The sequence below is a fragment of the Ipomoea nil genome, unplaced genomic scaffold (genome assembly GCF_001879475.1).
Source record: "Ipomoea nil cultivar Tokyo-kokei standard unplaced genomic scaffold, Asagao_1.1 scaffold2827, whole genome shotgun sequence".
NCBI lineage: Eukaryota > Viridiplantae > Streptophyta > Magnoliopsida > Solanales > Convolvulaceae > Ipomoea > Ipomoea nil.
Window position 1 is genome coordinate 1,247,603 of NW_017619255.1, and position 288,358 is coordinate 1,535,960.

General features: G+C 36.4%; 24 protein-coding genes, 12 long non-coding RNA genes and 1 pseudogene across 57 annotated transcripts; 22 read left to right on the plus strand and 15 right to left on the minus strand.

Annotated features, from left to right (window-relative positions):
- Positions 1-7,931: 7,931 nt before the first annotated feature.
- LOC109159466 lies at positions 7,932-8,620 on the minus strand. Its single transcript, XR_002050578.1, has 4 exons — positions 8,531-8,620; positions 8,296-8,418; positions 8,073-8,172; positions 7,932-7,976 (listed from the first exon to the last, which is right to left on the minus strand). It is a non-coding gene; the product is annotated as an uncharacterized LOC109159466 (long non-coding RNA).
- A 967-nt stretch (positions 8,621-9,587) lies between these two features.
- On the minus strand, positions 9,588-10,402 carry LOC109159469. Its single transcript, XR_002050581.1, has 3 exons — positions 10,385-10,402; positions 10,034-10,111; positions 9,588-9,846 (listed from the first exon to the last, which is right to left on the minus strand). It is a non-coding gene; the product is annotated as an uncharacterized LOC109159469 (long non-coding RNA).
- A 14,636-nt stretch (positions 10,403-25,038) lies between these two features.
- Positions 25,039-29,252, plus strand: LOC109159410 (probable LRR receptor-like serine/threonine-protein kinase At3g47570). The gene is made up of 6 exons (XM_019307523.1): positions 25,039-25,259; positions 25,376-25,764; positions 26,242-26,582; positions 26,684-26,738; positions 26,825-28,807; positions 28,900-29,252. The coding sequence occupies exons 1-6, from the start codon at positions 25,039-25,041 to the stop codon at positions 29,250-29,252; spliced, it is 3,342 nt and encodes a 1,113-aa protein (XP_019163068.1).
- Positions 29,253-34,560: 5,308 nt separating this feature from the next.
- On the plus strand, positions 34,561-39,342 carry LOC109159459 (MDIS1-interacting receptor like kinase 2-like). The gene is made up of 3 exons (XM_019307560.1): positions 34,561-34,894; positions 37,123-38,766; positions 38,870-39,342. Exons 1-3 carry the CDS (start codon positions 34,612-34,614, stop codon positions 39,061-39,063), a joined length of 2,121 nt encoding a protein of 706 aa, XP_019163105.1. The 5' UTR covers positions 34,561-34,611; the 3' UTR covers positions 39,064-39,342.
- Positions 34,901-36,594, plus strand: LOC109159464 (probable leucine-rich repeat receptor-like protein kinase At1g35710). The gene is made up of 2 exons (XM_019307564.1): positions 34,901-35,366; positions 35,799-36,594. Exons 1-2 carry the CDS (start codon positions 34,909-34,911, stop codon positions 36,373-36,375), a joined length of 1,035 nt encoding a protein of 344 aa, XP_019163109.1. The 5' UTR covers positions 34,901-34,908; the 3' UTR covers positions 36,376-36,594.
- On the plus strand, positions 39,202-41,344 carry LOC109159462. Its single transcript, XM_019307563.1, has 2 exons — positions 39,202-39,290; positions 39,461-41,344. Exons 1-2 carry the CDS (start codon positions 39,280-39,282, stop codon positions 41,226-41,228), a joined length of 1,779 nt encoding a protein of 592 aa, XP_019163108.1. The 5' UTR covers positions 39,202-39,279; the 3' UTR covers positions 41,229-41,344.
- Positions 41,345-42,845: 1,501 nt separating this feature from the next.
- LOC109159467 lies at positions 42,846-43,861 on the plus strand. Its single transcript, XR_002050579.1, has 4 exons — positions 42,846-42,949; positions 43,058-43,170; positions 43,285-43,363; positions 43,449-43,861. It is a non-coding gene; the product is annotated as an uncharacterized LOC109159467 (long non-coding RNA).
- A 218-nt stretch (positions 43,862-44,079) lies between these two features.
- On the plus strand, positions 44,080-44,683 carry LOC109159468. Its single transcript, XR_002050580.1, has 3 exons — positions 44,080-44,180; positions 44,381-44,441; positions 44,594-44,683. It is a non-coding gene; the product is annotated as an uncharacterized LOC109159468 (long non-coding RNA).
- A 2,468-nt stretch (positions 44,684-47,151) lies between these two features.
- LOC109159465 (type IV inositol polyphosphate 5-phosphatase 3-like) lies at positions 47,152-47,821 on the minus strand. The gene is made up of 3 exons (XM_019307565.1): positions 47,791-47,821; positions 47,414-47,648; positions 47,152-47,297 (listed from the first exon to the last, which is right to left on the minus strand). Exons 2-3 carry the CDS (start codon positions 47,615-47,617, stop codon positions 47,274-47,276), a joined length of 228 nt encoding a protein of 75 aa, XP_019163110.1. The 5' UTR covers positions 47,618-47,648; positions 47,791-47,821; the 3' UTR covers positions 47,152-47,273.
- A 4,097-nt stretch (positions 47,822-51,918) lies between these two features.
- Positions 51,919-53,157, plus strand: LOC109159411 (uncharacterized mitochondrial protein AtMg00810-like). The gene has a single exon (XM_019307524.1). The coding sequence runs from the start codon at positions 51,919-51,921 to the stop codon at positions 53,155-53,157; it is 1,239 nt and encodes a 412-aa protein (XP_019163069.1).
- Positions 53,158-58,626: 5,469 nt separating this feature from the next.
- LOC109159412 (zinc finger BED domain-containing protein RICESLEEPER 2-like) lies at positions 58,627-61,132 on the minus strand. Its single transcript, XM_019307525.1, has 5 exons — positions 60,916-61,132; positions 59,125-60,758; positions 59,040-59,070; positions 58,892-58,950; positions 58,627-58,668 (listed from the first exon to the last, which is right to left on the minus strand). Exons 1-5 carry the CDS (start codon positions 61,130-61,132, stop codon positions 58,627-58,629), a joined length of 1,983 nt encoding a protein of 660 aa, XP_019163070.1.
- A 6,544-nt stretch (positions 61,133-67,676) lies between these two features.
- LOC109159460 (MDIS1-interacting receptor like kinase 2-like) lies at positions 67,677-75,268 on the plus strand. Its single transcript, XM_019307561.1, has 8 exons — positions 67,677-67,998; positions 71,500-72,885; positions 73,012-73,430; positions 73,567-73,740; positions 73,823-73,957; positions 74,081-74,313; positions 74,725-74,827; positions 75,027-75,268. Exons 1-3 carry the CDS (start codon positions 67,716-67,718, stop codon positions 73,395-73,397), a joined length of 2,055 nt encoding a protein of 684 aa, XP_019163106.1. The 5' UTR covers positions 67,677-67,715; the 3' UTR covers positions 73,398-73,430; positions 73,567-73,740; positions 73,823-73,957; positions 74,081-74,313; positions 74,725-74,827; positions 75,027-75,268.
- Positions 75,269-80,030: 4,762 nt separating this feature from the next.
- On the minus strand, positions 80,031-83,017 carry LOC109159413 (SUMO-activating enzyme subunit 2-like). The gene is made up of 6 exons (XM_019307526.1): positions 82,723-83,017; positions 82,496-82,585; positions 81,740-81,823; positions 81,430-81,648; positions 80,924-81,025; positions 80,031-80,294 (listed from the first exon to the last, which is right to left on the minus strand). The coding sequence occupies exons 1-6, from the start codon at positions 82,753-82,755 to the stop codon at positions 80,031-80,033; spliced, it is 792 nt and encodes a 263-aa protein (XP_019163071.1). The 5' UTR covers positions 82,756-83,017.
- Positions 83,018-84,121: 1,104 nt separating this feature from the next.
- LOC109159375 lies at positions 84,122-85,962 on the minus strand. 6 transcript variants are annotated; one of them, XM_019307490.1, is made up of 3 exons: positions 85,895-85,962; positions 85,363-85,458; positions 84,122-84,895 (listed from the first exon to the last, which is right to left on the minus strand). In XM_019307490.1, exon 3 carries the CDS (start codon positions 84,889-84,891, stop codon positions 84,313-84,315), a length of 579 nt encoding a protein of 192 aa, XP_019163035.1. In that variant the 5' UTR covers positions 84,892-84,895; positions 85,363-85,458; positions 85,895-85,962; the 3' UTR covers positions 84,122-84,312. The 6 variants fall into 6 exon arrangements, 3 of the variants coding, with proteins under 3 accessions (XP_019163035.1, XP_019163037.1, XP_019163034.1); XM_019307492.1 differs by having other exon boundaries at positions 85,363-85,453; positions 85,895-85,960; XR_002050557.1 differs by lacking the exon at positions 84,122-84,895 and adding an exon at positions 84,927-85,011.
- Positions 85,963-88,781: 2,819 nt separating this feature from the next.
- Positions 88,782-91,350, plus strand: LOC109159373. Of its 14 annotated transcripts, none has more exons than XR_002050554.1 (6): positions 88,782-88,962; positions 89,125-89,191; positions 89,725-89,768; positions 90,422-90,444; positions 90,545-90,675; positions 90,756-91,350. XR_002050554.1 is itself a non-coding variant. In XM_019307486.1 (6 exons), the coding sequence occupies exons 3-6, from the start codon at positions 89,752-89,754 to the stop codon at positions 91,122-91,124; spliced, it is 312 nt and encodes a 103-aa protein (XP_019163031.1). In that variant the 5' UTR covers positions 88,782-88,962; positions 89,125-89,191; positions 89,725-89,751; the 3' UTR covers positions 91,125-91,350. The 14 variants fall into 14 exon arrangements, 7 of the variants coding, with proteins under 7 accessions (XP_019163031.1, XP_019163033.1, XP_019163028.1 ...); XM_019307486.1 differs by having other exon boundaries at positions 90,422-90,452; positions 90,545-90,670; positions 90,987-91,350; XR_002050551.1 differs by having other exon boundaries at positions 89,725-90,675; positions 90,756-90,859; positions 90,987-91,350.
- Positions 91,351-91,808: 458 nt separating this feature from the next.
- Positions 91,809-94,677, plus strand: LOC109159489 (lipid phosphate phosphatase delta-like). The gene is made up of 8 exons (XM_019307594.1): positions 91,809-92,240; positions 92,383-92,478; positions 92,587-92,661; positions 92,995-93,125; positions 93,386-93,489; positions 93,576-93,704; positions 93,832-93,947; positions 94,052-94,677. The coding sequence occupies exons 1-8, from the start codon at positions 92,073-92,075 to the stop codon at positions 94,460-94,462; spliced, it is 1,230 nt and encodes a 409-aa protein (XP_019163139.1). The 5' UTR covers positions 91,809-92,072; the 3' UTR covers positions 94,463-94,677.
- A 970-nt stretch (positions 94,678-95,647) lies between these two features.
- LOC109159488 (DDT domain-containing protein PTM-like) lies at positions 95,648-98,705 on the plus strand. Of its 3 annotated transcripts, none has more exons than XM_019307592.1 (5): positions 95,648-95,736; positions 96,528-96,635; positions 96,722-98,098; positions 98,264-98,378; positions 98,484-98,647. In XM_019307592.1, exons 3-5 carry the CDS (start codon positions 96,968-96,970, stop codon positions 98,549-98,551), a joined length of 1,314 nt encoding a protein of 437 aa, XP_019163137.1. In that variant the 5' UTR covers positions 95,648-95,736; positions 96,528-96,635; positions 96,722-96,967; the 3' UTR covers positions 98,552-98,647. The 3 variants fall into 3 exon arrangements, with proteins under 3 accessions (XP_019163137.1, XP_019163138.1, XP_019163136.1); XM_019307591.1 differs by having other exon boundaries at positions 95,660-95,736; positions 96,425-96,635; positions 98,565-98,705; XM_019307593.1 differs by having other exon boundaries at positions 98,254-98,647.
- Positions 98,706-99,135: 430 nt separating this feature from the next.
- LOC109159481 (adenylosuccinate synthetase, chloroplastic-like) lies at positions 99,136-107,080 on the minus strand. Its single transcript, XM_019307583.1, has 5 exons — positions 106,641-107,080; positions 106,007-106,249; positions 100,585-101,034; positions 99,967-100,278; positions 99,136-99,703 (listed from the first exon to the last, which is right to left on the minus strand). The coding sequence occupies exons 1-5, from the start codon at positions 106,962-106,964 to the stop codon at positions 99,533-99,535; spliced, it is 1,500 nt and encodes a 499-aa protein (XP_019163128.1). The 5' UTR covers positions 106,965-107,080; the 3' UTR covers positions 99,136-99,532.
- Positions 107,081-111,172: 4,092 nt separating this feature from the next.
- On the plus strand, positions 111,173-114,595 carry LOC109159477 (beta-glucosidase BoGH3B-like). Its single transcript, XM_019307573.1, has 9 exons — positions 111,173-111,583; positions 112,044-112,248; positions 112,336-112,426; positions 112,510-112,655; positions 112,866-113,109; positions 113,184-113,288; positions 113,366-113,548; positions 113,620-113,821; positions 114,027-114,595. The coding sequence occupies exons 1-9, from the start codon at positions 111,364-111,366 to the stop codon at positions 114,506-114,508; spliced, it is 1,878 nt and encodes a 625-aa protein (XP_019163118.1). The 5' UTR covers positions 111,173-111,363; the 3' UTR covers positions 114,509-114,595.
- Positions 114,596-124,334: 9,739 nt separating this feature from the next.
- Positions 124,335-128,415, plus strand: LOC109159476 (annotated as a pseudogene).
- Positions 128,416-144,115: 15,700 nt separating this feature from the next.
- Positions 144,116-144,886, minus strand: LOC109159415 (uncharacterized mitochondrial protein AtMg00810-like). Its single transcript, XM_019307527.1, has one exon. It carries the CDS (start codon positions 144,884-144,886, stop codon positions 144,116-144,118), a length of 771 nt encoding a protein of 256 aa, XP_019163072.1.
- A 7,181-nt stretch (positions 144,887-152,067) lies between these two features.
- On the minus strand, positions 152,068-152,850 carry LOC109159416. Its single transcript, XM_019307529.1, has 2 exons — positions 152,579-152,850; positions 152,068-152,491 (listed from the first exon to the last, which is right to left on the minus strand). Exons 1-2 carry the CDS (start codon positions 152,848-152,850, stop codon positions 152,068-152,070), a joined length of 696 nt encoding a protein of 231 aa, XP_019163074.1.
- Positions 152,851-162,388: 9,538 nt separating this feature from the next.
- On the plus strand, positions 162,389-163,288 carry LOC109159449. The gene is made up of 2 exons (XR_002050572.1): positions 162,389-162,429; positions 162,979-163,288. It is a non-coding gene; the product is annotated as an uncharacterized LOC109159449 (long non-coding RNA).
- A 1,570-nt stretch (positions 163,289-164,858) lies between these two features.
- On the minus strand, positions 164,859-165,885 carry LOC109159417. Its single transcript, XM_019307530.1, has 5 exons — positions 165,794-165,885; positions 165,553-165,677; positions 165,352-165,436; positions 165,132-165,234; positions 164,859-165,053 (listed from the first exon to the last, which is right to left on the minus strand). The coding sequence occupies exons 1-5, from the start codon at positions 165,883-165,885 to the stop codon at positions 164,859-164,861; spliced, it is 600 nt and encodes a 199-aa protein (XP_019163075.1).
- Positions 165,886-171,755: 5,870 nt separating this feature from the next.
- Positions 171,756-172,649, plus strand: LOC109159446. Of its 2 annotated transcripts, none has more exons than XR_002050568.1 (2): positions 171,756-171,789; positions 172,340-172,649. It is a non-coding gene; the product is annotated as an uncharacterized LOC109159446 (long non-coding RNA). The 2 variants fall into 2 exon arrangements; XR_002050569.1 differs by having other exon boundaries at positions 171,758-171,789; positions 172,274-172,649.
- A 1,445-nt stretch (positions 172,650-174,094) lies between these two features.
- Positions 174,095-175,933, minus strand: LOC109159418. The gene is made up of 9 exons (XM_019307531.1): positions 175,781-175,933; positions 175,576-175,629; positions 175,358-175,478; positions 175,176-175,272; positions 174,960-175,063; positions 174,738-174,822; positions 174,554-174,620; positions 174,152-174,439; positions 174,095-174,100 (listed from the first exon to the last, which is right to left on the minus strand). Exons 1-9 carry the CDS (start codon positions 175,931-175,933, stop codon positions 174,095-174,097), a joined length of 975 nt encoding a protein of 324 aa, XP_019163076.1.
- A 5,458-nt stretch (positions 175,934-181,391) lies between these two features.
- LOC109159451 lies at positions 181,392-182,292 on the plus strand. Its single transcript, XR_002050574.1, has 2 exons — positions 181,392-181,432; positions 181,983-182,292. It is a non-coding gene; the product is annotated as an uncharacterized LOC109159451 (long non-coding RNA).
- A 1,433-nt stretch (positions 182,293-183,725) lies between these two features.
- On the minus strand, positions 183,726-185,576 carry LOC109159419 (replication factor A protein 1-like). Its single transcript, XM_019307532.1, has 8 exons — positions 185,424-185,576; positions 184,998-185,271; positions 184,811-184,907; positions 184,570-184,694; positions 184,369-184,453; positions 184,185-184,251; positions 183,783-184,070; positions 183,726-183,731 (listed from the first exon to the last, which is right to left on the minus strand). Exons 1-8 carry the CDS (start codon positions 185,574-185,576, stop codon positions 183,726-183,728), a joined length of 1,095 nt encoding a protein of 364 aa, XP_019163077.1.
- A 5,433-nt stretch (positions 185,577-191,009) lies between these two features.
- Positions 191,010-191,922, plus strand: LOC109159453. The gene is made up of 2 exons (XR_002050575.1): positions 191,010-191,063; positions 191,613-191,922. It is a non-coding gene; the product is annotated as an uncharacterized LOC109159453 (long non-coding RNA).
- A 1,568-nt stretch (positions 191,923-193,490) lies between these two features.
- LOC109159420 lies at positions 193,491-194,517 on the minus strand. The gene is made up of 5 exons (XM_019307533.1): positions 194,426-194,517; positions 194,185-194,309; positions 193,984-194,068; positions 193,764-193,866; positions 193,491-193,685 (listed from the first exon to the last, which is right to left on the minus strand). The coding sequence occupies exons 1-5, from the start codon at positions 194,515-194,517 to the stop codon at positions 193,491-193,493; spliced, it is 600 nt and encodes a 199-aa protein (XP_019163078.1).
- Positions 194,518-200,474: 5,957 nt separating this feature from the next.
- Positions 200,475-201,380, plus strand: LOC109159450. The gene is made up of 2 exons (XR_002050573.1): positions 200,475-200,522; positions 201,071-201,380. It is a non-coding gene; the product is annotated as an uncharacterized LOC109159450 (long non-coding RNA).
- Positions 201,381-202,764: 1,384 nt separating this feature from the next.
- LOC109159422 lies at positions 202,765-204,616 on the minus strand. Its single transcript, XM_019307534.1, has 8 exons — positions 204,464-204,616; positions 204,295-204,310; positions 203,850-203,928; positions 203,609-203,733; positions 203,408-203,492; positions 203,224-203,290; positions 202,822-203,109; positions 202,765-202,770 (listed from the first exon to the last, which is right to left on the minus strand). Exons 1-8 carry the CDS (start codon positions 204,614-204,616, stop codon positions 202,765-202,767), a joined length of 819 nt encoding a protein of 272 aa, XP_019163079.1.
- A 5,438-nt stretch (positions 204,617-210,054) lies between these two features.
- Positions 210,055-210,955, plus strand: LOC109159445. The gene is made up of 2 exons (XR_002050567.1): positions 210,055-210,095; positions 210,646-210,955. It is a non-coding gene; the product is annotated as an uncharacterized LOC109159445 (long non-coding RNA).
- An 8,129-nt stretch (positions 210,956-219,084) lies between these two features.
- LOC109159447 lies at positions 219,085-219,976 on the plus strand. Its single transcript, XR_002050570.1, has 2 exons — positions 219,085-219,117; positions 219,667-219,976. It is a non-coding gene; the product is annotated as an uncharacterized LOC109159447 (long non-coding RNA).
- An 8,590-nt stretch (positions 219,977-228,566) lies between these two features.
- LOC109159448 lies at positions 228,567-229,459 on the plus strand. The gene is made up of 2 exons (XR_002050571.1): positions 228,567-228,599; positions 229,150-229,459. It is a non-coding gene; the product is annotated as an uncharacterized LOC109159448 (long non-coding RNA).
- A 1,467-nt stretch (positions 229,460-230,926) lies between these two features.
- On the minus strand, positions 230,927-232,742 carry LOC109159423. Its single transcript, XM_019307535.1, has 8 exons — positions 232,590-232,742; positions 232,403-232,438; positions 232,168-232,315; positions 231,982-232,078; positions 231,762-231,865; positions 231,540-231,624; positions 231,356-231,422; positions 230,927-231,241 (listed from the first exon to the last, which is right to left on the minus strand). Exons 1-8 carry the CDS (start codon positions 232,740-232,742, stop codon positions 230,927-230,929), a joined length of 1,005 nt encoding a protein of 334 aa, XP_019163080.1.
- A 17,940-nt stretch (positions 232,743-250,682) lies between these two features.
- Positions 250,683-256,261, plus strand: LOC109159424. The gene is made up of 4 exons (XM_019307536.1): positions 250,683-252,138; positions 252,279-252,467; positions 252,585-255,260; positions 255,351-256,261. The coding sequence occupies exons 1-4, from the start codon at positions 250,683-250,685 to the stop codon at positions 256,259-256,261; spliced, it is 5,232 nt and encodes a 1,743-aa protein (XP_019163081.1).
- The last annotated feature ends 32,097 nt before the right edge of the window (positions 256,262-288,358 follow it).

The window sequence follows — 288,358 nt, forward strand, 5'->3', positions numbered from 1 at the left end:
ACGTAAATCGTGTGTTCTTGTGTTTGATATTTATTTTTGGCTATTGTGTATCAACTTGTGTTTGTGCTCCTGTCGGTTCTGTGATTTTTCATTGTCGCAGGAAGTGGGATTTTCCCAACAAAGTGGTATCAGAGCCCTGGTTGTTGATTGGGTACATTTGACATGGAGACAAATATGAGTAATATGGTACGATTGAATGGTAGAAATTATCACATTTGGAAGGCCAAGATGAAGGATCTTTTGTTTGTGAAGAAATTACATCTACCTGTGTTTGCAACTGCAAAGCCAGAAAGCATGTCAGACGAAGAGTGGGACTTTGAGCACCAACAAGTTTGTGGTTATATTCGCCAATTGGTTGAAGATAATGTTATGAATCACATTATCAACGAGACACATGCCAGAAGCCTGTGGGATAAACTTGAGACCCTGTATGCTTCCAAGACAGGCAATAACAAATTGTTTTTGCTAAAACAATTGATGAATCTAAGATTCAGGGAAGGTACGTTGATCAATGATCATGTCAATGATTTTCAGGGTGTTATTGATCAGTTGTCTAGCATGGGCATCAAATTTGAGGATGAGGTACTTGGTCTCTGGTTGCTTAACACTCTACCTGATTCTTGGGAAACACTTCGGGTTTCTTTGACCAATTCTGCTCCCAACGGTGTTGTGACCATGGAGTATGTCAAGAGTGGTATCTTGAATGAAGAGTCAAGAAGAAGATCTCAAGACACCTCCACTTCTCAGTCAGATATTTTGGTTACAAATGATAGGGGGAGAAACAAACAAAGGGGTTAGAAGGGTAGAGATAAAAGCAGAAGTAAGTCAAGGTCATGGCACAAGGATGTTGAATGTTATCATTGTGGCAAGAAGGGTCACATCAAGAAAAATTGCTTCAAGTTGAAAAGGGAACAGAAGCAAGACAAGAAAGATGATCACACAGAGAACCAGGTTGCAACAGTTAGAGCAGATTTGCTTCTTGCTTGTGATGAGAACGCCGTCAACGTTGCATGCCATGAGACAACTTGGATTGTAGATTCAGGCGCATCTTACCATGTTACACCAAGGAAGGAATTCTTTACTTCATATACTCCAGGTGACTTTGGAGAGCTAAGAATGGGTGATGATGGTCAGGTGAAGGTGATTGGTACCGGTACAGTTTGTCTTGAGACCAGCAATGGCACAAAGCTGGAACTTAAAAATGTAAAGCATGCACCGGGTATCAGACTGAATCTCATTTCTACAGGAAAACTCGATGATGATGGTTTCTGTTGTTTCTTTGGTGATGGACATTGGAAAATCACTAAAGGCTCGCTGGTTATTGCACGAGGTAACAAGTCTTCTAACTTGTACTCTTTACAAAGCTTTATTTCTGGTGATTCAGTGAATGTGGCAGCAAAAGAATGTGCATCAGAATTGTGGCATAAACGACTTGGACACATGAGTGTGAAGGGGATTGATTACCTTGCCAAGAAGAAGAAGCTTTCAGGAGTAAAGGAAGCTAGATTGGACAGATGTGTTCATTGCCTGGCAGGGAAACAGAAAAGAGTTTCTTTTATGAGCAATTCTCCTTCAAAGAAGCCGGAGCCACTTGAGTTGATACATTCTAATGTGTGTGGACCAATGAAGGTTAGATCACTTGGAGGTGCATCTTACTTTGTGACCTTCATTGATGATTATTCTAGGAAACTCTGGGTTTACACTTTGAAGCACAAAAGTGATGTGTTTGGTGTGTTTAAAGAGTTTCATGCCCTTGTTGAGAGACAGACAGGGAAGAAATTGAAGTGCATCCGTACTGACAATGGCGGTGAGTATCGTGGCCCATTTGATGAGTATTGCAGAATGCACGGAATTAGACATCAGAAAACTCCTCAGTTAAATGGCTTAGCAGAGAGGATGAACCGGACAATTATGGAGAGAGTCAGATGCATGCTTGATGATGCAAAGTTGCCTAGTTCATTTTGGGCTGAGGCAGTTTCCACAGCTGTTCATGTTATCAACTTATATCCCGTTATTGCTTTGAATAATGAAGTTCCTGATAAGGTTTGGTGTGGAAAGGAAGTTTCTTATGATCACCTCAGAGTCTTCGGTTGCAAGGCGTTTGTGCATGTCCCAAGAGATGAGAGATCTAAATTGGACTCGAAGACTAGACAGTGCATTTTCATTGGTTATGGTCTTGATGAATTTGGCTACAAGCTGTATGATCTAGTTGAGAAGAAGCTTGTGAGAAGCCGAGATGTAGTGTTCTTTGAAGATCAAACCATTGAAGATGTTGACAAAGTGAGAAAGCCAGAATCTCAAGACAGCGAAAGTTTGGTTGACTGTGAGCCAGTTTTCAGTGAAGATACACATGATGTTGATGAAGTTCAAGAGAATGGCCAGAACGGTGATCTTGTACCAGACAATCAGGATGATACAGTTGATGTGGATGGTCATGTTGATGATGTTGTGCACCAGGAACAAGAAGTTCCTTCGCAAGTTCCAGTTGATCCTCCTAGAAGGTCTAACAGGGAACGGAGACCATCTACTCGTTACTCTTCCAGTCAGTATGTGCTATTAACTGATGGGGGAGAACCTGAGTTCTATGAAGAAGCTATGGAGAGTGAGCAAAAGAGACAATGGCTTGAGGCTATGCAGGATGAGATGAATTCCCTATATGCAAATGATACCTTTGAGTTGGTAAGGGCACCAAAGAACAGGAAAGCTTTGAAGAACAGGTGGGTCTACAGATTGAAACATGAAGAGGGCACTTCAGTTCCACGATTCAAAGCTCGACTGGTGGTGAAAGGTTTTAGCCAGAAGAAAGGTATTGATTTTGATGAAATTTTCTCTCCTGTTGTTAAATTTTCATCCATTAGAGTTGTGTTGGGTCTAGCAGCTTGTTTGGATTTAGAAATTGAGCAGATGGATGTAAAGACAGCTTTTCTCCATGGTGATTTAGATGAGGAGATATATATGGAGCAACCTGAGGGATTCAAAGTCAAAGGGAAAGAAGATTATGTTTGCAGGTTAAAGAAGAGTTTGTATGGATTGAAGCAAGCTCCGAGGCAGTGGTATAAAAAGTTTACTTCTGTTATGAGTAAGCATGGGTACAAGAAGACTTCTTCAGACCACTGTGCTTTTGTAAACAGATTCTCTGATGATGACTTTGTTATATTGTTGCTTTATGTTGATGATATGTTGATTGTTGGTCGCAATGTTTCAAGAATTCAACAGTTGAAACAAGAGTTGAGTAAGTCCTTTTCTATGAAGGACATGGGACCAGCAAAGCAAATTCTTGGGATGAAGATCATTCGTGACAGGCAGAACAAGAAGTTGTGGTTATCTCAAGAAAAGTATATAGAGAAAGTACTTGAGAGATTTAGTATGGATAAAGCTAAGCCAGTGAATACACCTCTTGGTATGCATTTCAAGTTCAGTAAGAAGCAATGTGCCTCTGGTGAGAAAGAGAATGAAGAAATGCAAAGGGTTCCTTATTCTTCAGCTGTTGGTAGTTTGATGTATGCCATGGTATGTACGAGACCAGATATTGTTCATGCAGTGGGTGTTGTTAGCAGATTTCTCTCAAATCCAGGGAGAGAACATTGGGATGCTGTGAAGTGGGTTCTTAGATATCTTCGGGGTACTTCAAGTCTGAGTTTGTGTTTTGGTACAAAGAAACCTATTCTTGCCGGATACACTGATTCAGATATGGCCGAGGACATCGACACCAGGAAATCTACTTCAGGTTATCTAATTACCTATGCAGGGGGAGCAGTTTCATGGCAATCAAGATTGCAAAAGTGTATTGCTTTGTCTACCACTGAAGCTGAGTTCATAGCATCTGTTGAGGCCAGTAAAGAAATGCTATGGATGAAGAAGTTTGTTTAGGAGCTCGGGTTTGTTCAAGACAAGTATGTGCTCTATTGTGATAGTCAGAGTGCAGTTCATCTTGCAAAGAACTCCACGTTCCATTACAGGTCAAAACATATTGACACGAGATATCATTGGATTAGAGATATCTTAGAGTGCAAGATGCTTGAACTTGAAAAGATTCAGACCGATGATAATGGGTCTGACATGATGACTAAAGCATTGCCGAGAGGGAAGTTTGAGGATTGTTGCTCTATCGCCGGGATGGCGATATCTTCCACATAGTCGGGAGGGGGAGATTTGTTGGGTTGGGCTTCCCTCCTATGTGATAAATAGCTCATGTTTGGACCAAGCCAATTTGTATCCACTATAATTTTTGTTGGACCTCTTCTCATGGACCTCTAATTATTATTATTATATTTATATAATATAATAATATTTAATTAGGCATATATATATATATATATATATATATATATATATATGGATGAATTAGGGATTTTTGAGTGGGACGCACGGCAGCTTTGCCCAAAAAGAAGAAATACAAAATTTTGCTTCTTTATTTTTCATACAGCAGAGAGGCAGTGCGTGTGGCGAAACCTGTTTTGGTTCATCATTCACTATTCTGTTCAGCAGGCAGATAGAGGAGAAGAATCGTGAAGTTTGCCTAACTTCTTGGGTGTTTCTTCATCAAATACTTTTGAGAGGTCAGCTTGTTTGTTCCAGGCATCTTTTGGGTATTCTCGTACTATTTGTATTCTTTTCATCTTGCTTGTGGTGGTTGAATATTTTAAGTACGAGTTGGTATTCTGTTTAGGCCTGTGGAATATAATAGAAGTCTTTGGCCTAGAATTATTGCATTTGATGATTTGTGGATGTTTGGCTCGTGTGGTAGCCTGAAACTTTGTACCCAAGATTTATTATAGTGGATTATTGGTTGGTGGTGGTCCCGTGGTTTTTTCCCCGATTTAGGGTTTTCCACGTAAATCGTGTGTTCTTGTGTTTGATATTTATTTTTGGCTATTGTGTATCAACTTGTGTTTGTGCTCCTGTCGGTTCTGTGATTTTTCATTGTCGCAGGAAGTGGGATTTTCCCAACAGGTGTTAAAATTAAAGCAAGAATAATATGGTCAAATCCTAGCATTTAGTGCCAAAATCGACCATAATGTTCATCAATTAATACATATTTAACCTAACGGCGCGATGAATGTTCATCTATAAATTGTTGGTGGAAAAACTAAAAAAAAATCCTTCAAGTTCATATATAATGTCTTCATGAGCTTCTTCTAGTTCATTAAGGTAATGAGTGGGACATAAGAAAGTTCATACTGACTGGGAGTAAAAACAGTATGTATATACATGATTAGGTATAGTGGCATGCTCAAATCCAAAATCCATGCATGGGAATTCCAGTGACCCTATCAACCTTAGCTTCAATGATGATGGATTACCTAATGGTTATGATTATAGGTTGTCTTGTATATATGGGGCTAAATTGTGGTTTTTTTTTTTTTTTTTGGCACCATGAATATGTTGTTAAACATATGTATTATAGTTATGATATTTGTTAAATTGTTTGAATGTGGTATTTGGCGCAAGTGTTGAGATCACTGCTGGAAATTTGCCATTTTCCGACCACCGAAAAGTGGTCGGAAATGGCCTTAATTAGGTCGGAAACGCCTGTTCCGACCTCTTTTCCGACCAATTTGGGTATCCGGAAAAATACCCCTAGCTATTTCCAACCACCAGAGAGAGTGGTCGGAAAGAGTCACCACTTTTCTAAGGCCGTCGGAAAAAATGGCCAAAAGAATTGTTAGGCGAGTCCAGATTTCCGACCACCAGTGGTCGAAACTTTCGACCACTTTGGTGGTCGGAAAACTGGAGGCAGTCAATAACAAAAATTCATTTCATTACAGAGAGATCTCTGTAATGAAATGAATATATATATATATATATATATATATATATATATATATATATATATATATATATATATATATATATATATATATATATATTGTTGCAAGCGGGTAAGATATTTGCTAAAAAACATAAAATACACATTTCATATGCTAGTTTTTCCATTTCGACAAAATCATCCATTAGCCTCATCTCGGAAACTCCAATTGTTTTCTGTTCAGAGTTACTCTTCTGGTCCTTATGATTCTTGAAATGCTCTAGTTCAGATATCAAAGCACAAGCCCAAGCTTCAGTAGAAACACTTTGATGTTCCTTCGTTTCATGGCTTGATATGGAGGAGATATCATTTGATATAGGTCCATAAACAGCCAGCTCTTCCTTCATTTCTGCATACAATCCTTCAACGCACTGTTAAGGTGAGTTAGCCTTCCATTCTTCTAACTCTTCCTTCAGACACATAATTTCAGCCTCCACTTTCTTGTGAGCTAAATTTTGCATCAATTAACAAATTGCACAAAAGTTAGTTCGAAGGACTTTGCAGAAACGGGAAAAAAATTGAAAGAATCATCAATACAACATGAATAAACAAAGAAATGAAGTTATCACCTGCAATGGCTTCTTCCGCCATTTTTGTGAATTTGTGACTAATTTATCTTTAGCGTTGCACTCATCGAGAGCAGATGCAACTTGTCATCAAATTCTTATAAGCAATAACTATACCTAGTCAGCTCATAGAGAGTTCTCAACTATTTGCACTAAATCTAAGAACCAAGACCATTTTAAATAAACCTAAGAACAATAAGTTTCGTTGATATTAAACAGACCTTTGTTTGAGAAGACCCATAGGTAGTTTGGCTTGGAACTGAACAATGAGGGATAACTCATTCCACCAAAGTGTGATGATATTGAATCTGGTGATGAAGAGCCAGACGATATCACATCATCTTCCTGCTGGTGATTCATATCTTCAGTTCATCCACTAAAATGTCCATATACAAGATCAATTTCAAAACTCCTTTATATGAAAGAAATTCTTCACATAAACACCTTGCACTGGAACAAAAAATAAACAACTAAGATTTCCTGAAGATAGAAATAGAAGTCAACATAACTCTTCTTTGTTCACTGAAAATATAATAGCAAGCGCACAAATATCTAACCAGAAGAAATTTATGTCAGAAATTAGGGAATGACAAGGTTAGTAAGACTAAAACCTTAGCAATAAATTAAAGCAAGTTTTCATAACTAAATCCTTCCAATAAAGCATATTGAACAATTCACAGGACTAGAAACACCATGTACCAATACCCCACAAAGATATATAGCATATATTATAACATATAATACTACATATTTATACAGAAATAAGTAAAAAAAGATTAACATTTGCATTTCTATTATATAGAGAGAGGAGCCAAATCAAGTGCAAACTATTCCTTAAGTATAAACTACAAACACATCTTAACTATTCCCATGATTATATAAAACTGAATCTGGAATTCTAGAAAGATCATACTGAAACACAATCTATGATTCTATGGATATATATTGATGCCGTCTTATTCTAAGTGCTCCAGGACATATAAAAAGGTTTTCAATTCTAACTTCACTAACACAACTAACAGAGTGAACATAATTATTTGGGAACCTTTTCAGTTGCCTTTCGATTCACAGATGGGAACCAGCCAGCTACTACAATCATCCTCTCTAAAGTTATCACCAAAACTATGAAAATTTGAGGGAATCGTGAATAGAGCACAATGAAAAGTGGAGTCGAGGGAATCCTGTAGTAGTGTATTAGTTATCAAAAAATCAAGAACATAATGATCATGAGTTTGTTTTTTATTTCTCAAGAATTAGTATGTAGACCAGAATCAAATTTGTGCCAGACCATCACATGACTTGGTGGTGAAAACAAGCAAGCAAACCCACAAAAAGTATTAAGTTTCTTTAATGAGTAAAGGATTAGATAATAGTTCAATAAAGAATTTACTTTGACAGCATAATAATGGCTGCAAAATTGATTAAAGAATATTTAGTTTTGAACTTGAAAGCAAACACAAAAAAAAAAAAAAAAAAAAATAAAGCAATTGAACAGATCATGATTATTTGTATAAAAGAAATCAATACTCTTGTCACGAGGTGTTATTTCTGTTTTCTGTTCTCTGTCAAATACAATGTCATTTCTACTGCTGCATCCAAGCCTAGAACATATGAATGGTGAGAATAAGAAATGGGTTTGGTATTCAATTCAAATCCAATGAATCCAGCATCAATAATAAAGAAGCATGTATACATACATTTATCAATTATGCCTTGGCTTTCAAGAGTTTAGCTTTCAGTTCATCTGCCACAGCGTCAATGAATTCTTCAATGTTTAGATATGTGTCCCTTGAAAGCCTACATAATTAGAAGACAACATTATAAACACAATGGGGTAATGTTCTTGATCAAGTCTAACTACAAAATTTTTTAAGAGATATACTAAAGGGGGTGGGGGTGGGCCGTGGGGGTGACACTCACTTTGACCCATGGATGATAAGTGCAAGATCCTTGGTCATCTTTCCAGACTCCACAGCACCAATGCAAGCTGCTTCAAGCTTCTCGGTGAAATCCAAGAGTCTATCGTTGTTGTCCAACTTAGCCCTATTTGCATAATATTACAATCGTTAACTGCGTTATATATGTAGTGAGTAAAGCAATTAGCAGACAAACTCTATGCACAGGTGTAAGCTTGGAAAATCGAAGAATGTTGTACCTGTGAGCAAGTCCTCGTGTCCAAGCAAAGATGGAAGCAAGTTTGGCATCCACCGTATAGTGGTGAACCACATAAGGCTACTGCAAGGGCCCTAGGTTGCAAAGACATGCCAAAAAATGGATAAATTCTTTGAGCAATTATTATTTGTTATAAGTGAGATTATATTGCCATTTCAGAAACAGTATGACCAACAGCAAAGTCTGTGAAGACTAAACGTTAAAACTCTATAAAGTTTCTAGAATAAATGCAAAAGGAGCAAAGAAGAACCAGATAATGAGACGGCAAACAAACACAATTTTGAAATTAAGAGAAAACAACAAAGGATTCCTGCAAAGAAAAATGTTATATTTCCAAGTAAAAGCTGTTTAAGGATTTGAGACTACAATCAAAATATGAGAACAATGCTAGAGCTAAATATATTTCCAAAATTTTATGAACAACTTCTATCTCACTCTTCAAAGAATCCATCTTCAAGGAGAGAAAATATAAACCAGTATTATACAAGATTAAAGCAAGCTGGGTATCAAAAAAACTTTTGATTATTTTGTCCTGTCCTTTTAATTCCGATAAAAGGGAGGAAAAATAACATAAGAAGGGGAAAAGCCAAAGAGGGTATACTTAGATTAAAAGAGCTGGCAGATAAGAAATCCATAGACAGAGGTATCCATTGACAGAAGTATTAGCTAAATAGAGTAAGAAAGGGAAAGAGATACACATAAAAGGAAAAAATCGTACAGTCAAAGCACACCCACTCTAAGAAAGAATAAAAGGAAAGAGAACAGGTTTGTTTAGGCATCCTAGCAGGAGTAGGGTGTTGACTTTCTAGTGAGATAACTTATGTGTAAACAAACAAATCAGTTATGAGTGTCCATAAAATATCTGCATTAGCTGTGATATATAGTGTTTCACTATTTCCCTCTAAATGAAATTCATACTCTTTATATTATAAGAAAATGTTATCTTCACTAATCACATGAATGAACAACTTTCTATTCAAAACTTTTGAATTATCAAAGTATGTAGGTGTAAAGTAGACGCATACATACATGTGCCATTGTGCCAAACATAATTTGTGTGCTAGATGTGAAAGCAAACCTGTGGCTTTAAGATGGTGTCCAGAGATATACTTGACCACCGATGGTAGCACCAGCAAGCATCCCGACCTCATACTGGTGTGCATCAAAGCGCCATTGGATAGCAGGCATGTGTACACTTTGTAATTTCGAAACAATTCTCTTTTGTCTATTGAAATCATGTCAACTCCCCTTTGCAAGTTGCCAATGAATACATAGGAATCATCCTAACCCCATATAGCCCTGCTTCCCAAAAAAAAAAAAATCAGAAGAAAAAACGATGGTGTTAATTCCAAACAGCAATGCATCCCAATTTAACAAACAAAACTTGGTAAATCACACATACATACCCAATCAGATTAAACAATTTATCATGCGCGTACATGAATACAAATAACTGATGCATATATTCACAGAAATCAAAGCATACTTTAGTCATGAGAGGTTTAATATAGTTCTCTGCTGCTTCTTGAAATTTATCACCCCTCAAAAAATCAAGAGGAATTTTCTGTAAAATGAGAAATATCACAAAATATAAAACATGTACAGGTTATAATAGTTCAAAAGAAAACAAAAAGTTTACAAAATAATATGAATTCTAGTGTTAGAAAACTGATATGTTATTGAACTTGACGAAGTGGAATCAATCATGGAAGGATGTATGAAGTTAGGTACATAGATACCTACACATATCCTTATGTAACCTAGGACTATTTCAAAGTGAAGGCCAATGCCCTAACAATAGATTAAGAAATAAAGAACCCTAAATGTATGTAACAACCTGTTTTTGCTGCCTGCTGAGGGAGTGAGGGGCGACCGGCGACCTGGTGCGACTGCTGCGACTGTGAAGGCGGAGGGCTGCTGGGCGCTGACTGCTGCAACTGCCGGACTGGACTAGCGACCTGGCGTCTGGGCGGTCTGTCGACTGGCTGTGGCAGAGGCGGGGCGGAATGGCGGTGGCGAAGAAGTCGCGAAGAGAGATCTAGGGTTAGTGTTGGAGATTGTTGGCTGTCATCTGATGCTGTTGACCATGTATTTTTGTTTTTGAAAACCTGACTATGTCTTTAATAGACTTTTTTTTTCTTTTTAAAGTATGTCTTTCTAAACATTTAACCTGTAGAAAAAAATATTTCCGACAACTTGTGTGGTCGTAAGAACACTTCAATTTAAAAAATTACATTTGGACGAAATATTTCCGACCACGATTTAAATAGTGATCAGAAATACCGATCACTTTCCGACCACTCTAACTGTTCGTCGAAAAAATTTAAAAAAATTACTTTTTACGACCAAGTTTTTTAGTGGTCGGAATGAGGTCGGAAAAACACTAATTTCCAGCAGTGGATTATGATTTTGAATGCAAATGAAATGTATTTGGTTTTCTTAATTTTAAACCCAAGTCAAATAATAATTTTAAATTTAAATTTATGCGGGCAGTTGTTGATTGAAACTTTATGTTAGTTGAGCAATTCAATAAGAATGCATCTTTGTAACAAATACTAAGGGTCTGTTTGGAAACCCAAAAATGACTTCTGAAAAATGGTTTCTGAAAAATAAGTCAATAATAAATATTTTAATTGTTTGATATTTTTAATAAAATCCTTCTGTGATCTACATTATAATATATATATATATATATATATATATATATATATATATATATATATCTATCTATTTTTCTTCACATGATTTTTGTGTTCGTTTAGTATGTTGTTTTGCAGTTGGATTGCACATTTATATTTATATACTAGTTTTTTACGCGCATTGCGCGATTGGGATAATGCCCAATGTTTTTTTTTAATAAGTATTTTAAAGTATATCAAGACAAGATTATATTGATATTGTTCATGCATAGATAATTGAATGTTAAATTTGCCTATTTAAATAGGCAATTCTAAGTTTACAATTGCAAGATAATATAGTCAAGATTTATTATAATTGTCAATAAAATAATTGTATAACTATGGTAGAAATCAAATACGGGACATAAGGGAGAGCAAATAAAAATTAGGGCATAAAATATTAAATATATATTAATATTGAAGATTTGAATACTCTTTTTGTCAATAAATCCCTCAAGTAGTTAATAATTATATATTTTTTTATTTTTTTAAAACTATTATTATTATTATTATTATTATTATTATTATTATTATTATTATTATTATTATTATTATTATTATTATTATCATTATTATTATTATTATTATTAGTATTATTATTATTGTTATTATTATTATACCCTTAGGTCATTTTACATGTTAATCTAAACAAGTAATTTTTTCAAATATCTTTTTAGCAACCGTTGATATAATTCGCTGGTCAAATTTGCTAATATAATCCGCTAACAGCTGATTGTCAAACAAGGACATTGCGAGGTAGTTCTCACTTCAATTTGTTGTGTGATTTGAATACTCTCTTTGTGAACAAATTAAATCACTCAAGTAGTTAATATGATTGGCTTTATTATTTAAAAAAAAAATTCATGTTATTAATAAAATACATGGTAAATAAATATATAACATTATTTTGTATTATAACTTTGATATTTAATTAAATAATAGTGCACAAAAAAAATAATAGACAATGTAGTGAATATAATCTATTGATGAATTTGAATGTAAAGAATTTTTACACTGGAGAAAAATAAGACAATATAACTAATAAAATTATTTCTCTTAATTAATTTATTGATAATGAATAAATTTTTTTAATAAAGACATTGTAGGGACAATGTAGCGAATATAATCAATTGATGAATTTGAATGTAAAGAATTTTTATATTGGAGAAAAATAAATACAATATATCTAATGAAATTATTTCTCTTATTTAATTTATTGATAATGAATAATTTTTTTTTTAATAAAGACATTGTAGACACATAATTCTAAATTAAAGAAATACATATGTATTATTTTTTGTTGTAGCTACTACATTATTATTTAATTTAATAAGAGTAAAATAGATTACTAATTACGCCAACTTTGATTGGGATGTGGTTCGAACCTAAGACCTTTCTTATTGAAATCAATGAGTAAGTTAACGGTGAACTAACAGAAATTAACGGAAAAAATAATATTTAACCGAAAAGTTAACGGATAATCATATTCATTAAGGATAAATTAGTAAATCTTAAAGAAAAATTAAAATCTGATCAATCTGAGCCATTCATTTGATTAAAAAATTTGACGGTCATTTTTTCTACCCATTATAGGCCTAACTCCCTTGGGCTCTTATTAGTATATATATATATATATATATATATATATATATATATATATATATATATATATATATATATATAGTAGATAGTAGATAGATATTATATATATAGTCAATAGAATCCTATAGTATCTCCAGTGCCACCCTCAAATATTTTCATTGGATCTTGGAAGGAATAAGTTCAATACATTCTTGATAGCTAGCTACTGTTCAGAAGGATGACTAATTGATCATCGTGTCCTAAAACAAATTTCTCCTTCCATCCATTTTTAGTCAAAGATTACTCTATTGCAATCTTTGGCATGATTTGAAACCAATGATGAGGAGAAGATTTGTTCCCCAATATAATCTAATCATTGAAGACATACTTTAATTTTGAACTTGAACAACCTTAAACAAGGATCTCTAAATAAATGCTTAATTAAGCATTTGATAACAACTAAATAAAATGTCAAAGACAATAAATTAAAGGAAGCATCACGAATCCTATCATAGGTGGTCTCAATGATGACAACTATGATATTGTGGAAATATACAATATGATTCTGTGCAATATATATGTACTAGACATGGCCATCCATATTGAGAATTGAAGAAGTAGAAGCAAAAAGAGCTTGAGGGGATTTTAAGGAGACAAGAAGAGATTGAAATGAACTCTGTCCTTGATTTGTATGTTGAGACAAAGCAATCTCTTTAAGCACTTGAAACCAAACTAGCAAGTGTCAAGTCACTTGACTCAAGTGTGAAAATGTCAAGATTATATTGAGAGCATTCCAATTGATAAAGATAGTGCAATGAAGCAAGACAAAGAAAATGAAGAGAGTATTGAGACATTGGTGGTGAAGGTATCTCTTGAGAGGGAAGACAATTAGAAAACGGAAGAAGGAATTGTTAAGATGCAACAAGAGCATGAAAATAATAGTGAGATTGAGTTTGTGGTAGAAATAGAAGAGAGTGTTGAACATGGTTGATTGTTGAAGAGTGTATGAGTAGGAAAAAAAAAAAAGATGTATTGAAATAAAGAAAAGGGTTAAAATACAAAGAAGGGAGAGCGAGAATAATATACACTGAAAATAATTTTCCTAAACCAAAAATAATTTTCCTAAACCAATTCTTTCAAGTTTTATTGTTTATTTGTAGGTCGATGAATAAGGATAGGAGCCTAAAACAAATAAGCCCAATTTGCAAGCTTGTTATAACAGTCGTTATATCATGCACCGCGGTCAAAACGGCGCCATTTCTTTAAGTAAAGAAACGGCGCGCCGTTATAGTTAACGGAGCGCGCATACTTGGTGTATTAATTATCAACTGACACTACCGTGTATCTAAACCGATACTGGCTCACGTATTATTTTTATATTATCAACTGAAACTGCAATTGAATTGAAATAAAACAGTAGGGGTGTTGAAATGAAACTGCTGTATATATAAAATGAAATTGAATAACATTTCACATTTTTGAGTGTATATTGTGTAATGAAGCTGTAGTTATATCGAAATGATCATGTAGCTGTGTTTTAATGAAACTATGGTGTACATAAAATAAAATTAAATAACACTTTCACATATTTGGGTGTTATAATATCGAATGAAACTGTAGTTATATTGAAATGAAACTGTAGTTATATCGAAATGAAACTACAGTGTATACAAAATGAAAATAAATAACAAAGTTACTTTTTTGCGGGATGGCGTGGAACGACGCGAAACAGATGGCGTTTGTTTGCATTAAATAAAACGACGTCGTTTTGACGCGCGGTGCATAATCAATTATGCACCGCGGTGCACGATATAATTTGCCTTGTTATAGTGGTTTAGTTCGAGTAATTTTTATACCATGGACCATGGTTCATATTATATTGTGAACTTAATCCTGATTCAAAAGTTATGTGTCACCAATTAATACATTTTGTATCTACAATTAACCATTTCTGTACCTGTAAACAAATTGACGGCACATAACATGATAATTAATTACATTTACATACCATGATAACTACAAACACATAAATTATTAACTGCATGTCCAAGATATGTTAACTGCACACACATAAGATGTTGATTACTATATTATGCGTCTGCCGTTAACATATTCTGTATATGCAGTTAACCATTTATGATTTTGTAATTATCATGTTATGTTTGTATATAAAATGTACCAACTGCATATACAAAATCTGAAGATTATTTTTGGACTAGAGTCCACAATGCAAGGTAGACCCTAGTACATGGTATAATTCAATCGTTATGTTGTGCAACCACACAAAAAAGGCCAAAAAATGCACCACAAAAAAAAAAAAAATACACCACACATAATGGTGTATTTTCGAACACTGTGTGGTGCATTTAAGCATACCTAATGCCGCACGGGAAGACCTGTTCTCACAGGAACCTGACCCTATATATAATATATAATAGCCCGACATTAGCCCGACATTAGCCCGACGAGCCCGAAACCGATTAGCCCGATGGCCTGATAGGGCTAGCCCGAAATTAAAAGGGCTAGCCCGACAATCCGAACTATTGAAAAATATTCTTTATTATAGAAGTGATGTAAAACCTAACATACTTGAAATAATAATAATAATTATTATTATTATATATATATAATTTAAATTAAAATTTAAATTATATATATATATAATTTAAATTAAAACTTAAATTTTTAGTTTTTAAGAATTTGAAACAACATTAATATAATATTTTGACTAAAAATTGATGAGGACGGGATTTTCGTTTCTGCCAAATTCTCCGCGGGAACGTAGATAGCGACTATTTCAATTTCTCGTTGAGGACGGAGACGGGGAGTATACTTCCCGTCCTCGCCCCGACCCGACCCGTTGTCATCCATACTCTAAATATGGGTACTCACTTTCAGTTTCTAATTTTAGTTCAGATGCTTCAACCCGCCCGATTAGCCCGACAACCCGAAGTTTAGGGTTAGGGCCAAACCGAACTCGAGAATAAAATATTAATAAACCGATTAGCCCGACAACCCGACAGGGCTAGCCCGAAACCGAGTGGGTTGGCCCGATTGACATCCTAGGTGCGGCGGTGCGGTTAATTGTAGGCCAATAGATTAGAAAAATCCAACGTATCACATTCATCAAGGCTTTTTCGATATTTTCGCGCGCGTTCTCACAGTACGCGAACTGCAAAGTTAAAGTCGTCATTGGGCTCCAGAATATATCAAATCATAGTGTTGTGTGTTTTATGTTCATTATTGGTGCATTATTAACCTTACTGTGGTGTATTTGAGAATTCGTGTTGGTGCCGTCCCGAGCGGTTAGTGCGACCGCACTAATAGTTATACAAATATACACCATCCATGTTAGAAAATGCACACAAAAAAACATACACAAATTAGATACGCATCACCAGAACGCACCACTAGGTATGACTGAAAGCATCACACAGTGTCCAGAATACACCATTGGGGTGGTGAGTTATATGGTGTATTTTTTGGGTGTGTTGTGTGTTTTTTTGGTGTATTTGTGCATTTCGTTGTTGTGTTTTTTCCTAACACTATTGGTGTCTTTTGTTAACACTGTTGGTGTATACTGACAAGCGACCGATATAAATAACCACTACAATTACCATAACACCCCCCACTTACCAGGACGCGCTTAAATCTTTAAATCTTAAGAAATTAGCCGCTGCCGTTAGATTAAGCATGGTTGATATATATGGCCGCACCGCCGCACCTAAAGCCACTGCCACATATGAGCATATATATATATATATATATATATATATATATATATATATATATATAGAGGAAGGTTCAAGTGCGGCAGTGCGGTTAATTGTAGACCATTAGATTAGATAAATCCAACGAATCACATTCATCAAGGCTTTTCCGATATTTTCGTGCACGTTCTCACACTATGCGAACTGCAAGGTTAAAGTCGTCATTGGGCACCAGAATAGATCAAATCATAGTGTTGTGTGTTTTATGTTTGTTATTGGTGCATTATTAACCTTATTGTGGTGTATTTGAGGATTCGTGTTGGTGCCAAGTGTAGGTGTACCCGCGCCTTCTCATGCGGTCAGTGCGGGCGCACTAATAGTTATACAAATATACACCATCCATGTTAGAAAATGCACACCAAAAAAATGTGCACAAATTAGATAGGCATCACCGGAATGCACCATTAGGTATGAACAAAATCATCACACAGTGTTCAGAAATACACCATTGGGGTGGTGAGTTATATGGTGTATTTTTTGGGTGTGTTGTGTGTTTTTTTGGTGTATTTGTGCATTTCGTTGTTGTGTTTTTTCTAACACTATTGGTGTCTTTTGTTAACACTGTTGGTGTATACTGACAAGCGACCGATATAAATAACCACTACAATTACCATAACACCCCCCACTTACCAGGACGCGCTTAAATCTTTAAATCTTCAGAAATTAGCCGCTGCCGTTAGATTAAGCAGAATTGACGATGTTGCTATGGCTGTACCGACGCACCTAAAGCCACTGCCGCATTTGAGCGCTATATATATATATATATACATATATATATATATATATATATATATACATATATATATATATATATGTATGTATATATATATATATGTATATACATATATATATATATATATATATGTATATATATATGTATATATGTATATATATATGTATATATGTATATATATATATGTATATCTATATATGTATATATATATATATATATATATATATATATATATATATATATATATATATATAAAACGTTAGGTGCCCCCTAGGCGTCGATTTTTTATTTTTTATTTTTATTTATTTATTTATTTATTTTTTTAATTAAAAAAATTAAAAATTAAAAATTTTCAAAATTTAGTACTAAAACATAATGGTTCCATAGTTATTTCTTAGAAGAAGTGGAGAAAAGGAGAGAAAGGAGGGAGGACAGTGGCTGAGAACACAGCTGCTGTCGCACCCAACGCCACCACCCTACTTCCTGCTGCCGTCGCACTCCAGTGAGACCATTGCTGGCCTCTAAAGTCGCCGTCGCACCCCAGTGCGACGCAGATCTCGATGAATCTGTTCAGCCTATTCTGGAGGCTCTGGTGGAGGATCGCCCACCTCCATGGACGTCTCAACAAGGTGGAGATGCAGATTTGTGGATGCAGATATGTTTGCTTCTTTTCGCCAGAGAGAAGTGGATGCAGTTTGTGGGTCTAAAAATTTGATAATAATAATAATAATAATAATAATAATAATAATAATAATAATAATAATAATAATAATAATAATAATAATAATAATAATAATAATAATAATAATAATAATAATAATAATAAGTCATGATATATTTTAAATATTTAAATTAAAAATAATTCTGTTCATTTTTCGGAAAATGAACCAAACACACAAAGACAGTTTTCAGGAATGCAACCAAACACTAGAAAATGCCATATTTTTTGAAAAATGACTCGTTTTTCAGAAGTCATTTTCCTGCTTTCCAAACGGACCTTTAGTGGATTTACTTTGAAAACCAATTTAGAGGTAGACTCTATATATATAATTGTACCACAAAATAACCACTTACAATGCCATTTTTACTTTTTTCTTTTCCAACATATTTAAAATGTACCTTGTATTTATGGTGCACACATTTGACCCCAAAATTGCCATGCAATTGTTTTCATGAATCATATTATGCACAAATTAGTACAATATTTTTTTTAGTACTACTAACTTTGTTCGTAATTACTTTTTCAACCTATTGAAATATAAAGAGTCAATGACGTCTCTACGAGACTTAAACTCATAATCTTCAATATGAGAGTGTTAGATATATTAAATATAATATATTTAATATAATATATATTAAATATAATATAATATATCTATAATATATATATAATATATATTTGAGAAGAGAGAGAGAGGGAGAATTGAATTCACTTGATTGATGTTTGAAAAAGATTGATACACAGCCTTTTTATAGTAAAGGAGAAATAATAATAAAGCTAAAAATTAGGAATGTATGCTCCATGTACTCCACATACACTAAGCCACATACTGCATACACACCACCCACTACTTAATTTAATTAACAAACTAATTAACTCTTGGTTTAACAATTATAATAATAATATTATTATAACATTGCCTCCTTTAAACCAAGTTGGATATATTGGTCATCCCAATATCTCCTTCTTCAATTTAAGAAATGTCTCCGTCTTCAAGTTGGATATACGGACTTGTATTTCGTTCTGTAAACCCACTTTACTCCAATTGGCTTCTTCCCAAGAGGTACATCTGTTAACTCCCATGTACCATTCTTCTCAATGGCACGTATCTCCTCATCCATCGCCTTAAGCCAATGAGTTTCTGTAGCAGCCTCCTCAAAAGATAAAGGATCACAATCTGCAAAAAGAGCAAATTGAATAATCTCTTCATCCGACAAGTCATTATCATGACCCAAAACATAATCTTGCAAGCGAGCTGGTAAGTGGCGCTCGCGCTGAGATCGCCGAACTGACGACTCTGGCTGTGAAGGAGACTGGACATTATCTGGAATCGGTTGCTCTTCAACAATATTTTCAACAGCAGGAATAACAACTGAACTTTCATCTTTAGCTAACCAATCTCAAGCACCATATTCATCAAAAGTGACATCACGACTTATAACAACCTTTTTAGTTTCAGGATTGTATAGTTTATAAGCCTTTGAAGCGTCACTATAACCAATGAATATGCATTTCTCACCTTTATCATCCAACTTCTTTCTCAATGGATCTGGCACATGTGCATATGCCAAACATCCAAAAACCTTGAGATATTTGATAGAGGGTTTTCTCCCACTCCAAGCTTCTTCGGGTGTCTTATCCCGGACACTCTTAGTTGGACACCTATTCAACACATAGACAGCACAAGCAACAGCTTCTGCCCAAAAAGGTTTAGGCAGATCCTTGGATTTCAACATGCACCTTACCATATCCATGATAGACCTATTCTTCCTCTCAGCCACTCCGTTTTGTTGTGGAGTGTATCTAGCTGTCATTTGGTGCTGAATACCCTTTTCTTTCAGAAAATTATCACAAGCAATATATTCTGTACCTCTATCAGATCTCAAGATTTTAACTTCATAACCACTTTGCTTTTTAACAAAAGCCTTAAATTGTTTGAAAACATCACATGCTTCAGACTTTTGCTTCAGAAAGTAAATCCATGTTTTTCTACTGAAATCATCAATGAAAGTAATAAAGTACTTACAACCTCCATGTGAGGGAACCTCCAACGAACATAGGTCTGAGTGAATAATCTCCAACTGTTTTGTAGCTCTCCTTGACTTGCCCACGGGAAAGGGATCTCTATGCTTCTTCCCAATCACACAAATCTCACATATACGATCAGGGACATTCACAACAGGTAAATCAGAAACAAGTTCCTTTCTCGCAAGATAGTTTAACCCAGAGAAATGAAAATGCCCAAACCGCATATGCCATAACCAATTATCATCACAAACTTCAGAATTAAAGTAATCAAGGAGAGTATGCTTAATTTTCAACGGAAATAGTCGATTTTGGGACATATTTACCTTTGCAATCAAAACTCCTTTAGCATCTGCAATGGTACAACACCCCTGAGCAATATGTATCTTATATCCTTTTTCTGACAACTGACCCATACTCAACAAATTTTGGTGTAGTTCAGGAACATAGAACACATCGGATATAAAATTGTGAGTACCATCCTTCAACTGAATAGAGATTTTACCTTTTCCCAAAATTGGCACCTTTGACTTATTGCCAAACGTTACTTCAGACCGGACTGATTCATCTAGTTCGGAAAACAATTCTTTCTTCCCACACATATGGTTACTACACCCAGTATCCAAGAACCATATGTTCTTATCAGCAGAAAAACTATCACTGGCCAAAAGTAAGGTTTCAGAATTCTCACCAGACTTTTCAGTAGTATTTTCAGCAATGTTTGCTTGATTTCCACGATTGTTGTCCTCATTATACCAACAATCTGCAATCTTGTGCCCATACTTGCCACAATTGTAGCAATGAAATGGAAATTTACCTTGTTTGGTATTACCTCCACCTCTTCCTTGGTTGGAGTTACCACGTCCTCCTCCTTGGTTGAAGTTACCACGACCTCTTCCACTAGAACCTCCTCTTCCTCTTCCACGACCTCTACCAGATCCTCCACCTCTTTGATTAGTGTCAGCCACATTAAGGGTGACTTGACTCTTCAAAGCTTCTTCTACTAGTGGTTCCGATTTTGACGCAATTCTGTCAATATGACTTTCTACCATACCTTTCAGCTCTGCAATTGATAAGAGCTCGGTTTTGTGTGACTCTGTTATTGAAGCCACCACATGGTCATACTTCATCGGCATAGTTCGAAGAACTTTTTCAACCACTGCACCATCTTCAATCGTATCTCCATATAGCCTCATCTTATTCACCATATCAATAAGACGAGTGAAATACGCATCTACTGTTTCTGTAGAGGTCATCTCACAATTATCATACAACCTTCTCAACGACTGCAACTTAGACTTCTGTGCCCGATCGACTCCTTTGTGTGACACCTTTAAAATGTCCCAAGCTTGTTTTGCTGTTTGAGCACGAGCTAATTGCCCAAAAATGGAATAATGAACACCTTGGTGAATCTGACCCAAGGCCAATTTATCTCGCCGTATAGCGTCTGCTTCAGCTCCTTCGGGTAGACCGGGATCAACAAAGCTCCAAAGATTTTGAGCTTGCAAATGTGTGGACATCATAATTTGCCAATAATTGTAATCGAGTTTCCCGTCCAATTTGGGACCCGTCCATACAATATTGAAATTTGCAGCCATATTTCACTACGTGAAATATCTCGGGGTTGAAAGGTTGACTGGCTCTGATACCAAATGTTAGATATATTAAATATAATATATTTAATATAATATATATTAAATATAATATAATATATCTATAATATATATATAATATATATTTGAGAAGAGAGAGAGAGGGAGAATTGAATTCACTTGATTGATGTTTGAAAAAGATTGATACACAGCCTTTTTATAGTAAAGGAGAAATAATAATAAAGCTAAAAATTAGGAATGTATGCTCCATGTACTCCACATACACTAAGCCACATACTGCATACACACCACCCACTACTTAATTTAATTAACAAACTAATTAACTCTTGGTTTAACAATTATAATAATAATATTATTATAACAGAGAGACACTCCGTGCTACTAGACCATATGGTTATTGACTGTAAACGTTCTACTAGATACTGTCAAGACCCAAATTTCAAAGCGATTGCTTTCAGGAATAGTAATGTGCAACTGAAATTTAATTTAATTTGTACAATAATTTTCTAAACATTCTACCCGCTATTGTCAAGACCGAGTCATCAAAGTAATCCTAAAGACGACCGTCATCGTCCATGAGAGCAACTGAAATTTAATCTCTACAGAAAAAAATTCTTCTTCGGAATACTGTGCAATATATATATATATATATATATATATATATATATATATATATATATATATATATATATATATATATATGTATATATATGTATATATATATGTATATATATATATATATATATATATATATATATATATATATATATATATATATATATATATAATGCAAAATTCCAAGTCAATAGCCCTCACCGATGAAAATTATTTATATTCCTGTGCTTGGTGATCTTCGTGTTAGAAAGCATAAAGAAAAAACTTTCTAAACCATTTCAATTGTTTACCCTTCGATAAATTGAAAAAGCTAGCATTTCTTAGGTAAACAAGTAATTATTATACCATGAACAATTGTCCGGTAAGGTGGGCTATTGAAATAAAATATATTTCTAATATATATTAAAAGTACATTATTTGTGTACTGAATATTCAATATAGAAAAATATATTATTTGAGTACTTTAAAAGTTCATTATTTAATATAATACTAAATAGTAAATTTTGAATATACATATAATATACTTTTAGTACATTAAAAATTTACTTTATATATGCCAATGGTTAAATTTATAAGGTAGACTATGGTCTGCAGTATAATTTGCCCATTTGAAAATTAATAAACATTTCATGAAATCTATACTTTAATAAAGCTCTAGGGATTAGCCAATGAAAATCTTCATGTTTTCCGCCAACTTTTTGCGACTTTATTTAGAAATCTAAATTTTTTATTGGTTTACGAAATTGTCTTTTTCTCTGGAAGGTATTGTGGACTTGAATTTAAAAGTTTTTCAACGCATACATGCAACTTAAGTTAGCTTGCTATGGACAATTATTGAATCACTTCAATTGAAGTTTGTATGAGATAGAAAGATGACAAAAATACTCTCTAGATATCACAAAGTACATATTTTTCTATTTTTGCTCAGAAATTGTTGAAATTCAAATATGACTAAATTAAGCACCATATTCAACCAAACTAAATGAGATACAAGCAAAACCATTATAAATACGGTATTTTTCTATTTGTAAACATTCTACTACCTACTGTCAAGACAAGACCCAAATTTCCATGCGATTGCTTTCAGGAATAGTAATGTCAAGACCGAGTCAACAATTCAATTTAATTTGTAAAATAATTTTCTACACATTCTACCGGCAATTGTCAAGACCAAGTCAACAATGTACTCTTAATTAAAGACGGCCTTCATCATCCATGAGAGCAACGTAATTGAAATTTAATCTCTACAGAAAAAAATTCTTGTTTGGAATACTGTGCATATATATATCATGCAAAATTCCAAGTCAATAGCCCTCACCCATGAAAATTATTTATATTCCTGTGCTTGGTATCGTGTTGGAAAGCTTTAAAAAACCATTTCAACTGTTTACCCTTAGATAATTTGGAAAAGCTAGCATTCCTTAGGTTTTTTTTTTTTTTTTTTTTTTTTTTTTTGCATCAAAGCTGTTAAGCATATGAGTGGTTGATATTTTATATTTGTTTTATTGTTCTAAATAGGCTCCTGTAGATTAGATTATTAATTGCATGAAACCATTAATTGGTAAAGTAAAAAATGTATCAATGGTAATAAATTCTATTATTTTGTCTTTGAAATATCATAAAGAGAGTTCACTCCATAAGTTATACACGTTTGAAAATTTAGATTATTTTCAGTAATAATACTTTTTTAACCATTAGGTTCGAAGAAGAGGGTTTTAGTCTGTTGTTTTCTCTTTGGCCTGGTGGACCTGAGTCCACCTTGCGAGGTGGATCCAGGTTAAAAAATACACAATTTATATTGAATGTTTATAATTTTATATATTAAATGTTCACAATTTACATACTAAATGTTCACAATTTACATACTGAATGTTCACAATTCAAATTGTGAATATTCAGTATATAAATTGTGTATTTTGAACCTGGATCTACCTTACAAGGTGGACCCGTGTCCATGGCATAACTGTTGTTTGATGAGATGTAGCATTCAATATGTAAATTGTGAACACTCAGTATATAAATTGTGAATTTTGAACCCGAGTCTACCTTACAAGATGCATAGAGTCGATGACATAAGTGTTGTTTGATGAGGTATAGAATAGCCTGGCTTTCATCAAGTTATTTTAAAGAAAGAATTATTAAAAAAAGGACCAAAGAGGTTGCCAAAGTGGAAAGATAAAAACTTCTAAGCCCATTGAAGAGTCATATATATATATATATATATATATATATATATATATATACTATAGACCCTAGTTCAATACACATGATTTGACTTCATAATGTACAGAATTCATATTCATAATGCACAAAATTTATGTTCATATACATACACATAAACATGATATAATGAACATGAATTCTGTGCATTATGAACATGAATTCTGTACATTATGAATATAAATTATTTGTATTATGTTAAGTGTTTACATGTCTTCATTATACCATATTTATGTATTATGAACATAAATTTTGTACATTATAAAGTTAAATTATGTGTATTGGACACTAGGGTCCACAATGCACTGTTATATATATGCCTAATGTAATTAAATTATGTGAAATTGGACTCAATGAAAGTTTAGACTAGGCCAGTAGCTCTAACTTCTCTCTATTACTCCTCTCCTGTACTTTATTTAAACTCTGCTCTTTCATGTTGATCAATACACTTCCATTCACAATCTTACATGGTATCAAGAGCCATAATCTCATAAGAGCTTTTTTTTTTCCTTCCCTATTGCTATCTCCTTATCAAATGGCCAGTCCACCTGCGACCACCACTGAGATTATCCAACTCACAGCCCCATCACATTTCCCTATCAAACTCACCCCTTCGAACTTTTCTGTCTGGAGGCGCCAGGTCCAATCCACGTTGATTGGCTTCAATCTTCTCGGCTTCATTGACGGCTCTGTCAAAGAACCAGCCGCGTTTAATGATTCTGCTCGCACAGTCGCGAACCCAGCTCATCTTGTCTGGTACCGCCAAGACTAGATAATCATCAGTGCTCTTTTGGGAGCTGTTGTGACACAATCCAGCCCCTCATATCCACAGCTAAAACCGCCAATGATGCCTGGCAACGACTTCTCGCCAGTTATGCTTGTGCCACTCGAGGACGAATCATTTCCCTCAAGGCCAAGCTCACGAAAAACCCGAGAGGCGTTCGGTCTGTTACCGCCTATCTCAATGATATGCGTTCCATAGCTGATGAACTTGCTTTGGCTCAGTGTCCGGTCTCCGATGAAGACCTTGTTGTCTACGTTTTGACTCAATTAGGAGAGGAGTACAACTCTATCATGTCAGCTGTTCGAATTTGTGAAATTCCAATTTCCTTGGGAGAATTAGCAGACATTCTCACTGATCATGAACGCCAACTAAAAGACGCCGATGATGCTCGTCAGTCCTTAATGGCCAGTGCTAATATTACTCAACACGGTTCTTTTGGTTCTCGTAATCAACAGTCTGCGTCGAACCGAAGGTCCCGTAATAATAATAACAACGGTACCGCTAACAACAGACCAACTTCACCGCAAGGAGGACCCAATCGAATGGGAGTTGTTTGCAAATTTTGCAATTTTGCTGGTCATGAAACGCGAGTTTGTCTTGAGGTTTAGAGTTTGTTAGCTTGCTATGGACGACTAAATCACCTCAATTGGAGTTTGTATGAGAGATGACAAAAAGACTTTCTTCATGTCACAAAGTGTATATTTTTTTTATTTTTTATTTTTTTGTTCAAAAATTGCTGAAATTCAAATAATAATAAATTAAGCACAAAGTGTGTGTGGTTTTGGCATGTATTCTTGAGCTCTATATATACTCTGTTCTTTCCAGTTTCCACCCAGTCCAAGTGCACTCAGTATAATAAATTAAGTTTATATCTTCTCCACAAAATGAGCTTCTCAATATTTTGTTTTTATGCCATATTTGCCTTCCTCTGTAAAGCTTCCTTCTCCCTGCCAGGAAATGTTTCTGATCACCAAGCATTACTTTCATTCAAGGCCAATATGAACGGAGATCCTCTTCAATCATGGAATGAGTCTACCCATTTCTGTAATTGGGTTGGAATAACTTGTGGTCGCAAACACCAACGAGTTGTAACAATCCATTTGGAGTCGAGCAACCTTCAAGGCTCTTTGTCCCCTGCAATTGGGAACTTGAGTTTTCTTAGAGAATTGAGGCTTTACAATAACACTCTATCAGGTATAATTCCTAATGAGATGGGTAGACTTAGAAGATTAAGTGTGTTGGATCTGGAAAGTAATGTATTTTCAGGTGAAATTCCAAAAAACCTTTCACATTGTGTTAGTCTAAGAGATATTTATTTGGGAAACAATAATCTAAGGGGTACATTTCCTTTGGAGTTTCGATCACTGTCCAAACTTGAGAACCTTTTGGTTTTCAGAAACCACTTGATGGGAGAGATACCAGCTTACATAGGCAATTTTTCATCACTCAAGGTACTTTCTTTTGCTGAAAATAATTTCATGGGAAAAATTCCTACTTCTTTTGGATGCCTGCAGAAAGTTTTTTTTTATATCTGTAGGCGATAACTACCTGAGTTCTACCATTCCCATATCCATGTTCAATCTGTCATCATTGGTAACTTTTGATGTACAAGGAAATAAACTTGAGGGATATCTTCCTTCAAATTTAGGCTCTACGCTTCCAAATCTACATTATTTTAATATTGGTTATAATCTTTTAAGAGGGCGACTTCCCATCTCAATGTCAAATGCCACAGCACTACACCATTTTGATGTTCGTCATAATGATTTTTATGGAGGGGTACCGTCATTTAGTGGACTTAAAAGACTAAAATATTTTGTACTTTATGACAATCCGCTTGGTAATGGAAAATCCACTGATATGGATTTCATGTCTTCTCTTCTCAATAGTACTGCTACACTAGAGACCCTGTATCTTGATAACTGCAATTTTGGAGGGGTTTTGCCCACATTCATAGCAAACTTTTCACATCTTCAGAGTTTTAGCATTGCAGAAAATGTCGTAAGTGGTACTATTCCCAGTGGAATTTGTCTTCTTGTTAACTTACAATACCTAGACTTATCAGAAAACCAGCTTGGCGGTACTATTCCAAGCTCATGGGGAAGCCTTCAACAACTCATTGGTTTAAGGCTGGAAGGAAACAAATTGTTTGGTGAGATTCCAATTTCATTAGGAAATCTGTCCATTCTTAGTGAGCTTTACCTACAATCCAATGAGTTGCAAGGTACTATACCCATAAGTTTTGAAAATTTCAAGTATTTGTTAGCATTAGATCTTTCCAGAAACAAACTCCAAGGAAATTTTCCCAAAGTTAACCTCACATCACTTGTGCATTTAGACGTCTCTCACAATCACTTTACAGGTCCTCTTCCTGTAGAGATTGGTGGGTTCAAAAATTTGCTGTCACTGAACCTCTCAAATAACATATTCTTAGGAACACTTCCAAGTACCATTGGTGCATTGAGTAGCTTGATTGAACTCAACATCAGTCATAATCTATTCCATGGATTTATCCTTCCTTCTTTCAGTTCTTTAAAAAGCCTAGAAATTTTAGATTTATCTTGTAATAACCTCACAGGAAAAATACCAGAATTTCTAGGTGAACTTCAGTACTTGAAGTGGTTGAATTTATCATTTAACCATTTGGAAGGCAAGATACCTACAGAAGGGATTTTTAAACACAAGGCTAAAGTTGAGCTTGTTGGTAACAACCTTTGTGGAGGTATTCCACAATTTGGGTTGCCAATATGCCCAAGAGAAGGGGAAAGACAACATTTGTCCCATATTCAAAAGTTGGCAATTTTATTTTCGAGTGGGACTTTGATTCTGCTGATAATTGTGGCTCTCATTGTGTTCACCTACAAGCAGAAGAAAAAGCAGGCTTTAACGTTGGATGCAGCAACAGAGTTCATGCCTAAGTTGTCATATTGGAGTATACAGAAGGCAACTAATGAATTTTCTAAATCCAGCATAATTGGTTTTGGAAAATTCAGCACCGTTTACAAAGGCATTCTTGATGGTAGTTTGGGAATTGTTGCAATTAAAGTGTTCAAGCTTCAAGTAAGAGGAGCATCCAAGAGCTTTTCGGTGGAATGTGAAGCATTGAGGCAAATTAGGCACCGAAACTTGGTAAAAGTTTTGACCACTTGTTGTAGTATCGACCATGAAGGTAATGACTTCTTGGCCATTGTCTATGAGTATATGATTAATGGTACTCTGGATAATTGGTTGCACAATCACTCAAAAGACACAGGAGAGAATAATGATTCAAAGAGTTTGAACTTGTTACAGAGGATAAATACTGCAATTGATGTGGCAAATGCACTTGATTATCTCCATAATCAATTGGAGACAGGTTTAATACATTGTGATTTGAAGCCAAGTAATATTTTGTTGGATGGAGACTTAGTTGCTCACGTGGCTGATTTTGGATTATCAAAGTTTCTTCCCACGGAAGTTACATCTAACCAAGCGAGTTCATCTATAGGAATAAAAGGGACTTTTGGATATGCAGCTCCAGGTAGACTATTCTACTTGAAACTTTTAAGAGTGAATCACTTCTAATTAAACATAAAAACTTTAAACATAATGCTTGAATTTGAATTTTTTCAGAGTACGGGATGGGAAGTGATCTATCAACATTTGGTGATATGTATAGCTATGGAATTCTTTTGCTAGAGATATTTACTAGTAAAAGTCCTACTAGTGATATCTTCAATAATGGTTTAACTCTTCATAATTATGTTAGACTGAGCATGCTTGAGCAAGTCACTGAGATTGTAGATCCAACGCTATTCCATAATGAAGCTAACGCAACACCTAAAAGTCTTGTACTTCAGAACCAGATAATAGAATGCCTTGTATCAATTCTTAAGATTGGAATAGCTTGTTCCTTGGAGTATCGATTCATGCATATTTCCATTCAAATATTCATTTCATTGTTCCTAAACAAATGCATCAGATAACTATTCAACTTATTAAATCACTTTTTAATAGGTTCGTAGACAAACAAGTGTTGATAAGATATATTTATTTTTTTCTATAATTCTAGTAAAGAATTTAGGATGCCAATTTTGACAATAATCATAAAAATATTTAAATGTTATGTTAGATAATCTACAATATACAAATTTAATAAGAGTCAATAATGTTAGGCCCTTAACTGGAACAAAAAAATGTCGGTAGTAGTGGTTTCTTAAAATGAATGGTTTATATTATTTTGATTTTAGTATTTTTTTAATGATTTTCCTTATTTACCCTCTATTATATTATTTTCATCTCTTAAATAACCATAAATTCCGTTAGTATAAACTTTAGTAACGGAATATACCGTTAACTATTTATTATTCTTAACATACTCATTAATTTATATAAGAAAGGTCTTAGGTTCGAACTTCATCTCAATTATAGTTGGCATAATTGTTAAACATATATTATGAATATGTTCAAATGTATTAAAATATATATATAATATAAAATTTAACATAAACTTTGATTAAATAATTAGTCCGACTAAATACATAGCATTCAAAGTTGAGCATCAAAGATTATAAATCATAAACTTTAAAAAATATTTGATTTTCTTGAATTTTATTTATATATTAAAAAAAAACAGATTTAGGTTAATGTGTTTTTTTTATAACGTTTAATTAATCTTCTTTTGATTATTTATAACAAAACTCAATATTTCAATTATGTTTTTGCATTATTGGAATGATTTAAGTCATTACGGTATTAATATTTTTTTTTATTTTTATATAATGGTACAATTGTACATTACTTTACAAATATTATACTATTATTTTGTTTATCGGACATTGTTCTTACATCATTGTCAGACCTGTGCGACCTAACTACAAAGTTGTTGATCATAAATACAATTACACATGGACTCTAAAACGGTAGGACCATTTTTCAAATAATTGACAATGTCAACATCCTACTAGCTACAATTGAACAAATTTGCACATCAGAATTGTATCAATGCATGAAAATTTCTAAATAAATTTGTAAGTTAATTTTTATTATATCATTATAACAATATCTATTGTAATCATATTTTTTGAATTATTTATTATCATCCTCTATTGACAGTAATTGTAGCAATTGTCATTGACAAACTCTCAAAACAATTTGTCTCAACAAGGAATGGGAGTTTAAAAAAAAAAATCATTGATTTCATTATTGTTGATGAAAAGTATGTACGTCATTGTCTTCTTTTTACATTATCTTGTAATTAAATATCAAAGTTATAATACAAAACATGTTATATATATTTATTTACCAAGTATTTTATACAAATATAATAAATATTAATATTTTGTTCAATACTTTCACATGATAATCTACAACACACATCTCACAACACATGAAACATGTAGGGGAAAAACTACCACTACTAAATATCAATAGGTGTTTGTAAGATAAAGAGTTCATATTACAACTAAAATCTCAGTCATATACACAACAGGACAAATCTAAAGCTTCATACACCATAATCTCATTGCATGATGAATCCCTCCATGCTGCCACCAGTAACCTGATTGCACATGACACTACCAATAAAAAAAATAAAAAAAGAGAGGACATGTACTGAAGATGAAAATAATGACAATGCTATCCAAAAGAGAATTAAAAAGAATTAGAGAAATTTAAATCAAAAGTGGTATTTATTTAGACTATCGCTTTAAGACTAAGTATTTAAACTAGCGTTATTATAAAGTTGTAAACATTTATTTTAGTGACAATTATAATCAATCACTTTAAATTACCGATTTAAATAAACAAATTCAACATTTATTTACCTATGCATAAACATCTCCTATATAATATTGCATTGATATACTTTAAAATACTTATTTAAAAATAATGATTGGGCATTATCCCAATCGCGCAAAACGCATAAAAAAACTAGTAAAGTAATAAGTGTTGATACATTTGTGAGAAAAAAAATAAAAATTTCTAAACATCTCAAAATAATGAGGACAAATTTTGACTAACTAATAATAAAAATAAATACATTAAATAATAAAACATTGCTTATTAATTATAAAAAATAACTAAATTAATAACAAAAATAATGCTCATCACAGCATTTTGAATATTAACATTTTGAAGCAAATAAGTTGTTACCACCAAACATTCATATTGACTATTTGATCAAGTTAAACAAATCAAAATTGATTGAAAAACTAACTATGTTACCAAACAGGACAAATGCTTACCATTTGTTTTACTTAAAAAGAAAAAGAAAAAAAATTCCCTGGTGTAGTTCTCAGAGAATAACAAATATGACAAAATTGTTTATGTCCTGCCTCCTTTTATTTTGTTGGTTTTCTGCCAGCGGCCAGCGCTGAGTTTATAGATGATAAAGTGAAGATAAATAATATATATTATTAATATACTATTTACTGGCTTGATTAAAAAATAAAAGTATGTAGTGGACCAACTAAATGCAAGAGTGTTGTTTTATTTTTGCTAACGAGAAAATGACTTGAGTGTTGAGAACGACAAGAACAAAGGGTAAGGGGTGAAATTATTGTTGTTGAAGATAAAGGAGAGATAGAGACATTAGAGGTTAATAAATGCCTTGGATAGAGAATATTGTAATTAAGGATGCGTTTCGTTAATGGGATTTAAACATGATGAATGAGAATCAAAATCATATACATTGATAACTTTTGAAAACACAGATATAAGATTTAATTATTTTATATAAGATTATCTTTATCCATGCAATGGGAAAATAACATTTTTTTCCCCTAAATTATATACTTATAGCACTTTTATCCCCTGAATTATTTAAGTGGTTATTTTCTCCCCTGAAATGTTAAATTGATATTTTTACCCTTAAAATATTTTTATTTATTTTTCTTCTCCAACAAATTATGACCACGATTCGGTTCAAACCGAACAGACACTATAGCAACTAAATTGAAATATTTCAATTACAATTTAGAATTGAAACCTGATATTTAGAGTTTATTAAAATCACGAACCGGAACAGCCGGTTCATGTTCCGAACTGAAAAAAGAAATTAAAACATATTTATTGTTGAATTTAGACTATTTAAAAAATAAAAAATAAAAAATAAATAAAAACTTTAAAATAAAGACGGTTCAAAATCGCGAACCGGATCTGGAACTGTCGGTTCACGGTTCAGGATCCAATTTTTTTGATTCATAATTTTAATAAATTGAAATTCAAATATTGGGTTCTTGATCTGAGTCATAACATGAAATTTTCAATTCGATTTCTATAGTGTCCGGTTTAGTTCAAATCAAACTGTGATCATCCCTACGTATAAGCAATAATTTGTTGGAGAAGAAAAATAAATAAAATGTTTACTTTAAGGGTAAAAATGTCAATTTTATATATCAGAGGGAGAAACTGTCACTTTTAGAATAATTGAGGGGGCTAATGTGCTTACATGAACAACTCAGGGGAAAAATGTGCTATAACCATATAATTCAGGGAGAGAAAGTGCCATTTTCCCCCATGCAATTCTCTCACACTTTATAAAATGGATTTCACCCACATCATCAAATTTATAAATTCTTCACTTTTTATTTTACATCCCTGCAAATCTCTATCACTTTTTAAAATAGGTCCCGGCCACTTTCATATTACACTGTAAATATAATAATAAAATAATATTAAAAGAAATAATAATAATTATAAAAAAAATGTGGGCGAGTAACACAAAAGCTGCCACACGACACATAACATAAAATAAATAAAAAATATTTTTCTCTCTCTTGCTATGTCACATGCCATCTTAAATTTGAAGATATAATGACAGTTACAAAATTCATTACCTAATTTAAATTAAATATCATTCCATTAATTCAGTCTTATCTCACTTGATTTAATCGCCTCCTCACTCATATCTCCTTACTTCATTAGAGTCCCCTATTGCATTCGCCTCCTCACTCAATATTTCTCCTCTCACTTCATATTCATAGAGTCCCCTACTGCATTGCCTACATAGTACACTTCATTGCTACTCTAGATCAATTGCCTTAATTTTTTGTTTTTGTATTTTAAAAAGTTTCATTCTGATTATAGAGTCATACATAATCAAACATCAATATTGATAATCATCTCAATTCCACCCTATTACCAAACAATACAAAATATTTTCACCAAAACTCATTCTAATTATTAAGTATTTGATTTTGATTCTCATTTTGATTTTGATTCCCATGGTTCAACCAAATACACCCTAAATATAGTTAAGCAACGACTTAACTTTGTAATATATATATATATATATATATATATATATATATATATATATATATATATATATATATATATATTGTTGACTGCAATATTGCCTTACTGTTGAATATTTCTAGCCTTAGAAGTGAAGTTCACCTTTTGAGTCGTCCTCTATCACCATCAGCATTGTCATTTTTGGGATGAGAAGCCAACACAACCCAAGTGAATTGATTGAGAAAGAGGTTTCAGGACATTTTTATTATGGATTTCATTCTCAGAAATTTTATAATTTTAAAATTATGAGTTTTATTTATATATTTATATAATTTGGAAGCATATATAAGTAAAAATGGTAAAATTATTTATTTTTACTTGGTTTATATGTTGGAAATGAATTAATTCAAACTACTAAATTATTGAACATCATTACTAAACTTTTTTTTTAAGTACTAAAACCTAACTTAAACATCCATGATTTCGTTATAATTAAGAATAATAGATAGAACTAAGAAGAATTACAATAAATAATGACATAAAAATATGATCTGTAGGTACGGTCTCTCAATAGAAGTTCACATACATTGACTTTATGCTCTCAAACTTCATTCTCATACAAGTTTTGATTGATTGATTTAGAGATTTAATATTTTGCTCATTTAGTGTTGTGGGTAATTGATGAAACAAGTGAATTACAAATAAAAAGTAGAAATTTTTGACAATAATCAAACATTAATTTTTATATAAATGTTATTTTAGCTAATATTTATTTCGTTTATTATATTCCCTTCCGATATACACATGATTTTCATTTGTTTTAATAGAGTTCAGGGATTCCAATATTGCCTATATATGTACTTGACGAATGCCGATGTTAAAAGATTACAATTAAAATAAGAACATTTGGGTAAAATAAAACAGGAAAATAATAGATATTCTTATTGTGAAGTGAGATATTTTTTTTGTGTGTGATTCATTGTATATTGTTCTTATTTGTAGTGTAATTGATAACCACACATATAGTAGATATTCCTATTCTGTGTGTGTATATATATATACACACACAAAATACTACTTCCGTCCAATCCCTTCATCAAAATCACAATGCCTCCTTACAAACTATTCCTATTACTTACTATTATACACCTCCTTTCCACTGCCCCTATTTTCAATACTTCAACCACCCTTCCTTTTATTCCTCCAAACCACTTGCAAGTCCCAAATGAAGTAGGAGCTCTTTTAACATGGAAGTCAAGCCTTAACCTCATAAGCCAACCGCTACTCTCATCATGGGTTGTTGGTACTCATCCTTGCAATTGGACTGGTATTACTTGTGATGGTGGCGGAAGTGTTACAAGCCTAAACCTTTCAAGTTATGGGTTAAAAGGTACGCTTCGAAATATGAATTTATCAACTCTGGTCCATTTACAAGTCATTGATCTTTCCAACAATTCTTTCCATGGAAGCATTTCTTTTATCAAAGACATGGTTGGCTTGAAACACATGACAACTCTTCATCTCTATAGAAATCACTTTTCCGATCACATCCCACAAGAAATTGGGTTGTTAACGTCTCTTGTTGATTTGAAATTATCCCAAAATAATTTCACAAGTCAAATCCCCCCTTCAATTGGGAACTTGCAAAATTTAACAACTCTTTATCTATGGGGGAACCAACTTTCAGGCCACATTCCTCAAGAAATTGGGTTGTTAACATCTCTTGTTGATTTGGAATTGAGTACAAATGATCTCACGGGTGAAATCCCTAAATCAATTGGGAACTTGCAAAATTTAACAACTCTTTATCTATGGGGGAACCAACTTTCAAGCCACATTCCTCAAGAAATTGGGTTGTTAACATCTCTTGTTAATTTCGCATTGAATTCAAATAATCTCACTGGCCAAATTCCCACTTCAATTGGAAATTTGCAAAATTTAACAACCCTTTATCTATGGGGGAACAATCTTTCAGGCTATATTCCTCAAGAAATTGGGTTGTTAACATCTCTTGTTGTTTTGGAATTGAGTACTAATGATCTCACAGGTGAAATCCCTAAATCAATTGGGAACGTGCAAAATTTAACAAGTCTTTATCTATGGGGGAATCAACTTTCAGGCCACATTCCTCAAGAAATTGGGTTGTTAACTTCTCTTGTTGATTTGAAATTGAACTCAAATAATCTCAAAGGTCAAATCCCTATTTCAATTGGGAACTTACGAAGTTTGTCAACTCTACATCTATTTGAGAACCAACTTTCAGGTCACATTCCTCAAGAAATTGGATTGTTAACTTCTCTTGTTGATTTGAAATTATCTAAAAATAATTTCACGGGTGAAATCCCTAAATCAATTGGGAACTTTCAAAATTTAACAACTCTTTATCTATGGGGGAACCAACTTTCAGGCCACATTCCTCAAGAAATTGGGTTGTTAACTTCTCTTGTTGATTTGGAATTGAGCTCAAATAATCTCAAAGGTCAAATCCCTATTTCAATTGGGAACTTACGAAGTTTGTCAACTCTACATCTATTTGAGAACCAACTTTCAGGTCACATTCCTCAAGAAATTGGATTGTTAACTTCTCTTGTTGATTTGAAATTATCTAAAAATAATTTCACGGGTGAAATCCCTAAATCAATTGGGAACTTTCAAAATTTAACAACTCTTTATCTATGGGGGAACCAACTTTCAGGCCACATTCCTCAAGAAATTGGGTTGTTAACTTCTCTTGTTGATTTGGAATTGAGCTCAAATAATCTCAAAGGTCAAATCCCTATTTCAATTGGGAACTTACGAAGTTTGTCAACTCTACATCTATTTGAGAACCAACTTTCTCAGGTCACATTCCTCAAGAAATTGGGTTGTTAACTTCTCTTGTTGATTTGAAATTATCTAAAAATAATTTCACGGGTGAAATCCCTAAATCAATTGGGAACTTTCAAAATTTAACAACTCTTTATCTATGGGGGAACCAACTTTCAGGCCACATTCCTCAAGAAATTGGGTTGTTAACTTCTCTTGTTGATTTGGAATTGAGCTCAAATAATCTCAAAGGTCAAATCCCTATTTCAATTGGGAACTTGCAACAGTTAACAACCCTATACCTTAGTAGAAACCAAATTTCAGGTCACATTCCTCAAAACATTGGGTTGTTAACTTCTCTTGTTGATTTCAAAGTGTCTTTCAATAATCTCTCTGGGCAAATCCCAACATCAATTGAGAATTTGCAAAGTTTAACAACCCTATATCTCGGTAGAAACCAACTTTCCGGCTATATTCCTAAAGAAATTGGGTTGTTAACATCTCTTGTTGAGTTGGAATTGAATTTTAATAATCTCACGGGTCAAATCCCAACTTCAATTGGAAACTTGCGAAAGTTAACAACCCTATATCTCGGTGAAAACCAATTTTCAGGTCAAATTCCTCAAGAAATTGGATTGTTAACATCTCTCGTTGAGCTAGATTTGTCTGAAACTGATCTTAGTGGTCAAATTCCTACGACCATTGGAAACTTGCAAATCTTAACACTACTGTATCTCAGGAATAATGAACTGAATGGCAGCATTCCTTCAGAGTTAAATAACCTGACTCTCTTAGCTGAATTTGATTTGTCAGATAATCACCTCACTGGTGTTTTGCCTGGAAATTTGTGCATTGGTAATTCACTGAAACATTTGGCTGTCAAAAACAATGAGTTTATAGGAAAGATTCCCAAAACACTGAAAAATTGCACATCTCTTCTCAGAGTGCATCTTCAAAACAATCAATTCTCAGGAGACATCTTTGAAGATTTCGGAGTTTATCCAGAGCTAAACTACATTAATTTGAGTAACAATTCTTTCTACGGCCATCTATCTTCTAATTGGGGAAATTGCCCAAAACTTGGTGCTTTGAAGATTTCAACGAACAGAATTTCTGGGAAACTCCCACCAAATCTTAGCAATGCTTCTCAAATTGGTTTTATTGATCTCTCATCAAATCAACTAGTTGGAATGATTCCTAAGAGTTTGGAAAAATTGACGTTGTTAACTGTTCTTAAGTTGGATAACAACAAATTTTCTGGCAACATATCACTAGAAATTTGGAAATTACCTCAACTTTTGAACTTCAGCATAGCCGCAAATAATTTTGCTGGATTGCTTCTGGAGGAGTACTTTGAAAGAGGTCAAGTGTTAATAGACTTGAATTTGAGTAAAAATATGTTTGTTGGGGAGATTCCTTATGGTATGGGAAACATGAAATCGCTTGAAAGCCTTGATTTAAGTCACAACATGCTCTCTGGTCAGATACCACTGCAATTTGACGAGCTAACAAGTTTACAAATATTGAACTTATCACACAACAATTTGTCAGGACATATCCCTTCTAGTCTTGGTCAATCTTTGGGTTTGATATGTGTTGATGTATCATACAATCGGTTGGAAGGTCCCATCCCAAACACAAAAGTATTTCAGGAAGCTCCGTATGATGCCTTGAGAAATAATAAAGGTCTTTGCGGGAACCATTCTGGCTTCGAGCCTTGCTCCTCAAACAATCAAAGAGATCATCATCAGAGAAGAAATTTGCTCTTAATCATACTACTAACATTTGGAAGTTTGTCTATGATTATTAGCATTCTTTTCCTATTAATTCTTCGGTCAAGGAGCAATATTAGAGAAAAGTCAAGGGGAATTACTAAAGATGTGTTGACAATATTGAGTTTTGATGGAAAGATGGCATATGAAAGCATCATTGAGGCAACTGGGAACTTTGATTCAATATATTGCATTGGTGAAGGAGGACATGCAAGTGTTTATAGGGCTGAGCTACCAAGTGGCCAAATTGTTGCTATAAAGAGGTTTAATGCAATTGGGCAAGAAGACGAACAATGTGAACTTGAAAGTTTTTCAAATGAGGTTCGTACTTTGACAGAGGTTAGACATCGAAATATTGTGAAACTGTATGGTTTTTGTGCTAGTGAGAGAAATACATTCTTAATTTATGAGTACTTGGAAGGGGGAAGCCTAGCACACATATTAAATGATAGTGAAAAGGCCATGGATTTAGGGTGGACGAAGAGGGTAAATGTGGTTAAAGCTGTGGCTAATGCTTTATCGTATATTCACCATGATTGTTTACCACCAATCGTTCATCGGGATATATCATCAAAGAATGTTTTGTTTGATTCTGAATATGAAGCTCACGTGTCAGCAAGAATATTGAGTCTTCATTCATCAAATTGGACTTCATTTGCAGGAACATTTGGCTATGCAGCTCCAGGTATACCATATTTTTTTTTCACCCAAGCTTAACATAGTTAATCCAGTTTAATTATATGCTCTCTTATTTCTTCTTATTTTATTTCAATTTCTTTTGTTGGTAGAGTTTGCTTATACTATGGAGGTCACAGAAAAATGTGATGTGTATAGCTTCGGAGTACTAGCACTAGAAGTGATTATGGGTAAACATCCAGGTGACCTCATTACATCCATTTTTTCATCCCCAACCTCAACCTCTCATGGAGTACTACTTTTAAAAGATGTGTTGGATTCTCGACTCTCTACTCCAACAAAGTAGGAAGCAGCGGAAGAGTTTATTTTGGTTGCCAAGATAGCAATTGCATGTTTAAATATGAATCCACAATGTCGTCCAAGCATGCGACAGGTTTCTGTGTTGCTAAGCAAAGAAAGACAATATTCCTCCTCAAATTCACTTTCACAGATCACAATAAGCCAATTGTTTGGTCTTGAATTTCCTACTCCCTAGAGTGTAGGGTAGGTTGAAGTCTTATTCATGCCAGGCCGGTATGTATGTGAAGATTATATTTTAGTAAAATGCAAAGCTTTATTTTGTTCATGAGTTAATGCATGCATGCTAGCTATATTTTCTTTCAGAACTTTTCATCATGTCAAAAAGTTTTATAACTCATGCCAACTGAAGTCAACTCACATCATCTTTGGACTTTCCTTCCCAGTGAAAGTCCCCAGATTAAACATCTAGAACGACGGAAAGCTCAGACTACTCATCAAAATACAGATTGGAGGGCGATTGGTGATCTATTCCCGGAGATTGGTCACAACTGCGAGAAGGATGAGTCTACTGCTTTGCGTAGTCAAAATCCATGCGTTGCTGAGGTTAATCTCAAGGAGAATTGCCCGATTGTGACATTATCAAAGATTGATTGGGGAAATTTAGTGAAGGCGGAAGAGAAAGTCTCGCTGATCGGGCGTTTTGTGGGAGAACGTCCGTCCATGGACTCTCTTAGGACTAACTTGCGAACTGTGCTGCGTCTAGATGGGGATTTACAGGTGGGATCATTGAATCAAAGAAATATATTGTTGCGATTCTCATCGGAAAGTGATTGTAGAAGAACCTGGATGCGAAATCAAATCGCAATCGGAAATGGCCGGTTGTGGCTCTCGCGATGGAAGCCGGAGCAAAATATTAATCCAAGTCGAGATTCTCCCTTCTCCCTGGTATGGTTTCAATTGCCTCTACTGCCTGTGCATTTGTTTGAATTTGAGGTTTTGTCCCGCATATGTAAGCCAATCGGAAAACTGGTTGAGCTTGACTCAGCAACAATTAGGCGATCTAGGCCAAGTATAGCAAGGGTTAGAATAGAAATTGATGCATCTAAACCTACTATTGATTGTTTATTGATTGAATATGTGGGTGAAGGAGGAGGTGTGGAAGGTTTTTGGCAGAAATTTGTGGCGGAGAGGATGCCAATCTTCTGTTCTACTTGTGGGCGGTTTGGCCACTCACAGAAGGAATGTAGACGAAGGGGAGGGGCTGAGATTCGGCCAGTGAGGTTGGGGAGAGATGTGGTAGAAACTGTAGATAAAGATGACAGAGCACATAAATGCCCAGAAACTGTTCGACAAATTGTCGAGGAGGGTCTGGAATCAGGGAAAGAAACAAATGCTATTAAAAAGAGAAATGTTGACATGGTAATCGAGACTGCCAGGAAAATTGAGCTAAGTGCCTTGAAAAGAGATGAGGGCAAACTGGAAACATTTGTGCAATCTGCAGCTAAGGCAAAGATGGACCAACTTGAAGCTGATTTGGCTACTAAGGCTGATGAAATAATAATGGAGACAGTCATGGGGCTGGCTGATGAAATAGCAGACAAGGTCTTAAAAGAAGATGATATAGATAAGCCAAAAGCCATGGCTGGGGAGGAAGTCTCGAAGAACAAATTGACTGAATTATCTATGAAAGATCTATGTAAAGTCATAGAAACTCTAAGCTCAAGCAAAAGAAAATCAAGTCGGAAAAAAGAGGTCGCGGAGAAGGTGGTTGAGGGCGGTATAGAGGTGGTCGGGGAGGAGGCTGAGCTGGTGGAAGAGGCAGCACTGAAGCTGTCTCGGCAGGGTAGAGGGGAGAAACCCAAGCTTGAATCTTTGAACAAGGGGAAGGCGGAGTTAAGTGCCAGCCCAACACTAAATGTGACTGGAAATCAAAAGGAAAAAGAGAGTGGGGATTTGGGCTTGATTACTAAGCCTGTAAGGGATGATAGGGAGCATCGATCATTTGTGGTTAATAAGGAGGCTTGGGAAGAAGCTAAGCAGGATATATTTACATATATGTCAAAAGTAAAGAAGGAAATGGGGCTGCAAGAATTTGAGAAAAGAAAAGGGGAAATTGTACAAAGAACAAAGGACTTATACTTAAATAAACTCAAAGGTTTAGCAAAAAATAGAGGGGTTGGTTTTCTTGATGAATCTGCTATGGATGCTTAATGATACTAGATTGCTCTAAGATATTGAGAGCTGACCTGAGCAGTTCTTTGATGTCTAGTTTGAGCAGATGGCTCTTTTGGTGGGGGAATAAGGAGGGCCACTTACCTTGTGGTCTATTTTCAACAGAGATGATAGAACAGCTTCAACAGATCTGCAGCTTCTCTAGCAGAGACTAAAGTGGTTTGTGGATCAGTGCAACACCTTAAGTTAGGTGATGATGTCTCAAGGTTGAGGAATGCTTGAACAATGCTTGATTTAAGTCAGGGAATTTGATGAATGATGAACTAACATAGAATGGCAGCAGAAAAGCTGGATGAGGCAGTTTGGTTTATTTTGTGTTGCAATTCGAAGCTCTTGTAGTGGAGAATTTACAGCCACCTGGGGCTGATCCTATACTGGGAAATGATGCCTCAGGTTTTGATGATGCAATAAGTTGAGGACTAGAATAAAAGATGAACTGTTAGCAGAATGATGAATTTATTTGGAGGGCTAAACATGGAGATCTGATGATGGATGTTCGGTGGACCATTTGGCTTGGGCTCTTTTAATTAGTGGATTGGGCCAAAGAATTTGTGCCATGGGCCTGGCGTCTTGGGCTTTTCACTTTGATTAAATGATGAAGGCCTTATTCGGCACGGCCTTTTGGAAGCTGGAGGGCTTGGGCTGAATGGGTCAGCTTGGGGGATTAAAAGGCTTAAGGCATTGGTGAAGAGAAAGGCCGAATGGGCCTTGTCTAGTCTAGCCCAAGTTGGGCCTTATCTTATCTAAACTAGTTTTTCTTGTAGGGCTTCTAGCCCCTTTGTCATTTAGGCTACTATTGGGCCCTTGTTAGTTTAGACTAGTATACTTAGTCTTGTTTGCCTAAGACCTTTTGGTCCTTGTGAATGTAAGGCTTTTGCCTCTTTGATAGCCATAGGTCACTTTTGGACCTATGGCGTCTATTGTAAGGCCTTGTGCCTCTTTTGGTGTGGAATAAAGTTCTTGATTCGTTAAAAAAAAAAAAAAAAAAAAAAAAAGTTTTATTCATGCCAGGCCTTGGATTCTTTGCTTGGAATTGAATACAACTAACATAGATCAGATCCAGGTAATTTGTAACAGACACTATTATCACACCAGACTAGCTAGGGTTTCAAACTTCAATAATTGTGTGCATTATCCTAATCTGTTTAGGCAATCAAACAATGGCAGTCAATAGTGATGAAGTACAGAAGCTAGCTTAGCTTGCTGATGGATATGATGCACAGAATTATGCATGCATGCATCACCAAATCATTGTCTTTTCACCATTGATATAGTATATGTCTTGTTGAATTGGAGAAGTATCAGTACGTACGGACTCTCAACACTATGACCTCAATCAAGAAATTCTGTTTGAGATCTCAAGATAACTAGTACTCTCGATCTAACAAGTAAGCTAGTTAGTACATTTCCTTGATTATATATACAAACTTTTCTTGGTGCATTAGAATGAAGCTTACGTGTCTGCACCATTTTTTCTCCCAAGCTTAACATATATAGTTAATCCAGTTTACATATATGCTCTCTTCTTTCTTCTTATTTTCTTCCAATTTCTTTTGTTTTTTGGTAGAGTTCACTTATACTATGGAGATTACCGAAAAATGTGATGTGTATAGTTTTGGAGGTGCTAGCACTAGAAGTTGATGTGATCTGATCTGTTCTGCTTCACCCAATTCAAGAATCTCTCTCTACTATATATGATTGTAAGTTAGTTTCTTATAAGGTTTTCCATCTTATTCTTATCTATATATCTTCAATATCTTACTCCCTGATCAAGCTGTGTTCAAATTAGTCTTCTTTCCTACTCTCAGAAGCCTTTTTCTGGGATTATGAATGTTCCAATTCGATCTGCAAAAACCACACCAACGCTTCTCATGCATGCATGCCTTGGATTCATTCTTAGCTTGGAATAGATCAGATCCAGGTTAGTAACACTATGAGTGTGTGTGTGTTTTACCTTTACTAGTTATAACCAAAAAGGCGTTTTTCTTTAATGAGAATTTGATATCATGATACATGTATTGTTCGATAGGAGAAGCATTCTTTTTGAAGTCAACAATTATGGCATCAACAAATTTTGATCGGTGGCATACACATTATTTATCACATTCTAACAAGTAAGCTTGTTGTGTATATATACATAATATTTTTCACAACATATTATGTTCGCTTCAAATTTCATCAATAATCTAATATGTGCAGGCAATCAACTCGGTGATGAATAAGTGGAGAAGCTAGCTTACGATTCTTGTTGCTTTCGCGCACAAATTTTGCTCCTCCGGTTTTGGAGGAAGGTGTCTTCGGGGAGGCTTAAATTTAACTGTGATAGATGTTTCTTTTTCGTTGTATGGTGGTGTTGGGGGTGCTTGCCTTCTTGATTCTGCAAAGAAAGGCAATATTATTCCTCTAATTTACTTTCACAGATCACAATAAGCCAATTGTTTGGTCTTGAATTTCCTACTCCCTAGAGGGTAGTAGGAAATGTCAGGGTATGTATGTGAAGAGTTTAGTACTATAAATTAATTTTGATGTAGAGCTAGCGAGCAGCTTTAATTATATTTATTATATATTGTGGTAGATAGCTTCAAATTTCTTCAGTATTACTAGTTAATACATGATCCTAAAACTTGCAACTAACAGGTCCACACCAGCCAAACTGAAGGAGTTTAATAATCTTGACACACACAACACAGTGACACAAAAAGGTGGTATGAATATATACATGCATTTGCTAGAATGTTACAATAGAAAAGCTTTTCTGATCTTCTTTAATGGGAGTTTGAGACTTGTTGTTAACAGTACACTTGATGATATCATATATTTGTATGTGTCTTGTTCAATTGGATCAAGAAGCAACAGTTCCATTGCCAACAACTATGACATCAAGAACTTACATTTGAAATCTCTGCCTGGTTATCTCTCACTCTTTAACAAGTAAGCCATTTAATTTGCTTTTGAATATACGAATTAAATTGATCGACTGAACGTACAATTTAACTATGTATGTATTGTACCATATATATTTAGCTAGTGAGTTAGAATATGTGCATAATGCATAATGTGTTATAATAACTTATTGTGTGATTCACAATATAATATAATTACTTTTCTTGTGTCATGACTAATCTTTGCAGGCAAGGCAATCAACCCTTCATGCCAGTGATGAAGTAGAGAAGCTTTTGCTCTGTTTTAGAGGTAATTAATTAGCACTCACTATAAATTAATTAAGACTAAACATTATTTCAGCCATGCATGCAGCGCAGCATATATATCCTAAATTAAATTTGCAAACTTAGCTTCTTCAATATTGCTAATCTAATAATATATATATAATCAACTTGCTACAGTAGGTCTCAGTATGGAACATGTCTTGTTCAATTGGATCAGAGAAGCATTGTCAACAACAATGGCATCAAGAAATCATTGTTTGAGATCTCAAAAAATATTTTCATTCTCATCGCTAAAAGGTAAAAACTAAGCCAGTTTCGTTTCATTTGAGTATATATACACAAATATACTTAACTACATACCACATTTACCTAATAGCTGTTAGAATTATGCATGTAATACCTTAGGCATCGGTGAACAACATGGACTTAGATTACATAGAAGCACGCAATGCAAGGATTGCAAGCTACATAAGTCAAAGGTTTTAGCAACACCATACCTGATTGAGAAAGTGCAGCAGAAGTTAACTTCGTTAAGTTGCATCGGTTCAGCAGATTGAACTTGCAGCATCATATGATCGATATGATCTCCGGCCTGTGCTGCTGTCTTGAGGTCTCATTCTTAATGTGAAAATGTTGTACCTTTGCAATCCATAGAATTGAATGTTCTTTTTGATAATCCTGTTTCCCGTTTCGACAAACAGTATGCATCTTCAATTCTTTTTTACTTATTATAATGTTGATGATGATTTATTGTTCCAATAATCACTTGAAGTCATTGGCATTCAACTTACTGAAATGCATGTACAATCACTAATGATTATGGCCCAATTTGGTAAAAACTTGGCCTATAGGCCAATTTTGGTTTTTTTTTACCACTATTAATTGTTTGATTTAGTTAAAATATCAATATGAGTGTTTGGTTAATCAGCTTTTTGCAACTCCAAAATGCTAAAATTCAAAAAGCTACTACAAGCAACTTTTTCAATTAGCTTTTTTAGAAAAGAAATTATATCAAACCGCTATCATCTAATTTACCAAATATTTTTCTACAACAGCTAATCTTATCAACTAGTTATACCCTCTAATTAACACAATCAGCTATCAGCTAACAACCATTTACCAACCAGGGCCAATATATACATATCAACAAAATAACTACATAACTCCATCTACTCATTTACAAATAAAAGAAAGCAAGTAGAAAATGTAATATTAGTTGCTAATGGGATGGAGTCATCAATGCTTAGTTGCTGGCCGGATCATAAATTATGATTAAGGCTTGAGATAAAAGTCTACTCTTCAAAGTTTGGCCCAACTTTCCATATTGCACTAGCTTTAAGGGTGTGTTTGGAAACCTGAAAAATGAGTTCTGAAAATCATTTTTGATATATTATTGCTATTTTTTTATTATATTTAAAATTAATATTATATTATTATATATTATTATACATGTTGTAATATTCTAAATAAAATAATTAAAATGTTTAATTATACAATTCTACTCATTTTCCAGAAAATGAACCAAACACACAAAAACAGTTTTCCAGAATGCAACCAAACACAGGAAAGGAAAATGTTTTCTGGAAAATGACTAATTTTCCAGAAAACATTTTCCAGAAGTCATTTTCCTGCTTTCCAAACGGACCCTAAGAGCAACACCATGCCACGATTTCATCAATAATTAAAAGTGAGTTTTTTTTTTTCTTTTTAAGTATTACTAACTCTGTTACAATGCAGTATCTGTTCATAACTACATAGGTTGAGTAAGTAGTTAAAAGTGAGTTTTTTATGCACTCATAGAAAAATACTATTCCGTACATTTTAACTAAAAAAAAATGTATCATAGTCTCACACAACATTGACTTGTTTTTAATATGATCTCAAAATAAGAATTTAACGAGGTCTATAATCATTTCTTGAATTTCATTGCATGAAATGCAAAGTCATATGATCTTCTTGAGTTTTTTGCACTTTTGGTCCCACGACTATAATGGCACTAGCAGAATTGATCTACGACTTTTGAACCTTGCAATTTTAGTCCACGACTATTGATTTTTTTTGCAAAAATGGTCCTTCCGGCCACTTTTCCGTCAAAATTCCACCGAAATTTTTTTTATCCATTTTTAACGGGGCTAAAATTGACATTTTACTTATCTCAAAAAATAAAAGAAAAAAATTGACATTTAACTACATACAATATTACTGATTTACTGGGCTACATACTACTGCCCCAGGCGGCGGAGTTCCTGGAGCAGGTAGGGCTGTCAGTAAGCGGCGGAGCGGCCCTGGCGTTCCCTGGGCTAGTTGGGTTATCCGGCAGCAGCATTGGATGCGGAGCCAGCACGCCTGCGGGATCATCCGAAGACATCGAAAAAGCTTCGTTGTATAGATTTTCGGCTAGAGAAGCGGCGGAGATTCTCAAATGCAATCGCCTTTACCTTTCCGTTTTATGTATTTCCTTTATATTTTGAGATAAGTAAAATGTCAATTTTAGCCTTGTTAAAAATGGATATAAAAAAAAAAAATCCGGTGGAATTTTGACGGAAAAGTGGCCGGAAGGACCATTTTTGCAAAAAAATCAATAGTCGAGGACTAAAATTGCAAGGTTCAAAAGTCGTGGATCAATTCTGCTAGTGCAACTATAGTCGTGGGACCAAAAGTGCAAAAAACTCTGATCTTTTTTGTAAAAACAAGAATATACAACAACAACAACAACAACAACAACAACAGCAAAAAGAAAGACTTAAGACTATACAACACAAGCCATTCACAAATAAAAGAATCACAAGAATAAAGAGTCATGGATGCCTCAACCTCTAACCTTTAACATCTTCTCTTCTTCCCAAATTTATCCTCTCTAGCGCCCCCATAATGAAGCATCCTTCATCAACAACGAAATACGAAAGCATACAACAAATTAGATTGCGTTCAAGTTTTGAATCAGAACCATGCATTACAAGATCAAAAGGCGGGTGGGGCAGCATGGAGCAACAATACCTCTTCTGTCATCAATCGGCTCATTCTGCTGTCAGTTCCAATATCTGTAACAACTTCCTCATTTTCAATCTCTGCATCAGTGTAGGTGAGAGCCCGCTGCAGCTTCCTAGCTGAGAATACCTCAACCTCTACCATATAAGTTGCTGTCACTGGCCTGTGATCAGAAAGTTGAAGCTCAGATCTCCTATAGCTTAGTAGGCGCATTCCCTTCCCGTATGAAAGGATTCGGTCACACCTGAGAAAGAGAAAAACATAATGTCATATGGAAAAATTTTAACAAGTTACACATAAAGCAATGAGGGGATTTTATTGAAGTGCAAATATGGAAGATCTGATGCATTTTTATTTCCGTTTTTTTATAAGTAATAGATACTTACCATGCTGGAGTTCGTCTCCCAGCTCTTGGATCCTCTCTAATAGAGGATGATAAATAAGTAGCAAAAAGGGATATTTTTGTAATTCAAAAAGGGTGCTTAGTTTCGGTTATAACCGTCTTCCACTTTGACCATCTATATAAGGTGGCCAGCTATCTCTTCATGCATACACAATAATATACAGTTTTCTGTTCCCATTCTGTTTCGTTTTCTCTCTGCTTCAAATCGTAAGATGGTATCAGAGCAGCGGTGGAGGTCCTACGCCGCCGCTGCCTCCGGTGAGGCTAGTCAAGGAGAACAGACGGGAGCACCGGTGATCGGATCGCCGGCTCTCACGACTCCTACCTCGAACACGCAACAGGTCCCTCCGTCGCAGACACAAAGAAGCCAGGCGATGGAGGATCTAAACAATCCTCTATACTTCAGTCCAGCTGAGAATCCGAATGATGTGCTTGTGAGTCCTCCGCTCATAGGTAGTTCGAATTACACCTCTTGGTGTATATCCATGAAGATCGCCCTTGAAGTGAAGAATAAATGGGGCATTGTTGAAAGCAGTGTTGCAACACCTAACAGAGAGCATGTCCAGTACCAGGCATGGAGACGATGCAATTTGATGGTGTGCTCCTGGATCTTCAAGGCAGTACATCCATCTATTGCTCAAAGTTTGATGCATCTTGACAAAGCAGGCGAAGTGTGGGAGGATCTGAGGAGGAGGTTCGCTCAGTGCGATGCTCAAAGGATCTCAGCCCTCCAAAGTGAGATCTATGGATTGAAACAAAACCCCATGACAGTCAGTGAGTATTACACGAAGTGCCGGACAATGTGGGAGGAGATGAACACCTTGAGACCTCTTCCGGCTTGCAGATGTGATTCACGAAGTGCCTGTGGTCTCATCGAGCAAATTCGAAAGGAACGCGATGTTGATCAGCTCATCCGGTTTCTGCAAGGTTTAAATGACGACTATGGAAGCCTGAAATCAAATATCCTTGTACTGGATCCCTTACCTGAGGTATACAAGGTCTATGTCATGGCCAAGGTTGCAGTAGGCGCTAGGCGCTAGTCGGGCGGCCGGGCAGCGCCTAGCGCCTAGGCGGTCTAGGCGGCGCCTAGGCGGATTCTAGGCGGGGCTAGGCGGGCACCAAAAAAATTAAAAAAAATAGTGACAGACTTGTAGTTCGACAATTATAATGAGGTTGTTTTCAACGTTCACTCAAATAACACATCTAAATAAATGAAATAATGATAATTTATAAGTCATAATGTCATAATAATATTAAAATCAATAATTAATGAAAGACGACATCGGTCAAAATCAGACAAAATCGGTCAAAAACGGTCAAAATCGGACGAAATCGGTCGACTCGGCCGAGTTGGCCGAGTTGACCGACTCGGCCGAGTTTGACCGCCTAGGCCGCCTAGCGGCCGCCCAGGCCGCCTAGCGGCCGCCCAGGCCGCCTAGCGGCCGCCCAGGCCGCCTAGGCGGCCGCCTAGGCGGCCGCCTAGGCGGCCGACCGAGTTTTGGCCGCCTATAGGCCAAAACTCCAAGGTAAGTGGCCGCCTAGCGCCTAGGCGGGCGCCTAGGCGGCTAGGCGGCCGAGTTTTACATCACTGGTCATGGCTGAGAAGTTGGAAAGGCAGATCAATGCAGCAAACTCGAGTTCAATGGATTTCAGTCAGGCAAATGTCGTCCAGAGTCCTCAAACATCCACAGATGACTTAATTGCAGTAGCAAGCACATATAATGGCAGGAAATTCACAAGCAATGGAGGTGGTAACAAGCCAAAGTGCACTTTCTGTGGAATGAATGGACACACTATCGACAAATGCTACAAAAAGCATGGCTATCCCCCGAGGTGGGTACAAGGTTACAAATCTAAGGCTAGACAACAGAGTTCTACATCCACTGTGAGTAACACTTCTGAATTGGGAGTCACGACTGATCAGTTTCAAAAGCTCATGATGGCAGTCCAGAATCAGCTATGTCAATCAGGTTCTAGCACTTCAGCTGCTGTGACTTTGATTCCAAAATTTGATGAAAGTCATGAAGGCAAGTCTCTCATCTCTCACATTAATTTCCTATCATTATGCAACTACTCTTGGATACTTGATTCTGGTGCTACAGATCACATTGCTTGCTCTATTGATTTTTTTGATGAATATTATGCTGTTGAGGGAGATGAGGTCAGTCTACCTGATGGGAAAAAGATTATGGTTAAGCACAGAGGCAATGTGAGACTAGGCCGAGACCTATTGTTAAAGGATGTGATGCATATCCTAACCTTTCACTTCAACTTAATCTCAGTAAGCAAGTTAGTTAAAGATGCAGATTATAACTTGTGTTTTTCTCCTGAGCAGTGCATGATACAGAAACCAAGTGGGATGATGATTGGTTTGGCTAAACAAGAAAAGGGGCTTTATGTGATGATGAAGAAGCCATTGCAGTCTGAAATTAGTTCTAATACCATTGTTTCACAATGTAATAGAGTTGATGTTTGGCATCAACGTCTAGGACATTTCCCTATGAATAAACTGCATCTCCTTAAAGATGTTCCAAAACTTTCCACTTCCACCAAAGCTTGTGATATTTGTCATTTGGCCAAACACAAACGATCTCCATTCCCCCTAAGTACTTCATCATCCATTGCCTGTTTCGATTTAATTCATGCTGATATATGGGGGCCTTTTCCTGTTGCTTCTATGAAGGGAGAAAAATATTTCTTAACTCTTGTTGATGATCATTCAAGGTACACTTGGTTACACTTGATGAAAAGAAAATCAGAAACACAGGAATTGTTGAAAAGATTTCACAACTTTGTTTCCACACAGTTTCGAGTTTTGATCAAAGTGATACGAAGTGATAATGGCAACGAATTTGATATGAAGGATTTCTATGCAAGCAAGGGGATTATTCATCAAAGATCATGTGTTAATACACCCCAACAAAATGCAGTGGTGGAAAGGAAGCATCAACATGTGCTTAACGTGGCAAGATCACTTCGATTTCAAGCTAATTTGCCCCTAGATTTCTGGGGTTATTGTGTTATGCATGCTGTGTTCTTGATTAATCGTCTCCCTTCACAAGTTCTCCATGGAGCCAGTCCATATCTTAGACTGCATGGTCAAGAACCAAACCTTGCCACACTCAAAGTTTTTGGATGCCTATGTTTTGCATCAACACTGCCTCACACAAGAAATAAAATGGAGCCCAGGGGTCGAAAATGCATCTTCATAGGGATGCCTGCCAACATTAAAGGGTATATTCTCTATGATCTTCTTGATAAATCGGTGTTCATATCCCGTGATGTGGTCTTTTATGAGCTACAATTTCCCTTGTCTGAGCATGTTATGAGCCATGATGAATTATTTAATCCTCCTCTGCCCAACATTCCTGCTACAATGATGATGGATTATGAAGAAGAAGATAGTGGTAACAACTTACTGCCTAGAAGTGCTGGGCAGACCACACACATCTCACATGAGATGTCCAGCAGCCAGCCGCACCCCTTATCTACTCCCAGTGCCAACCTAGAGTCTGCTCCAAACAGCATGCAAGACAATACTCAGACTCTTAACAGTACGCAAGATAGTCCATCCACAGAAGAAGATAATGTGATTGAAGAAGTGATGAATCATGTTTCCCCTCGCCGGTCTAGCAGAAATAGACAATTGCCGGCCAAGCTGCATGATTACTACTGTGACTCAGTAGTAAAACAGAGAATTTCCCCTCATCCCTTGTCCAAAATCATCTCCTACGACAACCTATCACCTTCACACAAAGCTCTCACTATGGCTGTTACATCCATTACCGAGCCTCGAACATATAATCAAGCCATCAAAATGGACTGTTGGAAGGATGCTATGCAAACCGAGATCATGGCTCTCCAGGCTAACAATACTTGGCAGATTACAGATCTTCCTACAGGCAAGATTCCCATCGGCTGCAAGTGGATATACAAAGTTAAGCTCAGGGCAGACGGGTCAGTGGAACGTTACAAAGCTAGGTTAGTGGCTAAGGGCTACACACAACAGCCGGGAGTTGATTACACAGAGACGTTCTCTCCCGTAGCTCGATTAACCACTATCTGATCCTTCCTAGCAGTGGCTGTTTCCAAAGGCTGGCATATCCATCAAATGGACATCAATAATGCCTTTCTTCGTGGTGATCTTGACGAAGAAGTGTACATGCTCCTACCCCCGGGCTTCCAAACAGCTAAACCAAATCAAGTATGCAGGCTCACCCGATCTCTTTATGGCTTGAAGCAAGCGAGCAGGCAATGGAATGCAAAATTAACCACGGCCCTCTCAAGTGTTGGTTTTAGGCAATCAAGTGCTGATCCATCCTTGTTTACAAAGGGCAGTGCTGACAGATTTATCACCTTACTTGTTTACGTTGATGACATTATTGTGGCAAGTAGCAATATGGCCTTAATACAGGAACTCAAGGACATGTTGGATGCCAAATTCAAGATCAAAGATCTCGGAGTTCTGGGATATTTCCTTGGCATCGAAGCTAAGTTAAACGATGATGGCCTGAACCTTTGTCAGAGGAAGTATGCTCTCGACATTCTCAGTGATACTGGCTTCACAGAATGCAAACCTGCTCCTACCCCAATGGTTCCAGGCTCTAATCTATCACAAGACACTGGCAAGCTTTTGGAGGATCCAAGTGGCTATCGTAGGATGGTTGGGCGCCTTCTGTATTTGACAGCAACTCGGCCTGATATCGCCTATGCCATTCATCACCTCAGTCAATTTGTGAGCAGTCCTACAGATATGCACATGGTTGCTACCCATCGTGTGCTTAGATATATAAAAGGGACCCTTGGACAAGGCCTCCTATATCCTGCAAACAGCACTCTCACCCTAAAGGCCTTCTCGGACTCAGATTGGGCGTCATGCCCTGAAACTCGCAGGTCAGTCACGGGTTTCTGCGTTTTTCTTGGGGAGTCCCTAGTGTCATGGCGTGCAAAGAAGCAGGCTACGGTGTCCAAGTCATCTACCGAAGCTGAATACCGTGCATTAGCTTCCACAGCATGCGAATTACAATGGATCAAATTCCTTCTCCAAGACCTTCTTGTTGAGGTCACTGCTCCTGCCATCATTTTTTGCGATAACAAATCTGCCATAGCTATTTCTGAGAACTCCGTCTTTCACGAACGGACTAAGCACATCGAAATTGATTGTCATGTGGTAAGGGAAAGAGTGGTTCAAGGCTTGATCAAACTTCTACCTGTTTCTTCGCTCAATCAGATTGCAGATGGCATGACGAAACCACTAGCCACTCAGATGTTTGCTACGTTTGTATCTAAGCTGGGAGTTCAGAATCTCCACTCTCCAGCTTACGGGGGGGTAATAGAGGATGATAAATAAGTAGCAAAAAGGGATATTTTTGTAATTCAAAAAGGGTGCTTAGTTTCGGTTATAACCGTCTTCCACTTTGACCATCTATATAAGGTGGCCAGCTATCTCTTCATGCATACACAATAATATACAGTTTTCTGTTCCCATTCTGTTTCGTTTTCTCTCTGCTTCAAATCGTAAGACTCTCCATGGTATTTATCTGAGTTTATCTCATACTTATACGTTGGTGGAAATTTTAGAATACCTTCAGACCATCCGTCAAAGGCACGCCCTTTCTTGAACTCTCTGCTGAGCTATAAAAGTATATAACATGCTAGAAGTGGAAATATGAGAGTTCTATCTCCTCTAATCCTAAGGCACAACAAATGTTAAACTTCATCAAGTCATAAAACAAATACATCCATATGAATTCTTTGGTTGCCTCTCCTAGAACATTGATTATCTAGCTAGAAGTTGTATCAAAGTGTAAATGAGGAATATATTCATATTTACCTGATCGTTTTCAATTAACTTTGGCCAATCTTTTTTGGATATTAGCTCCCGTGTTTTTTCATATGATAAATTGATACGATAATTTAAATCACCAAGCCAGATTATTCTCCTGCAACAATATAAGCTTTTTGTTAATTTTAAGAAAATGGAGGAAAAAGAAAAGACAGTTGAGTCAATTTGGAATTAATAACTCAAATAACCCATAAAGGGTTGGATATAGCTTTACAAGTCTCTCTTCTTCATCCAATTACAAGAAAGCTGGAAGTTAGAGTTGGATATAGCTTTACAAGTCTCTCTTTTTTTTTTTTTTTTCTTTTTTATGTGGAAAAGACATATGGTCTACTAAGCAACTAAAAGAGGCAAAGCACAAAAACATATTAAATTTCCACTAAAAAACAAAATCAAGGATTACAATTGAGGAATCAAAAGGTAGGTAGTAACCTCATCCAAGATGGCAAGACATTCACACTTGTAACTACAAGACCACGATTTCAAATTCTTACCCCCTTGGTTTGAGTCGATCAACTATGGATAACCTAGGCTGATTTGCTTCATTGTGGTCCTTTGCTGACTAAGTTCACAAGGCGAAAAGGATTGTGGAATTTCCCTTGTCATCCCAAAAAAAGGTAGGTAGTTAGTTTCTTTCTTTTCCTTGAACAACTATATTATTCCATTAAATTCCCTGATTAATTCAACTTATGCATTCCTATAGTCCATCAGCTGAATCTACAGTAGCTTTTCAACATAACTTACATACCAAAAAAATTAATCACACAGCTTTATGAACAAAATTAAGCTTATTACCATTCGGTGCTTCCCTTTCAACTTCACCGCCTCTCGCATCCTTAAACCGCGACTGCCTTGGCCACTCACAGACATCTAAATTAAACTCCAAATATACCAAGTCAGAGTGACTATATAACAATAATCTTTATTTTTGAGGAGAGCAATAATCTTTATTAAAGAAAGAAACAAAAAAAAAAAAGTTAGGCAACCTTGGTCGCGATCGGAATCGGATTTGGAGTCGGAGTCGGGGTCTGATTGAGTATCGCATTGGAATCGGAATAGAAAAACCGTTTGGTAAATTAGATTTTAGCTGATTACATGAAAAATGATTTTTAAATGTATAATTTATTTAATTAAAAAATTGTTTGAATTTTAGTATTTTAGAGCAATAAATTATTACAAAAATCTGATTAACCAAACACTCATATTGATTGTTTAATCAAGTCAAATAAGTAATAGTGATTAAATAAAACAAACATAACTGATAAACTAAATATATTAGCAAATAGGACTATCCTCAATCCTAATGGCGATTTCCATTATCCATGATAGCTATAGAGCGACCAATAAGCATTAGTCCTTAAAGGAAAAAAAAAAAAAAAACATTCTTTGAAATATTGGTGCTTTTCTGTTCCAAACTCAATAGAGCAACCAATGACAAATATTTATGAAAAATATTACTTGAACTCTTAAAATTTACTTTCATTTTTTACTTCTTCACACAAATTTTTTATGTAAATATATTTATTGAGACCATAAAATAAAGATAATATGTCAATATTTGTCACGTCAGGAAGTAAAATTGACGAAATGAAGTTTGGAAGGTTATGGAGTAGAACTCATTATTTATATTCTAAACCATTAATATTTTAACCATGTTTTACCTATTGATAAATTCAAAAATACTATTGATTCACTAGTTTAAGATAATTTAGAATCGTCTCGCATAAAATGGTAAATAATGAAAAAGGGTAGCATTTTAAAGGAAATGGCATGTGGTTAACTGATTGTTGTATATACACGTGATATTTGTTTCTTGAGAATAAAAAAGAAGATTTTGAGAATTTATTTATTTATTTATAGATGATAGGACGTACAAAAACAAAACTGTCACAATTAAATTCCCTAGCTAAGCATTGGCACCATCCATCAATGCAAGTTGGTGGATCATAAACCCGTACGAGTTTAGCTCAATGGTTTAGTGGACAGTATTCGAGGTAAGAAATCAAAGTTCGAATTTCGGCGGTGGCAGTGTGAGAATTATGTCCAAAGTAGGTAGATAAGTAGATTCTTTGTGCGCATCGACATTTGACCATGCCTACTAATTCATTGAATCACCGTGTGTAGAGGACTTTAATTATCTATTCAGATAATTTATGTTTTCCAACTACCAAAAAGGACATATTGTACATATTGTCTGAATAGACAATATGTCCTTTTTGGTAGTTGGAAATCATCACTAGGTAGAGGCGTTAAAACAATGTTGAAGTTTTTTTTACTGATTTGGGACTCAATTTTTGGAAGACTTCCCCATGCAACATCAAAATTTTTGTCAGACAAAGTAACTGCTTTTGTACATTAATTTTGCTCACTGCTTTTGTGCTTTAATTTTTTACTGATGTGGTTTTTTTTTAAATTACTTTTGTACTTTAATTTTGCTCACTGCTTATTAAATTAATATACAGTGAGAAATTCCTCACCGATTTGAGAAGTTGCCGTTGCTGCAACTATTCCGTTTGCAATTCCGTTTTGCTGCCAACTTTTTATTAACTTTGTTTTACAATTCCAGTAGAAATTTTTAGGAATAAGGGTCAAATAAGCCATCGAACTACACAAGATAATGCAATTAGGCCACTGAATCTAAAAATCAACAATCGGGTCCCTAAACTAACCAATTTCAAACAAATCTTCCAATTTGTAGGTTTCTAACAGGTTAACAGGTCATCCTCCCAAATTAATTGTTTTTTAAAAAATAAAATTTAAAAATTAATTTAAAAAAAAAAAAAAAACGGCCGGAGACGAAGAAACTTCTTCGTCTCCGGCCAGTTTCTTCGTCTCCCCGGCCGGAGACGAAGAAACTCTTCGTCTCCGGCAATGGAGACGAAGAGTTTCTTCGTCTCCGGCAATGGAGACGAAGAGTTTCTTTGTCTCCAGCCATGGAGAAGAAGAAACTCTTCGTCTCCATGGCCGGAGACGAAGAGACGAAGAAACTGGCCGGAGAGGAAGAAGTTTCTTCGTCTCCGGCCGTTTCTGTTTTTTTTTTTTTTTTTTAATTATTATTTTAATTTTAAAATTTTATTTTTTAAAAAATAATTAATTTGGTTGTTGACCTGTTAGAAACCTTCAAGTTAGATGAATTGTTAGGAATTTGTTAGTTTAGGGACTCAATTGTTGGTTTTTTGGGTTCAGTGGCCTAATTGTATTATCATGTGCAGTTCGATGGCCTATTTGACCCTTATTCCAAATTTTTATTTGCAATTCCAGTATGTTTTACTATTTTTTTAGTATAATTATAAATTTATAAATAAAATAGATAAAGAAATAATTAAAATATAGTGAGTAAAATGGTGAGTGCATAAAAAATTGAGAAAAAATTTAAAATTGATAAGGAAAAATGTTTTTTTTTTTTTTTTTTTTTTTTTGTGTGATTGAGTGAGATAATGAATAATGATGTTGATACTGGGATCCACAAAAAATTAGAGAAAAACTTAAACCGATATCTATGCTCTTACAAAATGTCCTTTTGGTTGTTGGAGAACATCGCTTGACTTAGTGAGCACGACTTTCATTTCATTGTTGTCTCTTATTGGTCAGTCACTAAATTCCTAGCCAAACACCAAATTTAATCTAAAATTTTAAAAACTTTTAAGAGCAATTTCAATAGTCATGAATTTTTCTTGGTTTTTGTCAATCCATGTAGGAGATAAGGGGAAGTGAGAAAAGGGTGAAAATAAAATAAAATTTATGACAAGAATTTTTTTTAAATAAATTAATTTACGCCATGCTGGGCGCGACTATTAGTGCTCATTATTTCTCCCATTTTCCTAACCAAGGGGTCTCACAAAGATTTTTAGCAAATTTATTTTTTTAATGTAGGATAACACTTGTGTGAGACAGTCTCACGGGTTACAATCCGTGAAACGAGTCGGATATTTGATCAATGAGTCAATATTTTGATTAATTGGTCAGATCTTTGACCTCATTAATTAAAGTTCCGACTCGTCATGAGTTTTTATCAAACCCCCCACTTTATTCGAAAAGTCCTTCCATTTTTTCTTTTCTTTTTTCTTTTCTCTTTTTCCCCTGAAAACACTCTCGCAAAGGTACAAATGGAGATGCTCTAAATTCTAATGTTAAAGACTAAATTCTAGGCGTGTGCATTCGGACGGTTCGGACGGATCGGGTGAGAGATAGGTGCATCCGTTCAGATTTCAGTTTTGTATTTTGACTACCCTATCCGTTTAAAAATGCTGACTTATCCGGTCGGTTATATCCTAGTTCGGGTTTGGTCGGGTCGGTCGGATATCCGAAATTATTTCGGATATTAACAATTGTTGAAATCAAATCAAAAATTCATAAATTGAAATCAAAAGCAAAATAATAAGTAACTGAAAGTTTGAAATACTGAATAATACTGAATAAATAAGTAAATAATTAATAGAATGATAGTGTAATAGACTAATACCAGTAATAGTGTAATACTAAGTTACTAAGTTAGTAATTAGTATTACTAAGTAGTCTATTAACTAACATTAAGAGTCTTAACTCTTAAGTGGCTAAGACTAAGAGTCTAAGAGACTAAGACTCCAAAAAAACTACAGAAGTACATACATACTAGCTTGTATACTACTTACTACATACAAATTTACATAACTGTTTAAACTTTAAACCGAAGCCCCACAAAAACAAATTCACCCAAAATCAGCAACTCAGCATTCAACAACTCCTAGACTTTTAGAATTCAGACAATTAGAGTAGTTATTCTTCTTCCTGTGAATTGTGGCAAGTTAGTGTAGATAATTAGTACACAAGCAAGTAAACAAGTAAAGCAACTGAGCAAGCATTAGAAAATGAAAAACAGAGAAGGGATTATATAAATATTGGCTCAGTAAGCATATTTTACATATCATTTGGATTAAGGGCCTATTGCTTCAATATACCTTAAGTATAGAGCAACTGACCAACTTAATCCTTTCCTTTTCAGATTGAAGGTGGAAGCTTCATCATTGCCAAACTTGCCAACTTAAAGTGAACAGACAGAATAAAAGAGTCCATACATTACCAAATGCCCAAGGTACATGAGGCAGCAACTTAGTACAAGTTACCAGGCCTTCACACTTACAGAGTTACAGAGTCTGAGACTTACAGATGTGAGATGTCCAGTGGGCTCAAAAAATAGCAAGTGAGATTAGATTGCAATTTAGTTAGAATCAATAAAATCAAGTAATGTAAATAATAACATTACAGGAATTGTAGCAAGTGTAGAACCAAGAGACCTCCCACTTCCACCATCACCACTTAACTCTGCAAAATAAACAAGAAAAGTATTAACAATTTAAGCAATTTAAAATATAAGTATAAAGGATTATAATGTTCAAACTACAAAGTCATACCTTTTTCAAACCTCTCCAACTCTTCCAGATTCTCCTCAATACATAAAGGAGTATTTTGCTTTCTAAGCTAATCTTGTGTACACACCAATGCTTCCACAATTTTTGGAGTTAAAGAACTCCTAAAAGGATCCAATACTCTTTCAGATGTACTGAAGGCAGATTCTGAGGCTACAGTGGAGATTGGAATGGCTAGGAGATCCCTAGCAAGCTTAGACAGAACTGGAAACCTAGCAGAGTTGATCTTCCACCATCCAAGTATGTCAAAAGATTCTTCCTCTTCAACTATTCCCTCACTCAAGTACATATCCAACTCAGTTTGTTTCTTACCCCCAGACTCCAATCTTTGCTTTTTAATTTGGGACTTCAGAAAATGTTGTGGCTTCCCAACAGAAACAGAAGAGGCAGATGTAGGCTGTACAGACACAGGCACAGAAGGGACAGGCACAGAAGGGACAGAAGAAGAGGCAGATGTAGAATAATCATCAAATAACTCAGCAAGACCAGCAATTACTTTGTCATAGAATTTTTGACCCTTTTCCTCACCATACATATGATTAAACTGAGTAGGCATATACTCTAACTTGTCTCTAGGGTCTAGAATGTTTGCAAAAAATATCATTAGATTCATTTTTTCCACATCACCCCAATACTTCTCAAATTTTGCCTTCATATTTTTCCCCATCACACCAACTGGCCCACCAACTTCCACCATGCCTTTCAATAGGCAGTACAGATCAGAAATCTCAGTAAAGAAAGTGTTTGAGGTGACATATAAAGAACCAGAAATTCTAATGGTCATGTCATAAAAACACTTCAGCAAATGAACCAGACTGCCAACAGATTCCCAGTCCATAAAATCAGGAATTGAATTACCCAAATCAGACTTAAAAGAGCAATCAGACTCCAAAGATTCAAACACTTTTTGGTAAGTTAATGCAGACTGCAACATTAAATAGGTAGAGTTCCATCTGGTTGGAACATCTAAACACAAAGAAGACCTTTGTTCAATACTCAACCAATCAGCCAAATCCCTGAACTTCTTGAGTCTAGCAGGAGAGTTTCTAACATATCTAACCACCTCCCTAACCTTCTTAACTGAACTATCACAATCCTTAAGACCATCTTGAACTACTAGGTTTAAGATATGGGCAATACATCTCATGTGAAGATACTTTGTCCTCACAGTAGATGATCCCCAAGACAGCATTTTTTTCTTCAGAAAAACCATAGCAGTGTCATTTGATGAGGCATTATCAACAGTCACAGAAAACACATCTCTAAGCCCCCACTCAAGCAAACAATTTTCTAGGGCTTTGGCTAGATATTCACCTTTGTGAGAAGTAACAGGGACAAATGCAAGGATTTTCTTATGAAGCTTCCACTCAGAATCAATGAAATGGGCAGTAACTACCATGTAGTTAATTCTTTGGATGGATGTCCAAGAATCTGTAGTGATACTAACCCTATGACTGCTTCCCCTTAAAAATTGCTTCAATTTCAGTCTCTCCTCATCATAGACAACTAGGATGTCCCTACTTATAGTCCACCTGGATGGAACTATAAACCTAGGGCAAGCAATAGCTATGAACCTCCTGAAACCTATTCCCTCCACAAACCTAAAAGGCAATTCATCTATGATTATCATTTCAACCAAGGCCCTCCTTATTGACTCTTGATTAAAAACCCAAGTCCCTATTTCTCCCACAGTAGGCTGACCATCTGTAAGTGATGTAACAGCCTGAAATGTTAACAGGGACTGCCTAGTTTCCTTGGAGTGAGGATTTTTCAAACAGCTAACCATGTGATTTCTTAAGGAAGAAGTCCCATGTTTTTTTTGTCTCACAGTGGTAAATTTTGGCACAATAAATGCATTTGCCTTTTACAACCACATTATTAGTGTCCTTTATTGCCTCAAAATGATCCCACACTGGTGATCTGGAAGCAACCTGTTTCCTCTTCTTGGCTGGAACAGCAGTAGGAGGTTGCTCATTCTGTTGATTCTCAACAGTTTGGGCTTCCACCCCTGAAGGTCCATCAATTGAGGAGCTGGGAGGTTGACTACCAGGAGTACCAGGCATACTGATATTATCCATCTAAAAATGGTGAACTATCAGTACACACAACAGGATTCAAAAGCATTCCAGAATCAGACACATTTTGTGTCATCATTAAACAGGAATGCATAATTAATTAAAGGGCATTATTCAATACAAAATTACAAATATACAAATACAATTAAGGGAATACATCCATAAACTTACAAAGAAATCCAGATTCAGGGATATATTTCAAATATCCAGATGAATCAGAGACTGTTATAACATAAAAACAGCTCATTTCATCAACATCATTAACTGAATTTCTAAGGGGCTTCCACCAATTAAAGCCTTTAAGAGACATTATAAGTTTATAACACTCAAATTAACATAAAAACAGCTCATTTCATCAACATCATTAACTGAATTTCTAAGGGGCTTCCACGAATTAAAGCCTTTAAGAGACATTATAAGTTTATAACACTCAAATTAAACAGACTCTTATTAGTTAAAACAGTCAGTGCTTCCACCACAAGGGACAAGGGACAAGTGATATACAATCTGGAACTTCTCAACAGATTGACTTAATCACAGTCCACAATTCAAAGAATCATAGAAACCATAATCAAGTATCATAACATCACAAACAAGGGACAAGGGACAAGTGATATACAATCTGGAACTTCTCAACAGATTGACTTAATCACAGTCCACAATTCAAAGAATCATAGAAACCATAATCAAGTATCATAACATCACAAACAAGGGACAAGGGACAAGTGATATACAATCTGGAACTTCTCAACAGATTGACTTAATCACAGTCCACAATTCAGAGAATCATAGAAACCATAGTCAGTGCTTCCACCACATTATCACAGAGACACAAAATAGATCACAAATTCGCAATAAACTCAGAGCAATATGCCAACATATCTAAGAAATAACTTTTACAAAACTAGGGTTTGCAGTAACAACTAACAAAGACACAAAGTCAGTGCTTCCACTACAATATCACAGAGACCACATAATACATCACAATAAATTTAAGAATAGGGTCAGCGAGTTACTTCTTTTCTCACAAATACCCCGGAGAACGAGGGCTTCAGCCTTCAGGCCTTCAGTTTACTGGAAGTCGACGTCTCGACGACACCAGTAGTCCACCACAGCACCACGTCCACGACCACCACAGCACCACTACACCAGTCAGGGCATGAGGGCTTCCACCAGTGACCAACAGAACCAACCGGACAAGGAGAGTATACACTACAAAGAAGGTAGTCTTTGTCTAGTACAGAAAGACTAGAGAGAACTGAGGAGTGAGGACTAAAATTGCAAGGTGAGACTGCGCAGAGAACCAGAGAGAACTGAGAGTCTCAGAGAATGAGAGAAGACTCAGAAGAGAAGCTCTCGTCTGGAAACCCTAGCAAGAGAAAGGAATCAAGAGACTGACTGCGCAAGTGTGGAGTTAGGAGTAACAACATATATATATACTAAGCCTAAACGACGTCGTATTGCTATCTACATACGCAACCCTAGCTTTTATCGGGTATTCGGACGGGTCGGGTGAATTTTTAACCCACCCTATCCGAACTCCGTAAACCGACGTCGTTTTAGGCGTCGATTCGGTTTTGCAACTCGGATATCAGTTCGGTTCGCGGTTCGGCCGGTTTTTTCGGTTTCTTCAGATTATGCTCAGCCCTACTAAATTCTCTTTTGATTGGAAATCTAAAAATTAAATTTATATGGTGAATAATGGTCATAACTTCTCAAAGCTTCGATAGTATATATCACAATACCAAAAACACTGCTTCTCATCGCAAATTGATATATCTGATCTTTCTCATATTTATTTGTTGGAGTGGAAACCCAAAAAAAAAAAAAAAAAAAATAGAGAGAGAGATATGAAAAAAGAAAAAAGCTAAAAATAGAAAGTACATTTATTTTGTAATTTTTTCAATTTAAAAAAATGAGAATAAAGACAACAAAATTAGAACATTGAATTAACCAATATTATATTTCTTTTAGAGGGAACAGAAACCAAATCATCATAATTAAATTATCTAAAGAGTTAATTTCATTTTTTGTCTTAAATTTATAATTGACAGTTCATTTTTAGTCATTTTTTATCAAAATATCTACATATGATTATAATATTATTGTGACATGATCATTTTTGGCTCTCTATCAACAAAATAGTTTTATGCCGTTAAATACACAGGTATTTGCCAATGACCTTATGGTCTAGTGGCATGAAGTGATTCTTCTAAATGGGAGGTCATTGATTTGTGCTTTAGTAGGTTGAAAAAGTAACTATAAACAGATACTACATTGTACCAGAGCCAATAGTACTCAAAAGAATTTTATAAAAAATAAACATAAAAATATAGTGGGGTCAACTCACTTTTGTATAAAAATGATCAAAATACATTTCTATTTAATGACATTTCAAAGATTTTGTTGACGGGGGACCAAAAATGATCATGTCACAATGATACTAGGACAAAATGTGAATGTTCTAATAAAAAAATTAAAAATAGACTGACACCTATAAATCTAGGACAAAAATAAAATTAATTCATGGTTTAGGATGCGAAAATGCGGTTGGTGCACTTGGAGGCTCATAACCATGCACTTGAAGATAAAAAAATGTGCACTTGAAGGCAAAAAATTTACATTCGAAGTCAAATAGATGTGCAACTGATGCAATTTATGGTACTAAAAATGGAGGTTATTCAACTTAAGTGTTATTGAACCAATTACCCATACAAATCGTTTGTAAATCTCACAAATTTCATTATAAATTTAGTTATATGTTATTGAAAAGAATGCACAAGATATAACAAATACTGCTCAAAAGTTGTGCACTTGAAGGCAAAGAAACATGCACTTGAAGGCAAAAAACTATGCACCTGAAGGCAAAAAATCTGCACCGAAGGAAAAAATGGTTCACTTGAATGCTAATTTTTTTTTTTTTAATTTTTTTTTTAATTTTTTTTTATTTACATAATAGTAAGACACATACACTTTTATGCATTAAATTGAGCACTTGAAAGCATAAAGAGGGGGATCACTAGAAGGAAAAAAAAAACAGGACACTAAAAGAGAAAATTCGAAAGAAATTAATTATGCACTCTTAGAAACGAAATCATGCACTTGAAGGTTAAAAGATTTGCACTTAAAAGTACAAAGATGTGCACTCAAAGTACTGAAATAAAAGTGATGCACTCGAAGAAGAAAAAATATGCATTTGAAGAAGGAAAAATGTGCACTCAAAAAAGGATAAATGTGAGCTCAAAAATAAAACACAAGCTGACTTATTTTACTCAAAACTACAACTATGTCACCGCGAATTTTTAATTAAATTTCACATCTATGATTATAACTTGTCTGCATTATTTACCTGATGGAGCTTTTTTATTCGATCCTTCGTTATCAAAATATTGACATTGTCCTTCAACAGCTCATCAATGCTAGTTGGTGGATCATTAAAGCACGATTGTGACTTTACCTATCTCTCGTATCTTGACTTAGTCGTGTTAAATATTAGTTGGGATGGAAATAGGTTGAGCCGAGTTGAGGTTTAGAAAATTAAGTCTAGACCTGTTATAAAAATTTAATATCTGAGTCTGGGCTTGAGTCTGAGCCTAAGCCTGTATGTAGATTTTTTGTTAGGTTCAAGTCTGAGTCTACAATTAGCCTGGTCTAAAAACATGTTTAGTATGTAGACAATTAAAAATCAATGGTTATTGCGTGGACGGCAAATTATTGTGTGAACCATAACAAAAATTACATTTTTAATATACTAAATGTACATTATTTTTGTACTAAATGTACATTATTTTTGTACTAAATGTACATTATTTTACAGTAGACAAAATATGGTCCACACAATAATGATTGGTGTGGACCATGGTCTAAAAACAACGTCGTTTTGTTTAATTTTATTTTTTGTGTGCCCAACTGCAACATATATTTTTATAACTCATAGTGTACATTATTCTATCTAAAGAATAATGTACACTAATTTAAAACATAATGTAAATTATGTTACCCCATATGTTTCATTATTCTAAACATGTAATGTACATTATTCTAACACGTAATGTATATTATTCTAACACGTAATGTATATTATTCTAACACATAATGTATATTTTTACTCATAATATTCACAACGATATATATTATTGACTGCATTATATTGTCTTACTGATGAATATTTCTAGCCTTAGAAGTGAAGTTCACGTTTTGAGTCGTCCTCTATCACCACCAGCATTGTCATTTTTTGGGATGAGAAGCCAACACAACCTAAGTGAATTAGTTAACCAAGACTATGTGGTCTAATGGTACTCGGGTTGGATTTTCATTTGGAAGGTTGTGAGTTTGAGCCTTAGTGGAGGCGTTATTGGTTCTTTGTGTTTTAGTAGGTTACGTTGAGAAAGTATATAAACAGATACTACGATGTAATAGAGCCAGTAACATTCAAAAAAAAAAAAATTGAGAAAGAGGTTTCAGGGCATTTTTATTATGGATTTCATTCTCTGAAATTTTATAATTTAAAAATTATGAGTTTTTATTTATATATTTAAATATGTTGGAAGCATAAGTAAAAATGGTAAAATTATTTATTTTTACTTGGCTTATATGTTGGTAATGGATTAATTCAAACTACTAAAATTTTGAACATCATACTAAAACTTAAACATCCAGGATTTCATTATAAGAACAATAGATAGAAATAAAAAGAATTACAAGAAATAATTGCATAAGATCTAATATGTAGGTATGGTCTTTCAATAGAAGCTCACATTATTGACTTTATTCTTTCAAACTTCTCATACAATAATTTTGTAGACCTTTTTGTACCATCGATTAATCATTGGTCTTGTGTTTTGATTGATTTAGAGATTAAATATTTTGCTCACTTGTAGGTAATTGATGAAACAAGTGAATTAAAAATATAAAGTTGAGAAATTTTGACAATAATCATACAAAATATTTAATTTATATATAAATGTTATTTTAGCTAATATTTATTTCGTTTATTATATTCCCTTCAACATACACATGACTTTCATTTGTTTTAATACAGTTCAGGGATTCCAATATAGCCTATGTATTTGACGAATGCCGATCCATGTTAAAAGATTATAATTAAAATAAGAACATTTCGGTAAAATAAAATAAGAAAATAATAGGGGTGAAGTGAGATGTTTTTTTTTTTGTGTGTGTGTGTGAGATTCATTGTATACTGTTCTTATCTGTAGTGTAATTGATAACTACACATATAAAGAAGACGTTGCACCTATATAAACCCCGACCCCATTCGTCACGGGTAACAGGCACTCCTTGCCCGCCACCCTTCTCCCTTTTGAACTAAGGGGTCTGAGTCACGGGTCTCCCAGAACCCTAACTCAGACCCTCAAGAACAAAACTTTTGAACAAAATTTAAGGTGCGGACGTCATTTTAACACTTAAAGTGCATTGTTCTAACACTTAAAGTGCGTGTTTCTATCATTTAAGGTGCGCCATTGTTATAAACTAAAGGTGCGCGATGCTAATACTTAATGTGCGCCATTTTAACACTGAAGGTGCGTTATTCTAACATTTAAGGTGCGTGTTTCTATCACTTAAGGTGTGCCATTTTTTAGCTTATGCTTCTTCTTTCACACATGCGTTTATTTATTTATTTATGGGAAAATGACACTTTTTCCCCCTAAGTTATATACTTATAGCACTTTTTCCCCCTCAATTATTTATGTAAGTATATTAGCCCCCTCAATTATTTTAAAAGTGGTGGTTTTTCCCCATGATATATTAAATTGACATTTCTACCCTTAAAGTAAACATTTTATTTATTTTACTTCTCCAACAAATTATTGTGTATATGTAGCAATGACCACGTTTCGGTTCGAACTGAACCGGACACTATGGCAATCGAATTAAAAGTTTTCGGTTATGATTCAGATCTAGAATCCAATATTTAGATTTTAATTTATTAAATTTCTGAACCAAAAAAATTGGATCATGAACCGTGAACCGGTGGTTCTGGATCCGGTTCGCAATTTTGAACCGTATTTATTTTAAAATTTTATTTTATTTTTTATTTTAAAATAGTCTAAATTCAACAATAAATGTATTTTATTTTTTCAGTTCGGAACATGAACCGGCCATTCCGATTTGCGATTTTAATAAACTCTAAATACCGCGTTTTGATTCTAAATTGTAATTGGAATATTTTGGTTTGGTTGCTATAGTATCTGTTTGGTTTGAACCAAATTATAGTAATAATTTGTTGGAGAAGAAAAATAAATGAAATATTTATTTTAAATATTTATTTTAAGGGTAAATATGTCCTTTTAACATTTTAGGTGGGGAAAGAGCCACTTAAATAATTCAGAGGGAAAAAGTGTTATAAGTATATAACTCAGAGGGAAAAAGTGTCATTTTCCCTTTATTTATTATAAATTTTCTTTAATTTGAGTCGTTTATCTAGATTTGATCAACAACTCAGATCTAACTAACCACACCAGGGAGCATCCTTGCACCCAAACTCATCTATATATATATAGAGAGAGAGACACAGACACACAATACTACATTACTACTTCCGTCCAATCCCTTCATCAAAATCACGATGCCTCCTTACAAACTATTCCTATTACTTACTATTATACACCTCCTTTCCACTGCCCCTATTTTCAATACTTCAACCACCCTTCCTTTTATTCCTCCAAACCACTTGCAAGTCCCAAATGAAGTAGGAGCTCTTTTAACATGGAAGTCAAGCCTGGACTTCAGAAGCCAACCGCTACTCTCATCATGGGTTGGTGGTAGTGATCACTGCAATTGGACTGGTATTGCTTGTGATGGCAGCCGAAGTGTTACAAACCTAAACCTTACAAGTTATGGGTTAAAAGGTACGCTTCGAAATATGAATTTCTCATCCTTGGTCCATTTACAAGTCATAGATCTTTCAAACAACTATCTCCACGGAAGCATTTCTTTTATCAAAGAAATGTTTGGCTTGAAAAGTATGACGACTTTTCATCTCTATAGAAATCAATTTTCGGGTCACATTCCTCAAGAAATTGGATTGTTAACGTCTCTTATTGATTTGAAACTGTCGTTCAATAATCTCTCTGGTCAAATTCCAACTTCAATTGGGAATTTGCAAAGTTTAACAACTCTTTATCTATGGGGGAACCAACTTTTAGGCCACATTCCTCAAGAAATTGGGTTATTAACTTCTCTTGTTGATTTGAAACTGTCTTTCAATAATCTTTCTGGTCAAATCCCAACTTCAATTGGAAACTTGCGAAATTTATCAATCCTACATCTCTATGTGAACCAACTTTCAAGCCACATTCCTCAAGAAATTGGGTTATTAACTTCTCTTGTTGATTTGAAACTGTCTTTCAATAATTTCTCGGGTAAAATTCCAACTTCAATTGGAAACTTGCGAAGTTTATCAACCCTACATCTCTATATGAACCAACTTTCAGGTCACATTCCTCAAGAAATTGGGTTATTAACTTCTCTTATTGATTTGAAACTGTCTTTCAATAATCTCTCTGGTCAAATCCCAACTTCAATTGGGAACATGCGAATTTTATCAACTCTATATCTCAATCATAACCAACTATCAGGCCACATTCTTCAAGAAATTGGGTTGTTAACTTCTCTTGTTGATTTGCAATTGTCTTTCAACAATCACTCTGGGCAAATCCCTATTTCAATTGGGAACTTGCGAAGTTTATCAGTTCTATATCTCTATGACAACAAACTTTCAGGCCACATTCCTCAAGAAATTGGGTTATTAACTTCTCTTGTTGATTTGAAACTGTCTTTCAATAATCTCTCTGGTCAAATCCCAACTTCAATTGGAAACTTGCGAAGTTTATCAACTCTACAACTCAATGCAAACCAACTTTCAGGCCACATTCCTCAAGAAATTGGGTTGTTAACTTCTCTTATTGATTTGGATCTGGCTTTCAATAATCTCTCTGGTCAAATTCCAACTTCAATTGGGAACTTGCAAAGTTTAACAATTCTACATCTCTACGAGAACCAACTTTCAGGCCACATTCCTCAAGAAATTGGGTTGTTAACTTCTCTTATTGATTTGGATCTGGCTTTCAATAATCTCTCTGGTCAAATTCCAACTGGGAACTTGCAAAGTTTAACAATTCTACATCTCTACGAGAACCAACTTTTAGGCCACATTCCTCAAGAAATTGGGTTGTTAACTTCTCTTATTGATTTGGATCTGGCTTTCAATAATCTCTCTGGTCAAATCCCAACTTCAATTGGAAACTTGCGAAGTTTATCAACTCTACAACTCAATGCAAACCAACTTTCAGGCCACATTCCTCAAGAAATTGGGTTGTTAACTTCTCTTATTGATTTGGATCTGGCTTTCAATAATCTCTCTGGTCAAATTCCAACTTCAATTGGGAACTTGCAAAGTTTAACAATTCTACATCTCTACGAGAACCAACTTTCAGGCCACATTCCTCAAGAAATTGGGTTATTAACTTCTCTTGTTGATTTGAAACTGTCTTTCAATAATCTCTCTGGTCAAATCCCAACTTCAATTGGAAACTTGCGAAGTTTATCAACCCTACATCTTTATGTGAACCAACTTTCAGGCCACATTCCTCAAGAAATTGGGTTATTAACTTCTCTTGTTGATTTGAAACTGTCTTTCAATAATCTCTCTGGTGAAATCCCAACTTCAATTGGAAACTTGCGAAGTTTATCAACTCTACATCTCAATGCGAACCACCTTTCAGGCCACATTCCTCAAGAAATTGGGTTATTAACTTCTCTTATTGATTTAGAATTGGACTCAAACAATCTCAATGGTCAAATTCCTACTTCAATTGGGAACTTGCGAAGTTTATCAACTCTACATCTCTATAAGAACCAACTTTCTGGCCACATTCCTGAAGAAATTGAGTTATTAACTTCTCTTGTTGATTTGAAACTATCTTTCAATAATCTCTCTGGTCAAATCCCAACTTCAATTGGGAACTTGCAAAGTTTAACAATTCTACATCTCTACGAGAACCAACTTTCACGCCACATTCCTCAAGAAATTGGCTTGTTAACTTCTCTTGTTGATTTGGATCTGGCTTTCAATAATCTCTCAGGTCAAATTCCAACTTCAATTGGGAACTTGCAAAGTTTAACAATTCTACATCTCTACGAGAACCAACTTTCAGGCCACATTCCTCAAGAAATTGGGTTATTAACCTCTCTTGTTGATTTGAAACTGTCTTTCAATAATCTCTCTGGTCAAATCCCAACTTCAATTGGAAACTTGCAAAGTTTATCAACCCTACATCTTTATGTGAACCTACTTTTAGGCCACATTCCTCAAGAAATTGGGTTATTAACTTCTCTTGTTGATTTGAAACTGTCTTTCAATAATCTCTCTGGTCAAATCCCAACTTCAATTGGAAACTTGCGAAGTTTATCAACTCTACATCTCAATGCAAACCAACTTTCAGGCCATATTCCTCAAGAAATTGGGTTGTTAACTTCTCTTATTGATTTAGAATTGGACTCAAACAATCTCAAAGGTCAAATTCCTACTTCAATTGGAAACTTGCGAAGTTTATCAACTCTACATCTCAATGTGAACCAACTTTCAGGTCATATTCCTCGTGGAATTGGATGGTTAACATCTATGGTGAACTTGTCATTGTACTCAAATAATCTCACTGGCCATATCCCTACTTCATTTGGGAATTTGCAAAGTTTGAAATTTTTATTTCTTTATAAGAACCAACTTTCGGGTCACATTCCTAAAGAAATCGGGTTGTTAACATCTCTTGTTGCTTTAGAATTATCTGAAAATGATCTTAGTGGTCAAATTCCTAGTTCAATTGGAAACTTGCAAAATTTAACAACTCTTTCTCTTTGGGGGAACCAACTTTCAAGCCACATTCCTCAAGAAATTGGGTTGTTAACTTCTCTTATTGATTTGCAATTGGACTCAAACAATCTCACAGGTCCCATCCCTACTTCAATTGGAAACCTGTGGAAATTAACAAATTTGTTTCTCAGGAATAATGAACTGAATGGCAGCATTCCTTCAGAGTTAAATAACCTGACTCTCTTAGCTGAATTTGATTTATCAGATAATCACCTCACTGGTGTTTTGCCTGGAAATTTGTGCATTGGTAATTCAGTGAAACATTTGGCTGTCAAAAACAATGAGTTTATAGGAAAGATTCCCAAAACACTGAAAAATTGCACCTCTCTTCTCAGAGTACATCTTGAAAACAATCAATTCTCAGGAGACATCTTTGAAGATTTCGGAGTTTATCCGGACCTAAACTACATTAATTTGAATAACAATTCTTTCTATGGCCATCTATCTTCTAGTTGGGGAAATTGCCCAAAACTTGGTACTTTGAAGATTTCAATGAACAGAATTTCTGGAAAACTCCCACCAAATCTTAGCAATGCCTCTCAGATTGGTATTATTGATCTCTCATCAAATAAACTAATTGGAATGATTCCTAAGGCTTTGGAAAACCTGACATTGTTAACTATCCTTAAGTTGGATAACAACAGATTTTCAGGCAACATATCACTAGAAATTGGGAAATTACCTCAACTTTTGAACTTCAGCATAGCCGCAAATAATTTTGCTGGATTGCTTCCGGAGGAGTACTTTGAAAGAGGCCAAGTGTTAATAGACTTGAATTTGAGTAAAAATATGTTTGTTGGGGAGATTCCTTATGGTATGGGAAACATGAAATCGCTTGAAAGTCTTGATCTAAGTCACAACATGCTCTCTGGTCAGATACCACTGCAATTTGACAAGCTAACAAGTTTACAAATATTGAACTTATCACACAACAATTTGTCAGGAAATATCCCTTCTAGTCTTGGCGAATCTTTGGGCTTAATATGTGTTGATGTGTCATACAATCGGTTGGAAGGTCCCATCCCAAACACAAAAGTATTTCAGGAAACTCCATATGATGCCTTGAGAAATAATAAAGGTCTTTGCGGGAAACATTCTGGCTTCAACCCTTGCTCCGCAAACAATCAAAGAGATCATCATCAGAGAAGAATTTTGCTCTTAATCATACTACTAACACTTGGAAGTTTGTCTATGATTATTAGCATTCTTGTCCTGTTAATTCTTCGGTCAAGGAGCAATATTAGAGAAAAGCCAAGGGGAATTACTAAAGATGTGTTGACAATATTGAATTTTGACGGAAATATGGCATATGAAAGCATCATCGAGGCAACTGGGAACTTTGATTCAATATATTGCATTGGTGAAGGAGGGCATGCAAGTGTTTATAGGGCTGAGCTACCAAGTGGCCAAATTGTTGCTATAAAGAGGTTTAATAATGCAATTGGGCAAGAAGACGAACCTTGCCAACTCAAAAGTTTTTCAAATGAGGTTCGCACTTTGACAGAGGTTAGACATCGAAATATTGTGAAACTGTATGGTTTTTGTGCTAGTGAGAGAAATACATTCTTAATTTATGAGTACTTGGAAGGGGGAAGCCTAGCACACACATTAAATGATGAGGAAAAGGCCATGGAATTCGGGTGGATGAAGAGGATAAATGTGGTTAAAGCTGTGGCTAAAGCTTTATCATATATTCACCATGATTGTTTACCACCTATTGTACATCGGGATATATCAGCTAAGAATATTTTGTTTGATTGTGAATATGAAGCTCACGTGTCTGATTTTGGAACAGCAAGAATATTGAGTCTTCATTCATCGAATTGGACTTCATTTGCAGGAACATTTGGCTATGCAGCTCCAGGTATACCATATATTATTTTTTCACCCAAGCTTAACATATATAGTTAATTCAGTTTACATACATACATATATACACATATATATGCTCTGATCTCTTCTTGCTTCTTTGAATTTCTTTTATTGGTAGAGTTTGCTTATACTATGGAGGTCACGGAAAAATGTGATGTGTATAGCTTCGGTGTGCTAGCACTAGAAGTGATTATGGGTAAACATCCAGGTGACCTCATTACGTCCATTTTTTCATCTCCAATATCAAGTGTCCACGAAACACTTTTCAAAGATGTGTTGGATCCTCGACTCTCTACTCCAACAAAGGCGGAAGCGGAAGAGTTGATTTTGGTGGCGAAGATAGCAGTGGCGTGTTTAAATATGAATCCACAATGTCGGCCAAGCATGGAACAAGTTTCTGTGTTGCTAAGCAAAGAAAGGCAATCCTCAAATTCATTTCCACAGATCACAATAAACCAATTGTTTGGTGGTCTTGAGTTTCCTACTCCAATCCTTAGAGGGTAAATTTGGGTAGGTTGAAGTCTTATTCATGCCCGGGTATGTATGTATTATTGGTCTGATCAACTACCCTGCCACCCTATCTTATAAGATTATACATATATATATGATCAATCTCTAAAATATACTGAAATTTAAAATTAGCTAATATTTGTTTAGTTGATTCATTCAACAGTACAGTTGGCCGCATGCAGTTACAACCCAATTTCTTATGATGATGACTTTGCAAACCATCCATCCGGTTGTGCAAATTAAAATGGCACACCGGCCAATTAAGAGACTCTGCTGTCATGCATATATATATATATATATATATGCGGCCTTAGCTTACAGTCATGCAGATATACTGGTAAGTATGTAACAACTATACTATACTATACTATACAGGTTTCAAACTTTAATAATTGTGTGCATTACCCTTATCTGTTTAGGCAATCAAACAATGGCAGTCAAAAGAGATGAAGTACAGACGCTAGCTTAGCTTAGCTTGCTGATGGATATGATGCACAGAATTATACATGCATGCATGCATCACCAAATCACTTGGTTAAGTGGGGCAAGTTGAGGTGTCAATTTAATATAATTAATTTGCTGAAAATATTATAAGTACGTTTTGGTGTCCATCTTGTATGTATGTAATCTAATAAACTTTCACTTATTATGTCTCATCTGTTTGTTTTGTTTCCTAGAAATTATTGGCTATATATGCGAGACAAAGGCTTCTTCAAGTTCTGCATGCTCAACACATTCATATATAAATCAAAGCATGCCATAGACGAAGACAAGGAAATTATTGTCTTTTGAAGATTGGTTTAATTTGTGTCACAAGCAAAGGATTATTTGGCATTCTGGCAATATGGGAAGACCATACCATGCATGATTGATGGATGAAACCAATAGATGCATCATTACATACAATTTTGTAAGTTTTTTAGGCTTTCCATCATTAATCACCTTAATTGTGTTTTTCCTATGAAATAATGCATCATGCATTTTCTGATCTACTACCTTGGATGGATAGATTTCAAACTTTAATTACATATATATATTTTGATGCAGATCAGATCAGAGCATGCACCTTAATTTACTGCATGTATTTGCTTCAAATTTAATTTCATCACTGTTGCTAACATATGATCCTAAAATTAAGTTGCAACACCTCCACGCTAGGTGATCAAATTCATGCACTCATTCTTATATCTTGATTAGTTCTGCAGGTTTATGTGTTCATTTAATTTTTTACTCAGTGAAATCACCTTTTTTTTTTTTTCTCTGAACACCACAAAACAACCATATTCTAAAACTTTTTTCAATTGTTATAAATTCTTGTAAGGTGAGTTACCTAGGGACAGAATGAGCATTGGCAATGCGGTCAAGGAGTTGCGTTCAATCAAAGACAGCCTTGTGGAACTTGGAGACATTAGGACCATTCCTCGGTGAGATAATTCATTTGTGACGCTCCTTAAATTATTGCAATGAAAATTTTCAAGTGCTCCATTTAAACTAAAAGTCTAAATTGATATAGTTGGATTGCACATTTATGTTTATATATTATATGCTAAACAAGTGTAATGTTTTTGTTTCATGCTATATTCTGGTCGATGTCATACGACCATGTGGATCTATTAAAATTAGAGCAGGCTGTATCAAGCAAGCTAGAAGTGGTGTTTGCAACTTCAACAATCCAATCAGCAGATTAGAGACTGAGATCAAGCAAGGGAGCAGTGTATGGGGATTCAATCATTCCTATTGTGATTGATTGAGAATGTAATTTTATTTTATTTTGTTTGTAATGTTGGTTAATTTTGATGTTTTGAAGATTTTGCTCCTTTCCCTTTTGTATTTAATTAGTTTGAGAGTTCATTGCAACTTCTTTTCATGCAAATTGTTTTTCTCCCTTAGTTTAGACAATACTTTGATCTTTGTAGTCTCTGAAGTTTACTAATAATTGCAATATAAAAAACACGCAAAATATCCATATGTAAGAACTCAAAGCAAGAAGTAGAAACATATGTGCTATTAGGAAAATGACTCATTTTCTGCTAGTAGCATTAACATTCTTCATAATATGTGTTTCTAAGTAATACAATCCATTGACCACCTTAGCCAAATCATTAATCATCAGCAACCCATGGTCACTCTGCCCTCTAAGGCTCGGCTCAATGTTTATGGGAATTCAAAATCTAGTTGAGATGTCTTCAAGTTGAGAAACAATTGAGATGGGAATTGTGTTGTGTCTAAAAGTCATTTTGCTTGAACCGTTGTTGTTACTTCAACTTGTCTTGTTGGGGCCTCTACTGTTCCAACATTTTGTTATGTTTATTCATCCAAATCTGTAAGTAATGCTTCTAGAACTTGCAAAATGTCTTCTATCCATTGTTGGTCTTTCAATAAACAATCTCACTAGCCATGGAATTTTAATTTTTTCAAAGTATGGGATGGGAAGTGATTTTTTAACATTTGGTGATATGTATAGCTATGAAATTCTTTTGCTAGAAATGTTTGTCACTAAAAGTCCTACAAGTGATATCCAATAATGGCTTAACTCCGCTAAGATTACCAATACCTTGCTCTTGTAAATGGTCGCTTAGCCATCTAAGGACCGACTCAATGGTTATAGGAATTGAAAATCTAGTTGAGATGTCTTCGATCAAGTTGATCGAGAAACAATTGAGATGCGACTTCAGTGGATCGGGGCGAATACTAAATGACGTTAGAAATGTCAATGACAAAACATCAAACAACCATAATAAGCTAGGTAAAAATACAAAATACATTATAAATTAAAATATATTTATGAGAAAATATGAAACATAATCAATTAGATAAAATAATTTCAATAACAATATATTCATAAATACTTTTAAATTCCTTCAAAAAAAATAAATAATTTTAAATTCTAATTTCTTTTAGTTAGATCTATTTTTCTAAATTAATTCGAATACAATAAAGTATATTATAAACTTGTATACAACATTAATTAAATGATTTATAAAAACTAGACTAAAAGAGCATTTAATTTCTTAATTAAATGATCGATTCATAAAAAATAGACTAAAAATATTTAATTTATCTTGTGAGAGAAAAAAATAATTAAAAGTGTTGCTAATGAGATTTGAACCCATGACATAAAATTTAGAGTTCAACCAACTAAACTACTCAAAAGACACCGGAGAGAATAATGATTCAAAGAGTTTGACCTTGTTACATAGGGTAATATTGCAATTGATGTGGCAAATGCACTTGATTATCTTCATAATCAATTGAAGACAGGTTTAATACATTGTGATTTGAAGACAAGCAATATTTTGTTGGATGGAGACTTAGTTGCTCACGTGGCTGATTTTGGATTAGCAAAGTTTCTTCCCACGGAAGTTACATCTAACCAAGCGAGTTCATCTATAGGAATTAAAGGGACTTTTGGATATGTAGCTCCAGGTAGACTATTCTACTTGAAACTTTTAAGAGTGAATCACTTCTAATTAAACATAAAAACTTTAAACATAATGCTTGGATTTGAATTTTTTAGAGTATGGGATGGGAAGTGATCTGTCAACATTTGGTGATATATGTATAGCTATGCATGGGATTCTTTTACTAGAAATGTTCACCAATAAAAGTCCTATTAGTGATATCTTCAATAATGGTTTAACTCTTCATAACTATGTTAGAATGAGCACGCCTGAGCAAGTCACTGAAATTGTGGATCCCAAGCTATTCCACAAAGAAGATAATGCAACACCTAAAAGCCTTGTACTTCAGAACCAGATAATAGAATGCCTTGTATCAATTCTTAAGATTGGAATAGCTTGTTCCGTGAAGTTACCTAGGGACGGAATGAGCATTGGCAATGCAGTCAAGGAGTTGCTTTCAATCAAAGACACCCTTGTGGAACTTGGAGACATTATGACCATTCCTCGGTGAGGTAATTCGTTTGTGACGGTTCTTAAATTAGTGTATTGTAAATTTTCAAGTGCTCCATCAAAATTAAATGTCTAAATTGATATATAGCTGGATTGCACATTTATATTTATATATTATATGCTCAACAAGTGTAATGTTTTTGTTTCATGCCATATTCAATATTTGGTCGATTTCATACTACGATGTGGATTTATGAAAGTTAGAGCAGGCTGTACGTATCAAGCAATTCAGCTAGCAGTGGAATTTGCAACTTCAACAATCCAATATTCAACGGATCAGAGAATGAGATCAAGCAAGGGAGCAAAGCCTGGGTCTGGGGATTGATTCATTCCTATTGTGCTTGATTGAGAATTTGATTTTATTTTATTTCGTTTTTGATGTTGGTTAATTTTGATGTTTTGAAGATTTTGCTCATCATTTCCCTTTTGCCGTCAATTTGTTTGAGAATTCATTGCAACTTCTTTTTCCTAAAAATTTCTTTTCTCCCTTAATTTAGACAATGCTTCTTTGCACTCTCAGGAGTTTACTGATAATTGCAATAGTAAAAACACCCAGAATATCCACATGTAAAAACTCTAAGCAAGAAGTAGAAACATATGTGCTATTAGGAAAATGACTCATTTTCTGCTAGTAGCATTAACATGCATTCTTCATAATATGTGTTTCTAATAAGTAATACAATCCATTGACCTCCTTAGCCAAATCATTAATCATGTGCAACCCATGTATTCTTGAATCAAGCAAATGTTGAAGATTCTTCCAACAATATAATATTGACAGTATTCTGTCTTTCTTGTTGAGCAATTTTAGCATAGACCTTATTCATTGATTGATAGGATCCATCACCATAAGTTGTAATCTCGATCACTTCAGCATACTCTTCAGTCTTCATTGAGACCTATCAAAAATTTAGCAATAATCATTCTCAAGATGGGTCTTGATTAAAGTTTTCAGTCAATTGATGTAATTAATCAGTCACAGTATCTGTCCCTAGAATCGTGTGTTCAGGGAGTAGAATAGTATGAAAGATTTTCTTACTAAGGAGCCCTTAAGTACATATGTTCAGGGAGCATAATAGTGTGAAAGATTTAATTTCTTACTAAGGAGCTCCTTAGATTATCTTATCCTTACACCATTCCTGCTAAGATTACCAATAACTTGGTCTTGTGGATGGTCATCACTCAGCCATCTAAGGCTCGGCTCAATGTTTATGGGAATTCAAAATCTAGTTGAGAAACAATTGTGATGGGAATTGTGTTGTGTCTAAAAGTCATTTTGCTTGAATAATATGCTTGTGTAACAAATGTAGTATTTGAATTAACTGAAAACACAACTAAATATAAAACCTGGGATGGAAGAATTTTCATCAATGCAAGTTGGAGAAGTAATATAATATAACTGCACCCGCATGGGCAGCTCAACTGGTTATAGAGGTAAAACTTTGGAAGAATGGCCAGGGACCGAGTCTCACCAGCGGCAGTGTGGGAGCAACCTCTCAAAGTGAGGGGGTTCCTTGTGCGCAGTGAGCACCGGTCTAGCCTCGATTCATGTTCAGTTGAGTTACCATGATTTACATCCTCACGAGCATGCGCAGTGAGCACCGGTCTAGCCTCTGTGATTCATGTTCAGTTGAGTTACCATGATTTACACCCTCCCAAAGGGTTGGGGTTCTTCCTTTTGGAAGAATATAATATAACTGCAATTAGGAAACTTACACCAAATGCACCTGGACGATTATTATCGGGTTGTTATATCATGCATCACCGCGCGTCAGACATTACAGTGTGTCTAAACCGACACTGTCTCATGTATTATTTTTATATTATCAAATGAAACTACAATTATATCAAAATGATATTGTAGTTGTGGTGAAATGAAACTACAATTATATCAAAATGATATTGTAGTTGTGGTGAAATGAAACTACAGTATATATAAAATGAAACTGAATAACATTTCACATATTTGAGTGTATATTGTACAATGAAGCTGTAATTATATTGAAATGATCATGTAGTTGTGTTTTAATGAAATTATAGTGTATATAAAATAAAATTAAATAACATTTTCACATATTTGAGTGTATAAATATTGAATGAAACTGTAGTTATATCGAAATGAAACTGTAGTTGTGTTGAACTGAAACTGCAGTGTATACAAAATGAAACTGAAAAACAGAATATTTTTTGCGAAGATTCTATTTCTTTTCATTAAATAAAAGGACGTCGTTTTGACAGTGTCGGTTTAGACACACTGTAGTGTCTGACGCACGGTGCATGATTGATCATGCACCATGGTGCATGATATAATTTGCCATTATTATCATCAACTACAATAACAAAAACACCAATCTAAATAACAAGTAGAATAATACAATCACCAATATCAAACATGTAAACCCCTATAAACAACACAATAAATGAATCAAATACCTGGATCGGAATTGATTAATTGTGATCAACAACAATTAGTAATTCGCATCAATAGCATCATCCACAAAACTCTGATTGCTTCTATTTGTCGATTGATCCATGGTCGATAGAACTTTGAGAATACACCTGATAGAACGCATGGTTGAAAAAATCGCTAGGCGCTCGGGGAGAGCCTAGGCGCTAGGGCTCCTAGGTGGGGATTAATCGGCGCAACGACCGTGTATTTTTTATTTTTAAAAATTTGTTTAATTTTTGTAAGACTTGATAATTATAAACTATTTAATTATGTAGGCCTTGGTTTGTTACGATTCTTCCATGCTTCTTCATTTGACAATGCTACCTTAATGTTGTAGCCAAAAACATGGTCATATATTCTCTTCCCATATTGTTCAACGTCCTCATTTGGTCTGCATTCAAAAATATCTTCCAAATGTTCTGATGAGCTACAAGAATCACTAGAGTGCACATTCAGATCACTTTCCTGATTCTTGTCCCCAAAAAGCTTTGCAAAAAGCAGATCTTTTGCCCATACAATGCAGTGAACAAACTGCAATGTCAGAAAATCAGGTTAAAGCATGCTTTTGGAACCAGATCTTCAAAAAAAAATAAAAAAAATCATCATAAGAGTGAGATCTATATAAGCCACAATTTCGATGAATATATTTTGGGCCTATTTACTCCTAGAAGCACTTATGCTGATCTTTTACTGTGTTTGGATAGGCTTATGAATATGGCTTATGGCTTTTGGAAAGTTGTTTTGCAATTGTTATTGTCTCCATAAGCCATCAGAAGGAGCTTATATATTTTATTTTAAAAGAAGCTAAAAACTAGCTTTTCAAGGACCAGTTAAATCACTTGCTCTTTTTGAGCTTATCTAAATTTGCTTATCTTAAGAGTGCCCATTTAGACTGTTTGTCCAAACTGAGAAAAAATCAAACACTTTAGCATTTCCCTTATGCATAGATAATCTACAGTCTACACAATAACCTTACTGAATATCAAAAGCATTGAGTCATAACCTTAGAACAGGGACAAGCCTAAAACTATTCCCACCAGTGGAATGAATACCTTTTCTTTAAAGGCCAAGGAGTACTAAAACTAAACACTGATTTATTGTACATTAACCCAATTGAATTTATGAGAGTCATTTTAAAACAATAAAAATATCACTAATACCTTGGATGGAGTGCTTGTAATTGTGCATACAGGGTAAATTTTTGGAGCTGGTTTAGGTTGGCACTCGTAACACTCTGTTTTGCCCTTCACATGCACAGTAACCTGCCAAGACCAGAATGCAAAACAACATGAATTGCAAAACAAATCTAGGTCATCATGTTTCAACAGTGGAGTATATTCCTTACAAAAAAAGTAGGTGGTCAAAACAAGACTGGGAAACTAAGAGCAGAAAAGTTATCCTTTTCTTTCCCTCAAGTGAATTTCTGTCTCATAGTTATAATCTTCCAGCATATAAGAGCAAACAAAATTTGTTTGTAACAGTCTTTTGACTTATAACAGAGATAACTAGTTTCCCCCAGACTCAGAATATTCATCTAAACTTAATTAGAAATCTTTGATGGCACACATAAAATCTCAAGTAAATAATAAAAACATGCAAGAACATAAAACTGAAATAAGTTTTAAGACACCAGGTGAAACAGTAATCCTTAAGTATCTAACATTACCTGTCCCAAGAAACCAGTAGTCCCACTTTCGACCAATGGAACATTGGCTGCCAAGCAAAGTCGGTTCACATGTCGCCTAGCATCTAGATTGTCAAGGCCATTAAGAACAACATTGAATTGTTTAAAGAAATCCACATTGAAGTGAGTGTCTTTAACATTTGCGTGGTAAGGTGTAATTTTCATTCCAGGCCTAAATTTCAAGACGGCATCCCTAGCAACCTGGGTGAAAATTTGAGAGAGCATATCAATAGAGTGAATGAATGTGCTATGTGCCAAATAGCAACTTAAGGTACGGACATGCTTTACTTACTTTGGACTTAGATTGCCCAACATGAGATTGTCGAAATAGAAACTGTCTGTTTAAATTACTCACTTCTATTGTGTCCATGTCAATCTGCAAGTGAATATGATTCAATGATAAGAGATTACAGCAATATATACAAAAATAAATAAATAAATGCAAGTATATTATACCATCCAAATATCCAATCACTTGTATAACCCAACTGTAGAAATTTTCTAGAATGATATATAACCTAGATTATCCAAAGCATATATGGAATTAGTATCGGGCACTCAGAGTACCTAAGTTCACAGCTATAACTTTCCAAGTTTGTCACATAAAAAGGAAACTGCGTAGATCCATAATCTGACCATAGCACTATTTATTTCCACTCTCCATATACCAATTAATTTACTGCTTCCCACCAAATATCCATTCTCACTAATTTTTAAGTCCTAAGTTCCAACCATTGCATGGATATCCTTGTTGCATGGTTTCCTATCATTCCCAAATCAGAACAAACTTTTAGTAGTGCAATAATCAAACTCACTTAGACTTGGTCAAAGAATAACCTGGAAATTTTAGTAATGAGTTTATCATCCAAACCAGAACTTCACGACGCTACAAATTGCGAAAACAGAATATACAACTTGAAATTTATAAAGCCTTTGTTCCTAAAACTCATACACAGAGTGCATCACCACAAAAGTCATAATGCTAGACCGATAATATTAAAAAACGCTAGACCAGAAACCTCGGAACTTAACGTTTTGCAGAACTCACAATGTGTACGTCTTGAAAGTCGGAAAGCGCGAGGGTTTTCAGAAGCTCGCAGCCAATACCACCGGCACCAACCATGAGCACTTTCGCGCGCTAAATATTGTCAAAAACAATACGATCATTTGCAAGGAATATAGTGGGGGGGGGGGGGGGGAAACACGTAAATAGGCAGAAATGAAAAATTGCAGCGAGAAAAGAGTGTTTTGTGCTTCCAATAGTAGTTTGCATGCCTTGATTGCAGATAACTGTTCCTCGGAAGCCATTGGAGACCGGAAGAAGAGAGTTGCAAGTGTGTTGCTATGTGAAAATGCTATACCGCGTGTATTATGTTGCGCAGAACGATGTACTGAGTCAACCCGGTTTCAAAAAGAATGTTTCCAGGAGGAAATGGAGCCAAAAAGACTTTCTTCCTCCTTCCTCACTAAGCCATGGGGGCACGGTGCGGTTGCTTTTTGCGACTTTTGGAGGGTGCACCGTCATGTAACCAAAACCACCAAAGGTTAAAATTAACCAACTATAATTACTTCTTCCCCTAAAAAATAATTACTTCCTCCATGACATATTAACTTCCACTTTTTAGGGTGTGTTTGGTTCGCGCATGAGAATTAGAATCGAAATGGGTATCAAATACGGAGCGTTATGCCATGGAACCGTGTTCACCATTCATGGTGAACACGGTTCCAACGGTGTTAGTACACCGTTATCTTTTTTTTTTTTTTTTTTTTCTTAATTAATTGCGTGACTTTTCTTCTTCATTTTCACATTTTGCGGTTTCACTTTAATTTGAGGTGAACAATGATTTCGGACATTCATAAATTATGAATTCATGCCTGCACATTCACTTTGGAACCATGCCTACACATTCCCGTCCGAAATCACGGACATTCATAAATTATGAATCCATGCCTGCACATTCACTTTGGAACCATGCCTACACATTCACTTTGGAAGCATGAGATTATGAATTTTCTGTTATAAGATTATGAATTTTCAGTTATGAGATTATGAATTTTCTGTTATGAGATTATGAATTTTCTGTTATGAGATTATGAATTTTCTGTTATGCGATTATGAATTTTCTGTTATGAGATTATGAATTTTATGAAAATTCATAATCTCATAACAGAAAATTCATAATTTGATCAACGCGCGTTAACTCCACATCCGCAATTTTTTTTTTTTTTGCCTAAAAACGACGTCGTTTGGTCTTGTGTTCACCATTCACGGTGAACACGTTTCCAGGGCATAATTTGCCCTCAAATACTTGGTAATAGTAATGGATTTTGATAAAAATATTTAACATTGACTCTTCAGATCGGGTCTGGAGTTTCCTGATGTATTATTGTATATAATTTTCAAGTTTATACTGTATATTTGTGAAGTCAGTTCTTATCAGCACAATAGGGTCAGAACACTTGAGAAATCAAGATTCAGAACAGAAGTTTTTCTAGGAGAGTTTTGCAAATTAGTCAAGCATTTACATTCTGCATAATATTTTCAGATGTAATCAAGAGAGGCTCATTTGACCTCCTTTCTATGATGTAGTGTGAGTGCCAAGTCTTTGAACACAAAAGGTTTAACCAAGATGATCCAGAAAAAAAAAAAAAAAAACAAGATACAAACAGAAAAAGATAACAAAAATCAACAGTTTCACTTTCCAAACCATTACTACTACAATGTTCAATGTTCAGCTCATATTACAAAAAACATAGAACTACTAAGTAAGCTAAGTAAATTCCAAAAATCCAGTAAGCCCTGAGGGTCCAGAATATCCAAATAAGCCACACCGCATTTTCCATATGTTGATTCACCCGCCTAGCCTAAGGGTCCAGAATACTTGGTTCTTCATCCAACAAGCCACTTAGTTCACTTAGTTCTTCATCCAACATGCCACTTAGTTCAGCAACCGCACTTTCCACGTGTTGATTAACACGCCTGAGGGTGGAGATCACACTGGCGGCCGAAAATGTTCTCTTTATTTCGTTAATACGTTCCAATTTAGCCTGCAGTTCCAAAATACGCTTTTGGTTTTTATTCTCCATCTTCTGCAAAGAAGCTATCTTCTTCCGGAACTCCAAAGTCTTCCTGTGATTATCCAAACTCTCCGGTGTTATTGGTTCCGGAAGGTTTTCCGGAAGAAGATAGTCAGTGGCCCCCTCCTCAGCAGTGGCCCCCTCCTCAGCAGTGGCCCCCTCCTCAAGGGAGGATACCACACCCTGTACCGTCAAGCTTGAATCACACAGTACATCTTTTGTTCTTTTCAACTTCAGAGTTAGGGCTACCAATCCTCTTATATCTGATTGCGCTTGCCCAATCTCAGCCAACAAGGACTCAATTTGAGCCTCTTGAGCACCAAATATACCCTCCCATGCTAAGTGATCCAAGTCTAAGTTATCCATCCTCCTGAGATAAAAAAACAAAGTTACACATTTTATCAACACCCTTATCTCCAAAAACACTCGGTATTTTTCAAGAAACACTCAGGGTAGAAGCTCGTAATTGAGTCGCAGTTCAAGAATCTGATCTACAGAAAATAGAGAATTGAAATGAACTAAACCGTCACCTAAATATAAAATGAATAAAATCAGCAGATATATGCCCAATTCAAACACAAGAACAGTAACATGAATTATAAAGAGTATTACACTCTTCAGAAACATGTTCAATCATCCATCAAGAAACAAGAAACACAGGAAATTAAACTAAATGAATATACGGGAAGATCGATGTAGAAAAGTAGAGCTTAATTGTAATAAATCAAACACCAAGAAATGAGAAGAGTGAAGCACTGTGCAGGCATATATATATATATATATATATATATATATATATATATATATATAGAGAAATGAGGTATGGAGATAAGTCACCTTGGCGAAACCCTAGACTGATAGAGCAGACTGGGGAGGGCGACGCGAAATGAATTCGTAGAAGCTCGTAATTGAGTCGCAGTTCAAGAATCTGATCTACAGAAAATATAGAATTGAATTTACAGAGAGATGAATGAACTAAACCGTCACCTAAATATAAAATGAATAAAATCAGCAGATATATGCCCAATTCAAACACAAGAACAGTAACATGAATTATAAAGAATATTATTCCAAACATGTCAATCATCCATCAAGAAACAAGAAACACAGGAAATTAAACTAAATGAATATACGGGAAGATCGATGTAGAAAAGTAGAGCTTAATTGTAATAAATCAAACACCAAGAAATGAGAAGAGTTAAGCACTGTGCAGGCATATATATATATATATATATATATATATATATATATATATATATATATATATATATATATATATATATATATATATATATATATATATATATATAGAGAGAGAGAGAGAGAGAGAGAGAGAGAGAGAGAGAAATGAGGTATGGAGATAAGTCACCTTGGCGAAACCCTAGACTGATAGAGCATACTAGAGAGGGCGACGCGAAATGAATTCCAAAGTGAGAGTTCTGGTCTTCGGAAGGGAGCGGGACATTAGTACTTATACAGTTATACGGTTTGGGCCGGGTCTATCCAATATTGGGCCGGGCTGATATGTAATGTTAACCGTTTCCGATCTCTTTATCCTCGTTATCTCCAGACAGTAACATTACATTTATATTTACATCATATACGCAGTCAATATATACACATATATACAGCTATACAGGCGTAGATAAATACATCTTATCTTACTTCTTACTACATAAAATAGTCACTAATAACATATATTGAAAAATAATGTTTATTTTTGTGCAATTGTATTACAGGGGAAGTAGTCTTTGTTGGACGTCGTCCAGGAGTGTATGATAATTGGGAAGATACAAAAATGCAAGTCCACCGTTTTAGCGATAATTTGTATAAATCTTTCCCGACGAGAGAAGAAGTTGTTCATGCTTTCAACAATTTTCTGGAAAAAAAATCGATTCATCGTATAATATTGGGACATCTCCTTGTAGTTGTTCTAGTTCAACTTCCAGTTACGATAAATCAACAAATTCCCAACCAATAGAGGTTTTGGCGCGTGTACAAAAAGAGTTAGCTAGAGAGAATCATGAACATACGATCCGAGTGGATGCAATTTCTGAAGAGTTTAAACAGATGTTTCCAAAATAAATATCTAGTATCTTTGTACGCGTTCTTCAATGTTGTCATTTCACTATAATGGCAAGAGGTTGTCAATTTCACTATAAAATGGCATTTGAAAATACATGTTATGAAATCCCTATAAAATCCATTGATTTTCAACGTAAACGGCCACAAGTAATTCACATTTTACTCAAATCTTTGTTTCATTTCCTTGATTTTCAGATATGAACATTTTTACTTCATCTTGGGAATGTTTTCCTCATTTTAACGTCTTTCTCTAGCTTTTCTTATGAGATAGTTTCTGGTGTTAGTTGATATATTCACGAACAAAATGGCATTCAGGAATGACATCTTTAATTTGGAATAAAAATCTTTCGTGAAATGACCGAAAGATGCGAGCAGCTCGTAGCGGCGCCCCCGTACTCATTTTTTAATGTTATCCCTGCTGAGATTATAAACAATGCCCCTAACCCAAATGAACCGATTCAGGGTCGTCGTCGTCAGAGGCGACAAAGGCGGGGTGGGGTGGGAGGGGAGGGGCATGGTCGTAGACGAGTGCGTGGAATGCAACCGCCTAATACAGAGGCACCTGTTGTTTTAGAAAAAGATGATGCTGGGGATGAGGACGAGGATGAGGGTACGGAGAATGAGGTTAGGAGGGACAATCTATTGCCCGTTATGAGTACTCCCTCTTTTTGCGAGTTTGCTGGACCTTCTAGTAGTTCGCAACGTGACTTTCAAATGACTAATATTGCATATAGCTGCGAAGGTACTACTAGCAGTCAAATTCCAGTTTCGTATTCCCATTTTGGGAAGTGCTCACCCTACACACAATATGAGAATATTACATTCGCTGAACCGTCACTCCAGTATCAGAGTTTTACGACCCCGGCGAGTGCTGTGTACGATCCGACACAACAGAGGTCATCTTATCAACATGTCCATCATCAAACTCAAAATTATGAACCTCGTCCCACGTACAACATAATTCCTTATGACCACCCAATAATGCAACTTCAAAGGGGAGATCCCTCGAGTCAAGGTGGTAATCAAGATCAACAAAACCAACAGATGCCCCGTCGAACAACAAGAGTGAGCCGGCCAACCAGGTGTGGAACTGGTTCACGACATGATACACACAGGTACTAATATATATATGCAATTTAACTTAGTTAAATTTGTAGTGAATTTTTGACTTTTAACCTAAATTCTTTCACTTGCAGGGACCATTAAATATCATCGATGAATAAATCATAATTCAACCTTTTGGAAGAATAAATCATAATTCAAGCATGTATTAATGACTGAGTTAGTGAGATCAATTTGATGTATACAATACCATAAATTATTTTTACAGATGTAATTTTTTAAAAATATACATCATCATTATTAAATGATTATAATATTATAATAAATACTAGTATGATACCCGTGCGATGCACGGATGAATATTAGGCAATATTATAATAGTATTGTTTTTTTTAAAGGACTATTTATTTAAAAATACACAACTTAACATAAACATATATAAAATTCATATATTACAAAATAATTTAAATATAGTTAATATTAATTTTACAAAATACTAAACATTAATATTAAACTTATTTATAGACCACATTTGTAGTTGAAGAAGAGTGTACTCCATTTTTGCACAACTTTAACACTCTTATAGTTGATAGAAATTGTCTCTTTTAGAACTTAAATGGCAGCCAAGAATTTGATAGTGTAAATATCAATCTTGGATAAAAATTCGAGTCCTCAAATTATTTCGTGACATAATCTTTGATGCAATAACATTATCTCCTAATTTACTAATAACCAATCGCATTAAACAACGAATAACTTAATAATAATAATATTATTATTATTATTAAAATATTTTGTATTTTTTATAAATAATAATAATTGAATTACACTACATATAAATAAATATATTTGCAATGAAATAAATAAATAAACAAAATAAAAATATACTCCGTATATACCAGAGGCGCGAAATCCATGTACCATAAATTCTTCAAGTATAAATACGTTATGTAAACATTATTCATTAAAAAAGAAGTTCAAATAGTAAGAACTATTTTTCATTCAGCGCTCAATTGGTTTTATTTTTTTTTTTAATAAAAATCTGAAGCCCAATAATTGACCCGGCCCACATATAAAACCTAAAAATCTAAATTCAGACAGCATTTGCTTTCTTCCTCCCTTCTCGCTTTGCCATTTCACTCAACATCTCGCTATCCCTATTCTAAAACTTCATCACAAAACTTCATTACAGATTCGGCATCCAATTTATATTCCATGTCATTGGAGCTGAAATTGTTCATTTCAACATTCCTTGCATACTTCCGATCTTCGATCTAGTCGATCATATGGGTAGCCATAACTTATCTGCTGAAACCTCGATTTTGCAGTGGAACTATCCACGCTTGATTCGGATTGAACCTTCATATCCACTATTTCATGTTCATGATTGTGTTGTTGTTTCTACTGTTATTATTGGTTATGTAGCCTGAGATGATGTTGATTTTTCTACAGTTCATCGGGTATGGACGGACCCGACCCGTATCTTGGCGGGACGCCCTCCAGGTCTGCAGCAATGACGGTATGGTTTATAATTGATTGGATGTTATAGTTGACATCCATTGGATGTTATAATTGATTCAGCTGATGATTTACTGTTTTATTTTTCCAAAAATTTTAACATTTTCAATATCATAAACTTGATTCAACTTGTTATCATAATGTAAGCAAGCTTCATTTTGATTTTGCTAACTTTAGGCTAGAGACCTATGAACTTTACAAATGAATGACAATTTGAGAGAAATCTCAGTCCTAATTATATGATTTCAAAATTTGCAACCAGTTGTTTATCATCAATGTTCAATTGATTAATTAGTAGTTAGCTTTATTTGGTAAGATCATTCCTTAGTTGAATGCTCATTTACATTTGAAGCAGCCTCTCATATGCAGAAGTAGTTTAATTTGTGTTTTAGTTGCATTGTTAACAGTTACTCTCTATCCCTCCCAATTTCACCCCAGCATCCGATCCACTAATGAATTGTTGTTTAATTTTTATTCTATCCCCTTAGTCGTTTTTCTCAGAAAAAAAAATTATTTGTTTCTATTTGCTAGCAGATAACTTCCACGAATTAAAAAGGAAACATGAGGGGAGAAAAGAGGTATATTATTTTATGCTATTAGAACATTAGCAACCATCTGTTCCAGGAGCAAATATCTATGCTTAACATACCAATACAGAAATTTCTTAGACCTAGACCAGGTCCATCTAGAAATTTATGGAACTTTTGCAAATATGCAACTGGAATGCCATGTACTATTCCCTTCCTATCTTTCTCACCCAACTATGGTAATATGTGGTGTTTGAACTCGACGCTTCATGTTAGCAATTGAAAACACGATAAAATATTATAAGAACGCAAGTTCACTTGAACTCTTCAAGTACCTTATTCATCACCCCACTTACTGCTTGATTTCCCTCAAGATGAAAATTAAATAAACCTTTGTTCTATCTGTTTATTCTGTACAATAAACAGTTTAATATATATATATATATATATATATATATATATATATATATATATATATATATTGTAGTTCTATCTTTTTATTTTTATATTTTGTAGGTCTACATATTGTAGTTCTGCTTACCGTACCAATTTTGTAATTTCAATTTATGGAATGTGGATTAATTTTCTCAATAAAATCTAATGACCTGCTGCATTTATTTACTACGTATTAAATATTGTAATTATTTACCTACATGCCATGAGATAATTTGAATCACTGCAAATCTAAATTTTAATAAATGCAGGCTGCATTGTACTGGTAACAGTGGTAAGAAAGTACATATTTTCCAGATCTAATCATAATAATCTTCAATGAAAAACATTTAACAACTGGCTATAATCTTACCACACCTTATTATTTTTGTTAGGGTTTATATCTTTGTTCCTGCACACAATCTTCAGAAGCAGCAAAGAAAGCAAAGGTTGCAGAAACAAAAAACTTACCTGAGTTGTCCAGCTCCTTAGATCCCAGAAATATTCATCTTCAACAGACTGTATGGTATATACGTATTACTATCTTATTGCTTCATTTTGACAGCAAATGCTTTATTGTAAACTTTAGAGATTATCATTCTACAGGTCTGCAAAAATATACCAGAGCCTATAATCATTCCCCTGTAACAGAAGATGCAATGGGTTCTCAACTTTTGTCATATCATTATTTTATATTATACATGATGATGGTATCAACCTATGAAAAAAGAGAGTTTCCTTTTACATTCACCATTGCACTCAAATACTGTAGAAGGTGGTTTCTTGGCTCCATTATGCCCACCTCTTTCCATGATTCTTGTCTTTTGTATTTTGCAGGCAAGTTGTTGGAGCCTCTCTACATTCTACCGTCTTGTGCCTGGCCGCCATGAAAATTCAAGAATGGTTCTTCTCTGCAACTTTGACTCATTTTTTCTGATGATGAAGTCACAATGGCGTCTATATTGCGAACTATGAGCGCTTATTTATAGTGTCGTCTATGATTATAGATTATAGAAGTTTATGTACATTTAATGTTAGTCTTGAAGATTGCACAAGTCATTTCAGATTTAAATTCATCTTGTATTTATACTTGTATTGATATTGATGTCTTGTAATTATTATTTAAGTATACGAAGAGGCAAGATGAATATCCTCTTGAATGTAGCAAAAAATTATGATATGCATATAACCTTTCAAATTTCAATGTGATTAATGAATTCGAAATTCCCAAACAAACCCCAAAATATCTTATCTGGCTTTATTCCAAAAGAAAACTCAAAATGTCTTTAAGCCAAAATATTTGAGCGGAAAACTTTGGCTCTATTGTTGTTTTCTAGGTGTGTGGCTTTTTTATATAGTAAGAAGTAAGATATCATTATTAATCAATCAATATAATTACATAATATAATTCATGAACCAATAATTAGTAATCATTGTTACATTATCCATTAATCATTTGGAAATCAACACAAAATCATTATTAATCACAACACAAAATATCCACACGGAAAATTACTTTGGCTTTTTTAAATAATAACAAGGCAAACAAAAATTGTTTTTATAGTTTTAGATAACAAGACAAACACAAATCCTTTTTATGGTTATTCCTTCTTTTGCCGCATTTCAAAAACTGGTATGATTTGGAATCCATTTCAAATTGTTGTCACCATCGGAGAAAGCAACGCTTCCCGGAAAAAATCTTGATTAAAATAAAGAGGAAAATGATGAATAAGAAGAGAGGATCGCCGGCTACCCTTCTTCTTCTTATGGAGTCCAGCTCCACTTTTGAAATTGGTTTCACTTCAATTATGTTGGTCTAACAGTTTTCGGAGAAGCCCAATAGAATCTTTAAGGTCTTCTCCTCCCGGGTCAACTTGTCAATTTTGAATTCTTGAGAGAAGAAGAAATTTTCAGTCGTTGGTAATGGAGAGTGTTGCTGGGTGGCAATGGCAAGGGCTGTTTCTGGGAGGATTAGCTTCGTGGGTTGTGATTTCTTCAATTTTTAATGTGACCCAGAAGATTAGATCTCTCACTCAACCCTGGGTTTCTCGCCAAGTGGTCTCCGGCACCCCCATTTCTTTGCAGATCCAGGTTTTTGCTCCTAGTATTTTGTTCTTGTATATGCGTATTCATGTGTGGAAATCCCATATCAATTCGGTTGGACATTATCTTCGGGTTATATTATTTGAATTATGGTTTTGATGATCTTCCTTTTTTGTTTTTGGTGCTGTAGAAATACCAGCATGGGTATTTGGATGGCTTCTTTTCTGGGTTGTCTTGTAGCGTTTCTGTGCCTTTCTACACCGCGTTTCTTCCCTTTCTCTTCTGGGTACGCTATCTATCCCTCCATCTGGGGAAGAGAATACAAGTAGAACTATTATCTAACAGTTTATGAGTTTGATTGGTTCAACTTTTTTGTTGTTTTTTTGTATTGCAGAGCGGGCATTCTAAATTGGCTCGGCAGATGACCCTTTTGATGGCTTTCTGTGATTATATGGGCAACTGTATAAAGGTACTTTTTTTCTTCACTTTCAACTTCACTCACATGAAACCAGCTTGGTTGGATTGAGTGGCCGTGCATTCTTGTCCTTTAAGATAGATCGGGAGTTCGAACCAAATCAATTTGGCCAACACTTTGCCCCCTTAATTGGGCCGACCTGGTGCGAACGAGATTAGTCTGAGTATAGTATGGACTTAAAGGCCCTTCTTACAGTTAGGGTCTTAGGGCCTGTTCAGGACACCTCGACCAAAAAAGCTTCACTCACATGATCATCTTTTTTGGGGTATAACTTCATTTACTGTTATGCTAATGTTTTATGATTGAATACATTATTGTTCTTTGCAGGATGTGGTATCAGCCCCTAGACCTACTTCACCGCCTGTTAGGAGAATAACTGCCACGGAAGATGAGAAAGAAAATGCATTGGAATATGGAATGCCTTCTTCGCACACTCTTAATACTATCTGCTTGTCCGGGTATTGAGCTACCGAATTCCTTCATATTGCTCATTTATCTGTCTTCGTTGGTGTACCAAAAAGATCGTAGGATTTGGTAGATGTTCATATATTCTTGGTAAATGAATCCTGTGGCATAGTGCTTCACCTTCTTGACCTTGGTCCTATAAACTTCTTAGACAATGCCATTTCTGTGTGACTTAATGGAATATATAGTGCCATCCCTTAGTTTTGCTATGGACGTCGTTTAATGTATTCCTCTTCTTTCTTTGGAAACTCAGGTACCTTTTGCACTATGTCTTATCCCACACCAAGAACGAAGATCTTTCCACGGAGATAACAGGAATTGCCCTTGTTTGCTTACTTGTGAGCCTGATTGGCTTAGGTAAGTCTAGTGTCTTTGATATGAATACATGATTCTTGATTGCTACAATTCTTTAGAGTTCGAGCTGAAATTTGTTTCATTTTTAGGGAGAATATACCTTGGGATGCACAGCTTGATTGACATTATTGGAGGTCTAGCTTTTGGACTGGCAATCCTGGCATTTTGGCTCTCTGTTCACAATTACTTAGACGATTTCATAGTTTCAGGACAAAATGGTATGGATACTATTCATCATCCACTAATTTTAAGTTCATTCCTTCCTAATATGTTTTTCCTATTGCTACGTATGAATTTTGATTTGATGATTCCTTTACATTATTAAGAAGTTTTGCCTTTTTGCAGTTACATCCTTTTGGAGCACACTAACCTTCATGTTGCTCTTTGCCTATCCAACACCGGAGCAGCCTACTCCAAGTTTTGAATATCATACAGCCTTCGACGGTGTTGCTTTGGGAATTGCAAGTATGCTCTTTTCAATTATTTCTTGCTCTACCTCTCCTCTTTCTTGAGTTTTACGAGCACCTTATTAATGCTGTTGGAATCTACGAAAATTCTTTGCCAGGTTGCTGGAATCCAGCAAACTTATCATCAGTTTCACCATGAAGATGTTCCAAAGGTCTTTACTGAGCTCTCGACCCCTGCATTTGTCGGTAGAATGCTAGTAGGAATACCAACGATACTCCTAGTGAAGTTCTGCAGCAAGGCTCTCGCGAAATGGATGCTACCCATGCTTGCCAACGCCCTGAGCCTCCCGGTAAGATCAACAAGCTACGTCCCGGGGCTAAGCAGCTCTGCCATCACCAAGAAGTCGGATGAAACAAAGCCAGCCTCAGGTTATCTGCAAAAATTGTTCTTTTTCTCCCAACAGGACTCGTTTGATGTGGATACAGGCATTCGACTCCTTCAATACACTGGCCTTGGCTGGGCTGTCGTAGATCTTGTTCCATCTTTATTCACTTACCTAAGACTCTGATGCTTTGGTACCTTCATCAGTCATAGAATTCCAATGCATATTTTATTTGTGTAAATCATGAGGAATCTCGAAACGCTCCGAGAGGCACTGGTCCAAGAGGAATTGTCACTTGTGAGAATCAAATCCGAGTTATCTAAAAAATTGTTCCCAAAAAGAAACTTATTTGTCACTTGAGCTACCCTTTTAGGTTGGTTAAAAGATACATGTTACGGTAATTTGGTCACGTACTCGCTAATTTCTTTGTTTGTTGTTTCTCCATCGAAACAATGTTTGTGAAAATGTAGGATGAAAAATTCTTCAATAGTGAATATGATATTAAAAATAGTTACATTTTGTGACTTTAACAATTTTGAAATGATGACTTTAGTTTTATTAAATTACAAAATGTATTGTATCATTTCGATATTATTACAATTTGATATGAAAACAAGTGTCAAAACATATAGTATGCAAATATCTTAAGAACACATATAAAGTGTAAATTTGAATAATACAATATATGAATACCGTTAGTTCAACATATTACATAACAAGTTAGTCCATTTAGAAGACTCAAAGGTATTACCAAATTCAAGATGATTTTTGAAGTTACTTTATAGTAACACATGACATATGTTGTGAATATTTTAAATATTTATAAATCAATTCGATTTCATATTTTTTTAAAAATTATTTTAATATTAAATAATTTCTTTTGAGTGCTAGTGATTATTATTGTTATTTTTTTCCGTTCTATTGCTATTGATTATATTATAATACAATATCACCTCTACTAAGAGTTAAACGATCTCTCATTTGGAAGAGTCCTTTGTGCCACTAGACCACATGGTCATTGACAATATTAAAAATAAAAAATAAAAAATTGAGTGTTATTGACTATGTTACAATGTAATATATGTTTATAACTACTTTCTCAATTTACTGAAACACAAAAAGTTAATACCACCTCCATTGCAACCTTGTGCAATATTAAAAAATTTAGTCCTTCAATTTTTCAAATTGATTTCAATTTAATCTCTCGGTATCATTTATTTTTAAAAAATTTAATGTTACGGAGTATTTTTGAAAGTTCACACTTCAACCCTCAATTTCCTCCATAATATCCTTTTAAGTTTTCTGTAGTATACGTTTATTTTTATCATGTATATCGATTTCGCCCCAAACAATTTTGTTTATCCTGTTCATTAGAATCTGATGACCGTAAAAAGGGAGCAAAACAAAATCAAAGGTGAATCAATCGCTATGTAGTATGATGTCACGAACTACTTTATCTGGTAAATTCCTATCCTACAATCCTCTCGTAGTTCATCGTCTAAATCGATTTCATGCCGAATTTTAGTTTTGAGATCGTAAGAGTGAGTCTATGTAAGGAATGATGGAATGAAGGTTCTGCTTGATGACATTTTTTTTATTTTGCTTAGAAATGGCTGCTTTACGATTGAAAACTTGCAATGCGTAAGGAAATGTGATCGTTGTTAAGGTTCTGCTAATTGCTAAGCCTTCTTATTTATGTTCATGATTTCTGGTTAGTTTGCTTGTAAGAAATGCATTCATTGTCACGATTCTGCTAAGCTGCACATTATGTCATTAGCTCTGAGCCTGTGAGTCGTTTTTTTAAATAGAGTTTGAACTTTGAGCTGAACATTCATGAAGTTCGAACTAAATATTTTGTATCCTAATGTTGATCTCATTTGAACTAAATGTTGATTAGGTCTCCTATAGATATGTGAATTGGGCTCCTAGTATAGCAATTGCAGGTGAACTTGTTTTGTTCATGATGGTGTTCATTTCATGTGTATTTTTGATAGAGTTTGTTGACAATTGCTTAGCCAAGTTTTGACTTATAATTTCATTTACAATTTTTTATCCTGGAAACTGGAAATTTTGCTTGTTTGCCATTTCCTCACATGGATTCTTGTAAATTGTAATGATATCTGAATTAACTCGTCTTTCATCATTCAGTCAAAAGGTGGTATATACATCACATATTGTTATTTGAGCTTTGGAGATGAGCTTTTATACTTTTGCATTGTGCTAAGTAAACTAATGGTGATAATACAATCAGATACCCATATCGGACTTGAAAATGGGTGGACCTGAGATGCTGGAATGGATTGTTCAATCATTTGTCATGCATAAAAGGTCTCGCTTGCCAGAATATACTTCGCTACAGGTAAGGCTAGTTTATCTGGTTTGTATCTTCAATTGAGATATTGTGTTTTTAAAAAGATGGCTGGCACTTTGTTTCATTACAAGCAGCTTAAGGAAAAGTTTGTTCAAGGCAGTCATCCTTGTTTTGCACCATTAAAGGAAAGAAGTGGAATGCCATCCGGAATCAATCTGAAAAGATTATCTCTGCAGATAGAGAGATACAAGAAAATAGTGCTAGGAAACCTCTTGCACCAATTGAAAACTTGTCAACTGGGAATCAATATGCAAATGATATTTGTATTGAGGACACTAAAGAGACACATGGAGAGGGTGCTATAATTCCTCCTACACCAAATGAAAACTTGGTCTCTTCCAGCCAAGGTAAATGGGAACAGTCAGTGCAAAATTTTACCTGCTAAGAACCTTCTACCTGCCAAGAGGAGCAAGCCTGCTTCTTCAGCTGATATTCAGGGAGGGAAGTGCACTGTTGAGCAAACTATGGCTGAGAATGCTTGTTATCCTTGTACTGAGGGCACCAAGAAACACAAACAGGATGTAATTTGTCTTGTTGATAAAATTGGTGAGCATATTGCTCAAGACATTGAAAAAGAAGGGTACATTTTTGAAAAGGAATCAACAGCTGGGGACTTACTAGCAACCGAACCTCCAATGGATGATAACAACATGCATACTGCTCTTAAAAACCTCAGAAAGAGCTGTGACAATAGGCATGCTGTGCAACTTCATCATAGTGACACCGAAGTCCCTCATGGAACAAATGCTAAGGAGGATACCAACAGTTTTCAAATTATTTGTGTCAGTGCAGCCAGCGAAGAGACTGCTCATGATGTATTAAGAAATGAAAATGGCTTTACGCAACATTTAATACAACTGGATTCTCTTTCCAATGAAGCTGAAGTAAAGTTGCAGCATTATCTTTCTCAGGATTCATCAAATGGTGGACCCACTAATGAAGTCAGAGATAACATTGAGCATAATCCTGAAGCAGAGTCCTGTAGTGATAGTGATGGTTATCACGAAGAGAAGATTGAAATAGCTAAAAAGAAGAGTGCTTTCTTGAGCTCACAATGCACAAATAGTCCAGATTCATTTGCAACTGCTGACTCTAAAGAGCTAAATCTTTGTGTGAAGTGTAATAAAGATGGCAAACTGTTGGTCTGTAGTTCTGAAACCTGTCCAATAGTGGTCCATGATAGCTGTTTGGGCTCTGTTCCCATCCTAGATAAGGCAGGAGGATTTTACTGCCCTTTTTGTGCATATTCTCAGGCAATTTCTAAGTACCTGGAAGTTAAGAAGAAGGTGTCGCATGCAAGGAATGATCTGAAGTCCTCTTTTGGCTTTGGAATCAAACAATCATCTAAACACTTATCCCCAAGATCAGGCAAGTTGAGACAAAACCAACCACAGCAAGATGATGAATCATCTGAAAATGATGTCACAATCAGCAACAGTTCTTTGAACAAGGTCAGCTTCCAAATATTCTATGCAGTTTAGAAAACCAGACTGGTAGTATGATTCATTCGTACTAATTGTTTTTTTTTTCCTTTAGTATTTGATTTTAACTTCCCTCCTGTTTTCTCTCCCATATCCTTTCTTCTTACTTTCTAAATATGCTCAAGATTGGTTTAGTTATGTGAACTGACACTGGGCGACCTCCAGCAAGCTAGTCAGCCTCTTTATTTTACATCCCTAATCAAGGCGAAAGAAGCTACATTGTACAGAAGACGAGGAGGAAACATTGAAGGTAAAAAAATTCCTCTCTAATATCATCTTTCATTCAAAGGTTGAGATTTGTATTTTGTATAGTGGCTAAGCTCTTCCTCATCAACCATTGGGGCATGAATTGTAGTGTTGGGAACCTTCCTGAAAACAGAGATAAAGTTGGACATCCCTTACCCTGGTACTTTAGTGCAATGAATTTATGACGCAGGAGGGTGTGCAGAAATAGTCAGCACTCACGATCAAAGTATTTCTTGGAAGAATATTTTGGAATTTGGAGGCTATTATGTTTACCATTTAAGGTAGTACTGTAGACCTCAAAGATAAATGGAACAGCATTTTGCAAAGGAAACGCAAAAGCGACATGAACAACTTGACCATTAGGTGTACAGTTTCATATTTTCTTCGTTGGCATTGCTATTTGAACTTGTCCAAATGTGGATGAATCTTGATTTTCATTGAAGATAATTTTGAGCACGCTTATAAATAGTGGATTGATTTTTTTTTTTTTTGAAAGGGTGGATTGATTTTTGTTTCATTTCACTAGCATTTGAAGAGGCTTTAGGGAAAGAAAAAAAAAAACCATTCTAATAGGGTGCACCGTGCAATGGTGTACAAAGCAAAAACAGCAGAACAAACCAAGATGACATAAAATGCCTCATGGTAGCAAACTACCAATTTGCAGGCAATCTTTTTTTTTTTTTTTTAAATTGAGTTAATGTCATATCTGAGCTAGTGACAATTAAATATTAAACTGAAACAACAAATGCTACAATTGAACATAGCTCAAAGGTAAAGAAAGTTGAATCATTTGCTGATAAGATAGAAGTTCTAAAATTGTTAATCAGAAGTACTCATTTGTTGAATCAGCTCAGTAATCTCCTTTATTTAAGGACAGCATTGGAGGCGTTCAAGCAGCAATACGCCAATACCATCTAAAGTTTAGCTTGAAAGATAACAATAACTTACAAAGAAAATGAAAGGAAACTCATAAGAGCATAAGTAATGATCGGTCTCTGAATATGCATGAAGACCGCATGACTGATAGTACTAACATTGTGGTGTCAAATTGATATTCCCAAGATGAATAGAAGTTTGGCTGACCGACTTAGAGGATGCCACAACCTGTCCTCCATGATATTAGAATCAACTTTGATGATAAAAAGTTTGAGCTTAAAATCACTTGTATATCAGGGCATCGCGTCCGGGCCCAACTCCAATGTAATGGACAGGTACACCAACAAGCTCCTCTATCCTTTCTACATATTGGCGTGCAGCTGAAGGAAGTTCAGAGTACTTTCGGACAGAGGAAATGTCACACTGCCAACCAGGCAAAACTTCGTATTCCACCTATAGCGCACAAAATTATAGCTACTTAGTGTACAAATTAAACCAGAAACGAAGAAAAACTCATAACACAATAGAACCCCCTTAATCTGGAATTATGTAGAGAGTGGGTACATGGAAAACTCAGATCATTTGTTTAGAATAATGATGAAAGGCCATTCACTTTGGAATACCACAGTTCAGGCAAATACAAGACAAGGATAAAAAAAAAAAAGAAAAAAAAAAAACATGAGAAGAAAAGAAACAAAGAAAGAGAAGACACATGCCTTAACTTGATCAAGGATTCTAAGATCTGCAGGGAATGATCTGATTGGTGAACCATCAAGTTGTTTGTAAGAAACACCAATCTCAATTTCTGGAAGTTCTGATAATACATCAAGTTTAGTGAGGTTCAGAGAGGAAAATCCATTTATCTGGCAGCAGTATTTCAAAGCAACTATGTCAAGCCAGCCACAGCGACGAGGGCGACCAGTTGTTGTTCCAAACTCTTGCCCAGCAAACCGAAGCAAGTCACCACCTTTACCCAAGATTTCTGTTGGGAAAGGACCTGAACCAACCCTTGTGGTGTATGCTTTAACCTGAACAAGGCAATTCATCAAAATCCACGACCACTTGATAGATAACAAAGAACAAGAGTTGTCATGACTCAAAGTGGCATACTATTGATTCCTAAAGCTAGTTCCGTCGCAAGTGTATCACAAGTTATAAACGCTTACCAAAAAATCTTAAAGTCATACAAGGATTTACATAGTATAGCATTATAAAGGAGAGCAATATGCTTTAAGCATCATAAAATGAATAGCATGGAGTATCTAGCCTGTTTGAACATGATGAGAATGGTATATTCTTTCATTTAAATGAATGATAGCATTAAGTTCACTTACCACTCCGATAAGGTCACCAACAACTCTAGGAGCAATGCCTAAACCTGTGCAGATTCCACCAGCAGAAGGACTTGAGGAAGTCACAAACGGATATGTTCCAAAATCAATGTCCAACATAGTAGCCTGACCACCTTCCACTAAAACCTTCTTACTCTGAGAAATAGTTTCACTCATGAAATCAACTGTATCAGTTATGAAAGGTTCCAACCTCTCAGCAATTTTTTTGTATCGTTCAACTTCCTCCCTGAGCATGTCAGGACCATAGTTAAAATCAGGAAATCTCGAAGCTGCATCTGATAGTAAAAGATCAAGCTTTTGAGGGAAAGTATCCATGTGCCTCAAGTCACCTACTCTGATGCCATTTCTAATCACCTTACTTGAATAACAAGGCCCAATTCCTCTCCTTGTGGTGCCAATAAACGATTTAGCCAGTTCAGCCTCGCGGAGCCCATCCACTTAGGGCTGTGCAAACCCGACCCAACCCGTCCGATCCGAAAACCGAAACCACCTCATCCGACCCGCCCGTGGTCCGATTAGCCATATCCGAACCGAAGGCATAAACGACGTCGGATAAAGGAGGTCGGATAGGGTTTGGTTTTTTCCCATCCGACAATCCGATCTAACCTAGGGTTAGGTTTTATGTGTATGCTAGACGACGTCGTATGAGGTGAGTATATATGTATGTTGAAGCCCTTGTGAAGCCAGATGCGCAGCCCTACTCTTCTCTGAGACTCTCTCACTCTCAGATCTCTTCTCTCGTTCTCTGCTCTCTACTCCTCTCAATCTCATCCTCTCATTCCTTTGAGTCTCTCACAGTCTCATCTCTCTCTAGTCTGTACTCTCTGAGACTGAGAGTCTGACTGTATGAGACTCTGAGTCTCTGTGGACTGTGGAGTCTTCGACTGTCCGATTGTCCGATTGTCCGGTGGGCGGTGGTCGACTGGTGGAAGCCCTTCTCGAGTTGGTGGTGGAACGTGGACTGGTGATTAGAGGCCCTTGTTCTCCGGGGAATATTAAGGGGAAACCAAGTAAATCAGAAACCCTAGTTTTTGTTTTTGTGATCTGTTGATTCTTTCCTCTCTGTATGTTCATATGCTCGTATATTTGTGTTAGATTATGCTATGTTGTGTTCTATTCTCTGATCTATTATGGTGGAAGCAGAAACCCTAGTTTTTGTTTTTGTGATCTGTTGATTCTTTTCTCTCTGTATGTTCATATATGCTCGTATATTATTGTTAGATTATGCTATGTTGTGTTCTATTCTATGATCTATTATGGTGGAAGCAGAAACCCTAGTTTTTGTTTTTGTGATCTGTTGATTCTTTTCTCTCTGTATGTTCATATGCTCGTATATTATTGTTAGATTATGCTATGTTGTGTTCTATTCTCTGATCTATAAAGGTGGAAGCAGAAACCCTAGTTTTGTACTTGTGATTTGTGTGGACTGTGATATTGTAATCTGTTGAGAAGTTCCAGATTGCATCTCACTTGTCTCTAATTTTGTACTTGTGATTTGTGTGGACTGTGATATTGTAATCTGTTGAGAAGTTCCAGATTGCATCTCACTTGTCTCTAATTTTGTACTTGTGATTTGTGTGGACTGTGATATTGTGATATTGTTGATACTTGAGAAGTTCCAGATTGCATTTATTGGTGGAAGCCATTAAATGTTGAAATAAAAGTTAAAGGCTTGAATGTGAAATTATCAAGTTTCAAACTTGAAATTTCCATTTATTGGTGGAAGCCATTAACTGAAATCCAGATAATGATGAATTGGATACAATTCCTGAATCTGGATTTCTTTCATTATTTGAGTATGTTTATGGATGTATTACCCTTAATTGAATATTTGAATGTAAATATGTAAATATGTAAATATGAAAATGTGAAATCTTGATACATGATGACACAAAAAGTGTATGAATCCTGATTTCTTTGTATGTTTATGTGAATGTGATTGTTGGCTTGTTGCCTTTGCTGAGTAATTGATGCCCATCATTTTAGATGGAAAGCATCAATGTTCCTGACTCTGGACCCCAACCCTCAACTCAAGAGGGACATGGAGGACAAGCCCAAGGCACTGAGAATCCTGCTCAGCAGCCTCAGGTTGCTCCTGCTGTTCCTGCAAAAAAAGAGGAGGGTGGTTGAGTCTAGATCTCCAGTCTGGGATCACTTTGAAAAGATCAAAAACTCTGAAAATATAGTGGTTCAAGGCAAGTGTCTTTACTGCCTGAAAGTGTTTTTCTGTGAGTCAAAGAAACATGGCACATCATCTTTGAAAAATCATATGATGGCATGCCTTAAAAATCCTGTTTCAAAGGATATGAGGCAGTCCCTTCTCACATTCAATACTGTTTCAACTTCTGCAACAGAGGCTCCTGTGGGGGTTTTGGGGACTTGGGTCTTTAATCAAGAAGCCATTAGAAGGGCATTATGTGAGATGATCATAATAGATGAACTCCCTTTTAGGTTTGTTGAGGGTCAGGGGTTCAAGAAGTTTATTCTTGTAGCTTGTCCTAGGTTTCAGATTCCTTCTAGGTGGACTATTTCTAGGGATATCTACCAAATCTTCCTAGATGAGAGGTTGAGTCTTAAGAAGTTGTTTAGGGTGGGCACCCAAAGGGTCAGTTTAACCACTGATACTTGGACTTCTGTCCAAAGGATTAATTATATGTGCATTACTGCACATTTTATTGATGACCAGTGGAGGCTTCAGAAAAAAATCATTTCCTTTGTCCCTGTTTCTTCTCATAGGGGGGAGTATATTGCCAAAGCCTTAGAGAGTTGTCTGTTGGAGTGGGTGATTAAAAATGTGTTCACTGTGACAGTGGACAATGCTTCTTCTAATGATACAGCTATGGGATTTTTTAAAAACAAGTTGTTGTCTTGGGGGGGTTCTTCTGTTAGGGTGCAGTATATGCACATGAGGTGTATAGCCCATATTTTAAACTTAGTGGTTCAAGATGGCTTGAGGTTTGCAGATGAGTCAGTTAAAAGGGTGAGGGATGCAGTGAGATGGGTTAGGAACTCACCTGCTAGGTTGAATAAGTTCAGAGAACTTGCTGAACTCATTGGGGTGGAAGCCAAATCAGCTTTGCAGCTTGATGTCCCTACAAGGTGGAACAACACCTACCTTATGCTCAACACTGCAATTCAATATCAAAGTGTCTTTGACTCATATCATCAAAATGATCCTTCTTTTTCTGCTGACTTGGGTTCTGCACCTTCTTTCCTTGATTGGGAGACTGTTGAAAGCTTAATGAAGCTTTTGAAAACTTTTTATGAAATGACTGTGAGAATATCTGGTTCTCTTTATGTCACTTCTAACACATTCTTCTCTGAGATCTCTGATCTCAGTTGCATGCTGGAAGATATGACTAAAGCTGAGAGAACTGAAAAGGTAAAAAACTTGTGCAATTTATTTGTGTAATTCTGTATATCTTGTAAGTTGTTTACTTGTTTGTGTTTTTAAATGCTTATGCTTTCTGAGTTTCTGCATTTATTAGGCAATGGGGACAAAAATGAAAGAGAAGTTTGATAAGTACTGGGGAGATCCAGAAAAAATGAACCATATCATTTTCTTTGCCAATATTCTGGACCCTAGAGATAAGGAGGAGTACATGCCTCACCAGTTTGTCCAGTTGTATGGAGAGGCCAAAGGCAAAGAATGTTTTGCCAAGGTCCAAAATTCAATGGTTGCATTGTACAATGACTATGCAGCTACATACTCTGACAGTTCATCCTCTAACCAACCTGTCCAGTCTCAGCCTACTACTTGTATAGTTGGTAGGCCTGTCTCAAGGATGAAGAGTGAACTTAAAAAAAAGAGATTGGAGAGTGGTGGTGGAAGCAGTAAGCAGACAGAGCTACAAATTTACTTGAGTGAAAATCTGGTTGAGGATGATGAATCTGTGAGTTTTGATGTTCTAAAGTGGTGGAAGAATCATAGTGAGAGATTTCCTATTCTCTCCAAAATGGCTAGAGATGTACTTGCAGTTCCTATTTCCACAGTTGCATCTGAGAGTGCATTTAGTACAAGTGGGAGGGTGCTTGATGCATTTAGGAGTTCCTTGACTCCTAAAATTGTGGAAGCTTTACTGTGTATCCAAAATTGGTTGAGGTTACATAATCAGCCAATCACACTTGAGGAAAATTTAGATGAGGTTGAAAGATTGGAGAAAGGTAAATATATATTTCTTAAATCATTTCTTTTTTACTTTTGTAACTTGTAAGTCTAGAACTAACTACTTATACTTAACTGTTTTGCAGAGTTACCCACTGGAGCTGGAACTACTCTACCATCAATGCTGCCATCCATTCCTGTAATGTTTTCAGTAATTATTATTTGTTTAACTAATTATTTATCTTTATATGTTATGGTGTTGTACTGTTGTTTGCTGATGGCCTTCACAAGATGAAACTCTAAGAGTCTTAACAGTCTAAGTGGCTTGGCAACTTTCTATAATTATATTATAGAAATGTTGCCCCACTTAGAGTTGAGCAGTATTCACTATTCAGTACTGATGTCCCATACTCCCATTACATCCATTCTGGATCTCTGGTATTTCTCTCATCCTCTTAATTGATCTCTGTTCAGTTTTAATGCATTATTATTTATTCTTACTTGTTTTTTTTGACAATGATGATGCTTCCACCACTGTCTGAACAAATGGTATAGTGTTGCTATGTTGCTCATGTGCTATAATAACACATTTGAGCAATTTGCCACTATCCTTACTTGAAATGGAAAATTGCAATCTGAGCCTATAAGGCTATTAGCCTAATGCCCCTACAGCATAATATTGTTACTTAGTTAGTTGTTTACTACATAGGTTGTCTAATAATCTAATATTGTGTTAAGTTTTCATATTAACAGGAAGAAGTGTAGAAATGGTGATTGATGATTTGATGAAAAGGCCTAGACTGGATTACTGGAATGATTGCTGTCTTGCTGAAGTTTAACTGTTTAAATGATTAACTTCAAATTTTTGATGTTTTGGAAGTTAAACACTTAAACTTATATTAATTTTGTATTGGTTTACTTTTTGCAATTTTGTTTGTAAACTTAAATTATTTAGCTCTGCAAACTGTCCATTAAAAAATTGTTGCATGTTTTAGTTTGTTAACTTATTAGTTATTACTTATTTTGTTAATAGAAACTTGGACACTTGGTAGATTAGATATTATCATATTAAATTAATCATATTATGTTTTTTCAGTTTTTAATATTCAATTATCAATGAACTTTTCCAAATCCAAATTAGGTCCGACATCCGATCCGAATAATCAGAAATCCGACATAGCATATCCGATAGGGTTTTAGTTTCAAAAAAGACGGATAGGACTTCAAAATTTCAATCCGCAATCCGATCGGATGAACGGAAAAATCATCCGATCCGATCCGTCCGTTGCACAGTCCTACATCCACTTCTTGATGAAAATCAAATAAAAGATGAGCCCGATCAGACACCAAGATCCTTCCTTTGCATGAGACTCCATTAGCTTCAAGGCCATCAATTTCCTTAAAAAGTCCTGGCAGGTGCACCACTACTCCATTACCAATGACACAAATAGTCTCCTCGTTAAGAATCCCAGAGGGAACAAGGTGAAGTGCAAACTTCTTCCCGTCTGAATTGTAGATGGTGTGCCCAGCATTAGCACCGCCCTGGAAGCAAGTAAATCCTAGTAGTAATAAGAATATATAATAGAGAATGCTTTGTTTCTTTGATTGAGGAAATCGAAAGCCGAGGTTGGTAAGGCCTAGGCAGAATTTCAGAACAACTAATTGCTTGACAACTAGATATTGATGTCAGCTAAGCAACTTCTTTATGATAAACAACATTTTTTCTGCATTATAACTTCCAATTTGAATTTAAACAACCAAAACAATATATTAATTCCCCCCTACAGGGTTTATATAAACAAGTAACAGGTTCATAAATTTAACTTAAGCCATCAACTTCAAAAACTATAAAAGCACACAATCAATCAACCAGTAATGAGCTTTACACAATATTCAATAAATGCTTCATATTACACAGACAACCAATACATACCTGACAACGAGCGACGACGTCAAAATGCTTAGCTAAAACGTCAACGAGCTTGCCTTTACCTTCATCGCCCCACTGGCACCCCAGAACACCCGAGACCTGGCTAAGCGACTCAATCCGACTCAGTCTCGACTCGGTTGCTTCCCCGGACTCCACCACAGCCGACGTTTGCTTGGCAGAGCACACAGTGAGAGAAAAACCAGGGGCCGCCATCTTCCTTAGCTGAAGCGGGAGAAACCTACATCCTTGACCCCCACTCCGATACGGAGGAGGAATCGGCGGCGCGTAGATTGCGGACGAGTCGAGCCTGAGCGTTGAGGGATTCATGGTGGCGCTTAAAAGATTGAAATTCAAGGTAGAAGAAGAGAGGGCGGAGAGGGTTTTGCAGAATTAGGAATTTAGATATATAACTTAGTCACCTGGGACCAAAATACTTTTTTATACCATTATAGAAAAACTTTTAGGGGTAGTTTGGTTCACGGAATGTCACATTACCTTAGGGAATGTTAGATTGCTGTGAATGTTAGATTCCTGTGTTTGGTTAAAATTTGGGTATGTAATATAATCATGTTTGGTTTAGGGTTATCTTTTATCCACATACTATAATATCCTTAACATATTTTCATATATTTTAATAAATTTAAAAATTAAAATAAATAAATAAGATAACGGTATCATATATAATTACATGATTTTAAAATATTAACTAAAATCTTGAACTTGAGAACAAAATTATTTTATATGCTAACCTAACAAAATAAAAATAAAAAATATATAATTACAAAAATAATTATATATATGTGTGTGTGTATAATAAACTAACATAACCAAGGTTATCTTACATAACCTTAGAAATTGAAGGGAATCACATTCCCTTCAAAATCCTATGGGAAGGGAATGTGACATTCTTTGAGAATGTTAGATTCCCTTAGATAATATGAACCAAACAGAGAAATGTGAGCTTTGAAATGTCACATTCCCTTGGTTATGTTATATAACCTGAACCAAACGCCCCTTAAAGCCGCTGATTTCTGTAAAAATATTACTATTTGAGTCTGAAAAATAATAAATATCTCACTAAATATGCCAATCACACTCCTCCAAAAATATCAAAATATTATCTTCGCTTTGTTTTTGTTGAGTAATTCTCTTTTTCTGATGTGATATTAAATTCTCCACGACTCCACCATATGGTTTGGGTGTGCAATTGTGCATGCGTCCGGTAAAAATCACTTATTCCGTCTAATTTAATCGATTTGGTTAACAACCAAATTAATTTGATTTGGTAATCGATTTGAGACGTTGTTTGTCTCAATCCTTATATTGTTCTTATTCTAAGAATGTAATAACATTAGGAGTAAGGGTTAAATTAGTCACTAGACAAAACATAAAAATACAATTAATCTACTGAAAAAAGTTACAATCAGGTCATTAAAAAAGTAAAATGTGTGCAATTTGGCTAACATCATCCCAGAAATTTGCATCCTTGATAAATGATGTGGAAGAGAGAGAATTTTTTGGTTTAATACTGATGTGTATTGCAAATATTACAAAGGCTCTGTTTGGCAAACCTAGCTGAAAAGCTATAAGCTAGGAGCTGATAGCTGAAAAGGAGCTGAAAGCTGAAAAGCTATAAGCTCGGAGCTGAAAATTGAAGAGCTGTTAAGCTAGCTGTTATGATTGAAAGTGTTTGGTAAAATTAGCTTTTTGGTAAGCTGATAAATGTAAAAAGACTAAAAAGGACATCTTCATAAAATTTAAATTAGTTTGTTTACATATTAAAATTTAACATTTCGTCTTCCAAAAAAAGTAAACACTTTTTAAAATAAAACTATTAGCATGATCATGATCTAGCATCCCATAATGAAGTAGCAATATTATTGCGAATATCCTTCACCTCCATAGAGGTGTGACTTAAATTTTCGTTGATGGAAATATTACTACTTGAATCTTGAAGTTCATCGGGCGGTATGTAATCTGGATGCTGCTCAGGCACATTAAACATCATGTCATCTTGTGAATTCTTCCGAATATAATTATGTAGTGCAAATGTGGCCATAATAACATCAATTTGGGTCTCCTCACTAAATTAACTGCGGCGTTTTAGCAAGTATTTCCATCTCTTATTCAATACTCCAAACGACCTCTCAATACAACTTCGAAGAGAAGAATGTCCACGATTGAATGCTTCTTGAGCATTAGTTGGCGGCTCTTGTTCAACTTGAGATTGAAGCCATATTGCTAATTTTAAAATAACATTAATAATAATAATAATAATAATAATAATAATAATAATAATAATAAGCTAAAGTTTCAACATAATTGTTTAGCAGGAAACAAAACTAAGGAAGGGATTGACGTGAAAGTTGGGATAGGGGAAGAGAAAGGGTTTTAATTTATAAGGTTAAAATATGTCATTACTTTAAAATAATAAGGGTAAAGATGAAAAAAAAGTTAGGAAGCTAGTAGCTTATTTTGAAACGCTACCTAAAGTAGCGTTCCAAAATAAGCTCTTATTTTAAGCTAGGAGCTTATTTTGGGAACATTACCAAACAGAGCTTATAGCTTATTAGTAGCTTAAAATAAGCTATAAGCTCCTAGCTTAGCGTTGCCAAACAGAGCCAAATTAGCAAGGGAAAATACTTGGTGTACTCCTATTTTAAACTCTCAACTTGTACTCCCTCTCATAATACTCTTGATGTAGACATTTTTCTGTAGACCCACATGATGAAAATAATCAACCTGATTTACCACAGGAAATATAAATAAAGAAATAAAATTTTGGGAGTCTATATAGTAGAACTCATTAGCAAGTGCTTGCTAAATTGCAATGTGACAGCTTTTTGCTGCCAAAGCTGACGCCACATGCTTTTTGTGTATATATTTTTATTTTATTATTATATTTATAAATATAATATGAAAATGAGACCTATTTTTAAAAGTGAGAGATATTTGCAAGCATGTAGAATAAATAGTAGAAAAATTGTAAATTTGATGATGGAGATGTGAGACCCGTTTTAGAAAGTGAGAGATATCTGTAGGGATAAGGATAACCTAACTGATAAACTCCATCTCCAGCTGGTTGTCTAGTGACGTGGACTCCTATGTGGCACTTTTTTTTTTTTTTTTTCATTTTCTTTCATGAACTTCATATTGTTGCATTTGTTCTTCATATTTCGATTTTTTTTCTTAGTGTCCATGTTATGGGTTTCTTCTCTGGCGATCATCCACCTTCGCGACTGTCTCTCATATGGAGTCTGCTAGGTTCTGGTGGATCACGGTCGTGCTCCGCGAATTCTACTCGCCGACAATCTACCGGCGGGGTGTTGGTGCTTGTTGTTGGATTCCTCTTACACTGTTTCATCATTCATTCACTTTTCCGACCAACTTCTTCGAGGGGGACTACTCATTCAACAGTAGTGCTCTCTCTGGCGAGTTTGGCGTCCACCGCGAAAGTAATATGTTTGTCTTGGTGGACTGGTTAACAAGAGCAGTTCTTAGGGTCCGCCTCATCAAAGAGTAGTTACGAGCAGCATGCACATCAATTACGGAGATGCATGACACTTATAAAAGAGAGTCGTTGCACTTATTATGAGACCGTTCACCCACATTATTGTAACTATTACCTACAAAAGCTGAGCCCATGTAACAAGTAGGGGGACACACTCTGAAACTTTGTATTAAAACTTTACCAATATAATACAAAATTACTTTACATAATTATTTCAATTACATATTTACCGTCAGTAGTGTGGCATTGTGGAACATGTTTACACAAACCTCCCCTTGTTGACTTTGACTAGTCCAACCACTCAAACTCAACCACTTGCACTTCACACTTGGCTCGAGAACACCACACACATTGCAGGCAATGCATGCATGCATGCATTGTGCTCTAACGCCATCTACCACACCAAACAACTACATACTTCCAATGCAATCTGCAGTATGCCTGCCCCTCTATACATTGGCTCCTACTTGGGCACAATTATTCGATCATTAGACCTTATATTTCGTCAAGTTTAATCGTAATTCATCCAAATAACCTCTCAAGAAGGATTAAAATGATGGACTACGTCAATAACTCTTGAAAACCAACAAATATATATCACAACTCTCTTTTCTATATATTTAATGAAATTAATAAACCACGGGAATTGAATTTGACTCGCTCCTTTTTTAATAACATTATTGAAAACACACAAATAGTACAATTCAAACTCAGAATAAAATGATGAATTTTGTACAATTCAAACTCTTGAAAAAGTGAAATGTATATATACTAACGCAAATCCACGTCTTTTTTTTCAATACGGGGCAACAGCTTCTCACCAGCTAGCCTTCCCACCTCCTTATAAATTAAATGTATAATATATCAAAATATCAAATTAAGCCTTTCACGCAAGAGAACTGAATCCATTTTAACTCGAACAAAATAAAAGTGAACCCCACTGAAAAGTATACAAAAAATGCCAGGAACAAATGAATGAATAACCAAAAGCCTTCCACACGAGAATTTTTGTTGTGTCTTCTCTCTCTCTCAAAGTAATCATTGCTCTTCTACCTCTTCATATGAAGACACTGACAAACGTGCATCTTGTGACATTGCCGGTTAAAATCTCGATGCTGCGCTTCAGCTTTTGTATATGCTTTGTTTTTAGGTTGGTCTTCAATTCTAATGCGAAAGATTTGATCTTTTTTATGAAGTTTGAAGTTTGAAGAGAAAATGGGGAAAGGCTCGAGGTTCTTGATTGGGGTTGCACTGCTCTGTTGTTGGGTAGTGGTGGCTAATGCAGACTACATGCTCTACAAAGATCACCGCCAGCCAGTCGGCCGGAGAATCAAGGACCTATTGAGCAGGATGACACTCAAGGAAAAAATTGGCCAAATGGTGCAGATTGAGCGCCAGGTTGCCTCTGCTCAGGTCATGAAGAAATACTACTTAGGTAGGTCTGCATTTTTGCAGGAGATTACTTCCTTTTTGTGGTTTTATGTTTGATTGAACAGAATACATGTTTCCTAGAAATGCAATATGTTTTTGAGTGACAAGAGAAACCGCAGTTAGTAGCTGAGGGTGTGCACTGGGTAATTCTAGCCCGGTGATTCTACCCGATAAAGAATCACAAAAAGGTAAGTCGGGTCAGGTTAGGTTGCCCATAACTGACTGACTCAAACCAAAAGGGTCAGGTCAGTAAGCCAATAGGCGGCTACTGCTTAGAGTTGAACTTGTAACCTTTTGGTTACTTAAGTCAATAGTCTGACCAGCTTGGCTGGGTTGCCCCTAAATGAAATATGTTTTGATTACAAATGTGGGCTGTTTCTTTGGAGTAGGGAGTATCCTACTTCCTAGTAATGCAATATGTTTTGAATACAAATGTGAGTGTGTATGGCATTTGTTTGGAGTAGGGAGTGTGTTGAGTAGTGGAGGAAGTGTTCCAAAGCCAAGGGCATCAGCTGAGGCCTGGGTGGACATGGTGAATGGTTTCCAAAAGGGTTCATTATCGACCCGGCTTGGTATACCAATGATTTATGGGATTGATGCAGTTCATGGTAACAACAATGCTTACAATGCTACTATTTTTCCTCACAATGTTGGCCTTGGAGCAACCAGGCAAGTTGATGATGTTCATAATTCTGTTTTCATATGGTTTTCAAGAACCCAATTCATATATTCTTCTTAAATGTAACTGTTGATCAGGGATCCTGAGCTGGTTAGGGAGATAGGAGCTGCAACTGCCCTTGAAGTAAGGGCTACCGGGATTCAATATGTGTTTGCACCTTGCATCGCGGTAAACAAATTTATTTCAGTTAAAAGCAAACTCTGGATCTTGTTCTTGACACTCTCTTTAGCTATAACCGCCCAATCGAGCAGGTTTGCAGAGATCCAAGATGGGGCCGTTGCTACGAGAGTTATAGTGAGGATCCCGAGATTGTGAGGGCAATGACTGAGATCATTCCAGGCTTACAAGGCGAGGCTCCGCCTAATTACCCACTGAGTTTTCCCTTTGTTGCTGGAAGGTATAGTAACTGTAGTTGTTTCCCTTAAGTTTCTTGGATCATCATTATCACTCTCTATATATTAGCAAGTTTACATAAACAGCTAGGTATCAATTTCTTGGTTTAGCTAATACTAGGATTAAGGAGCTGTTGGATAAACTTGAAATTTGTAGAAATCAAAGTTGAGGTAAAGAAAAAACAGATATGGTCTGTTAATTTTATCATATGCAGAGAAAAAGTTGCGGCTTGTGCCAAGCATTATGTGGGAGATGGTGGCACAGTGAAGGGCATTGATGAGAACAATACATTGGTCGATACGCATGACCTTTTCAGCATCCATATGGCGGGTTACTATAATTCTATTATCAGGGGCGTGGCGACTGTCATGGCCTCGTATTCGAGCTTAAATGGAGTGAGAATGCATGCAAATCGTGATATGATCACTGGATTCCTAAAGAAGACACTACGTTTCAGAGTAAGTATTTTTATGATGTTTTCGGGACTCAAAATGACCAATCGAATTGAAACTGTTTTGTGAACTCTTTCCAGGGGTTTGTTATCTCAGACTTTAAGGCTATTGACAACCTTACTCCTACTGTGCATGGAAACTACACATATTCCATTCTAACTTCTATCAATGCTGGAATTGATATGGTTAGTTGATTGTTTTCCAAGAACTTTATTCCAATAATGTTTCGTGGTAAAAGATAACATTTGGTGTAAATTGCCAGGTTATGGTTCCATACAACTACACAGAATTCATTGATGGCCTAACGTATTTGGTGAAGAATAAGTTTGTGCCAGTAAGCCGAATTGATGATGCAGTTAAAAGAATTCTTAGGGTGAAGTTCGTGATGGGGCTTTTTGAGGATCCATTGGGTGATTATAGCTTGGCGCATCATCTAGGAAGTCGGGTAACGATTTCTGGACGAACTGGAGAGATATACAAAGCCAAATCATCTGAAATACTGCATTTTTTTTGCAGAAACATAGGAAACTGGCAAGAAAAGCTGTGAGGAAATCTCTTGTTTTGCTGAAGAATGGTGCAAATGCAGATGAACCAGTTTTGCCGCTTCGAAAGAAGGCATCGAGAATTTTGGTTGCTGGAACTCATGCAGACAATATAGGCTATCAGTGTGGTGGATGGACAATTGAATGGCAAGGGCTTAGTGGCAATATCACAATAGGTAAAGAATTTATCATACTTAGATCATTCCCGTCAGGCAGAGGCCTGAATGGTCAAGTCCAACACCAGGTGGTTAGGGGAATTGTTGGCCAGAGGCCTGAAAGGCTGAAAGGCCTAGTCCAGCACCCTGCCTTTCGAAATGTGGCGTTTACTGTTATGCAGATATAAAGAAATAAAGTTTAATGAACGAATGAATCTTTTTACAGGTACTACAATCCTCACAGCTATAAAGAACACCGTTGACACGAAAACACAAGTCATGTTCGAAGAAAATCCCGATCCTGAATTTGTCAAGTCCAGCAAGTTCTCCCACGCCATTGTCGTGGTGGGAGAGAAAACATATGCAGAGGGGAGCGGAGACAGCTCGAACCTAACAATCCCCGAACCCGGACCAAGCATCATCGCCAACGTCTGCCCCCATACCAAATGCGTAGTCGTTCTCATTACAGGTCGTCCCGTTGTGATCCAGCCATATCTCCCCCAGATTGATGCACTGGTAGCTGCTTGGCTTCCTGGAACAGAAGGCCAAGGGGTTGCAGATGTTCTGTTTGGTGATTATGGTTTCAGTGGCAAGCTTCCTTTTACATGGTTCAAGACTGTTGATCAGCTCCCTATGAATGTTGGAGATCCACATTATGACCCACTTTTCCCATTTGGGCATGGCCTCATCACAAAACCTACAAAATAAGGCATCTTTTGTGGTTGTTTTTGAGATGAATAAGTTTGTTGTGTCAGTTTTTAGTTTAGCAAATAACTAGACTGTTGTTTATTTTAATGAAAATGTTAGTTTGAAAATCATTGAATGTTTTTTTTTTTGACTTATCTTTACAACTTTGCCACAGCAATAGCCACTTGGACATTGTTATAATAATATGCCCCTGTCTTCTTATGCATTATCTTAAAGGGAATTTGTAATTTTTTTTTTAAAGGGTAATGATGAAAAGTGACATAGTTAGATGTTGAATCACTTGAGTATCAATGTATCATGTTTGAATATAGTTATTCAGAAAAAAAAAAATTAGTAGTTATTCGATTATCAAAATAACAAAATAAAAATAAAAATAAAAATGAAAGTGATGGGTAAATATACACAAGGAATACCCTCCGGAACCACAAATGAATTATTAATGTAATATTATACTCTCAAAAGTCAAGTGTCCCTTAGAAAATATTATATTACTGAAAGGTAAAGTGTCTCTTGAAGAATATTATATTCATAGAGGGGTTATATGGGTCCTAGCTCATCTAGAGATTTGAATATCCTTAGACATTTGGGTCAACAAGTACTATTCACTCATATGTTTCAATTTCTCTATTTAGAGAAGTTGGTTTATGAATTCTCCAAATTCCTTAAGAAATGTGAAGAATGTGGATGGAATAAGAATTTAAAAGAGTAAATTTAGTAAATAAGTTAAGTTTTTCATTTTTTTTACCTTTCCAATTTTGTATTTGTTTGAAAAATTCTTCATTATCCACTTTGGTAAACCACCCTTATATCTTAATTGGCTTGGATTAGCTTATGAATGATGATCATATAAGTGAAGGGTTAGAGTCCTTTATATAGGTGTAGGATATAATTTTTTAGGAATATAATATTTTCTAAGAGACACTTGACATTTGAAAGTATAATATTACTTATTACATTAATAATTCACTCGTGGTTTCTTTGAGTAGTCTTGGTGCGTATTTACTAATAGAAAGAGTTCATACCCAGTATAGTCACCGACTATAGTGATTTTACTCAATTTAGTTCTAAATGACTTTTTGTGCTCAATTTAGTCATCTACTTTGATTGTTTTACACAATTTAGTCCTTTGTTAAAAATTATGTTAATTGACTGTTAGAAATATGATCATAATAGTAATTTCTCATCATTTATCTCATTTAGGAAGATTCATTCTTCTTCACATTATTAAACTCCACGTAAAAATGAAGATCTTCAATTATCAATTTCAACCCTAAAATAAATAAATAAATAAAAATTTGCCTACAGTTTTTTTTAATTGTTTTTTTAGTTGAATTTGGGTGCCCAATCCTTAGAGAAATAGTAGAGACGTAGTAGTTATGAGAAATTACCGTTAGAACAATAGAATATTTTTTCTAACAGTCAATAAATTTTATTTTTAACAAAGGACTAAATTGTATAAAAATATCAAAATCGATAACTAAATTAAACATAAAAAATTATTTAAAACTAAATTAAGTAGTGAAGTCAAAAGTCTTATTAAATTTCTAAATATGAAATTAACGCAAAATTGAAATTTGTCCGTAACTCTTTTGAGTTTCGAGTCCCTTTCCTTAAAAAACACGTTAAAAAGTTGTGTTTGTTGTCCAATACACAGAAGACTTTTTATTCGACGAGTTGACTGAAGTTTCAGAAGTGGCCGGATTCCGCCGGTCTCTCTGGTTTTTTCTGGAAGGCGGAATTCGAAATCCCCAATCGTCGATCGTATCCGAGCGAATTCAGATAATATAACGACACAGATTTTTCCTCTCATCCCAGGTGGTTAGATTCCACATATATTTCAGAAGAATTGAATTATTTTTTCCCCGGATAGATTATGGGGACACCGGCATTTCCAAATCTGGGGAAGCACTGCTCCGTCGACGATTGCCGGCAGATCGATTTCTTGCCCTTCACCTGCGATTGCTGCCACAAGGTGCCTTTTGTCTCTCCCCCTCTATGAATGCGCGCGCTCTCACATCTCTTTTTTCTTTCAAAATTCTGAACAATTTTTATTTTATTTTATTGTTTTCGATTCGTTTTCTGGATTTTGTGAAAATTGGAGAAAGAAGAGGTGTGAATAAGAAGTTAAAGGTTAATCTTTTCGATGTTTGCTGTCATTATATGTTATAATCGTACTGGAGTTGCAGTACTATCTTGATTTCACCATCAAGAGAGCTTCTAAACTTACCAGGTGTATTTCAACTTCAAGAATCAAAATTCCTTGTCCACAAAAGGCAAAATTTTCTGGCCCCGGGCTCCGATCCCCGGGGAGACCATCACATTGTGTAAGGCACTTGAGTGATAGAACAAGATCTAAGATCTAGTAATGGGGAAATTGGGGTAGAGGAGAGAATTTAGAAGGAGAAAGAAGAAGAAAATAGAGCTGTATTCATTCCATAAAACTTCTCACCGTTCACACTCTCTTTTAAGGCTAAGAAAAACAGAAAAATAAAGCTAATATGAATGTAAATAGCTGGCAAAACAGTCCCCTTCATTCCAGGAGCTCGTTCAGCAAAGGGAGTAACAGACGCCCCAAAACGGCGTCGTCTGATACCTTCTTTTAACCACTGCAACGGCTCTTTCGAAACGACGTCGTATGGCTTAAGTTCTCAACGGCTCTTTCAACTACCCCTCCTACGGCGTCGTTTTGGTCCCTCGACTTTCATCCTTTATCAATCACAGCCTTCCCCTTTCCATTCGTTGCCTCTCTTCCCTTCCTCTCCTTATCTTCACCATTGGTACCAGCTTGCAGGGTCGTTACATCACCTCCCCCACCAGACGATCCTTGTCCCCAAGGATCAAAAGAAGGGAATTGGCTCTTCAAGTGGTAATAATCTTCCCAGGTTGCAGCAGACTCAGGTAGATTAGCCCACTGTACCAGAAGTTGTGTAACAGCCTGATTGTTTCTCTCCACTAATCGTTTGCCCAACACTGCAACAGGTTCAGTCAACAATTGCCCATCCTTGTCCAGTACTGGAGGGTCGAGCTGTACCACTGTGCCTTCCCCAACCCTCTTCTTCAATTGGGAAACATGAAACACTGGATGTAGCTGTGCCCCTGCAGGTAATTGTAGCTTATATGCTACTGCTCCCACCTTCTCAATGACCTTGTAGGGTCCATAGTATTTAGAAGCCAATTTGAGGTTGCTCCTTACTGCTAAAGAGACCTGTCTGTAGGGCTGCACTTTTAAATAAACCCAATCTCCCACCATGAGGATTCTTTCACTCCTACCCTTGTCTGCCTGAACTTTCATCCTATTCTGGGCTTGTTTCAAATTCTCCTTGAGATTGGCTAACACAACATTCCTTTCAATCAGCCAACTGGACTCCTCATCCTTGTGGGGTGCATTGCAGACCAGAACTGGAGGAGCATACCCATAGAGGGCCTGGAATGGGGTACATTTCAAGGCAGAATGGTAGTTGGTGTTATACCACCATTCTGCCAGGTGAAGCCATTTTCCCCAGCTAGCAGGTTTTTGAAAAGCCATGCACCTCAGGTAACTTTCCAAGCACTGATTGACCCTTTCTGTTTGGCCATCAGTCTGGGGGTGATAAGCTGTGGAAAGATTTAATTGGACCTGCATATTCTTAAATAGAGCCTGCCAAAATCTACTGGTGAATACCTTATCCCTGTCTGAGATGATACTCCTAGGAAGCCCATGTAGTCTGTATATATTTTCCATAAAGAGGTTAGCAATCACTTCAGCAGTGTAAGGGTGAGATACTGCAATGAAGTGTGCATATTTTGTCAGTCTATCAACCACCACTAAGATGACATTTTTCTGCTTGGACAGTGGTAAACCCTCTATGAAGTCCATGGAAATGCTTTGCCAAGCTTCCTCTGGGATGTTTAAGGGCTGTAGAAGACCAGGATTGGCCACATTCTCATGTTTGCACCTTTGGCAGGTGTCACATGTCTTAACCAACTCAATCACATCCCTTTTTAACCCCTTCCAATAGAAGAGTGCCTTCATCCTTTGGTATGTACCTGTTTGGCTAGAATGTCCCCCAATGGCAGATTCATGAAGTTTCAACATCAGTTCCTTCCTCAAGGTTCCATTGGAGCCAATATAAAGCCTGCCTTTATATCTTAGGAGTCCCCCAGTGATTGTAATAGTGGTGTCTGTAGGGTCAATTAGGGCAGCAGTCAGATTGGTAGAAGCCCAAGTGTCCCCTGTGTAGCTATTAAGAACCTCTTCCAACCACTGAGGTTGTACCACTGAGACTGCATTCAAAACTGGACCCTCATCACAGTCTCTTCTGGATAGTGCATCAGCCACTTGGTTCTCTGCCCCTTTCTTGTACTGGATGGAGTAGTCCAGTCCTAGAAGCTTAGATAGTCCTTTCTGTTGCAAAGCAGTAGTAATCTTTTGTTCTAGGAGAAACTGAAGACTATGGTGATCAGTTTTAATAGTAAAGTGCCTCCCTAACAAGTATGGTCTCCATCTATCCACAACATTTATAATGGAAAGGTATTCTTTTTCATAGATAGACAGCCCAAGGTGTTTCTCTCCAAATGCTTTGCTGAAAAAGGCAATAGGCTTCCCCTCCTGGACCAACACAGCCCCCATCCCCTTGTGGCTTGCATCAGCCTCCACTGTGAAGTCCTTCTGGAAGTTAGGCAATGCCAGGACTGGGGAATTACACAATGCAGACTTTAGTTGCTCAAAAGCCTGATTAGACTCTGGACCCCACTTAAATCCATCCTTCTTTAACATCTCTGTTAGTGGTTTGCTCAACACCCCATAGGCTCTTATAAACCTTCTGTAATAGCCTGTAAGACCTAAGAAGCCCCTCAAGGCCTTGACAGTCTTAGGTCTAGGCCAAGCTGCCACAGCCTCCAATTTGGCAGGATCAGTCTGCAAGCCTTCCTGGGAGATGATGTGTCCTAAGTACTCCACCTGAGTTTGTGCAAATGAGCACTTACTCATTTTGGCTAGAAGTTGATGTTGTCTCATGGTTAGAAGGACTTCTCTCAGATGCTGCCAATGAACCTCCCAGCTAGGGCTGTAGACCAGTATATCATCAAAGAAGACCAAAACAAATTTTCTTAACAATGGTTTGAATACTGAGTTCATTAGGGCCTGAAAAGTAGCTGGTGCATTGGTGAGCCCAAATGGCATCACTTTGAACTCATAGAGCCCCTGATGAGTCCTAAATGCTGTTTTGAATTCCTCCCCTTCTTTCATTCTAACCTGATGGTACCCTGACCTGAGGTCCAGCTTAGAAAAACAGTTGGCTCCAGATAATTCTGAGAAGAGATCTTCCACTAGTGGGATAGGGAACTTATTCTTCACTGTGATATTGTTAAGTGCTCTGTAGTCTATACAAAACCTCTATGAGCTATCTTTCTTGGGAACAAGTAGGACTGGGGATGCAAAGCAAGAAGAGCTAGGGGTAACCACCCCAGCAGCCAACATTTCATCAACCATTTTCTCAATTGTATTCTTTTGATCAAAAGAATACATATAAGGACCCACATTAACAGGTTTAGCTCCAGGTATAAGGGTGATAGTATGGTCTAAGGCTCTCTTGGGTGGTAGGGCTTTTGGCTCTTGGAACTCTGAGAGTAAGCTGCTCAGCTCAGGAAACTTAGGTTGTGGTTCAGGGTTGTTTGTAGCTGATTGGTGGGGTAAGTGGGAGGTTGTTACAGTGCAACATTGCACAAACTTATTAAAAGCGCTCGCTTTTGCGCTTAAAGCGCAAAAGCGAGGCGAGCGATGGCAGATCGCCTCGCCTAGGCAAGGCGCAGTAGCGTGAGAAAGCGCGCGCTTGAACGCGCTTTTCCGGCGAGGCAACGAAGCGACGAAGCGGCGAAAAGCGAGGCTTTACTATGCAGAGCGCAAGTCAACGGTCAAAAAAGAAAAAAAACACGAACAAAATAAAAAAAAGGACGATTCGCAAAACCCTTCACCGCCTGTCTCACCCCTTTGCTCATTACCTCACCTTCACCGCCTTCACCGAGAGTCATGGCTGCCCTTGGGAAACCCTTCTGCCTCACCTCATTTAAACATCTCGAAACCCTCTGTTCTGCGCCTCTGCTCACTGCCTCAACATCACCGCAAGTCGTTGCTGTCGCTAACCTTCCTCGCCGGCGTTGCTGCTGCCTCGCCTGCCTCTTGCTCAAGCCGAGCTCACAAAATTGTGCCGGAGGTAAACCGCTGCTTCTCGCTCTCTCTCTCTCCCTCTCTGTTTTTTTTTTTTTTTTCTCTTACGTTGAATGATGAAGATGACTGAAATGTTAAAATAGAGTTGGAGACTTGGAGTCTTACTCTTGGCTGGAACTTGGCAGTAGGCAGTACTGAGTAGCATTTATTGTTAACACTAACTTTTTTTTTTTTCATTTTTTGTATTAAATTATGTTTTAAAATTTTTACGAATATATTGAATATGTGATATTTTGATGACTAAATGACTTGATTGACTATTTTGATGACTAAACTTTGTATTATTATAATATTGAGGAGTTCCTATATATGTTATTTTGCATTACTATTTAAGTATTTTGAGTATATATTGATTTTTTTAAGAAGCGTCGCTTTATGTGAAAAAGCGACGCTTCGCTTTGCGCTTTCGCTTTAAAGCAAAGCCCGGGCTCATCGCTTTGGTGCGCTTTTTCGCTTCAATAAGTTTGACATTGCACAAGAAAGCCCTGCACCCCTTCTTTGTGCCACTTCTTAAGTTGCTTGTCTGTGGCAGCCTTCAAAATCACCTTCTTAGTCAGTCCCTTCAGGAAAACCTTTCTTCCATCCTTGTGGAAGGAGATGCCAGGAGGCCTTGTGTGTAACTGAATGGGGGCAAACAGATCCACCCAATCCATACCCAACACCATATCACAACCCCCAAGTCTCAATAATCTGAAATCTTTTGTAAAACTTTCTTGCTGTATCTGCCAACTCAAATTGTGGCAAACTGAATCACTAATCATCTTATCCCCATTGGCCACTGTGACTTCCAAGGCCTTGGCCTTCTCAGGTTGCCTCATCATATGATCAAGCAACTGAGGATCAAGGAAGCTATGGGTGCTTCCACTGTCTACTAATATGACAATAGGCTGCCTTTGAATGCATCCCAACAACTTAATAGTATTTAGGCCTTCCCTACCAACCACAGCACACAATGATACTTCTGCCTTTGCAGGAAGTGTCTCATCCTCTTCTGCTTCCACTAAGCTAGGCAATTCATTGCTCTCTTGGTCCTCTATGATATTGAAGGTAGGACCACTACACTTATGCCCAGGCTGCCAAGGTTCAAAACATCTGAAACACCTCTTCTGTTCTCTCAGTTGGTTTCTGAATTGGGTGACCTCTGGTGTTCTAGAGGCAGTAGGTTGGGGGTGTAAGGCTGGTTTCTGGTTGTGGTTTGGGTTCTGGGAGTGGGGTTGATTGGAGTTTGGGCTATATGTTCTGAGGTTTTGTGCAGGTTTGGAGTTCCAACTGGGAGCCTTGGGTCCATCACTCCCCTGCAGCCCCTTCTCATACTGTCTGGCTAGCCAGATAGCATCTTCTAAACTGTTTGGCTTGGCAGTCCTAACAAAGCATCTTAGATTTTGCTTAAGCCTAGCAATGTAATTTTCCAGGAAGTAGTTCTCTGTAAGACCAGGGTGTGCTTGCAACAAAAGGCTTTTGAATCCTTCATAACCATCAGTATACTCATCCACTCCACTCCATTGCTTAAAAGCAGCAAAATCCTCCGTGAGTGACACACCACTATCCCCAAATCTCTTACACACAGCCTCTGCAAAGTCTATCCACTGGAACCCTTCTCTCAACCCATGAATGTACCCTTCAAACCACAGTCCAACCTTTCCACTCAAATGGACATACAACAGATTTATCACATCATATCTAGGAATATGAGATAACACAAAGAATTTCTCACATCTGAGCACCCACTGTCTAGGATTAGCATAATCAAAGGGTGGAAACTCACTTTTAAATCTGGGGTAGATGTCTGCATTCTGCCCTGCTCCTGGCCTGAGACCCCCCAACACCCTTCTCCTAGGGATCCATTCGACTTGTGGTCCTTCAGAAGCCACTGTGTCAGGATCCAGTTCTTCCAGCTCAGGCTCTTGCATAGGTGCCTTGTCTGGCCTGCCCCCTGAACTCTCAGGAACTTGCCCTTGGACTAAGGATTGTCCAGGTGAGTGTCCCATGACTGGAGGTGCAGGTCGATTTAGTCGCAGTAGGTTGATCATCTCTTCTCTGAGGGATGCAAACTGGGTGTTCATCTGTGAGTTCAACTCAGTGACTGAATCTTGTGTGGCTTGAATCCGGTTGTCAATTTTGCTGTTGAGCTCAATCACAGTAGCCTCCATTTTTCGCATACGGTCCTCCATCGAGGGCTCTGATACCAAATGTAAGGCACTTGAGTGATAGAACAAGATCTAAGATCTAGTAATGGGGAAATTGGGGTAGAGGAGAGAATTTAGAAGGAGAAAGAAGAAGAAAATAGAGCTGTATTCATTCCATAAAACTTCCCACCGTTCACACTCTCTTTTAAGGCTAAGAAAAACAGAAAAATAAAGCTAATATGAATGTAAATAGCTGGCAAAACAGTCCCCTTCATTCCAGGAGCTCGTTCAGCAAAGGGAGTAACAGACGCCCCAAAACGGCGTCGTCTGATACCTTCTTTTAACCACTGCAACGGCTCTTTCGAAACGACGTCGTATGGCTTAAGTTCTCAACGACTCTTTCAACTACCCCTCCTACGGCGTCGTTTTGGTCCCTCGACTTTCATCCTTTATCAATCACAGCCTTCCCCTTTCCATTCGTTGCCTCTCTTCACTTTGTGATATTTTTAATGGAAAAAGGTGTGATTTTAATTGTTCAATTATTAGTGTATAGTTGTTTTAGCAAATCGTCGCAATTTTGCTAACGGTTCAAACTGAAAAAGTATGTGCCTAGTCATAATTTCAAGAACCCATGTTATTTTAACATGCAACGCACATTTATTTCCAATTGTAATAGAGTTTTTTTTTCAAACCGTTAGTAAACTGGCCAAAATAAAAATAATTTGACATACTTGAAGACGAAATTTGTTCATCCATAATAGTAGTGACTAAAACGTCTAAATGTTAACATTTTTGTTCACATTCATATATATAGTCTATGACGTGACAATATAAACTCATGATTACAGGTTCTGCCATGATTGCGGATTGACACAAGAATACAATTTTATCTATCTTCCATTATCCTAACTATAGACTATTTCCTCCATTTTTGTACACCTTCAATCATTGATATGGGCGGCGAGTCATAGTTGTAGTTAATTTGTCAATTCTTGGATCCAAAAAAGGAACAATTTTTTTCAAATCATAAACAGCCCTAGTATAATATAATAATCTAAGCCTCAATAAAAGTTATATCCTTGATTTATGTCCTTCTTTTTGTATGCAAATAAATGTGTACATTTTACTTTAAATGTTGTACATTCCAATGTTATTAGACAAAACTATCCTTACACCGTTATAACACCGTTAGTTTTTAATTCTAACTTTAATAACACATCATTATTACCATACACCTATATCTATCCTATCTTTTTCCTATTTTTAATTATCATTTTATTAAAATCATTATATATTAATTTAATACTTAATTATATTTTAATTAAATTTCTATAAATGATAAATTATATATGTGTGTGTACAAAATACATATATTATTTGTATATATATCATTCAATTTATAATTTTTAATTATTTAAATTTATCAATGTTTTAATATTGGGCATGAATTTTCGCGCATCGCGCGTACACCTAATAAAATAATACAAGTGAACAACCAAGAAAACAACATTGCTCCTACATCAGCATCCAGATCACAGCGTAAATTCCCAAACCCCACCACAAATGGGCAAGCTGAAGTTTGATTCAAGCGTACGAAAACCTCTCATCGCTGGCTTCTTCACCAAATTACACTTAAGTCTCATCTGTCGGCAACTCCAATTCCCTACACCCCTCTCTCTCGCAAACACGCACTTCAGGTGTTTGTGTTTTTGACTCTGAGAAGAGGAATTAAGCTCAACTCAAGTCAATGACGAGGTGAAGGGAGCGGGACTCGGAAGTTTCAGCACCAAAGCCACAGCTGTTGTGTTGGGCCAGTACGGGAGGGAGTTTCATTGGTTTGGGGAGTAGGCTGAAATGTTGGTTCAAGATCGGAACTCTTCGCCTCCGGGATCTCCCCGGGTGTCGAAATTTAGCAGAGATAAAGCAGCATCATTGCCCCGAACTCGCTTTGTGGAGACCAAGAATCTTGATTTCTCCGTGTGGGCTTCGGAGAATCTATACAAAATTCTCACCATTGTCCTCCTCGTCGCTACCGTTGCTGGCCTTTTTTACCTCCGCAACGCTGCTGGGGACACTTCCACCCTGCTCTGCATCCAGTCCGCCCAAACCCAATCCATTAAATCCGAGTTGCCTAAGATCAACTGGAATAACATCCCTGCAATCCGAGATAAGTCCTCCCCCTACGCGAATTTCCGATCCGAGAAGTGGATCGTTGTCTCCGTCTCAGATTATCCCTCCGATTCGCTTGAGAAGCTTGCTAAGTTAAAAGGATGGCAACTGTTGGCTGTCGGGAACTCAAAAGACTCCCAAAGATTGGAGCCTCAAAGGTACAATTTACTTGTCTTTGGAAATGCAAGCTCAATTGGGGTTTAGAGTTGTGGATTTTCTCCCTTATGATTCCTATGTTAGAAAAACTGTGGGGTATTTGTTTGCTATACAGCATGGTGCTAAAAAGATATTTGATGTTGACGATCGCACTGATGTTGTTGATAATAATATTGGGAAACATTTTGATGTCGAATTGGTTGGGGAGGCTGCAAGGCAGGAGGTCATTTTGCAATATAGTCATGAGAATCCTAATAGGACTGTTGTGAACCCGTATATACATTTTGGACAAAGGTCAGTTTGGCCAAGAGGTTTGCCACTGGAGAATGTTGGTGAGATTGGGGATGAGGAGTTCTACACTGAGGTTTTTGGTGGGAGACAGTTCATTCAACAGGGAATTTCAAATGGTTTACCTGATGTGGATTCTGTTTTCTATTTTACTAGGAAATCAGGACTGGAACCATTTGATATTAGGTTTGATGACCATGCCCCAAAAGTGGCATTACCGCAAGGTACAATGGTTCCTGTTAACTCTTTCAATACCATTTTTCATTCATCAGCATTTTGGGGTTTGATGTTGCCAGTTTCTGTCAGTAGCATGGCATCTGATGTGTTAAGAGGGTATTGGGCACAGAGAATCTTGTGGGAAATTGGGGGGTATGTTGTGGTATATCCACCCACAATTTACCGATATGATAGAATTGCGGCATACCCGTTTTCAGAAGAGAAAGATCTTCATGTGAATGTGGGTCGGTTAATTAAGTTCTTAGTATCGTGGAGATCAAATAAACATCAATTGTTTGAGAAGATTCTGGAGTTGAGTTATGCAATGGCTGAGGAAGGTTTTTGGACGGAGAGGGACTTGGAGTTGACTGCTGCTTGGCTTCAAGATTTGCATGCTATTGGTTACCTACAGCCTCGTCTAATGTCTCTTGAATTGGATCTGCCAAGGGCAAGTATTGGCCATGGTGATAGGAAAGAATTTGTTCCTCAAAAGTTGCCATCTGTGCATCTTGGAGTTGAGGAAATTGGGACGGTGAATTATGAAATTGGAAACTTGATTAAGTGGAGGAAGAATTTTGGCAATATTGTGCTAATCATGTTCTGCAGTGGACCAGTTGAACGTACTGCTTTGGAATGGAGATTGTTATATGGCAGGGTATTTAAGACAGTAATTATACTGTCTGAGCAGAAGAATTCAGATCTTGCTGTTGAAAAGGGTCAGCTGGATTACATTTATAGGTGAGTGAGTCATGAGTATTCTGTCTCTTTAATTGCTGAAACAATATCTTTCTGGTTTTCTTGTTGTTTTGGATAGTTACAGAGTGGAGTTTGTCTAGAATATGAAGACACCTTAAAAATACACATGCACACACACACACACACATATGAAAGGGTGTTTGGTTGGGTGAAGAAAGGTGGGGACAAGGAGAAAATCAAATTGTATAGGGGCTAAGTTTGGCAATGGCTGGACGTCTATGAATATTGACTGTAACAATCTGAGTAGTTATTTTAGGTTTTTGTTTTAATTATGGCACTGTGATTTTTAAGTTTTAACATCTGTATAAATGATGTTTTTAATTACATGTATCAGGGGAATAACCTTTTTAATACTCCGTATAACAGTAGGCATGTTGATTTTCTCAATATGCATTAAGACACTTAAATTTACCCTTCACTTTGATAAATTTTTTAGGGATTCTAGACCGGTGTCTAATTTATTTATTTCTTCATTTTGATGGTGGTTTCTGGAAAATTGTTGATATAGCATTCAAACAATTCACTTCAATGTGTTATATTGAATTTTAAAGCTAACTTTATGTGTGAAATCTTTTTCATTTTTAATATCAATTTCTTTATACTGTTCTCCCATTGTGTTCTACAGGTTTCTGCCCAAGTTGTTTGATAGATACACTAGTGCAGAAGGCTTTCTGTTTCTTCAGGATGACACTGTCCTTAACTATTGGAACTTGATGCAAGCAGACAAGTCTAAGCTCTGGATCACTAATGAGGTATATGCAACCAGCAATTTAATTGATCGGTTAAATGTGCTTATCTAGTTATCCCTGTTTGGTAAAATAGTTAGTCTATCAATCAATTTTGGCTTGTTTGATCACTATTAGTTGTTTGACTTGGTTAAACCACCAATATAAGTGTTTGGTTAATTAGCTTTTTTAACAGCTTATTGCTCCAAAAGGCTAAAATTCAAAAAGCTGCTCAAAACAGCTTTTTCGATTAGTTTTTTGTGAAAGTCATTTTGCGTATAATCAGCTATCAGCTAATAGCTAATTTACCAAACATCTTTCTACAATCAGCCAATACTATCAACTAGTCAAACTCACTAACCCAATCAGCTAACAGCTATTTACCAAACACCCCATAGTTATATAGATTTAGTGCATAGCTTTCAGATAGAACTTTGCTGTCCATTAACTTCTCACTTTTTTATATCCCATCATGCTACCCAACTGAGAATTATGTATAGAAATAAATTCTTTCTAATTCACTCAGGTATCGAAGTCTTGGACTTATACTTCAATTGCTGGTAGTTCTGATTGGATATCAAAGCAAGCAGGTTTGGTAAAGAAAGTAGTGGACACAATGCCAGTACACTTTCAAGTCAATTACAAAGATTCGGTGAAAAGTGACCAGAGCCTCACATTATGTGAATCCGAGGTATTCTATGTTCCTCGGCCCTTTGTAACCGATTTCATTGATCTTGTGAATCTAGTAGGCGAACTCGACATCCATCACAAGGTTGCAATACCCATGTTCTTTATGGCAATGGACTCATTGAAAAACTTTGACCCGGTGTTTAATTCAATGGTATATAAGGAGAAGCGACCTGATAATTCAACATATTATTCTGCCGAAGCGCCTGCAGTTCGCCCATGGAAAGTATCAAGTGAGCAAGAGTTCATCAAACTGATCAAGGTTATGGCAACGGGCGACCCCCTGCTAATGGAGTTGGTGTAATGGTTGATTATAATATAAAACTTGAGGGTATCAGAGAGTGAAGATAGAAAACTAAAATGCAGATATCAATTGCTCTGCAATTCTTTGTAGAATTATTTTTGTAGGGGGAACTGCAGGTGTTGCTCTTGTAGATTTCTGCATTATTGTTTTGTAATAGATTCAATTTCAATTGTACACAGTGAACTGTGATAGAATATATGATTTTCACTGACTGTAAATCTTCACATTTACACAAATGAGAAATGAAATTGCTGGTGCAAATTCTTTTGAGGTTATAATATTTAATCTTTTTATCAGATTAGCAGCAGATGAACAAATTATTTACTGTAGTAAATAAGTAGGCCCATAGAATCCAAAATTCCAAATGGTGTAAATTAGGGAAGCAGGGAAAGCAGTGAGAGTATCTCTCCATTCCAAAATTTTGTATATATATATATTGTTTAGGGTTTAGGATTTATATATATAGAATTATAGAGAGAGACTCTTTCAACTTGTGACTTATATGAGTGATAAATATTTAGGGTTTGTATACAATATAGTGAAAATTCAATTAATTGACTAAATTGATAAATTTTGATTAATTTTGTTTTTTATCAAAATATTTTAGTTTAGTTCACTCTTTAAGATTTTTAAAAGTTTTTATTAATGATGAATTTCATTCAAAAGTGTTAGTTTGTGTGTATATTCACTCTTTAATATGTTCTTAATTTGAAAATATGAACTTTTTTTTGAATGCCGAAAATATGAACTTTAATTCAGTTAAATTCAATTAATTCAACTTCGTTATTAACCAAATTACCATTCATAATTGAGACTCTGACTATCCCAAATGTTTTAAAGTTATTTTTTTTTTTAAAAATTAAAATTTTTAAGGGAAAATCGCACTTTTGGTCTCTCAATTGTTCCTAGATATGTAATGTAGTCCCTCATTGTCAATTTTGTAAAGTTGGTCCCTCAATTGTTTTAATTGTAGTCAATGTAATCCTACAGTCAAATTTTTCACTAACTAGTGTTAAAAATCATGGACAATTTTGTAATTTCGCAACCCATCACTTTTACAACCAATTTCTTCTTTCACCCGTATTGACCTATGCTAAGTGAATGAGTACTTCCGGCACATATCCAAGCACTCTCCCAACCGGAAAGCTCATGTGTCGCCGGTGAACCACCGGGATCCATAGACCCAGAACCACCTACCAGGAAATCACCGCTGGAAGTGGAAAGCAAAGTAAGAACAAATCAAGAATGGTTAGGAGGCAAATTGTGTTGGTGGGCATGGAGAAAACATGGTCCGGGATATCCAAACGAGTAATTTGTGTGGACTGGGAAGGGGGCTGTAGTAGGGTCTGGAAAATTAATTCTGTTTTTCAGGAAATCTCAGGAGGGAAGCATCATTTATTTTTGTTACAATTAAAATGATGATGAGTGAGGCTTGGCTGTTTTGAGGTAGAAGCATGGTATAAATCTGCAGGCTGGTCTGTTTCTGGAACCTTGCAGTTTGAATGCTGGAGTTTGGTTTGCGTCTGGATGGAGAAATGAAGCTTCTGGAATGGTGTTTTTGGCTTATGATGGCCAAAGGAAATCTGGAGTATGTTGGGCATTATTTTTGGGTTGATCCCACTTTGAGAAATGAAGCCTGGGCAGTAGTAGCTCCAAACTATTTTCAGGGAGGGGCTGCTACTGCTTGAATGTGTTCAGAAAAAAGGAAGGGGGGTCCATGTAGCTTGGTGGACTAATGGCTACTGAATTTGAGTTCTGGTTGTTCTGGTCCAGTACCTGCGTATGTATCATGATAATCAGGTATTTATTTTCAATGCACCAAAAACAATCAGCCAAAACCATATAAAGGAGTGTTACATATCAGGAGGAGAAGTGGTAAGCAGATATACCCAAGTTGACATGGATATCATCATCAACCTTGACATAAAACTCAGCATCCCATTTCGCAACAGCAGTGGAGAAGAAACATTTTCTCTTTGCAAACAACTCATGATACCCTTCTATGTGGTTCTACAAAATGTCGTCATCAATGAGAAGGAACTTGAGTACAAACACAGATCAAGTTTTGGATTTTACTTACAAGTCTGAGAATGTTCGTTGTGTTGAGCATCTTCCATGTCAATTGCTCTATCTAAAATGCTATTGGATGTCACACTGCAAAACAGCACGAAAATTGCTTTAGCTTGAGACCACCATCTTGATGGCCACCCAACAATACATATCACATACCAACCAATATGACCGGAAAAGAGCATGGATCATCAGAGAGTAATGCTGGACCCTGAGGCCACCATTCACCATCCCCAACTACGTCCTAACTCCAGACGCCATTTGGATTCAAGCAGTCCAAAAGGGGAAGTCAATAGGCACGCCAGAGGTAATCCATTCGCCACAAAGTCAATTTAACACCAGAAAATCTCACACAAAAAACCAACAGCAAACGAACACCACCAGCATGAAAAAATGGACGTAAAAACGTCCAACCTTCATGACAACTAAAGAAGCTTCAGGAAATCTTTACCACCAGTCAGCACTCAGCAATAGCCTGACCGGAGGAGTAAAACAGGGGAGCGAGATCTTCGAAAACAGTCAAGAAGTCTTCCATCCGCCGGAGCAAACATCAATAGAGAACGGATTAAAATCAATCGTAGACATCAGTCTTCTTGTTCGGTGGATACACCATCGTGCCGGAGGTGAGCCCTTCTCATTCGCCGGTGACACATGAGCTTTCCGGCTGAGAGAGTGCCTTGAAGTACTAGGTCGACTTTGCGTAGGTCAATTCAGAAGGAAGAAATTAGGGGTAAAAGTGATGGGTTGCGAAATTACAAAATTGTCCATAGTTTTAACACTAGTTAGTGAAAAATCTGACAGGAGGATTACATTGGCTACAATTGAAACAATTGATGGACTAATTTTGCAAAATTGACAATGAGGGACTAGCTAGCTGCCGCTATTGACAAGTCTCGTTTCTTTCCAAAACGTTGAATTTCAAACCCTTGCAATTCTATTCAAACTTCTCTTATGACAAACTAAGCTGTTAATGTAGATACAAGTCTCATTTTCATATAAGCAACACCGTTTCTTTAAGTAAAGAAACGACGCGCTGTTATAGTTAACGGAGTGCACATATTTGGTGTATTAATTATTAACTGATACTATGTATCTAAACCGATACTGCCTCACATATTATTTTATATATTATAACCTGAAACTGCAATTCAATTGAAGTGAAACTGGTATCTAAACTGACATTACCTCACGTATTATTTTTATATTATCAACTAAAACTGCAATTGAATTGAAATGAAACTGTAGGTGTGTTGAAATGAAACTGCAGTATATATAAAATAAAATTGAATAACATTTCACATTTTTGAGTGTATATTGCGTAATGAAGCTGTAGTTATATCGAAATGATCATGTAGTTCTGTTTTAATGAAACTATGGTGTATATAAAATAAAATTAAATAACATTTTCACATATTTGGTGTTATAATATCGAATGAAAATGTAGTTATATGAAATGAAACTGTAGTTACATCGAAATGAAACTACAGTATATACAGAATGAAACTGAATAACAGAGTTACTTTTTGCGAAATGGCGCGGAACGGCACGAAACAGATGGCGTTTGTTTTCATTAAATAAAACGACGTCGTTTTGACGCGCGGTGCATAATTGCGGTGCACGATATAATTTGCCCGATTGAAATTGTATTTCGGTCTTGTATGGTTCACCCCTCCATTAAATATTTTTAAAAAAAAAACAAATCAAATTAAGTAAATATTATTATAGTTTAATTTTTACTATAAAAGAGAAAACAGTTTAATTTACTATAAAAGAGAAAACAGTTTAATTTACTATAAATTCTGTAGATATACATGTAATAAAAAACAGTTTAATATCGAAATTTGATTTGTATATTTTTTAAATATAATTGCGGTTCATTTTTTAAATATTATTTTTGCGGTGCATAATTGCGGTGCACTATACATCGATTTAATATCCCAAAAAAATAATATTTATATATACACACACAAGTATATAAAATATTATTGGATATTTATCCGAAATATATATATACACACAAATATATATAAAACGGATACAAAGGTTATATATACATGTATATCTACGGAAAAGATATACCAATATATATTAACCAAAATTGAAACTAATAATCCTCAGATTATAAGTCCAATCCAACTAATATATCAAAAGAGGGAGAACGGATTTTTGCTTAAAAGCATAATCCAAAACAAGAAAGAAGGAGAGGGAAGAAAGAAATGTACGAGTTAGGCAAGGTGCCTTTCTTTCCTTAAATGTACGAGTTGCGCGTCACATTCTAGCATGTACGTCAGAAAATCTGGACCAAGGGATTTTCCAATCCTAGCTCTCTTGCTACGTCTAGCTTTGAGCCCGGGTTCTCTTTCATACCCTTCAACCATAGCTACGTCGAAAGTTCCTTTCAACGTGCTAGGTCCTTTATTGAACCTTCACAGAAATACATCTTCAAAGAACGATGAATTTCTTGATTCAACTTACCATGTTCTTATGTACGTCCAGAACGTAGGACTCGTGTACTAAGAACCAAAACGCCTTTGGCAAGACACCCCCACATTTCAGGCATTAGTAGAAAACTTCCTACGTACCCACAATTCGTAAGAATTTCATGCGGGTTACCTTATTTAAAAGGTACTTACTTGTCCAAAGTATTGTCTCACCCCACATACTTTGAGGTAGACCCGAACTTATCAACGTCTTGATATTTATGTTCGGCAACAACGTTCGACTGAGGTGAATACCGTACCGTACACTCGAGTGCGATACTAACGCTTGCGCCGAAATCACCAATCGGTGTTTCATTTTCACCACATCGATCGTTCGTAACCGCGTTAATTCACAATTAATTTGGTTATCCTTTTTATTCTCATAAAGAATAAACATGTGTTACACGTTAACACATCTCGTAGAAGCTAACAGATTAGTCTTTACAAATCCATTCGGTTTTTGACCGAAGGAAAAAAAAACCCGAATCATTGCTTCCAAAATTGAAGCACGAATCAGTGCTTAGTAATGAAGCACGAAACGTGCTATACCAAGCTAATGCACCGATTCCAAAGCAATCTCTATTGCTTTAAATTATAAACTCCTAGCAACATTCGGTTGCTTAATTTATAATTTCAGTGCTACCTAGCACAAGGATTATTAGTTAATTACACAATTAACCAAACCTCCTTTCGTGTTAATCACATAGCACTTTTACAATGCTAAATTTAATTAGCCACATGCGAAAGGTTTAAGCTAAGTAGATTAGCATTAAGACCAATCATAATATAGCACCTTTATTGCTATTACCAAAGCACCAAATGCTTAAGTTTCCAACACCTAAAGGTGCAGCCACCAAGTGGCCGTAAGTGCCTAATTAGGCACTCTTCCTAGTGCTTAATAGCACTGTTGCAGTGTTTTAATTTGCACTTTAAAGTGCCAAATTAAATTGCACTATCCATTAGTGCTACAAAAGCACTATTCACCAAGACACAATTTGTCTCAAAATAAATATACTAGTATAATTTGAAATTTTTGATCAAGTCAATTATAACATAATTAACAAGAACAAATCAACCAAATTTCCCACTAGTTGAATCAAACTCATATAATCATTCTTAGAATATTATATAAAATATACAACACTTGAGCTGTGACGCTCACGATTATATAGTCATCCAAATTTTGACAAATTGATCATTGAAATCCTTATCGTTCTACATGAACCTAAACCGAAGTTCTTTACGGGATTTCAAACATGTAACACGCTTGTTACATTTCGTTCCGGCCGTTAAGCCATTTTAGCATTTTCCACATAATGCTCCGTGATGCATTACGCACCCATACATTTGACACTATTCTAACAAATAATTCGTATGTACCAAAATTCAACAACTCAATGGAACAATTCATTTTTACTCAACAATAAAAATGTATCACAAGGATACTACAACATTTATTCAAAATAAATAAATAGGAAAAATTACATTGGAAACCAATTCCTTATTCCTATCTCGTAGTAGTCCTTCAAACCCGTGTGCCTTGTTCCATTCTCAATCGTCCACTCCACAAAGGGTGGTCCATAGCGCACATCGGGGTACCTCGGTTGTGACCTCACTCGTCCAACCATCCACAAGTTTTAAACATAGCGAAATTATCCTCAACCTTTTCACCAGGATGACGGTTCGCTTTGTAGTGGCATTTCTCCTTCTTCTCGTAATCTTCTTGAAAGCTAAGCTTCCGCTTGAGTTTCCTTCGATTACGGTTGAAGTCATTGGTAACACTACCATAGTCCTCAGACCATGTAGTCATTACGCCATCATAGGATCCTTCGTGGCTTTTAGCCGATCCACTAGACAACACAATAGGTACCAATTGTGTGCCATTAGCCACAGGTCTACCGGTTCGTGAACCAAAGTTCTCTGGAGCACCATCATGTGTTTTTGCAACTCCCATGGAAACAACATTTCCAACGTTGCTGCCATCAACTGGCATCACGGAATGTGCAACATCGTTGCCGTTCCTACCATTAGAATGTGCACCACGAGCAACATTCACGGATCCAACACTTTTGGAATCCATCGACTTGTTCATTATAAAAAAAAATAAGGTTTTAAGATTGTTGGTGATAATGAACCACAATCGATTTAATATCCCAAAAAATAATATTTATATACACACACACAAGTATATAAAATATTATTGGATATTTATCCGAAATATATATATATACACACAAATATATATAAAACGGATACAAAGGTTATATATACATGTATATCTACGGAAAAGATATACCAATATATATTAACCAAAATTGAAACTAATAATCCTCAGATTATAAGTCCAATCCAACTAATATATCAAAAGAGGGAGAACGGATTTTTGCTTAAAAGCATAATCCAAAACAAGAAAGAAGGAGAGGGAAGAAAGAAATGTACGAGTTAGGCAAGGTGCCTTTCTTTCCTTAAAACCTTATTTGCCACCTCCCATGAGTGCTAGGAGCGTTGTGGCCTAGGTCTCCCAGAATAAAACGTACAGCGGTTCGACGTTTGAGCACCCAAACGAACGAACCCGGCGAACAAGAGCACGGGCAAAACACAGCTTCAACAATGGAGTAGGAGCAGAATTTTGAGAGGAAAAGAGAATTCTTTGTGTGTGTTCTTGTGTTGTTTCTCACTTTCTTTCTAACATTGTGTTTTAAAAAGGTTGCTCCCACAACATGTTTATATAGGAGATTGATACTAAATAGCATCATCATGACACATTAACCAACTTAAATTCAATTTAAAAATTGAATTATAACGTTTGAAACGGTCGCACTTATTATCGAAATAATATCAACGGTCACGAACTTAATATCCGATTAATTCGTACCGATTGTAGCGACCTGTTTCAAATATCTGAGTGACCGAGAAGTCCGTACAAATCCGAAAGTTTAACAAATTGGAACCGAAAACCACACCCGAGTGGTCCGCAAGCACCGAAACGGTGCAGCACGAAATGAGCTCACGAAAGGAGCTCATTTCTCCCAAACACGAAACTATGATCAAAAGCACAAAATTGTGCTTTAAATCCCAAATTCCACTTAAGCTTTTCCCAAAGCTTAACCTCTCGTGCTTAGCTTAATTAATCCATTTACTCTTACATAAGCAAATGAACTTTCGTGCTGCACCTTTCGTCCATGCAATGCCACTTCATTAGCTAATTGGAACTTTCGTCCATTCAATGCCACTTAATTAGCTAATTGGAACTTTCGTCCATTTTTTTCCAAAGCTTAATTACATTTGCAACTTTCGTGCAGTGCATATTAGAATGCTAATTTTAATTAGCATCTAAACTTAAGTTGACTTCTCTCAAATAGGTTCACTTTGAGAATCAATTTCTCATTCACCTATTACCCATTTTGAGCGTACATTATATCAAATTCTTCGTCTCACTACGAAGAACCCGAATCCACATTGGCCCGACCCAAATCGGAAGTGGATCCCACATATATTTGTACCACAAAATAATCACTCAAAATGCCATTTTAATGCTATTTTTCCAACAATCCCCCACATGAATGAAAAATGATTTTCAGGGTATTTTGAAATCGGAAACAAACTGTGTTCAACGGTCGATCCCTGCATAGGATAGGTAGGGATCACTATACCCTTTGAACCTTCCCTTGTGAAGACATGTTTACTCTACTAGCTGTACGGTAGAACGCGATGTCTTTGAACCGACTGCCGTTTGTGTAGACGATGACATATCTCACACAGGAACCTCCCAACCATGCTCTGTTCTCATGATTGTGCCTGTTTTGGTCGTGGGTCACCTTCCTGGTTCTGCAAGAGTTTGTGAAGAATTGTGCCTATCAATTCTCCTTTGAAGCGACCCTCACTTCTCTCTCACATAGGTGATTCTTTTCCGAGTATCCCGCATACTCACACATGTCAACCGACATTCGAATCATTAAAGCATCAACATGCTAACCTTGCGCGGGAGCCACTGTTTCTAACGAGGAGTGATAGGGAGTCCGAGACCCCTACAGTGACACGCTCCGTTCCATAATTTAGTTGTCCCATTGAACCTAGGTGCCAGCTAGGTTGGGTATCCACTATAGAACTTTTAGTCCAAAGACTTTAGACCCATTCCTCGTTCCAACTTCTCCACAACTATTTGCTTACCCTCGGGTTAGCGAGTTAGCGGCCGCTACGTTATCTTTTGACATCACGTAGTCAATGGAGATAACCCCCGTTGTGAGAAATTGTTTAATGGTATTATATCTACGACTTATAAGTCTAGACTTACCATTCCACATTTAACTATGTACTTAACCAATTTTAGCTTGACTATCGCAATGCACGCAAATTGGAGGTACGAGTTCACCACTAGGAACATTCTCGAAATAATGGCATAGCCATTCGGCCTACTCGCTCGCGACACGAGTGTAAGGCTCTCAGCTTTGATCCCGTCGGATCTTAGCTATCACAAATTCATTTCGAGAATTTCCGTTTAACCGACTGCACTGGCCTACGTAAGGACGTAGCCTTTGATGGACTTAGCGTCCTATACTATCCAAGTACAGCTAGATATCCCATGTAGTGCAGTCCAAAGTCACGAGCATACCTTAAGTACCTCATAACTTTGACTATTGCCTTCTAGTGCGTAACACTAGGGTTACTCGTATATCTACCGAGTTCGTTAACCGCAAAGGCAATGTTCGGCCTAGTACAACCCATTTGATACAGTTAAACTACCAATAATCTGAATGTATTCTCCCTGAGAAGTACAATCTTCGTGATTATTGGCTAGTTGTCCGTTAGTATCTAAGTATGTCCAAGCCATTTGATTATCATCATTCACAAGGATTCAATCAACACAATGAGATTGGCTTACCACGAGACCATACAGTCTTCTCTCAATTTTTAATCCCGAGGATTAAATCTGCCAACCCCATATCCTTCATGTCAAATCTCAAATTTAACATGTTCTTGGTAGAATTGATCCGGTGATCGTTTCTACCCACGTTGAGTTTATCGTGTATAGACAAATAGTGATAACCTTGTCTATTGTACGCATTACGTAGACATTTATCACATTTGTTTATACTAAACTCATGACACATCATTGTATGATCAAAACCTACATGCCAAATACTAAGGCAATTGTTTCAAACCATCCAATGATCTCACCAATTACACACTTTCTTTTCACAGTATGGAACCACAAACCCTCAGGTTGTTCCAGGTCTACTAAGAAAGCGATACATCCATTTTGATGAACTTCCAAGTCTCGCCAAATGGCTATTGGCAAGTATCATCCTAATGGATTTCATTCTCATCACAAGAGAATATTTATATCGAAGTAACCGTGGCACTCGCGTTGCATGTAATCTACAATTACAAGCTCGGCCATTTTTACTTCAATATAACCAACCGGTTTTTATCTTCCGACTAGTGATCCATTTAGGATCCCGAGGTTTTACAACCTAGAGGAAGAACAACCAGTTCCAAGTATGATTCTCTAAGATAGAATCTACTTCACTCTCAATAGCCTCTCTCGGGTTGGTCCATATGTAGAAGTCACCACTTCTACATATGTTCGAGGCTCGTTTTCTAAACCCTAAACCCTAAACCCTAAACCCTAAACCCTAATATTGAACAGCTAACTGCTGATTGCCAAACAAGGACATTGAGAGGTAGTTTCCCACTTCAATTTGTTGTGTGATTCGAATACTCTTTTTGTCAATAAATCCCCCAAGTAGTTAATTAATATTATTGGCTTAATTATATTTTTTTAAACAATTATTATTGTTATTGTTATTATTATTATTATTATTAAATATATGTATACCCTTAGGTCATTTTACATGTTAATCTAAACAACTAATTGTTTTAAATATATTTTTACCAACTGTTGATATAATTCGCTGGTCAAATTTTCCAATATAATCCGCTATCGCTAACTGCTCATTGTCAAACAAGGACATTGTAAGGTAGTTATCACTTCAATTTGTTGTGTGATTTGAATACTCTCTTTGCCAACAAATCTCTCAAATAGTTAATATTATTGGCTTTATTAATTATATATATTTTTTAATTTTTTCATGGTATTAATAAAATACTTGGTAAATAAATATATAGCTTATTTTGTATTATAACTTTGATATTTAATTAAAAAGTAGTGCAAAAAAAAAAAAGATAATAGACAATGTAGTGAATATAATCAATTGATGAATTTGAATGTAAAGAATTTTTACGTTGGAGAAAAATAAAGACAATATAACTAATAAAAATTATTTCTCTTAATTAATTTATTGATAATGAATAATTTTTTTTTAATAAAGATATTGTAGGGACAATGTAGCGAATATAATCAATTGATGAATTTGAATATAAAGAATTTTTATATTGAAGAAAAATAAAGACAATATAACTAATGAAATTATTTCTCTTATTTAATTTATTGATAATGAATAATTTTTTCTGAATAAAGACATTGTAGACACATAATTCTAAACTAAAGAAATGCATATGTATTAAATTTTGTTGTAGCTACTAAATCATTATTTAATTTAATAAAAGTAAAATAGAGTACTAATTATCACTACAAGAAAAATGCACATAGACCACGGTTAATAACCGTTGTCGGAGGGGTTAAATTTATGTTGTTGAAGCCGGTGTTGTTGTATGTCCCGCGCATAGACAACGGTTTTTAACCGTTGTCTTTTCTAGAAACAACAACGGTTTTTTAACCGTTGTCAATCCCTGTTGACTGTGAGTGTAGAGTGCCAGTGCTGAAACTTTTTAGAGGGGTTTCTTCAACTTTTAACCTTCACAAAAGGAAGATTTTACAGTATTGAAGTAGTTTACTTACCCTGCAAAATTTAAGTATGTATGTGGAAACAAAACTGGTCAACCGAAACATATGCAGGGGAAACCCTTTAGAATTTATCAGTTTGACTTCTGTTTTATAATTGAACTTAAGCATATATTTGTGTTGTGTGATCTTGTACATGTAATAATTTGTAACAGCATAATTTTTTTTTATCTCATAGAGTTGTCCTTCTTTTATAACTTCTTTGTATTTTCTAACATTTGTGTTCTGAATATAGGCATGTATATAATCTCCCTGCAAATAAGAAAGAAATAAAGCAATAATCAGTCCCATGACTTTATCATTTTTTCTAATGTTACTGGTATGTTTTGACTCTGTTCTGCAGAATGAAGAACTAAGGATGTAAACATGTCTCTGTTACAAATGCAGTAAAAAAAAATGTATTACCTGATCATCATGGAGCAAACACTCCATACTCTTGATGGTATTCCCTCATCCCCTACTTTCAGGCACTACATACACCCTTACACAACGTACTCTAATACCTCTCAGTTTGTGTATAGGTTGGATATCTTTTACAACAATAAAAAGGGAAGGCATCTTTAGAACTCTTTTGAAGATGGTTAATGGTGATGGCAAGAACAGTTTCAATCTAGGATGAAATACATCTCTGATTTGTGCCTTTTATAGGCACAAATGAGATATTTAAATCACAAGAATCGAAGAGTTTTAGTGAGCAGCCACAACATTGGAAAACCAACTATTCATTAAATGTTAATGTTCATTTAATTCATTTGAATTTTTAAATTAACCTAATATTTTCTATTAGGTTTGTATTATTCCAAGGGGCTTGTAATAATTTCTCTGCGTATGTTTCTATCATTATCTGGTACAGGTTGGTTATATATATATATATATATATATATATATATATATATATATATATATATATATATATATATATATATATAAGCAGGAGAAAAATTATAGGACGAATTTGAATTATATTGTGGTCTTGAAAGGTCAGAAACGATTATAATTCTCTGACATTAATTATATGCATTGGTATTCCCATGAGGGGTATAATGAAGGTAAAGAATCTAGCATTAATTAGCCGAATTATCATTAACGCATGGGAAATACACATCACAATGCATGAGCGGGAAAAATGTAATAGCAGTAACTTAAGCCAAAACGGCGTAGTATTAGGTGGGCGGGAAAATGAAAACTTCAGCAAGTTATTGCTTTATTATAGAGTTAGATTAGATTATGGTTATGAGTTTATGTGTATTATGTATTATATATTATGTTAGATTATGTGTATTCTGTTATGAGTTTATGTGTATTATGTATTATGTTAGATTATGCGTATTCTGTTATGAGTTTATGTGTTTTCTGTTATGAGTTTATGTACATTCGAAACAGATAATTTTTTTTTGAATTTAACAATAGAAATGGAAAACAGGATTTCTAAAAAAAAACATGGTCAAAACGACGGTGTTTTGGTCAGGACGCACAATGCATTGTGCGCCCTGATGCACGGTATAATTTGCCTATACTGAATGTTTACAACTTACCTCTCAAAGTGAGGGGGGCTCCTTGTGCGCAGTGAGCACCGGTCTAGCCTCTGTGGTTCATGTTCAGTTGAGTCACCATGATTTATATCCTCCCAAATGCTCTGTCGGGCCTGGGTGTGGGGGGCCCTTAGGGTTGGGGTTCAGCCTTTTGGAAGAACATTTAATATATTAGATTGTGAACCTTCCGTAGGTAAATTGTGAACATTTAATATATAAAAATAAAAATTATGAACATTTAGTATATAAATTGTGAATTTTGTACCCTGGTTCCACGTTGCAAGGTGGACTCAAGTGCACATAATAATTTTCCATTAAATAACGAATACACTGGAATAGGTCGTTTGGTTGCAATGAGGAATTATGGAAGGAAAAAATTTGTAATTTTATGATAAAGGAATACGATAATAATAAAGTATGAATTCATAAAACTGTGATAAAATACTTCTCTCTCGCCACCTTCGCGAGCTTCTTCTTCTCCAAGTGTGAGTTTCTTCTTTGTTGACTCTCGTCTCCTGTGGATGCTCGATCATGGCGGGTCCTCAGGCTTCTTCTTCTTTCACTCATCTTTCCATGGCTGATCTAGAGGAAGATGATGTTGTGCAGCAGATCGCAAATATTTCGTTGGGACCTACAGTGAACGACCAAGAATTTTTGGCCGTAGGTCGGCTTGTCACCGGGAAGCCGGTTAAGTTTTTTTTATTTCAGGGACACGATGGCGGCGGTATGGAAACCAGCAATGGGTATGAACGTACGAGACCTGGAAGGCCAACGCTACTTGTTTCGTTTTTATCACGAGGGTGATGTCGATCACATAATCGACAATGGACCATGGGCGTTTGAACAAAATTTATTGGTTTTGAAACGAATCACTCCGGCGGAAGATCCCAATAGAGTTGCTTTGGATGAGGTCCCCTTCTGGATCCAGGTTCATGGTTTGCCGGCGGGGCTTCGATCGGAGGCGGTGTTGGAAGCCATCGGCGGTTTCATCGGAAGGCTGGTAATCTCTGATGAGCATAACTTTGATGGGAGTTTACGTACTTTCTTTCGTATCCGTGTTGATATTAATGTGAACATACCTCTTAAGAAAGGCATGAAACTTAGGAAGGATGATGGAGCGTGGGTAGCAATTGATTTTCGCTACGAGCGCTTGCCAACCTTCTGCTTTGTGTGTGGGATGGTCGGCCATGGGGATATATAGATTCTGTCCAAAGGTAAAGCTTCGAATTTGGGATCCAAAACAAGAGAAGCCTTACGGCCCTAGCTTACGCGCTGGTGGAAGAAGGAACACTGCTTCGCCGGGCATGCAATGGATCGCTCCGGAGACGTCGGTGGAGCGGAGTGCATGGCACGCGGCGGCGACCCCCACAGAAGGAAAGAATCAATCAGTACGCGTTGAAAATTCCCTTACCATTCCTGGTTCAGTCAAAGGCATGGATCATGGTATGATTAGCATGCATAAGGAAAGAATTGATTTGGCATTAATTCCCACTGTTACCACGTGCATAGAGGATGGTATCACAGTTACTGATCAGAAGCGACGTCGTATGGAGGGAACTGTCGATGTCACCACTGAAGAGTCCATGGAGGTGGAAAATGACCTGTCAAAAAACTTGCTTATGGCGATTCCCAGTCCCGCCCTTCTCAATGAGTATTCTTAGTTGGAACTGTAGGGGGTTGGGTAGTCCCCGAACAGTTCGCAAGCTTTTGGACATTGTGTCCAAACAACGACCCATGTTTGTTTACTTAATGGAAACGAAAGCCAGATTGGATCGTGTGGAATTGATGAGGATGAAAATGGGGTTTGAAGGTCTGTTTTGTGTTGAAAGAGTTGGATTGGGAGGTGGGTTGGCGCTATTTTGGAGGGATAGAGAATCGGCTACAATGTTGAGCTACTCACAAAATCACATTGATATGTTAATTACACTGCCCGACAAACCGCAGTGGCGACTAACTTGTTATTACGGTCACCCGGAGAGAACCAAACGTCAACAATCTTGGGACCTACTTCGTCACCTTAAGGAGCAGTCGAGTTTGCCTTGGGTTATACTTGGCGACTTCAATGATTTAGCCTGTCATTCGGAAAAGAGGGGTCCTCACCCTCACCCTAACTCTTTATTATATGGCTTTAACGAAACACTGCAAGACTGTAACCTTATGGATTTGGGCATGGTGGGTAGCCGTTTTACATGGGAGAGGGGACGTGGAACGGATGCCTGGGTGGAAGAAAGACTAGACAGCGCCGTCGCTACCACAGAGTGGACTGATTTATATTCCGAGGTGATTGTTCACAATATTTTCACCCTATCTTCAGATCACTCTGCCATTTTTGTTGATGTGGATGGCTATCCGAGGCGTACTCAAGGTCGTAAGTTTAGATTTGAATCTTCATGGCTTCATGACGATGGTTGTCGCCAGGTGATTGAACGTGCTTGGAGTCAGACTGTTGGGTGCGAGTTTCAGGAGAGGATTATGCTCTGTGGTCAGAACTTATGGCATTGGGGCGGTGATCTTTATAAAAAGTTTGGGCGCCGCATGCAATACTTACGTAGCAGGTTAGTATCCCTGAGAGATAGTCGACTGCCAGCGGCTGTTGATGAGTATAAATCACTGGAGTCTGAACTGTTAGCGCTACAATTTCAGGAAGAAGTTTTTTGGCGTCAAAGATCAAAACACTTATGGCTCAAACATGGTGATAATAATACCAAATTTTTTCACAGAACAGCCACAGCTCGGAAACGTGCCAATCATCTTTCCCGCATAAAAGATCCCACCGGGACTTGGAAGGAAGGTGCGGATCTCAACGTGGAAGTCTTAAGGTATTATTCCCAGATTTTTGAATCTACTATCATGAATTGTAAGATGGATCAAAGGAAGAAAAGAAAGATACTGTTTCATTGATTTCTGTTATCACAACTTCACCTTCTAAGTCATACACCATTTATATGAGAAAGAAGAAGAAAGGCAGTTTAGGCAGTAAACCATCTTAACAGAAAATAACTGCCTCTAACTTCCTAACGGCTGTTGACTATCCTTGACCAGTAGTAGGCTTGTCCTCTAATACCCCGCAAGCTGGATTGTACATGGAATGAAGCCCCAGTTTGGAAACAAGTTTTTGAAATGACAGAGGTTGCAATGGCTTGGTTAGGATGTCAGCAGTCTGGTTGTCAGTGGAAATATGCAATAACCTGATGATGCCTTTTTGTAGTTTCTCCCTTATAAGATGACAATCAATCTCTATATGCTTTGTTCGTTCGTGAAACACTGGGTTTTCAGCAATGGCTATTGCTGATTTACTGTCAGAGTATAACACAGCAGGCCCCTCCATTTTTACTTCCAATGTTTCAAGAAGATAGATCAACCATTGGATCTCACAGGCAGCAAGAGCCATGGCCCTGTATTCTGCTTCTGAAGATGATCTGGATATTGTTCCTTGTTTCTTGGATTTCCAGGAGATTAAAGCCTCTCCTAGGAACATACAAAACCCTGTTACTGATCTTCTAGTATCAATGCAGGCAGCCCAGTCTGAGTCTGCAAATCCTCTCAATTTGAGACTTGAGTTTGCTGGAAAGAATAAGCCTTGGCCTGGGGAATTTTTCACATATCTCAAAATTCTGTGAGCTGCTTGGAGATGATCAGTAGTAGGCTTGTCTAGGAATTGGGATAGTTGTTGAACTGCAAAGCATATATCTGGTCTTGTTATGGTCAGGTATAATAATTTCCCAATCAACCTTCTATACTGAGAGTTATCTTCTAATGGTGCCCCACTGTCTTGGCTCAACTTTGCTGTTTGTATCATAGGGTTCTCACAAGTTTACTACTCAGAAAGCCTGTTTCTTTAAGAAGGTCCAGGGCATACTTTCTTTGATTAACAGCAATCCCTTTCTGAGTTCTAGCAACTTCAAGTCCAAGGAAGAACCTTAGATTGCCTAGATCCTTGATCTGAAAAGTAGAATGGAGATGGTCTTTTATTTGTTGAATTTGATCTTTGTCACTGCTTGCCAGTATGACATCATCAACATATACCAATAATGCCACAAAGCTGTTACCTGACCCCTTTGTGAACAGAGAATTATCACAAACAGCTTGTTTAAAACCTAGAGTGATCAGCTCACTTGTGAGCCTAGAGTTCCATTGCCTACTAGCTTGTTTTAGGCCATAAAGGGACTTAGTCAGTCTGCATACTTGCCTAGGATACTGAACATCAAAACCTGGAGGGAGATGCATATATACCTCCTCATGTAGATCACCATGGAGGAATGCATTATTTACATCCAATTGGTGTAATTGCCAACCCTTTGCAGCTGCCACAACAATTAGAGCCCTTATGGATGTAATCTTAGCTACTGGACTAAAGGTATCAATATAGTCCAGTCCACATGTTTGAGTGTATCCTTTTGCTACCAACCTAGCCTTACACCTTTCCACAGTCCCATCTGACTTATGTTTGACCTTGTATACCCATCTACAGCCTATTGCTTGTTTGGAGGGTGGAAGGGTTGTTAGTTCCCAGGTTTTGTTGGCTTGGAGGGCATCTATTTCAGCCTGCATAGCTAATTTCCAGCAGTCATGTAGAATGGCTTCATTGTAGGATTTTGGTTCTGTTATATTCAATATATTTAGGGCAAATGCTTTGAAATTGGGTGACAATTTGTCATAGGATAGAACAGCAGACAAAATATGAGGAGATGTTCTTTTGTTAGGTAGTTGACAATCATAGTCCAGGAGATAGGCTGGTCTGATCACATGCCTAGTGGATCTTCTTACTTGTTGTTGCTGTGAGGGTTCATTCTGGGTTGGCAATATGGCAATGGAGTCATGATCTGAGGGTTCATTTTGGGCTGGCAGTATGGCAATGAAGTTATTATCTGAGGGTTCATTTTGGGCTGGCAGTATGGTAATGGAGTTATTACTAGGTGGAATGGGATTAGCCCTTGACATCAGGTGTGCCAAGGATTCATCAGCTAAATGGACATTAGTAGGTAAGACCAGAAGTGATGGGGGTACCTAGGGATGTCAAAGGGGCCAACCCGTTGGGTTTTGGACTAGCCCTACAGGGTTGGTGGACTTGTTGGCTTGGACTAAAATGGTTTTTTATTTTTTCTTTTTGAGTTGGGTTGGACCTAACCCTAAACAACGGGTTGTTGGTTAATCCAACGGGCTAAATCACTAAACAAATTTTTTATTACAAATAGAGTAGGTTCATAACTATATATATATATATATATATATATATATATATATATATATATATATACACTACACGCACTATATATATATATATATACACACACTACACACACACACACACTATATATATATATACACACACTGTACACTGTACACACAATATATATACTACACACTGTACACACACACTGTGTGTAGTATATATATATATATATATATATATAGGCTATTTTTCTGGTGCGAACCATTATTAACGTGCGAACTAGTGAACCACTACGGAGCATTGATATATTAGATCGTAGGGCTCATAGTTGTAAGTGCACGCCTGTACAGTACACCACGCACCATGGGATACATTGCTCTATCACGCAACTTCCCCTCCACCGTATTTGAAAAGGAATACAACTGCGCATATACAGCCTATTTCTTACATCCATTACGGTGCTGACATCTCATCCTAAACTGACTTTTTTTTTTATTCCCACATATATCCGATTCAATTTACTTACTTTATAATTCGTTAACCCCATTTTAATAACATCAGATTATTTATCCCCTTTTTTTACTGGGTGCACTGTTTTTATATAGGTAATCAAAATGCATCCTCTAAGTGCTCTTTAAAAATGGATTAAGCCTGGTATTCACACAAGACTTTGAGATTGCACATAGAAACACAAACACAGATCGAATAATACTATGCGTTAAAAAATCAAATAAGCCTTATATTCAGACAAGGCCTACTGTTAAATAAAATTAGGTTGAGTGCACTAGTCAATTTGTGGTTTTCATTACAACGTACAGTGCACCGTAGACTACGTAATAAGATTGAAGTTTATTAACTACATCCCTAGAGTCCCTAAATTATGCACTTGTAACCTGGATCCTACTGGTTTAATACTAAGAAAGTAAATAAGATTAGGCTGAGTGCACACCAATTCCCTTGATTTTATTGGTGTTCGGACTGAACAAATTGATTGAACTGTGTGCATTGTTCTAATAGTTAGTAAAGAAAACTCAGTTACTTACATTATGCACTTAGACCCGCTTACTTAAATTCATGCGCACCAATTTTGTATCCCCCATCTGCTTTTCCAGGAAAGCCTGTCGTGGGGAGGACTAAAATTCGAACAAACAGTGGGAAAGGCAGCATGACTATCATGAGAACCAAACGGTAATAACTCTAAAATCAGTTGCATTTAAAGACCGCTAATCAGATTAATAAAGGACGAAAACCCCTAATCAGATTAATAAAGGAAGAAAACTGAATAAAACGAGTAATAGAATAACCAATCCAACTGCACTGCCCATCCTTAATAATAAAGTTAGTATTCAATGACCACAGACCCCTAAGATAATCTAACCAAAATATTCAAGCCATAACTGCTGATACCACTTAAAAAAAAAACCCAGATTTGAGGCCTAATTACTACAAAAATTTATTCCCGGCTGAGACCTGGAGCTGGTCACCGATGCATATGCGCCAATCTTTTACGTTCAAACACCGCAACACGCGTTGCAATACTGTTTGTATGGGCATTAACCATGCTTAGCAAAATATTGTGCATGTAGCGCTGGCGTAAATTCAGTAGTTGCATGGCATTCCCTAGCTGCAGACATCAGAGTCCAATGATGACGTGGTATTCCTCCACGCCATCTGCATCCTCTTCGGTTTCATCATTTGAAGGCGTGTAGCGCGAAGACCCTGCATCTTGGAATCCAGGTACACACTAAGGCACGTGATCTGCAAGTACACCAAACACATTATTAATAACAATGATACCAACTTAAGGTAAGTAGAGAAGGGCATAAACCATTTTATACGTCCGCAATACCTACACAACTACCACAGTTAAAGAATGGTATACATGCAGCAAAAAAGTAAACCCAGATTTTTTAAGTCATATTGAGTCCCCGAACTGACTCCTACCTATGTTTTCAAACACTAAACCGGCAGTACTGCACACATCAAAAAATGGCATCAACTGAGAAACAAATCTTACACATTACCCACTACCGCTGCACTACAACCTTTCACAAAAACAGCTTCAGTAGTGCACTGGATATATACAACTAATTATGTTTTAGAATACGCTGCCCCTATTACAACCCCCTTTTGGAAGACTAAACCTATATTAAACGAGAAACAAATCTTACACATTACCCACTACCGCTGCACTACAACCTTTCACAAAATTGGGGTACAAGAGTAAAACAAAAACAGCTTTAGTAGTGCAAATGATACACCAGTCTTCAAACCTTCAAATCAGCACATACGAATTTAATACTCCAGCTTTGATCTTTGTATTCAATCTCTTGATTTAGAGGTGCATATGATATTCAATAAGTGTTCCTCTCTGTAAATCATGTCTCTCAAAACGTTTTCCCTCAAAGTGTTTTCTGTATATATTTTATCTTAGATTTTCTATATACTAATACAAACAAAATAACAGTTATTTATATTCATCAGTTAGGCTAATTGTTTCTTCTTTTCTTGAATTTCATCTAAGGCCTTTAATCCTATCTGTTTGATCAGAATGGGTGTCTTCATTCAATTTGTTATTGAGTCATTAATTGCTTCTATCTTTGACTTTGACTCCCAATGTCTAAGTATCCCTTGAAGCAGTGCGTTTAACAGTGGAATATTCTATCTAAGCCTATGGACTCAATTGACTCCTCTAATCCTATTTTGTCATAATATTCATTCCAATTACACATGGGGTTCTAACAAATCTATTCACACTAACAATTTCCCCTTTGGTTGTTATTTGACAAAAGATAAACTAAGAAATATACATTCTAAACTGCAATTTACAAATACGGCTAAAATAAAGCATTGCATCCCAAAATTCCCAGTGAGAAAATTTGAAAAAGACTCACCTTTCTGACCTAGTAGCCGCCCCAGCCTCCTCTGTGTCAACACCCTGGATGCTACCCCGACCCCGCCGGAGCTAGTAGGCCGGCGACTCGACCGCCGTTTGAACGATCGGGACACGCATGCAACCTTACGAGACCCCCCCCCCCCCCGACGGAGGGGTGAGAGGTGGTAACTGGCGGCCAGACATCCCGCGCTTCGACCGGCGACTGATACCATTCAGGGCCGGATTTTAGGCTGTGCAAGCTGGGCTACCGCACAGGGCCCCCAATTTTAGAGGGGCCCCAAATTTTAGAGGTCTAATATTTAATTTTTACCTAACTAGTTTAGAAATAAAAATAAAAAGTTTTCAATTAAATCTAAAAAGGTTTTATGAAGAGATGGTAAGAATGTGTATTTAGTGTATTTTCACTTGGAGGTCAAAGGTTCCAAACTTGCATATATTGATTTTAAAAATTATTATTTTAGTAGGGCCACATTTATTTATCAGAACAGGGCCACAAAAAGTTAAAATACGGCCCTGATACCATTAGACCTCGCGGGAGTTCGGTGATCGATCGCCTGTACGGTATGGATTGCGGTGGGGTTCCTCGGTGAGCTCGATCGACAAATACGGGAGTAAGTCTGAGAGGAAGAGTCAAATAAGAACAAAACCATTCCCTTTAAAAATAAAAATAAAAATAGAAATAAAAATAAAAAAAGAAGAAGTAAAACACAACAACCCAATCTACAGGGGTTGATCCAATGGGACAAATGCACACAGTGGCCATGCACCCCCATCTTTGAGCGTCGATCATAAAAGAATGGACGGATGATGCAAGTGCACACATTCACATTTAATCCCAAGTTCACATATGAACAGCACTCTATATATATATATATATATATATATATATATATATATATATATACTACACACAGTGTGTGTGTACAGTGTGTAGTATATATATTGTGTGTACAGTGTACAGTGTGTGTGTATATATATATAGTGTGTGTGTGTGTGTATATATATTGTGTGTACAGTGTACAGTGTGTGTATATATATATATATAGTGTGTGTGTGTGTGTAGTATATATATATATATATATATATATAGTGTGTGTGTGTGTGTATGTACAGTCTGTGTGTAGTGTACATATAATATGTGTAGTGTATAAAAGTACATTATTTCATATATACTATCAAATAATGTACCTTCAATATACAAATAATGTACAATTAATATATTAAAAATGTACCTTATATTCATGGTCCACACAAGTTGTATAGACTATGGTCCATCCAATAATCATTGAATATTACATGGGCCAGCTCAACAATCCATGAGTTGGCCCAACTCAATCCAATAACCCAATAGGGCCAACCCAATGAGCTTACTTTCTTATTGGATTGATCTTTTTGGATTTTAGCCCTGCAATTTTTAGGGCTTAATGGGCCAGCCCATTGGTTCAGGGCTAAATTGACATCCCTAGGGGTACCTGAGTATCTGATTTGTGCTGCAAGGCATAAGGGAAGATCCTCTCATGAAACACCACATCTCTGGAGACAAATACCTCTCTAGTCTGCAAATCATACAGCTTGTATCCTTTTGTTCCATTAGGATATCCCAGAAATAAACACTTTCTTGCTCTTGGAGCAAATTTGGATTTGTGGCCATTGAGGTTGGCAGCATAAGCCAAGCATCCAAAGGTCTTGAGGTGACTGAATTGGGGGGGCTTTCCAAACAGAATCTGGTGTGGTATGTTCCCTTCCAAGGCATTAGAGGGTAGCCTATTGATGATATAGACTGCTTGTAGGATGCAATCTCCCCAAAAACACTCTGATAGACCTGCCTGAAACCTTAAGGCCCTTGCAACACATAGAATATGTCCATGTTTTCTCTCTACTACACTGTTTTCTTGTGGAGTGTAGACACATGAGGTTTGATGAATAATCCCTTTCTCTTGGTAGAACTTATCCATCTTGAACTCCTGCCCATTATCTGTTCTGATGCACTTGATCCTTTTCCCAAACTGTGTGAGGATTAGAGCACAGAAACTTTGAATCAGATCTCTAACCTCATGTTTAGCTCTCATCAAGAAGACCCAGGTCAGTCTACTGTGGTCATCTACAATGGTCAAAAAATATTTGTGGCCATAAATGGTGTGTACACGATATGGCCCCCAAATGTCAGCATGAATCATGTCAAAACAAGCAACAGAGACAGTGGAGCTTACTGGGAATGGCAACCTTCTATGCTTAGCCAAATAACATACATCACAAGCCAATTCTTTATTTGATTTCAAATCAGAATCCAACAACTGTAACATTTTCAATTTTGACAAAGATGTATGTCCTAATCTAGTATGCCACAAACTACTAGCAACACAGCTATTAACTTCTACATTCTGCATTTTGTCACAGGAAACAAAGAACTCAGGCTGCATCAAGTGATATAAACCCTTTTCCAATCTAGCCATTCCAATCATCCTCCCAAGGACTTGATCTTGTATGATGCATGTGTCAGAATATAAGAGTAGTTTGCACTTGGAGTTTTTGATTAGCTCACTAACAGATACCAGATTATAATGAAAGGCAGGCACACAACACATTCTGCAACACAATATCTTCTGACACCACAAGAGTTCCTATGTGTGTGATAGCAGTCCTGTTCCCATTAGGGAGCTCAACATACATACCCTGAGTTTCTTTGACCTTTGTCAACATATGATGACTGCAAACAATGTGGTGAGTGGCACCACTATCCAAGATCCAGGGAATTCTGCTACAGTTAGATGAAGAAAGAGCAGTACCTTCATATTGGGCGTTGGGAATGAAGTTTGCAGATATCATGTTGGCTTGTGGTGTGACTCCTATGTCCAAAGGAGAGTTCTGGATGGCAGTTTCCCTCTGCAACAACTGCTTAAACATCATATATTCACTCTGGGATAGTGAGACAGGTTCTTCTGGTGGATTCTGATTTATTACTTGAACCTGATTTGCAGCCCCTATATTTCTGTTTCTTGGCCTCCACCCGGGGCCCGTGTTTTTTGTAACACTTCTCAGCTGTATGCCCAGTGAATCCACAGTGGGTGCAAATGGGCTTCTTGTTTCCATTAGGATAGAACTTCTTGGAACCAGAATTGTTCCCTGAAGTTTGACTCAAGAACACACTCCCTGCATTCAAATTATCTGCCACTTGAGGGAGAGAGCTCAACATTCCATTGTTGAACCTTCTTTCTTGTTGTTGGACTATCAAAAAGGCTTCATCAACAGAAGGCAAGGGCTTCATCATCATAATTTGCGATTGGACTGATACATAATTGTCATTGAGTCCTCTCAAGAAGACAGATAGGTTATCACTGTCAAGATAAGCCTGCAATTTATCTAACAAACCACAATCGCATCTTCTAACACAATTGCAGGTAGGCAAAGGCCTTATTACCTACAGTTCATCCCACAAGACTTTCAACTTAGCAAAGTATGTTCCTATGTTGAGATCCCCTTGTCGAATTTGATGAATCTCAGAATGCAAGTCCGAAACGCGAAATATGTCTGCCTCACCAAATCGCGATTTCAATGTCTTCCACACTCTTTCTGCAGTTCCCGCCCAGAGAACAGTCTGAGCAATCTCGGATGAAAGCGAACGCATTATCCAGGTGCAGACCATATTATTGCACCTTTTCTGGTAAGGAAACTTAACTTCATTGATCTCTGGCATAGTTATGGTTCCGTCTACAAACCCTAGCTTATTCTTTGAGAGCAGGGCCATCTCCATTCCCCTGTCCCAGGGATGATAATTCCGCCCATCCAGGAGTGCCGGAGACGAGAATCAGCGATGGATTCTCGTTAGGGTGCAAGAAGAAAGGACTTGCTACATCATTCGGGTCGAATGGAGTCGTCAGAGCCACCACCGGAACTGGTGTTGGTGGCGCAGTGGTCTGGGATGCTTGAGGTCTGTTTGTGTTTGTTCCTCCCGTCCATGCCATGATCTTCAGAGCTCTGATACCATATCATGAATTGTAAGATGGATCAGAGGAAGAAAAGAAAGATACTGTTTCATTGATTTTTGTTATCACAACTTCACCTTCTAAGTCATACACCATTTATATGAGAAAGAAGAAGAAAGGCAGTTTAGGCAGTAAACCATCTTAACAGAAAATAACTGCCTCTAACTTCCTAACGGCTGTTGACTATCCTTGACCAGTAGTAGGCTTGTCCTCTAATATCTACAGCCCCTACTACTACATTGTTTCAACATGTTCAAAGCCGTATTGATGAAAATATGAATAACCAGTTGTTAAGGCCTTTCTCTCATGAAGATGTTAAACGGGCACTTTTTAGTATGGCACCAGATAAGGCCCCAGGCCCGGATGGAATGACTCCTGCTTTTTATCAACGCTTCTGGTCAGTGGTCGGGCATGATTTATCTAATTTTATACTGAGCTGCTTGAAAAACTACTCAATCCCACAGTGCCTAAATGATACTAATATTGTACTTATTCCAAAAAAAGAAAGTCCCGGAGACCGTTGCAGACCTTCGGCCGATAGCCCTATGCAATGTACTGTACAAAGTTTTGGCAAAAGTGATTGCAAATCGAATGAAGGAGGTCCTAAATGATATCATCTCCCCGGCGCAAAGTGCTTTTGTCAAAGATAGGTTGCTTTCCGATAACATCATAGTGGCTGGGGAGGTTGGTCATTATTTGAAGAGAACCAGATATGGGAATACAGGCTGGATTGCGCTCAAGCTTGATATGGCTAAGGCGTATGATAGAATGGAATGGGTATTTCTGGAAGGTATGTTAAAGTCTCTTGGTTTTGCCACGAATTGGGTGAAGCTCGTGATGATGTGCGTGACAACAATTCGGTACAATATTACTGTCAATGGAGATACAGTGGGTACAATTGTTCCTTCGCGGGGTATCCGTCAAGGTGACCCGTTGTCTCCTTACCTTTTTATCATTTGTGCAGAGGCATTATCGGTCTTGTTAAATCATGCAGAGGCAAGAGGCGACATACATGGTATTAGAGTGGCTAGGGGGGCACCGTCTATTACACATCTATTTTTTGCCGATGATAGTCTCCTATTTCTTAAGGCCAACCAAAGGGAGGTTCAATCAGTTAAAGATGCTCTTGATCTATATTGTGCGGCATCTGGCCAAGCTATTAATTATAACAAGTCCACTATTGTGTTCAGTACTAATACTCCAGTTCAATTGAAGGACCAGTTGGCTAATCTGTTGCAAGTTAATTTGGCTGATGACTTGGGAAAATATCTTGGCCTCCCATCTTGTTTGGGCCGTAATAAATCAAACACCTTCCGCTTCATCGAGCAGCAAATAAGAGAGCGTATGAATTCATGGCACAACAGATTTATATCAAGAGCCGGTAAAAAAATCATCTTAAAATTTGTTGCTCAAGCTCTTCCAATTTTTACCATGTCCACCTACCTCCTACCGAAGAGCATTTGTGAGAACTTGGAGCTTTTAATGAACCGATATTGGTGGGATAATGGTAAAGGTGAGAACCGTGGCTTATCATGGTTAAGCTGGGAACGTCTTTGCCTCCCTAAAAGTTACGGTGGTCTTGGTTTTAAACGTTTGCACAGCTTTAACATTGCATTGTTGGCCAAACAAGGATGGCGCCTACTTATATTCCCAAATTCTTTAGCAGCTAAGATTCTGAAAGCCCGGTATTTCCCGTCATCTTTTTTTATGGAAGCAGATCTTGGTAATAACCCGAGCTACATCTAGCGTAGTATCTTAGCGGGCAAATCGGTTCTGAAAGAAGGAGTTGTTAGAAGAATTGGCAAGGGCAGGGATACCAAAATATGGGGTTGGCCTTGGCTTGTGGATAGACTGAATCCTAACCTGCATACCCCAGTTGTGGAAGAATTGAAAAATGCGACGGTTAGTGGCTTACTTGATGAAACCGACAATTGGGATATCGATGTTATTAAAGATTTGTTCCTGGATACTGATATCCCACGTATAATGGCGACTCCAACCTCTCAAGAATTTGATGATGAGTGGCGCTGGAGAGGTGACATACGGGGCATATACTCTGTACGACAAGGCTATCGGTTGCTCACAACTTCCTCCACACACTTGGATCCCCAACTACAGTTTACTGAATGGAGAAAACTTTGGCTTCTCCCGGTTCCCCCTAAAGTGCGAAATTTCTTATGGCGGTGCGTACATAATGTGTTCCCCGTTCGTGAAAATCTAAGGAAACGCCATGTTTGGGTGGGGGTGGTTGTCCATTCTGCACAGCGGATATGGAGATAGTAGAGCATATCATATGTTCTTGCCCTTTGGCGAAGCAGGTTGTGGAGAACACTGTTGTGTTGGGTAATGGTACGTTCTTAGACTTATTAAATTGTACTCTTCAGAATCATATTACAAAGACTACTGTGAAGTTGATTGCATGCATGTGGTTTCTTTGGAATGCTAGGAATGAATTGGTTTGGAATAATGTCACGCCATCTGCTGATTCATTGAGAAGGCAAGCTGAAGCTGCAAGTCATGTATGGTTTAATACTTATTCATCCTTTAGCTCAGAAGCTGCTTCCAGTATGGTAAACACCACTTGGCTCCCTCCTCCATGCAACAAATTTAAATGTAATATCGATGCAGCAATATTCGTGGATGGTGTTGGTGTAGGTGCAGTTGTTCGGGACCATGATGGTAGGTTCGTAGCAGCCTTTAACTCTCGGTTGGATTGTGATCGTGACCCACTTATGGCGGAATCTATGGCAGCTAAGGAGGCATTAACATGGTTAAAGGCGCATGATTTTACTGATTTGTTATTAGAGTCACACTGTCTTAATTTCTGTACTAGTTTTAATTCCTTTTCGTTGAACCTTTCTTATGTTGGTTTGATTATAAAGCAATGTCGTGGTATTGCTAATGACATTGGGAACGTCTCCGTTCACCATGTCAAAACGTCAGCGAACCATATTTCACGTGTAGCTCACGTGTTAGCACGAGCGGCTGGTTCTTCGTCTGCCTTGGGATCGTGGTATTCTATACCACCGCCGTGTATTTCTCATTTGGTTGTTTATTAATGCATTTCTTTCTTCCGTTCAAAAAAAAAGTATGAATTCAAGTTTCATTGTTTAGTATGCATGAATAAAATTACTGTAAATTTCAATTATACTGTTTGGTGTATATGAGAATTTAAATGGAATAAAAAGTATAAAGATAAAAAAGTATAATATGGTTTAAAAGTCATGGGGTATTAAAAAAGTTATGAACTTTTGTAAACTTTTTTATTTTTATTTTTTTTTATTTTAGGACTTTTGTATATTTTTCCTTCTCAAATATAAATAGTTGAAATCCGCCACGTAACCCCAAGATTTCAAATTTTTCTTTCTACCAATTCTGAATATTTTATCTCTCTATCTAAACTCTATTTTTTTTCTCCCTATTTAAACTCTATAAATCTTATACCTAAATTCGATAAATTATTTTTCTTCATTATCCTATATTTTCTTCATAGCTAAACTCTACCACTTTGGTTTCCCTCCTAAACTTTACCATCTTTTTTTATAAATTCTACAGATTATTTTTTCTTCATTATTGCTCGTATATTTTTATTTTTATTTTTTCTACAAACTTTTTATCCTTATCTTCCAAACTTTTCTCTCTAACTTCTAAACTTTATCTATGAACTTTTTCTCCTCAAATACATTAACAAAGCAAATTTTTCATCCATCACCATCAAATTTTAGTATATGTTTCATAATATTCATATAAATACTTGTATATTGTGAGTTTTATTCATTTTATGTTTATATTCGTAATATAATTTTTTTCCTTTTTTTTTATAACAACAAGCTACTGCGAATAGCGAACTGTTGTTCGCAATCCCAAATTCCTATTGCAAATAATAACTATTTTGCTTGATGCCTAACAATATATTAGGTATAACTTTTAATATATTATGAATATTATATTTTTAATTTTTTTATTTTAAAAAACTATTAATTACATTTTTATATGTTTTATTTAAAAAATTTTGTTACGATGGATAAAAATAATAACGTTGAAAATGTTGGTGTGGGTGAAACTATAAAATAACAAAAATTTAATGATATATTATAACATGTTTTGCAAAAAAATTATAAATGATAAGAATCAAAATCGTTGAAAGTTTATAAATATGTATTCACACTAGTTATCGTTAGACCTTCGGGTCTCCTAGCGCCTTGCGCTTCCCGATCAAAGCGACCTACCCGGTCTTGCTATCGTTAGACCATCGGGTCTCCTAGTGTCCCCCGCTTGGGACTCTCGGTTCGTAAACCGAGTGCAAAAAGGGAGAAATTGCCTCGATCGCACGTAATCCGACTTTCCGGTCATACCTAAATCCAATACCATGATTGGTAAAGTTAGATCTCCCGATCGCAATTAATCCGTCCACTCGGTCATCCCTAGCAATTCGATCATGGCTAGTTTCCCGATCACTAGATCGGGAAAGATTCGACCTCTCGAATCATGTTGCAAAACCGACCCCTAGGTCGGGCAATCCCTTTCTTTAGTCCACCAGACTGCGTTTAGCATTGTGCTCTTTTTCCCTTGGCTAAAACTTTTTCCCACTGGTTTTTTATTAGCTTAAGGTTTTTAACGAGGCAACCAGCGTAGGTCGCAAACCGTGTAGTCAGTTTTTCCAGCCCGAACCCTTCCTCATTCACTCATCGTCAGGGCACAGACTGAGGGGGCTTCTTGATGGGGAATATACCCCAGGTCCAAGCTCTCTGTACACTCCGTGCTCTCATTTTATAGTCGGGTCGGGGTCAAACGGTTCTAGTCCCGGTCTACGGGTCAAAGTCAAAGATAGCGGGTCAATCCTTGGGCCTATATAAGGGCCATTGACCCTCCTTTTTAGGGGGTTCTTGCCTCTCCACTCTCCATCTCTCTAAAGCACTCTCTATTAGAAAAAGGATTTTCTTAGGAATTGGGCGGGAAATTAAAGTTCAGGATTTTGTTTTTATATATAGTATAGGTTAGAATATGAATTGTATTACACTATTTTATAATAATAGAATAAGCATTTTAACTTAGAATTATAGTATGAATATGAAAGTAGAAAATAATATATTTTTATTAGAAAGAGAGATTTTTAAGCAATTGGGCGGGAAGTTAAAGTTCAAGATTTTGTTTTTATATATAGTATAGATGTGTGTGTGTAAACTGTAAAACTATGTTGATGCAAAAGGATTCAAACCCTTGACGTTTACTATTTCCAAACATGTGTTCTACCAACTAATCTAACTCATTTATTATTAGAGGTAATACCATCCGAGGTCCTCCGAGTATAGTGGTTTTGCCATATTTAGTCCTAAACTTTCAAATTGACCATATATGGTCCTACGACTTTCAAATTTAATAATTTGTGGTCCAAGTTAACCACTCATGGTCCTTCAATTATTAAATTTTAACCAACCATGGTCCTTTCAAGAGGATCACAACTGGTTAAGTTTTGAAACTCGAATGACCATGAGTGGTTAACTTGGACCACAAATGGTTAAATTTGAAAGTCGAAGGACCACAGATGGTCAATTTGAAAGTTTAGGACTAAACGTGGCAAAACCACTATACTCGGAGGACCTCAAACGATATTAAGTCTTTTGTTTAAAAGTTTTTTTTTATAGTAATACTAAAACTTGTACTATATGTTGGTCCCAAAAGTGTGGCGAGAAGTCTCGAGGGGGGGAGGGGGGGGTGAATAGAATTCCTCTAACTTTTTCACTTCTTTTTGCAAAACACACACAGCAAATAACACTTTGGTAATTTCAACTCTAAATAACAAGCATCAACAAGATAAACAACTTAGAGTGTGCAGCGGAAAAGGTAGCGGTAAAGTGTTATGCTTAAAAGTGCGGTGCTCAAAGAGAGATTCTAAACATGCAACACGTTAGAAACACTTTATATGGTTCAAGGATGATGTTCGTAAAGATTGGCTTGCATGCAAACGTGGGAACTATCAAACCCAGACAGATAAAGATATGCGATAAATCGTAAATGGGTTAGTTCGCTGTTAGAATAAGCATGCACAAAATATATGAGCAGTAAGTAAATAGAGAGAGAGATTTATAGTGGTTCAGAGATGGTGTAATTCTCCTAGTCCACTCTTCTCCTTTCACTCCAAGGAGGAAATTCACTATTCTTCGATCACCCAGATACAATAGTGAATAAGTGCCCAGTGACACTTCTCCGAGTGCTTCGCACAAAGCTACACTCCACCAAGGTTTTTCGCAAGCTCCTCTTGTTACTCCGCCTTCACGAGTACTTCGCACCAAACTGTACTCCTACACCACGAGAACTGCGCACAAAGCTACGCTCTCACAGGGTTTTCACAAGCTCCTCTTGTTACTCTACCCTTTACAACGAGTGCTACGCACAAAGCTACACTCCACCAGGGTTTTTCACTCTCTCTAGTTACTCCGCCCTCTTTCTACACTCAGTAGAGAATTTTACAAAGAGATAAAATTTTTCTCTCACTCAGACTTGAATTTAATCGTATATAGCTCAATATATCACTTGATGATTGATTGGATATTCTTTGCTGTAGAATTCGTATATTGCTTTTTTTCAAGTGCTTATTCAAGTGTTTTTGTCTTCAAGTCTGCTTGGGCAATTTATAGCCAAAGGAAAGCTATTTGCCCGTTGATCAACTTTCGATCTCGATCATCCATTTTGAATTGTAGTTGATCAAATAATATTGTCAACTTGATCTGAAATATTAGGTAGATGTCATTTCTCCTTTTGTCAGATGATTTGAATATTTTGCCCGTTGCCGTGTCTTGAATTTTGTAGCCTCCAAAATTTGAATAAGTTCGGCGTGGCAAGTTTGATATTTCTTGTCCTTCATAAATGCTCTGACATGTCAAGTTGATCAAATAATTTATCTGCTGATTCTTGCTTGAGTATAAAACAATTTCTCCGCGAATCAGCCTCCTTCGAGCGTCTCCGGTTCCACCGTAAAAACTTGATGTTCAGATGAAAATATATCAGATATTTTCTCCTTCATGATCCTTGTAAAATAATATACTGAGATCCTTGTAAAATAATATACTGGAACCTCTGTAAAAACTTCATAGTTGTTCTTGGTGAGATGCTCTGTTTTCGTTTTTAAGCTTGATCCACCATACTTGGTGTGTTTCTCCATCTGGTGCATGGCTCTTGTGAGACTTGTGCATTCTCCTTGGTTAGTCTCTAATTTACTTAGTCTCCAAACTTGGCTAGTCTCCAAGTGGTTAGTCTCCTTTAGCTAGTCTCCCTTTGGTAGCTAGCTAGTCTCCCATACGGTTGGGGTTAGTCTCCCATAAGGTTGGGGTTAGTCTCCCATACGGTGGAGCTAGTCTCCCAAGCAAGGTAAAAATACATCACTTGAGATTTGAACTTAGGAACACATGGTATAGCTCACACGCATTTCATCCAACACCTCTAGCATGGTTCTTGGTGACTTATCTGCATCATAATTGTGTTAAGCTATAATCCCGCTTAACTTCTTCAAATAAATTATGATTTCCAGACTTGTACATGGGTTGCATGATATGGGTGCACCATACTCCGTAGACTAAGACTGACTCAAATAGAATAAAAATGGGGACTACTTGATTTTTCAAAAATACATTCGGCTCATCAAAATTTACAATATAATCCTAACACTATATATACATATATACATACAAAGATTATATATGGGGTAGGGGTAGGGGTGGGGGGGGGGCAGCCGCCCCTACCCCCTTTGGCTCCGTCCTTGGGTAGCCCGAATTACTAAACCCGATAAATAACGTAAATAATGAGAGTATTTTAAAGAAGACAGAAAAGATAAGTAAAAAGGCTAAAATACCCGATTTATTTTACCTATTAATATTTTTCGGTGAGTTTTGGAGGGCAATTTGATTAGAGAGACCAAAATTGATAAAAATTGAATAGTTAAGGTACTAAATTGACAGTTTTAAAAGTCATGGATTGAAATTAACAAGACCTCAATAATTATAGGACCAAAAGTGAAATTAACTCCAAAGACATATCTTTCACATTTTCAATGGCCAAAAGAAACAAATCAACGGAGCAGAATATCATAGCTCAAAATATCCTCGTTGAATGCAAAAGGGTGTTAAACAGGGTGGAGGAATGGAATGTTTCTCTGATCTTGCGTGAACAAAATCGTGTTGCGGACGCATTAGGAGCCATATCCAAAAGTCTACCAAGAGGATTATAGCTCCTCGAAGTTCCGCCGGATGAGGTCAAGGCATTGCTTGAAGATGCCGAATGTGGAGTTCTGGCAGGGCGCCAAACCTTTATCTGATCAGTCGTTATATCGTGGACCGCGGTCAAAACGGCGCCGTTTCTTTAAGTAAAGAAATGAGCTGTTATAGTTAACGGAGTGCACATATTTGGTGTATTAATTATTAACTGATACTATGTATCTAAACCGATACTGCCTCACGTATTATTTTATATATTATCAACTGAAACTGCAATTCAATTGAAGTGAAACTGGTATCTAAACTGACATTACCTCACGTATTATTTTTATATTATCAACTAAAACTGCAATTGAATTGAAATGAAACTGCAGTATATATAAAATAAAATTGAATAACATTTCACATTTTTTAGTGTATATTGAGTAATGAAGCTGTAGTTATATCGAAATGATCATGTAGTTCTGTTTTAATGAAACTATGGTGTATATAAAATAAAATTAAATAACATTTTCACATATTTGGTGTTATAATTTCGAATGAAAATGTAGTTATATGATATGAAACTGTAGTTACATCGAAATGAAACTACAGTGTATACAAAATGAAACTGAATAACAGAGTTACTTTTTGCGAAATGGCGCGGAACGGCGCGAAACAGATGGCGTTTGTTTTCATTAAATAAAACGACGTCGTTTTGACGCGCGGTGCATAATCAATTATGCACCGCGGTGCACGATGTAATTTGCCCTAGCTGATTGAAATTGTATTTCGGTCTTGTGTGGTTCACCCCTCCATTAAATATTTTTTTAAAAAAAAACAAATCAAATTAAGTAAATATTATTATAGTTTAATTTTTACCATAAAAGAGAAAACAGTTAAAAAAAATAAAAAATAAATGTCATGACTTTTTCTCAGGTCCACACGTTTTTTAGTGGCAATGGTGATTTCTTCATTTCGATTCTCTAATATAGATTGACTTTTATATAATTTGTTATATATATAAATTGGAGTAATATATCATTGCTAATCTCTACCAGGGTATACATCTTAATATCGTATTGTGTTTCTATTCCAAAAGTAGCCTTCTTTCTCTACTACAATTTTTAATTCTTAATCTTTATATTTCAAATCTTGATTGTGTTGTTTTCTTTACTGCCCTCAATTTCGAATCCTTAATTCTTGCATTGTATTTCAGATCTAGATTGTGTTGTATTTTTTTTGTTTTTATGTTTCTCTACTACCATTTCGAATTCGCACCCTGCATTGTAATTTAAATGTAAATGATGTTCTATTCTTTTCGATTTTCATACTGCAATTTTGAATTCTTAATCCCTGCATTGTATTTTAGATTTATATTCTATTGTATTCTTTTCGTTTTCTCTGTTGCAATTTTGAATTCTTAATCCCTACACTCCGGATTTAGATTTTGTTGTATCATTTTCGGTTTCTGTATTGCAATTTTGAATTCTTAATTCATGCATTTCAGATTTAGATTGTGTTGTGTTGTATTCTTTTCAATTTCTCTTATGCAATTTTGAATTTTTAATCCATGCATTTCAGATTTAGATTGCTTGGAATTTGGATTCAATCAGTTAATTGGATTTAAAATTCTGCGCTTTTTTCCAGATTAAAGTTATGGTGAGCAACGATGAGCTGAGTGAGAGTCAGAGGCGTGCTAAATTGGAGGCGTAATACGACAAGTTGTATGCTTCTGTCATGAAAAGGAAAAGTTTGATTGACGAGATGCATGTCACTGTAGACGAGCTGACCCACAAAGCGGAGGAGACCAAAAAGGCTTTCGATCATGAGGTTAAGATGCTGGTGACTTTGGTGCACAAATTGTCTGATCAAATAATTGCTTTAAAGAAAATTGTTTTAAAGAAAAAATGTCAAATAGACCGTTGAATTTTTACATTTTATCTATACTAGTTTTTTACGCGCATATATAATTGAATGTTGAATTTGCCTATTTAAATAGGTAATTCTAAATTTATAAATGCAAGATAATATAGTCAAGATTGATTATAATTGTCAATAAAATAATTGTAATTGTCAATAAAATAATTGTATAGGTATGGTTAAACCAAATACGGGACATAAGGGAGGGCAACTAAAAATTAAGGCATAAAATATTAAATGTATACTAATATTGAAGAGCTAACTGCTGATTGCCAAACAAGGACATTGAGAGGTAGTTTTTGCACTTCAATTTGTTGTGTGATTCGAATACTCTTTTTGTCAATAAATCCCACAAGTAGTTAATTAATATGATTGGCTTAATTATATTTTTTTTAAACAATTATTATTGTTATTGTTATTATTATTATTATTATTATTATTATTAAATATATGTATCATTTGGTCATTTTACATGTTAATCTAAACAACTAATTGTTTTAAATATATTTTTACCAACTGTTGATATAATTCGCTGGTCAAATCCGCTAATATAATCCGTTACCGCTAATTGCTCATTGTCAAACAAGGACATTGTAAGGTAGTTCTCACTTCAATTTGTTGTGTGATTTGAATACTCTCTTTGCCAACAAATCTCTCAAGTAGTTAATATTATTGACTTTATTAATTATATATTTTTTTAATTTTTTAATGGTATTAATAAAATACTTGGTAAATAAATATATAGCTTATTTTGTATTATAACTTTGATATTTAATTTAAAAATAGTGCACAAAAAAAAAAGATAATAGACAATGTAGTGAATATAATCAATTGGTGAATTTGAATGTAAAGAATTTTTACGTTAGAGAAAAATAAAGACAATATAACTAATAAAAATTATTTCTCTTAATTAATTTATTGATAATGAATAATTTTTTTTTTAATAAAGACATTGTAGGGACAATGTAGCGAATATAATCAATTGATGCATTTGAATATAAAGAATTGTTATATTGGAGAAAAAATATAGACAATATAACTAATGACAATATTTCTCTTATTTAATTTATTGATAATGAATAATTTTTTTTGAATAAAGACATTGTAGACACATAATTCTAAACTAAAGAAATGCATATGTATTATTTTTTGTTGTAGCTACTAAATCATTATTTAATTTAATAAAAGTAAAATAGAGTACTAGTTATGCCAACTTTGATTGGGATGGGGTTCAAACCTAAGACCTTTGTTATTGAAATCAATGAGTAAGTTAATGGTGAACTAACAGAAATTAACGGAAAAAGATAATATTTAACAGAAAAGTTAACAGAAAATCATATTCATTAAGGATAAATTATGAAATCTTAAGGAAAAATTAAAATCTGATCAATCTGAGCCATTCATTTGATTAAAAAATTTGACCGCCATTTTTTCTACCCATTATCTGCTAAGTATTAGGGTTAGTTTAAATCTAAACTTTAAAACAGAAATATTTTTAAAAAAGGTTAATATTAGAAAATACCTGTTTGTACTTTTGATACAAAAGAGCAGTTGGAATTCCAACCAAATCAGCCACTTCACGATCCCAAAGCAGGAATGGTGCATCCTTAGTTTTGTCTAACCAAAATTTTATACCTTGTTGTACCTTCTTGATAGTGTTTTTCACACTTGTCACATACTAGGGACCCTTCAAATTCTTTGAGATTCTTGTTACAGCCAGGTTTCATGCAGGCCATGTAGTACCACTCACCTCTTGAAGCCTCTATAGCAATTATTTCAGCAGGAACAAAATACTGACCATCCTGTAATTTAGTTAGAGAAAATATGTTAAATATAAGATCAACAATTCAAATTACAAAAAATGCGTAGAGATAACTCACCCCTTGGATTTTATAGAGATCAAAAATTGTTGAGACAATTGTTTCACCCTTTTGGAAACTTTCAATCCCTGTTGACTTTGAGTGTAGAGTGCCAGTGCTGAAACTTTTTAGAGGGGTTTCTTCAACATTTAACATTCACAAAAGGAAGATTTTACAGAATATTGAAGTAGTTTATTTACCCTGCAAAATTTAAATATGTATGTGGGGTAAATAGTCTTACTTGGATCTGAAATCCTTGAACTCATCAAACTCCTCATTAAACCATAGCTTAGTAGCATCATATGATGATGTTATTCTAACCTCACCTACAAAAAAGTATGTAGTTACAATCTTACTTAAGTATGTATATGGGGTAAATAGTCTTATTTAGGTTCACATAGTGACACAAAATAGGAAATATGACTAAGCTTATAAAACTCACCATTAACCACCTTGGCCCTACAACACTGAATAGCTACAATCACTGGTTCCTTCGAATCAGAATTGTAATATGGCAGTAGAGAGTCCACATGAGAATCCCACAAGGTACACATCAAGTAATTGTCACTGTTTTTTGTAGGCATAAACAGTAATTACTCAGTTAAGTTAATAGATAAAATACATGTAGGATTTAAGCTAAATTTACTTCATCTAGACAGACTTCTAATAAAGTATAACCATACGCATTATCACATATTTGAAAGTCAATCAATTTTGCTGCTCTACCACCCACAATCTTGTCAACAGGATTATAAATCTCCACTACACGATCCATAACATCTGCAAAATATTTAAATAACATAAGAAGTTATATATATAAGATTAAGCAGTTTTTTTTTTTCATTGTAATAGGAAGAGTATAACAGTAGTACCAATGAGTTCTTTTTCATTTACTTCATTTGGATCTTTCAAAGAAACAAAACTGGTCAACCGAAACATATGCAGGGGAAACCCTTTAGAATTTATCAGTTTGACTTCTGTTTTGTAATTGAACTTAAGCATATATTTGTGTTGTGTGATCTTGTACATGTAATAATTTGTAACGGCATAATTTTTTTTTTTTTTATCTCATAGAGTTGTCCTTCTTTTATAACTTCTTTGTATTTTCTAACATCTATGTTCTGAATATTGGCATGTATATAATCTCCCTGCAAATAAGAAAGAAATAAAGCAATAATCAGTCCCATGACTTTATCATTTTTTGTACTGTTACTGGTATTTTTTGACTCTGTTCTACAGAATGAAGAACTAAGGATATAAACATGTCTCTGTTACAAATGCAGTAAAAAAAAATGTATTACCTGATCATCATGGAGCAAACACTCCATACTCTTGATGGTATTCCCTCCTCCCCTACTTTCAGGCACTACATACACCCTTACACAACGTACTCTAATACCTCTCAGTTTGTGTATAGGTTGGATATCTTTTACAGCAATAAAAAGGGAAGGAATCTTTAGAACTCTTTTGAAGATGGTTAATGGTGATGACAAGAACAGTTTCAATCTAGGACGAAATACATCTCTGATTTGTGCCTTTTATAGGCACAAATGAGATATTCAAATCACAAGAATCGAAGAGTTTTAGTGAGCATCCACAACATTGGAACACCAACTATTCATTAAATGTTAATGTTCATTTAATTCATTCGAATTTTTAAATTAACCTAATATTTTCTATTAGGTTTGTATTATTCCAAGGGGCTTGTAATAATTTCTCTGCGTATGTTTGTATCATTATCTGGTACAGGTAGGTTATACAGATAGAATATATATATATATATATATATATATAAATGCAGGAGAAAAATTATAGGACGAATTTGAATTATATTGTGGTCTTGAAAGGTCAGAAACGATTATAATTCTCTGACATTATATGCATTGGTATTCCCATGAGGGGTATAATGAAGGTAAAGAATCTAGCATTAATTAGCTGAATTATCATTAACGCATGGGAAATACACATCACAATGCATGAGCGGGAAAAATGTAATAGCAGTAACTTAAGCCAAAACGGCGTAGTATTAGGTGGGCGGGAAAATGAAAACTTCAGCAAGTTATTGTTTTATTATAGTTAGATTAGATTATGGTTATGAGTTTATGTGTATTATGTATTATGTATTATGTTAGATTATGTGTATTCTGTTATGAGTTTATGTGTATTATGTATTATGTTAGATTATGCGTATTCTGAGTTTATGTACATTCGAAACAGATAATTTTTTTTTTTGAATTTAACAATAGAAATGGGAAACAGGATTTCTAAAAAAAAACATGGTCAAAACGACGCCGTTGTGGTCAGGACGCACAATGCATTGTGCGCCCTGGTGCACGGTATAATTTGCCTATACTGAATGTTCACAATATATAAAATTGTGAACATTCCGTAGGTAAATTGTGAACATTTAATATATAAAAATAAAAATTGTGAACATTTAGTATATAAATTGTAGATTTTTGACCCCGGTTTCACCTTGCAAGGTGGACTCAAGTCCACATAATAATTTTCCATTAAATAACTAATACACTGGAATAGGCCGTTTTGTTGCAATGAGGAATTATGGAAGGAAAAAATTTGTAATTTTTTGAGAAAGGAATACGATAATAATAAAGTATGAATTCAAGTTTCATTGTTTAGTATGCATGAATAAAATTACTGTAAATTTCAATTATATTGTTTGGAGTATATGAGAATTTAAATGGAATAAAAAGTATAAAGATAAAAAAGTATAATGTGGTTTAAAAGTCATGGGGTATTAAAAAAGTTATGAACTTTTGTAAACTTTTTTTTTTTAATTTATTATTTTAGGACTTTTGTATATTTTTCCTTTTCAAATATAAATAGTTGAAATCCGACACGTAACTCCAAGATTTCAAATTTTTCTTTCTACCAATTCTGAATATTTTATCTCTCTATCTAAACTCTATTTTTTTTCTCCTTATTTAAACTCTATAAATCTTATACCTAAATTCGATAAATTTTTTTTTTCTTCATTATTCTATATTTTCTTCATAGCTAAACTCTACCACTTTTGTTTCCCTCCTAAACTTTACCATCTTTTTCTATAAATTCTACAGATTATTTTTTCTTCATTATTGCTCGTATATTTTGATTTTTATTTTTTCTACAAACTTTTTATCCTTATCTTCCAAACTTTTCTCTCTAACTTCTAAACTTTATCTATGAACTTTTTCTCCTCAAATACATTAACAAAGCAAATTTTTCATCTATCACCATCAAATTTTAGTATATGTTTCATAATATTCATATAAATACTTGTATATTGTGAGTTTTATTCATTTTTTGTTTATATTCGTAATATAATTTTTTTCCTTTTTTTTTTTTTAACAACAAGCTACTGCGAATAGCGAACTGTTGTTCGCAATACCAAATTGCTATTGCAAATAATAACTATTTTGCTTGATGCCTAAAAATATATGAGGTATAACTTTTAATATATTATGAATATTATATTTTTAATTTTTTTATTTTAAGCAACTATTAATTACATTTTTATATGTTTTATTTAAAAAATTTTGTTACGACGGATAAAAATAATAACGTTGAAAATGTTGGTGTGGGTGAAACTATAAAATAAGAAAAATTTAATGATATATTATAACATGTTTTGCAAGAAAATTATAAATGATAAGAATCAAAATCATTGAAAGTTTATAAATATGTATTGACACTAGTTATCGTTAGACTATCGGGTCTCCTAGTGTCCCCCGCTTGGGACTCTCGGTTCGTAAACTGAGTGCAAAAAGGGAGAAATCGCCTCGATCGCACGTAATCCGACTTTCCGGTCATACCTAAATCCAATACCATGATTGGTAAAGTTAGATCTCCCGATCGCAATTAATCCGTCCACTCGGTCATACCTAGCAATTCGATCATGGCTAGTTTCCCGATCGCTAGATCGGGAAAGATTCGACCTCTCGAATCATGTTGCAAAACCGACTCCTAGGTCGGGCAATCCCTTTCTTTAGTCCACCAGACTGCGTTTAGCATTGTGCTCTTTTTCCCTTGGCTAAAACTTTTTCCCACTGGTTTTTTATTAGCTTAAGGTTTTTAACGTGGCAACCAGCGTAGGTCGCAGACCGTGTAGTCAGCTTTTCCAGCCCGAACCCTTCCTCATTCACTCATCGTCAGGGCACAGACTGAGGGGGCTTCTTGATGGGGAATATACCCCGGGTTCAAGCTCTCCGTACACTCCGTGTTCTCATTTTATAGTCGGGTCGGGGTCAAACGGTTCTAGTCCTGGTCTACGGGTCAAAGTCAAAGATAGCGGGTCAATCCGTGAGCCTATATAAGGGCCATTGACCCTCCTTTTTAGGGGGTTCTGTCCTCTCCACTCTCCCTCTCTCTAAAGCACTCTCTGTTAGAAAGAGGATTTTTTTAGGAATTGGGCGGGAAGTTAAAGTTTAAGATTTTGTTTTTATATATAGTATAGGTTAGAATAGGAATTGTATTACACTATTTTATAATATTAGAATAAGCATTTTAACTTATAATTATAGTACGAATATGAAAGTACAAAACAATATATTTTTATTAGAAAGAGAGATTTTTAAGCAATTGGGCAGGAAGTTAAAGTTCAGGATTTTGTTTTTATATATAGTATAGATGTGTGTGTGTGAACTGTAAAACTATGTTGATGCAAAAGGATTCAAACCCTTGACCTTTACTATTTCCAAACATGTGTTCTACCAACTAATCTAACTCATTTATTATTAGAGGTAATACCATCCGAGGTCCTCCGAGTATAGTGGTTTTGCCATATTTAGTCCTAAACTTTCAAATTGACCATATATGGTCCTTCGACTTTCAAATTTAATCATTTGTGGTCCAAGTTAACCACTCATGGTCCTTCAATAATTAAAATTTAACCAACCATGGTCCTTTCAAGAGGATCACAACTGGTTAAGTTTTGAAACTCGAAGGACCATGAGTGGTTAACTTGGACCACAAATGGTTAAATTTGAAAGTCGAAGGACCACAGATGGTCAATTTGAAAGTTTAGGACTAAACGTGGCAAAACCCCTATACTCGGAGGACCTCAAACGATATTAACTCTTTTATTTAATATTTTTTTTATAGTAATAATAGAACTTGTACTATATATACATATATACATACAAAGATTATATATGGGGTAGGGGTGGGGTGAGGGGGGGGGGGGGGAGCTGCCCTTACCCCCTTTGGCTCCGTCCTTGGGTAGCCCGAATTACTAAACCCGATAAAGAACGTAAATAATGAGAGTATTTTAAAGAAGACAGAAAAGATAAGTAAAAAGGCTAAAATACCCGATTTATTTTACCTATTAATATTTTTCAGTGAGTTTTGCAGGGCAATTTGATCAGAGTGACCAAAATTGATAAAAATTGAATAGTTAAGATACTAAATTGACAGTTTTAAAAGTCATGGATTGAAATTAACAAGACCTCAATAATTATAGGACCAAAAGTGAAATTAACTACAAAGACATATCTTTCACATTTTCAATGGCCAAAAGAAACAAATCAACGGAGCAGAATATCATAGCTCAAAATATCCTCGTTGAATGCAAAAGGGTGTTAAGCAGGGTGGAGGAATGGAATGTTTCTCTGATCTTGCGTGAACAAAATCGTGTTGCGGACGCATTAGCAGCCATATCCAAAAGTCTACCAAGAGGATTATAGCTCCTCGAAGTTCTGCCGGATGAGGTCAAGGCATTGCTTGAAGATGCCGAATGTGGAGTTCTGGCAGGGCGCCAAACCTTTATCTGATCAGTTGTTAACGGAGTGCACATATTTGGTGTATTAATTATTAACTGATACTATGTATCTAAACCGATACTGCCTCACGTATTGTTTTATATATTATCAACTGAAACTGCAATTCAATTGAAGTGAAACTGATATCTAAACTGACATTACCTCACGTATTATTTTTATATTATCAACTAAAACTGCAATTGAATTGAAATGAAACTGCAGTATATATAAAATAAAATTGAATAACATTTCACATTTTTGAGTTTATATTGAGTAATGAAGCTGTAGTTATATCAAAATGATCATGTAGTTCTGTTTTAATGAAACTATGGTGTATATAAAATAAAATTAATTAATATTTTCACATATTTGGTGTTATAATATCGAATGAAAATGTAGTCATATGATATGAAACTGTAGTTACATCGAAATGAAACTACAGTGTATACAAAATGAAACTGAATAACAGAGTTACTTTTTACGAAATGGCGCGGAACGGCACGAAACAGATGGCGTTTGTTTTCATTAAATAAAACGACGTCGTTTTGACGCGCGGTGCATAATCAATTATGCACCGCGGTGCATGATATAATTTGCCCTAGCTGATTGAAATTGTATTTCGGTCTTGTATGGTTCACCCCTCCATTAAATATTTAAAAAAAAGTTAAATTAAGTAAATATTATTATAGTTTAATTTTTACCATAAAAGAGAAAACAGTTAAAAAAAAATAAAAAATAAATGTCATGACTTTTTCTCAGGTCCACACGTTTTTAGTGGCAATGGTGATTTCTTCATTTCGATTCTCTAATATAGATTGACTTTTATATAATTTGTTATATATATAAATTGGAGTAATATATCATTGCTAATCTCTACCAGGGTATACATCTTAATATCGTATTGTGTTTCTATTCCAAAAGTAGTCTTCTTTCTCTACTACAATTTTTAATTCTTAATCCTTATATTTCAAATCTAGATTGTGTTGTTTTCTTTACTGCCCTCAATTTTGAATCCTTAATTCTTGCATTGTATTTCAGATCTAGATTGTGTTGTATATATATATTTTTTTATGTTTCTCTACTACAATTTCGAATTCACACCCTGCATTGTAATTTAAATGTAAATGATGTTCTATTCTTTTCGATTTTCATACATCAATTTCAAATTCTTAATCCCTGCATTGTATTTTAGATTTAGATTCTATTGTATTCTTTTCGTTTTCTCTGTTGCAATTTTGAATTTTTAATCCCTACACTCCGGATTTAGATTTTGTTGTATCATTTTCGGTTTCTCTATTGCAATTTTGAATTCTTAATTCATGCATTTCAGATTTAGATTGTGTTGTGTTGTATTCTTTTCAATTTCTCTTATGCAATTTTGAATTTTTAATCCATGCATTTCAGATTTAGATTGCTTGGAATTTGGATTCAATCAGTTAATTGGATTTAAAATTCTGCCCTTTTTTCCAGATTAAAGTTATGGTGAGCAACGATGAGCTGAGTGAGAGTCAAAGGCGTGCTAAATTGGAGGCAGAATACGACAAGTTATATGCTTCTGTCATGAAAAGGAAAAGTTTGATTGACGAGATGCATGTCACTGTAGACGAGCTGACCCACAAAGCGGAGGAGACCAAAAAGGCTTTCGATCATGAGGTTAAGATGCTGGTGACTTTGGTGCACAAATTGTCTGATCAAATAATTGCTTTAAAGAAAATTGTTTTAAAGAAAAAATGTCAAATAGACCGTTGAATTTTTACATTTTATCTATACTAGTTTTTTACGCGCATATATAATTGAATGTTGAATTTGCCTATTTAAATAGGTAATTCTAAATTTATAAATGCAAGATAATATAGTCAAGATTGATTATAATTGTCAATAAAATAATTGTAATTGTCAATAAAATAATTGTATAGGTATGGTTGAAACCAAATACGGGACATAAGGGAGGGCAACTAAAAATTAAGGCATAAAATATTAAATGTATACTAATATTGAAGAGCTAACTGCTGATTGCCAAACAAGGACATTGAGAGGTAGTTTTTGCACTTCAATTTGTTGTGTGATTCGAATACTCTTTTTGTCAATAAATCCCACAAGTAGTTAATTAATATGATTGGCTTAATTATATTTTTTTTAAACAATTATTATTGTTATTATTATTGTTATTATTATTATTATTATTATTATTATTATTATTAAATATATGTATCATTTGGTCATTTTACATGTTAATCTAAACAACTAATTGTTTTAAATCTATTTTTACCAACTGTTGATATAATTCGCTGGTCAAATCCGCTACTATAATCCGTTACCGCTAACTGCTCATTGTCAAACAAGGACATTATAAGGTAGTTCTCACTTCAATTTGTTGTGTGATTTGAATACTTTCTTTGCCAACAAATCTCTCAAGTAGTTAATATTATTGACTTTATTAATTATATATTTTTTTAATTTTTTCATGGTATTAATAAAATACTTGGTAAATAAATATATAGCTTATTTTGTATTATAACTTTGATATTTAATTTAAAAATAGTGCACAAAAAAAAAGATAATAGACAATGTAGTGAATATAATCAATTGATGAATTTGAATGTAAAGAAATTTTTACGTTAGAGAAAAATAAAGACAATATAACTAATAAAAATTATTTCTCTTAATTAATTTATTGATAATGAATAATTTTTTTTTTAATAAAGACATTGTAGGGACAATGTAACGAATATAATCAATTGATGAATTTGAATATACAGAATTGTTATATTGGAGAAAAATAAAGACAATATAACTAATGAAATTATTTCTCTTATTTAATTTATTGATAATGAATAATTTTTTTTTTTTGAATAAAGACATAGTAGACACATAATTTTAAACTAAAGAAATGCATATGTATTATTTTTTGTTGTAGCTACTAAATCATTATTTAATTTAATAAAAGTAAAATAGAGTACTAATTATGCCAACTTTGATTGGGATGGGGTTCGAACCTAAGACCTTTGTTATTGAAATCAATGAGTAAGTTAATGGTGAACTAAACGAAATTAACGGAATAAAGTTAATATTTAACAGAAATGTTAACGGAAAATCATATTCATTAAGGATAAATTATGAAATCTTAAGGAAAAATTAAAATCTGATCAATCTGAGCCATTCATTTGATAAAAAAATTTGACCGCCATTTTTTCTACCCATTATCTGCTAAGTATTAGGGTTAGTTTAAATCTAAACTTTAAAACAGAAATATTTTTAAAAAAAGTTAATATTAGAAAATACCTGTTTGTACTTTTGATACAAAAGAGCAGTTGGAATGCCAACCAAATCAGCCACTTCACGATCCCAAAGCAGGAATGGTGCATCCTTAGTTTTGTCTAAAACTCTAACCAAAATTTTATACCTTGCTGTACCTTCTTGGTAGTGTTTTTCACACTTGTCACATACTAGGGACCCTTCAAATTCTTTGAGTTTCTTGTTACAGCCAGGTTTCATGCAGGCCATGTAGTACCACTCACCACTTGAAGCCTCTATAGCAATTATTTCAGCAGGAACAAAATACTGACCATCCTGTAATTTAGTTAGAGAAAATATGTTAAATATAAGATCAACAATTCAAATTACAAAAAATGCGTAGAGATAACTCACCCCTTGGATTTTATAGAGATAAAAAATTGTTGAGACAATTGTTTCACCCTTTTGGAAACTTTCAATCCCTGTTGACTGTGATTGTAGAGTGCCAGTGCCGAAACTTTTTAGAGGGGTTTCTTCAACTTTTAACATTCACAAAAGGAAGATTTTACAGAATATTGAAGTAGTTTACTTACCCTGCAAAATTTAAATATGTATGTGGGGTAAATAGTCTTACTTGAATCTGAAGTCCTTGAACTCATCAAACTCCTCATTAAACCATAGCTTAGTTGCATCATATGATGATGTTATTCTAACCTCACCTACAAAAAAGTATGTAGTTACAATCTTACTTAAGTATGTATATGGGGTAAATAGTCTTACTTAGGTTCACATAGTGACACAAAATAGGAAATATGACTAAGCTTATAAAACTCATCATTGACCACATTGGCCCTACAGCACTGAATAGCTACAATCACTGGTTCCTTCGAATCAGAATTGTAATATGGCAGTAGAGAGTCCACATGAGAATTCCACAAGGTACACATCAAGTAATTGTCACTGTTTTTTGTAGGCATAAACAGTAATTACTCAGTTAAGTTAATAAAATACATGTAGGATTTAAGCTAAATTTACTTCATCTAGACAGACTTCTAATAAAGTATAACCATACGCATTATCACATATTTGAAAGTCAATTAATTTTGCTGCTCTACCACCCACAATCTTGTCAACAGGATTATAAATCTCCACTACACGATCCATAACATCTGCAAAATATTTAAATAACATAAGTTATATATAAGATTAAGCAGTTTTTTTTTCATTGTAATAGGAAGAGTAGAACAGTAGTACCAATGAGTTCTTTTTCATTTACTTCATTTGGATCTTTCAAAGAAACAAAACTGCTCAACCGAAACATATGCAGGGAAAACCCTTTAGAATTTATCAGTTTGACTTCTGTTTTGTAATTGAACTTAAGCATATACTTGTATTGTGTGATCTTGTACATGTAATAATTTGTAATAGCATAATTTTTTTTTTATCTCATAGAGTTGTCCTTCTTTTATAACTTGTTTGTATTTTCTAACATCTGTGTTCTGAATATTGGCATGTATATAATCTCCCTGCAAATAAGAAAGAAATAAAGCAATAATCAGTCCCATGACTTTATCATTTTTTCTACTGTTACTTGTATTTTTTGACTCTATCTGCTGAATGAAGAACTAAGGATGTAAACATGTCTCTGTTACAAATGCAGTAAAAAAAATGTATTACCTGATCATCATGGAGCAAACACTCCATACTCTTGATGGTATTCCCTCCTCCCCTACTTTCAGGCACTACATATACCCTTACACAACGTACTCTAATACCTCTCAGTTTGTGTATAGGTTGGATATCTTTTACAGCAATAAAAAGGGAAGGCATCTTTAGAACTCTTTTGAAGATGGTTAATGGTGATGGCAAGAACAGTTTCAATCTAGGACGAAATATATCTCTGATTTGTGCCTTTTATAGGCACAGATGAGATATTCAAATCACAAGAATCGAAGAGTTTTTGTGAGCAGCCACAACATTGGAACACCAACTATTCATTAAATGTTAATGTTCATTTAATTCATTCGAATTTTTAAATTAACCTAATATTTTCTATTAGGTTTGTATTATCCCAAGGGGCTTGTAATAATTTCTCTGCGTATGTTTGTATCATTATCTGGTACAGGTAGGTTATACAGATAGAATATATATATATATATATATATATATATATATATATATATATATATATATATATATATATATATATATATATATATATATATAAAAGCAGGAGAAAAATTATAGGACGAATTTGAATTATATTGTGGTCTTGAAAGGTCAGAAACGATATAATTCTTTGACATTATATGCATTGGTATTCCCATGAGGGGTATAATGAAGGTAAAGAATCTTGCATTAATTAGCCGAATTATCATCAACGCATGGGAAATACACATCACAATGCATGAGCTGGAAAAATGTAATAGCAGTAACTTAAGCCAAAACGGTGTAGTATTAGGTGGGCGGGAAAATGAAAACTTCAGCAAGTTATTGCTTTATTATAGAGTTAGATTAAATTATGTTATGAGTTTATGTGTATTATGTATTATGTATTATGTTGGATTATGTGTATTCTGTTTTGAGTTTATGTGTATTATGTATTATGTTAGATTATGCGTATTCTGTTATGAGTTTATGTGTTTTCTGTTATGAGTTTATGTACATTCGAAACGGATAATTTTTTTTTTTGAACTTAACAATAGAAATGGGAAACATGATTTCTAAAAAAAAAACGTGGTCAAAACGACGCCTTTTGGTCAGGACGCACAATGCATTGTGCGCCCTGGTGCACGGTATAATTTGCCTATACTGAATGTTTACAACTTACATATTGAATGTTCACAATTCAAAATGTGAACATTTAATATATAAAATTGTGAACATTCCGTAGGTAAATTGTGAACATTTAATATATAAAAATAAAAATTGTGAACATTTAGTATATAAATTGTGGATTTTTGACCGCGGTTCCACCTTGCAAGGTGGACTCAAGTCCACATAATAATTTTCCATTAAATAACTAATACACTGGAATAGGCCGTTTGGTTGAAATGAAGAATTATGGAAGAAAAAAATTTGTAATTTTATGAGAAAGGAATACGATAATAATAAAGTATGAATTCAAGTTTCATTGTTTAGTATGTATGAATAAAATTACTGTAAATTTCAATTATACTGTTTGGTGTATATGAGAATTTAAATGGAATAAAAAGTATAAAGATAAAAAAGTCTAATGTGGTTTAAAAGTCATGGGCTATTAAAAAAGTTATGAACTTTTGTAAACTTTTTTATTTTTATGTTTATTTTATTTTAGGACTTTTGTATATTTTTCCTTTTCAAATATAAATAGTTGAAATCCGACACGTAACCCCAAGATTTCAAATTTTTCTTTCTACCAATTCTGAATATTTTATCTCTCTATCTAAACTCTATTTTTTTTCTCCCTATTTAAACTCTATAAATCTTATACCTAAATTCGATAAATTATTTTTTGTCATTATCCTATATTTTCTTCATAGCTAAACTCTACCACTTTTGTTTCCCTCCTAAACTTTACCATCTTTTTCTATAAATTCTACAGACTATTTTTTCTTCATTATTGCTCGTATATTTTGATTTTTATTTTTTCTACAAACTTTTTATCCTTATCTTCCAAACTTTTCTCTCTAACTTCTAAACTTTATCAATGAAATTTTTCTCTTCAAATACATTAACAAAGCAAATTTTTCATCTATCACCATCAAATTTTAGTATATTTTTCATAATATTCATATAAATACTTGTATATTGTGAGTTTTATTCTTTTATGTTTATATTCGTAATATAATTTTTTTCCTTTTTTTTTTAACAACAAGCTACTGCGAATAGCGAACTGTTGTTCACAATAGCAATTTTGCAAATAATAACTATTTTGCTTGATGCCTAACAATATATCAAGTATAACTTTTAATATATTATGAATATTATATTTTTAATTTTTTTATTTTAAGCAACTATTAATTACATTTTTATATGTTTTATTTAAAAAATTTTGTTACGACGGATAAAAATAATAACATTGAAAATGTTGGTGTGGGTGAAACTATAAAATAAGAAAATTTTAATGATATATTATAACATGTTTTGCAAGAAAATTATAAATGATAAGAATCAAAATCATTGAAAGTTTATAAATATGTATTCACACTAGTTATCGTTAGACCTTCGGGTCTCCTAGCGCCTTGCGCTTCCCGATCAAAGCGACCTACACGGTCTTGCTATCGTTAGACCATCGGGTCTCCTAGTATCCCCCGCTTGGAACTCTCGGTTCGTAAACTGAGTGCAAAAAGGGAGAAATCGCCTCGATCGCACGTAATCCGACTTTCTGGTCATACCTAAATCCAATACCATGATTGGTAAAGTTAGATCTCCCGATCGCAATTAATCCGTCCAATCGGTCATACCTAGCAATTCGATCATGGCTAGTTTCCCGATCGCTAGATCGGGAAAGATTCGACCTCTCGAATCATGTTGTAAAACCGACCCCTAGGTCGGGTAATCCCTTTCTTTAGTCCACCAGACTGCGTTTAGCATTGTGCTCTTTTTCCCTTGGCTAAAACTTTTTCCCACTAGTTTTTTATTAGTTTAAGGTTTTTAACGAGGCAACCAGCGTAGGTCGCAGACCGTTTTTAGTCAGTTTTTCCAGCCCGAACCCTTCCTCATTCACTCAACGTCAGGGCACAGACTGAGGGGGCTTCTTGATGGGGAATATACCCCCGGGTTCAAGCTCTCCGTACACTCCGTGCTCTCATTTTATAGTCGGGTCGGGGTCAAACGGTTCTAGTCCCGGTCTACGGGTCAAAGTCAAAGATAGCGGGTCAATCCTTGGGCCTATATAAGGGCCATTGACCCTCCTTCTTAGGGGGTTCTTTCCTCTCCACTCTCCCTCTCTCTAAAGCACTCGCTATTAGAAAGAGGATTTTTTTAGGAATTGGGCGGGAAGTTAAAGTTCAGGATTTTGTTTTTATATATAGTATAGGTTAGAATAGGAATTGTATTACACTATTTTATAATATTAGAATAAGCATTTTAACTTAGAATTATAGTACGAATATGAAAGTAGAAAATAATATATTTTTATTAGAAAGAGAGATTTTTAAGCAATTGGGCGGGAAGTTAAAGTTCAAGATTTTGTTTTTATATATAGTATAGATGTGTGTGTGTAAACTCTAAAACTATGTTGATGCAAAAGGATTCAAACCCTTGACGTTTACTATTTCCAAACATGTGTTCTACCAACTAATCTAACTCATTTATTATTAGAGGTAATACCATCCGAGGTCCTCCGAGTATAGTGGTTTTGCCATATTTAGTCCTAAACTTTCAAATTGACCATATATGGTCCTACGACTTTCAAATTTAATCATTTGTGGTCCAAGTTAACCACTCATGGTCCTTCAATTATTAAAATTTAACCAACCATGGTCCTTTCAAGGGATCACAACTGGTTAAGTTTTGAAACTCGAAGGACCATGAGTGGTTAACTTGGACCACAAATGGTTAAATTTGAAAGTCGAAGGACCACAGATGGTCAATTTGAAAGTTTATGGACTAAACGTGGCAAAACCCCTATACTCGGAGGACCTCAAACGATATTAACTCTTTTATTTAATAGTATTTTTTATAGTAATACTAAAACTTGTACTATATATACATATATACATACAAAGATTATATATGGGGTAGGGGTGGGGTGGGGGGGGAGCTGCCCCTACCCCCCTTTGCTCCGTCCATTGGGTAGCCCGAATTACTAAACCCGATAAAGAACGTAAATAATGAGAGTATTTTAAAGAAGACAGAAAAGATAAGTAAAAAGGCTAAAATACCCGATTTATTTTACCTATTAATATTTTTCAGTGAGTTTTGCAGGGCAATTTGATCAGAGTGACCAAAATTGATAAAAATTGAATAGTTAAGATACTAAATTGACAGTTTTAAAAGTCATGGATTGAAATTAACAAGACCTCAATAATTATAGGACCAAAAGTGAAATTAACTTCCAAAGACATATCTTTCACATTTTCAATGGCCAAAAGAAACAAATCAACGGAGCAGAATATCATAGCTCAAAATATCCTCATTGAATGCAAAAGGGTGTTAAGCAGGGTGGAGGAATGGAATGTTTCTCTGATCTTGCGTGAACAAAATCGTGTTGCGGACGCATTAGCAGCCATATTCCAAAAGTCTACCAAGAGGATTATAGCTCCTCGAAGTTCCGCCGGATGAGGTCAAGGCATTGCTTGAAGATGCCGAATGTGGAGTTCTGGCAGGGCGCCAAACCTTTATCTGATCAGTCGTTATATCGTGGACCGCGGTGCACGTACACCGCGGTCAAAAGGGCGCCGTTTCTTTAAGTAAAGAAACGACGCGCTGTTATAGTTAACGGAGTGCACATATTTGGTGTATTAATTATTAACTGATACTATGTATCTAAACCGATACTGTCTCACGTATTATTTTATATATTATCAACTGAAACTGCAATTCAATTGAAGTGAAACTGATATCAAAACTGACATTACCTCACGTATTATTTTTATATTATCAACTAAAACTGCAATTGAATTGAAATGAAACTGCAGTATATATAAAATAAAATTGAATAACATTTCACATTTTTAGTGTATATTGAGTAATGAAGCTGTAGTTATATCGAAAATGATCATGTAGTTCTCTTTTAATGAAACTATGGTGTATATAAAATAAAATTAAATAACATTTTCACATATTTGGTGTTATAATTTCGAATGAAAATGTAGTTATATGATATGAAACTGTCGTTACATCGAAATGAAACTACAGTGTATACAAAATGAAACTGAATAACAGAGTTACTTTTTGCGAAATGACGCAGAACGGCACGAAACAGATGGCGTTTGTTTTCATTAAATAAAACGACGTCGTTTTGACGCGCGGTGCATAATCAATTACGCACCGCGGTGCACGATGTAATTTGCCCTAGCTGATTGAAATTGTATTTCGGTCTTGTGTGGTTCACCCCTCCATTAAATATTTTTTTTAAAAAAAACAAATCAAATTAAGTAAATATTATTATAGTTTAATTTTTACCATAAAAGAGAAAACAGTTAAAAAAAATAAAAAATAAATGTCATGACTTTTTCTCAGGTCCACACGTTTTTTAGTGGCAATGGTGATTTCTTCATTTCGATTCTCTAATATAGATTGACTTTTATATAATTTGTTATATATATAAATTGGAGTAATATATCATTGCTAATCTCTACCAGGGTATACATCTTAATATCGTATTGTGTTTCTATTCCAAAAGTAGCCTTCTTTCTCTACTACAATTTTTAATTCTTAATCTTTATATTTCAAATCTAGATTGTGTTGTTTTCTTTACTTCCCTCAATTTCGAATCCTTAATTCTTGCATTGTATTTCAGATCTAAATTGTGTTGTATTTTTTTTGTTTTTATGTTTCTCTACTACCATTTCGAATTCGCACCCTGCATTGTAATTTAAATGTAAATGATGTTCTATTCTTTTCGATTTTCATACATCAATTTCAAATTCTTAATCCCTGCATTGTATTTTAGATTTAGATTCTATTGTATTCTTTTCGTTTTCTCTGTTGCAATTTTGAATTCTTAATCCCTTACACTCCGGATTTAGATTTTGTTGTATCATTTTCGGTTTCTCTATTGCAATTTTGAATTCTTAATTCATGCATTTCAGATTTAGATTGTGTTGTGTTGTATTCTTTTCAATTTCTCTTATGCAATTTTGAATTTTTAATCCATGCATTTCAGATTTAGATTGCTTGGAATTTGGATTCAATCAGTTAATTGGATTTAAAATTCTGCCATTTTTTCCAGATTAAAGTTATGGTGAGCAACGATGAGCTGAGTGAGAGTCAGAGGCGTGCTAAATTGGAGGCGGAATACGACAAGTTGTATGCTTCTGTCATGAAAAGGAAAAGTTTGATTGACGAAATGCATGTCACTGTAGACGAGCTGACCCACAAAGCGGAGGAGACCAAAAAGGCTTTTGATCATGAGGTTAAGATGCTGGTGACTTTGGTGCACAAATTGTCTGATCAAATAATTGCTTTAAAGAAAATTGTTTTAAAGAAAAAATGTCAAATAGACCGTTGAATTTTTACATTTTATCTATACTAGTTTTTTACGCGCATATATAATTGAATGTTGAATTTGCCTATTTAAATAGGTAATTCTAAATTTATGAATGCAAGATAATATAGTCAAGATTGATTATAATTGTCAATAAAATAATTGTAATTGTCAATAAAATAATTGTATAGGTATGGTTGAAACCAAATACGGGACATAAGGGAAGGCAACTAAAAATTAAGGCATAAAATATTAAATGTATACTAATATTGAAGAGCTAACTGCTGATTGCCAAACAAGGACATTGAGAGGTAGTTTTCTACTTCAATTTGTTGTGTGATTCGAATACTCTTTTTGTCAATAAATCCTCCAAGTAGTTAATTAATATGATTGGCTTAATTATATTTTTTTAAACAATTATTACTGTTATTGTTATTATTGTTATTATTATTATTATTATTATTATTATTAAATATATGTATCATTTGGTCATTTTACATGTTAATCTAAACAATTAAATTGTTTTAAATTTATTTTTACCAACTGTTGATATAATTCGCTGGTCAAATCCGCTAATATAATCCGTTACCGCTAACTGCTCATTGTCAAACAAGGACATTGTAGGGTAGTTCTCACTTCAATTTGTTGTGTGATTTGGATACTTTCTTTGCCAACAAATCTCTCAAGTAGTTAATATTATTGACTTTATTAATTATATATTTTTTTAATTTTTTCACGGTATTAATAAAATACTTGGTAAATAAATATATAGCTTATTTTGTATTATAACTTTGATATTTAATTTAAAAATAGTGCACAAAAAAAAAATAATAGACAATGTAGTGAATATAATCAATTGATGAATTTGAATGTAAATAATTTTTACGTTAGAGAAAAATAAAGGCAATATAACTAATAAAAATTATTTCTCTTAATTAATTTATTGATAATGAATAATTTTTTTTTAATAAAGACATTGTAGGGACAATGTAGCGAATATAATCAATTGATGAATTTGAATATAAAGAATTGTTATATTGGAGAAAAATAAAGACAATATAACTAATGAAATTATTTCTTTTATTTAATTTATTGATAATGAATAATTTTTTTTTGAATAAAGACATTGTAGACACATAATTCTAAATTAAAGAAATGCATATGTATTATTTTTTGTTGTAGCTACTAAATCATTATTTAATTTAATAAAAGTAAAATAGAGTACTAATTATGCCAACTTTGATTGGGATGGGGTTCGAACCTAAGACCTTTGTTATTGAAATCAATGAGTAAGTTAATGGTGAACTAACATAAATTAACGGAAAAATGTAATATTTAACAGAAAAGTTAACGGAAAATCATATTCATTAAGGATAAATTATGAAATCTTAAGGAAAAATTAAATCTGATCAATCTGAGCCATTCATTTGATTAAAAAATTTGACCGCCATTTTTTCTACCCATTATCTGCTAAGTATTAGGGTTAGTTTAAATCTAAACTTTAAAACAGAAATATTTTAAAAAAAGGTTAATATTAGAAAATACCTGTTTGTACTTTTGATACAAAAGAGCAGTTGGAATGCCAACCAAATCAGCCACTTCACGATCCCAAAGCAGGAATGGTGCATCCTTAGTTTTGTCTAAAACTCTAACCAAAATTTTATACCTTGCTGTACCTTCTTGGTAGTGTTTTTCACACTTGTCACATACTAGGGACCCTTCAGATTCTTTGAGTTTCTTGTTACAGCCAGGTCTCATGCAGGCCATGTAGTACCACTCACCTCTTGAAGCCTCTATAGCAATTATTTCAGCAGGAACAAAATACTGACCATCCTGTAATTTAGTTAGAGAAAATATGTTAAATATAAGATCAACAATTCAAATTACAAAAAATGTGTAGAGATAACTCACCCCTTGGATTTTATAGAGATAAAAAATTATTGAGACAATTGTTTCACCCTTTTGGAAACGTTCAATCCCTGTTGACTGTGAGTGTAGAGTGCCAGTGCCGAAACTTTTTAGAGGGGTTTCTTCAACTTTTAACATTCACAAAAGGAAGATTTTACAGAATATTGAAGTAGTTTACTTACCCTGCAAAATTTAAATATGTATGTGGGGTAAATAGTCTTACTTGGATCTGAAGTCCTTGAACTCATCAAACTCCTCATTAAACCATAGCTTAGTTGCATCATATGATGATGTTATTCTAACCTCACCTACAAAAAAGTATGTAGTTACAATCTTACTTAAGTATGTATATGGGGTAAATAGTCTTACTTAGGTTCACATAGTGACACAAAATAGGAAATATGACTAAGCTTATAAAACTCACCATTGACCACATTGGCCCTACAGCACTGAATAGCTACAATCACTGGTTCCTTCGAATCAGAATTGTAATATGGCAGTAGAGAGTCCACATGAGAATCCCACAAGGTACACATCAAGTAATTGTCACTGTTTTTTGTAGGCATAAACAGTAATTACTCAGTTAAGTTAATAGATAAAATACATGTAGGATTTAAGCTAAATTTACTTCATCTAGACAGACTTCTAATAAAGTATAACCATACGCATTATCACATATTTGAAAGTCAATCAATTTTGCTGCTCTACCACCCACAATCTTGTCAACAGGATTATAGATCTCCACTACACGATCCATAACATCTGCAAAATATTTAAATAACATAAGAAGTTATATATAAGATTAAGCAGTTTTTTTTTTTCATTGTAATAGGAAGAGTAGAACAGTAGTACCAATGAGTTCTTTTTCATTTACTTCATTTGGATCTTTCAAAGAAACAAAACTGGTCAACCGAAACATATGCAGGGGAAACCCTTTAGAATTTATCAGTTTGACTTCTGTTTTGTAATTGAACTTAAGCATATATTTGTGTTGTGTGATCTTGTACATGTAATAATTTGTAACAGCATAAATTTTTTTTTTTATCTCATAGAGTTGTCCTTCTTTTATAACTTCTTTGTATTTTCTAACATCTGTGTTCTGAATATTGACATGTACATAATCTCCCTGCAAATAAGAAAGAAATAAAGCAATAATCAGTCCCATGACTTTATCATTTTTTCTACTGTTACTGGTATTTTTTTACTCTATCTGCAGAATGAAGAACTAAGGATGTAAACATGTCTCTGTTACAAATGCAGTAAAAAAAAATGTATTACCTGATCATCATGGAGAAAACACTCCATACTCTTGATGGTATTCCCTCCTCCCCTACTTTCAGGCACTACATACACCCTTACACAACGTACTCTAACACCTCTCAGTTTGTGTATAGGTTGGATATCTTTTACAGCAATAAAAAGGGAAGGCATCTTTAGAACTCTTTTGAAGATGGTTAATGGTGATGGCAAGAACAGTTTCAATCTAGGACGAAATACATCTCTGATTTGTGCCTTTTATAGGCACAGATGAGATATTCAAATCACAAGAATCGAAGAGTTTTTGTGAGCAGCCACAACATTGGAACACTAACTATTCATTAAATGTTAATGTTCATTTAATTCATTTGAATTTTTAAATTAACCTAATATTTTCTATTAGGTTTGTATTATTCCAAGGGGCTTGTAATAATTTCTCTGCGTATGTTTGTATCATTATCTGGTACAGGTAGGTTATACAGATAGAATATATATATATATATATATATATATATATATATATATATATATATATATATATATATATATATATATATATATATAAAAAGCAGGAGAAAAATTATAGGACGAATTTGAATTATATTGTGGTCTTGAAAGGTCAGAAACGATATAATTCTCTGACATTATATGCATTGGTATTCCCATGAGGGGTATAATGAAGGTAAAGAATCTAGCATTAATTAGCCGAATTATCATCAACGCATGGGAAATACACATCACAATGCATGAGCTGGAAAAATGTAATAGCAGTAACTTAAGCCAAAACGGTGTGGTATTAGGTGGGCGGGAAAATGAAAACTTCAGCAAGTTATTGCTTTATTATAGAGTTAGATTAGATTATGTTATGAGTTTATGTGTATTATGTATTATGTATTATGTTGGATTATGTGTATTCTGTTTTGAGTTTATGTGTATTATGTATTATGTTAGATTATGCGTATTCTGTTATGAGTTTATGTGTTTTCTGTTATGAGTTTATGTACATTCGAAACGGATAATTTTTTTTTGAACTTAACAATAGAAATGGGAAACATGATTTCTAAAAAAAAAACATGGTCAAAACGACGCCTTTTGGTCAGGACGCACAATGCATTGTGCGCCCTGGTGCACGGTATAATTTGCCTATACTGAATGTTTACAACTTACATATTGAATGTTCACAATTCAAAATGTGAACATTTAATATATAAAATTGTGAACATTCCGTAGGTAAATTGTGAACATTTAATATATAAAAATAAAAATTGTGAACATTTAGTATATAAATTGTGGATTTTTGACCGCGGTTCCACCTTGCAAGGTGGACTCAAGTCCACATAATAATTTTCCATTAAATAACTAATACACTGGAATAGGCCGTTTGGTTGAAATGAAGAATTATGGAAGAAAAAAATTTGTAATTTTATGAGAAAGGAATACGATAATAATAAAGTATGAATTCAAGTTTCATTGTTTAGTATGTATGAATAAAATTACTGTAAATTTCAATTATACTGTTTGGTGTATATGAGAATTTAAATGGAATAAAAAGTATAAAGATAAAAAAGTCTAATGTGGTTTAAAAGTCATGGGCTATTAAAAAAGTTATGAACTTTTGTAAACTTTTTTATTTTTATGTTTATTTTATTTTAGGACTTTTGTATATTTTTCCTTTTCAAATATAAATAGTTGAAATCCGACACGTAACCCCAAGATTTCAAATTTTTCTTTCTACCAATTCTGAATATTTTATCTCTCTATCTAAACTCTATTTTTTTTCTCCCTATTTAAACTCTATAAATCTTATACCTAAATTCGATAAATTATTTTTTGTCATTATCCTATATTTTCTTCATAGCTAAACTCTACCACTTTTGTTTCCCTCCTAAACTTTACCATCTTTTTCTATAAATTCTACAGACTATTTTTTCTTCATTATTGCTCGTATATTTTGATTTTTATTTTTTCTACAAACTTTTTATCCTTATCTTCCAAACTTTTCTCTCTAACTTCTAAACTTTATCAATGAAATTTTTCTCTTCAAATACATTAACAAAGCAAATTTTTCATCTATCACCATCAAATTTTAGTATATTTTTCATAATATTCATATAAATACTTGTATATTGTGAGTTTTATTCTTTTATGTTTATATTCGTAATATAATTTTTTTCCTTTTTTTTTAACAACAAGCTACTGCGAATAGCGAACTGTTGTTCACAATAGCCAATTTTTGCAAATAATAACTATTTTGCTTGATGCCTAACAATATATCAAGTATAACTTTTAATATATTATGAATATTATATTTTTAATTTTTTTATTTTAAGCAACTATTAATTACATTTTTATATGTTTTATTTAAAAAATTTTGTTACGACGGATAAAAATAATAACATTGAAAATGTTGGTGTGGGTGAAACTATAAAATAAGAAAATTTTAATGATATATTATAACATGTTTTGCAAGAAAATTATAAATGATAAGAATCAAAATCATTGAAAGTTTATAAATATGTATTCACACTAGTTATCGTTAGACCTTCGGGTCTCCTAGCGCCTTGCGCTTCCCGATCAAAGCGACCTACACGGTCTTGCTATCGTTAGACCATCGGGTCTCCTAGTATCCCCCGCTTGGAACTCTCGGTTCGTAAACTGAGTGCAAAAAGGGAGAAATCGCCTCGATCGCACGTAATCCGACTTTCTGGTCATACCTAAATCCAATACCATGATTGGTAAAGTTAGATCTCCCGATCGCAATTAATCCGTCCAATCGGTCATACCTAGCAATTCGATCATGGCTAGTTTCCCGATCGCTAGATCGGGAAAGATTCGACCTCTCGAATCATGTTGTAAAACCGACCCCTAGGTCGGGTAATCCCTTTCTTTAGTCCACCAGACTGCGTTTAGCATTGTGCTCTTTTTCCCTTGGCTAAAACTTTTTCCCACTAGTTTTTTATTAGTTTAAGGTTTTTAACGAGGCAACCAGCGTAGGTCGCAGACCGTTTTTAGTCAGTTTTTCCAGCCCGAACCCTTCCTCATTCACTCAACGTCAGGGCACAGACTGAGGGGGCTTCTTGATGGGGAATATACCCCGGGTTCAAGCTCTCCGTACACTCCGTGCTCTCATTTTATAGTCGGGTCGGGGTCAAACGGTTCTAGTCCCGGTCTACGGGTCAAAGTCAAAGATAGCGGGTCAATCCTTGGGCCTATATAAGGGCCATTGACCCTCCTTCTTAGGGGGTTCTTTCCTCTCCACTCTCCCTCTCTCTAAAGCACTCGCTATTAGAAAGAGGATTTTTTTAGGAATTGGGCGGGAAGTTAAAGTTCAGGATTTTGTTTTTATATATAGTATAGGTTAGAATAGGAATTGTATTACACTATTTTATAATATTAGAATAAGCATTTTAACTTAGAATTATAGTACGAATATGAAAGTAGAAAATAATATATTTTTATTAGAAAGAGAGATTTTTAAGCAATTGGGCGGGAAGTTAAAGTTCAAGATTTTGTTTTTATATATAGTATAGATGTGTGTGTGTAAACTCTAAAACTATGTTGATGCAAAAGGATTCAAACCCTTGACGTTTACTATTTCCAAACATGTGTTCTACCAACTAATCTAACTCATTTATTATTAGAGGTAATACCATCCGAGGTCCTCCGAGTATAGTGGTTTTGCCATATTTAGTCCTAAACTTTCAAATTGACCATATATGGTCCTACGACTTTCAAATTTAATCATTTGTGGTCCAAGTTAACCACTCATGGTCCTTCAATTATTAAAATTTAACCAACCATGGTCCTTTCAAGGGGATCACAACTGGTTAAGTTTTGAAACTCGAAGGACCATGAGTGGTTAACTTGGACCACAAATGGTTAAATTTGAAAGTCGAAGGACCACAGATGGTCAATTTGAAAGTTTAGGACTAAACGTGGCAAAACCCCTATACTCGGAGGACCTCAAACGATATTAACTCTTTTATTTAATAGTATTTTTATAGTAATAATAAAACTTGTACTATATATACATATATACATACAAAGATTATATATGGGGTAGGGGTGGGGTGGGGGGGGGAGCTGCCCCTACCCCCCTTTGGCTCCGTCCATGGGTAGCCCGAATTACTAAACCCGATAAAGAACGTAAATAATGAGAGTATTTTAAAGAAGACAGAAAAGATAAGTAAAAAGGCTAAAATACCCGATTTATTTTACCTATTAATATTTTTCAGTGAGTTTTGCAGGGCAATTTGATCAGAGTGACCAAAATTGATAAAAATTGAATAGTTAAGATACTAAATTGACAGTTTTAAAAGTCATGGATTGAAATTAACAAGACCTCAATAATTATAGGACCAAAAGTGAAATTAACTTCAAAGACATATCTTTCACATTTTCAATGGCCAAAAGAAACAAATCAACGGAGCAGAATATCATAGCTCAAAATATCCTCGTTGAATGCAAAAGGGTGTTAAGCAGGGTGGAGGAATGGAATGTTTCTCTGATCTTGCGTGAAAAGAATCGTGTTGCAGACGCATTAGCAGCCATATCCAAAAGTCTACCAAGAGGATTATAGCTCCTCGAAGTTCTGCCGGATGAGGTCAAGGCATTGCTTGAAGATGCCGAATGTGGAGTTCTGGCAGGGCGCCAAACTTTATCTGATCAGTTGTTATATCGTGGACCGCGGTGCACGTACACCGCGGTCAAAAGGGCGCCGTTTCTTTAAGTAAAGAAACGACGCGCTGTTATAGTTAACAGAGTGCACATATTTGGTGTATTAATTATTAACTGATACTATGTATCTAAACCGATACTGTCTCACGTATTGTTTTATATATTATCAACTGAAACTGCAATTCAATTGAAGTGAAACTGATATCTAAACTGACATTACCTCACGTATTATTTTTATATTATCAACTAAAACTGCAATTGAATTGAAATGAAACTGCAGTATATATAAAATAAAATTGAATAACATTTCACATTTTTGAGTTTATATTGAGTAATGAAGCTGTAGTTATATCAAAATGATCATGTAGTTCTGTTTTAATGAAACTATGGTGTATATAAAATAAAATTAATTAACATTTTCACATATTTGGTGTTATAATATCGAATGAAAATGTAGTCATATGATATGAAACTGTAGTTACATCGAAATGAAACTACAGTGTATACAAAATGAAACTGAATAACAGAGTTACTTTTTACGAAATGGCGCGGAACGGCACGAAACAGATGGCGTTTGTTTTCATTAAATAAAGCGACGTCGTTTTGACGCGCGGTGCATAATCAATTATGCACCGCGGTGCACGATATAATTTGCCCTAGCTGATTGAAATTGTATTTCGGTCTTGTATGGTTCACCCCTCCATTAAATTAAATATTTAAAAAAAAAATCAAATTAAGTAAATATTATTATAGTTTAATTTTTACCATAAAAGAGAAAACAGTTAAAAAAAATAAAAAATAAATGTCATGACTTTTTCTCAGGTCCACACGTTTTTTAGTGGCAATGGTGATTTCTTCATTTCGATTCTCTAATATAGATTGACTTTTATATAATTTGTTATATATATAAATTGGAGTAATATATCATTGCTAATCTCTACCAGGGCATACATCTTAATATCGTATTGTGTTTCTATTCCAAAAGTAGCCTTCTTTCTCTACTACAATTTTTAATTCTTAATCCTTATATTTCAAATCTAGATTGTGTTGTTTTCTTTACTGCCCTCAATTTCGAATCCTTAATTCTTGCATTGTATTTCAGATCTAGATTGTGTTGTATATTTTTTTTTTTTATGTTTCTCTACTACAATTTCGAATTCACACCCTGCATTGTAATTTAAATGTAAATGATGTTCTATTCTTTTCGATTTTCATACATCAATTTCAAATTCTTAATCCCTGCATTGTATTTTAGATTTAGATTCTATTGTATTCTTTTCGTTTTCTCTGTTGCAATTTTGAATTCTTAATCCTTACACTCCGGATTTAGATTTTGTTGTATCATTTTCGGTTTCTCTATTGCAATTTTGAATTCTTAATTCATGCATTTCAGATTTAGATTGTGTTGTGTTGTATTCTTTTCAATTTCTCTTATGCAATTTTGAATTTTTAATCCATGCATTTCAGATTTAGATTGCTTGGAATTTGGATTCAATCAGTTAATTGGATTTAAAATTCTGCGCTTTTTTCCAGATTAAAGTTATGGTGAGCAACGATGAGCTGAGTGAGAGTCAGAGGCGTGTTAAATTGGAGGCGGAATACGACAAGTTGTATGTTTCTGTCATGAAAAGGAAAAGTTTGATTGACGAGATGCATGTCACTGTAGACGAGCTGACCCACAAAGCGGAGGAGACCAAAAAGGCTTTCGATCATGAGGTTAAGATGCTGGTGACTTTGGTGCACAAATTGTCTGATCAAATAATTGCTTTAAAGAAAATTGTTTTAAAGAAAAAATGTTAAATAGATCGTTGAATTTTTACATTTTATCTATACTAGTTTTTTACGCGCATATATAATTAAATGTTGAATTTTCCTATTTAAATAGGTAATTCTAAATTTATAAATGCAAGATAATATAGTCAAGATTGATTATAATTGTCAATAAAATAATTGTAATTGTCAATAAAATAATTGTATAGGTATGGTTGAAACAAAATACGGGACATAAGGGAGGGCAAATAAAAATTAAAGCATAAAATATTAAATGTATATTAATATTGAAGAGCTAACTGCTGATTGCCAAACAAGGACATTGAGAGGTAGTTTTCCACTTCAATTTGTTGTGTGATTCGAAAACTCTTTTTGTCAATAAATCCCCCAAGTAGTTAATTAATATGATTGGCTTAATTATATTTTTTTAAACAATTATTATTGTTATTGTTATTATTGTTATTATTATTATTATTATTAAATATATGTATCATTTGGTCATTTTACATGTTAATCTAAACAACTAAATTGTTTTAAATTTATTTTTACCAACTGTTGATATAATTCGCTGGTCAAATCCGCTAATATAATCCGTTACCGCTAACTGCTCATTGTCAAACAAGGACATTGTAAGGTAGTTCTCACTTCAATTTGTTGTGTGATTTGAATACTCTCTTTGCCAACAAATCTCTCAAGTAGTTAATATTATTGACTTTATTAATTATATATTTTTTAAATTTTTTAATGGTATTAATAAAATACTTGGTAAATAAATATATAGCTTATTTTGTATTATAACTTTGATATTTAATTTAAAAATAGTGCACAAAAAAAAAGATAATAGACAATGTAGTGAATATAATCAATTGGTGAATTTGAATGTAAAGAATTTTTACGTTAGAGAAAAATAAAGACAATATAACTAATAAAAATTATTTCTCTTAATTAATTTATTGATAATGAATAATTTTTTTTTAATAAAGACATTGTAGGGACAATGTAGCGAATATAATCAATTGATGCATTTGAATATAAAGAATTGTTATATTGGAGAAAAAATATAGACAATATAACTAATGAAAATATTTCTCTTATTTAATTTATTGATAATGAATAATTTTTTTTGAATAAAGACATTGTAGACACATAATTCTAAACTAAAGAAATGCATATGTATTATTTTTTGTTGTAGCTACTAATTCATTATTTAATTTAATAAAAGTAAAATAGAGTACTAATTATGCCAACTTTGATTGGGATGGGGTTCAAACCTAAGACCTTTGTTATTGAAATCAATGAGTAAGTTAATGGTGAACTAACAGAAATTAACGGAAAAAGATAATATTTAACAGAAAAGTTAACAGAAAATCATATTCATTAAGGATAAATTATGAAATCTTAAGGAAAAATTAAAATCTGATCAATCTGAGCCATTCATTTGATTAAAAAATTTGACCGCCATTTTTTCTACCCATTATCTGCTAAGTATTAGGGTTAGTTTAAATCTAAACTTTAAAACAGAAATATTTTTAAAAAAGGTTAATATTAGAAAATACCTGTTTGTACTTTTGATACAAAAGAGCAGTTGGAATTCCAACCAAATCAGCCACTTCACGATCCCAAAGCAGGAATGGTGCATCCTTAGTTTTGTCTAACCAAAATTTTATACCTTGTTGTACCTTCTTGATAGTGTTTTTCACACTTGTCACATACTAGGGACCCTTCAAATTCTTTGAGATTCTTGTTACAGCCAGGTTTCATGCAGGCCATGTAGTACCACTCACCTCTTGAAGCCTCTATAGCAATTATTTCAGCAGGAACAAAATACTGACCATCCTGTAATTTAGTTAGAGAAAATATGTTAAATATAAGATCAACAATTCAAATTACAAAAAATGCGTAGAGATAACTCACCCCTTGGATTTTATAGAGATCAAAAATTGTTGAGACAATTGTTTCACCCTTTTGGAAACTTTCAATCCCTGTTGACTTTGAGTGTAGAGTGCCAGTGCTGAAACTTTTTAGAGGGGTTTCTTCAACATTTAACATTCACAAAAGGAAGATTTTACAGAATATTGAAGTAGTTTATTTACCCTGCAAAATTTAAATATGTATGTGGGGTAAATAGTCTTACTTGGATCTGAAATCCTTGAACTCATCAAACTCCTCATTAAACCATAGCTTAGTTGCATCATATGATGATGTTATTCTAACCTCACCTACAAAAAAGTATGTAGTTACAATCTTACTTAAGTATGTATATGGGGTAAATAGTCTTACTTAGGTTCACATAGTGACACAAAATAGGAAATATGACTAAGCTTATAAAACTCACCATTGACCACCTTGGCCCTACAACACTGAATAGCTACAATCACTGGTTCCTTCGAATCAGAATTGTAATATGGCAGTAGAGAGTCCACATGAGAATCCCACAAGGTACACATCAAGTAATTGTCACTGTTTTTTGTAGGCATAAACAGTAATTACTCAGTTAAGTTAATAGATAAAATACATGTAGGATTTAAGCTAAATTTACTTCATCTAGACAGACTTCTAATAAAGTATAACCATACGCATTATCACATATTTGAAAGTCAATCAATTTTGCTGCTCTACCACCCACAATCTTGTCAACAGGATTATAAATCTCCACTACACGATCCATAACATCTGCAAAATATTTAAATAACATAAGAAGTTATATATATAAGATTAAGCAGTTTTTTTTTCATTGTAATAGGAAGAGTATAACAGTAGTACCAATGAGTTCTTTTTCATTTACTTCATTTGGATCTTTCAAAGAAACAAAACTGGTCAACCGAAACATATGCAGGGGAAACCCTTTAGAATTTATCAGTTTGACTTCTGTTTTTTAATTGAACTTAAGCATATATTTGTGTTGTGTGATCTTGTACATGTAATAATTTGTAACGGCATAATTTTTTTTTTTTTATCTCATAGAGTTGTCCTTCTTTTATAACTTCTTTGTATTTTCTAACATCTATGTTCTGAATATTGGCATGTATATAATCTCCCTGCAAATAAGAAAGAAATAAAGCAATAATCAGTCCCATGACTTTATCATTTTTTCTACTGTTACTGGTATTTTTTGACTCTGTTCTACAGAATGAAGAACTAAGGATATAAACATGTCTCTGTTACAAATGCAGTAAAAAAAAATGTATTACCTGATCATCATGGAGCAAACACTCCATACTCTTGATGGTATTCCCTCCTCCCCTACTTTCAGGCACTACATACACCCTTACACAACGTACTCTAATACCTCTCAGTTTGTGTATAGGTTGGATATCTTTTACAGCAATAAAAAGGGAAGGAATCTTTAGAACTCTTTTGAAGATGGTTAATGGTGATGGCAAGAACAGTTTCAATCTAGGACGAAATACATCTCTGATTTGTGCCTTTTATAGGCACAAATGAGATATTCAAATCACAAGAATCGAAGAGTTTTAGTGAGCATCCACAACATTGGAACACCAACTATTCATTAAATGTTAATGTTCATTTAATTCATTCGAATTTTTAAATTAACCTAATATTTTCTATTAGGTTTGTATTATTCCAAGGGGCTTGTAATAATTTCTCTGCGTATGTTTGTATCATTATCTGGTACAGGTAGGTTATACAGATAGAATATATATATATATATATATATATATATATATATATATATATATATATAAATGCAGGAGAAAAATTATAGGACGAATTTGAATTATATTGTGGTCTTGAAAGGTCAGAAACGATTATAATTCTCTGACATTATATGCATTGGTATTCCCATGAGGGGTATAATGAAGGTAAAGAATCTAGCATTAATTAGCTGAATTATCATTAACGCATGGGAAATACACATCACAATGCATGAGCGGGAAAAATGTAATAGCAGTAACTTAAGCCAAAACGGCATAGTATTAGGTGGGCGGGAAAATGAAAACTTCAGCAAGTTATTGTTTTATTATAGTTAGATTAGATTATGGTTATGAGTTTATGTGTATTATGTATTATGTATTATGTTAAATTATGTGTATTCTGTTATGAGTTTATGTGTATTATGTATTATGTTAGATTATGCGTATTCTGTTATGAGTTTATGTACATTCGAAACAGATAATTTTTTTTTTTTGAATTTAACAATAGAAATGGGAAACAGGATTTCTAAAAAAAAACATGGTCAAAACGACGCCGTTGTGGTCAGGACGCACAATGCATTGTGCGCCCTGGTGCACGGTATAATTTGCCTATACTGAATGTTCACAATATATAAAATTGTGAACATTCCGTAGGTAAATTGTGAACATTTAATATATAAAAATAAAAATTGTGAACATTTAGTATATAAATTGTAGATTTTTGACCCCGGTTTCACCTTGCAAGGTGGACTCAAGTCCACATAATAATTTTCCATTAAATAACTAATACACTGGAATAGGCCGTTTTGTTGCAATGAGGAATTATGGAAGGAAAAAATTTGTAATTTTTTGAGAAAGGAATACGATAATAATAAAGTATGAATTCAAGTTTCATTGTTTAGTATGCATGAATAAAATTACTGTAAATTTCAATTATATTGTTTGGAGTATATGAGAATTTAAATGGAATAAAAAGTATAAAGATAAAAAAGTATAATGTGGTTTAAAAGTCATGGGGTATTAAAAAAGATATGAACTTTTGTAAACTTTTTTTTTTAATTTATTATTTTAGGACTTTTGTATATTTTTCCTTTTCAAATATAAATAGTTGAAATCCGACACGTAACTCCAAGATTTCAAATTTTTCTTTCTACCAATTCTGAATATTTTATCTCTCTATCTAAACTCTATTTTTTTCTCCTTATTTAAACTCTATAAATCTTATACCTAAATTCGATAAATTTTTTTTTTCTTCATTATTCTATATTTTCTTCATAGCTAAACTCTACCACTTTGGTTTCCCTCCTAAACTTTACCATCTTTTTCTATAAATTCTACAGATTATTTTTTCTTCATTATTGCTCGTATATTTTGATTTTTATTTTTCTACAAACTTTTTATCCTTATCTTCCAAACTTTTCTCTCTAACTTCTAAACTTTATCTATGAACTTTTTCTCCTCAAATACATTAACAAAGCAAATTTTTCATCTATCACCATCAAATTTTAGTATATGTTTCATAATATTCATATAAATACTTGTATATTGTGAGTTTTATTCATTTTTTGTTTATATTCGTAATATAATTTTTTTCCTTTTTTTTTTTTATCAACAAGTTACTGCGAATAGCGAACTGTTGTTCGCAATCCCAAATTGCTATTGCAAATAATAACTATTTTGCTTGATGCCTAAAAATATATCAGGTATAACTTTTAATATATTATGATTATTATATTTTTAATTTTTTTATTTTAAGCAACTATTAATTACATTTTTATATGTTTTATTTAAAAAATTTTGTTACGACGGATAAAAATAATAACGTTGAAAATGTTGGTGTGGGTGAAACTATAAAATAAGAAAAATTTAATGATATATTATAACATGTTTTGCAAGAAAATTATAAATGATAAGAATCAAAATCATTGAAAGTTTATAAATATGTATTGACACTAGTTATCGTTAGACTATCGGGTCTCCTAGTGTCCCCCGCTTGGGACTCTCGGTTCGTAAACTGAGTGCAAAAAGGGAGAAATCGCCTCGATCGCACGTAATCCGACTTTCCGGTCATACCTAAATCCAATACCATGATTGGTAAAGTTAGATCTCCCGATCGCAATTAATCCGTCCACTCGGTCATACCTAGCAATTCGATCATGGCTAGTTTCCCGATCGCTAGATCGGGAAAGATTCGACCTCTCGAATCATGTTGCAAAACCGACTCCTAGGTCGGGCAATCCCTTTCTTTAGTCCACCAGACTGCGTTTAGCATTGTGCTCTTTTTCCCTTGGCTAAAACTTTTTCCCACTGGTTTTTTATTAGCTTAAGGTTTTTAACGAGGCAACCAGCGTAGGTCGCAGACCGTGTAGTCAGCTTTTCCAGCCCGAACCCTTCCTCATTCACTCATCGTCAGGGCACAGACTGAGGGGGCTTCTTGATGGGGAATATACCCCGGGTTCAAGCTCTCCGTACACTCCGTGTTCTCATTTTATAGTCGGGTCGGGGTCAAACGGTTCTAGTCCTGGTCTACGGGTCAAAGTCAAAGATAGCGGGTCAATCCGTGAGCCTATATAAGGGCCATTGACCCTCCTTTTTAGGGGGTTCTGTCCTCTCCACTCTCCCTCTCTCTAAAGCACTCTCTGTTAGAAAGAGGATTTTTTTAGGAATTGGGCGGGAAGTTAAAGTTTAAGATTTTGTTTTTATATATAGTATAGGTTAGAATAGGAATTGTATTACACTATTTTATAATATTAGAATAAGCATTTTAACTTATAATTATAGTACGAATATGAAAGTACAAAACAATATATTTTTATTAGAAAGAGAGATTTTTAAGCAATTGGGCAGGAAGTTAAAGTTCAGGATTTTGTTTTTATATATAGTATAGATGTGTGTGTGTGAACTGTAAAACTATGTTGATGCAAAAGGATTCAAACCCTTGACCTTTACTATTTCCAAACATGTGTTCTACCAACTAATCTAACTCATTTATTATTAGAGGTAATATCATCCGAGGTCCTCCGAGTATAGTGGTTTTGCCATATTTAGTCCTAAACTTTCAAATTGACCATATATGGTCCTTCGACTTTCAAATTTAATCATTTGTGGTCCAAGTTAACCACTCATGGTCCTTCAATTATTAAAATTTAACCAACCATGGTCCTTTCAAGAGGATCACAACTGGTTAAGTTTTGAAACTCGAAGGACCATGAGTGGTTAACTTGGACCACAAATGGTTAAATTTGAAAGTCGAAGGACCACAGATGGTCAATTTGAAAGTTTAGGACTAAACGTGGCAAAACCCCTATACTCGGAGGACCTCAAACGATATTAACTCTTTTATTTAATAGTATTTTTATAGTAATAATAAAACTTGTACTATATATACATATATACATACAAAGATTATATATGGGGTAGGGGTGGGGTGGGGGGGGGAGCTGCCCCTACCCCCCTTTGGCTCCGTCCATGGGTAGCCCGAATTACTAAACCCGATAAAGAACGTAAATAATGAGAGTATTTTAAAGAAGACAGAAAAGATAAGTAAAAAGGCTAAAATACCCGATTTATTTTACCTATTAATATTTTTCAGTGAGTTTTGCAGGGCAATTTGATCAGAGTGACCAAAATTGATAAAAATTGAATAGTTAAGATACTAAATTGACAGTTTTAAAAGTCATGGATTGAAATTAACAAGACCTCAATAATTATAGGACCAAAAGTGAAATTAACTTCAAAGACATATCTTTCACATTTTCAATGGCCAAAAGAAACAAATCAACGGAGCAGAATATCATAGCTCAAAATATCCTCGTTGAATGCAAAAGGGTGTTAAGCAGGGTGGAGGAATGGAATGTTTCTCTGATCTTGCGTGAAAAGAATCGTGTTGCGGACGCATTAGCAGCCATATCCAAAAGTCTACCAAGAGGATTATAGCTCCTCGAAGTTCTGCCGGATGAGGTCAAGGCATTGCTTGAAGATGCCGAATGTGGAGTTCTGGCAGGGCGCCAAACTTTATCTGATCAGTTGTTATATCGTGGACCGCGGTGCACGTACACCGCGGTCAAAAGGGCGCCGTTTCTTTAAGTAAAGAAACGACGCGCTGTTATAGTTAACAGAGTGCACATATTTGGTGTATTAATTATTAACTGATACTATGTATCTAAACCGATACTGTCTCACGTATTGTTTTATATATTATCAACTGAAACTGCAATTCAATTGAAGTGAAACTGATATCTAAACTGACATTACCTCACGTATTATTTTTATATTATCAACTAAAACTGCAATTGAATTGAAATGAAACTGCAGTATATATAAAATAAAATTGAATAACATTTCACATTTTTGAGTTTATATTGAGTAATGAAGCTGTAGTTATATCAAAATGATCATGTAGTTCTGTTTTAATGAAACTATGGTGTATATAAAATAAAATTAATTAACATTTTCACATATTTGGTGTTATAATATCGAATGAAAATGTAGTCATATGATATGAAACTGCAGTTACATCGAAATGAAACTACAGTGTATACAAAATGAAACTGAATAACAGAGTTACTTTTTACGAAATGGCGCGGAACGGCACGAAACAGATGGCGTTTGTTTTCATTAAATAAAACGACGTCGTTTTGACGCGCGGTGCATAATCAATTATGCACCGCGGTGCACGATATAATTTGCCCTAGCTGATTGAAATTGTATTTCGGTCTTGTATGGTTCACCCCTCCATTAAATTAAATATTTAAAAAAAAATCAAATTAAGTAAATATTATTATAGTTTAATTTTTACCATAAAAGAGAAAACAGTTAAAAAAAATAAAAAATAAATGTCATGACTTTTTCTCAGGTCCACACGTTTTTTAGTGGCAATGGTGATTTCTTCATTTCGATTCTCTAATATAGATTGAGTTTTATATAATTTGTTATATATATAAATTGGAGTAATATATCATTGCTAATCTCTACCAGGGTATACATCTTAATATCTTATTGTGTTTCTATTCCAAAAGTAGCCTTCTTTCTCTACTACAATTTTTAATTCTTAATCCTTATATTTCAAATCTAGATTGTGTTGTTTTCTTTACTGCCCTCAATTTCGAATCCTTAATTCTTGCATTGTATTTCAGATCTAGATTGTGTTGTATATTTTTTTTTTTATGTTTCTCTACTACAATTTCGAATTCACACCCTGCATTGTAATTTAAATGTAAATGATGATCTATTCTTTTCGATTTTCATACATCAATTTCAAATTCTTAATCCCTGCATTGTATTTTAGATTTAGATTCTATTGTATTCTTTTCGTTTTCTCTGTTGCAATTTTGAATTCTTAATCCTTACACTCCGGATTTAGATTTTGTTGTATCATTTTCGGTTTCTCTATAGCAATTTTGAATTCTTAATTCATGCATTTCAGATTTAGATTGTGTTGTGTTGTATTCTTTTCAATTTCTCTTATGCAATTTTGAATTTTTAATCCATGCATTTCAGATTTAGATTGCTTGGAATTTGGATTCAATCAGTTAATTGGATTTAAAATTCTGCGCTTTTTTCCAGATTAAAGTTATGGTGAGCAACGATGAGCTGAGTGAGAGTCAGAGGCGTGCTAAATTGGAGGCGGAATACGACAAGTTGTATGTTTCTGTCATGAAAAGGAAAAGTTTGATTGACGAGATGCATGTCACTGTAGACGAGCTGACCCACAAAGCGGAGGAGACCAAAAAGGCTTTCGATCATGAGGTTAAGATGCTGGTGACTTTGGTGCACAAATTGTCTGATCAAATAATTGCTTTAAAGAAAATTGTTTTAAAGAAAAAATGTTAAATAGATCGTTGAATTTTTACATTTTATCTATACTAGTTTTTTACGCGCATATATAATTAAATGTTGAATTTGCCTATTTAAATAGGTAATTCTAAATTTATAAATGCAAGATAATATAGTCAAGATTGATTATAATTGTCAATAAAATAATTGTATAGGTATGGTTGAAACAAAATACGGGACATAAGGGAGGGCAAATAAAAGAGAAAACAGTTAAAAAAAATAAAAAATAAATGTCAAACAAGGACATTGAGAGGTAGTTTTTGCACTTCAATTTGTTGTGTGATTCGAATACTCTTTTTGTCAATAAATCCCCCAAGTAGTTAATTAATATGATTGGCTTAATTATATTTTTTTAAACAATTATTATTGTTATTGTTATTATTGTTATTATTATTATTATTATTAAATATATGTATCATTTGGTCATTTTACATGTTAATCTAAACAACTAAATTGTTTTAAATTTATTTTTACCAACTGTTGATATAATTCGCTGGTCAAATCCGCTAATATAATCGGTTACCGCTAACTGCTCATTGTCAAACAAGGACATTGTAAGGTAGTTCTCACTTCAATTTGTTGTGTGATTTGGATACTTTCTTTGCCAACAAATCTCTCAAGTAATTAATATTATTGACTTTATTAATTATATATTTTTTTAATTTTTTCATGGTATTAATAAAATACTTGGTAAATAAATATATAGCTTATTTTGTATTATAACTTTGATATTTAATTTAAAAATAGTGCACAAAAAAAAGATAATAGACAATGTAGTGAATATAATCAATTGATGAATTTGAATGTAAATAATTTTTACGTTAGAGAAAAATAAAGACAATATAACTAATAAAAATTATTTTTCTTAATTAATTTATTGATAATAAATAATTTTTTTTTTAATAAAGACATTGTAGGGACAATGTAGCGAATATAATCAATTGATGAATTTGAATATAAAGAATTGTTATATTGGAGAAAAATAAAGACAATATAACTAATGAAATTATTTCTTTTATTTAATTTATTGATAATGAATAATTTTTTTTTGAATAAAGACATTGTAGACACATAATTCTAAATTAAAGAAATACATATGTATTATTTTTTTGTTGTAGCTACTAAATCATTATTTAATTTAATAAAAGTAAAATAGAGTACTAATTATGCCAACTTTGATTGGGATGGGGTTCGAACCTAAGACCTTTGTTATTGAAATCAATGAGTAAGTTAATGGTGAACTAACAGAAATTAACGGAAAAATGTAATATTTAACAGAAAAGTTAACGGAAAATCATATTCATTAAGGATAAATTATGAAATCTTAAGGAAAAATTAAATCTGATCAATCTGAGCCATTCATTTGATTAAAAAATTTGACCGCCATTTTTTCTACCCATTATCTGCTAAGTATTAGGGTTAGTTTAAATCTAAACTTTAAAACAGAAATATTTTTAAAAAAGGTTAATATTAGAAAATACCTGTTTGTACTTTTGATACAAAAGAGCAGTTGGAATGCCAACCAAATCAGCCACTTCACGATCCCAAACCAGGAATGGTGCATCCTTAGTTTTGTCTAAAACTCTAACCAAAATTTTATACCTTGCTGTACCTTCTTGGTAGTGTTTTTCACACTTGTCACATACTAGGGACCCTTCAGATTCTTTGAGTTTCTTGTTACAGCCAGGTCTCATGCAGGCCATGTAGTACCACTCACCTCTTGAAGCCTCTATAGCAATTATTTCAGCAGGAACAAAATACTGACCATCCTGTAATTTAGTTAGAGAAAATATGTTAAATATAAGATCAACAATTCAAATTACAAAAAATGTGTAGAGATAACTCACCCCTTGGATTTTATAGAGATAAAAAATTATTGAGACAATTGTTTCACCCTTTTGGAAACGTTCAATCCCTGTTGACTGTGAGTGTTGAGTGCCAGTGCCGAAACTTTTTAGAGGGGTTTCTTCAACTTTTAACATTCACAAAAGGAAGATTTTACAGAATATTGAAGTAGTTTACTTACCCTGCAAAATTTAAATATGTATGTGGGGTAAATAGTCTTACTTGGATCTGAAGTCCTTGAACTCATCAAACTCCTCATTAAACCATAGCTTAGTTGCATCATATGATGATGTTATTCTAACCTCACCTACAAAAAAGTATGTAGTTACAATCTTACTTAAGTATGTATATGGGGTAAATAGTCTTACTAAGGTTCACATAGTGACACAAAATAGGAAATATGACTAAGCTTATAAAACTCACCATTGACCACCTTGGCCCTACAGCACTGAATAGCTACAATCACTGGTTCCTTCGAATCAGAATTGTAATATGGCAGTAGAGAGTCCACATGAGAATCCCACAAGGTACACATCAAGTAATTGTCACTGTTTTTTGTAGGCATAAACAGTAATTACTCAGTTAAGTTAATAGATAAAATACATGTAGGATTTAAGCTAAATTTACTTCATCTAGACAGACTTCTAATATAGTATAACCATACGCATTATCACATATTTGAAAGTCAATCAATTTTGCTGCTCTACCGCCCACAATCTTGTCAACAGGATTATAGATCTCCACTACACGATCCATAACATTTGCAAAATATTTAAATAACATAAGAAGTTATATATAAGATTAAGCAGTTTTTTTTTTTCATTGTAATAGGAAGAGTAGAACAGTAGTACCAATGAGGTCTTTTTCATTTACTTCATTTGGATCTTTCAAAGAAACAAAACTGGTCAACCGAAACATATGCAGGGGAAACCCTTTAGAATTTATTAGTTTGACTTCTGTTTTGTAATTGAACTTAAGCATATATTTGTGTTGTGTGATCTTGTACATGTAATAATTTGTAACAACATAAATTTTTTTTTTTATCTCATAGAGTTGTCCTTCTTTTATAACTTCTTTGTATTTTCTAACATCTGTGTTCTGAATATTGCCATGTATATAATCTCCCTGCAAATAAGAAAGAAATAAAGCAATAATCAGTCCCATGACTTTATCATTTTTTCTACTGTTACTGGTATTTTTTGACTCTATCTGCAGAATGAAGAACTAAGGATGTAAACATGTCTCTGTTACAAATGCAGTAAAAAAAAAATGTATTACCTGATCATCATGGAGCAAACACTCCATACTCTTGATGGTATTCCCTCCTCCCCTACTTTCAGGCACTACATACACCCTTACACAACGTACTCTAATACCTCTCAGTTTGTGTATAGGTTGGATATCTTTTACAGCAATAAAAAGGGAAGGCATCTTTAGAACTCTTTTGAAGATGGTTAATGGTGATGGCAAGAACAGTTTCAATCTAGGACGAAATACATCTCTGATTTGTGCTTTTTATAGGCACAGATGAGATATTCAAATCACAAGAATCTAAGAGTTTTTGTGAGCAGCCACAACATTGGAACACTAACTATTCATTAAATGTTAATGTTCATTTAATTCATTTGAATTTTTAAATTAACCTAATATTTTCTATTAGGTTTGTATTATTCCAAGGGGCTTGTAATAATTTCTCTGCGTATGTTTGTATCATTATCTGGTACAGGTAGGTTATACAGATAGAATATATATATATATATATATATATATATATATATATATATATATATATATATATATAAAAGCAGGAGAAAAATTATAGGACGAATTTGAATTATATTGTGGTCTTGAAAGGTCAGAAACGATATAATTCTCTGACATTATATGCATTGGTATTCCCATGAGGGGTATAATGAAGGTAAAGAATCTAGCATTAATTAGCCGAATTATCATCAACGCATGGGAAATACACATCACAATGCATGAGCTGGAAAAATGTAATAGCAGTAACTTAAGCCAAAACGGTGTAGTATTAGGTGGGCGGGAAAATGAAAACTTCAGCAAGTTATTGCTGTATTATAGAGTTAGGTTAGATTATGTTATGAGTTTATGTGTATTATATATTATGTATTATGTTGGATTATGTGTATTCTGTTTTGAGTTTATGTGTATTATGTATTATGTTAGATTATGCGTATTCTGTTATGAGTTTATGTGTTTTCTGTTATGAGTTTATGTACATTCGAAACGGATAATTTTTTTTTTGAACTTAACAATAGAAATGGGAAACATGATTTCTAAAAAAAAAAACATGGTCAAAACGACGCCTTTTGGTCAGGACGCACAATGCATTGTGCGCCCTGGTGCACGGTATAATTTGCCTATACTGAATGTTTACAACTTACATATTTAATGTTCACAATTCAAAATGTGAACATTTAATATATAAATTTGTGAACATTCCGTAGGTAAATTGTGAACATTTAATATATAAAAATAAAAATTGTGAACATTTAGTATATAAATTGTGGATTTTTGACCGCGGTTCCACCTTGCAAGGTGGACTCAAGTCCACATAATAATTTTCCATTAAATAACTAATACACTGGATTAGGCCGTTTGGTTGAAATGAAGAATTATGGAAGAAAAAAATTTGTAATTTTATGAGAAAGGAATACGATAATAATAAAGTATGAATTCAAGTTTCATTGTTTAGTATGTATGAATAAAATTACTGTAAATTTCAATTATACTGTTTGGTGTATATGAGAATTTAAATGGAATAAAAAGTATAAAGATAAAAAAGTATAATGTGGTTTAAAAGTCATGGGGTATTAAAAAAGTTATGAACTTTTGTAAACTTTTTTATTTTTATGTTTATTTTATTTTAGGACTTTTGTATATTTTTCCTTTTCAAATATAAATAGTTGAAATCCGACACGTAACCCCAAGATTTCAAATTTTTCTTTCTACCAATTCTGAATATTTTATCTCTCTATCTAAACTCTATTTTTTTTTCTCCCTATTTAAACTCTATAAATCTTATACCTAAATTCGATAAATTATTTTTTCTTCATTATCTTATATTTTCTTCATAGCTAAACTCTACCACTTTTGTTTCCCTCCTAAACTTTACCATCTTTTTCTATAAATTCTACAGACTATTTTTTCTTCATTATTACTCGTTTATTTTGAATTTTATTTTTTCTACAAACTTTTTATCCTTATCTTCCAAACTTATCTCTCTAACTTCTAAACTTTATCTATGAACTTTTTCTCCTCAAATACATTAACAAAGTAAATTTTTCATCTATCACCATCAAATTTTAGTATATGTTTCATAATATTCATATAAATACGTGTATATTGTGAGTTTTATTCTTTTATGTTTATATTCGTAATATAATTTTTTTCCTTTTTTTTTAACAACAAGCTACTGCGAATAGCGAACTGTTGTTCACAATCCCAAATTGCTATTGCAAATAATAACTATTTTGCTTGATGCCTAACAATATATCAAATATAACTTTTAATATATTATGAATATTATATTTTTAATTTTTTTATTTTAAGCAACTATTAATTACATTTTTATATGTTTTATTTAAAAATTTTTGTAACGACGGATAAAAATAATAACGTTGAAAATGTTGGTGTGGGTGAGACTATAAAATAAGAAAATTTTAATGATATATTATAACATGTTTTGCAAGAAAATTATAAATGATAAGAATCAAAATCATTGAAAGTTTATAAATATGTATTCACACTAGTTATCGTTACACCTTCGGTTCTCCTAGCGCCTTGCGCTTCCCGATCAAAGCGACCTACCCGGTCTTGCTATCGTTAGACCATCGGGTCTCCTAGTGTCCCCCGCTTGGGACTCTCGGTTCGTAAACCGAGTGCAAAAAGGGAGAGATCGCCTCGATCGCACGTAATCCGACTTTCCGGTCATACCTAAATCCAATACCATGATTGGTAAAGTTAGATCTCCCGATCGCAATTAATCCGTCCAATCGGTCATACCTAGCAATTCGATCATGGCTAGTTTCCCGATCGCTAGATCGGGAAAGATTCGACCTCTCGAATCATGTTGTAAAACCGACCCCTAGGTCGGGCAATCCCTTTCTTTAGTCCACCAGACTGCGTTTAGCATTGTGCTCTTTTTCCCTTGGCTAAAACTTTTTCCCACTAGTTTTTTATTAGTTTAAGGTTTTTAACGAGGCAACCAGCATAGGTCGCGGACCGTTTTTAGTCAGTTTTTCCAGCCCGAACCCTTCCGCATTCACTCATCGTCAGGGCACAGACTGAGGGGGCTTCTTGATGGGGAATATACCCCGGGTTCAAGCTCTCCGTACACTCCGTGCTCTCATTTTATAGTCGGGTCGGGGTCAAACGGTTCTAGTCCCGGTCTACGGGTCAAAGTCAAAGATAGCGGGTCAATCCTTGGGCCTATATAAGGGTCATTGACCCTCCTTCTTAGGGGGTTCTTTCCTCTCCACTCTCCCTCTCTCTAAAGCACTCCGCTATTAGAAAGAGGATTTTTTTAGGAATTGGGCGGGAAGTTAAAGTTCAGGATTTTGTTTTTATATATAGTATAGGTTAGAATAGGAATTGTATTACACTATTTTATAATATTAGAATAAGCATTTTAACTTAGAATTATAGTACGAATATGAAAGTAGAAAATAATATATTTTTATTAGAAAGAGAGATTTTTAAGCAATTGGGCGGGAAGTTAAAGTTCAAGATTTTGTTTTTATATATAGTATAGATGTGTGTGTGTAAACAGTAAAACTATGTTGATGCAAAAGGATTCAAACCCTTGACGTTTACTATTTCCAAACATGTGTTCTACCAGCTAATCTAACTCATTTATTATTAGAGGTAATACCATCCGAGGTCCTCCGAGTATAGTGGTTTTGCCATATTTAGTCCTAAACTTTCAAATTGACCATATATGGTCCTACGACTTTCAAATTTAATCATTTGTGGTCCAAGTTAACCACTCATGGTCCTTCAATTATTAAAATTTAACCAACCATGGTCCTTTCAAGAGGATCACAACTGGTTAAGTTTTGAAACTCGAAGGACCATGAGTGGTTAACTTGGACCACAAATGGTTAAATTTGAAAGTCGAAGGACCACAGATGGTCAATTTGAAAGTTTATGACTAAACGTGGCAAAACCCCTATACTCGGAGGACCTCAAACGATATTAACTCTTTTATTTAATAGTTTTTTCTATAGTAATACTAAAACTTGTACTATATATACATATATACATACAAAGATTATATATGGGGTAGGGGTGGGGTGAGGGGGGGAGCTGCCCCTACCCCCCTTTTGCTCCGTCCTTGGGTAGCCCGAATTACTAAACCCGATAAAGAACGTAAATAATGAGAGTATTTTAAAGAAGACAGAAAAGATAAGTAAAAAGGCTAAAATACCCGATTTATTTTACCTATTAATATTTTTCAGTGAGTTTTGCAGGGCAATTTGATCAGAGTGACCAAAATTGATAAAAATTGAATAGTTAAGATACTAAATTGACAGTTTTAAAAGTCATGGATTGAAATTAACAAGACCTCAATAATTATAGGACCAAAAGTGAAATTAACTCCAAAGACATATCTTTCACATTTTCAATGGCCAAAAGAAACAAATCAACGGAGCAGAATATCATAGCTCAAAATATCCTCGTTGAATGCAAAAGGGTGTTAAGCAGGGTGGAGGAATGGAATGTTTCTCTGATCTTGCGTGAACAAAATCGTGTTGCGGACGCATTAGGAGCCATATTCCAAAAGTCTACCAAGAGGATTATAGCTCCTCGAAGTTCCGCCGGATGAGGTCAAGGCATTGCTTGAAGATGCCGAATGTGGAGTTCTGGCAGGGCGCCAAACCTTTATCAGATCAGTCGTTATATGGTGGACCGCGGTGCACGTACACCGCGGTCAAAACGGCGCCGTTTCTTTAAGTAAAGAAATGACGCGCTGTTATAGTTAACGGAGTGCACATATTTGGTGTATTAATTATTAACTGATACTATGTATCTAAACCGATACTGCCTCACGTATTATTTTATATATTATCAACTGAAACTGCAATTCAATTGAAGTGAAACTGGTATCTAAACTGACATTACCTCACGTATTATTTTTATATTATCAACTAAAACTGCAATTGAATTGAAATGAAACTACAGTATATATAAAATAAAATTGAATAACATTTCACATTTTTTAGTGTATATTGAGTAATGAAGCTGTAGTTATATCGAAATGATCATGTAGTTATGTTTTAATGAAACTATGGTGTATATAAAATAAAATTAAATAACATTTTCACATATTTGGTGTTATAATTTCGAATGAAAATGTAGTTATATGATATGAAACTATAGTTACATCGAAATGAAACTACAGTGTATACAATATGAAACTGAATAACAGAGTTACTTTTTGCGAAATGGCGCGGAACGGCACGAAACAGATGGCGTTTGTTTTCATTAAATAAAACGACGTCGTTTTGACGCGCGGTGCATAATCAATTATGCACCGCGGTGCACGATGTAATTTGCCCTAGCTGATTGAAATTGTATTTCGGTCTTGTGTGGTTCACCCCTCCATTAAATATTTTTTAAAAAAAAAACAAATCAAATTAAGTAAATATTATTATAGTTTAATTTTTACCATAAAAGAGAAAACAGTTAAAAAAAATAAAAAATAAATGTCATGACTTTTTCTCAGGTCCACACGTTTTTTAGTGGCAATGGTGATTTCTTCATTTCGATTCTCTAATATAGATTGACTTTTATATAATTTGTTATATATATAAATTGGAGTAATATATCATTGCTAATCTCTACCAGGGTATACATCTTAATATCGTATTGTGTTTCTATTCCAAAAGTAGCCTTCTTTCTCTACCACAATTTTTAATTCTTAATCTTTATATTTCAAATCTAGATTGTGTTGTTTTCTTTACTGCCCTCAATTTCGAATCCTTAATTCTTGCATTGTATTTCAGATCTAGATTGTGTTGTATTTTTTTTTGTTTTTATGTTTCTCTACTACCATTTCGAATTCACACCCTGCATTGTAATTTAAATGTAAATGATGTTCTATTCTTTTCGATTTTCATACTGCAATTTTGAATTCTTAATCCCTGCATTGTATTTTAGATTTATATTCTATTGTATTCTTTTCGTTTTCTCTGTTGCAATTTTGAATTCTTAATGCCTACACTCCGGATTTAGATTTTGTTGTATCATTTTCGGTTTCTCTATTGCAATTTTGAATTCTTAATTCATGCATTTCAGATTTAGATTGTGTTGTGTTGTATTGTTTTCAATTTCTCTTATGCAATTTTGAATTTTTAATCCATGCATTTCAGATTTAGATTGCTTGGAATTTGGATTCAATCAGTTAATTGGATTTAAAATTCTGCCCTTTTTTCCAGATTAAAGTTATGGTGAGCAACGATGAGCTGAGTGAGAGTCAGAGGCGTGCTAAATTGGAGGCGGAATACGACAAGTTGTATGCTTCTGTCATGAAAAGGAAAAGTTTGATTGACGAGATGCATGTCACTGTAGACGAGCTGACCCACAAAGCGGAGGAGACCAAAAAGGCTTTCGATCATGAGGTTAAGATGCTGGTGACTTTGGTGCACAAATTGTCTGATCAAATAATTGCTTTAAAGAAAATTGTTTTAAAGAAAAAATGTCAAATAGACCGTTGAATTTTTACATTTTATCTATACTAGTTTTTTACGCGCATATATAATTGAATGTTGAATTTGCCTATTTAAATAGGTAATTCTAAATTTATAAATGCAAGATAATATAGTCAAGATTGATTATAATTGTCAATAAAATAATTGTAATTGTCAATAAAATAATTGTATAGGTATGGTTGAAACCAAATACGGGACATAAGGGAGGGCAACTAAAAATTAAGGCATAAAATATTAAATGTATACTAATATTGAAGAGCTAACTGCTGATTGCCAAACAAGGACATTGAGAGGTAGTTTTTGCACTTCAATTTGTTGTGTGATTCGAATACTCTTTTTGTCAATAAATCCCACAAGTAGTTGATTAATATGATTGGTTTAATTATATTTTTTAAAAAATTATTATTGTTATTGTTATTGTTATTATTATTATTATTATTATTAAATATATGTATCATTTGGTCATTTTACATGTTAATCTAAACAACTAATTGTTTTAAATATATTTTTACCAACTGTTGATATAATTCGCTGGTCAAATCCGTTAATATAATCCGTTACCGCTAATTGCTCATTGTCAAACAAGGACATTGTAAGGTAGTTCTCACTTCAATTTGTTGTGTGATTTGAATACTCTCTTTGCCAACAAATCTCTCAAGTAGTTAATATTATTGACTTTATTAATTATATATTTTTTTAATTTTTTAATGGTATTAATAAAATACTTGGTAAATAAATATATAGCTTATTTTGTATTATAACTTTGATATTTAATTTAAAAATAGTGCACAAAAAAAAAGATAATAGACAATGTAGTGAATATAATCAATTGATGAATTTGAATGTAAAGAATTTTTACGTTAGAGAAAAATAAAGACAATATAACTAATAAAAATTATTTCTCTTAATTAATTTATTGATAATGAATAATTTTTTTTTAATAAAGACATTGTAGGGACAATGTAGCGAATATAATCAATTGATGCATTTGAATATAAAGAATTGTTATATTGGAGAAAAATATAGACAATATAACTAATGGAAATATTTCTCTTATTTAATTTATTGATAATGAATAATTTTTTTTGAATAAAGACATTGTAGACACATAATTCTAAACTAAAGAAATGCATATGTATTATTTTCTGTTGTAGCTACTAAATCATTATTTAATTTAATAAAAGTAAAATAGAGTACTAATTATGCCAACTTTGATTGGGATGGGGTTCGAACCTAAGACCTTTGTTATTGAAATCAATGAGTAAGTTAATGGTGAACTAACAGAAATTAACGGAAAAAGATAATATTTAACAGAAAAGTTAACGGAAAATCATATTCATTAAGGATAAATTATGAAACATAAGGAAAAATTAAAATCTGATCAATCTGAGCCATTCATTTGATAAAAAAATTTGACCGCCATTTTTTCTACCCATTATCTGCTAAGTATTAGGGTTAGTTTAAATCTAAACTTTAAAACAGAAATGTTTTTAAAAAAGGTTAATATTAGAAAATACGTGTTTGTACTTTTGATACAAAAGAGCAGTTGGAATGCCAACCAAATCAGCCACTTCACAATCCCAAAGCAGGAATGGTGCATCCTTAGTTTTGTCTAAAACTCTAACCAAAATTTTATACCTTGCTGTACCTTCTTGGTAGTGCTTTTCACACTTGTCACATACTAGGGACCCTTCAAATTCTTTGAGTTTCTTGTTACAGCCAGGTTTCATGCAGGCCATGTAGTACCACTCACCTCTTGAAGCTTCTATAGCAATTATTTCAGCAGTAACAAAATACTGACCATCCTGTAATTTAGTTAGAGAAAATATGTTAAATATAAGATCAACAATTCAAATTACAAAAAATGCGTAGAGATAACTCACCCCTTGGATTTTATAGAGATCAAAAATTGTTGAGACAATTGTTTCACCCTTTTGGAAACTTTCAATCCCTGTTGACTGTGAGTGTAGAGTGCCAGTGCCTAAACTTTTTAGAGGGGTTTCTTCAACTTTTAACATCCACAAAAGGAAGATTTTACAGAATATTGAAGTAGTTTACTTACCCTGCAAAATTTAAATATGTATGTGGGGTAAATAGTCTTACTTGAATCTGAAGTCCTTGAACTCATCAAACCCCTCATTAAACCATAGCTTAGTTGCATCATATGATGATGTTATTCTAACCTCACCTACAAAAAAGTATGTAGTTACAATCTTACTTAAGTATGTATATGGGGTAAATAGTCTTACTTAGGTTCACATAGTGACACAAAATAGGAAATATGACTAAGCTTATAAAACTCACCATTGACCACATTGGCCCTACAGCACTGAATAGCTACAATCACTGGTTCCTTCGAATCAGAATTGTAATATGGCAGTAGAGAGTCCACATGAGAATCTCACAAGGTACACATCAAGTAATTGTCACTGTTTTTTGTAGGCATAAACAGTAATTACTCAGTTAAGTTAATAGATAAAATACATGTAGGATTTAAGCTAAATTTACTTCATCTAGACAGACTTCTAATAAAGTATAACCATACGCATTATCACATATTTGAAAGTCAATCAATTTTGCTGCTCTACCACCCACAATCTTGTCAACAGGATTATAGATCTCCACTACACGATCCATAACATCTGCAAAATATTTAAATAACATAAGCTATATATAAGATTAAGCAGTTTTTTTTTTTTTTTCATTGTAATAGGAAGAGTAGAACAGTAGTACCAATGAGTTCTTTTTCATTTACTTCATTTGGATCTTTCAAAGAAACAAAACTGGTCAACCGAAACATATGCAGGGGAAACCCTTTAGAATTTATCAGTTTGACTTCTGTTTTGTAATTGAACTTAAGCATATATTTGTGTTGTGTGATCTTGTACATGTAATAATTTGTAACAGCATAAATTTTTTTTTTATCTCATAGAGTTGTCCTTCTTTTATAACTTCTTTGTATTTTCTAACATCTGTGTTCTGAATATTGACATGTATATAATCTCCCTGCAAATAAGAAAGAAATAAAGCAATAATCAGTCCCATGACTTTATCATTTTTTCTACTGTAACTGGTATTTTTTGACTCAATCTGCAGAATGAAGAACTAAGGATGTAAACATGTCTCTGTTACAAATGCAGTAAAAAAAAAATGTATTACCTGATCATCATGGAGCAAACACTCCATACTCTTGATGGTATTCCCTCCTCGCCTACTTTCAGGCACTACATACACCCTTACACAACGTACTCTAATACCTCTCAGTTTGTGTATAGGTTGGATATCTTTTACAGCAATAAAAAGGGAAGGCATCTTTAGAACTCTTTTGAAGATGGTTAATGGTGATGGCAAGAACAGTTTCAATCTAGGACGAAATACATCTCTGATTTGTGCCTTTTATAGGCACAGATGAGATATTCAAATCACAAGAATCGAAGAGTTTTTGTGAGCAGCCACAACATTGGAACACTAACTATTCATTAAATGTTAATGTTCATTTAATTCATTTGAATTTTTAAATTAACCTAATATTTTCTATTAGGTTTGTATTATTCCAAGGGGCTTGTAATAATTTCTCTGCGTATGTTTGTATCATTATCTGGTACAGGTAGGTTATACAGATAGAATATATATATATATATATATATATATATATATATATATATATATATATATATATATATATATATAAAAGCAGGAGAAAAATTATAGGACGAATTTGAATTATATTGTGGTCTTGAAAGGTCAGAAACGATATAATTCTCTGACATTATATGCATTGGTATTCCCATGAGGGGTATAATGAAGGTAAAGAATCTAGCATTAATTAGCCGAATTATCATCAACGCATGGGAAATACACATCACAATGCATGAGCTGGAAAAATGTAATAGCAGTAACTTAAGCCAAAACGGTGTAGTATTAGGTGGGCGGGAAAATGAAAACTTCAGCAAGTTATTGCTTTATTATAGAGTTAGATTAGATTATGTTATGAGTTTATGTGTATTATGTATTATGTATTATGTATTATGTTGGATTATGTGTATTCTGTTTTGAGTTTATGTGTATTATGTATTATGTTAGATTATGCGTATTCTGTTATGAGTTTATGTGTTTTCTGTTATGAGTTTATGTACATTCGAAACGGATAATTTTTTTTGAACTTAACAATAGAAATGGGAAACACGATTTCTAAAAAAAAAACATGGTCAAAACGACGCCTTTTGGTCAGGACGCACAATGCATTGTGCGCCCTGGTGCACGGTATAATTTGCCTATACTGAATGTTTACAACTTACATATTGAATGTTCACAATTCAAAATGTGAACATTTAATATATAAAATTGTGAACATTCCGTAGGTAAATTGTGAACATTTAATATATAAAAATAAAAATTGTGAACATTTAGTATATAAATTGTGGATTTTTGACCGCGGTTCCACCTTGCAAGGTGGACTCAAGTCCACATAATAATTTTCCATTAAATAACTAATACACTGGAATAGGCCGTTTGGTTGAAATGAAGAATTATGGAAGAAAAAAATTTGTAATTTTATGAGAAAGGAATACGATAATAATAAAGTATGAATTCAAGTTTCATTGTTTAGTATGTATGAATAAAATTACTGTAAATTTCAATTATACTATTTGGTGTATATGAGAATTTAAATGGAATAAAAAGTATAAAGATAAAAAAGTATAATGTGGTTTAAAAGTCATGGGGTATTAAAAAAGTTATGAACTTTTGTAAACTTTTTTATTTTTATGTTTATTTTATTTTAGGACTTTTGTATATTTTTCCTTTTCAAATATAAATAGTTGAAATCCGACACGTAACCCCAAGATTTCAAATTTTTCTTTCTACCAATTCTGAATATTTTATCTCTCTATATAAACTCTATTTTTTTTTCTCCCTATTCAAACTCTATAAATCTTATACCTAAATTCGATAATTTTTTTTTCTTCATTATCCTATATTTTCTTCATAGCTAAACTCTACCACTTTTGTTTCCCTCCTAAACTTTACCATCTTTTTCTATAAATTCTACAGACTATTTTTTCTTCATTGTTACTCGTTTATTTTGAATTTTATTTTTTCTACAAACTTTTTATCCTTATCTTCCAAACTTTTCTCTCTAACTTCTAAACTTTATCTATGAACTTTTTCTCCTCAAATACATTAACAAAGTAAATTTTTCATCTATCACCATCAAATTTTAGTATATGTTTCATAATATTCATATAAATACGTGTATATTGTGAGTTTTATTCTTTTATGTTTATATTCGTAATATAATTTTTTTCCTTTTTTTTTAACAACAAGCTACTGCGAATAGCGAACTGTTGTTCACAATCCCAAATTGCTATTGCAAATAATAACTATTTTTCTTGATGCCTAACAATATATCAAATATAACTTTTAATATATTATGAATATTATATTTTTAATTTTTTTATTTTAAGCAACTATTAATTACATTTTTATATGTTTTATTTAAAAATTTTTGTTACGACGGATAAAAATAATAACGTTGAAAATGTTGGTGTGGGTGAGACTATAAAATAAGAACCCTTCCTCATTCACTCAACGTCAGGGCACAGACTGAGGGGGCTTCTTGATGGGGAATATACCCCGGGTTCAAGCTCTCCGTACACTCCGTGCTCTCATTTTATAGTCGGGTCGGGGTCAAACGGTTCTAGTCCCGGTCTACGGGTCAAAGTCAAAGATAGCGGGTCAATCCTTGGGCCTATATAAGGGCCATTGACCCTCCTTCTTAGGGGGTTCTTTCCTCTCCACTCTCCCTCTCTCTAAAGCACTCTCTATTAGAAAGAGGATTTTTTTAGGAATTGGGCGGGAAGTTAAAGTTCAGGATTTTGTTTTTATATACAGTATAGGTTAGAATAGGAATTGTATTACACTATTTTATAATATTAGAATAAGCATTTTAACTTAGAATTATAGTACGAATATGAAAGTAGAAAATAATATATTTTTATTAGAAAGAGAGATTTTTAAGCAATTGGGCGGGAAGTTAAAGTTCAAGATTTTGTTTTTATATATAGTATAGATGTGTGTGTGTAAACTGTAAAACTATGTTGATGCAAAAGGATTCAAACCCTTGACCTTTACTATTTCCAAACATGTGTTCTACCAACTAATCTAACTCATTTATTATTAGAGGTAATACCATCCGAGGTCCTCCGAGTATAGTGGTTTTGCCATATTTAGTCCTAAACTTTCAAATTGACCATATATGGTCCTTCGACTTTCAAATTTAATCATTTGTGGTCCAAGTTAACCACTCATGGTCCTTCAATAATTAAAATTTAACCAACCATGGTCCTTTCAAGAGGATCACAACTGGTTAAGTTTTGAAACTCGAAGGACCATGAGTGGTTAACTTGGACCACAAATGGTTAAATTTGAAAGTCGAAGGACCACATATGGTCAATTTGAAAATTTAGGACTAAACGTGGCAAAACCCCTATACTCGGAGGACCTCAAACGATATTAACTCTTTTATTTAATAGTTTTTTTATAGTAATAATAAAACTTGTACTATATATACATATATACATACAAAGATTATATATGGGGCAGGGGTGGGGTGAGGGGGGGGGGAGCTGCCCCTACCCCCCTTTGGCTCCGTCCTTGGGTAGCCCGAATTACTTAACCCGATAAAGAACGTAAATAATGAGAGTATTTTAAAGAAGACAGAAAAGATAAGTAAAAAGGCTAAAATACCCGATTTATTTTACCTATTAATATTTTTCAGTGAGTTTTGCAGGGCAATTTGATCAGAGTGACCAAAATTGATAAAAATTGAATAGTTAAGATACTAAATTGACAGTTTTAAAAGTCATGGATTGAAATTAACAAGACCTCAATAATTATAGGACCAAAAGTGAAATTAACTCCAAAGACATATCTTTCACATTTTCAATGGCCAAAAGAAACAAATCAACGGAGCAGAATATCATAGCTCAAAATATCCTCGTTGAATGCAAAAGGGTGTTAAGCAGGGTGGAGGAATGGAATGTTTCTCTGATCTTGCGTGAACAAAATCGTGTTGCGGACGCATTAGGAGCCATATCCAAAAGTCTACCAAGAGGATTATAGCTCCTCGAAGTTCCGTCGGATGAGGTCAAGGCATTGCTTGAAGATGCCGAATGTGGAGTTCTGGCAGGGCGCCAAACCTTTATCTGATCAGTTGTTATATCGTGGACCGCAGTGCACGTACACCACAGTCAAAACGGCGTCGTTTCTTTAAGTAAAGAAACGTCGCGCTGTTATAGTTAACGGAGTGCACATATTTGGTGTATTAATTATTAACTGATACTATGTATCTAAACCGATACTGCCTCACGTATTGTTTTATATATTATCAACTGAAACTGCAATTCAATTGAAGTGAAACTGATATCTAAACTGACATTACCTCACGTATTATTTTTATATTATCAACTAAAACTGCAATTGAATTGAAATGAAACTGCAGTATATATAAAATAAAATTGAATAACATTTCACATTTTTGAGTGTACATTGAGTAATGAAGCTGTAGTTATATCAAAATGATCATGTAGTTCTGTTTTAATGAAACTATGGTGTATATAAAATAAAATTAATTAACATTTTCACATATTTGGTGTTATAATATCGAATGAAAATGTAGTTATATGATATGAAACTGTAGTTACATCGAAATGAAACTACAGTGTATACAAAATAAAACTGAATAACAGAGTTACTTTTTGCGAAATGGCGCAGAACGGCACGAAACAGATGACGTTTGTTTTCATTAAATAAAACGACGTCGTTTTGACGCGCGGTGCATAATCAATTATGCACCGCGGTGCATGATATAATTTGCCCTAGCTGATTGAAATTGTATTTCGGTCTTGTATGGTTCACCCCTCCATTAAATATTTAAAAAAAAATTAAATTAAGTAAATATTATTATAGTTTAATTTTTACCATAAAAGAGAAAACAGTTAAAAAAAATAAAAAATAAATGTCATGACTTTTTCTCAGATCCACACGTTTTTTAGTGGCAATGGTGATTTCTTCATTTCGATTCTCTAATATAGATTGACTTTTATATAATTTGTTATATATATAAATTGGAGTAATATATCATTGCTAATCTCTACCAGGGTATACATCTTAATATCGTATTGTGTTTCTATTCCAAAAGTAGCCTTCTTTCTCTACTACAATTTTTAATTCTTAATCCTTATATTTCAAATCTAGATTGTGTTGTTTTCTTTACTGCCCTCAATTTCGAATCCTTAATTCTTGCATTGTATTTCAGATCTAGATTGTGTTGTATATATTTTCTTTTTATGTTTCTCTACTACAATTTCGAATTCACACCCTGCATTGTAATTTAAATGTAAATGATGTTCTAATCTTTTCGATTTTCATACATCAATTTCAAATTCTTAATCCCTGCATTGTATTTTAGATTTAGATTCTATTGTATTCTTTTCGTTTTCTCTGTTGCAATTTTGAATTCTTAATCCCTACACTCCGGATTTAGATTTTGTTGTATCATTTTCGGTTTCTCTATTGCAATTTTGAATTCTTAATTCATGCATTTCAGATTTAGATTGTGTTGTGTTGTATTCTTTTCAATTTCTCTTATGCAATTTTGAATTTTTAATCCATGCATTTCAGATTTAGATTGCTTGGAATTTGGATTCAATCAGTTAATTGGATTTAAAATTCTGCGCTTTTTTCCAGATTAAAGTTATGGTGAGCAACGATGAGCTGAGTGAGAGTCAGAGGGGTGCTAAATTGGAGGCGGAATACGACAAGTTGTATGCTTCTGTCATGAAAAGGAAAAGTTTGATTGACGAGATGCATGTCACTGTAGACGAGCTGACCCACAAAGCGGAGGAGACCAAAAAGGCTTTCGATCATGAGGTTAAGATGCTGGTGACTTTGGTGCACAAATTGTCTGATCAAATAATTGCTTTAAAGAAAATTGTTTTAAAGAAAAAATGTCAAATAGACCGTTGAATTTTTACATTTTATCTATACTAGTTTTTTACGCGCATATATAATTGAATGTTGAATTTGCCTATTTAAATAGGTAATTCTAAATTTATAAATGCAAGATAATATAGTCAAGATTGATTATAATTGTCAATAAAATAATTGTAATTGTCAATAAAATAATTGTATAGGTATGGTTGAAACCAAATACGGGACATAAGGGAGGGCAACTAAAAATTAAAGCATAAAATATTAAATGTATACTAATATTGAAGAGCTAACTGCTGATTGCCAAACAAGGACATTGAGAGGTAGTTTTTGCACTTCAATTTGTTGTGTGATTTGAATACTCTTTTTGTCAATAAATCCCACAAGTAGTTAATTAATATGATTGGCTTAATTATATTTTTTTTAAACAATTATTATTGTTATTATTATTATTATTATTATTATTATTATTATTATTAAATATATGTATCATTTGGTCATTTTACATGTTAATCTAAACAACTAATTGTTTTAAATATATTTTTACCAACTGTTGATATAATTCGCTGGTCAAATCCGTTAATATAATCCGTTACCGCTAATTGCTCATTGTCAAACAAGGACATTGTAAGGTAGTTCTCACTTCAATTTGTTGTGTGATTTGAATATTCTCTTTGCCAACAAATCTCTCAAGTAGTTAATATTATTGACTTTATTAATTATATATTTTTTTAATTTTTTAATGGTATTAATAAAATACTTGGTAAATAAATATATAGCTTATTTTGTATTATAACTTTGATATTTAATTTAAAAATAGTGCACAAAAAAAAAAGATAATAGACAATGTAGTGAATATAATCATTTGATGAATTTGAATGTAAAGAAATTTTTACGTTAGAGAAAAATAAAGACAATATAACTAATAAAAATTATTTCTCTTAATTAATTTATTGATAATGAATAATTTTTTTTTAATAAAGACATTGTAGGGACAATGTAGCGAATATAATCAATTGATGAATTTGAATATAAAGAATTGTTATATTGGAGAAAAATAAAGACAATATAACTAATGAAATTATTTCTCTTATTTAATTTATTGATAATGAATAATTTTTTTTTTGAATAAAGACATAGTAGACACATAATTCTAAACTAAAGAAATGCATATGTATTATTTTTTGTTGTAGCTACTAAATCATTATTTAATTTAATAAAAGTAAAATAGAGTACTAATTATGCCAACTTTGATTGGGATGGGGTTCGAACCTAAGACCTTTGTTATTGAAATCAATGAGTAAGTTAATGGTGAACTAACAGAAATTAACGGAAAAAGATAATATTTAACAGAAAAGTTAACGGAAAATCATATTCATTAAGGATAAATTATGAAATCTTAAGGAAAAATTAAAATCTGATCAATCTGAGCCATTCATTTGATAAAAAAATTTGACCGCCATTTTTTCTACCCATTATCTGCTAAGTATTAGGGTTAGTTTAAATCTAAACTTTAAAACAGAAATGTTTTTAAAAAAGGTTAATATTAGAAAATACTTGTTTGTACTTTTGATACAAAAGAGCAGTTGGAATTCCAACCAAATCAGCCACTTCACGATCCCAAAGCAGGAATGGTGCATCCTTAGTTTTGTCTAACCAAAATTTTATACCTTGTTGTACCTTCTTGATAGTGTTTTTCACACTTGTCACATACTAGGGACCCTTCAGATTCTTTGAGTTTCTTGTTACAGCCAGGTTTCATGCAGGCCATGTAGTACCACTCACCTCTTGAAGCCTCTATAGCAATTATTTCAGCAGGAACAAAATACTGACCATCCTGTAATTTAGTTAGAGAAAATATGTTAAATATAAGATCAACAATTCAAATTACAAAAAATGCGTAGAGATAACTCACCCCTTGGATTTTATAGAGATAAAAAATTGTTGAGACAATTGTTTCACCCTTTTGGAAACTTTCAATCCCTGTTGACTTTGAGTGTAGAGTGCCAGTGCTGAAACTTTTTAGAGGGGTTTCTTCAACATTTAACATTCACAAAAGGAAGATTTTACAGAATATTGAAGTAGTTTATTTACCCTGCAAAATTTAAATATGTATGTGGGGTAAATAGTCTTACTTGGATCTGAAATCCTTGAACTCATCAAACTCCTCATTAAACCATAGCTTAGTTGCATCATATGATGATCTTATTCTAACCTCACTTACAAAAAAGTATGTAGTTACAATCTTACTTAAGTATGTATATGGGGTAAATAGTCTTACTTAGGTTCACATAGTGACACAAAATAGGAAATATGACTAAGCTTATAAAACTCACCATTGACCACCTTGGCCCTACAGCACTGAATTGCTACAATCACTGGTTCCTTCGAATCAGAATTGTAATATGGCAGTAGAGAGTCCACATGAGAATCCCACAAGGTACACATCAAGTAATTAACACTGTTTTTTGTAGGCATAAACAGTAATTACTCAGTTAAGTTAATAGATAAAATACATGTAGGATTTAAGCTAAATTTACTTCATCTAGACAGACTTCTAATAAAGTATAACCATACGCATTATCACATATTTGAAAGTCAATCAATTTTGCTGCTCTACCACCCACAATCTTGTCAACAGGATTATAAATCTCCACTACACGATCCATAACATCTGCAAAATATTTAAATAACATAAGAAGTTATATATATAAGATTAAGCAGTTTTTTTTTTCATTGTAATAGGAAGAGTATAACAGTAGTACCAATGAGTTATTTTTCATTTACTTCATTTGGATCTTTCAAAGAAACAAAACTGGTCAACCGAAACATATGCAGGGGAAACCCTTTAGAATTTATCAGTTTGACTTCTGTTTTTAATTGAACTTAAGCATATATTTGTGTTGTGTGATCTTGTACATGTAATAATTTGTAACAGCATAATTTTTTTTTTATCTCATAGAGTTGTCCTTCTTTTATAACTTCTTTGTATTTTCTAACATCTATGTTCTGAATATTGGCATGTATATAATCTCCCTGCAAATAAGAAAGAAATAAAGCAATAATCAGTCCCATGACTTTATCATTTTTTCTACTGTTACTGGTATTTTTTGACTCTGTTCTACAGAATGAAGAACTAAGGATGTAAACATGTCTCTGTTACAAATGCAGTAAAAAAAATTGTATTACCTGATCATCATGGAGCAAACACTCCATACTCTTGATGGTATTCCCTCCTCCCCTACTTTCAGGCACTACATACACCCTTACACAACGTACTCTAATACCTCTCAGTTTGTGTATAGGTTGGATATCTTTTACAGCAATAAAAAGGGAAGGCATCTTTAGAACTCTTTTGAAGATGGTTAATGGTGATGGCAAGAACAGTTTCAATCTAGGACGAAATACATCTCTGATTTGTGCCTTTTATAGGCACAAATGAGATATTCAAATCACAAGAATCGAAGAGTTTTAGTGAGCATCCACAACATTGGAACACCAACTATTCATTAAATGTTAATGTTCATTTAATTCATTCGAATTTTTAAATTAACCTAATATTTTCTATTAGGTTTGTATTATTCCAAGGGGCTTGTAATAATTTCTCTGCGTATGTTTGTATCATTATCTGGTACAGGTAGGTTATACAGATAGAATATAAATATATATATATATATATATATATATATATATATATATATATATATATATATATATATATATATAAAAGCAGGAGAAAAATTATAGGACGAATTTGAATTATATTGTGGTCTTGAAAGGTCAGAAACGATTATAATTCTCTGACATTATATGCATTGGTATTCCCATGAGGGGTATAATGAAGGTAAAGAATCTAGCATTAATTAGCCGAATTATCATTAACGCATGGGAAATACACATCACAATGCATGAGCGGGAAAAATGTAATAGCAGTAACTTAAGCCAAAACGGCGTAGTATTAGGTGGGCGGGAAAATGAAAACTTCAGCAAGTTATTGTTTTATTATAGTTAGATTAGATTATGGTTATGAGTTTATGTGTATTATGTATTATGTATTATGTTAGATTATGTGTATTCTGTTATGAGTTTATGTGTATTATGTATTATGTTAGATTATGCGTATTCTGTTATGAGTTTATGTACATTCGAAACAGATAATTTTTTTTTGAATTTAACAATAGAAATGGGAAACAGGATTTCTAAAAAAAACATGGTCAAAACGACGCCGTTATGGTCAGGACGCACAATGCATTGTGCGCCCTGGTGCACGGTATAATTTGCCTATACTGAATGTTCACAATAAAATTGTGAACATTCCGTAGGTAAATTGTGAACATTTAATATATAAAAATAAAAATTGTGAACATTTAGTATATAAATTGTAGATTTTTGACCCCGGTTTCACCTTGCAAGGTGGACTCAAGTCCACATAATAATTTTCCATTAAATAACTAATACACTGGAATAGGCCGTTTTGTTGCAATGAGGAATTATGGAAGGAAAAAATTTGTAATTTTTTGAGAAAGGAATACGATAATAATAAAGTATGAATTCAAGTTTCATTGTTTAGTATGCATGAATAAAATTACTGTAAATTTCAATTATATTGTTTGGAGTATATGAGAATTTAAATGGAATAAAAAGTATAAAGATAAAAAAGTATAATGTGGTTTAAAAGTCATGGGGTATTAAAAAAGTTATGAACTTTTGTAAACTTTTTTTTTTTTAATTTTTTATTTTAGGACTCCTGTATATTTTTCCTTTTCAAATATAAATAGTTGAAATCCGACACGTAACTCCAAGATTTCAAATTTTTCTTTCTACCAATTCTGAATATTTTATCAATCTATCTAAACTCTATTTTTTTTCTCCTTATTTAAACTCTATAAATCTTATACCTAAATTCGATAAATTTTTTTTTTCTTCATTATTCTATATTTTCTTCATAGCTAAACTCTACCACTTTTGTTTCCCTCCTAAACTTTACCATCTTTTTCTATAAATTGTACAGATTATTTTTTCTTCATTATTGCTCGTATATTTTGATTTTTATTTTTTCTACAAACTTTTTATCCTTATCTTCCAAACTTTTCTCTCTAACTTCTAAACTTTATCTATGAACTTTTTCTCCTCAAATACATTAACAAAGCAAATTTTTCATCTATCACCATCAAATTTTAGTATATGTTTCATAATATTCATATAAATACTTGTATATTGTGAGTTTTATTCATTTTTTGTTTATATTCGTAATATAATTTTTTTCCTTTTTTTTTTAACAACAAGCTACTGCGAATAGCGAACTGTTGTTCGCAATCCCAAATTGCTATTGCAAATAATAACTATTTTGCTTGATGCCTAACAATATATCAGGTATAACTTTTAATATATTATGAATATTATATTTTTAATTTTTTTATTTTAAGCAACTATTAATTACATTTTTATATGTTTTATTTAAAAATTTTTGTTACGACGGATAAAAATAATAACGTTGAAAATGTTGGTGTGGGTGAAACTATAAAATAAGAAAATTTTAATGATATATTATAACATGTTTTGCAAGAAAATTATAAATGATAAGAATCAAAATCATTGAAAGTTTATAAATATGTATTGACACTAGTTATCGTTAGACTATCGGGTCTCCTAGTGTCCCCCGCTTGGGACTCTCGGTTCGTAAACTGAGTGCAAAAAGGGAGAAATTGCCTCGATCGCACGTAATCCGACTTTCCGGTCATACCTAAATCCAATACCATGATTGGTAAAGTTAGATCTCCCGATCGCAATTAATCCGTCCACTCGGTCATACCTAGCAATTCGATCATGGCTAGTTTCCCGATCGCTAGATCGGGAAAGATTCGACCTCTCGAATCATGTTGCAAAACCGACTCCTAGGTCGGGCAATCCCTTTCTTTAGTCCACCAGACTGCGTTTAGCATTGTGCTCTTTTTCCCTTGGCTAAAACTTTTTCCCACTGGTTTTTTATTAGCTTAAGGTTTTTAACGAGGCAACCACCGTAGGTCGCAGACCGTGTAGTCAGCTTTTCCAGCCCGAACCCTTCCTCATTCACTCATCGTCAGGGCACAGACTGAGGGGGCTTCTTGATGGGGAATATACCCCGGGTTCAAGCTCTCCGTACACTCCGTGTTCTCATTTTATAGTCGGGTCGGGGTCAAACGGTTCTAGTCCTGGTCTACGGTTCAAAGTCAAAGATAGCGGGTCAATCCGTGAGCCTATATAAGGGCCATTGACCCTCCTTTTTAGGGGGTTCTTTCCTCTCCACTCTCCCTCTCTCTAAAGCACTCTCTATTAGAAAGAGGATTTTTTTAGGAATTGGGCGGGAAGTTAAAGTTTAGGATTTTGTTTTTATATATAGTATAGGTTAGAATAGGAATTGTATTACACTATTTTATAATATTAGAATAAGCATTTTAACTTATAATTATAGTACGAATATGAAAGTAGAAAACAATATATTTTTATTAGAAAGAGAGATTTTTAAGCAATTGGGCAGGAAGTTAAAGTTCAGGATTTTGTTTTTATATATAGTATAGATGTGTGTGTGTGTGAACTGTAAAACTATGTTGATGCAAAAGGATTCAAACCCTTGACCTTTACTATTTCCAAACATGTGTTCTACCAACTAATCTAACTCATTTATTATTAGAGGTAATACCATCCGAGGTCCTCCGAGTATAGTGGTTTTGCCATATTTAGTCCTAAACTTTCAAATTGACCATATATGGTCCTTCGAATTTCAAATTTAATCATTTGTGGTCCAAGTTAACCACTCATGGTCCTTCAATTATTAAAATTTAACCAACCATGGTCCTTTCAAGAGGATCACAACTGGTTAAGTTTTGAAACTCGAAGGACCATGAGTGGTTAACTTGGACCACAAATGGTTAAATTTGAAAGTTGAAGGACCACAGATGGTCAATTTGAAAGTTTAGGACTAAACGTGGCAAAACCCCTATACTCGGAGGACCTCAAACGATATTAACTCTTTTATTTAATAGTTTTTTTTAAAGTAATAATAAAACTTGTACTATATATACATATATACATACAAAGATTATATATGGGGTAGGGGTGGGGTGAGGGGGGGGGAGCTGCCCCTACCCCCCTTTGGCTCCGTCCTTGGGTAGCCCGAATTACTAAACCCGATAAAGAACGTAAATAATGAGAGTATTTTAAAGAAGACAGAAAAGATAAGTAAAAAGGCTAAAATACCCGATTTATTTTACCTATTTATATTTTTCAGTGAGTTTTGCAGGGCAATTTGATCAGAGTGACCAAAATTGATAAAAATTGAATAGTTAAGATACTAAATTGACAGTTTTAAAAGTCATGGATTGAAATTAACAAGACCTCAATAATTATAGGACCAAAAGTGAAATTAACTACAAAGACATATCTTTCACATTTTCAATGGCCAAAAGAAACAAATCAACGGAGCAGAATATCATAGCTCAAAATATCCTCGTTGAATGCAAAAGGGTGTTAAGCAGGGTGGAGGAATGGAATGTTTCTCTGATCTTGCGTGAACAAAATCGTGTTGCGGACGCATTAGCAGCCATATCCAAAATTCTACCAAGAGGATTATAGCTCCTCGAAGTTCTGCCGGATGAGGTCAAGGCAGTGCTTGAAGATGCCGAATGTGGAGTTCTGGCAGGGCGCCAAACCTTTATCTGATCAGTTGTTATATCGTGGACCGCGGTGCACGTACACCACAGTCAAAACGGCGCCGTTTCTTTAAGTAAAGAAACGACGCGCTGTTATAGTTAACGGAGTGCACATATTTGGTGTATTAATTATTAACTGATACTATGTATCTAAACCGATACTGCCTCACGTATTGTTTTATATATTATCAACTGAAACTGCAATTCAATTGAAGTGAAACTGATATCTAAACTGACATTACCTCACGTATTATTTTTATATTATCAACTAAAACTGCAATTGAATTGAAATGAAACTGCAGTATATATAAAATAAAATTGAATAACATTTCACATTTTTGAGTGTACATTGAGTAATGAAGCTGTAGTTATATCAAAATGATCATGTAGTTCTGTTTTAATGAAACTATGGTGTATATAAAATAAAATTAATTAACATTTTCACATATTTGGTGTTATAATATCGAATGAAAATGTAGTTATATGATATGAAACTGTAGTTACATCGAAATGAAACTACAGTGTATACAAAATAAAACTGAATAACAAAGTTACTTTTTGCGAAATGGCGCAGAACGGCACGAAACAGATAGCGTTTGTTTTCATTAAATAACACGACGTCGTTTTGACGCGCGGTGCATAATCAATTATGCACCGCGGTGCATGATATAATTTGCCCTAGCTGATTGAAATTGTATTTCGGTCTTGTATGGTTCACCCCTCCATTAAATATTTAAAAAAAAAATTAAATTAAGTAAATATTATTATAGTTTAATTTTTACCATAAAAGAGAAAACAGTTAAAAAAAAATAAAAAATAAATGCCATGACTTTTTCTCAGGTCCACACGTTTTTTAGTGGCAATGGTGATTTCTTCATTTCGATTCTCTAATATAGATTGACTTTTATATAATTTGTTATATATATAAATTGGAGTAATATATCATTGCTAATCTCTACCAGGGTATACATCTTAATATCGTATTGTGTTTCTATTCCAAAAGTAGCCTTCTTTCTCCACTACAATTTTTAATTCTTAATCCTTATATTTCAAATCTAGATTGTGTTGTTTTCTTTACTGCCCTCAATTTCGAATCCTTAATTCTTGCATTGTATTTCAGATCTAGATTGTGTTGTATATATATATTTTTTTATGTTTCTCTACTACAATTTCGAATTCACACCCTGCATTGTAATTTAAATGTAAATGATGTTCTATTCTTTTCGATTTTCATACATCAATTTCAAATTCTTAATCCCTGCATTGTATTTTAGATTTAGATTCTATTGTATTCTTTTCGTCTTCTCTGTTGCAATTTTGAATTCTTAATCCCTACACTCCGGATTTAGATTTTGTTGTATCATTTTCGGTTTCTCTATTGCAATTTTGAATTCTTAATTCATGCATTTCAGATTTAGATTGTGTTGTGTTGTATTCTTTTCAATTTCTCTTATGCAATTTTGAATTTTTAATCCATGCATTTCAGATTTAGATTGCTTGGAATTTGGATTCAATCAGTTAATTGGATTTAAAATTCTGCGCTTTTTTCCAGATTAAAGTTATGGTGAGCAACGATGAGCTGAGTGAGAGTCAGAGGGGTGCTAAATTGGAGGCGGAATACGACAAGTTGTATGCTTCTGTCATGAAAAGGAAAAGTTTGATTGACGAGATGCATGTCACTGTAGACGAGCTGACCCACAAAGCGGAGGAGACCAAAAAGGCTTTCGATCATGAGGTTAAGATGCTAGTGACTTTGGTGCACAAATTGTCTGATCAAATAATTGCTTTAAAGAAAATTGTTTTAAAGAAAAAATGTCAAATAGACCGTTGAATTTTTACATTTTATCTATACTAGTTTTTTACGCGCATATATAATTGAATGTTGAATTTGCCTATTTAAATAGGTAATTTTAAATTTATAAATGCAAGATAATATAGTCAAGATTGATTATAATTGTCAATAAAATAATTGTAATTGTCAATAAAATAATTGTATAGGTATGGTTGAAACCAAATACGGGACATAAGGGAGGGCAACTAAAAATTAAGGCATAAAATATTAAATGTATACTAATATTGAAGAGCTAACTGCTGATTGCCAAACAAGGACATTGGGAGGTAGTTTTTGCACTTCAATTTGTTGTGTGATTCGGATACTCTTTTTGTCAATAAATCCCACAAGTAGTTAATTAATATGATTGGCTTAATTATATTTTTTTTAAACAATTATTATTGTTATTGTTATTGTTATTATTATTATTATTATTATTATTATTAAATATATGTATCATTTGGTCATTTTACATTTTAATCTAAACAACTAATTGTTTTAAATATATTTTTGCCAACTGTTGATATAATTTGCTGGTCAAATCCGCTACTATAATCCGTTACCGCTAACTGCTCATTGTCAAACAAGGACATTGTAAGGTAGTTCTCACTTCAATTTGTTGTGTGATTTGAATACTTTCTTTGCCAACAAATCTCTCAAGTAGTTAATATTATTGACTTTATTAATTATATATTTTTTTAATTTTTTCATGGTAATAATAAAATACTTGGTAAATAAATATATAGCTTATTTTGTATTATAACTTTGATATTTAATTTAAAAATAGTGCACAAAAAAAAAAAGATAATAGACAATTTAGTGAATATAATCAATTGATGAATTTGAATGTAAAGAAATTTTTACGTTAGAGAAAAATAAAGACAATATAACTAATAAAAATTATTTCTCTTAATTAATTTATTGATAATGAATAATTTTTTTTTAATAAAGACATTGTAGGGACAATGTAGCGAATATAATCAATTGATGAATTTGAATATAAAGAATTGTTATATTGGAGAAAAATAAAGACAATATAACTAATGAAATTATTTCTCTTATTTAATTTATTGATAATGAATAATTTTTTTTTTGAATAAAGACATAGTAGACACATAATTCTAAACTAAAGAAATGCATATGTATTATTTTTTGTTGTAGCTACTAAATCATTATTTAATTTAATAAAAGTAAAATAGAGTACTAATTATGCCAACTTTGATTGGGATGGGGTTCGAACCTAAGACCTTTGTTATTGAAATCAATGAGTAAGTTAATGGTGAACTAACAGAAATTAACGGAAAAAGATAATATTTAACAGAAAAGTTAACGGAAAATCATATTCATTAAGGATAAATTATGAAATCTTAAGGAAAAATTAAAATCTGATCAATCTGAGCCATTCATTTGATAAAAAAATTTGACCGCCATTTTTTCTACCCATTATCTGCTAAGTATTAGGGTTAGTTTAAATCTAAACTTTAAAACAGAAATGTTTTTAAAAAAGGTTAATATTAGAAAATACTTGTTTGTACTTTTGATACAAAAGAGCAGTTGGAATGCCAACCAAATCAGCCACTTCACAATCCCAAAGCAGGAATGGTGCATCCTTAGTTTTGTCTAAAACTCTAACCAAAATTTTATACCTTGCTGTACCTTCTTGGTAGTGTTTTTCACACTTGTCACATACTAGGGACCCTTCAAATTCTTTGAGTTTCTTGTTACAGCCAGGTTTCATGCAGGCCATGTAGTACCACTCACCTCTTGAAGCCTCTATAGCAATTATTTCAGCAGGAACAAAATACTGACCATCCTGTAATTTAGTTAGAGAAAATATGTTAAATATAAGATCAACAATTCAAATTACAAAAAATGCGTAGAGATAACTCACCCCTTGGATTTTATAGAGATAAAAAATTATTGAGACAATTGTTTCACCATTTTGGAAACGTTCAATCCCTGTTGACTGTGAGTGTAGAGTGCCAGTGCCGAAACTTTTTAGAGGGGTTTCTTCAACTTTTAACATTCACAAAAGGAAGATTTTACAGAATATTGAAGTAGTTTACTTACCCTGCAAAATTTAAATATGTATGTGGGGTAAATAGTCTTACTTGAATCTGAAGTCCTTGAACTCATCAAACTCCTCATTAAACCATAGCTTAGTTGCATCATATGATGATGTTATTCTAACCTCACCTACAAAAAAGTATGTAGTTACAATCTTACTTAAGTATGTATATGGGGTAAATAGTCTTACTTAGGTTCACATAGTGACACAAAATAGGAAATATGACTAAGCTTATAAAACTCATCATTGACCACATTGGCCCTACAGCACTGAATAGCTACAATCAATGGTTCCTTCGAATCAGAATTGTAATATGGCAGTAGAGAGTCCACATGAGAATTCCACAAGGTACACATCAAGTAATTGTCACTGTTTTTTGTAGGCATAAACAGTAATTACTCAGTTAAGTTAATAGATAAAATACATGTAGGATTTAAGCTAAATTTACTTCATCTAGACAGACTTCTAATAAAGTATAACCATACGCATTATCACATATTTGAAAGTCAATCAATTTTGCTGCTCTACCACCCACAATCTTGTCAACAGGATTATAGATCTCCACTACACGATCCATAACATCTGCAAAATATTTAAATAACATAAGTTATATATAAGATTAAGCAGTTTTTTTTTTTTTCATTGTAATAGGAAGAGTAGAACAGTAGTACCAATGAGTTCTTTTTCATTTACTTCATTTGGATCTTTCAAAGAAACAAAACTGGTCAACCGAAACATATGCAGGGAAAACCCTTTAGAATTTATCAGTTTGACTTCTGTTTTGTAATTGAACTTAAGCATATACTTGTATTGTGTGATCTTGTACATGTAATAATTTGTAATAGCATAATTTTTTTTTATCTCATAGAGTTGTCCTTCTTTTATAACTTGTTTGTATTTTCTAACATCTGTGTTCTGAATATTGGCATGTATATAATCTCCCTGCAAATAAGAAAGAAATAAAGCAATAATCAGTCCCATGACTTTATCATTTTTTCTACTGTTACTTGTATTTTTTGACTCTATCTGCTGAATGAAGAACTAAGGATGTAAACATGTCTCTGTTACAAATGCAGTAAAAAAAATGTATTACCTGATCATCATGGAGCAAACACTCCATACTCTTGATGGTATTCCCTCCTCCCCTACTTTCAGGCACTACATACACCCTTACACAACGTACTCTAATACCTCTAAGTTTGTGTATAGGTTGGATATCTTTTACAGCAATAAAAAGGGAAGGCATCTTTAGAACTCTTTTGAAGATGGTTAATGGTGATGGCAAGAACAGTTTCAATCTAGGACGAAATACATCTCTGATTTGTGCCTTTTATAGGCACAAATGAGATATTCAAATCACAAGAATCGAAGAGTTTTAGTGAGCATCCACAACATTGGAACACCAACTATTCATTAAATGTTAATGTTCATTTAATTCATTCGAATTTTTAAATTAACCTAATATTTTCTATTAGGTTTGTATCATTATCTGGTACAGGTAGGTTATACAGATAGAATATATATATATATATATATATATATATATATATATATATATATATATATATATATATATATATATATATATAAGCAGGACGAATTTGAATTATATTGTGGTCTTGAAAGGTCAGAAACGATATAATTCTCTGACATTATATGCATTGGTATTCCCATGAGGGGTATAATGAAGGTAAATGTTGGTCCCGAAAGGGTGGCGAGAAGTCTAGAGGGGGGGTGGATAGACTTCTCTAACTTTTTCAACTTTCTTCGAAAACACACAAGGCAAATAACACTTTGGTAATTTCAATTCAAAATAACAAGCATCAACAAGATAACCAACTTAGAGTGTGCAGCGGAATAGGTAGCGGTAAAGTGTTATGCTTAATAGTGCAGTGCTCAAAGAGAGATTCTAAACATGCAACACGTTAGAAACACTTGATATGGTTCAAAGATGATGTACGTAAAATTTGGCTTACATGCATACGTGGGAACTATCAAACCCAGACAGATAAAGATATGCGATAAATCGTAATCGGGTTAGTTCGCAGTTAGAATAAGCATGCACAAAATATATGAGCAGTATGTAAATAGAGAGAGAGATTTATAGTGGTTCAGAGGTGGTGTAATCCTCCTAGTCCACTCTTCTCCTTTCACTTCAAGGAGGAAATTCACTATTCTTCGATCACCCAGATACAAATAGTGAATAAGTGTCCACCGACACTTCTCCGAGTGCTTTGCACAAAGCTACACTCCTCCAAGGTTTTTCGCAAGCTCCTCTTGTTACTCCGCCTTCCCGAGTACTTCGCACCAAGCTGTACTCCTACACCACGAGAACTACGCACAAAGCTACGTCCTCACAGGGTTTTCACAAGCTCCTTTTGTTACTATGCCCTTTACACCGAGTGCTACGCACAAAGCTACACTCAACCAGGGTTTTTCACTCTCTCTAGTTACTCCGCCCTCTTTCTACACTCAGTAGAGAATTTTACAAAGAGATAAAATTTTTCTCTCACTCAGACTTGAATTTAATCGTGTATAGCTCAATATATCACTTGATGATTGATTGGATATTCTTTGCTGTAGAATTCGAATATTGCTCTTGTTCTTGTTGTAATTCAAGTGTCGAATTCTTGTTGGTCTTCAAGTCTGCTTGGACAATTTATAGCCAATGAAAGCTATTTGCCCGTTGATCAACTTTCGATCTCGATCGTCCATTTTGAATTGTAGTTGATCAAATAATATTGTCAACTTGACCTGAAATATTAGGTAGATGTCATTTCTCCTTTTGTCAGATGATTTGAATAATTTGCCCGTTGCCGTGTCTTGAATTTTGTAGCCTCCAAAATTTGAATAAGTTCGGCGCGGCAATCTTTGACATTTCTGGTCCTTCATAAATGCTCTGACATGTCAAGTTGATCAAATAATTTATCTGCTGATTCTTGCTTGAGTATAAAACAATTTCTTCGCGAATCAGCCTTCTTCGAGCGTCTCCGGTTTCACCGTAAAAACTTGATGATCAGATGAAAATATATCAGATATTTTCTCCTTCATGATCCTTGTAAAATAATATACTGGAACCTCTGTAAAAACTTCATAGTTGTTCATGGTGAGATGCTCTGTTTCGAATTTCAGCTTGGTCCACCATACTTGGTGTGATTCTCCATATGGTGCATGGCTCTTGTGAGACTTGTGCATTTTACTTAGTCTCCACATTGGCTAGTCTCCAATCTTAGCTAGTCTCCAATACATTCAAGCTAGTCTCCCATACGGTTCAATATACTTGAGCTAGTCTCCCATACGGTTCAATATACTTGAGCTAGTCTCCCATACGGTTCAATATACTTGAGCTAGTCTCCCATACGGTGGAGGTTAGTCTCCCATATGGTCCAAGCTAGTCTCTCATACGGTCCAAGCTAGTCTCTCATACGGTGTTAAAAATGCTTCACTTGAGATTTGAACTTAGGATCATTTGGCATAGCTCACACGCGTTTCTTCCAACTCCTCTAGCATGGTTCTTGGTGACTTATACGCAACATAATTGTGTTAAGCTATAATCCCGCTTAACTTCTTCAAATAAATTATGATCCTCCAAACTTGTACGTGGGTTGCATGATATAGGTGCACCATACTCCGTAGACTCTAACTGACTCAAATGTAACAAAAATGGGGACTACTTGATTTTTCAAAAATACATTTGGCTCATCAAAATTTACAATATATTCCTAACAATTTCCCCCTTTTTGATGATGCCGAAACTTATACCCAAGTCATTTTGGCTTTGTCAATTTTGAAAAATAATTTCTTTTTAATTGCTTTTATTTCGACTAGCCAATTGACGGGTTTAACAAAAAATTTGTGACTTAGAGATTTAAAATTTGGACGACCTAAACGTATATATGAGACTTTGATCGTGGGGTGTTCAATTTACTTTTAGCTTGAATTTTTCTTCCCCCTAAATTTTATATTCTCATTTTATACGTGTTACAAAATTAATTCTAAGTCCAAATTAAAATCTTGTGACATAAAAACACAAAATAAATAAATTAACTAGGACTTACTTAGTATGGTACGAAATATTGTCATCATGCAATTTCAACCCATTTTAGCTTAGCATAGATATAATATCAAAGAGTAATGTGCTAGCTAAAATAAATTATACACCAAAAATTGATTTGTCAAACGAAATTTTTTACCTCCCTTTCAACTTGGCATTGATGAAGTCTCTCAATTTCTTGAAGTCCTTTTCGTAACTCTTGTGTTGAAAGGGTGCGGTCACTTGTCCGGTGATGTAGTTGCCATAAGCTTCTCTTATATTTTCTCCTTTCAACACTCCGGCTTCATGCCAAAAGATGCATTCGTCAAGTGTTCGGCCATCACTCATTTGGTCACTTCGGTGTCCGAACTCCGTTTGAAGCTCTTGTAATTTTTGTATTCTTGTTGCAATTGGCTTCGGCATTTGTGGCATTGGAGCAATCGGTCTCGGTGGCAACACACCATGAGAAGTTGAACTCGAGCTAGGACAAGTTTCTCTAAAATAGTCCATCATGCTCCCTCGGCTTCTAGGTGTAGTTGTCGGTCGAACAAGTTCCACTAGAGGTCCTCTTGGTCGTGGAGCTCTCGGTTGGGTCGCATAGGCATAGGCTTGTGGTACAAAATGACTTGCCAATCCTTCCCCCTTTTCGGCAGCATTAATAAACCTTTGAAAGCTTTCGGTGGAAGAATTTTGCTTGTCACGAACTCCTTCAAGTAAATCCAAGTTGATACGGGATTGTTGAAGTAAACCTTGCACTTGTTGTTCCAAAAGTTTGAGTCTTGCGGTTGTATCGGACCCATGTTTTCCCATGTCATTGAACAACTTCATCACATCATTCTTCAACTCATTCTTTGCCGTATCAATTTCGTTCTTCAATAGGCCTTGCCTATTAAACAATTGTTGAGCACGGTCCACCATCTCCTTGTGATAACCATCAAGCTTGGTATCCATTGCATCCATTTTAGTGTTCAATTCACCCGTAGATTCTTGTAGAATCGACTTAACATCCCCAACAATTTCTTCCCTTAGGGCTTGAGCATTGAACATTGGTTCACTTTGTACGGGTGGTGTTGGAATCGGCAATGGGTGTGCAAAATCATCTTGTGGTGTGGTGATCATTGTGTCAACAAGGTTGGCTTCAGCTTCTTCGGTGTTGTAGCAAAGTAACAAAGTAGACCGATTTCTTGGATGATCTTGATCATAGAACTCATAAGAAGGTGGCAAGGTAGGCAAGTTCCTTGTTTCATCCAAGTTTAAAGAAATCCCTTGACTTGGTGCATTTCCTTCCTCATGAATGGATCCCGTAACCTCCGTTTCGGGATGTGGGAAATAAGACTCAAAGCTCAAATTTTCATCCCCAAAATTTGCAGGATACGGATCAATCTCCGGGAGCCCTACATCATCATTCCTCACAAAAGATCCCTCTCCGAGTCCTCTTCGGCTATCCTCCAAAGACATAACGGTTGCCCGGCGAATATCATTGGGATCAAAATCACCTATAGGTACTTCGGTTGTGGCTTCAATCATAACACCTTTTTCGGCTTTCTTCTTCTTGGCAAGCTTAGTCAAAAAGTGAGAATTAATCACCGAAAGACGGGTAGCTCTAGCAAGATCACGTGTGCCTAACCAACTCAACGCTAGTTCTTCTCTTTCCAAGGTATTTGACCCTATTGTTTCGGCCAACATGTTGTGATCTCCTAATCTCCATGCTCTCCATTCAAGTGCTCTTTTATACTCCTCCAAAAGTGCACTATCCGCTCCAATTGTTGATATCTCATCATCACTTCCAACTTCAATTTGGTCATTCACAACAACATCCACTTCAACTCTATTTTCTTCAATAAATCCGTGGCTCTCAAGGATAGGATGGTTCGGGTTTTGAGTGGGTAAGGGTCTAGAATTTTGTTGGCTAGTTTGTTCTTCATTGGATCGAACGGCGGGGGTGTTCGATCCTTCATTGCTTGGTTCTCGGATATATTGTTTAAGATCTTGGAAGGGGTTGGGCAATTTTCTTTTTCGGGTGGGTTTTGGTAGGCTTGTGGGTAAGGTGGGATTTTTTGGTTCATTTGTGTTGGGTGGCCGAAAGAGATAGCTATGGTTTGTAATGTGTTTGGCTTTGGTAAGGGTAACATTTTTGGTTCTCAAAATTTCACCAACGGCAAACCCGTAACCAATCTCTTGTTGAAACCATCCATCCACCAAAGGCTTGGCCTTCCTTATAGACTCACACAACCTTCCAAACATAAAGGCACCCCAATCCACACAAACATTGTTCAAGATAATATCCATAATCAACAATTTCTCCCCCGACAACTTGTCTCGGCAATGATACCGGGACTCTACACACTTATGAACAATATCCAACAACAATCCATAATACTTCTTTAGGTCCTTTTTGTTACCATTAATCTTCGGAGATAGCGGTGCGTTAGCATCGCGAATCTCGGCCCAAATGGCATTAACATCATGCTCATAATTTTCTACCCTCAAACTCGATTCAACAAGATTAAACATTCTCCGAAAATCTTCGAGTTTAATTTCTACATCAACACCTTTGATCATAGAAATAATTGAGCCACTTTCTACTCTAGCATTCATGTATAATTCAATCACCTCATCCTTATAGAAACCAACATATCTAAAAGTGCAAAAATTTAACAACCCGCAAGTTTCGAGAGAGTTGATAATTTTTACCCCAATAGATTTGTCCTCCACTTGTTTGTTGAAGTCGGTGACATCAAGGATCATCCCGCTAAGCACACGGCTAGACTTCCTTGTTCCTCCGGTTGTGAATGACTCCATCTCCACTTGATTAATCTCCATTTGAGTAGAAATAGAATTTAGGAATTTTTGGGTGAAAGATTTGGTGTCTCGGCAGTGAGGTCCGAAATAGGATAGAAAGGATGGGTATTTGGATTGAGAGGTTATTTGGGTAGGATTTTGGGTTTGGGTGATGGGTTTTTGTGTGTAGAAGATTTTTGTGTAGAAAAATTAGAGTGGGTGTTTGAGCATTGGGAGACTTTTGGTTTCTTCTTGTGCGTTTTTCCGGCCGGCGAGAGAAAAGGAAGAAGAGGACTTGTGTTCTTCTTGAATGCAACTTCTACCCGTTAGGATTGAGGGAGAAAGGGTGCGAAATTACTCTTTTGCCCTCTAGTGGGTAGAGAGAGAGTATTAATCTCCTTGAGGATAAATTCGACCTTCCACATGATTTAAATTTGCCAGCTCAGATTTATATACTCCATTTGTGAGTACATGGCGCCAAAAATTGTGCTTCAAATAACCGCCAACCTGAAGTAAATCAGATAAAAAAAATCTCGAAAATAATTTGTTAGACCAATAAATATATATATCAGATAAATATTATCGTCTCGATTTCATATTTCAATAAAGCTGATATTTTCTGAAATGAATCTTGATAGAGATAAATTGATCAGACAGATATCTAAAAACTGAAAAGAAATTTCAAGTTCCCAAAACATTTAAAACAATTGACTTTTGCATATGGGTCTAACTTGTTGACAATAGATTTTCCAAAATTTGGGCAAGCATTCATCAGAATAAACTTCTTTAACAAGCAAACCCAATTGAGCACATAAAATTTAAATTCCCCCTAAACATATACTATTTTACCAAAAATTAACCCAATTGAAAGTTTATTCCCCCTGAAATACATACTTAAATCAAATAAGCAAATTAGGCAAATAAATTACACAAATTAAACGTGACAAATTAATAAACTTTCGTAACACATAAATAAATCACAAATTTAGGTACGCAGATTTCGTAAGATAAAATTATAACACATTTAGGTACATATAAATTTTACGAAAACATGTACACAATTAAACATATATCATACGTACATACCAATTCAAATTAAAACACATAGGTCACATAGATTACATGCAATATTCACAGTACGTATCAAAAATTAACAACAATTAAGAGTTTAGAGAATGCTTAGCTCATTTCGATCATTCCCATTTCATGCCTTAGAGTTGCAAAACGAGATTCACACAACGGCTTTGTGAGAATGTCGGCAATTTGATTTTCCGTGGGAACATGATCGATTTTCAAATCTTTCTTTTCGACGTGGTCTCGAATAAAATGGTGTCGAACGTCGATATGCTTGGTTCGCGAATGAAGCACCGGATTTTGGGTTATGGCGATTGCACTTGTATTATCGCATAAAATGCTAACATTTTCGCACTTAATCCCATAGTCCAATAATTGTTGCTTCATCCACAAGATTTGTGCACAACAACTCCCAGCTGCAATATATTCGGCTTCCGCAGTGCTCGTAGCTATGGAGTTTTGCTTTTTGCTGAACCAAGAGACCAATCTTCCCCCTAAGAACTGGCATGTCCCTAAGGTACTTTTTCGGTCTATTTTACAACCTGCAAAATCTGCATCTGAGTAACCTGTTAGTGTAAAATCTCCTTCTTTGGGATACCATAATCCCACATTGATTGTTCCTTTGAGATATCGAATTATCTTCTTGGTTGCAATCAGATGACTTTCTTTGGGCTTTGATTGGAATCTTGCACATACGCCAACCGAGTAGGATATGTCTGGTCTGCTTGCGGTTAAGTATAGTAACGATCCAATCATCCCTCGATACATCGTTTGATCGACGTCTTTTCCTTCATCATCTTTATCCAATTTTTGAGATGTACTCATGGGAATTTTGACTGAGGATTTTCCATCTATGCCAAATTTCTTGATAAGATCTCTTGTGTACTTGGCTTGATTTATGAAAATTCCTTCTTCAAGTTGCTTGACTTGCAGTCCCAAAAAGTAATTTAATTCTCCCATCATACTCATCTCGAACCTGTTCTGCATGAGCTTAGAAAATTTCTCACATAAAGATTTATCAGTACTTCCAAAGATGATATCATCAACATAAATTTGTACTAATAAAATGTGATTATTTTCTTGAATTCTAAAGAGGGTTTTATCAACTAGACCTTTGGTGAATCCACAACTAATTAAGAACATTGACAAGGTGTCGTACCAAGCTCGCGGAGCTTGTTTTAACCCGTACAATGCCTTCTTTAATTTGTAGACTTGATCACCAACGTCTTTTACCTCAAAACCGGGTGGTTGTTCGACGTAAACTTCTTCTTCAAGTAAGCCATTAAGAAATGCGCTCTTTACGTCCATTTGATATACAACGAAATTCTTGTGCGCTGCATATGATAGGAATATCCGGATTGCTTCGAGTCGTGCGACGGGGGCGAATGTCTCATCAAAATCAATTCCTTCTTCTTGTGAATACCCCTTCGCAACTAATCTTGCTTTATTCCTAACAATGACGCCGTCTTCGTTTGCTTTGTTCCTAAAGACCCATTTAGTGCCAATTACATTTTGGTGCGTTGGTCTTGGAACAAGTTTCCATACGTCGTTGCGCTTGAATTGATCTAATTCCTCTTGCATGGCATCTATCCAACTTGGATTGGCTAAGGCTTCATCAATTTCTTTTGGTTCCAATTGCGATAGGAAGCATGAGAACATTGCATCTTGTTGTTGGTTCCTAGTAGATGATCGCGTCTTCACTCCGTCACTTGGATTTCCAATGACTAAGTCATGTGTGTGACTTCTTAGCCATTTCCGATTTGGTTGGAAATTTGTTGGATTCTCAGAGTTTCCTTCTTGATGTGATTCCACTTGTTGTGTATTATTGACGGGTGCATCTTCGGGTTCAACTACTGGAATTTCTTCTTGTGCAATTTCAGTTGTAGGCATGCGTGACGCTTCGGGTATCTCATTTGATATTGCCTCAAATTGGTGAATGCCCATATCACTTGATTCTTCTACTTCCTGCAACACATTATCTTCCAACATATCGTTAGAAATAATTAAATCACGATTACCTTCATCATTTTTGTCGTTATTGTCATGATTTTCATCGAACACAACGTGAATCGATTCTTCTACCACCATGGTTGATTTGTTGAATATTCTATACGCCTTGCTGGTGGATGAATATCCCAAGAATGTTCCTTCATTCGCTCGCTCGTCAAAAGTCTTTAATTGAGACTTTCCATTAACAAGTACAAAACATTTACAACCAAATGTATGAAAATGGGTGAGATTGGGTTTTCTCCCTTTCCATAATTCATATGGTGTTTTGTTATAAGACTTGTGGATTAGACTTCGATTTTGAGTATAGCACGCCGTATTGATTGCTTCGGCCCAAAATCTCTTTGGTAGACCGGCGGCCGATATCATGACTCGTGCGGCTTCCTTGAGTGTTCGATTTCTTCTTTCAGCTACACCATTTTGTTGCGGCGTTCGTGCGGCAGATAATTGATGTAAGATTCCTTGTGAATTGCAATAAGATTGAATCACTCTGTTTACGAACTCTGTTCCTCGATCGGTTCGTATTGTTGCAATCTTCATGTCTTTTTCGACTTGTAGTAGCTTCAATAGCTCTGGCAACTTTGATAAGACTTCATCCTTTTTCTTGATGAATATTGTCCATGTGTACCTAGAAAAATCATCAACAACAACCAAAGTATATTTCTTACCACTTATACTTACTGGGTCTACTGGACCAAATAAATCCATGTGCAGTAGACTTAAGGGTCTTGATGTTGACTCTTGAGCTTTGACTTTGAATGATGCTTTGATTTGTTTTCCTTTCTAGCATGCATCACAAATTTGATTTTTCTTGAACACAATGTTGGGTAGTCCTTTGACTAGATTATTTCTTGCAAGCTTGTTGATGGTTTTGAAATTCAAATGATTTAGCCTTCTGTGCCATTCCCAACAAGCTTCATTCGAATTATTTGCCATCAAGCATACGGATTCCTTCGTTGTACTCCAATCTACAACATACATATTTTTCTTTCTCGATCCGGCGAGTACGACTTCATTCGTAGATTCGTCCTTGACTTGACATTTGCCTTTGTAAAATTCTACGAGATATCCTTTGTCGCAAAATTGACTTGTACTAAACAAGTTAAATTTTAATCCTTCGACATAAGATACGTCATTAATTCGTAGACCATTTTTCACAATTGCGCCGGTTCCTTTTGTCATTCCATATCGGTCGTTTCTACTGAACACTACTTTTGGTCCTTCGATACTTTTGAACTCAACTAGACTAGCTTTATTGCCGGTCATATGTCGAGAGCAACCGCTATCGAAATACCAAACTTCCTGCAAGAAAGATTAATTATTTTTAGGTACCCATGCTTGATTGGGTCCTTTTGTGTTAGTAATTTTTGGCATCCAAATCCACCTAGATCCCACTGATCCAAGAGTAGGTGATTTGTAACCATTAAAAACTCTATAATCATAACGCACTTGCGAATAATGCTTTGGTGCGGGTTGGGAAGCAGATAGTTGCTTGATTCTATGAAAAAGAGCAAATCTGGACTTGGTCCATGGTTTGTCATCAAGCGACCAATATTGTTCTGAGGGATATAATCTCCCAGCCCCAATTCTCGGAATTCTTCCCATATTCCTATGAGGTTTTGTTGCACTAGACTCGTTGGCTCTCTTTGGAGATACAAATTTTTGCCTTTTAAAATTTTGTTGCCTATCCGAGATATTAGATTTTTGATTCGGCCTTGCAACATTTTTCTGGGCATTTGTTTGATTACCAACTCCTTGTCTCATTGTGCTATACTGACTTTTCACGAATTTTACTACTGGAACTTTATTAATTAAAGTAGTAGTAGAATTAGTCAGTTTCACAGGGGTTTGAGAACATGATGGATCGTAGCCTAGTCCGGCTTTATCTCCAGCGGGTTTCTGCATGTTTACCATTTTATCCATTATTTTGGATGAATTTGTAAATGATGCGATTACTTCCCGAAGGTTATGTTCTCGAACCTCTCTAGCTTTGCACTCTTCTTGAAGTCGAACATTTTCGGCTTTCAAATTACTCATTTCATTTAGAGCATTTTGCAATTTTTGTGACATTTCTTCCTTTTCAAGAATTAACGTATTATTGCGCTCTTTGATTTGAGTATGAGTGGCCATGACCTTTTGACAATCTTCCATAAGACTTTGAAATGATTCTTGAGTCTGGAAAGAAGTGTCAACGGAACTAAAAGAGTTAAAGGAGCTAGAAGATACCTCTTCGTCGGTTTCACGCGCCATATAGCATTCCTCATGTTCGGATGTTTTGCCCACTAGACATAGTAGCGCCGTATCTTCTTGTGATGAATCACTCTCGTCACTAGATGATTCTTCGGATTCACTTGCTTCTAACGGATCGCTTATTAGTGCCTTCCGTTTTCCCTTTTTGAATTTCTTCTCTTTGGATTTGTATTCCACTTGTGGAGAAGTATTCGAATTTTTGTCCGCTTTGGGGTGTGGACATTCGGCCATAAAATGTCCAGGCTTTCTACAATTGTAACACACGTTTGTGTTTTCTTCGACCGGTTCCCTTCTTGATCTTCTATTTTCTCGAAAGAAATTTCCTTGTGGTGATCCTTTGTTCTTTCGCATGAATTTCTTGAATTTCCTAACAAATAAAGAAAATTGTTCGTCAGATAAAAAATCATTATTTCCTACTGACCTTGATGTTGAGGGTTGTTCGGCCATCAATGCGGATGTTCGTTCATCACGTTCTTCCTCGACTCGTGTCTTCATTTCGAACTCATACGCTTTAAGATCACTAAAGAGTTTATCCGTAGATAATGTCCTTAGATCTCTATGATCGCGCATTGCGGTCACCTTCATATCCCAATTTGTAGGTAGTCCGCGTAACACTTTAAGCGATATTTCCTTCTGGGTAATGGTCTTTCCCAGATCCGTGATTTCTCCAAGTATTTTAATCAATCGAGCTTCCATGTCGGTGATGCTTTCGTTTGGTAGCATTTTGAAATCTTCGAACCTCTTCATGACAATGGTTAGTTTGTTGTCTTTTTCTTGTTCATCGCCTTCACCGATACTAATGAGAGTATCCCATATTTCTTTTGTTGTGGTGCACTTTCGAATCTTTGGGAATATTGTGTCATCGACCGTTTTGAATAAAATATCCTTGGCAATATTGTCCAAGTTATTTCGCCCTCTATCTTCCTTTGTCCACTCCATTTTTGGCTTTGGAATATATCGTGGAGCATTTGGATCTCGTGGGGTAGCAGTATTAGCTTCCATGATTTGGATAGGACCAGTGGTGATGACTTCCCACATTTCATCATTTAAAGCAGATAAGTGCACCTGCATACGTATTTTCCAATCATCAAATTTATCAAGTGAGAAAAGCAAATTTTGAGCAAGAGCCATATCTCTCTTCATCTTGAAGTTTCGAGATCTATCTAGCAGTCAAAATTGACTCAAATAGACAACTGCTCTGATACCACTTGTTGGTCCCGAAAGGGTGGCGAGAAGTCTAGAGGGGGGGTGAATAGACTTCTCTAACTTTTTCAACTTTCTTCTAAAACACACAAGGCAAATAACACTTTGGTAATTTCAACTCTAAATAACAAGCATCAACAAGATAACCAACTTAGAGTGTGCAGCGGAATAGGTAGCGGTAAAGTGTTATGCTTAATAGTGCGGTGCTCAAAGAGAGATTCTAAACATGCAACACGTTAGAAACACTTGATATGGTTCAAAGATGATGTACGTAAAATTTGGCTTGCATGCATACGTGGGAACTATCAAACCCAGACAGATAAAGATATGCGATAAATCGTAATCGGGTTAGTTCGCAGTTAGAATAAACATGCACAAAATATATGAGCAGTATGTAAATAGAGAGAGAGATTTATAGTGGTTCAGAGGTGGTGTAATCCTCCTAGTCCACTCTTCTCCTTTCACTTCAAGGAGGAAATTCACTATTCTTCGATCACCCAGATACAAATAGTGAATAAGTGTCCACCGACACTTCTCCGAGTGCTTTGCACAAAGCTACACTCCTCCAAGGTTTTTCGCAAGCTCCTCTTGTTACTCCGCCTTCCCGAGTACTTCGCACCAAGCTGTACTCCTACACCACGAGAACTACGCACAAAGCTACGTCCTCACAAGGTTTTCACAAGCTCCTCTTGTTACTATGTCCTTTACACCGAGTGCTACGCACAAAGCTACACTCAACCAGGGTTTTTCACTCTCTCTAGTTACTCCGCCCTCTTTCTACACTCAGTAGAGAATTTTACAAAGAGATAAAATTTTTCTCTCACTTAGACTTGAATTTAATCGTGTATAGCTCAATATATCACTTGATGATTGATTGGATATTCTTTGCTGTAGAATTCGAATATTGCTCTTGTTCTTGTTGTAATTCAAGTGTCGAATTCTTGTTGGTCTTCAAGTCTGCTTGGACAATTTATAGCCAATGAAAGCTATTTGCCCGTTGATCAACTTTCGATCTCGATCGTTCATTTTGAATTGTAGTTGATCAAATAATATTGTCAACTTGACCTGAAATATTAGGTAGATGTCATTTCTCCTTTTGTCAGATGATTTGAATAATTTGCCCGTTGCCGTGTCTTGAATTTTGTAGCCTCCAAAATTTGAATAAGTTCGGCGCGGCAATCTTTGACATTTCTGGTCCTTCATAAATGCTCTGACATGTCAAGTTGATCAAATAATTTATCTGCTGATTCTTGCTTGAGTATAAAACAATTTCTTCGCGAATCAGCCTTCTTCGAGCGTCTCCGGTTCCACCGTAAAAACTTGATGATCAGATGAAAATATATCAGATATTTTCTCCTTCATGATCCTTGTAAAATAATATACTGGAACCTCTGTAAAAACTTCATAGTTGTTCATGGTGAGATGCTCTGTTTCGAATTTCAGCTTGGTCCACCATACTTGGTGTGATTCTCCATATGGTGCATGGCTCTTGTGAGACTTGTGCATTTTACTTAGTCTCCATATTGGCTAGTCTCCAATACATTCAAGCTAGTCTCCCATACGGTTCAATATACTTGAGCTAGTCTCCCATACGGTGGAGGTTAGTCTCCCATACGGTCCAAGCTAGTCTCCCATACGGTGGAGCTAGTCTCCCAAGCAAGTTAAAAATGCTTCACTTGGGATTTGAACTTAGGATCATTTGGCATAGCTCACACGCGTTTCTTCCAACTCCTCTAGCATGGTTCTTGGTGACTTATCCGCAACATAATTGTGTTAAGCTATAATCCCGCTTAACTTCTTCAAATAAATTATGATCCTCCAAACTTGTACGTGGGTTGCATGATATAGGTGCACCATACTCCGTAGACTCTAACTGACTCAAATGTAACAAAAATGGGGACTACTTGATTTTTCAAAAATACATTCGGCTCATCAAAATTTACAATATATTCCTAACAGTAAAGAATCTAGCATTAATTAGCCGAATTATCATCAACGCATGGGAAATACACATCACAATGCATGAGCTGGAAAAATGTAATAGCAGTAACTTAAGTCAAAACGGTGTAGTATTAGGTGGGCGGGAAAATGAAAACTTCAGCAAGTTATTGCTTTATTATAGAGTTTTTAGATTAAATTATGTTATGAGTTTATGTGTATTATGTATTATGTATTATGTTGGATTATGTGTATTCTGTTTTGAGTTTATGTGTATTATGTATTATGTTAGATTATGCGTATTCTATTATGAGTTTATGTGTTTTCTGTTATGAGTTTATGTACATTCGAAACGGATAATTTTTTTTTTTTTGAACTTAACAATAGAAATGGGAAACATGATTTCTAAAAAAAAAACATGGTCAAAACGACGCCTTTTGGTCAGGACGCACAATGCATTGTGCGCCCTGGTGCACGGTATAATTTGCCTATACTGAATGTTTACAACTTACATATTGAATGTTCACAATTCAAAATGTGAACATTTAATATATAAAATTGTGAACATTCCGTAGGTAAATTGTGAACATTTAATATATAAAAATAAAAATTGTGAACATTTAGTATATAAATTGTGGATTTTTGACCGCGGTTCCACCTTGCAAGGTGGACTCAAGTCCACATAATAATTTTCCATTAAATAACTAATACACTGGAATAGGCCGTTTGGTTGAAATGAAGAATTATGGAAGAAAAAAATTTGTAATTTTATGAGAAAGGAATACGATAATAATAAAGTATGAATTCTAGTTTCATTGTTTAGTATGTATGAATAAAATTACTGTAAATTTCAATTATACTGTTTGGTGTATATGAGAATTTAAATGGAATAAAAAGTATAAAGATAAAAAAAGTCTAATGTGGTTTAAAAGTCATGGGCTTTTGTAAACTTTTTTATTTTTATGTTTATTTTATTTTAGGACTTTTGTATATTTTTCCTTTTCAAATATAAATAGTTGAAATCCGACACGTAACCCCAAGATTTCAAATTTTTCTTTTTACCAATTCTGAATATTTTATCTCTCTATCTAAACTCTATTTTTTTTCTCCCTATTTAAACTCTATAAATCTTATACCTAAATTCGATAAATTATTTTTTATCATTATCCTATATTTTCTTCATAGCTAAACTCTACCACTTTTGTTTCCCTCCTAAACTTTACCATCTTTTTCTATAAATTCTACAGACTATTTTTTCTTCATTATTGCTCGTATATTTTGATTTTTATTTTTTCTACAAACTTTTTATCCTTATCTTCCAAACTTTTCTCTCTAACTTCTAAACTTTATCAATGAACTTTTTCTCCTCAAATACATTAACAAAGCAAATTTTTCATCTATCACCATCAAATTTTAGTATATTTTTCATAATATTCATATAAATACTTGTATATTGTGAGTTTTATTCTTTTATGTTTATATTCGTAATATAATTTTTTTCCTTTTTTTTTTTTTTAACAACAAGCTACTGCGAATAGCGAACTGTTGTTCACAATCCCAAATTGCTATTGCAAATAATAACTATTTTGCTTGATGCCTAACAATATATCAAGTATAACTTTTAATATATTATGAATATTATATTTTTAATTTCTTTATTTTAAGCAACTATTAATTACATTTTTATATGTTTTATTTAAAAAATTTTGTTACGACGGATAAAAATAATAACATTGAAAATGTTGGTGTGGGTGAAACTATAAAATAAGAAAATTTTAATGATATATTATAACATGTTTTGCAAGAAAATTATAAATGATAAGAATCAAAATCATTGAAAGTTTATAAATATGTATTCACACTAGTTATCGTTAGACCTTCGGGTCTCCTAGCGCCTTGCGCTTCCCGATCAAAGCGACCTACACGGTCTTGCTATCGTTAGACCATCGGGTCTCCTAGTATCCCCCGCTTGGAACTCTCGGTTCGTAAACTGAGTGCAAAAAGGGAGAAATCGCCTCGATCGCACGTAATCCGACTTTCCGGTCATACCTAAATCCAATACCATGATTGGTAAAGTTAGATCTCCCGATCGCAATTAATCCGTCCAATCGGTCATACCTAGCAATTCGATCATGGCTAGTTTCCCGATCGCTAGATCGGGAAAGATTCGACCTCTCGAATCATGTTGTAAAACCGACCCCTAGGTCGGGCAATCCCTTTCTTTAGTCCACCAGACTGCGTTTAGCATTGTGCTCTTTTTCCCTTGGCTAAAACTTTTTCCCACTAGTTTTTTATTAGTTTAAGGTTTTTAACGAGGCAACCAGCGTAGGTCGTAGACCGTTTTTAGTCAGTTTTTCCAGCCCGAACCCTTCCTCATTCACTCAACGTCAGGGCACAGACTGAGGGGGCTTCTTGATGGGGAATATACCCCGGGTTCAAGCTCTCCGTACACTCCGTGCTCTCATTTTATAGTCGGGTCGGGGTCAAACGGTTCTAGTCCCGGTCTACGGGTCAAAGTCAAAGATAGCGGGTCAATCCTTGGGCCTATATAAGGGCCATTGACCCTCCTTCTTAGGGGGTTCTTTCCTCTCCACTCTCCCTCTCTCTAAAGCACTCTCTATTAGAAAGAGGATTTTTTTAGGAATTGGGCGGGAAGTTAAAGTTCAGGATTTTGTTTTTATATATAGTATAGGTTAGAATAGGAATTGTATTACACTATTTTATAATATTAGAATAAGCATTTTAACTTAGAATTATAGTACGAATATGAAAGTAGAAAATAATATATTTTTATTAGAAAGAGAGATTTTTAAGCAATTGGACGGGAAGTTAAAGTTCAGGATTTTGTTTTTATATATAGTATAGATGTGTGTGTGTAAACTGTAAAACTATGTTGATGCAAAAGGATTCAAACCCTTGACGTTTACTATTTCCAAACATGTGTTCTACCAACTAATCTAACTCATTTATTATTAGAGGTAATACCATCCGAGGTCCTCCGAGTATAGTGGTTTTGCCAAATTTAGTCCTAAACTTTCAAATTGACCATATATGGTCCTACGACTTTCAAATTTAATCATTTGTGGTCCAAGTTAACCACTCATGGTCCTTCAATTATTAAATTTTAACCAACCATGGTCCTTTCAAGAGGATCACAACTGGTTAAGTTTTGAAACTCGAAGGACCATGAGTTGTTAACTTGGACTACAAATGGTTAAATTTGAAAGTCGAAGGACCACAGATGGTCAATTTGAAAGTTTAGGACTAAACGTGGCAAAACCACTATATTCGGAGGACCTCAAACGATATTAACTCTTTTGTTTAATAGTTTTTTTTATAGTAATACTAAAACTTGCACTATATATACATATATACATACAAAGATTATATATGGGGTAGGGGTAGGGTGAGGGGGGGGCAGCCGCCCCTACCCCCCTTTGGCTCCGTCCTTGGGTAGCCCGAATTACTAAACCCGATAAAGAACGTAAATAATGAGAGTATTTTAAAGAAGACAGAAAAGATAAGTAAAAAGACTAAAATACCCTATTTATTTTACCTATTAATATTTTTCGGTGAGTTTTGGAGGGCAATTTGATCAGAGTGACCAAAATTGATAAAAATTGAATAGTTATGGTACTAAATTGACAATTTTAAAAGTCATGAATTGAAATTAACAAGACCTCAAAAATTATAGGACCAAAAGTGAAATTAACTCCAAAGACATATCTTTCACATTTTCAATGGCCAAAAGAAACAAATCAACGGAGCAGAATACCATAGCTCAAAATAATGTAAGATCAAATTATATAGTTGCAGATAAAAAGGCCTTTGACGCTCTCAATTCTCTCCTAATTTTGGAAAGTTTTGGCGCGATCCGTCCTTCACGCGGTTTCCTTCTACATGCAAAGTCCGGCGGTGCCTTCGCCGGCGTCCGGCGCTCCGCCGGATAGTGAGGCTAGAAGGACCTTTAAGAAGTTTAAGGCCACGAAGCGTTCGTTCGCTGATGCAATCTCCTCTTCTCCCCGTTTCGGAGATGAGCCAATGGTTGAGTCTGATGATGGCGAGTGGTTCAAAGACGAGATCGAGATCGATCCTGATGTCGAGGATGGAGAAATCGACAACCCCCTGGGTCTACCGGTGGTGAAGTTCTCCAGGGAAATCCGAAAAGAACTTATAGAACCATGGAAGAATGCACTTACACTGAAGTTCTTGGGCAAACGAATAACCTACAACATACTTCTGAACAGGCTGACCAAGTTGTGGAATCCGAGAGGAAAGTTTGAGTTGATCAATCTTGGCTTCAACTGGTTCATCGCTCGTTTCGAAGTGGTTAAGGACTGCATGAAGGCCCTTACGGAAGGCCCGTGGAAGGTTTTCGATCATTACGTAGTTCCCCAACGTTGGTCGCCGAAATTTAATCCGGCGAAAGCCACCGTAGAAAAGATGACGGTCTGGGTTCGGTTCCCGGGGCTTCCTGTCGAGTACTTTCGCGATCACACTATCAAGACTATATTAAACCAGATCGGCTCACCGGTGAGACTGGATCGAACGACGGTGGGGGTGGAAAAAGGCCGTTTCGCAAGGGCCGCCGTCGAGCTCGATCTTCGTAAACCCCTGGTGTCGATGATTATCGTCGATGATATGATCCAGCAGGTCGAATTCGAAGGATTACACACTATATGTTTTGACTGTGGAGAGGCTGGCCACCGTTCAGCCGACTGCCCCAAAAAGACACCTCCGGCTTCTGAGCAACCGGTCGACAACAGCGCTGATTCACCTCAGGAACAGGGTGCGACAATGGCAGATGCTATAGTGGTGGAAAAACAATGTAGCCTACCCCGTTATGGGGAATGGATGATCGTGAAAAATAAAAAACACGTACCGGAAAATCAGAAAAAAAAGGGGACCAGCAAACAAACACAGAAGGGGAAGAAGCCGGCGCAATCTTCCAATCAATTTTCAGTGCTCCGGGAGACTAGGGAACAATTTTCGCCGGAGGAAGTGATGCATCCATCGAAAGGAGAGCGCTATAGACAGAAAGGAAAACAGAAGGAGTCTCTAGGTGAGTCCCCACCCACAGTTGACCTTGCTAACGTTAATCTTAATTTTGTTCTACAGGGACAAAAGAAAGATCAAGCTGGGAAAGCAACAGTGGAAGGTCCTCCCAATTCGGCCAAACAGAAGGGAAATGGCACTAAGAGGAACAACAGTTTGACTAGGATTAATCGACAGGTTACTGCCACTAATCCGTCAACTTCGAAGGAGGCCAATACTGGCCTTGTCACGTTTGTTTTTGGGCAAACAGATGCGTTCAACGGGCAACCGATGGACCTGAATTGCGCACCGGAGGAGAGCGGTAATCCTGTCTCCCCCACCCCCATCGGTTCTCAATGATTTTAGTGTCTTGGAATTGTAGCGGTGTTAAGAGTGGTGGCACGAGGCGGCATGCAAGGGAGATTCTTAAATCAACCGAAGTGTGTGCTGTTTGTTTCTTAGAAACTAAGACTAAAGCTGCTGATGGCTTATTAAAGATGGCTGAGAAGTTGGGTTTCAGTTCATCTTTTATGGTGGACCCTATTGGGTTCGCGGGGGTCCTCCTCCTTGTTTGGAACAAAGACCGGATTTCTCTTTCGGTGGTGGGACATAACTCCCAAACAATCCATACTCTTCTCACGCAGGGGAATGGTAAGTGCGTCAGGTACTCTTTTGCTTAGGTTAGACCTAACCCCAGGGCAAAGGAAATTTTTTGGCAGGATTGCAAGACCTATTCTAGCTCTTTTCAAGACCCCTGGATCATGTTAGGGGACTTTAATGACATCATGGGCCATTCGGATCAGTGGGGAAATGGGGACATTATCCCCGGAGCGGTGGACAGATTTTTGGAAGCGATTAATGATTGTGGACTCATGGATCTCGACTCCTCTGGACCTAGGTTTTCTTGGCATAGGAAACTCGGAGACAGGATCATCCTTCGGAGAAAGTTAGATAGGGTCTTATGGAATATGGAAGCTCAACTCTTGTTCCCTGAAGGGAAGGCTCATATCCTGCCTTGCACCCACTCCGATCACCATCCCATTCAGTTCTCTAGTGCCGCCATTTCCCCACCTCTTAGAAAGGATAGGCCTTTCAGATTCGAGGCTGCATGGCTGTTAAGGGAGGACTATCGGGACATTTGGCATCAGGCCTGGAATGCTCACCCGGGTGACATTTTAGGCGCTATTGATAAAGTGGCTACTTTATCCAAAGAATGGAATCACAAAACCTTTGGGAATATTTTCTACAGGAAAAAGACCATTCAAGCCAGAATTGCGGGGATCCAAGCGTCTCCAAGGTTTGGCTCGGACAAGGGGTTAGTCAAGCTCGAGGTTGATCTGGTCAAGGAGCTCAATACCATTCTCAAAGAAGAAGAAGTCTTTTGGTTTCAAAAATCTAGAAAAGAGTGGATCCGAGATGGCGACAAGAACACTAGTTTCTATCATCGGGCCACCCTTATTAGACGTAATCGGGCTCGTGTGACTATGCTTAAGATTAATGGTGAGTGGACTTCTAATACCCAAGTTATTAAAGACCACATCGCTAATTATTTCAAAACTCTTTTTGGCAGGAATCAAACGGTTAACTCTCTGGATTCGCCGTTACAGTCTGGCCGTTCCATCAGCAATAGACAGGCTTTGAGCCTTATTAGACAGGCGACCCCCCTTGAAGTCCGGACAGCTGTTTTTGGCATGAAGCGGTTCGGTAGCCCAGGACCTGATGGGATTCAGGCGGCTTTCTACCAGCACTTTTGGGACATCATTGGGACCTCGGTAACTGATTTCGTTAACCATAGTCTTGTTTCAGGAACGGTACCTATCGGGATGCTGGAGGCATATATGACCCTCATTCCCAAGAAGGATAGGCCTGAAAACGCGGGGGACTTTAGACCCATTACTCTCCTCAATGTGGCCTTCAAAATCATCTCTAAGGTCCTTGTTAACCGGTTGAGACCGATCATGCGGGAAATTATTGGACCTTTCCAAAATAGTTTCTTACCGGGTAGGTCAACTCTGGATAATGTGATCTTAACCCAGGAAGTGGTTCACAGCATGGAGAAAAATAAAGGCAAGAAAGGCTTTATGATCTTAAAGCTGGACATCCATAAGGCTTATGATAGCCTTAATTGGCATTTCCTAGAAGAGGTTCTTTCGGTCACAAACTTTCCTCGGAGGTTGATTTCTCTCATCCTCTTTGCTCTCAAAGAGAGCACCATCTCTATTAATTGGAATGGCGGTAAAATACCGCCTTTCGGTGTTGGTCGAGGTGTCCGGCAAGGCGACCCCTTGGCTCCCTATCTTTTCATTCTTGCTATGGAGATTCTGTCGTGGGCAATCCAAGAAGAAGTTCGGAAGGGCTTTTGGAAACCGTTCAAAGTGGCTCGAGGGGGCACCGACATCTCCCATCTCTTCTTCGCGGATGACCTTATCCTTTTTGGCGAGGCTTCTGAACAACAACTACGGATCATTCTTACAGTGGTTGAGAAGTTCTCTAAGCAGTCAGGTTTGTCCATTAATTTTAATAAGTCCCTTATCTATTGTTCCCCTAACACTAGTGACAGGACTAAGCGCCAGCTCAGGGAGATTGCGGGAATCCCGGTGACGGATGATATGGGAAAGTATTTGGGCATTCCCGTCCTTCATAAACGGGTTACCAAACATACTTTTGGGTATATTTTGGATAAAATGAAGAAAAAGCTCTCGGGTTGGAAAAGAGACTCTCTCAGTTTAGCCGGTCGCAGAATTCTTACCCAATCGGCACTCGCGACGATTCCGGTCTATACTATGCAAGCCTTGGCCCTCCCTAAGAACATATGCGACACTATTGACAAGACATGTCGTGATTTCTTGTGGGGCGACTCCGAGGATAAGAAAAAAATTCACCTGGTCAATTGGGATGAAGTCTGCGAACCGCGGATTAATGGGGGCCTCGGTCTCCGAAAAGCTAAACATTTTAATGATGCTCTGCTTGCAAAGCTTGCTTGGCAGATGTGCTCTAACTCTGACAAGCTTTGGCCAAGAGTCATGAAAGACAAATATATTAAACAAGGTGACTTTCTATCATCTCCTTTACCAACCTACGGATCATGGGCCTGGAAAAGCATCATCAAAGGGAGGCACACGATCGCCACTAATGCTAACTGGAAAGTTGGAGATGGGCAATCGATTAGCATGTGGAATGATTGGTGGGTTGGATCCAAACCCCTCAGGCTTGAAAATCTAGCCAATATACCGGACGGCATGCAAGAGTGCAAGGTTAGTGAGTTCATTCTGCAGAACAACACCTGGGATTATCCAAAGCTACAAGAGGTTCTCCCAGAAACGGCTGTTGATTCCATCCGAGCCATAGCAATACCGATTGACAAGCAGACCCCTGACTCCATTGGCTGGCCAAAAGGGGATGCAGGTAAGTTCTCTGTGAAGTCTGCTTATCTTTGTCTTACAGGTACTGAGGAGACCGACGAAGATTGGAGCTGGCTTTAGAAGGTGGACTGTGAGGAGAAGATCAAAACCTTCCTTTGGTTAATTCTGAAAGGGAGGCTGCTTACTAACGTGGAACGACAACGGCGGCATCTTGCGGAGTCCAGCGACTGTCCTTGCTGCGAATCTGGTGAAGAAACTCTCAGAGACCTCTTGTGGGAGTGTAACACGACCCAAGCTGTTTGGTTTCTCACAGCGACGCCTACAAATTTTGGTTTCCCGATCCATTGGACTGTTGGAGAATGGATCAAGGCCAATTGTTCCAGGCTTACCACCAAGAGCTGGCGAGAAACGTTCGCGCTTACCCTTTGGATGAGATGGAAGAGCAGGAATGAATGGGTTTTCAATAAGAAGAAAATGACTCCTCTGCCATGTGTCTCTTGGGTGGCTGCCCAGCTTAAGGAGAAGAAGGAGGCTCTAACGCCGATCAACACAGACATGGCGTCCTCTACATGGGTCCAATGGCGTCCCCCTCGTCACAGCTGGCGAAAACTGAACACGGATGGAGCTATCAAACAAAATACAGGGATGGCTTCGGCAGGTGGCCTTGTGCGAGATGAATCCGGGGAGTTGGTTTGGGGGTTCACAACGAAAATAGGAAGGACCAATAGTTTCATGGCGGAGTTGTGGGGCCTAAGGGAGGGTTTACGGCTCTGGCTTGAAAAGGGAGTTTCTCGGGTAATGGTAGAGATGGATTCCAAGACGGTGGTTGATCTCATGAATGGAAAAAATGAGACAGATTCTAGCTATGCCACCTTGTTAAATGATTGCATGGGCATGGTTAAGAACTTCGAAGGCATCCTTTTCGCCCATGTGTTTAGGGAAGGGAATTGTTGTGCTGATTTCTTAGCTAATCTAGCTCAAAACAAAGATTGGGGCACCTGGGTGTTCTCTGAAGCTATGGAAGGTTTGAGGGTTCATCTGGCACGTGATGCTGGGGGAGCTCTCAACCGTAGAATTAGATAATCTTTGAGGCCTAGCCTCTCTTTCCTCACCAAAAAAAAAAAAAATAGCTCAAAATATCCTAGTTGAATGCAAAAGGGTGTTAAGCAGGGTGGAGGAATGCAATGTTTCTCTGATCTTGCGTGAACAAAATCGTGTTGCGGACGCATTAGCAGCCATATCCAGAAGTCTACCAAGAGGATTATAGCTCCTCGAAGTTCCACCGGATGATGTCAAGGCATTGCTTGAAGATGCCGAATGTGGAGTTCTAGCAGGGCGCCAAACCTTTATCTGATCAGTCGTTATATCGTGGACCGCGGTGCACGTACACCGCGGTCAAAACGGCGCCGTTTCTTTAAGTAAAGAAACGACGCGCTGTTATAGTTAACGGAGTGCACATATTTGGTGTATTAATTATTAACTGATACTATGTATCTAAACCGATACTGCCTCACGTATTATTTTATATATTATCAACTGAAACTGCAATTCAATTGAAGTGAAACTGGTATCTAAACTGACATTACCTCACGTATTATTTTTATATTATCAACTAAAACTGCAATTGAATTGAAATGAAACTGCAGTATATATAAAATAAAATTGAATAACATTTCACATTTTTGAGTGTATATTGAGTAATGAAGCTGTAGTTATATCGAAATGATCATGTAGTTCTGTTTTAATGAAACTAACTTTTTGCGAAATGGCGCGGAATGGCACGAAACAGATGGCGTTTGTTTTCATTAAATAAAACGACGTCGTTTTGACGCGCGGTGCACGATATAATTTGCCCTAGCCGATTGAAATTGTATTTCGGTCTTGTATGGTTCACCCCTCCATTAAATATTAAAAAAAACAAATCAAATTAAGTAAATATTATTATAGTTTAATTTTTACTATAAAAGAGAAAACAGTTAAAAAAAAATGTCATGACTTTTTCTCAGGTCCGCACATTTTTTAGTGTCAATGGTGATTTCTTCATTTCGATTCTCTAATATAGATTGACTTTTATATAATTTGTTATATATATAAATTGGAGTAATATATCATTGCTAATCTCTACCAGGGTATACATCTCAATATCGAATTGTGTTTCTATTCCAAAAGTAGCCTTCTTTCTCTACTACAATTTTTAATTCTTAATCCTTATATTTCAAATCTAGATTGTGTTGTTTTCTTTACTGCCTTCAATTTCGAATCCTTAATTCTTGCATTGTATTTCAGATCTAGATTGTGTTGTATTTTTTTATGTTTCTTTACTACAATTTCGAATTCGCACCCTGCATTGTATTTTAAATGTAAATGATGTTCTATTCTTTTCGATTTTCATACTGCAATTTTGAATTCTTAATCCCTGCATTGTATTTTAGATTTAGATTCTATTGTGTTCTTTTTGTTTTCTCTGTTGCAATTTTGAATTCTTAATCCCTACACTACGGATGTAGATTGTGTTGTATCATTTTCGGTTTCTCTATTGCAATTTTTACATTTTATCTATACTAGTTTTTTACGCGCATTGCGCGATTGGGATAATGCCCAATGATTTTTTTTTGTTCATGCATATATAATTGAATGTTGAATTTGCCTATTTAAATTGGTAATTCTAAATTTACAAATGCAAGATAATATAGTCAAGATTGATTATAATTGTCAATAAAATAATTGTATAGGTATGGTTGAAACCAAATACGTGACATAAGGGAGGGCAAATAAAAATTAAGGCATAAAATATTAAATGTATACTAATATTGAAGAGCTAACTGCTGATTACCAAATAAGGACATTGAGAGGTAATTTCCCACTTCAATTTGTTGTGTGAGTCGAATACTCTTTTTGTCAATAAATCCCCCAAGTAGTTAATTAATATGATTGGCTTAATTATATTTTTTTAAACAATTATTATTGTTATTATTATTATTATTATTATTATTATTATTATTATTATTATTAAATATATGTATACCCTTAGGTCATTTTACATGTTAATCTAAACAACTAATTGTTTTAAATATATTTTTACCAACTGTTGATATAATTCGCTGGTCAAATTCGCTAATATAATCCGCTATCGCTAATTGCTCATTGTCAAACAATGACATTGTAAGGTAGTTCTCACTTCAATTTGTTGTGTGATTTGAATACTCTCTTTGCCAACAAATCTCTCAAGTAGTTAATATTATTGGTAAATAAATATATAGCTTATTTTGTATTATAACTTTGATATTTAATTAAAAAATAGTGCAAAAAAAAAAAAGATAATAGACAATGTAGTGAATATAATCAATTGATGAATTTGAATGTAAAAAATTTTTACGTTGGAGAAAAATAAAGACAATATAACTAATAAAAATTATTTCTCTTAATTAATTTATTGATAATGAATAATTATTTTTAATAAAAACATTGTAGGGACAATGTAGCTGATGGTTTTTGGGTTTTCGGGCCCAAGGAGGTCCAACACAACCTTTAGCTGGAGGATACACCTTTCAATAAAGCTTGCTAAGTGAAATGAAATGCTTGTAATGAACTTGTCTGTTACTCCCTTCTCCGGGTCTCAACTTGTCTCTCTTGCAAGGGTGGAGGAGCCTTTAAATAGCAGGCTCCCCTCCTATCGACTTGAAGACCCTTAATGGCCGACTTCAAGGCTAATTAAAATATCGAGCCGTTGGACGTCGTTACTAAGTCGACCAACGGCTCTCACAAGCTCGTAACAGCCTAACCGAGCCCCGCCTTTAATGTCCCAACGGCTCCCGTTTAAATGAGTCTCTTCAATGCTCTCAACGGCTCCTCGAACCGAGTCTCTCCTTGGGCTTGGGCCCCGGTCGACTCCTCGTCCTGACCCAAGCTCTCACTGGGCTTCTCTTAGCAGCCCTGGGCTGGATCCCCCGTGCCTGGGCCTGGGTCGACTCCTGGACTCGGCCCAAGCGCTCTCCGGGCCTCTTTTGACGCCAGCCCACACCTTCTATTTTGGATCTTCTTCCTTGGGCCAATCTCTCTTGGGCCGAGGTCCTCATCCCATCAACTAGTCCCTCACTTTTCCATACCCGGTCCGCTAACCTGGGTTTGGAAAAGTAGTAACCGCTCGTCTCCTTCAATCACCGTATCCGTGCCTTGAATGGCCCTCGTAACGCCCGGATTCTCTGCCATTCTCCCCGGATTCAGTGGGACCGTTTGGATCCTCCTGGCTCGACTTAGCACCTATAAATGGCCTCCTCCTCTCTTCATCTCATCCATTGGTCCATCATGGGTCGTTCACCTCTGAAGGGGAAACGGATTGACTTTGGGTCTCCTTGGCGCCCGCTGCCTTCAAAGCGGACTCGGCCTGAAAGAGAAAACAAGAAGAAAACCCCTCGCCCGGCTTCTCAGAGGTCTCCTGCCGGCGCTACTCCCTCAGCTCCTCAGCCGCCGACTCCTCCTCGGCGCGAGGTCGCTCCGTCTTCGCACCATCCGCCTACTCCAACAACTGCCAGGGTGATTTCTCAGGACGGGTCCTTCGTTGAAGTAGCCGTCCCCGAGCAGCTGACTTTCCGCATGACCTTCTCCATCCCATTGGATGACCTGGACGGGCCGGTTACAGGCCTGATGGATGATGAGGATTACGTCCGCTATCTGGAGACGTATCCGGATAACGAGGAGCCGGTTGTGCCACCACTCATGCCGGCCTTCTGGGACTCGTTCTGTCCGTCTCCTCCTGGACCATCGGGGGGATTCTTCGGGAGCGACTCCTCCTCGCCCGGCGAGTGATCACCTAGGCCGGAGTCGGCTTCATGTTTCTGGGGGGTCTTCTTAGGAGCACTTTTATTATCTTTATTGTAATAAGCTCCCCATTACTTGTACCCCTCTTCTCATAATAAAATGATATTTTTCTGTCTTGTTTTGCATTCCATACTTATAGCATACCTGCCCGGCCGACTTGTCGAGGAGTCGGCCGTATCGTCAGGCCTCTTTTTCAGTCTGGCACCTGCGAGATACCCCGTATCTTTGGGCGAATCTAATCTTTTCAGCCTAGCGTGCGAATCTTGGTCTTCCCAAGTGGATTTGATGGAATTAGTCTCTGACAGAGATTCGCACCACCCGTCTAATCCGGTTCAGTTACGTCAGTTAGGATTCCCTCCGTAATTTGTGCCTGGATAATCGCTCCCTTAGGGCTATATAAGGATCCTTAGTGACTTTGCAGATCACATTGTTCTTCTTTCCAAAGGTGTTGAATCATGAGTTTCAGAGACGGTAATCGTCGCTGGTCCATCCGCAACAAGGAGCATGCTCGACTGGAGAAGCTGAAACAGAAGAGGCTGGCGAACAGAGGGCGCTTGGTGGGCGACTTCACCTCAGACCCCATCGTGGTGCCTCCGGATATGCTGGACCTGATGCTTGTGGAGTCGGTTGATGTGGAGATGGAGCCGGTGGTAGACGATCCAGAACCAGAGGTGGAAGAAGTGTGGGAGGTTCCTCCACTTTTTGGCGTCGCCATGTCGCCAAGTGCTTTGGAGAGGCCTCTGTAAATGATCGATGATGGGATGCCGGCCGTGTACCTGGACGAGATGCCGGAACCTGAGCCGAGTCCTCTGCCTTTCCGCCCTCAGTACTTCTTGGAGGGTCCGCCGCCGGCCCGACCCTCGGAGGAGAAGGAAACCAAGCCTTGATCTGTTTTTCCCTGTAGTTTGCATTCGGCCGAGTTGTAGGCCTTGTACTCTCCATGCCTTATTAAATAAACTGTGTGCTTTTGCGTCTGACTTTATTTTCACATACTTTTTGACCGACCTCCGGTCCATGTGACCGATTCCTGGTCCTTTCACGGCGGGACCCCCTTGGCGAAGGAGTCGCCGGATCTGGCTGTCCGACCTCACGACCAGAGTCTTTTCGCAAACCTGACTTACGTTATCTGACGGGCCGGGTTCTACCGGGTCTCTCCAGAAGCTTCCAACTCATACCCGGTGGGCCCAGAGGCCATGGCCTACAATGGGCTTCCGGCTTAGCAGGCCGGGTCACTGCCACCCGGCCCTAGCCTAGGGCAGACGCGCCGCTTGTAGGCTAGCCCTAGGTCTGAACCGTCGCCCCGCCTTTCGAGGCATTAATTACGGCGTCCCTTCACCTCTTGTCACCTCTGCTTCCTCCAACGGGGAGGCGACACGTGGCCACCTCTTGGGATTCTCCCTCCTTTAAATAGCCAATTCTTCCCTCTTCTCACCACTTTCTCCAATCTTCCCCCCAACTTCAGTCGAGCTTCTCCGATCTTCTCTGCGTTTCCTCCGATCTCCACTCTAGGTTGGTAATGTCTTCTTCTTCCAACTCTTCTTCTTCTCGTCGTCGCTCGGCTGAGAACCCGGCGGCGACCTCTCCATCGTCCTCTACTTCTTCGTCTCCTTCGTCTTCTTCCTCTTCCATTCCTCGCCGTATGGAAATTCCGGCAGGTTTTCCATCGGCGTCTTTTTCCCAACCGACCCCCTCTTCTTCGGGGGCGGTTACTCCTATGAGCCCCGCTCCTTTAACGACGGTGGCAGCTTTGCCCGACGGCGCTAGACGGCCGCGAGGCAAGTTTGACCCTATCGTCCGGCCGGTTGGGTTGCCGTCGAGTGCCACGGCAACGGACCTGGATATGACCCGCTTTCTACTTGGGCCTTCGGCCTTAGTCTTTGCCGCAGAAGGCCGGCCCATTCACGACCCGCCAGAGGGTTGCGTGGGCATTCACTTGCACTCGGTTGCCTTCGGCCTCCGAGTGCCTCTGTGTCCGTTCCTCTCTCTTCTTTTCCGCCACTATAACTTGGTCCCGGGTCAACTCGTGCCCAATTCTCACCGTCTCCTCACCTGTTTCATAAATCTCTGCCACTGGTGGATGTGTGAACCGGATCTGGACCTGTTCCGGTATCTTTTCACCGTGAATAAGGTCGGCTCACACTCGCCGGGCTTCGTCCAGGTTGCTGCCCGTCCTGGGCGACAGCTTTTCGAGGGGTTGTCCGACTCAATCAAGGACTGGAAGCCCCTTTACTTCTTCGTCCGCCCCGCTCACTCTTCCTTCACCTTTCCGACCTTGTGGCCGGCGGCTCTATTCAAGCCTTGCTCTCGGTGCGCCGTCTTCACTCACGATGCGGTCCAGGGCGGCGAGTTCTTGAAGAGCTGGGGGCCGTACTCCGTCAAGTACTGGTCCCGAGTCCGGGCCATGGCCAAACGTTGCTTGCTGCCGGAGGGCGCGGCCAGCATAGGTAGTTTTTTTATTGCCTTTCTTTCCTTGTTTCTTCTTGCTCTGTTTTGTTCCGACTTGGAACACTTACTGTTTTCCCTTCTTTCGCAGGCCCGTACGACTCCGACTCCACCAGCTCCGACGAGGCCGTTGCTCCGACCCCCGAGATGGCCGACAGAGCTGAGAAGATGAGGCGCCGCCTGACTCAGCGCGCCTCCGGCACTGCTGCCGCCTCCTCCTCCCAACAATCTCCGGCCCCGAGGTCGACTCCGCCGCCACCAAGGACCGTGGTGGATTTGACGCCGTCTCCCGCGGCTTCTCCTTCCCGGCTGCCGCCGCCTCCTCCTTCGACCGAGAGCCCCAGTTCAAAGCGCCCGGTAGAGCAGTCGGACGCGCCGGCTACGAAGAGGATCCGCCTGGGTCTTGAAGTCGACGAGAACGCCCAAATCTGGCAGGGCAACGCTTCCGTCCAAAACTGGGCTGAGCACGTCCTGCTGCCCAAGGATTTGGAGACGGCCAGCGCTATGCAGGATGAGTACATTCTGGAAGCGTCGCTCCGGCAGTCATACCGCGTAAGTGTCCGACTCCCTTTCATTTCCCTTCTTCCGTTTTCCTTTTCTGACTCATGTTTCTTTTCTTCACAGAACCTCACCTTCCAATTGGAGTTGAGGAAGCGGCTGAGGGGATACAAGGCCGCGGTGCAAACTCTTTCTACCCGCCTGCGCCAATCTGAGGAAGCTCGCCTAGAGGAGCTGGCCAAGCACACCAAGTCGGTGGAGGTGCACAACGCCGAGCTGCTAAGGGTGACTAAGCAGTGGGAGGAGGAGCGTGACAAAGTCGCCACCATCGCCGCTACCTCCGTGGAGGATTACAAGAAGTCGGCGGCCTTTGAGGCAGACGTGAAGGCGGCGATCGCGGCCCGGCAGGAAGAGATTGCCAAGGAGTGGCTGTCGTCGTCCGACGGAGATGAATATCTCCTTGACTTGGGCGAGCGAGACTACCGCCTAGGCTTCCGCGAGGCACAGATGGAAATCCATTCCACCCTGCTGGTCCGCGACTCCTCCTTTTCTCCCGAGAGCTGGGGCCTTAAGCCGGTGATAGATCCCCTCCCTGCGACTGGAGAACCTGCAACTGCTGCTGAGCCGGCGGCCCTCCTTGTGGCGACGCCTCCCGAGCTTACCGAGTCCTCCCCTCCGGCAGAGGTGTAACACCCCGTGTTACGGCCCTTAATCCCGGATTAATTATTTAATTAATTCAATTAATAATAATTAAAAAGGATTTAATTTGATTAGAAATCCCTTTAATTAATTAATGTGGTCCACCACGGATCGTGGACCCTTGCCTAAACTAGAGTCATAAGCCTATTAGGAATAAAGAAAGTATACCTTTACTATTCAGATCATGGTTAGGATTCTCTTTAATTAATTAATATGGTCCACCATGGACCATGGACCCCTATCCCTAAAACAAGTCCTTAATCCTATAAGGAATAGAATTAGTAAACCCATACCATTCAAACCCTAATTAGGACTCCCAAATATATATATATAAGGACATAGGAGGCACCTAGAAGTCACACCACAATAAATATCACCACACAAGAATTCCCAAGGGACTCCCCACCACCAAGCCTAGGGAGATCAAAACGGATGGAAATCTTAGGGAAGAACCTTAATAGCCAAGGGATGATTAATTAAGGCTAAGAGGTAACCCATGTCTCAACAAAACCTATTTTCTTAGCTATGATCTCCCTTTTAGGCCTCCCTCTATATTCTCGTGTCTTGATGAATTCTTCTATGATATTGTGTTATGATCTTGGTGATTGATGAGATGATTTATATGCTTTCTTGATAATCTTGGTGATCTTGATGTTGAAAAGAAGTTCTTGATTTTGATGTGATGATTCACGACGACTCTTGATATGTCTTGATGTTAAAGATGAAATATGTTCTTGATGATTTGGGTGGGATTAGAGCCCTAGGTTGGATTGGGAATTTGTATTGTGATGTTCTTGATTAATATTTGGGTGGGAATTCGCATGTTCGGGTGTTGTTTATATTTAGAAATTGCGTTTAAAAGTGTCTGAGCATGGTTCCGGGTTCCACGAAGGTTCCCGGGACGAAATATTGATAAATGAGTCAGTGGGGGGTAGGTGGGGGTAGGGGTACCCGCCACCTACCCGCTGCCCGAAGATCACCGCCGGGCAGCGGGCAGGCGCCGGGCAGGCGTCCGCCCGCCGGCAGCCCGCTGCCGGGCAGTGATCTCCGGCGGGTGATCCCTCACCCACAGGCCACCCGCTGGTTTGTGACCCATCCCGAGTCCCCGGCTTCCCCGTTTGATGTCCCCCATTCCCCGTGGCGTCCCAACGGACCCCGCTTATCGTGCCTATGTCTAGTTTGATGTTTCGGGTACCGTTCTTAGGATAGGCGAGTCTTAGGAATTGCATGCTAGTTGAATTGGTAGCCCGTTGACCTAGGTGGAAGTTGTGTGAACCCCTTAGGACGATTCTTAGTATGTGAATGATCACACATAAGCTTTATTATATGTACCCCCTTCCTAATGTGCTATTATGTGCTCCAATGTGTTATGTGATGCATGATTCCCCAATTTGGTTGCGATCAAGTTGGCTATACGGGCAGTTGGATGGGTTGAGAACCATACCAGCTGTTAACCAGGCCGGTTGCGATCGGTCAGGTATATAAATATTATATAGGGCTGCGGTCCACTGATGATTACTTATGAGCTGCGGTTCATTCTCCTGGCTGCGGTCAGTGATTCACTTCTTGGGCTGCGGTCCACATGGGCCTCGGTGCTATGACCCACCGGACCTGAACGCGCCAGGACGGTGTGTAGGGCCAATAAGCCGAGGAAGGCTGTAGTCCACCGATCCGAGTAATCGGGGCGGTGTGTAGGGCTACGGCTGGCTGCGACCCACCGAGCGTTGGGACGACGGTGTGTAGGGCCATAGTCTCCGAGGATCTTCGCCCACCGACTGAGTATAGCTCTGCGGTGTGTCGGGCTTGATCCGCTATGGTCCACCGGCGTACCCATCGGCGGTGTGTAGGGTCGTATGTCCCCCCTTGTAAAGGGGATCGCGGTCCACCGACTGGGTGCGTCAGCGGTGTGTAGGATCGTGATCCGACGTTGAGTTCGTCAACGGTTCTAAAAGGGTTGGTTGCGATCAACTCCCCTCGTGCCGCGGTACTGAGGTAGGGTGCTGCGGGGCCGTGTTAATGCTATATGCATTGACCCTCATGTTCGGGGCATGCGATTGGTCCCGTGGCGCCATCAATGATAATGTGATATGTGTGGTGACTCGATGATGTTGTGATATGAATGATGTGACTTGATGATGATTCAGTAATGATATGACATGAATAATGATTGATGTGTTTGGAATTAAGAAGTGACCTGAGTTGTGCTTTCCTTATGATGTTACCTCTATTTAAACTACTTGTTGTATTTGATGTGCTTATCCCTATCTGTCGAGTCTATTCCCGGTTTTAAAGCTAGAGTTTCCTAGGATATATCTTCATGCTTCAAAATGGTTTTTCCTATATCTATATATATCTATATATAATGTATTTCAACGCGTTGGAGTGGGTTACCAGCATCTCTCGCTGAACAGATATATTTGGCTTTCAGGCACAGATGAGTAGACACTGGAGCGCGCTAGAGATCTGAAGTGTAGAGTAGATAGTTTCCCTTTCGGCCTGCGCGCCATGTTTATGTATTGACTTTATTGAGGATCTTAGTTAGTAGCCTGTGCACCTGAGTTCTCTGACTTAGGTGTGGCATAGCACCCCGTACTCTTATGTTATGTTTTCGAATTCTATGAGGATTTACCTTTATTATATAAGTCTTAAAAGTTGAAAAATTTCGGGGTGTTACAAGAGGACCCTTCTTCTGTTCTCCCAGCTGGATCAACGGCAGGAGCGCAAGTTGAAGAGGTCGATGTCGACACCCCCTCCCCAGTAGCTTAGGGCTAGTCTTTTGGGACAGCCCTTTTTTTTGTAAAAGGCTGGCCTCCTTCTCGGGCCCTTTTAATTTTAATAAAAATTCCTTGCTTTCTGTTCTTTTTGAGCTGTCCTTGACTCGATCCCCCTTTAACCGCTTCACGATTCTGGGAATCGAAGAAAATTTTCTAAGGCATCGGGCCCTTCTAGAACGACCTACCTTCCACCGAGTCCCCCAGCCGAGGTGACTTCGTTGTCTCTTTACACACTCGCCGAGTCCCTCAGTCGAGGCGATTTCTCTTGGCTTTTTTGCGGAAACGACTAAGGGTCTGGGCCCTTGTTTCCTAACTTTCTCGCCGAGTCCCTCAGTCGAGGCGACTCCTTAGACTTTTCCTTTTCTGAGAAACGGTTTAGGGCCAGTGCCCCGTTGTTTCTTTATATACTCGCCGAGTTCCTCAGTCGAGGCGACTCCTCTTGACTTTTTCACGGAAACGACTAAGGGTATGGACCATGGACCCTTATCCCTAAAACAAGCCCTTAGTCCTATAAGGAATAGGATTAGTAAACCCATACCATTCAGGCCCTAATTAGGAGTCTTAAATATATAAATAGGGATATAGGAGGCACCTAGATCTTTCACCACAATAATCTCTCACCACACAAGAAGTTCCAAGAATCCCCTTAGGAGAAATCAAGAAAGAAGAAAGCTTAAAGAAAGACCCTTCATAGCCAAGGAATTAATTAAGGCTAAGAGGTAACCCATGTCTCAACAAAACCTATTTTCATAGCTATGATTCCCCCCTTAGGCTTTCCCCATATTCTTGTGTATTGATGATTCGTTATATTGATCTTGATGATTGGTGTTATGATTTCATGGGTGAACTTGATAATCTTGATAATGAAAAGAGATTCTTGATGATTGTGTGATTCTTGATGAAACATAGATTCTTGATGATTATGTGCTATTCTTGATTGTTCTTGATGTTAAAAGATGAATTACGTTCTTGTTAAATTGATTATGTCTAGAGCCCTAGGTTGTATCGTGAAACTCGTATGGAGTTATTCTTGATGTATTGGGTGGGAGTTCGCATGTTTGGGTGTTAATTATGTTTAGAAAAGCATGATAGGATATGTGCCGTATATATCTTGCTTTTGATCCGTTAATTGTCTACGTGTTGTTATCAATTGTGTTTAAAAGTGTCTAAGCATGGTTTCGGGTTCCACAAAGGTTCCCGGGGCGTTTTTGTGATGAAAGAGTCAGTGGAGGGTAGGTGGGGGTAGGGGACCCGCCACCTACCCGCGGCCAGCTTTGGCGTCGCCGGCAGCGGGCAGCCGGCGGGCAGCCGGCGGGTGACCCCTCACCCACCGGCTACCCGCTGGAAAATATCCCAATTCGGGATTCCGGCTTCCCCGTTTGATGTTCCCCCGATCCCCGTGGCGTCCCAACGGACTCCGTCTATCGTGCCTATGTCTAGTTTGATATTTCGGGTACCGTTCGTAGGTTGTATGAGTCTTATATATTGCATGCTAGTTGAATTGGTATCCCGTTGACCTAGGTGAAAGAAGTATGAACCCCTTAGGATTATTCTTAGTATGTGAAGGATCACGCATAGGTTTTGTTATACGTTTTCTCCCCCTTCCCAATGTGTTAATGTGGGTTGCATGTGCTTGCTATGTGTTATGTGTGCATGATACCCCAATTCGGTTGTGATCGGATTGGTTATTCCTGAGCTGCGGTCAGATTTACACTCTTGGGCTGCGGTCCACTGTTTGTTTGCGATCAAACGTTTCTACATGAGCTGCGGTTCATATTTCCTGGCTGCGGTCAGATGACTACTCTTGGGCTGCGGTCCACTGTTTGGTTGCGATCAAACATTATGATGAGCTGCGGTTCATCGGTCAGTTGCGATCGACCCCTCCGTGTTGCGATACGGGGCAGGGTGCTGCGGGGCCGTGTCAGAGCTATATGCGCTGACCCTCATGTATGGGCATGCGATTGGTCCTGTGGCGCCATCAAAGTGTGCTTATGTGATGAGATGTGGATGGATTGATGTTATGAGGGTTTTGAGAACGTGACTATAGGATATATGCTAGCAAACTGTATATGCTTGGTTATGATTATTAGTTGTGCTTATCTCTATCTGTCGAGTCTGTTCCTTAGGCATGCTTGGTTATGACTGTTGGCTGTGCTTGTCTCTATCTGTCGAGTCTATCCCCGTTTTAAAAGCTAGAGTCTCTTAGGATATATCTTCATGCTTCAAAATGGTTTTCGTATATCTATATATATGTCTATACGTATTGTATTTCAACGCGTTGGAGTGGGTTACCAGCATCTCTCGCTGAACAGATATATTTGGCTTTCAGGCACTGATGAGTAGACACTGGAGCGCGCTAGAGAATCGAGGCGTAGTGTAGATAGTTTTCCTTTCGGCCTGCGTGCCATGATTATGTAGTGACATTATTAAGGAATTTAGTTAGTTAGCCTGTGCACCTGAGTTCTCCAGCTCAGGTGTGGCATAGCACCCCATACTCTTATGTTTAGTAATGCTCTGTTTGGGATTTAATAAGAGAATACCTTTATTATATAAGTCTTTAGAAGTTTAAAAATTTCAGGGTGTTACAGTTGGTATCAGAGCCTAAGTTTGACCCTAGGATAAGATTATTAAGACCAGACCTTAAGACATTAGGCTTGAACTCTAGGTACTTAGGAACATAGGATTCAGGAATCTTAGGACGCACGGTGAGATTGTGAAACCTACACATAACCTCCCCTCACTTTATCCCTCTCTAACTTAAAAGAACTCCCCCTACGCTTACCACACCAAGGTAAGGGTGCAGCACACTAACTCATCATTACAATAAATATTGGCCCTGAAAACCAGCAGCATGGCGCCAACAAGAAGACAATCAAGGATCCCACACTCCTCGAACCCGAACCTTCGACAAAATCCTCGGGTTAGTAGAACGCCGCGTAGAAATAGCCTCATTCTACTTCAAGAAACGAGGCTGATCTTTGATAAATCCACGAAGAACCCACTTATGGACAACAGCCGGGGGTCCAACTAGGAGTGCCTAGGGGCACGACTACGAGGACGATCCCACCCCGCACCCGTAAGGGCAACCATGTACGAGGAAATTCCCCACCTAAAACAAGGGATGGCCACCATCAGGGAATACCATAAACAATTCCCCATCTGGCTCGTTTCGCGCCTGAATTAGACCCTACAGAGACAACCAAGATAAAGAAGTCTGTGACACGCCACGAAACTACGAAACCCAGAAGGCCATAATTGTAAGCAAACCCCGAACACCCAACGAAGCCTACACCAGTGATGCCAACTTCTACAAATGGGGAACTCAGGAACAAACCCGAAAGGAGAAGTAACAAAAGTGGGATACCGCTCCCTCCAGCATGAGCGAACCCTTTCGGAACTGGTTAAGAATGGGCGCAACTATCCCAGCCCGGAGACTGGGAACGCCAATTAAATACAAGAAAGTAAAGTAGTACGTAAACAACATCTTCTTCTTAATCGCTAGCGCGAATTGTCGAAAAGGGGCTCAATATGACAAGAAGAGGCAACAGACGCATGGAAAGTATCATACAACTAGAGCCTCCCAGCAATAAGGGTCTTACATTGGAACAAGGACCTTGATGATTTTAAGGCACCATAAGAAGTACATGTAACACACAAAATCGCCAAAACACGATGCGACGTCAAGGACAATCAATCAAATGCATCACCAAGCACTTGGTCACCAAAGGATTGAACAAGGAACGAGCGACAAGCCGAACTCCAAGAAAAAACCAAGAGGGCTTATCATTAATCAAGCAAGGAAAAGACAAAGTTGGCTTATAACCAACTACCCGGTGAAGGTGAAGGGGTTGCTAATTGGAAACCGGACCCGACCTACTGAGCGGAAAGAACATGCGAGGGTCTTGACTCATCTATAACTCGTACTTAAGGATCAATAAAACTATACGATGGGTCATCCTATGTATTCAAGTCCCTTTTATTGTGCACATGGGTGTGGGGCTTGTCAGGACTTGAATCTGTGCGTTCTTGGGATTTTTCCCGAAGGAATTCACTCTTCCTAGTCACCTTCCCGCGGGTCCCCAACGGGACCTTGACGGGTCCCCAACAGGAGCTTGGCAGGCGGACGACCGCCCACCTCGCGCCCACTGGTACAATGTGCTGATTTCTTAACCCCTCACTTTATTGATTCATGGCGCACTTGTGTGCCTCGATTGATGAACGCGAGTCTTGGGTAAGGAACCATGTGTCGCCCAAACGTGGTGTCATCGGTAAAAGACCTTGACACGCAAGACACCGTCGGAAAAGCACAACCAATTGCATTACACGTGGAGTTGAAGTTGGACTCTACGATGCAACCGACTAGGGATGATTGGCATAAAGGATTGTGCAAACCAAGGAGGCGAGTTGGGAACTCGTGCTAAGGACTCACAAAGGCCTTAAAAGTCAAAATGCTAAGGATGGACCGGGACTCCTTCAAACCATGGATATCGTTCAAGCAAATCAGAGGACTCCTTACAAACTGTATGGAATCAAGAACTACGTAGTCCGTGGTGCTAGGCAAAAAGTAAAAATCACATTTGTGCCAAGATCTCAAGGGTCATTAAGGACCCACAAGGATGACTCGTAAAGTCACCGAGTCATTCCACAACGAGGTTAGGTAACCAACTGCGCTTCAAAAAGAAAAAGAGCATGCAAGGACACCTTCATCATTAAAAGTAACACAAAAGGGCACAACTAGCCGAACCTCGGGGAAGACATGAAGTCTTACTAAGAATTTCATTCACTAAAGAGGAGATGAAATTCAATAAGAAGGGAAAGTCAACCCAAAGTGTATCGACTCCCAAGAGACTTTGGGAAGAATTTGGGAAGTGCGCCATAAGAGATTGGCTTGGTTGACCAAACTTGGTCAAGACCTTGGACGCATTAAAGACGTAAGTGTTAAAACATCACGGGAGATTCCCTCAAGATAGGAAAGAAGGATGAAACCTTAGCCTGGGGAGCAAGGTCTAACAAGGATCTTAAAGTCAAGCAAGTGCCAACACCAAGGAAGAAGGATCATCAGTTCGTCAATACATCGTGATCAAAGCATCAAACCAGAATAGTCACTTGAGATCGAGAACCCTTAACCCATCCTAGCCGAATTCCTTTCCCTCCCTCGGAAAATCGGTCCCCTCCTTATTTCAAAACCCTTTCTACCCTTCAAACCACATTCTTGATTCCCTATTTTAACGATTCCATACAAGGTGGCAACCTCACACCCTAAGTTGCAACCTTGAAAACTTTGATCCTAATTCCTAAATTCACATTGTCCTCAGGTTTGAAACCCACTCTCTTAGCCCTTTAAACCTAATCGTTCCCAAAAACCCAGCACACATAGACATACAATTATACAGTTTCCCCGTAGAATGCTTTCGCTATAGGACCACCGTACTACGTTTGACTCGTTACCCCCGCAATGATTTCTAAGCTTCAGGGACGAAGCTTCTCGTAAGGGGGGGAGAGTGTAACACCCCGTGTTACGGCCTTCAAACCCGGATTAATTATTTAATTAATCCCGTTAATAATAATTAAATATGATTTAATTCGGCTAGGTTTCCCTTTAATTAATTAATAAGGTCCACCATGGACCGTGGACCCTTGCCTAAATTAGAGTCTTAAGCCTATTAGGAATACAGAAAGTAAACCTTTTACTATTCAGATTCTAATTAGGAATCCTAGACCTAGTTATCTATTAGGAATAAAGGGAGTAGGCCTTTTACTATTTAGACTACGATTAGGATTCTCTTTAATTAATTAATATGGTCCACTATGGACCATGGACCCTTATCCCTAAAACAAGCCCTTAGTCCTATAAGGAATAGGATTAGTAAACCCATACCATTCAGGCCCTAATTAGGAGTCTTAAATATATAAATAGGGATATAGGAGGCACCTAGATCTTTCACCACAATAATCTCTCACCACACAAGAAGTTCCAAGAATCCCCTTAGGAGAAATCAAGAAAGAAGAAAGCTTAAAGAAAGACCCTTCATAGCCAAGGAATTAATTAAGGCTAAGAGGTAACCCATGTCTCAACAAAACCTATTTTCATAGCTATGATTCCCCCCTTAGGCTTTCCCCATATTCTTGTGTATTGATGATTCGTTATATTGATCTTGATGATTGGTGTTATGATTTCATGGGTGAACTTGATAATCTTGATAATGAAAAGAGATTCTTGATGATTGTGTGATTCTTGATGAAACATATATTCTTGATGATTATGTGCAATTCTTGATTGTTCTTGATGTTAAAAGATGAATTACGTTCTTGTTAAATTGATTATGTCTAGAGCCCTAGGTTGTATCGTGAAACTCGTATGGAGTTATTCTTGATGTATTGGGTGGGAATTCGCATGTTTGGGTGTTAATTATGTTTAGAAAAGCATGATAGGATATGTGCCGTATATTTCTTGCTTTTGATCCGTTAATTGTCTACGTGTTGTTATCAATTGTGTTTAAAGTGTCTAAGCATGGTTTCGGGTTCCACAAAGGTTCCCGGGGCGTTTTTGTGATGAAAGAGTCAGTGGGGGGTAGGTGGGGGTAGGGGACCCGCCACCTACCCACGGCCAGCTTTGGCGTCGCCGGCAGCGGGCAGCCGGCGGGCAGGCGACTGCCCGCCGGGCACCCGCTGCCCGGAATCACGTCGCCGGCGGGCAGCCGGCGGGTGACCCATCACCCACCGGCTACCCGCTGGAAAATATCCCAATTCGGGATTCCGGCTTCCCCGTTTGATGTTCCCCCGATCCCCGTGGCGTCCCAACGGACTCCGTCTATCGTGCCTATGTCTAGTTTGATATTTCGGGTACCGTTCGTAGGTTGTATGAGTCTTATATATTGCATGCTAGTTGAATTGGTATCCCGTTGACCTAGGTGAAAGAAGTATGAACCCCTTAGGATTATTCTTAGTATGTGAAGGATCACACATAGGTTTTGTTATACGTTTTCTCCCCCTTCCCAATGTGTTAATGTGGGTTGCATGTGCTTGCTATGTGTTATGTGTGCATGATATCCCAATTCGGTTGCGATCGGATTGGTTATTCCTGAGCTGCGGTCAGATTTACACTCTTGGGCTGCGGTCCACCATTTGGTTGTGATCAAACGTTTCTACATGAGCTGCGGTTCATATTTCCTGGCTGCGGTCAGATGACTACTCTTGGGCTGCGGTCCACTGTTTGGTTGCGATCAAACATTATGATGAGCTGCGGTTCATCGGTCGGTTGCGATCGACCCCTCCGTGTTGCGATACGGGGCAGGGTGCTGCGGGGCCGTGTCAGAGCTATATGCGCTGACCCTCATGTATGGGCATGCGATTGGTCCTGTGGCGCCATCAAAGTGTGCTTATGTGATGAGATGTGGATGGATTGATGTTATGAGGGTTTTGAGAACGTGACTATAGGATATATGCTAGCAAACTGTATATGCTTGGTTATGATTATTAGTTGTGCTTATCTCTATCTGTCGAGTCTGTTCCTTAGGCATGCTTGGTTATGACTGTTGGCTATGCTTGTCTCTATCTGTCGAGTCTATCCCCGTTTTAAAAGCTAGAGTCTCTTAGGATATATCTTCATGCTTCAAAATGGTTTTCGTATATCTATATATATGTCTATACGTATTGTATTTCAACGCGTTGGAGTGGGTTACCAGCATCTCTCGCTGAACAGATATATTTGGCTTTCAGACACTGATGAGTAGACACTGGAGCGCGCTAGAGAATCGAGGCGTAGTGTAGATAGTTTTCCTTTCGGCCTGCGTGCCATGATTATGTATTGACATTATTAAGGAATTTAGTTAGTTAGCCTGTGCACCTGAGTTCTCCAGCTCAGGTGTGGCATAGCACCCCATACTCTTATGTCTAGTAATGCTCTGTTTGGGATTTAATAAGAGAATACCTTTATTATATAAGTCTTTAGAAGTTTAAAAATTTCGGGGTGTTACAGACAACATGGCACCAAACAGAAGACAATCAAGGACACCGGAACCCGACATACACGACCCTCTAACCCAAACCCTGCAGCAACTGACACAAGTCGCCCAAGCACTAAGCGACGTAGCCCTTCGCAATAACAGACCCCCACCACCTCCACCAAACACGAACTCGGACGTCGCCCGACAAGTTTCAAATCATCGACCCCCCACGTTTTCAGGAGAAGAAGACCCCGTAATCCTTGAGGAATGGATCCGGACCCTCGACAAAATTCTAGGGCTAGTAGAATGCCCAGAAGAACGTCGCGTGGAAATAGCCTCGTTCTACTTCGGACACGAGGCAGACCTTTGGTGGATTCACGAGGGACCCGCTTACCGACAAAAACCAGGGTTCAACTGGGAAAACCTCAAAACATGTCTACGAGAGCGATTCTATCCAACACACGTAAAAGCATCTATGCACGAAGAGTTCCTCCATCTGAAACAAGGAACGACCACCGTCATGGAATACCATAAACGATTCCAAGAACTAGCACGCTTCGCACCGGAACTGGTCCCCACTGAGGTGACCAAAATAGAGAGATTCGTATCGGGCCTCAACTTCGAAGCCCGAAAAGCACTAGTGGTGAGCAGACCCCGGACCCTCAACGAGGCTTACTCCAGTGCCGCAAATCTTTATCGAATCCAACTGCTACAACGTGGGGTTCAAGAACAGATACGGAAAAGAAACACCGGAGGTGGAACACCACCCGTTAAAAGGACAAGAAACGACACCAACACAAGACCGAGTAACCTGGCCAGCCAAAGGCCACCCCTAGGGAACAATGAAGCTAACACAAGAAGCTTCCCTTGCCCGAAATGCAACAAAAGCCATAGAGGCAAAGATTGCATGAGCAATCCCTGGCGATGCTTCAACTGCGGGGAAGAAGGACACAAGGCCTTCCAGTGCACTCAACCCCAAAGGCCACGCCCCACTACCATGGGTCAACACGGGGGCACCACTCACCAAGGAAACTATGGCGCTCCCGGAAAGATATTCGTCATGAGCCGCACCCAGGCCGAACTCGGGAACGAGAGCAACCTCGAGGAGGGGAACCTAACCCCAGAAGACGAGGACCACGCAAACCCCGCGGAAGAAAACCAAGAAGACGAATTCTGTCTAGGATGAACCGGCAAATTCCTTGTAAACCACCTTCGTAGTGGAACTACTTACTTAGCTTAATTACTTCAGAATTATTATAAATAAAAGATTAGATCGAAATTCGATCCTACTTACGGGGGTGGAACTAAAATTATGCAAACAAGCCAAAGCCCCCACCACTAGAAGACAAAAGAAGGAAAAAGACAAGGACCACACCATCAAAAAGCCTAGTGTTACCAATGGGAATTGAACCCTTGACCTCCCACATACAAGACCAAGGTCTTGACCACTAAACTAAGGGTGCTTCTTGAAACCTTAAGGGAACACTCCCTTCTTAAAGCCCCTACAAATCCCTAAAACCCACAAAACCCCCAAATCAAAAACCCTTCTTCTTCTTCTTCTCCCTCACTTCCTCTCCCTCTCTCCTCCCCTCTCCCACTCACCTCACCGCCCCCCCAAACACCGGACCCACGAACCCACAGCCACCAGCAGCCGAGCCGCCGCCGAACGCCCAGACCGCACTCCGCCGTACGCCGCCATCACCGCCGGAGAGGACCTGCGACGCCAACGCCGCCCGCCACCCGCCTGGACGCCACCCGCTGCCACGCACTGCCCAACCCCATCCCAAGGTCGCCGCCTCCCCTCGCCGAGCCGCCGCCGGAGCCAAGCTCGCCGCTGCCTTCCTCGCCGACGGAGAAACCGCACCGCCGGAAACCCGCCGGAGACACGCCGGAGCCCCACCGGAAAATCACCGGAAAAGTGCCATCTACCCAAAATGCCGAAAAAGCCCCTCGGAACCCGTACCCCGGAGTGGAGCAACGCCGGCTATACCGTAATCGGAGGTAAAGCCCTTGAACCCGACCAATTTTCTCCGGAATTGGTCGATATGCTTAATCACCAAGGGCTTTTGGATACGTACCTCACCATCAAGGGGGATACGTACCCCGAATTGGTGAAAGAATTCTATCAACATCTAGTAGCCACCAAACGAGGTGACAAGCTAGAAATCACCACCAAGGTCCGCGGCAAGGAAATCATACTCTCCGAAGGCCGCTTAGCCAAGCTCTTGAAATTGACCACCACGGGTGTGTCAAATTACGACCGAAAGGGGTGGATTGATACCCAAAATACGGGGTACAAAGACTACCTCGGGTACCTACTCGGGAAAGAGGAAGGGTTCACCTCGGCCACGCGACCAAATAGGAAGTGGCTAACGGCGGAGCAAAAGATATTGGTTATGATTGTAACTGACAGCCTCTTGCCCACAAACAATAAGAGCAAAGACGTGGGGAGCTTAGAGTGCACTTTTTCCTACCTCTTGAAACACAAAATCAAGTTCAACCTACCGGCCCTCATGCTAAAACACATGGAATTTTGCAAGACAAGCAACCGACTTAGCCTGCCCTACGGGATGATCCTAAGTTGGATCATGGAGAAAAACGGGGTGGACCTAAGCCACACTGAGGTCAAGACTGTAAACGGCATGATCTTTAACGCCCAGAACCTCCGCCGCAATGATATCTACTACACCGAAGGGGGACAATACATCACCCTCGAAGAAATTTGCCTAAAACCCGAGGAGGAGCGAAGAGAATTGGTCGACCAATTGGACATCTCCAACAAAAAGCTTAAACGAGCAATGCAAGATTGTGGGGGTCTAGAGGTAGGTGACGATCAGGAAGACGATAGCGAGCCTAACCCACCGGCACACACACGATCAGGAGGAAACCCAAGGGGACAAAACGAGGACTCGGTCAATGAGCGCATCCTAGCACAACTCACCCGGCAAAACCAAATCATGGAGGAAGGGTTCTCGTCCTTAATCCGCACGACACGCGCATTAGATCAGAGGGTGGCAGCAATCGAGGCCACCTTGGGCACTCGCAGGGCACCCAGCTCCGGAGCAAGAGACCAAGGTAGACCTAAAACTTTCCTATCACCACAACACCAGAGGTCCAGTCTACCCCAGCTAAGACAAAACGTGGGGCCACGTTCCTAACCAGGAGGCCAAAATGCGGGATGTCCAAGGGTGAAAGAATGGATTAACACACCGGGCTTCGGGGACGAAGCCCCTTGTAAGGGGGGAGAGTGTAACACCCCGTGTTACGACCCCTAAAACCAATTAATCATTTAACCAATTATCCAAAGAAAGAATTAAATTACAATAATTAATTTGGAAAAGGCCCACCATAATCCGTGGGCCCTCACCTCTAAGACCCAGCCCCTAGCCCTAAAAGGAATAGAATTAGCAAGCCTATAGTATTTAGACCCTAATTAGGACTCTTAGGTATATAAATAGGGGACATAAGAGGCACCTAGAACCCACACCACAATAATCTCTCACCACACAAGGAGCTCCAAGAATTCCCCTAGGAGAAATCAAGAAAGAAGAAAGACTTAGAGAAAGACCCTTCGTAGCCAAGGAAATTAATTAATGCTAAGAGGTAACCCATGTCTCAACAAAACCTATTTTCTTAGCTATGATCCCCCTTTTAGGCATCCCTCTATATTCTTGTGTCTTGATGAATCGTTTATGATATTGATGATGTGATCTTGATAATGGGTGATATGATTTTATGTGTGATCTTGATAATCTTGATGATGATAAGGGATTCTTGATGATTGTGTGATATTCTTGATGAATCTTATTGTTGACAATTATGTGATATTCTTGATGAATCTTATTGTTTCTTGATGTTAAAAGATGTGTTACGTTCTTGATGAATTAAATATGATTAGAGCCCTAGGATGTATCATGAGATTCGTATTGGGTTATTCTTGATGTATTGGGTGGGAATTCGCATGCTCGGGTGTTGTTTTTGGTTTAGAAATTATGATAGGATGTGTGCCGTATGATTCTTGCTTTTGATCCGTTAATTGTCTACGTGTTGTCATCAATTGCGTTTAAAGGTGTCTAAGCATGGTTTCGGGTTCCACAAAGGTTCCCGGGGCGTTTATTGTGAAAAAGAGTCAGTGGGGGGTAGGTGGGGGTAGGGGACCCGCCACCTACCCGCGACCGGAATTAACATCGCCGGCAGCGGGCAGCCGGCGGGCAGGCAACTGCCCGCCGGGCACCCGCTGCCCGGAGAGTTGTCGCCGGCGGGCAGCCGGCGGGTGAACCTTCACCCACCGGCTACCCGCTGGAAATTACCCCACCTCGGGATCCCGGCTTCCCCGTTTGATGTTCCCCCGACCCCCGTGGCGTCCCAACGGACTCCGTTTATCGTGCCTGTGTCTAGTTGATGTTTCGGGTACCGTTCGTAGGATAAATGAGTCTTATATATTGCATGCTAGTGGAATTGGTATCCCGTTGGCCTAGGTGGAAGAAGTATTAACCCCTTAGGATTATTCTTAGCATGTGGATGATCACGCATAGGTTTTGTTATACGTTTTCTCCCCCTTCCCAATGTGTTAATGTGGGTTGCATGTGCTTGCTATGTGTTATGTGTGCATGATACCCCAATTTGGTTGCGATCAAATTGGTTATTCCTGAGCTGCGGTTCAAAAGCTGGCTGCGGTCAGATTTACACTCTTGGGCTGCGGTCCACCGTTTGGTTGTGATCAAACGTTTTACATGAGCTACGGTTCATATTCCTGGCTGCGGTCAGATGACTACTCTTGGGCTGCGGTCCACTGTTTGGTTGCGATCAAACATTATGATGAGCTGCGGTTCATCGGTCGGTTGCGATCGACCCCTCCGTGTTGCGATACGGGGCAGGGTGCTGCGGCGCCGTGTCAGAGCTATATGCGCTGACCCTCATGTATGGGCATGCGATTGGTCCTGTGGCGCCAACAAAGTGTGCTTATGTGATGAGATATGGATGGTTCGATGCTATGAATGTTATGAAGTGTAAACGTGACCATAGGATACATGCTAGTAAACTGTATATGCTTGGTTATGACTGTTGGCTGTGCTTATCTCTATCTGTCAGGTCTGTTCAATTGTATATGCTTGGTTATGACTATTGGCTGTGCTTATCCCTGTCTGTTGAGTCTCTTAGGATACATCTTCATGCTTCAAAATGGTTTTTCTTATATCTATATATATGCCTATATGTATTATATTTCAACGCGTTGGAGTGGGTTACCAGCATCTCTCGCTGAACAGATATATTTGGCTTTCAGGCACAGATGATTAGACACTGGAGTGCGCTAGAGATTCGGAGCATAGAATAGATAGTTTCCCTTCCGGCCTGCGTGCCATGTTTATGTATTGATACTACTTGAGGATTCTAGAAGTAAGCCTGTGCACCTGGGTTCTCTAGCTCAGGTGTGGCATAGCACCCCGTATTCTTATGAATGTTTGGGATTTATGAGTATTTACCTTTATTATTAAGCTCCAAAAGTTTAAAATTTTCGGGGTGTTACACAGGCGGTAGTTAACAGTAACTCATGCTCTTTTTATTCAAGTCTTTCGGAACCCACGTGCCTATACATGGCTTAACCTTTTCTACTGATAGAACTTCTTCAAATGAATGACGTTCCAGATTCGGTCTACGGGCTTGCCTTCCAGGGTTTCCAGCTTGTAGGTGCCGGCTTGGACCACCGTGGCAATGCGGTACGGTCCCTCCCACTTAACTGTGAACTTGCCCCCTTCAGTGGGCTGGCTTGCCTGCCGGTCTCGTAATACGAGATCGCCGACCTGGAAGGTCCGTGGGCGAGTCCTTCGATCGCGATACCTCTTTACCGCTTGTTGGTACTCGGCCATCCGGGCGCTCGCGGCTTCCCTTCTTTCTTCTAAAAAATTCTTCTCAATTCGGAGGTTTTCTTCGTTCTCCGCGTCGGAATAAGTGCGGACTCGGTGAGTAGGTTCGACCACCTCTATTGGGACCTTGGCTTCGAAGCCATACACAAGGGAGAATGGACTCTCTCCAGTTGCTCGCCGCTGCGTAGTGCGATAAGCCCACAGGACTCGGTCAAGTTCGTCCGCCCAATTTCCCCCGATGTCCTCCAATTTCTTTCGGATCCCATCCACTATGGTCCGATTCACGTTTTCAACTTGTCCGTTGGCCTGTGGATACGCCACGGATACTTTGGTGTGACGGATATCGTGTCGGCGACAGAAGTCGGCGAATGCCTGGCAGTCGAACTGTCGTCCATTATCGCTAACAATATGCTCGGGCAAGCCGAAGCGGCAAATCACCTTCTTCCATAGGAAGCGTCGGCATTGATACTCGGTGATAGTGACTAACGGTTCAGCTTCAACCCACTTGGTGAAGTAGTCGATAGCCACGACACAAAATTTCAGGCTCCCGGGGGCTGCCGGTAACGGCCCCAACAAGTCAATTCCCCACTTAGCAAATGGGATGGCTGTGGTGACCGGCGTATAAAAGGTAGCCGGCCGAGTGTCCTTCCTGGCGAAGGCTTGGCAAACGCCGCATTTGGCTATCCACTCGATGCAATCTCGCATCATGGTCGGCCAATAATACCCCTGGACGACTAACTTCCGGGCGAGCGTGTGGGCGCCCTGGTGCGCGGCGCAGATGCCTCTATGGGCCTCGTCCATTATTTTTTCGGCCTCGGGCCTAAGCAAACATTTCAACAGAGGACCACCGAACGATCGTTTGTACAATTGCCCACCAATAATTTGGAAAGAGGGGGCTTTTTGTCGAACCCTAGCGGCGACTCCCGGGTCCTCCGGTAATTCGCCTGTTTCCTTGAACCGGCGGATGTCTTCCATCCAGAACATCTCGGGGTTTTTCTCTCGGTCCCATTCCTCGCCAGTCACCTGCTGGACTTCTAACGGTGTTTCCTCGATACTCGGCCGACTCAACTCCTCCTTCTGGCAGATCTTCACAAGGTGATCCGGTACTCCTTCCAAGGCGATTTTGGACAATATGTCGGCTTCCACGTTGTCCGCCCGGGAGATATATTCTATTTCATAGGCTCCGAACTCCTTTAACATTTCGACCGCTCGCTCTCTATACAAAGTCATCCGGGTATTACTTGGCCTCACACGTGCCGGAGATCTGCCCGACTACCAACCTGGAGTCAGTCTTGATCCGCAATCGTTCAACTCCTAGTGCTTTGGCGAGTCGGAGGCCGTTTAGCACAGCTTCGTATTCGGCCTCGTTGTTGGATGTCGGGAACAGATAACTTAGGGCGTAGTACAGTCGGAATCCTTCTGGAGTGATGAGCATAACTCCGCCCCCGCAGTGTTGTCGACTCGCCGCTCCGTCCGCATGCATCTCCCACCACTCGCCTAAACTGTTCTCCGTGGCGTGCTCCTTTTCTTCTTTACTCGCCGTGCACTCGACCAAGAAGTCGGCCAAGGCTTGACCTTTTATGGAAGGCCGGGGCTGGTACTCAATCCACGGCCCACTTCACCAGGCGGCCGGACGATGAGGGGTTTCGCAGGACGCTCCCCAGCGGTTGGTCGGTCAGCACTCGGACGGTGTGGGCTTGGAAGTAAGGTGCTAACTTGCGCACGGTGATCACCAACGCATATACAATTTTCTCCAGGACTGTGTACCGCGACTCAGCGGCCTTCAAGGAGCGGCTCACGTAATAAACCGGGTGTTGGGCGCGCTCTTCTTCTCGGACAAGCACCGAGCCCACCGCCTTGGAAGAAGCGGCTAAATATAAAAATAAGGGCTCGCCCGCCTGGGGAGTAGACAACACCGGGGGCGTTGAAAGATATTGCTTCAATTCTTCGAACGACTGCTGGTACTCGGTGGTCCAAGCAAAGCCTTCCTTCTTTTTCATGGCCTCGAAGAAAGGTACTGTCTTATCTGCCGCTTTGCTCAGGAAGCGACTGAGGGCGGCCAGTCGACCAGTCAACCGTTGCAGGTCTTTGACGGTGCTGGGAGGCTGCATGTCGATGATGGCCTGTACCTTCTCAGGGTTAGGCTCAATACCTCGCTTGGTGACCATATAGCCCAAGAACTTTCCACCCTGCACGGCGAAAGCACATTTCTTGGGATTCAGCCGGAGATTGTATCTTATCATTACTTTAAAGCAGTCGGCCAGATCCTCCGCATGCTTGCTCTCCTCTCGGCTCTTGACGAGCATGTCATCTACGTACGCAGCCATTGATTTTCCCAGCAAGTGTTGGAATAGCCGAACCACCATTCGCGTGTACGTAGCTCCGGCATTCTTAAGCCCGAAGGGCATGACTCGATAGCAGTATACTCCGTCTGGTGTCAGAAACGCGGTCTTTTCTTCGTCTGCCGAGTGCATGAAGATCTGATGGTACCCTCTAAAGGCGTCCATGAAGCTCAGCAAGGCTGACCCGGCGGTCTCATCGACCAACTGATCGATCCGTGGCAATGGAAACGGGTCCTTGGGACAGGCCTTATTGAGGTCGGTATAATCGACGCACATCCGCCACGCCGGGGGCTTTGGTACAAGAACCACATTCGCCAACCACTCCGGGTACTTAACCTCTCGGACATGTCCTGCTGCCAGCAGCGTGCTCACCTCCTTCTTTACAAACTCTCTCCGGTCATTAGCCAGGTACCGCTTCTTCTGTACGACTGGCCGATGGTCAGGGTCTACGGCGAGTCGGTGAGAGATAATGGATCGGTCGACACCGGGCATGTCCTCCGAGCCCCAGGCGAAAACTAGCCGGTGTTCCCGGAGCACTTTTATGATTTCTTCTCTTACCTCCTCAGGGAGGCCGACCCCAATTCTGACCCTTCTGTCCGGCTGATCCGGATCGATCTCGACTTCCTCCAATTCCACGGCTGGCTCGGGGCGAGGTTTCATCGCCTTCTTCGGGGGTCTCTCTGTGATCTCGTGGACCTGCATTTCACGCTTGCCCATCCCTCGGCAGGCTTGCAGGTAGCAGTCGCGGGCGACTTTCCGGTCGCAGCGCACCGTACCTATTCCACTTGGCGTGCGGAATTTCAGACAGAGGTGCTCGATGGAAATTAGAGCCCCCAGATCCTCCAGACCCGGCCGACCGAGTATAGCGTTGTGCGAGCAGGCCAAGTTTACCACGATGAATTTCATGCTAAGCCTCTGCACGTCGGGGTAACTACCAATTTCTACGGGCAGAGTGATGAATCCTTCCGCTTCCACTGAGTCTCCTGTGAAACCGGCGAGTGGCGTCTTCACCGGGTTCAGCTGTTCTCGGGTCAATCCCATCTTGGTGAAAGTTTCGAGGTACAGTACGTTGACGCTGCTCCCGGTGTCCACCAGGATCCGGCAAACGACTACTCCTCCAATATCCATTGCAATGACTAGCGCGTCCCGATGCGGTGTTTCCCCCGCGGGTAGGTCTTTGTCAGTGAAAGTGATGGGCTCCCGGCATACTTTCTTGGAGCTCTCTTCGCGCCCGTACACCGTCCCGACGTATAATTGCCGGGCCCAGGCCTTGCGGGTATTTGCCGAGTCACCGCCTTCCGGCCCGCCGACTATCATGTTGATGACCGGCTTCTGACGCCACTGGGCCTCGTCTTCTTCCGCGGCCGGCTGTTTTCCTCGACCGCTGTCCGCAGCGGCGGCGGAATCTCGGTCCTCCCGGTTCGCCGATCTTCGCCTCCACTGGTTAGGGGGCGGGGTCCCTTGTTCGATGATACCCTCCATGATTTTCTTCAGGTAAAAGCATTCTTCCGTGCTATGAGTGTAGGACTTGTGGTAACGGCAGTACTTAGAAATCTTACCTGCGTCGTCGCTTACCGCGTGGTCGTCAGTCGGCGCTGGTGGGGCGACTGCTTGTATCTCATGCACAGGCCGTTCGGGGGCCGGCCGGTACGGGTGCGCGACTGACCTATCATACGGTCGCCTGACTTCGGGTCGCCGGGTTACCTCCGGGTGCCTCTCCTTGGTTTCGGCTCGCGTTCTCTTTCCACCAGCGGATCCCCCGACCTCGCGTTGTCGTTTGTGTTTCATAGCCTGCTCCGTGTTGGCCCTCTTGTTGGCCATGTGAATGGCTTCCGCGTAGGTAGCCGGGCGGTTGTCCCGCAGATCTCGGTATAGCTGGCCGGACCGCAGGGATTCGATGAAGAAGGTGAGCGCAGTCTGGTCCTCGACCTCTTCTATAGATTGGATTTCTTTCTGCCAGCGAGCCAGGTAGGTCTTCAAGGACTCTCCTTCCTCCTGATGAATGTCACCTAGGTGTGTTAGATCCTTCTGTGGCTTGATGTTAGCTGCGTAGTGGCTCATAAAGTGATCCGCTAACTCTTCGAAACTACGGATCGACCCCGGAGGCTGCGCCACTAACCACCGTTGCGCCGGGCCCTTTAAAGTGGGTAAGAAGGCGCGGCACATGACAGGGTCCCGAACCCCCAAGACTTGCATCTTGGCTTGGTAGCTCAACAAGTGTTCTCGAGGATCGCCGGATCCGTCGAACGTGGCTTGCTCTGGGAACTTAAAATCGCCTGGTATCTTAAAGGCCATGATCTCGGCCGAGAAGGGCAAGGCGGTCAATAGTGTTCTACCGGGGGATTTGGTTTTCCCTTCCACCTGCTCTTTCAGATTTCGCACCTCTTGGGCTAGGTGCGCTACTTCGCCCCTCTCCCGGGTGTGACTTCCTGTTGACTCCGTGCTCTCGCCGACCTCAGACTCGGCCGAGTGATCGAGGTTGCGGATGGGCTGCTCTACGCGGCGGGTTTCAGTTCTGGCTCTTCGAGTATGATTCCTCTCGCGCGCAATTCGCCGGTCGCGAGGATTCGCTGGAGCGCGGCTGGGTTCCCTCCGACCTAGTCGTTCTCTCGCCGATCGTTGTCCAGCACTCGGGCCCAGCCGAGAATGGACGGATTGTACCGGCTGACTTTCCGCCCGGCGATTCTGTTGCCGGTCGTCTGGCCTATGAGATGGCTGCGGGTTGCGTTGTGGTAGCCGAGTGACGGACTGTTCTCTTACCCCTCGGCTTGCCTCGGCGAAGGCACGCCCGATCGCGTGGAGTTGCTCCGGGGTGAGCTGCACTTGAGGCGGTTGTTGGTTTATCGGTGGTGTCGCCAGCGGCGTTGTCTCGTTCTCCCGGCTCCGAGCGTTTCTCCGATTCAACGTGTCCCTCAAGTCTGCCCCCAGTCCGTTATCGTGTTGGCTTAGCTGTTCCTGACTTCCCGCCATGTTAGAAGCTTTTCCGATCCCTTACGACTGGGATTCTTCTGGTCGTCTCTTGGACTCGCCTCGCTCAGAAGGACACGCGACTCTTAGTTTCGATCCCCACAGACGACGCCAGTGATGGTTTTTGGGTTTTCGGGCCCAAGGAGGTCCAACACAACCTTTAGCTGGAGGATACACCTTTCAATAAAGCTTGCTAAGTGAAATGAAATGCTTGTAATGAACTTGTCTGTTACTCCCTTCTCCGGGTCTCAACTTGTCTCTCTTGCAAGGGTGGAGGAGCCTTTAAATAGCAGGCTCCCCTCCTTTCGACTTGAAGGCCCTTAATGGTCGACTTCAAGGCTAATTAAAATATCGAGCCGTTGGACGTCGTTACTAAGTCGACCAACGGCTCTCACAAGCTCGTAACAGCCTAACCGAGCCCCGCCTTTAATGTCCCAACGGATCCCGTTTAAATGAGTCTCTTCAATGCTCTCAAAGGCTCCTCGAACCGAGTCTCTCCTTGGGCTTGGGCCCCGGTCGACTCCTCGTCCCGGCCCAAGCTCTCACTGGGCTTCTCTTAGCAGCCCTGGGCTGGATCCCCCGTGCCTGGGCCTGGGTCGACTCCTGGACTCGGCCCAAGCGCTCTCCGGGCCTCTTTTGACGCCAGCCCACACCTTCTATTTTGGATCTTCTTCCTTGGGCCAATCTCTCTTGGGCCGGGGTCCTCACCCCATCAGTAGCGAATATAATCAATTGATGAATTTGAATACAAAGAATTTTTATATTGAAGAAAAATAAAGACAATATAACTAATGAAATTATTTCTCTTATTTAATTTATTGATAATGAATAATTTTTTCTGAATAAAGACATTGTAGACACATAATTCTAAACTAAAGAAATGCATATGTATTATTTTTTGTTGTAGCTACTAAATCATTGTTTAATTTAATAAAAGTAAAATAGAGTACTAATTATCAATACAAGAAAAATGTACATAGACAACGGTTAATAACCGTTGTCGTAGGGGTAAAATTTCTGTTGTTGAAGCCGGTATTGTTGTAAGTCCCGCGCATAGACAACGCTTTTTAACCGTTGTCTTTTCTAGAAACAACAACGGTTTTTTAACCGTTGTCAATCCCTGTTGACTATGAGTGTAGAGTGCCAGTGCTGAAACTTTTTAGAGGGGTTTCTTCAACTTAAATTTTAACCTTCACAAAAGGAAGATTTTACAGAATATTGAAGTAGTTTACTTACCCTGCAAAATTTAAGTATGTATGTGGGGTAAATAGTCTTACTTGGATCTGAAGTCCTTGAACTCATCAAACTCCTCATTAAACCATAGCTTAGTTGCATCATATGATGAAGTTATTCTAACCTCACCTACAAAAAAGTATGTAGTTACAATCTTACTTAAGTATGTATATGGGGTAAATAGTCTTACTTAGGTTCACATAGTGACACAAAATAGGAAATATGACTAAGCTTATAAAACTCACCATTGACCACCTTGGCCCTACAGCACTGAATAGCTACAATCACTGGTTCCTTCGAATCAGAATTGTAATATGGCAGTAGAGAGTCCACATGAGAATCCCACAAGGTACACATCAAGTAATTGTCACTGTTTTTTTGTAGGCATAAACAGTAATTACTCAGTTAATTTAATAGATAAAATACATGTAGGATTTAAGCTAAATTTATTTCATCTAGACAGACTTCTAATAAAGTATAACCATACGCATTATCACATATTTGAATGTCAATCAATTTTGCTGCTCTACCACCCACAATCTTGTCAACAGGATTATAGATCTCCACTACACGATCCATAACATCTGCAAAATATTTAAATAACATAAGAAGTTATATATAAGATTAAGCAGTTTTTTTTCATTGTAATAGGAAGAGTAGAACAGTAGTACCAATGAGTTCTTTTTCATTTACTTCATTTGGATCTTTCAAAGAAACAAAACTGGTCAACCGAAACATATGCAGGGGAAAGCCTTTAGAATTTATCAGTTTGACTTCTGTTTTGTAATTGAACTTAAGCATATATTTGTGTTGTGTGATCTTGTACATGTAATAATTTGTAACAGCGTAAATTTTTTTATCTCATAGAGTTGTCCTTCTTTTATAACTTGTTTGTATTTTCTAACATCTGTGTTCTGAATATTGGCATGTATATAATCTCCCTGCAAATAAGAAAGAAATAAAGCAATAATCAGTCCCATGACTTTATCATTTTTTCTACTGTTACTGGTATTTTTTGACTCTGTTCTGCAGAATGAAGAACTAAGGATGTAAACATGTCTCTGTTACAAATGCAGTAAAAAAAATGTATTACCTGATCATTCCCTTTGCACAATTTCTAAAAAATCTTTCTTCCCAATAAAATATATTGATTTCTACTTTCCCATTCGTAGAGTAATTCTGGGTGAAAATTATATTCTAAAATTTTAAAATAGTGTAATACAATTCCCTTTGCACATCTATACTATATATAATAACAAAATCCTGAAATTTTAACTTCCCGCTCAATTCCTAAAAAATATCTCTTTCCCAATAAAATATATTGATTTCTACTTTCCCATTCGTACAATAATTCTGGGTAAAAATTCTATTCTAAAATTTTAAAATAGTGTAATACAATTCCCTTTGCACTTCTACACTATATATAATAACAAAATCCTGAAATTTTAATTTTTCGCTCAATTCCTAAAAAATCTCTCTTCCCAATAAAATATATTGATTTCTACTTTCCCATTCGTACAATAATTCTGGGTAAAAATTCTATTCTAAAATTTTAAAATAGTGTAATACAATTCTCTTTGCACATCTATACTTCTAT

Coding starts and splice junctions, on each gene's coding strand:
- LOC109159412 (XM_019307525.1), bottom strand. CDS start 61,132: ATGGATAATATCAGTATGCCTGGTACTCCTGGTAGTCAACCTCCCAGC. Junction 59,071..59,124: donor CAAAAATTGTGGAAGCATTG/GTGTGTACACAA, acceptor TGTATTGAGGAG/AATCTGGAAGAGTTGGAGAG. Junction 58,951..59,039: donor GTTGGAGAGGTTTGAAAAAG/GTATGACTTTGT, acceptor TTTATTTTGCAG/AGTTAAGTGGTGATGGTGGA.
- LOC109159464 (XM_019307564.1), top strand. CDS start 34,909: ATGAATTTATCAACTCTGGTCCATTTACAAGTCATTGATCTTTCCAAC. Junction 35,367..35,798: donor CAAGAAATTGGGTTGTTAAC/ATCTCTTGTTAA, acceptor TGGATTGTTAAC/TTCTCTTGTTGATTTGAAAT.
- LOC109159415 (XM_019307527.1), bottom strand. CDS start 144,886: ATGATACAAACAGCAAAGTTGAGCCAAGACAGTGGGGCACCATTAGAA.
- LOC109159460 (XM_019307561.1), top strand. CDS start 67,716: ATGCCTCCTTACAAACTATTCCTATTACTTACTATTATACACCTCCTT. Junction 67,999..71,499: donor TACAAGTTATGGGTTAAAAG/GTACGCTTCGAA, acceptor CAAAACTTGGTA/CTTTGAAGATTTCAATGAAC. Junction 72,886..73,011: donor ATTTGGCTATGCAGCTCCAG/GTATACCATATA, acceptor TTTTATTGGTAG/AGTTTGCTTATACTATGGAG.
- LOC109159489 (XM_019307594.1), top strand. CDS start 92,073: ATGGAGAGTGTTGCTGGGTGGCAATGGCAAGGGCTGTTTCTGGGAGGA. Junction 92,241..92,382: donor CCATTTCTTTGCAGATCCAG/GTTTTTGCTCCT, acceptor TTGGTGCTGTAG/AAATACCAGCATGGGTATTT. Junction 92,479..92,586: donor TTCTTCCCTTTCTCTTCTGG/GTACGCTATCTA, acceptor TTTGTATTGCAG/AGCGGGCATTCTAAATTGGC.
- LOC109159477 (XM_019307573.1), top strand. CDS start 111,364: ATGGGGAAAGGCTCGAGGTTCTTGATTGGGGTTGCACTGCTCTGTTGT. Junction 113,110..113,183: donor AGAAGACACTACGTTTCAGA/GTAAGTATTTTT, acceptor AACTCTTTCCAG/GGGTTTGTTATCTCAGACTT. Junction 113,289..113,365: donor TCAATGCTGGAATTGATATG/GTTAGTTGATTG, acceptor GTAAATTGCCAG/GTTATGGTTCCATACAACTA.
- LOC109159422 (XM_019307534.1), bottom strand. CDS start 204,616: ATGCCTTCCCTTTTTATTGCTGTAAAAGATATCCAACCTATACACAAA. Junction 203,734..203,849: donor TTTCAAATATGTGATAATGC/GTATGGTTATAC, acceptor TACAAAAAACAG/TGACAATTACTTGATGTGTA. Junction 203,110..203,223: donor TCCAAAAGGGTGAAACAATT/GTCTCAATAATT, acceptor ACTAAATTACAG/GATGGTCAGTATTTTGTTCC.
- LOC109159420 (XM_019307533.1), bottom strand. CDS start 194,517: ATGGATCGTGTAGTGGAGATTTATAATCCTGTTGACAAGATTGTGGGT. Junction 194,069..194,184: donor TAGGGCCAAGGTGGTCAATG/GTGAGTTTTATA, acceptor ACTTTTTTGTAG/GTGAGGTTAGAATAACATCA. Junction 193,686..193,763: donor ATCTCTATAAAATCCAAGGG/GTGAGTTATCTC, acceptor ACTAAATTACAG/GATGGTCAGTATTTTGTTCC.
- LOC109159416 (XM_019307529.1), bottom strand. CDS start 152,850: ATGCCAGAGATCAATGAAGTTAAGTTTCCTTACCAGAAAAGGTGCAAT. Junction 152,492..152,578: donor AAAGTCTTGTGGGATGAACT/GTAGGTAATAAG, acceptor TTATCTTGACAG/TGATAACCTATCTGTCTTCT.
- LOC109159417 (XM_019307530.1), bottom strand. CDS start 165,885: ATGGATCGTGTAGTGGAGATTTATAATCCTGTTGACAAGATTGTGGGT. Junction 165,437..165,552: donor TAGGGCCAAGGTGGTTAATG/GTGAGTTTTATA, acceptor ACTTTTTTGTAG/GTGAGGTTAGAATAACATCA. Junction 165,235..165,351: donor TTCAAGGATTTCAGATCCAA/GTAAGACTATTT, acceptor CCCTCTAAAAAG/TTTCAGCACTGGCACTCTAC.
- LOC109159465 (XM_019307565.1), bottom strand. CDS start 47,617: ATGCGCCTACTAAGCTATAGGAGATCTGAGCTTCAACTTTCTGATCAC. Junction 47,298..47,413: donor GCCGATTGATGACAGAAGAG/GTATTGTTGCTC, acceptor TTGTTGATGAAG/GATGCTTCATTATGGGGGCG.
- LOC109159373 (XM_019307482.1), top strand. CDS start 89,104: ATGATGTTGATTTTTCTACAGTTCATCGGGTATGGACGGACCCGACCC. Junction 89,769..90,544: donor AACATGAGGGGAGAAAAGAG/GTATATTATTTT, acceptor TATTTTTGTTAG/GGTTTATATCTTTGTTCCTG. Junction 90,671..90,986: donor ATATTCATCTTCAACAGACT/GTATGGTATATA, acceptor TGTATTTTGCAG/GCAAGTTGTTGGAGCCTCTC.
- LOC109159488 (XM_019307591.1), top strand. CDS start 96,968: ATGAAAACTTGGTCTCTTCCAGCCAAGGTAAATGGGAACAGTCAGTGC. Junction 98,099..98,263: donor GCAACAGTTCTTTGAACAAG/GTCAGCTTCCAA, acceptor AGATTGGTTTAG/TTATGTGAACTGACACTGGG. Junction 98,379..98,564: donor ACGAGGAGGAAACATTGAAG/GTAAAAAAATTC, acceptor TTTATGACGCAG/GAGGGTGTGCAGAAATAGTC.
- LOC109159419 (XM_019307532.1), bottom strand. CDS start 185,576: ATGCCTTCCCTTTTTATTGCTGTAAAAGATATCCAACCTATACACAAA. Junction 184,908..184,997: donor AAATGAAAAAGAACTCATTG/GTACTACTGTTC, acceptor AATATTTTGCAG/ATGTTATGGATCGTGTAGTG. Junction 184,454..184,569: donor TAGGGCCAATGTGGTCAATG/GTGAGTTTTATA, acceptor ACTTTTTTGTAG/GTGAGGTTAGAATAACATCA.
- LOC109159481 (XM_019307583.1), bottom strand. CDS start 106,964: ATGAATCCCTCAACGCTCAGGCTCGACTCGTCCGCAATCTACGCGCCG. Junction 106,250..106,640: donor ACGTCGTCGCTCGTTGTCAG/GTATGTATTGGT, acceptor ACTTGCTTCCAG/GGCGGTGCTAATGCTGGGCA. Junction 99,704..99,966: donor GAATCCTTGATCAAGTTAAG/GCATGTGTCTTC, acceptor TGTGCGCTATAG/GTGGAATACGAAGTTTTGCC.
- LOC109159424 (XM_019307536.1), top strand. CDS start 250,683: ATGCAAAGTCCGGCGGTGCCTTCGCCGGCGTCCGGCGCTCCGCCGGAT. Junction 252,139..252,278: donor TTGCGCACCGGAGGAGAGCG/GTAATCCTGTCT, acceptor TTTGTTTCTTAG/AAACTAAGACTAAAGCTGCT. Junction 255,261..255,350: donor TGCTTATCTTTGTCTTACAG/GTACTGAGGAGA, acceptor TAATTCTGAAAG/GGAGGCTGCTTACTAACGTG.
- LOC109159411 (XM_019307524.1), top strand. CDS start 51,919: ATGGACATCAATAATGCCTTTCTTCGTGGTGATCTTGACGAAGAAGTG.
- LOC109159418 (XM_019307531.1), bottom strand. CDS start 175,933: ATGCCTTCCCTTTTTATTGCTGTAAAAGATATCCAACCTATACACAAA. Junction 175,064..175,175: donor TTTCAAATATGTGATAATGC/GTATGGTTATAC, acceptor TACAAAAAACAG/TGACAATTACTTGATGTGTA. Junction 174,440..174,553: donor TCCAAAAGGGTGAAACAATT/GTCTCAACAATT, acceptor ACTAAATTACAG/GATGGTCAGTATTTTGTTCC.
- LOC109159410 (XM_019307523.1), top strand. CDS start 25,039: ATGGCCAGTCCACCTGCGACCACCACTGAGATTATCCAACTCACAGCC. Junction 25,260..25,375: donor AACCCAGCTCATCTTGTCTG/GTACCGCCAAGA, acceptor ACTTCTCGCCAG/TTATGCTTGTGCCACTCGAG. Junction 26,739..26,824: donor GCAATTTTTCATCACTCAAG/GTACTTTCTTTT, acceptor TTATATCTGTAG/GCGATAACTACCTGAGTTCT.
- LOC109159423 (XM_019307535.1), bottom strand. CDS start 232,742: ATGCCTTCCCTTTTTATTGCTGTAAAAGATATCCAACCTATACACAAA. Junction 231,866..231,981: donor TTTCAAATATGTGATAATGC/GTATGGTTATAC, acceptor TACAAAAAACAG/TGACAATTACTTGATGTGTA. Junction 231,242..231,355: donor TCCAAAATGGTGAAACAATT/GTCTCAATAATT, acceptor ACTAAATTACAG/GATGGTCAGTATTTTGTTCC.
- LOC109159459 (XM_019307560.1), top strand. CDS start 34,612: ATGCCTCCTTACAAACTATTCCTATTACTTACTATTATACACCTCCTT. Junction 34,895..37,122: donor TTCAAGTTATGGGTTAAAAG/GTACGCTTCGAA, acceptor TTGATTTGTCAG/ATAATCACCTCACTGGTGTT. Junction 38,767..38,869: donor ATTTGGCTATGCAGCTCCAG/GTATACCATATT, acceptor TTTTGTTGGTAG/AGTTTGCTTATACTATGGAG.
- LOC109159375 (XM_019307489.1), bottom strand. CDS start 85,923: ATGCTCTATCAGTCTAGGGTTTCGCCAAG. Junction 84,896..85,894: donor CAGTCTAGGGTTTCGCCAAG/GTGACTTATCTC, acceptor TTTTTATCTCAG/GAGGATGGATAACTTAGACT.
- LOC109159413 (XM_019307526.1), bottom strand. CDS start 82,755: ATGGCTTCCGAGGAACAGTTATCTGCAATCAAG. Junction 81,026..81,429: donor CTACTGGTTTCTTGGGACAG/GTAATGTTAGAT, acceptor TGGTCTTGGCAG/GTTACTGTGCATGTGAAGGG. Junction 80,295..80,923: donor TTACAAGCACTCCATCCAAG/GTATTAGTGATA, acceptor CTGACATTGCAG/TTTGTTCACTGCATTGTATG.